We start from the raw sequence: 219,868 nt of genomic DNA, 5'->3' as shown, positions 1-219,868 counted from the left end.
GAAAGGAGAAGAGCAGTGGTCCTTGAGCAGGAGCGTGGTTCTCCTGACTCCGCCGAACTCCTGCCTGGGTTTTCTTTCTGCCTCTAGACGCCCCCTCCTCCCTGCCAATCCCACAGACGTCTGGACTCACTAGGTCCAACACGGGACATACGATGTCCTCCCAGTGCCTGCCTCTCCTCCCGGGTCCCCATCTCGGTCTCCCTGGAGGCCTCCTTCCCCACACAGTCACCAAGTCCAGAAGCTTCCACCTGGATGTGTTTGGAGAACTTGCCCGGGGCCCAGCCCAGGCCCCACGTGGGGCCTGTCTTCCCTGCCGTCTCAGCCCTCTCAGCCAGCTCTGGGGGAGGGAGAGGGGTCTTGATGAAATACCGCCTGGACAACCCTCACTGAAGCTTTCTCCATCACTGCCATGGGGGGGACCCAGAGTAGGGCCTGAACCCCCAGAAAGGGGTTGCCCAGTGGACAGATGGGGATTCAACAGCGTTGGTGCTCGTCCTGGAATCCTTTAAAATTACCCTCAATCCTGATGGGACTGAAGGACGGTGACCAGCTTGGTGACCAGCTTGGTGTTACCGTGCCAGAAATGTGTAACCTTGCCAGGGATACTTTTGAAAAGGGAGGGTCCAGTGTCCCATTGCCTAGATAGATTTCAAAAACCGTATCGTTCTCCTGTCGTGATTTTTACCATGCCTACTTATCACAAGTGGTGCCCGCTTCCACGTAGGGGAGTGAAACAGGTTTCCTGTGAAGGTAAGCGTATCTGAGTTGAAGAAATGAGGTAATTTAGAGAAAAAAAGTAAGAAGGAAGCAGCGGGATACTCCAAACGGCGGATGGGTCTGAAAATCCAGCTTGGGGTGTGAGTTGAGTGTGCGCGCGTAGGTGCACAGGGGGTGTGTCCGTCTTTGTACAGCATCTGGGAACGAGTGTCTACACGCAAGGGTTTGTGTCTCTGGGGTCTGCGACCCCAGCAGGGGAAGGGGCTGGACTGCGCGCTCTCTCAGGCCTCTGTAAGGTTCTGGAACCCAGCCCTAGCAGTGAGCCCATCAGCACCGGCCGGAAGTCCGGCAATCAGATGCAACCGGCTGGGACTGGCTGCGCGGCGGGGTTGAGGGGCGGGGGAGCGGCTCGCAGCCAGCGCGGTGACTCAGCACGGTGGGGCGGGCCGGAGCGGGGCGCGCCCACCCGTATAAGGCTCGGGGCCGCCGTCGCGGGCGCTGGAGTTCTGCCGCCGCCGCTGTTGCTGAGGTCGCCATCAGTGAGTCCCCGCCGCCTGCGGCTCCCAGGGGGATTCCGAGGGGGCTCCCAGGGTTTTGGGGAGCAGTTGGGGCTCTCGGGGGGCCTACAGCGCCCAGAACAGGGGATGCGACCCCAGGGAGGACGGGCGGGCGCCCTGTCCCCCGTAACACGCCTCTCCCAGATGCTAACAGACTTCTCTCTGCATCCTGCAGTGCCGCCCTACACCATCGTCTACTTCCCTGTTCGAGGTAGGGGCCTGTGACGGGGAGGGAGGGGAGGCAGAGGTTGGAGGCTGCAGCAGTTCACGCCCCTCACCCACCTGAGGGAGTCCCCAGCCTCCCTTTTCCCTCCATCACGTGGCGACTAGCTCCGCCTTCCCTGTGCCCCAGAGCTGCCCCTTGCTGGAGTAAGCAACTTCCTGGCCCTGGCCCGTCCCTCCGCAATGTGCTGGGAGATCATCGGAGGAGTCCTCACCTCCTTGGCTCTTTCCCAGGGCGCTGAGAGGCTGGGGTCCCTGCCCATCCCCACTACCCCGTCCTCCCCTCCCCCAGGGCGCTGCGAGGCCATGCGCATGCTGCTGGCCGACCAGGACCAGAGCTGGAAGGAGGAGGTGGTGACCATGGAGACCTGGCCATCACTCAAGGCCTCCTGTGTGAGTACTTCTGTCGTATCCCGGGTCAGGGGCTGGGCACTGGGGGGCAAAACTAGGGTGGGGGGCAGCCAAGCTCAGCACCTCTGACAGAGCTGTGCATTCCCCCCAGCTGTACGGGCAGCTCCCCAAGTTCCAGGATGGAGACCTGACCCTGTACCAGTCCAATGCCATCTTGCGTCACCTGGGCCGCTCCCTCGGTGAGTCCTGAGGCTGCAGGGGGCCCAGTCCGGGGCAGGGGTCGGCGGGCATCAGTCAGAGTTCCTGAGCATCTGCTCAGTGTTGGCCCCCGAGCCTCTTCCATTTAAATCAAATTGTCCTGCAGCCCTGTGGAGCGGAGGCAAGTGGAGGTTCTCTCACTCGCCTAGGGTCAGGCCCGGGTCTGTCGAGCAATCCCTGCCCTGTAGCAGGCCACCTCCCGCTGAATTCTGAGCATGGACTCAGATGGTCCTTTTCTTCATCCACATCCTCCTCCCTCTGCCCTGGCGGAGGCTCACAGGCAGCCACGTAGCCTGTCTGGTGGGTCAGGCTGTAGTGGCTGGTCAGGCGCCCCGTCATGCTGTCTGCTCTCCCGCCACCCCAGGGCTGTATGGGAAGGACCAGCGGGAGGCGGCCCTGGTGGACATGGTGAATGACGGCGTGGAGGACCTTCGCTGCAAATACGGCACCCTCATCTACACAAACTACGTAAGCACAGACACGGGGACGGTCACTGAGGACAAAGAAAGAAAGGGGCTGGCTTCCTTCTCACCCTACACAACACCCCTCACGCAGCTCTGACTGATCCTTCCCTTGGGCTGCTTCTGGCTGTGCGGGGGGTGGGGGGTCAAGAGCCATTATGGATTGGACACAAGACTCGGCCTCCCTGCCTGGGGGAGGGACCCAGTCAAGTAGCAGGCAATGGCAGAACAGCGTGAGGACAGGAGACATCCAGCCACAGGTGGTCCCCGATCCGCAGCTGGGGGAGGTCAGGAGCACTTCCTGGAGCCAGGTGCAGGAGGAGGAGCACCTACAGTCAGCTTCTAGAAGGGGTGCTGGCACTTTCAGGTGCACGAGGTATCAGGCACGGAGCACATTCAGGGACTTGGGACCAGTTTAGCAGAGGCAAGGCGTGTGTGCCTGTGTGTGTGTGAGAGAGAGAGAAGGAGGGAGGGAGAGTGTCAGGAGATGGAGCTGGAGGGGGCAGCAGGCCCAGGTCCTGAAGGCCTTGAACCAGCTGGCTTGGATGCTGTCTTTGGGGAGTCTAAGCAGGGCGGTATCTGTGAGATCTGGAAAGACCCTACAAGGCTTTTGCAACAGTCTGGTGAGCGATCGTGGCAAGAGTGAACTAGCGAAGAATCGGCAGCTGAAATGGACAGGATGTGGCAATGGCCTGGGGTGGGGGGTGAGGAGAGGAGGGGCGGGGGCGGGGGCTGGGTGAGCGGCGATTCACTGAGATGGGGCAGACAGGAGGGGACGTCTCGGGGCAGGGGCAGAGGCAGGGCGTGCAGCAGCGTGAGCGTCAGGAGGATGGTACACAGTGGCATCTTTCTGGCAGGAGGCGGGCAAGGAGGACTATGTGAAGGCACTGCCCCAGCACCTGAAGCCTTTCGAGACCCTGCTGTCCCAGAACCACGGCGGCCAGGCCTTCATCGTGGGCAACCAGGTGAGCTGACCCTGTCCCGCCCCTTCCCCACCACCCTCTTCTTACAGATGGCAAACCGGTGCGGAGAGAGCACGTGAGCCATTGGTTCAGCAAAGCTGGGCAGACCAAGGGACCGGCTCAGGCTCCCTGCCTCACACCTCCCACACCCACTGAGTCCCTGCCCCACTCTGCCCTGCAGATCTCCTTTGCTGACTACAATCTGCTGGACTTGCTTCGGATTCACCAGGTCCTGGCCTCCAGCTGCCTGGACTCTTTCCCCCTGCTCTCAGCCTACGTGGCCCGCCTCAGCGCCCGGCCCAAGCTCCAGGCCTTCCTGGCCTCCCCGGAGCACGTGAACCGCCCCATCAATGGCAACAGGAAACAGTGAGGGCTTGTGGCACCCTCAGCAAGAGGCAGGGAGCTGCCTGCTTCCCTTTCCCCAGGACCAATAAAGTTTCCAAGAGAGAAGCAGTGCTGTGAGCATTGAGTTTTCTGGGGAGGGGCCTCCCTGATCCTCTCAGGCTTGGGGGAGGGACAGGCAGCTGGACAGGATACTTGAATCCTGAAACACAGAGTGTCCTCCTGGAGCCCTCAACCAACTCTGTGTTTACTGAACTCCAGAAACAAAGAGAAAAAAAAAGAAAGAAACAGGAAGAGAAATCAACCATGGTCCCCGCTCTGGAGATCCCCACAGTCTACAGAGGACAGGCTCACTTAAATAAACATGCTTTCTGCTCTCAGCAGGCCACCTGCCAGAGGGCCTCCATCCAGGACTGCAGGAGCTGAGGGGCCCTTGGCCGAGGAGGGGCGTGGGGAGGAGCTGAGCCGCTCAGAGCAGCCCCAGGCTGGGTCGGTGGGAGGGTCAGTCACTTCTGCTCAGATGGGGCTCTCCTTTCTTCCTTGTGCGTCGTGGGCATGGGAGCCACACTGGGCGATCCAGGCGGCTCGCCTCCTGCCTTCTCTCACCATCTTTGTCAGCTGGGCAAAGAGAATGACCCAGCCTGGGTGAGCTGGCTGTGGGTTGTCCACAGTGGGGAGGCACTGGGGTGCAAACAGGTTGTGGCTCTCGGGGCTCCCACGGATGGCTGGAGGGGAGGGCCTGTGGGAGGCCCCCTTGGTGCAGCCTGGAGGAGCAGACCCTTCTCTGGGGAGCCTTGCCCAGCATCAGAGCCTCCTGCCCAAAGCAGGGAACCTCTCAGTAAGTCAACCTCTCTTATTGCTGAGAGAACTCAAAGTAGGTGCGACTTCCAGGAAATGTTATTTAAGGGCCCAGAGGGAAGCAGCTCTGCAGTGACTAAAGTGTCCTGCCTGCACGCTGCAGGGGTGGTGGGTTGGCAGAGGGGTACCTGCACCCATCCCACATACAGAGCCCCAGTTGAGGGGCCATTCATGGTGTCAGAGCAATCACGGCTCCAGCATCAGGGCAGCCATGATTCAGTTCATGCCTAAACACCCTCGGAGCACCCCAGGAGCACAGAACAGCTGAGAGCAGTGCCATTGGGCAGGTGGCTGGGGAAATGGGTTAGAGGCTGGAACAGACATTGCCCGTGGGGGACATTGGCTTCAGGAAGTGTGGATCAAAACTAAGAGGCATGTATCCCTGAACCATCTATAGCTGCCCTTGCAAATAAGGATAATAATTGCTAAAGCTAATGGAGTACCTTCGATGCCAGGCATTATACTAAATGCCTTAGTATATTACCTTCCTTAGTCCTCACCACCCTTGAGTAGGTACTCTTATCCCTATTTATGAATGAGGTAACTGAGTCACAGAACGTTTAACTTGCTGAAGAGTGAATAGAGGCACCAGCAGGGTTATCATTACATTATTGCTTGTGATCACAACAGGTTGAAAATAGAACAGGTGTCCATCAGCAGGAGACTGCCTAAGTACATTAGGTGCACACACAATGGATTTTGCTACTGTGAAAAAGAGCAAGGAGGCCTGGATCAGGCCTTTTGGGAGCATGGGGCTGAGCCAACAGAGTGCAGCCCTCTTTGCAAGAGACTTTTTTCTATTGCTCACAGATGATATTTGGGAAAATGACACTTCCCTGACCCCTCTGCAGTTGGGAGGGGCCATATAACATGTTCTGGCCATGTTGGACTGTGGGCAGAGTGGGTGAATCACTTCCAAGGACACCATGGAGCAGGACACGTGGTGCGGTTGAGCAGTGGCCTTGTGGTTTTACACTGCTGGCATTTTACAGTTATTTGTTATTGCAGCATAACCTGACCCATCCTGTCTGATCTATCCTTTTTTCTCAGCTCAGGCTAACGGAATCCAGTCACCTCCCAACTTTGTCCTGCCTCTGAAGGTGATCAGGGAAGGGGAGGGGGCTATGACTCTGGGGTATTCTCCCCACTCCAACAGTAGGCCCCTCTGGCTCTCCCAGACCAGCCCCTGAGAGCTGTCAGTGATGGGGAACTGAGAAAATGTCTTCATCTGGGAGTGGAGGAAGACACGCAAGCTGAGGGAGGTGATCGGAGAGAGACTAAAGGGCTCAGCCCTCTCCTTGGCCTGGACATTTGGCTGCAGGGCCAAAGTGGGACAGATTCTCCTGGAGACAGCACCTGGACCTGGAGACCATGGCTAGGTGACTTTGGCCACTGGGGAGAGCAAAGGATGGTTTCAGAGCCGGGCCGGGCCTACTCCTGCCTGGGAGCACACTGCACTTGCACACCTCATCCACTGCATCCCAAAGGCCTGCCCCCACGGACTGATGGAGACCTTCTGCACTCCACTATCTCCTGACCTCAGCACCTCCCTCACCTCTCTTTTGGAAACTCCACTTCCCTCCTAGCTGGTTCTAGCTGCCCTCTGTGAAAATAAAGACCAGCAAATGACAGCAAGCTGTATACTCAGAGCTGGCTCCAGCAAGGGAATCGGCCACTGCCAAAGGCTGGCTCAAAGGCAGGCAGAGGAGTGAAGAAGCTTTATGGGGGAAAAGGGAGACTTCAGCTGTGCCCTGAATGGAGGCTGTCGGCCTGGGGAGCTGTAGGTGGGCTGACTGGAAGTTGGGGCATCCTATGTCACTGCTTAGGGGAGCAGATTTGGCTTCCTCTGGTTGGTCCTAAGTTGGACAAGGGGATAAAAATTAAGGAAGCTGTCACTTATTAAGTCCTGGACATTTGGGGTGATGATTATTTAAAAGGGTTATCGTTGGCTTTCCGGATTGTTCCTAGAGATAGCAGTCTGACTTCCTACAAGTCTGACCTATAATGGGCTGGCTTCCTGTCCGGTTATTGTAGATAAGAGGTCGGTTTCCAGGCAGGTTGCTGCAGGTTGTGGGTCAGATCTTTTTCCATACACGGTCTGGCCATTGTCCATTATGTGTTCAGTTCCTCTGCAGAGAGGTGACCCCAGCTACAGCAACTGGAAGCCTTTTCCTCAGGCATTTACCTTGAGTGGAGAAATCCTGTAGGGGGAAAGCAGGAGCCCACACATTCTCCTTTGAGGAACAGTCCCTGGCTCATTTCTGGGCCCTAGAGGAGACTGAACACTCAGGGGGCACCAGAGGATCAGTCTGAGTTGCCCATGAGAACAGCGAGTCAGAGATGGTGTGCCAAACAGCACTGCTTCCAGGACATGTGAGGGACTCGGGAAACTGCAGGAGTTCGTGGTTCACGTTGCCAATGTGCCTGCACCTGCCACACCCGGCCTGGAGGGCCCTGGGGGCTAACCAGGAGCTGGGCTTCCCCAGGGCTCCGTACAGCAGGGCTGCTGGCTCTGGCCAAGGTGGGCAGCCCTGAAGGGCCCTGGAGAAGGAAGCTCTCCCCAGGGAAGAACTTTGAGTGGCACCTCTCACTGCCCACTTTGCCAGGAAAGAGAGAAGGCCAAGGTCAGCATCCAAAGTCCTGGGCAGAGAGAGGCCAGTGCTCAGGAACTTGGAAGGGGCAAAATGGGGGTGGGGGGAAGCGGGGGAGGTAGGAGCTGGCGTTGAGGTTGTTGGCATAAAGGATTAAGGGAGGGCCTTAGGGTGGCCAGTGGGATGACCCTGCTGCAGAACAAGGCTCCAAACAATCGGGGGCGCTGACCTCTAGAAGGCTCGCTGCTTCCTCCTACCCCAGCCGACCCAGTGCCTACTCGGTGGGTTTCCAGGCACCTATTGCTGCAGAACAAACTTGGTGGCATCACTCTCTATCAGGAATCCAGGCCGGCCGCCGTAGGCCTGATGCTGCACAGGCCTGGTCTGGCCTACCGCCCTTGGCTACATGCAGTGGGCGGGGCTAGCAGCCTGCGAGCCGCGGGCGGGTCCCCAAGCTCCACTCGCGCCTCCGCCGTACCCCCGCCCAGAGCATGCGCAGAGAGGTCCGTACCCGGCTGGGAGAGCAGCGGAGGCCCCTGCGAGAAGTGGAAACTGATCCAATGACAGGATCTGTAGCCAGCAAACCTGCCACGAAGTTTACAGTCCCCTCTGTCACCCAGAACTTACGTCAAACTTCCTGCTCGCTCCTAACACGACAAATATCAACGGACAACAAACAATTGCCAGATATTTGAGGGAAATCTCTAACATAAAAGAGAGGAACAATAATAAACAGGAGGGGGAAAAGGAACTCAGAGAAGATACTGTGCAGGCTGTGCATGAGAAAACTTCAAATAAACTTTAATCAGTATCTTCAGGGAGATAAGAAAAGTTATTACATCTGGAGGATAAAAGGAGGCTATTAAAAAGAGCGTTTCCCGGAAAAATTAAAAATATAATAGCAGAAATGAAAAATCTCAGGGGCTTCCCTGGTGGTGCAGTGGTTAAGAATCTGCCTGTCATTGCAGAGGACACGGGTTCTAGCCCTGGTCCGGGAAGATCCCACATGCTGAGAAGCAACTAAGCCAGTGTGCCACAACTACTGAGCCTGTGCTCTAGAACACGTGAGCCACAACTACTGAGCCCACGTGCCACAACTACTGAAGCCCGCCAGCCTAGAGCCCGGGCTCCGCAACAAAGAGTAGCCCCTGTTCGCCGCAACTAGAGAAAGTCTGCGTGCAGCAACGAAGACTCCACGCAGCCAAAAATAAAGAAATAAAATAAATAAAATTATCAAAAAAGAAAAAAAAAATCTCAGATGGTAAAGTTGAAAAATACATATGAAAATAGAACAAAAAGATAAAAGCATGGAAAGATGAGAAAAACAGAGTATTATTCGAGGGAGTCTAGAGAGAGGGAGAGAAGAGGGTAGAAAAAAATCGGATGGAGCAGATTATCAAATGAATAATACATTTTCTCAGGACTGAAGAAGGTGAGCTTTCACGTTGAAAGGCACAATGAGTGCCCAGCACATTGAATGAAGAAGGACCAAAGACTGATACAAAAGCAGATCATGAGATTCCAGAGCCCCAGAAGGCAAATGAAGACCCTGCAACCTTCCAGAGAGAGAAAAACACCACACACGAGGGATAAAGAATTTGAAATCGCGTCAGATATCTTGTGGTGGTGATGAAACATGTCCACAAATACTTCGACGCTCCGGCATCTCTATGCTCTCCCGTGGAAGCTGGGCAGGACTTTGCTGCTGCCTCAGTGAAGAGAAAACAGTGGAAGCCACACGATGGGGCTTCCCAGGCTAAGTTTGAGAAGGTCACACAGCTTTGCAGTTTCTCTCGAGACACTTGCTTCAGTCATTGTGCAAAAGGTCCAGCCACCCTGAGGCTGCCACACAGAGAGGCCATGTGGAGAGACCAGAGATGGGGAGAAAAAGGGAGGGAAGGAGCAGTGATGAAGACACACCTGCTCCCAGCTGCCCAGCCCTGGAAGTGACACTCTTCACTTCTGCCCCATCCAGATACAAGGGGGCTCTGTGCCCAGGAGGAGGAAATAAGTTTGTCATATCTAGTCAGTCCCTACCACATACAACATCAGATCTATACATATACAGGAACTTGATGTGTGATAGCAGTGCCATCACAAATACTGAATAAGTTTGAAGAGTTATTTAGTATTAGTAAAACTGATTCACCGTATTGAGAAAAATGACTGGATTCTTATCTCACGCCATTTACAACAATAAACTCCAGATAGATCAGTTGTTCTCAGCTGGGGGTGATTTTGTCCCCCAGATTATGCTTGGCCACGTCTGGAGATATTTCTGTTGTCACAACTTATGGGGTGCTGCTGGCACTTAGGGATGCTGCTAAGCTTCTCACAATGCACAGGACAGCCACTCACAGCAAAGAACTGTATAGGCCCGAATGTCCACAGTGTCAAGATTGAGAAACCCTGCCATAGGGTTCACCTATATGTGAACGAGAAAAATAAAATAATAACAGGAAAAAAGTAAGAGATTTCTTTATGACCTTGGACTGGGGATGAATTCCTTAAACAAGGCCCCCAAATGAATGAACTTGACTACATCAAAACTGAGGATTTCTCTTGTACAATGATGATTACTATTTATCAGATTATCAGATAAATGATCAACTCAAAGGAAATATATTTGCCACATCTGACGGGGGAGGGAGGACCAGTGGTTTACAATGTTGGAGATGGTGTTCCCACTAATCTTTCAGAATCCCCCCAAAGGGGGCCTTCCTGGTGGCACAGTGGTTAAGAATCCGCCTGCCAGTGCAGGGGACACGGGTTCCAGCCCTGGTCCGGGAAGATCCCACATGCCGCGGAGCAACTAAGCCCGTGCGCCGCAACTACTGAGCCTGCGTGCGGCAACTACTGAAGCCTGCGCGCCTAGAGCCCGTGCTCCACAACGAGAGAAGCCACCGTGATGAGAAGCCTGTGCACTGCAACATAGAGTAGCCCCTGCTCGCCACAACTAGAGAAAACCCGCGCAGCAACGAAGACCCGACACAGCCATAAAAAAAACAAAACAAAACAAAACACAAAACCCCAAAGCCACAAAGACCATAAAAAACCAAACACACACTCCATCTCTCACGTATGTAGGAGACATCTGAAGTGATTACAGTTATGAGCTTCTATGCACCAAATAACATACCCTGACGTTCATAAAGCAAAAGCTGATGGGAAGACGGGGACTTAGGCAACTGGAAACAACAAATGTCCAACTCTGAAATAAGAAAACAGAGAAGGCACTGTCCTTTCAATTGCTCATGGGACATTTACCATAGTAACCATATGTCATGGTGCAGAGAAAGTTTTAGAACATTCCAGAGGGAAAGAGAGGAACAGTACAGACAACAGTCTCTCATTATAAGGCAATAAAATGAAAAATAGTAAAACCCAGGGAACAAAAAGACTAATGTTTACAGTTATAATATTTATATTTATAAGTATATTTATAAATCTCTCTTAAAATGGCATGGGACTTCCCTGGCAGTCCAATGGTTAGGACTCCACGCTTCCACTGCAGGGGACATGGGTTCGATCCCTGGTTGGGGAATTAAGATCCCACATGCCGTGGTGTGTGAGGCAAAAAAAAAAACGAAAAAGAATGGCATGTCAAAAAAGAAATCAAAACCAGAATGGCAGAACTTCTAGCAAATTATGATAAAGAAGCACCATAAATCGGAAGTGTTGGTCTGCTTGTCTCGATTACTCTAGCTTTATCATTAATCTTGCTATCTGGCAGGGCAGATCCCCCCAACCCTCTTGTTCCTCTTCAAAATTGGTTTGGCCCTTCTTGGCCCTTTGTTCTTCTATATCCATTTTAGAATCAGTTTTCCCAGTTCCATGAAAAGCCTTGATGGGATTTTGATTGGAATTGCAAAGAGTTTGTAAATTAACTTGGAAAGATGTGGTATCTTTATGATATTGTCACCCACCTGTTAAAGTCCCCTCAGCAGCTGCAGTACTGGCTAGAGGCAAAGGGAATGTGGGATTCTTGAAGGACGAAGGCAGCCGTAAACACTGGCTATGGTGTCATGACCCATTGCAGAAGTGGCGCCCCTCCATGTGTCCTTTGTGGCTCTGAGTTTTGTGTATTGGGAGGAAATTGTCTTTGGAAGGTGCAAAGTGGTCACGGGAAGAAGAACATGTACCAGAAGATGAATAGCTCAACCTGTCTCTAATAAACACTCAACTGGTTTTTCTTTTTGCTGATTTATAAGGTAGGGCCTGGCGTTTCTAAAAACTGAACCTTGAGCCTCACATTTCTAACAGCTTGGGATTAGTCAAGGGGTGTGTAAGCTCTTCCTGGTATCTGTCCTCCCAAATAGCCGTCAAGGGCTACACGGGGCAAAGAAGAGACTACAGTTTTTGTGTTAAGGGACAAAGGGGGTGTAGGCAGAACACCAAGGAACAACTTGAGGATGGGAAAAGGACCAACATGGAGACACTCCAGATACCTAGACCTGATCTACTGGGTGTCTGAGTGTGGATCTGCTGCCAGGGAGGTGCCAGGGTGGGTGGGCTGAGCGGACTGTACCGGTCCCTGGGACCTGTGCCCAACTGAAACTTCACAGGTCCTCCCTGTTGGAGACTGCATGATGGTGCCCAGTGCTTCAGGACCAGTATGAGCCAAAGAGGGACCCTGAGACACTGGCAGCCTGACAGGGAGTGGTTCTCACGCCAGGACGAGAGTCTGCAGAGCATGTGAGGGCACCCTGCCCTGGAGAGCAGGGAAGGAGGCTGGGTCACATGCATCGTTAATTGTGTTGCTTGCCCCAAATGCACTCACATTGTCCTGTGTGTACCTCACCAGCCATGACTGATCGACTTTACTTTCTCCGATTTAAATTAATGGAAAAAAAGATAGATTTCCAGTTCAAGATATTAGAGTAGAACCTGAAATGCACCCTGTCCTTCTCAAACACATCAAAATCAGAGAAGGAAAAAAAGCGTTAATAACGATATTCCAACCACATAGAAATGAAAAGGGGAATTCTGTGTAGACTTGACATAAGGCTCTCTTTGAAGGAAAGAAATAGGAAGAAACCCACAGCCTGGGGCGGGAGCTGAAGCCTTGTGACTTAGCCAGGAAGCAGGAATACAGCCAAGCCAAATGCACAGGCTTGGGGCCAAGTCCTCAGTCTGTACCCAGTGCTGGAGAGCAAGGCTGAGAGCCTCCCGTGACTGAGGCCAGGTCTCCACCAGGAGCATGAGGCAGGGGGCCAGAAATGCCCTCCCTGCCAGGTCACAAACAGGGCCAACCCAGAAAACAGGAGTGCAGAATTTGGGATGGAAGTAAGTACAGAGGGAAGCAGTATACCTGTTTTTGTTTCATATTCAGCAGGAGGATAGATGTATGAACTAGCTTTTGCTGGAAAAAGAAATTTTGTCATGACTGTTAAAAATGTAAGGGAGGGGACTTCCCTGGTGGCGCAGTGGTTAAGAATCCGCCTGCCACTGCAGGGGACACAGGTTCAAGCCCTGGTCCAGGAAGATCCCACATGCTGCGGAGCAACTAAGCCTGTGCGCCACAACTACTGAGGCCCGCACGCCCAGAGCCTGTGCTCCACAACAAGAGAAGCCACCACAATGAGAAGCCCGCGCACTGCAATGAAGAGTAGCCCCTGCTCACCACAACTAGAGAAAGCCCGCGCGCAGCAACGAAGACCCAACGCAGCCAAAAATTAATTAATTAATTAATTTTTAAAAAAAGGAAGGAAAAAAATGTAAGGGAAACCACTAAAAATAGAAATAAAATGTATAACTTTCAAACCAATACTGGGGAAGAAGGGAATAGCACAAAGAAAACTCAATTAATTCAGTAGGAGTCTGGAAAATAGAGGAAAAAGAAATAAAGAGAAAGAATGCTAAATAGAAAACACAATATAATATGGCAGATATATGTTCCAATGGCAATACCAATAAATGTAAACAGGCCAGACTCTCTTTTTAAAAGACAGAGATTTATTGAGTTAAAATAAAACAAAATGAAATTTAGTTAGATGTTGTTTTAAAAACCATCCCTAAAACAAGAGAATGATTGAAAATAAAATGAAAAAAAAAACCCCAAATACTAATAAAAAGAAAGCTTGTGTAGCAATAGTAATATCAGAGATCATAGACTTCAAGGCAAAATTGTTAAAAGAGATGCAGAGAAATATTTTATATTAGAAAAAGGAAAGATCCATCAAGAAAACATTCTTTAAAATATAGGTGTTCAGGGACTTCCCTGGTGGTCCAGTGGTTAAAAATCCACCTTCCAATGCAGGGGATGTGGGTTCGATCCCTGGTTGGGGAACTAAGATCCCACATGCCTTGGGGCAACTAAGCCCGCATGCTGCAACTACTGAGCCTGCGCGCCACAGCTAGAGAGAAGCCCACGTGCTGCAACAAAAGATCCCGTATTCCACAACAAAGATCCCGCGTGCCGCCACTAAGACCCGACGCAGCCAAATAAATAAATAATATTTAATAAACTAAAATAAAATTAAGTATAGGTGTCCAAAATTGGCTCAAGGAAATAAACAAATAGCCATAAAAGAAATGGAAATGGTGATCAGATCACTCCTAAGCAGAGTCCCCAGTTTCAGATGGCCTTACGGTGAGTTCTAGTGACACTTCAGGAGATGATAACTTTTACCTTCAGAAAACTCCTGCAATGTATAGGAAAAGGTGGAAAGGGGCACACCACATTTTAACAAAACTGGAAGAGATCTCCTGGAGAAAATCTGAGCTGGATCTGGAGAGGTCAGCACGGGCCTTGAGTGCCAGGGCCAGGGACTTGGGCTTTGTCCTGAAGACACGAGGGAACCACGAAGGGTCTCAGGCAGGAGAGGGGCAAAATGGATCCAAGGTTTACAACAATCCTGCTCGTTCCATGGTGCAAAGAAGTGATTGCGGGGGCCGAGACTTGAGGCTGGGGGACCTCAAGGAGGCTTTGCAAAATTCCAGGTAAAAGCTGATGGGTCACTGCCATGGGGCGGGGCCTGAAGGCACGGGAACAGGGTGTGTTCAGAAGGCAGAGTTGGCAGGATGCAGTGGATATGGGGACAGGGAGGCATCCTGGATGCCTCCCAGCTTCTGGCCTGGAGGCTGGTAGGGGAGACAGACATGGACAGTGGCATAGGATGAGACAGGTGAGAGACAGGGTCTGGGATGCCTTGGAAGAGGGCTTCCTGGAGGAGGTGATACTGAGTGGAGCCTGGCAAGTGGGTGCTCTAGATGGGTGGGGACTAAGTGGGGAACTGAGGGTCAGGAGACCTCAGGCCGAGTTCTGGCAGCTGTGCCGACTTGGGCAGGCAACTCAGCGTGCCTAATATACTCTGTCCTCTTCTGAAAACGGGGGCTTATCACTCCCATGCCCTGGGTTGTGGGAGGGTTAAGGAGATAACACATGGCAAGTGCTTGGCACAGAGCCTGGCGCTGGACGAACTGGAGCTCCTGCCCCTCACTCTTAGTTTCCCACGGGCCCATGCCCAGCATCTCCCGTCCACAGCATCCCCCGGCTGCCTTCTCCCCATGGCCTTGTGTTCCCTTGACCCTGTTAGATAGGGATGAGGAAAGAATCCACCCTCTGGCTCCATCTTGCCCCCCTTCTGCCACCCCAGAGGGAGGGATCCATGGACTCGGGTCTGAGCTCCGGATTAGCTGTGTAATCCCCAGCTCTGTCTGGGCAGTCTCTTTCCCTGCCCAGGAGAGGGGGCCTGGGGCTGGTAGTCAGGACTGCTGGGCCCTGGGCCTGGTACTGCCCTACCCATCTGTGAGCCCTCAGACAAGGTGCCCAGGCTCTTGCCGCCTCTTTTGGAAACACCACTGACATCCTGCAATGACTGTCACATGTGTGCCGTGTCTGGGGCACTTTGGGAAGGAAGAAAGGCCTGGGGTTGATTCTAGCTCTACCACTCAGCAGCTTCATACCCATGGACAAGAGATGAAACCTCCATGGGCCTCAATTTTTTTCATGTAGAAAATGGAGTTAACACTATCCAGGGCTACTGTGGGGAATATATGAGAAAAAAAGGGCATATTACTTTGTAAATGGCACATCTCTTGAGAGATAGGAAAGGATGGTTACAGGACAAGAGAATAGAGGAGCTGGGGAGGGCAGACCAAAACCGACATGCTTATCATGGGACTCAGAGCCAAAGGGTTCCAGAGAACTGACAAACTGATTAACAAGAGTTAATCAGGCTTCCAAGACTTCAAGAGAAGGCAAAGAACAGAGGCCCTCCTCAGGTCACGGGAGCATTGCGGGGTGGGGAGGGAGTGGGCAGAAATGCCCTAAAGCCCCAAGAGGAAGAGGTCCTGGGGAGAGTGGGCATGATGTGGTCTGGGCCTGATGACCTGCATGATAGTGCTGAGTCCTTAAATGCCAGGTTGCCGAGGCAGTAGGAGCGGCTCCAGGATTTTGTGCAGGAGCACCAAGTGCCAAACTCTCCTGACGGGGGCTGAGGAAGGAATGGCTGGGAGAGTTTAGCAGCACTAGCAAGAGGATGTGCCACCCACTGACTATCTCCACCCTCCTGGCCTCACCCCAACCTAGGACTCTAGACACACCTCCTCTGGGGAGACCTCCGCCAACAACCCCCAGTCTGCCCCGGCTCCCTGCGGCTAATGAGCAATCCTTCTCTGAGCCCAGGGGTGCCCGTAGTGGGTGAGGGGAAAATCATAGTCTGGGAGGGTTTTGGACGGGGACGGAATAATTACAAGGCGGTCATGAGGGTCGGGCTGTCACCGATCTGATTTCTCCTCCTTCCCCCATACATTTGTGCATACAACAAGAGCACGCGAAATGCGGAACTTGCAGAAAACACCAGAACCAGCAGAAGGTGACATGCGAGGTTTGTTTACTTGGGGATTGAAAGGCTGAGGGTCCACGGGCTAATGCGATGGAGCAGCGCGGGGGAGCAAGAGAGTAAATACCAATCGCGCGAAGGGAGAAAGGAGGTCCGAAAGCCCGCAGGACTGCATCTCCCAGCAGCCTCAGCGCCAGACAGGGCACTTCCGGCCTTTCCGCCCCCCCCCCCCCACGAGGAGGCGGGGCCAAGGGCGGGGCGGGAGCGGTGCAGGGGAGTTTGGGCGCGCCGTCGGCGCCAGGGCGCGTGACGTTATTCCTGTGCGCCGCCTAGCGTCTAGGTCGCGCCGGTTCCTCAGCCTCAGAGCCGTGAAGGTGACAGCGGGAAGTGACCGGGTTGGCCCCCGCGATGCTGGCGGCACGGCGGCTGCTGGGCGGGTCGCTCCCCGCACGCGTATCTGTGCGATTCAGCGGCGATACGGTGAGGCCTGACCTGGCTCGGGCCAGGGGTGCTCGCGGGCCAGCTCTCGCTGCCGCGCCTGTGCGCGCACCATCCCTTTGGTCTGTAGTGCCTTCTGGAGAACATTCTCATCTCCGCAGCCCGGCAGGAAGGTTGCCGATCCGGCCTGGGTGTAGAAGGGGAATGGGTCCAAACGGGAGGCTGACTCACCCCTGCCCCCAGCCCTCCGGCACCTTGGCTTTCCTTATTTAACAGCCGCGCGACTTAGCGGAAAATTTTGCAGGTGGCAAAGCGTCCTTGTCTCATTCCTTTCCCGCCACAGCTTTGTAGGGCGTGAAGGGACCACTGACCCACTTTACAGATGCAGACAATAGTTTTGGAGAGGGCCGTGCGCCTGCTCATTCTTCGTTCAGTGCTCCGATCCCCATATTGACTTTTAAGGGGTTGGGTGTCTGGAAACCAGGTCCCCTTAGCCCTCAGCTGGGGTGCTCCTCACTGGGTCACGTGGAATTCCAGACCCATCTCTCCTCAACAGTTTTATCCCGAGCGGGCCTCCCTCCGTCATCTTGTGTCCCAGCCGCAGTGAGGCATTTCTTTTCCTTCAGAAAGTGCATTTTGTCGCCAGCAGAGTTTAGTAACACAAGGCTTTGGCCTAACCAAGTTTTGATCCAGCAGCACAGCCAGACAAGTAAATGGACATAGCATCACACTGGGTTCGGGGGTAGTATGTGCTGTGGCTCAGGTGTGGGCTGTGTGCCTTTCATAAGCTCATTTTGCTCTGAGCCTCAGTTTCCTCTTCTGTAAAATGGAGGCAATCATTCCTGTCTCAAGGTTATGAAGATAAAATGGGGTCTTAGATATAGAAAGCTTAGCTTCGTGCCTGCTAATAGGAAGTGCTTACTAAGTGGTGATGGCAGCTATGATACTACGAAGGGTTCTTAAGCTTAGGCCCCTGCCCTCCTCCCAGCCCAGCCCTCTCTAATCAGGGGGACTCAAAACTCTGTACCTTCTGGCCTGGCCCCTCATGACCCCAGAGCTCTGCTGGGCCTGCTGACCCTCTGTGTCCCCAGACAGCGCCCAAGAAAACCTCATTTGGCTCGCTGAAGGATGAAGACCGGATCTTCACCAACCTGTATGGCCGCCATGACTGGAGGTAAATTGGTGCCCTTAGGCCGGTGGTTCCCGAGGCAGGGCCTCCCCCTCACTGCCTTCCCCACTCTGTCCAGGCTGAAAGGTGCCCAGAGTCGAGGTGACTGGTACAAGACAAAGGAGATTCTGCTGAAGGGGCCTGACTGGATCCTGGGTGAGGTCAAGACGTCGGGCTTGCGGGGCCGTGGAGGTGCTGGCTTCCCAACTGGCCTTAAATGGAGCTTCATGAATAAGCCCTCAGATGGCAGGTGTGTGTAGGCAGGCAGAAATGGGGTTGCAGGAGAGACCTTGGGGGTGGCTGTGGCTTACCTGGGCCTTTGGGCTGTTTCCTTGGAAACTGAAAGTGAATGAAGTGGGAAAACATAGCCAGAGCTCAAGTAGGTGGGACTCAGTTCTCTCTGGTCTTCCTCAGGGGAGACTTGAGGGGTAGCAGAATCAACACAAAATTTTGACTCAGTCAGACTTAACTGATCAATTCCTAGCTCTGCCTTTTAATCATATAGCTTTGGGCAGTCTCCTGGCCTTACCGAACCTCAGTTTTCTATTCTGTAAATGGATATTATATTGTGCAGGGATGAAAGAAATAATGTTCTTACAGCTTTTGGCCTGCCCTTTGGTTGGCACATAGAAAGCAAAGGCTAAATGTCGGCTATTTTGCCTCCTTTTGGCTCCAGAGATATGGTGGAAGTTCACGGAATGCTCTTTGTGACCAAAAGCAGATTTGGGCTCTTGGGAAAGCACTAGGAGAGACATTTGGACAGAACAAAGACTTTTCCTGTGGTCATAGCCACCCAAATACGGAATAGGCAGTGAGCTCCCTGTCATCGGTGGTGAGCAAGCAGAGCCCCTGGGAACATGTCAGGAGGACAAAGAGGGATTGGCTGTCAGAGGAGGCTTCCCTGGGTGGAGTGGGGTGGCATGTGGTTGAAGGCCCAACCCTGGTGGCCCTGTAGCCCGACTGACCTGCTGGCCCCCACAGGCCCAAGTATCTGGTGGTGAACGCAGATGAGGGGGAGCCTGGCACCTGCAAGGACCGGGAGATCATGCGCCACGATCCCCACAAGCTGGTGGAAGGCTGCCTAGTGGGGGGCCGGGCCATGGGTGCCCGTGCCGCCTACATCTACGTCCGCGGGGAATTCTACAATGAGGCCTCCAATCTGCAGGTGGGCAGGGGCGGGGCGTCAACAGAGGAGAAGGTGCTCAGTGTGCACTTACGTGCCCCAATCCTAGGCAGAGTTGTTCTTAGATTTTAGTTCCTGATCTGTCTGGGGTCGCACTAGGAGAGTGGCGATCACTCCTGCATGCCTTGTGTCCTGAATGGGACATGGCCCCCAATGCCTCTGTCTCTTTCTGTATGTTCCAGAGCGTCAACTTGGGCTCCATGACTCCTGGGGCAGGGGTAGGCTGGGGAACTCCCATATGGGCATTTTTCCTGAAGGGTCAAGGGGTCATTTCAGTAATTCTCAGCTCAGTGACGCCTGTAGTAATTGGTCCAGGGCCAAAGCCTCACCTTTCTATTAGGCTCCTACACAACAGTGATGAAGGATGTGGGAATAATAACCTGGCACATGGTAGCATTATGTGTAAGTGTTATTATTATTACATATTTAAAAATAAGCCTCCAGGGTCTTTTCCTCTACTCAGAAGCAGTACTCACTCATTATGAAGATAGGAAACCACACACACACGAAAGAAAACTCTCCCACAGATCCACCACCTGGAGAAACTACTTGCTGAAATTTTCATTATTTCCTTAAAGTCTTTAAAAATACATATAGTTGGAGAATTTGTTAAATGTTATTACAGAAGTAGCACATGCATCGTAAAAATCCCCTCCCCCTCCCAGAGCGTCCTCTGCTTGTGTCCAAAGGGAGCTTTTGCTCTGGACTTTGGTGATGGGCTCGCTGGGCCAGTGCCCCTCCCTCCCACGCACAGTGTTCCTGGGCTCTTGGGGACCGTGCCCTCACACCCCTGTCCCACAGGTAGCCGTCCGAGAGGCCTATGAGGCTGGTCTGATTGGCAAGAATGCCTGCGGCTCCGGCTACGATTTGGACGTGTTTGTGGTGCGCGGGGCTGGGGCCTACATCTGCGGGGAGGAGACAGCGCTCATCGAGTCCATCGAGGGCAAACAGGGCAAGCCCCGCCTAAAGCCTCCCTTCCCTGCAGACGTGGGTAAGACCTGGCACCTGGCCCGATCCTGGGCCTTGTCCTGTGTCCTATGGAGTCCGGGATCTGGTTTCAGGTCCCCACTGGTCATTCTTAGGGAATTTCTGAGTCCCTTCTGCACTGGGCGTCTGACACAGAGAGCAGGGTGGGAACAACATAGAGGCTTCACCGGTGCCACCTGCAGTCCCTCATCCTGCCTCACCTCCCACATCAGATACCCAAGTCCTCTCCAACCCTCCGGGAACTCGGGGCAGGATGGTGAAAAGGCAGCGCATCTCCTGCTGGAATCTGGGGTCCAGTGGGGGACGAGAATAACAAAGGGGTGAAAGCAGGGCTCTCTGCCACCGGAGCAGGACCCTGGATGTACCCCATTGCCAGGAAACCCGCCCCAACCTCTCCCCATCCACAAGAAGCCACCGATTTCTCATCCCATTCCCCCACAGGAGTGTTCGGCTGCCCTACAACCGTGGCCAACGTGGAGACAGTGGCCGTGTCCCCTACCATCTGCCGCCGAGGGGGTGTGTGGTTTGCCAGCTTTGGCCGTGAACGCAACTCAGGCACCAAGCTGTTCAACATCTCTGGCCATGTCAACCACCCTTGCACCGTGGAGGAGGAGATGTCTATACCGCTGAAGGAACTGATTGAAAAGCACGCCGGTGAGGCCTGGGGCCAGCCAGCAGGGTGGGAGAGCCTCAGGAGCTGGGGCTGGGGCTAGCAGAGGTCCTGGCCTCAGGGCTAGGCAGGTGTGCCGGCCCCAGCCCTGACCATCCATCCTTTTGGGGACTGACTGGGGCCCCAGGGGGTGTCACGGGTGGCTGGGACAACCTCCTTGCTGTGATTCCTGGCGGCTCGTCCACCCCACTGATCCCCAAGTCCGTGTGTGAGACGGTGCTGATGGACTTCGACGCGCTGGTGCAGGCGCAGACGGGCCTGGGCACGGCTGCCGTGATCGTCATGGACCGCTCGGTAAGGGCTGGCCCATGCTCCCCACCCAGTCCCTGCCTTAGGCCAGCCTGGTTAGTAACCCTTCCGGGGCCTCTCGGAGAACTGCCAGCTCTTGGGTCCCGGTTCCTGTCACCTGAGGTACAGTGAGGTGGGAGAGGCGGGGAGCAAGGCTTCTCTGAGCGACAAGCCCGTGGAGTCTGGGCAGGGCGGGATGCCCAGGGCAGGTGGAGGAGACAGCCAGAGCGCCGCTGGAATCAGGAGGGTGTGCCGCCAGGGGGCGCTGAGGCTCAGGCCTTGGGTGCCTCCTCACTGTCCCTTGTCCCCCCAGACGGATATTGTGAAAGCCATCGCCCGCCTCACCGAGTTCTACAAGCACGAGAGCTGTGGCCAGTGCACCCCATGCCGCGAGGGTAAGCGCGCTGGGCAGGCTGGGGGCTTTCTTGGTGGCTCACGCCGGGCCTGGGCCGGGCACTGGACCCTGAATAAACAGCTGCTGCCTCCCAGCCTGCTGTGGCTGCTCTGAGCCCCCCCCTCCCTGTGGCCCGCGCCCCTCGGGTCCCATCCCCCCCATGCCGGCCTAGGGAGCTCGTCAGGCCCTCTCTTGCCGCCACGGCTCAGGTGTGGACTGGATGAACAAGGTGATGGCCCGCTTTGTGAAGGGGGACGCCCGGCCGGCTGAGATCGACTCCCTGTGGGAGATCAGCAAGCAGATAGAGGGCCACACCATTTGCGCCCTGGGCGACGGAGCTGCCTGGCCCGTGCAGGTACTCGCTGCCCTGCTGCGTGCTGCTGGGGGCGGTGCTGAGAGCCGGGGCGTTGGGGGACTTTCAGGCCCTGCTGCACCCAACACCCCGACCCTCACCCCCAGGGCCTGATCCGACACTTCCGGCCGGAGCTCGAGGAGCGGATGCAGCGGTTCGCCCAGCAGCACCAGGCCAGGCGAGCCGCTTCCTGAGCCCGCGGCGCTGGGCTGGCATCCGTCTGCCTGGACGGCTGGACAATAAAGCAAGTGCTGCCCACTCATCGCGTCTTCTCTGTGGCCTTGCTCTTCACTCTGCCTCTGCGGCCCATTATTCCTGGAGGCTTATTTCCCAGACGGAGGTGGAGGTTTGGGAGGGATAGGTCAGCACAAGGTCTCGTTGTGAATTTACACTTGGCCTCCTGTGCGTCAGTCTGTCGTAGACCATCCTGAGCATTGACCCCTCAGTGCAAGAAGCAGGGGTGGGGAGGGGGAAACTGTGGCCTGGGGTGCAGACCTGGGCCTGGCCCAGTGCAGGCCTCTGGAGGGTGGGAGCAAGGAGGACAGGGCCCAGTCTGCCCTGTGAGGCGATGGGCAGGGAAAGAACCAGCTGTCCGGTCTGGTTTGGAGGAGAGGTTTATTCTTGCTTCATGATTTGGCAGTGGGGTGAATTTGAAAGGGGGGAAGGAAGGAAGCAATTGACTAGGGGTTGACACGGTGGGTGAGGCAGCCCCAGGTCCTCCGAGCTCCATGGAGGCGGCCGCGGGTCAGTCTGGGGGATGCGCAGTGAGCAAGGCCAGGCCGGGGGCCCCCGCTAGCCGCTGAGCTGGAGGGGCACGCCATCCAGCGGGTGCCACAGCTCCAGCTGGTGGTCACTGTGGCCCAGGCATTCACGCCAGTACTGCTGGCGCTCCCCACGGGCCCGGCTACTCAGCTGCACCCCACCTGGGTTGGGGGACAGGTCAGGAGCTGTGTGGGAGTCCACTGGGCACCCCCCACCAAGCTCCCCGACATTCCCACTCACCAGTGAAGTCGTCAGCTGTGCCCGGGTCATCATCCCACACAGACACCAGCAGTGTCTTCTGCGCCAGCTCCTCCCGCGGGCCTGCGCAGAGGAACTCCTGCAGGGAAGGGGCAGAAAGGCAGGAGGGAGGCGGCCTTGGGTCCTTCACAGCCTCAGAAACAGACTCAGACAGGTGAATGGCTCAGGGTAGCTGGGGCCTGTGCTCTCGGAGGCGGGATGTTGACCCCCCTCCTCCCACCCCCCGCAGCCAGGACTGCCTCCCCCCCAGCCCTGGCCTACCTCGTTGAACCCGGGGTTCGGGGTCTTCTTCCGAACACTGGTCTCATATTTCGATTTCTTCCCCCCATTTGGATGCAGGTAACTGATGGGGAAGAACAGGGTCAGCTCAGGTGCGGCCCTGGAGAGGTGAGCCCCAGAGGGGCTCTGAGGAACCCTCACTGTCCGCCCCTGGTCACACTCACAGGCGGACGAAGGGGTCCGAGTAGCCGTTGGTGTCCGTGGGGGCGAGGTGGGCACACCCACCAGCAGGCCGCCCCGCTGAGAGCTGTAGCACAGCGACTGCAGGATGCGCCCACGCTCCTCCCCGGCCACCTCAGCCCCCACCGCCTCCTGCAGGGGGTGGGCTTGGGGTCAGCTCCCGTGTGGCCCGCAGCCCAGCCACCCACCCGTGCTGGCCTGGACGTGAGAACGCAAACTGGCTGCAGAGAAGTCAGGGGCCAGTGGTTTGATTTCATGATTCAATTTACAAAAACAGTCACTGGCTTAGTGCCCTGGAAGGAAACTTCCAGGTCAGCTCTATCCTCCAGGGCCTGAGAAGGGGACGGGCTTGCCCAGGCCACGTGACTGGCCAGTTCGGGGCATCTTTGTCGAGGAGGGGAAGGGAACTGATGTCCCTAAGGGCCACAAACATGCTAGGAGCTGCCTAGGTGGCCTTCCATTAGGTACCCATCACCACCCTCCCGCAGGGTAAGCCTGCTGCCACAGAAGCAGCTCCAAGAGGCTGTTCTCTACCCAAGGACATGCAGGTCTGTTCAGCTACAAAGCCCACCCTCCTCACACCCCGCAGCCCAAGCGGCCAGATTCTGAATGTCCTTTGCCACACTCGGCCCCCGGAGCTTCCAAAGGACTTGGGAGGATGCCTTGGAGAGAATGTGCTTCTCCCACACTTAACGAGGGATTTGATTTGCCGAGAGCCCAGCCACCTTGCTGGCGTTCAGCTCTCAGTAAGGGAGTGCTCCACGAGTCAAGGGGCTGCTGTGCGGGGCTGGGCCAGGAAGCGCTTGTGGCGGGTCCCTGCCCCACCCGGTAGGGCTCCGCAGCTTCGCCTTGACTGACTGACAGTCGCAGCAACAAGCGGCTCCACTAGGCGGCGGGGCAGCAGCACCTGGCCCTCCGGCCCCGGAGGAGCTGCGGAGGGCCCTGCCTCAGCCTTGCAGGTGCCCGGGGGCCTGCTGGGCTGCAGGGGTTCTGCCCAGGTCTTTGGTTTCCTATTGCAAATCCCCTGCGATCACCATCACTGCCTCCTGCCAAGGGCCTGTCTGTGACTACCAGCCCCAGGAGTGTGGTACCCACACTGCCTCGGGCAGACCTAGCAGCCGTGGAGACCCACCATATCCATTCCCTCCGGGACCTTGACCTGCCCTCCCAGCTCAGGCCATGGACAAATCCCACCGGCTCCAGCCTCTGCCTCAAGCTGGCCTGTGTCTCTGCCCCCTGAGGGCTTGTGCCAGCGCCCCACAGCTCCCCTGGGCTGCCCTGGCAGGGGAAGTCACCCTCTGCCCAGCCCCTGGGGCCTGGCTGTTCCCTGGGCCTATGACCGCTCACAGGGCCGCTGAGCGAGATGGCCTCGGTTTCTCCAAGCCTGCCTGGGCCTGGACCCCTGTCCAGCCCACATCAATCCCTGCCTGACACACTTCAGCCTGGGCCACCGCAGACCTGCCCCCCCGATCCTCGCTGGGCCCCACCGTCCTACCCACCTCCTCATACAGAGACATGCCACGTGCTGTGTCCAGGCTCTCGGGCCTCTTGGTCTGAAAGAGCAGAGAGCCCGGTCCCCTTGGCTGGACACTGCCTAGGTCTCCCTCCCTGCCTGCCGCACCCTGTGCACCAGCCCACTCACCAGCCTCCACCTCTCCAGACACACATCGAAGCTCCTGGCTCCGTTGGGCACCAGCTTCCCCAGGGGCACCCGCAGCTCCCCCAGGGGAGGTGCCGCCGCCGTTGCCGTGGGTCCTCCCAGATGCACAGCCTGGTGGCCACCCAGGTCAGACCTGGCCAGGCAAGCCCTCACCCCCGCCTCGGCCCTGCCCCCTTGTGGCCCAGGCCCTATCCTCACCGCAGGGTCTTGCGCCAGGCGTCCTGGAGGGTGAAGCCATGAGTGTCTCCTCCCAGACAGGCCGCCTTGTGCCCCGAACCGTGCGTGTCCGCAGCTGGCTGGCCTGGGGGCCGAGCAGGGAGGGTCAGAGCCTCATTGGGCCCCAGGGCCCCAGCCTGGTCCCCCTCCCTCATATGGCCTCTAGTTGCACATCCCAGCAACGGGGGGCTCCCTGTCTGAGGTCGAGGCCTTGGGGAAGAGGGGCATGGCAGGCCAGGTGGGTGCTGCAGGCTGGGTGTGCGGCCAAGGGGCAGCAGTAGGGGCCTGTGTCTCGCCCTCACCTTGCTGGCCCCGGGCGGCAGGTTGGCTTTGACATAGGGGTCCACGGAGCCCGAGGCCGGTGGCTTAAGGCCCTGGGAAGAGACAGTGGATGTGGGACAGGCCCAGGGCCCACGCCTGGGACCCAGGGATGCCGCCCCATCCTCACCTTGGCACGGTGAGCTGTGCAGTGCAGGGTGCTATTGTCCGTGTCAAAAAGAAGCATGAACTCGAGGGTGCCGAGGGTGGCTAAGGGCAGGTGGCCGGCAGGTCAGCTTCTACATCAACCCCCGCCCCGGCACGACGCCTCCTGCCCTGCCCCTCCCCTGGTCGGAAGCCTGGGATGGGCCCCAGACCCCATCCTGGCTGGGCTGGGCCCAGAGGGTCCCCCTTGTCCCCCGCGCCCACTCACTGCTGTCGTCTGAGTCTCCCTCTGGCTCTGGGTCCAGCTGGGACTGGGATGCAGAGCGGATGGTGGGGGTCACTGGAGGGCGTAGGTCTCGGGTGCGCAGGGCGGCTCAGCGAAGGGGTAGAAGTGCGGGAAGTAGTCAGAAATGAGGTGGATGGGCCGGATGGGGCCCGGGCTCACGTCAATAGCCATGTGTTCCTGCACGCTCACCCGCCCCCGGCCCGCCACCGCCGTGCCCGCCATGGGGGCCCGGACATGGAGGGGGGACTCAGAGGAGCCCCCGAGGACCGGAGATGAGGGGACCGCAACAGGCCAACCAAACGGCGAGGAGGCATCACTGAGGGTGTTGGCGGGGGGCGGTCCTGGGCAGCAGCTGGGACCTGAGGACAGAACGCAAGGTCAAGGCCGGCGGGGTGGGGGCCTCCAGCCTGGAGGGGGACCCCGTGGGCTGGCAGGTAGGCTGGCTGGGCTACTTACCGCTCTGAGAGCTCCTCCACCTGGTTTGGGTCGCTGCCGGTGCTGGGTGTGCGCCTGGCGGAGGTGACGCGCCTGGCGGAGGTGACCTGGAGAGCCAGAGTGTGGCCCTGGGGGGAGCGGGAAGGGGCGGGACTCAAGACTCAGAACAATTCTCTGGGGCCCAGGAGACCAGCAGCTCCCTGCCCTCCACCCCAAGGGCCCCTTCCCTAGTGCTGGGGCCCAGCCTCTCTCCTCCCCCAACCCCTCCCCAATTCACACACAGCCGGGGAGAGTTATTTTTACCGCCATCACGTGGCCCTGCTCCCAGGTGAGGAGGCTGGAGGGCCAGAGGTGACACAAGGGGTGTGAGGGGCAATGGGAGGGGAGTGTGGGGAGGAAGGGGTAGGTGAGACAGAGGGGTCGGGGGAGAGCCTGTGGGGAGGCGTGTGGGAAGGGGGAGAGGTGTGGAGGACAGGCTGGGGGGAGGGGAGATGGGCGGGCGGGGAGGGCTCTGTGGAGGCGGCGGGGGTGGCGCCGCAACCTGGTCCCCTTGGAGCTCAAGCTTCTTAACACCTGAATCCGATCACTTCGGCACCTCTCTCCCCCTCTCCCAGCCTGGAATAAAATCCTAACCCATCACTGAGGATTGCCCCCTTGGCCGCTCACTGGGGCCCCCTGAGTGCTGGACCCCTTCCCCCCACGTCCCCATGGCTCCTCTCCGTTTCCTAGAACACCCCAAGCTGTGTGCACATGCTGCTCCCTCTGCCCCGACTTTCCTCCCTTGCCCTTTGACCTGGCCTGCTCCTGCTTACCTATGGTCTCAGGGTCACTCTCTGCAGGGGAACGTGGCTGCCTTTACCTGCTCAACCTTCCCTGTATTTTCCCAGGGGTCTTTTGGGGGCCACCCCTTCGCTACTCACTCTAGGAGGTTCACCCTGCTCCCCAGGCCTGTGCCCCAGACCCTGCCAATCAATGAATTCCAAATCCAGCAGCCACGTGACAGGCTCAGGGAAGGGCATGTGACCCGAAGCAGGCCAATAAAGTACAATTCTGGGATAGACTGGCCCAGAAAGAGAAGCTGTTTTCTGTTGATGGGATGCTGGTACCGTGCCATCCTAGAGCTGTTGCCCTCTCCTCACCTCTCACCCCTGTGGAGTAGAGAATGCTCCTGAGAGTGAGGCCAATACAGTGGAAAGCACAGAAAGAAGAGAGTTCCTGAGCTCCTGGATCCAGCTATGCCTGAAGCTGGTCTATCTCTGGAGTTTGTAATCACCATTCCTCCTTTGGCAAAGTCAGCTAGTGGGTGGGGTTTTCTATCACTTGTCCTGCCTAATACTGCCCAGTCCACCGTGTCAAGGTTAGACTGCCCACCCCTTCAACTCTCTCACAGAGATTTACATAATTGATACATAATTCCATTACATATCTGTGAGTAATTAATGTACAATCACATGATTATCTGTGTGACCTGGTCTAAGATCTCCCACAGACTGAGAACCCCCAGAGGGAAGAGTAGCATCTGGCTGGTGCACAGATGGGACCCCAGCATAGCACCTGGCACATGGTGGGAGCTTGGCACGTTAGAGGTTTGCAGTAGCATGCAGGGCTCCTTTCTGGATGCCTACTGCCCAGCACATGTTCAGCCAGGCACAGAAGATGGAACAGGAGCTCGTACAGTGTAGTGGCTAGGAGTTTGGTCTCTGGAGTCAGAGAGGGCCTGGTTCAAATCCCAAACTGGGGTGACCTTGGGCAAGGTGTCTACCCTCCCTGAGCCTCAGTCTCACCAGCGAGGGACAGCGTTGGCCCCACCTCACAGGGTTGTGGTGAGAGTGAAATGAGAAAAAAGACTCCAGGCACCTGGCACACAGTGAGTGGGCACAGCAAGTAACAGTGTGATTATCCAGAGGCACCCCAGCCAGGAGGCCAGCTGTCCCATGGGGTCTGCCCAAGGTCAAGGCTCCAGTGCAGACGGGGCAGTCGCCGCGGAGTTGGCAAGGCTCTTTATTCAGTCCTGGAGTGGAGCTGGCGTGGCAGGGCAAAGGCAGGGGCTGCTCAGGGCCAGGTCATCAGCCCCTGGGCAGTTCAGGGCTGGCCAGGCAGGGCTGGTAGATGCCAGGTGCCAGCAGCTGCAGGGTGAACTCAGTGATGACAGCCGTGAGCCCCCAGATCCGGTGTGGCCCGTGCAGGAAGACAGGCAGTGTGTAGCGGAAGTGGCCACCATGGCAGAAGTGGGTATAGCCCTGGTTCTGTTCCTGCAGCAGATGGGCCAGGGGCAGTGCAAACACTTCATCCACCTGTGGGCAGGAGGCAGCGAGAGGGCAGACAGAGCACTGGCCACCGCAGCCTCTGCCCATCCGGACGACCCAGACTCCACCCCTAGCACCTCCCCACTCACCTCATCGGGGTTGGGCCTGAGGCTCTGGGGATCCAGTGGGCCCACGCCGGCCAGCACCGGCACCACAGTGGCCTTTTGCTGAGGCAGGAAGAGGGCAGGCAGTCAGGGGAGGCATGCCCTGGACGGGGCTTTGGGGCTGGGGCAGGGAGACTGAGAGGAAGACTCCAGGGGCCTTAAGCAGTGCAGGCCAGGTCCACCCGGCCCCTGCCCTTGGACTTGCTCCAGCCACGCTGACTGACTCAGGCCCCCCAAACACACCAGACCCATTCAGGCCTCTGGGCCTTCGCTTTTCCTTACTTTTACTACCCTAAAATCTCCCAATGGTCATTCAGTCCCTGCCTACCCTGCGAAGCCCTCCCCAACCTTTGTCCACCGAGCAGAGCTGATTCACCCTGGAGCCACCTCCACCCCAGGACCTGAGCCTCAGTATCCCTCGTGAAAGGGGATAAATACCCCTGGCCCCTTCCTGACGGGCTGTGTGAGGCTGGAACGCAACTGCCAGGCGGGTGTCCCCACCGCACTCCGTGACTGCCACAGTCCATGACCACCCTCCTCGTCCCTGGGTCCCTGCTCCTAGCCCAGGGCAAGCAGAGGGGCTGAAAGGGGCAAGGGCCGCTGGTGGTTTCAGGGCCTGGCGGGCTTACCTGGTCGTGCACGGGCCTCAGGACACCCCACACGTGCTCCTCAGGCACAACCAGGCCCACCTCCTCACGGGTCTCCCTCAGGGCCGTGTGCACCACGTCCCGGTCAGCGGGGTCACACTTGCCACCTGGGAAACTGAACAGGCACAGGGAGCCTGGTTCTTGGGCTGCTGGGGCCGTGGAGGGGTGGGGGTGGAGGCTGTGGCAGTGACCCACCTAAATAACGTCTCTGCCCCTAGTTTGCAGAGAGGGCTAGGCAAGCCACACGACCTCTCCAGGCCCGGTTTACTTCCCTGAACAACGGGAGTAAGGGAGAGAGGCTCTGGGGCTCAGACATGCAAACTCTGCTTATGGTGGCCCCAGAGGCGCTGACATTGACCCTAAGACGTCCCCAGTTCCCGCCGGGGGCGGGGCCAGGCGGGAAGCCAGGTAGCCCCGCCCCGCGCGCTTCCTCGGCTCGGGGACACGAATCTCCCAGTAGTCGCCGGAAGGGGGCGGAGTCCTGCCTTTCTGGAGGGGGACACAGATCTGAGCGAGGTGTCGAGCGATCCGCGCGGCGCCCGGGCAGGACCACCTGCGGCGCCAGATTCGGGGCGGAGGGACGTGGGTTGCTGACTCCCGCCATAACCCTCTGCCGGACGGGCTCTCAGACCCAGAACCCATTCTACAGAGGCGGAAACCGAGGCTCGGAAAGGCTAAGTGCCTTGCCCACGACCCTGCGGTCTCCGGGTTCAGCGGCCACTTCCTAGAAGGGAGAGGAGTTCTCGGCCGGTGTACCTTACGTCACCCTTGTGCCTCCCGGCCAGGCGGCTGGACCGCAGCGTGTAGAGCAGCGCCGGGACCCCGCGCACCGAGCACAGCGGCACGAGAACCGCGGCCGCAGCAGGTCGCACGCGGAGCCGGGCCGTGGCCCCCGCCAGCAACCGCCGGCAGCGCCGCTCGCCCTCCGCCGACAGGCAGTCGGGCAGCATGTCCGGTCCAGCGCGGCCGGGACACCGAGGTCACCGGGCGGCGAGAGGGAAAGGGCAGAGCGCACACTCCGGGGTGTCCCGGGAATCTGGGGGGCGGGCCGTGGGAGGAGTCTGCCCACAGGGTGGGGCTCCGTAGCGGCACCGGCCTCGCCCATGGGGCGGGGCCCGATTAAGGGGCGGGGCCCATGCCGGGAAGGGGCCTCTCCGCGAGTTGTGGGGCGCGGCCAGAAGGGGCGTCACCAGATAGCCTGGACTTCCGGTAGAGGGGCGGGCCTGGGGCGGGCCTGGGGCGGGCCTGGGGCGGGCCGGAGCTGGAGTGGAAGGTCTGGAGAGTGTCCCTTCCGAGCGCCTAGAGCAGCTGGGGTCGCGCCTGGCCCGGCGACGGGGCTCGGCCGTGCTGACCGCGGGGTTCTCGAGTCGGGGTGTCTGGCTGTTGAGGCCCCGCCGGGTCCCGCGTTTCTCCGCGCCCGCGGGGATCCGGGACCTCAGAGGAAGTGCTCCAGGATGTTCGGGGTCGACGTTTAGGGGATCTACGAGGCAGAGACGCCTGGGACCGCGGGAGGAGTGCCCGGCCCTCCCTACCCTCCGGGCCCTCTCTCCTGGTTCCACTGGGTGGCACGCGCCGCGCCCTCTCGCTCCAAGGGTCCCACTCCAGCCCCCGGCTTTCTCCCTGCTTTTCCCGCCGCCGGGGAGCTCGTGTCTTCTCCCGTCCCCCGTCCTCCGCAATTTCTACTCTTAGAGGTGTTGGTTTAAATGTCACTTTCTCTAGAAGCTCTTCTACCTGGAGTGTTGATCGGATTCCCAAACTCCTCCCGCCACCCTCACCTTGATCCCTGTGGTCACTGCCTGTGGTGTTGTGCACCCCTCGGCCAGACTCTGGCCCCTCGAGGACCACACACCCACCCCAGCCTCGCACTTAGCACCTAAACGTGGAATGGCAGATGTCCCATGTTTTGCTTCGACTTTGAGCAGGTGCTTCCCTGAGCTGCAGTTTCAGTCCTCATCTGGGCGCACGAGGCAGAGGGCAGGAACGCAGCCTCCTTCACAGCCCTGCCACTCAGCATGTGTCGCCACCTTTACCATCACTCTGTGCTCCCAGGGATGCCAGCAGCACTGGGCAGAGCTTTGCGATGTCTGCAGCCCAGACTCGGGGGTGTGGGCACTCCTGAGGCCCTCCACCTTGGCCTCCAAGGACAGAAGTGCAGCTGACCACCCATTCCAAACAGTTTAGTGTTGCAGGGAAGAGAGAGGTAAAGCAGGGTTTGGAGGAGTCACCTCCAAGGCAGAAGGGGGCAGGTTGGGAGGTAGGGGCTCTGGTTCCAAGCCTGACACCACCCCAGCTTTGCTGGAACTCTGGGCAGGTAGCTTTCCTCTCTGGCTTCCACCTGCCCTGCTCTCCTTGTGAGGATGTCTCTGCAGAGGTGAGGCTGACGAGGGTGGGCTCCAGGGTAAGAGCACTCCGTCCACAGGGCCAGGCCCCAGGCGCACTGCAGTGGGGGAGAGGAGCCCCAGCCCAGCTGGGAAGCGGAGGCTCCCCTGATCCCTGTCAGCCTGGATATTGGGTAGGGGGTATGGTGTCAGTCAGGCCCTTGGGATTCGGAGGGGGCTTGAGGCTCCAGGGTACAGGCCCTGGTAGGTGAGGGGCCGGTAGGTGGCTGGGGCCAGCAGAGCCTCAGGGGGAGCCAGCAGCTGATGGTGGAGCCTGGCAGGGGTCCTGGAGGTGAAGGCTGGAGCTTTGTTGGGGTCTGAGAGAGGAAATGGTCTGAGTGGACCCCAGACCTCCCCTCACACCTTCAGCCTTCCTGTCCCCTTCCCTGCTCCTCGCATCCCAAGTTGCCCACCGCTTAGCCTTTGCTCTTGCTCTTCCCTCTGCCTGGAATTTCTTCCCCACCTTCTTCCTCTGTCCAAACCCTTCCCAGTCCTCCAAGGCCCAGCTCGGGAACCACCTCCTCCAGGAAGTCTCCCCGACCCCCCTGCCCCTGCTCTCAGCACCTTGTCCCGGCCCTGGTCTCTCTGCCGTGGGTCCCAAATTGTCTCAGAAATCTCTGCCTCCCCCTCTCTGTCCACACAGATGCCCGGGGAGCTTGCTGAGCATGCTGAAGCCCCTTCCTGGGGGCCCCGTGGCCCTGTCCACTATGCAGGCTCTGGTCCCACTGTGTCTGTGAGCCTGGGGGCTGACCTTTCTCCTGCTCTGTGGAGCCCTTCAGCACGCAGGGGCGGAGGCTGCTGCGACTCCGGGTTGGGACGCTGAGCAGGGGCCGTGGAGATATAGGCCTGAAGGTGGGGCAAGCAGGAATGGGGCAAGGGGTCAAGATGGAGAACCCAGGCCAAGGGTCATGGTCAGAGTCAGACAGTGGGACCCCAGGACAAGCCAGTGGGCGTGACTCTGAAAGAAGGGTCAGAGGCCTTAGGAGATGCCTGGGGATAGGGATGGGGTGAGGGGGTGGGTTAGGGCAGCTGGGCGGGACTGTCAGGGGCCAGACGGTACCAGGAGTCCGGGTCACTCTCCCTAAAGCCCTTGGCAAAAGGGTTGCTGGCGATTTTCAGCTGGGTGTGCAGAGGAGAAAGGGTAGTTATGGGCCAGCCCTGAGCTGGGGAAAGGCTGTGGGCCCCAGGCTCAGCCACCCTCTCCTCCCTGGACACCCCCATCCCCGATCTGGAGGCCCTGGGACCTGGGCCCCCCAGCCCAGGAACCACAGAGCCAGTGGGCATGAAGGCAGGGGAAGGACTGTGGGTAGATGCCCACTGAGTCCGGGAAGGAGAGAAGGGCAGGGGTCTGTGTGCCTGTGGGGCCTAAGAGCCTGGCGCCTCAGTTTCCCCCCTGTGAGGTCGGCTGGCAGCTGCCTCACGAGCTGTGGCCTGACCCACCCGGTGGTTCCGATACGCCGTCACGGCCGTGAACTGGGTCTCCGTGAAGATGAAGGACTTGAAGTTCTCCTGCGTGTAGCGCTCGCTGTCTTTGCGTGGGTCCACGAAGACCACGTGGAAGCGTGGCTGGTAGCGGTGCATGGAGCTGAGAATGATCTGCGGGGGGTGCGGAAGGGGTGGGGCAGCAGCAAACCCTCTCTGAGGCCGAAGCCCTTCTTCCAGGGCCCGCTGCCCCCATCTGATAGCGGCGGTGCTGGGTCTGAACTTGAGAGTCTGCAGTTCTGTATCAAAGGCCCCTTTGTCTGAGCATCCAGGCTGCTTGGTGTCTCTCACTCCCACGTCCCAGCTGTCACGGAACTATCTGACCACCTCTCCCACCCCACTGGCACCACTCCGCCCGGCCACCGTCATCTTTCTCCTGGATTTCCGCAGCTGCTTCCTGGCTGCACTCCCTTCACACAGCAGCCCCAGTGAGTCAGCTCAGATCCCTCCTGTGGCTCCCAAGCTACACAGAGTAAAGACCAGAATCCTCTCCACAGCCAACTGGCCCTGCAGAGCAGCGCTGGACACCCCTAGGATCCCTTCCCCTCCCACTGCCCCTCTGAGCTCCACCCCAGCCAAACGGGAGTCTCCTCACAGCTTCCCCAACTCCCCAGCATTCTCCAGCCTCAGGGCCTTTGCACTTGCTGTTCCCTCTGCCTGCAACGGCTCCCCCTTCTATATGCACAGGCTCCCTCCTCCACTTCCATCAGACCCCTCTTCAAATAGCGCCTCAGCTGCTTCCTGAGCCCCCTGAACTCAACGGCCACCTCCGTCTCAGCCCCCCTCCCTGCTTCCTTTTTCTCCTGACATTTATCACCCTTCTGCCATCTGGATTCTTTGCTTACCATCTGCCCGGTACCCCAGGAGGTAAGCCCCCGTGAGGGCAGGGATCTTTGTCTGTTTGACACAGTGTCAGTGGTGCTGGGTTCCTGCACCTACGTGGGCCTCGCCCCACCCGCCTGGCAGTCTCTGCTGTCCAACCCCCGGCCAGGTGAGCTCAGGCACCAAAGGCCCAGCCAGCCCTGGCTCGGGCTTCATCACAATCAGGCCCCAGCGTCCCCTGCCCTGGCCGAACCCCTCCCCACTGTGGCCCGGGCCTCACGTGGCCGTTGTCGTCCAACAGGTTGTTGGTCAGCTTGAGCTTGTCGAAGGACACAATCTGGCGCATCCACTGTGCGCCCTTGGCCGGCGAGTCGGGGTGGAAGTGCACACGGCCAGGCGTGGTTGGGTCCACCTTGCCCGCCACCAGCCAGGCTGAGCTATGGAAGGCATATCTGGGGACAGAGTGAGGTGGCGAGGGCGCCCTGACTGCAGCCCACGGCACCTCATCTGTTGCCCCCACCCGGAGCCAAGACTGACGCGGCACCTCTCCTACTGCCCATGCACTGGCCCCATCTGCACATGAGGATCCGGAGGCTCCAGAGCGCTGTCTGGCCTGGGTTCACCGTAGCTGCATCTGCTGCCCTGGGCTAGCCCACCCTACCTGCCCAGGTGCGCCCACTGCTACCCAGGATAGGCCCCCCCCGACACTGCTCCGACTGGCCCCTGCCTCCCCCAGGGTGCTGGTGGGGGTCTACTTCCCTGACCAAGTGCCTGAGGTCTGAGCTGCGACCCCCAGCCAGGCCCGGACCTGTATCTCTTGTCATCCAAAGGCACGAAGTCCATGAGCAGGGCGTAGTCAGCCAGCGTGTCCATGCCCAGGATCTTCACCTGGAAGGTGGGGAACATCCTCCTGCGGGAGGGGGTGCTCAGCAGCCCGAATGTGGTTCCGGCCTGCCCCCAACTCTCGCCACCGACCCGCCGCCGCCCGCCACTGCTCATACCTGCCCGCCTTGGTGACAATCATCTCTGTGCCCAGCTGGTTGAATTCCTCCCACAGAGCCTTCATCTCCAGCTGAACCGTCACACCAGAAACACATGGGTTCTTGGGGCCCTGCTCTGTGGGCTCAGCCATGGCTTGGGCCCCTGTGGAGCTGGTGGAAGGGCCTGATGGTAACAGGGAGTCCAGCTGGGGGTCCCAGCTGGAGCTCGTCATGGGCAAAGGGTAGGTCTCTGAGGGGGCAAATACCCTGAGGCCAGCAGAGAGGAAAGCTGGGGAGAGAGGACGGAGTGTGGGCCCCTGTTCACCTCACCCACCCCCACTCCACCCAGACAGCCTTCATCTTTCGGGCTGCACCTAGATACCTCTTCTTCCAGGAAGCTCTCCCTGACTGCCAGGCCTGTTTTCCCACAGGATCCCCAACTCGGCATCACTTCATGAGGTAAATGCTCACTTAAAGCTCCTGGAGACCAGAGACAGGACCTGTCAGGCTCCCCAGGGAATCTTTGAGCCATCAGGAGGCCGAGTGGCCTTGAGCAAATTGTTTCACCTCCCGGAGCCTCAGTTTCCACACTTGTCACAAGGGGTTCTTAATATCTGCCTTATAGGGCTGATGTGAGGATTTGTGAGGACACGCACAAGCCTGGCACACAGTAGGCCCTTCATAAAGGACATCTGTTATGGATGATGTGACACGTGGGGTCATGGGGGTGGGGGGTCTTTCTCAGCTCTGGGGAGACCTGGCTGCCTCGTGCTGCTTAAGGAATACTGAGCTGAAGGAGATCCCCGAATTACCACGAATGACTCTTACCCATCTCTGACCCCGAAAACTGGCCCAAATCCTGCCTCCAGAAGCTGGTTCTAACATCTTTCTGCTCTGGCCTCCTCACTTTTTTCTAAGGAGCCCACCTTTTGATCTGCAGTCCTGGCACAAGGCTTGGCCAAAAGCTTTGCCACAGCTCCACCCTTCTGATTAAAAAAAAAAAATCCTAACTATTGATACAACGAGATACTACTTTACACCCACAGGGATGGCTATTACCAAAATCCAAAACAATAACAAAAAGAAGAAATGAAACATTACAAGTGTTGGCGAGGATGTGGAGAAATTGGAACTCTTGTGCATTGCTGGTGGAATCTAAAAATGGTGTAAACCCTGTGGAAAACTGCTGACAGTCCTTCAAAATATTAAAGATAGAATTACCATACGATCCAGCAGTTTCACTTCTAGGTATAAACCCAAAAGAATCCAGAGCAGGGACCCGAACAGATATGTGTACATTGGTGTTCATAGCAGCGTTGTTCACAATAGCTAAAATGTGGAAGAAACCCTGGTGTCCATCGATGGATGAATGGATAAGCAGAATGTGTCTATACAGACAATGGAATATTATTCAGCCTTTAAAAGGAAGGAAATTGTGCTGCAGGCTACAATGTGGATGAGCCTTGAGGATGTTATGCTAAGTGAAACAAGTCAGTCACAAAAATACTGTGTGATTCCACTCATGAGAGGTGCCTAAAGTAGTCAAATTCATAGACAGAAAGTAGGATGGTGGTTGCTAGGGACAGGGGGAGGGGAAGGGGAGTTAATGTTTAATGGGGACAGAGTTTCAGTTTTGCAAGATGCAAAAAGTTCTGGATATGGGTGGTGGTGATGGTTGCACAACAGTATGAATGTACTTAATGCCACTGAACACTTAAAGGTGGTTAAAATGATAATTTTTATGTTACGTATATTTTAACACAATTACAATTTTAAAACTAGGAAAAATATCCTGAAAAACAAACTGTTAGTTTCTAGCAGCCCCATAAGGGGCTGAGGACCTGGTAAAACCATGAGATCCTCTGGGCAGAGGTAGAATTTTGGTGTTGGATGGATGGATGCATGGATGGAGAGATAGATGGGTAGAGGGAGGTTCCTGGGATGGTATAGCGTGTGATGTGCTGGCCAGAGTCAGTGCACAGTAGGTGCCTGGTGAGAGTGTTGGGCTCCGGGCCCATGGCCCCATCCTTAGCAGCCCTGAGAGCCACGTGTGAGAAGTGGCACCTCACTAAAGCCCCTGGCAGTTCTGTAGCCTGGAGGTGGGTGGGTCTCACTGAGAGGGGATGGGCCATATCGGGTCCAAATCCCCCAGAGGGGCATGAAGGGTGGCTGGGCTAATGTCCCCCACCACCTAGACCAGGCCGTCACATGGGCAACTGCCCGTCACCCAGCTGTCCTGCTGGAACATGTACATCACCCAGGTAACCGATGCCAGCCCCCAGGGTCCGTGGTGATGCGTCCCAAGTGGGGGAGGCTCATGGCTTTGCTGGGCCTGGGGGCTTCACAGGCTGGTTACTGGCTTCCAAGTCTACAAGCCTACACCCTGCCCATCCCAGTCAATGTGCCACCCCTGAGCACCCTCAGTAACTCTGGGCAGGCGCCTGCCCAGTTCCTCTAAAAGCCAGCACCTCTTGGGGTCAGGAGTTGACAGTTTCCCACCGGCATGAAGTCAGGTTTGGAGGGGAAGTTAGAGGCTCCTTGTTCAGCCCCCCACAACCTTGATCCTCAAGGGGCGAGGCCCAGAGAGGGGTGGGGCCAGGCCCAAGGTCACCCACGTCTGATAAGGCTTTCACCTCCCAGAAATGGCTGTGTCTCCCTGCCTGTCAGCACCCCTATATTTGCACTTGGGTGGCTGTGAGCCCATCGACCCCGCCCTGGGGAATCTGAGGTCTCAGCCTGGGGTGCCCCTGCCCCATGCCCTTGCCCAGGCCCTGGGTCCAGTGGGGTTTCCTTGGTCCCCACGCCCAGTGCCTGCCCCCCACCCCACTCACCCCAGGGCCTGAGCCCACCCATGGGGCTCCCTTGGCTGCCCGCCCCTTACCTGCCATGGGGACAGCCCGGACTTCCGGCTCCAGGAGAAGGGCGGCTCAGCTGGGGTCCCTGCCTGCCCCGCCTGTGGTCAGTGTCTCCCGGTCTCCCGGTCCATTCGGCAGCACGGCTCAGCTCTCGGGCCCTCAGTCCCCAGTCTCCTGGCAGGACTGTCCTTCCCTCCTCAATCGCCCAGGTCTTGGTTCTCCACCGAAGCCAGGCACCTGGTCTCTGCAGGCAGGACCCTGGCTCTGGGGTGTGCAGCTCCCCTTCTCCAAGCCGCCCTCTCACTGGACTGCACAAGGCCCCTGGATGGGCTCGTCCAGCTCCAGGTGCGATGCCGTGTGGGAGGAGGGCAGGTGGGAAGGCTCTGACGTGGCAAAGCCTCCTCTCCCTCTCCCGGTCCCCCCTCCCGGCTTCCTCCCTTCCCCAGCTAGGAGCCCCCCAGCCATTCCCGATCAATGGGCCCAGACGCAGGGCAGGGGCCCATCTCGAGGACAGGCTGGGTGATCTGCAGGGGGCCACGCTTGGTTGACTGGAGGGGCCGGGGCTGACAGGGCCTCGGGGAGGTCAGGGGGCTGCGGTGGTGGCAGGAGCATGGAGGGCTGAATGGCAGAGGCGAAGCTCTCTCCCGAGGACCCAGACACCTGACCTGGGGCTGCTGGTGTGGAATCACCAGGGAGCTTGAGCAGGAAAGGCAAGGGGGCAGCAGCCGCAAGTACTAGCAGAGGCAGAGCCCCAGGACTGGGGATGGCAGGAAGCCAGGTCCTCCTGACTGCTCGGCGCGATGAGCTATGCAACGCTGGCAGGACCCTGACATCCCCGTGCCTCAGTTTCCCCAAATGAACTAAGTGCATAATCCCTTCTGCCTGGGATGGGCTGGCCCAGCCTGGGGGGCAGTAAGCTGTCCCCATCCTGGTTGACGGTGCCTACACAGTCCCCACAGGGGGGGACGCTGGCCCAGGTCAGAGGCCTCTGGGGCATGTCCTGACCAGACACCCTCCCCAGGTGGCCCCTGCCCGTCTGGGGCTGGGCATTCAGGGAACACACAGATCTCCAGTCAGGAAGGCAGAGGAGGGGGGTTCCCCGAAGCTGGTGTCTGCCATGTGGTGCGAGGAGGGTCATCGGGCTAGACCCCGGTTAGCCCACTCCAGGAGGGAGCATCGCAGGCTAGCCCCCAGGCCGGGGCACTAGGTGAGAGCACACCGAGCTGGGCATGCTCGACTGGGGTCCCCAAAGGCGGCTGGACCCCCACACCTCCTCCAGAGTCTGGCATGGGAACAAGAGGTTGGCAGAGGCCATACTTAACAGGGGCCAGAGAGGGTCTGCTGCTCTCGAGTGTGACACCCTGGCCCCTCCCAGAGCCACATGTCGCATGTCAGGGGCAGACCTCTCCTCCCTTCAGCTCAGGGAGGCCTGCTGCTTCCACCCCCTGTGCCCCCGGTCGCTGCCTGCCAGGCTGGGAGCAAGCCCTCGGGGAGAGCATGGGCCGACCCCTGGCATAGACCCACGGCCAGCTTTGGGAGGAAGGCTGCACCAGCACTGGGGTCTGCTGCTGGGCAAGATGGGGGAGAGTTCTCTGCGCCTGTGATGGAGGGTACCAGCGGCTCCCAGGTGCGACCCTGTCCCAAGATGCACAGTGGGGCAGGTGAGAAATAGGCAGGTGATGGAGGGGTTTGGGGGATCTGCACCAGTCCTAGTGGCTCCCCCTCAGCCCGGACTCCCAGGGCCCCGGGGTTCTACTGGCTCCTGATGTGTGTGTGTGCTTGCACACGCCTTTGGTCTGTGTGATGGGACACCCCCCCACACACACACATGCTCATGCGTACGTGGGCACACTCACATGTCAGCCCAAATGCATAAACGAACTCAAGACCTGATGACCTGCCACCACTCCTGTGCACATGTGCACAAGCTCCTCTTACACACACGCACACAAACACATACACACCATGCACACAGGCACGCTTCCCTTTACAGCCTCCTCCCCGGCCAGTCTGCCCTTCCTGCCGGAGGCGCCTGCTGGCCCCCTGCCCCCTCATCCATCTTGCCTGCCAGCCTGTCCCTGGTGCCCCCATATCCTTCACACCTTCTCATCTCGCTGCTCAATAGCAGAAGTCAGCGTGGCAGCTGTGCCCGCGGGAAGATGGATGGGCCAGGCGGCAGGGGTGTAGAGGGGCCAGGGAGTGATACCTGGAGAGGACGGAGCTCTGGGCTCCACCAGCCCCACCGTCAGGCAGGAGCGATGCTCTCAACACAGGGGTGGGGTGGGGTGCGGGCCCGGGGGGTGGAGCATGGAAAGGGTGAGGCTGTGTCCAGGCCCCATCCCGCCCCATCCAGTTCAGCCCTGCTGCGGACACCGTGCAGAGAGTGTCTGGGCAGGACTGAGGGGACCCCGCCGCAGACCCTGTGCCCGCTCCCTCCCCGACGCTGACTTCTTGTCCTGGGTGGTGCAGACTTCCGCCTGCCCTACCTGCACCTCCTCCCTGCATCCCTGTGCCTGGACGGCTGTCCTGGGTGGGGAGAGCCTTGTCGAGCTGCACCCCTTCCCCAGCCTTGATGCCCCCTGAGCCCCCATGAGCCCTGAGCTCATTACATACCTGGAAATGCACATCTGGGCTGTGCCATCAGCCACATATGGATCCCTCCGGAAGAATGCCCAAGATACTGAGGCTCTCAGAAACACATGTGTGTGCAGACACACACACACACACAACCACGGAGCACTTGGGGCAGGCACACGCCTGGACACACACACACACGGGCACACAGAGATCGACCTTCTGGCCCTGGGAAAGCAGAGGGGTTGGAGCCCTCCTCTGGGTCATGGCCTCCTCTGGAAGCCCCTCTGCTGGCCCCAGGACAGTATTTCTCCAAGTCCTCCCCCAACACACACACACACACACACACACACACACACACACACACACACACTATGGGATCTTCCCCCTGGGCACTGATGAAAAAGCGTGGGCACAGAGACAGACACCCCTGGCCCCAGTACACACAGAATGTCCAAAAGCACCCTGAGCCAGACCTGCCCCAGATCCTGAGGTCACAGAGAGGGGCCATGCAGGTGAGAGGACGTGAACTATGGACCCCTGGACATCTTCTATTTTATAGAATGGGAAACTGAGGCAGGGAGGTGTGGGGATATGGCAAGAAACATGGTACACAGTGGGTGGCAAAAGGGGGACCCTGGGCTCGAGATTGTGCCTCAGGACCCACTGTTCAGAAGGGCGGGCTGAGGCCAGGCAGGTGTGGCCTGGATTAGGGACCCTGGCGGGGTGGAGGCCAGTGCGGGCAGGGCAGGCACGGAGAACGTGAGCTTCTCAGTCTGGAGGAAGGCAATGCCCTCCTCATAGTAGGCAACCTCGTTGATGAACACAGGGTCCATGGCGGACTCCCCCTCACAGAGCACGTCCTCACCGCTGAATATCTGGAAGATGGGTGCGCCAGGCCGCAGTGGCTCGAAGTCTCAGTCCTGGGAGAAGAGCCAAGGGCCAAGGTTGCTGGGGCCGACCTCTGCCCTGGCCCCAGTGCGAACGACCCCAGCAGGGACTGCCTAAGAGATGCCCCTCACTTATGGCCCTGCCCACTTGCTCCTTCACTTCCTCGATCAATGCAACAGGGTGTCTGCTGAGATGCCAACTGGCTCTGTGTCTAGAAATGGAGACACAGGTCACCTTAGAAAGACGCTTGTCATTGTGGAAGTGTACCCCAGTGGTTACGGGCACAGATAGTGAAGGCTGTGTTCAAAGCCTTGCTAGCTGTGTGACCTTGAGCAAGTTACTTAACCTCTCTGTTCCTCAGCTTCCCCATCTGTAAAATAGGGATTATTCTATCTCCTCCTATTATCCTGAAGTCTAAATTAAACAGCTAATAGTGCTTAAGACAGTGCCTGACACATAGTGAATATAATATAAAAGTTTATTAAATAAATTTTTAAATTGTGGGAGAAATCACTCAAAATGACTATTATTCAGCATCCACAAGGAAGATGGGCCTCTAGCCCTAAACACTGAAAGGATGGTGCCCCCTCCACCATAATGCTGTTACAAGTAAAATAACACCTCAAAATAAAACATGAAGCTGTAATAAGAGCAAAAAAGTCCAGCCAAGTTCTGATTTTTTCCTACCGTTGTTATTTGGTCCTTTTAAAAGGACCACATTTTTGAAATGTCAAATTCTTCCTAATATTTATCTTTCTTTTGTGCCCATGCTTTGCTGTGCCCTCGGCTGGGGTTCTGCCTTGGGAGCCAGACCACAGCTGCCCCTCTCAGGGATGGGCAGGGCTGACGAAGCAAGGCCCCTGAGCTGGAACCCTATCCTTGCAGAGGTTCAGCATTACCTGGTCAGCTCTGGCAGGAGAGAACCCTGCTGGCCCACAAAGACTCATTATGAAGGAGGGGGCTCTGGATGGTCACCGGGCTCAGGAGCAGGGCTTTGCGGTGGGTGGGGGAGGGCCGGTGCCAACAGAGCAGGTGGCTCTCTCTGAAGCTCCTCCCACCTCTGAAGGCCAGTTGGGGGGCTTGGGGAACAGGTACTAAGCAGGCTAGGACCCTGCCGCCTGGGACTGCAGGACATAAAAGGCCACTGGAGGGCATGGGCACTGCTCAACAGCGACCCCATGTGGCAGCAAGTAGAGCAGCAGCTGGTGGGCTGCCCATTCTTCCCCACCTCCTTTTTCGCTAGGTGTAGAAGCAGGATTACCCCATTCCTGTGACAACGAGGAAAGGGAGGCCTGGAGATGGAGATGCTGGACTCCCTGCTAACGTGCAGAGGGATGCTCGCGGAATTAATTGGAAGGGTTTAATTAAAGAGAGGGTTCTGTATTTGCACCTCTAAGCAGGTGAATTGGGTCCTGCCTGCTCCACATCCCCTCCCTTCCTCTGCCTTCGGAGGCAAGGGAGGCGTGTCCAGGCTGTTGAGGAGCCCCCCCTGCTCTCCGCAGGCGCTGTGAGGATCACTGTGGCCCCGAGTGCCAGGCCTGCGTGTGGGGTTCCCCGGGGGGCAGTAGGGGCCGGCATGGGGGGCCCAGCCTCCTGTCCTGCTCCTGATTCTGAGGTGCTGATGACCCACCCTGTGGGAGGCACCTGTGATCCCTCCCTCTGGGCCTCAGGCTCCCCTGACACCCCAAGGCTGTGACCCTGGAGTCTCACACACCCGCAGCTGAGGGTGCACGGTGCCGGCCAGGTCCCCGGCCTCGGTGCGTGGGAAGTCCACGCTGCTCACGGTTCCGTATGCCTCCATCTCCATGCCTGTGCAGGAGGCTGGGTCTGTGAGCCCGTCCCTCCCTCCAGGCCCAGGGCCGAGTGGGCGGTGGGGAGCCTGGTTCCTTGGTCCCGCCGGGGCAAGGCCCTCTCCTCTCTGCGCCTTAGTTTCCCAGCAAGACCCCGGGGGTCTCTTGAACAGCTCGATGAAGTCTATAGCTGCGGCCACCAGGACCCTCATCCTGGTGAAAAGGTTGGCCCGCAGCACCCTTGAGGCCGGGGCGCAGCTCCAGGGCTGAGGACCGAGAAGGGAGGGGTCAGGCCACGCCCGAGAAGAGGGGGCGCTCCAGACCTCAGGCCCCGCCCCCGCCCATCGTCTGGCCCCGCCCTTCCAGGGCCCGTCCACTTCTGAGGTCACCACCTACCCTTTCCCTTCTTGTTCGCAGTGTGCTCGCCCTGACTCTCCTCCCCCCGCCACTGGTGCGGGATGACCGGCCGGGAGCTCAGGGCTCTGCAGCCGGGGGTTGGGGGGGGCGGGTCAGGGCCCCAGGCTGCTCGGGGGTGGAAGATGAGGCGGGAGTGGGGTGAGGGGGGAGAGCCTGGAGGGAGCACTCGCCTCCCTGTGCCCTCCTGTGGGGAGGGGAGAGAGGGACCACAGGGTCCGGAGCACCGCAGGCCCCGGGGACTGAAGCCCAGAAGAGGTGGCCGGTCAGGGCCTCTGTCCCCTTCTCTCCCTCCCCTCCTGTGTACTCTGGAAGGCTAGGGCCACCTGTAGGTGGTGGCAAAGGTACATGGCATAAACGTTGTAGGTGCCTTCCAGGTGAGGCCGTGGTGTTGTGAAGGTCTGGGATAAGTAGAAGGCCAGCCCGAGGCCTTGGGCCCCAGCAGGTGGTTCAGATATCTGGCCCTTGACAACTCGTGTGGGTCATCTGGGTTGGCCCTGGCATTTGAGGGGCGAAAATGTAGTGTCAGCCCCTGACAGTCTCAGTCAGAGATCAGAGGGTCAGAGTGTGTGGGTGGTGCGGGGGAGGGCAGCCTTGTGCCGACAGGAGTGAAGCCCCTGAGACCCTGCAGGAGGGACAGAGCAGCTCAAGGGCTCATGTGGATGCCTGCCCCCTCTCACGGCCCCAAACCCTCGGCCTGGCCCTGCCCACCTGCCTCATCAGCTCTCACGGCGGCCACACCTCCAAGCACTGTGCTGGTCTTGCCTTCAGGCCTCGTACCTGCTGGGCCCTTCCCTGGAACTCCTTCTCTCCTCTCCACCCGGTTAACTTATACTCACCCTTTGGGGCTTGGATGAGATCCCGCCTCCTTCTGGAAGCCTTCCCTGACTGCCCTTGACCAAGTTAGATGCTTCGTGTAGCCCCCACACCTGCATTTAGCCTCCTGGTTTGTGGTCGTTGAGTCCTTTCTCTGTCTCTGTCCTTTCTCTGTCCTCAGTAAGCTGAGGACAGCGCCTCAGTCCTATTCCCCATTCTCTCAGCAGAGCTGGCCTGAGATGGGGCTCAGAGATGGGGCTCGGCCAGTATCCACTGAAGGAAGGTATAAACAGTGGTTGCTTAAACGCAGCCTGTGGGGTGCTGATGTGAGGCAAGCCCGGGGTCTGGGGAACCCAGAAGAGGCCCCGTCTCAGCCTGGGATCAGGAAGGGCTTCCTGGAGGAGGTGACATCAATCTGAATTTCTCTAAACTGAAAAGGGGGGAATGGGCATCACAGGCAGAAGGGTGCCTCCTGCCGGGTGGAGGGACTGGACCAGCTTAGCAGGTGGGGGCCCTACAGCAGCGGGGCAGGAGGCTCACCTGAGGAAGGACCCGGTGAAGGCATGACTGAGGTCATGGCCCACGTAGCGGCAGCAGGCGGCTGAGGCCACCGGGCTGGCCAGCAGCACAGGCACGGTGGAGAAGCTGAGTCTCTGCACCTCCCCTGGGACCCGCAGCCAGTGCCGGGCCAGGTAGGCGCTAGCTGTCTCATTGCTGTGAGTGGCCCTGGTCACTGCCACGTGGTGCAGGGCCTCTCAGGGCACCAGCAGCCAGCACATCGCCGTGTGGGGTGGCGCACCTGGTGGGTGGACCTGCTTAGGCAACCCTGGCACCAGCACAACCCCCAGTGCTTAGCGCTGGGCTGGTGGTGGTGAGCTCCCTGAGGCCTGAGGAGCCCAAGCCAGGCGGGGCGGTTGCTTGTCCAAAGCCGTGGCTGGACGTTAGCTCAGCGGTGTCCCACCTGCACCTCCAGTGGCCCAGGTTGGTCCCTCCTGGTGCCTGCAGTCCCTCCCTTGGCACCCTTCCCTCGAGGGTAAGCATTGCCCTCCCCTGCCTTCCTCTGAGGAGATCATTTCTCTGCTCCCTTTGGAGAGAAGGAGTTTCTTTCTCCCAAGTTGAGAAAAGGGGCCCAGACTTGGGAAGATGGATTCACCAAGGCACACTCCCTATAGCAAGAGGGCTGTGCTCCCATTTTACAGATGGGGAAACCGGGCCCAGCACGGGAAGGGGACGGTGTCACAGGAGCTGGCTGTGGAGTGTCGGGTTCCAGGCGACTCCTGCTCCTTCCTGCGCCTCCCCCATGCTCCTCTGAGCTGGTGCAGGGGCCTTAGGGAAGGGGTGGTTACCTGTCAATGCAGGTCTCAGCTTCCTGGGCCACCAGGGCTGGGGTGTGCACCTCCTGGAACGATGGGTATTTACGGGCCAGGAGATCCCTGGGCAGGAAGTGTCTGTGCTGAGTTGGTGGAGGGCAGGGGGCAGGAGTGGGTGATGGGCTGAGGTACACCCAGAGGTCCGTAGTCTCCCTGCCTGCCTCTACCTCACACTGTTGCTTGCTGCTGCCATGGTCCATTGAGTCCAGGTCCTGCGGCCAGGCCCCTGCCCTTGCCCTTGGTCCCTCCTCTGGGAATCTCAACGTCCCCGCCTCCTGGGGCCAGCTGGAGCTCCTGCTGGGGAGCTGCACAAGGCTTTGGGAAATTGCTTGCAAGGACTCTTTAAAGCCTGGGATGAAGACTACTCCCCCAGAGAGAGCCCTGGAGGGCTGCCAAGTGCAGGCCGTTCATTGCCCAGGTGTCCAGCCAAGGGAGGGCAGGCCTGGAATCCACCACTGGCTGAGCCATGGGCCACCACCAGGCCAGGCCGCTACAAGTTGCCTGTTGAGGCGGTACCTTGGTGGCCACCCAGATGAGGAATATCCCCCTCCCTCTATCCCTTCCGCAACATGCTTCTGTCCCTGCAGCCCTCAGAGGGCTAGGGTCACTCCTGGGTCACCCTTTACCCTAAAGGACTATGAGCTGTGGGGTCCCAGCTTTACAGCTCTTTGATGCTTTAAACAATTTCAAAATATTTCATTGTTTTTGATCGTTTTCAGGGACAGGTATGACTCAAATGATTCAACTTGCTTTGTTTTGGAAATGACCCTCAGATCCATTTTATAGATGTGGAAACTGAGGCTCAGACAGGATGCCCAAGGGTACCCAGGGCACTAGAGGCAGAACTGGAATTGGAACCTGGGGGTGGGGGGGTCCAATCTGAGCCCACTCTCCTCTTGCTGCTCTCAAGGGACAAGGGGGAAAGGATGAAGACTAAAAGTCCCCTGCACGTGGCCCCAAGTCCTGTCCTTTCCCCAGGAGCCAAGGGCGGTCCAGTGGTCCCTGAGGAGAGAGGCACTGCTGGGCAGTGACCGTTAGGTCACCAGTGCCTACTGTGTGCCAGCACTGGGGCCCTGAAGCTGGGCCTCCCCCAGGCGCCTGGTCCCAGGCCTTCTTCACGACCAGGCTGAGTCCTCCCAGGAGGTGTCAGCCCTGCTCCAGAACCAGGCCCAGCAGCTGGGGCTCCCTCCAGGCCAGCCCTCTTTGCAGCTGCTCAGATCAGACGCAAGGGCTGGGCTCACCCCGCACTCTCCTGCTCTCCTGCTCACCCCCATAGGTGGAGCTGTGGGACCTGTCAGGCCTGCTGGTACCTCAGTAGGGTAGCTGGGGGGGTGGGGTCACTGAATTTTCATGGGCGATGGCCCTGGTGGCCGCAAGGAAGGCAGCTATAATTCGCTCTGTTCGTGGGGCTGGACCTGGGCTCTGGGAGGTTGAGCGACTCGGCCGACCCCCTGGCCAGTGGTGGCGGAGCGAGTCAGTGGGGTGTCTGCCTCCCTCCGGGTCCCTGCTCCCCGCTTCGCTCAGGGTGGGGACCTCGAGGCCCCGCTTTCTAAGGCAGAAGCCGCAGTCTTTGAGAGGCCCGCCCAGGCTGCCGGGGTTCTGCTGATTCTCTCGGTGCTGGGCCTCTTGGGAAGGAAGGAAGGGCCTGAGCAGCAGCCCTGGCTATTTGGGGGGTTGCTGGAGACCAGAATGCTTCCTGCCCGGAGGTCGTGGGCCCCCAGCTCTGGGGAGGACAGCCTTAGGGGGTCCTGGAAAGTTTCACTTCCCCTGGCTGGGGTCCAGCGTCCCCGTCTTAGAAGGTATATATATATATATATATATATTTTTAAATTTATTTATTTTTTAAATTGAAGTATAGTTGATTTACAATATTGTGTTATATATATATATTCTTTTTAAAATTCTTTTAATTTTTTAAATTAATTCTTCATTATAGGTTATTACAAGATATTCAATATAGTTCCCTGTGCTATACAATAGGACCTTGTTTTTTATTTTATGTATGGTAGTATGTATATGTTAATCCCATACTCCTAATTTATCCCTCCCCCACTTCCTCTTTGGTGACCATAAAGTTGTGTGTTTTTTTAGTTTTTGTTTTAAATTTATTTATTTATTTAGGCTGTGCCGGGTCTTAGTTGCGGCATGAGAACTCTTAGTTGCAGCATGCATGCAAGATTTAGTTTCCCAACCAGGGATCGAACCTGGGCCCTCTGCATTGGGAGCACAGAGTCTTAACCACTGGACCACCAGGGAAGTCCCATAAATTTGTTTTCTATGTCTGTGAATCTGCTTCTGTTTTGTAAGTAAGTTCATTTGTACTAATTTTTAGATTCCACGCATAAGTGATATCATATAATATTTGTCTTTCTCTGACTTACTTCACTTCGTGTGATAATCTCTAGGTCCATCCATGTTGCTGCAAATGGCATTATTTCATTCTTTTTATGGCTGAGTAATATTCCATTGTACATTGTACATTCCTTATCCATTCATCTGTCATGGGACATTTAGGTTGCTTCCGTGTCTTGACTATTGTAAATAATACCACTACGAACATTGGGGTGCATATATTTGTTTGAATTAAAGTTTTCTCCAGATATATGCCCAGGAGTGGGATTGCTACATCATATGGTAACTCTATTTTTAGTTTCTTTAAGTAATCTCCATACTGTTCTCCATAGTGGCTGCACTGATTTATATTCCCACAAAAAGTATAGGAGGCTCCCCTTTTCTCCACACCCTCAGAAAGTGTTTATAGAATGGAAGGGCATCTGGGAGCCAGGGCAAGAGCTCCCAGGAACAGCAGCCCCCAATCCCAACTAAGTGTGCAAGCTCGTGCGTGTGTACACTGGTGTCTGTGTGTCTGAGGATCTGTGTATTCACGTCTGTGTTGCGTGTATCAACATGTGTGCAAGCCATAGCAGTGAGAACAGTCTGGAGGTGGGCCTGCTGAGTCACACCTCTGAGCCCCAGGAAGTAGAGGGGGCCCCCAGCCCCCACTGGCTCTGACACCCCTCCCTGACAAGCTGTGTGACTTGGGGAGTCAGTGCCCTCTCTGGGCCTTGGCTCCTGCCTGTGAAATGGGAATGAGGCTCCCTCCTGGGTCCGGGCAGCTGTGAGGAGTGAGGGAGCAAAGAGGCAGGTGCAAGCTTGGAGAACGGACACATGCACGGCAGACCCTGGCCTGATGGAGGGCAGAGGCATCGTGAGTATCCAAAGGTCCAACTTCTTCACTGCAGTTGAGGAAACTGAGGCCCAGAGAGGGGTCAGAACCTGAACCATCCCACAAAATTGTAAGTCTTGGCTCAGGAGAGCCACGTGACTTGGGAGCCACACCCAAGGGCCACTGTCCAGTGGCTTTGTTTTTTTTTGTTGCTGCTGTTGTTGTTTTTGGCCACGCCGCGACATGCGGAATCTTAGTTCCCCAACCAGGGATCAAACCCACGCCCCTTGCAGTGGAAGCACGGAGTCTTAACCACTGGACCGCCAGGGAACGCCCTGTCCAGTGGCTTTGGAGCCCCTGCCTGACCCTCTACCATCCTGACCAGGCTCTGAGTCCCCCTTTGGCCTCTGCTCACCCCCTCCTGTCAGCCTTTCACAGCGCCCTCATATCAGGTGCTCCTTTATGCCCCCCAGGACCACCCTGCTCACTCCTTCTTGCTGGCCTAGTGTCCTGGGGTGGGGGTGGGAGGAGGACTCACCCCATATTGTTGTTTTTCTTAATGACCCACTCGGGACTGTGGCCTGTTCCCAGAGTGGAACCAGCATCTATGGCTGAAGCTGACCTCTGAGCCCTAAGGGAGCCTGGGACCACCCCCAAGCCTTGGGACAGCAGCATGCCATGATTGCTGGACAAGCAGAGGCTGCTGTCACAGAACCTGTGACTGTGACAGAGCCCTGGGAAGCACTGGGAGGTGTGTGGCCAGGGGCACCTCTGCAGCCACGGCCTCTGCCCAATGCTGGCTTAACGTACATCAGAGTCTGGACTCTACTATGTCCGGGGTGGGGGCCCCTGGGCCCCAGACACATATGATCCCATTTAACACTCACACCAACTGTAAGAGGTAGGTGGGAACCCCATTCTACAAGATAAGGCTCAGAGAAGTTAAGGGACATGCCCAAAGGCACTCAGTAACAATATGGCCATGGACTGACGCAAACCCGAGCTTTCTAGGTGACGGAGCTACTGCAGGGATGGGTAGGGTTCTGTGTGAGCCAGATGAGGGCCACGAGACCATAAATCCCACTGTCACTCAGCTCTGCCCTGCTTTACCGTATAAACTCAGTTCAGCCCTATCCTGGCTCTAAATCTGTTTTCCCATGTGTCAGATGAAGAGACCAGATTTAGATTCTGCCCGCCCTGACCTCCTTCTGGGAGATTAGAGCAGGAATGATGGATGTGGCCAGCATGTGCACAACCCCCTCCTGTGCCCATAGCAGACATCACTAATCAACCATTGCACTCCTTCCTATAGATTCCACACACACCATCAGCGTCCTTGTAAATAACGCACTTCAGGCCGACACCACCGACTGGCCAGATCTGAGTTCAAGATCAGATCACTTCAGGTCAGACAAACCCAGCTCCCCAAACCAGGTGTGACTGGAGCTGTTAGAAATCACTCTGTATTTTGGGAGCTTATTTATAGATCTGACGTGAGGGAGTCTTTTCTAACCACCAGAGCTGCCCCACCTTGGGGGTGAGTTCTCTGTCACCAGATATGTTCAAGCAGAGGGTCAACAAATCTGTCAGGAGGCTGCAGAGGGGACTTTGGCCCTGAAAGGGGCTGGACCAGTGTCCCAGAGGTCCTGCCCAGCCAGGGGTCTGTTCAGACAAAGCCCCAGGAGCAGGACCTTTGTGTTACTGGACAGGACACCTGCCTTTGGGGGGCCACTGAGCACCTGGGCAGCAGCAGGGCAAGGGGGTCGTGGGGATGGGGCCCTGGAGATGGACAGGGTGCTCCCAGAAGGATGCAGTGCTGGTTGCCCAAGGCCCAGCTGAGCAACTTCTGTTTGCAGGCAGAAAAGGGCGGGTAGCAGATGTCCTTGAGCTCCTCCAGGCCCGAGGGGGAGAGCAGGCAGGCGCGGTGGTGGGAGAAGGTGTCGAAGGAGAACTTGCCGTGGTAACTGCCCATTCCGCTGTTGTCTGCATGGGCACGGAAGTGAGGGCCCGCTCAGCAGCAGCCCACCACCCAGCAGGGAGCTCAGGGAAAGCCAGGCCATTCTAAGAGCCATTTTGCAGATAAGGAAACTGAGGCCTTGAGAGGCCTGGGGCCTGGATCAACAGTGAGGGAAGGCAAAACTGGGCCTTCCTGGGTCTGGGGTGCCAACCCGAGCTTCCCTGGGAGTTGGGGCTGGAGGGTGAAGGAGGGCAGGGCTCACCAACTCCCCCTAGTGGCAGGGACGGCAGAGTCAGGTAGATGAAGCCCTCCTTGCCTCCAAAGGGGCCGCTGCTGATCTGGTGCAGCACCTGGTTCACTACCTGGTGGGAGGAGGGAGGCGGGGGGCAGGGGTGGGGGTGGGTGGGGGGTAGGCTCGTCATTCCACAGGGAGCAGAGGAGCCTCCCCTGTCTCCATCCTCTACTGAGTGAGTGTCGCCCCTCTGAGCTCACAGAGGCGAGTCCGTGGCCCTGAGAAGCGGCAGCGAGGGTCACAAGCAGCTGCAGTGCACAGGCCTCATGGCGGCCAGCCTGGCCCTGCCTGCCGGGCCCCACCTTTGCTCTGCCCCATCCCCCTTCAGGGGCTCTGCTCGCCCATACAGAACTTTTGCACGATTGAGGAAAAGAGGGCTGCCCCGGGGCAGGCCAGATAGAAGGAGCACCTCCTTGTCCGGACGGGAGCTACCCCGGCGCCAGGGCAGACAGTTAGCCAGCCACGTGTTGGCAGCTTCTTGACGCTGCTCCCCGTCTCTGCCAGGCACCTGCGTGCAGGGAGCCGTTGTCCAGTGGCCTGGATTATAGTCACACTGGAGGCACCTGCTGCCCTAACCCTCACAAGTGGGCCGGGAAAGGGGAGGTGACCAGTCTCACTCTTTTGGGCCCCTCTGCTGCCCCCACCTCTGTCCAGCCCCACCTGGTTGCTGTTGGAGAAGGTGTACAGGGCCAGGGGCTTCTCCCGACGGTTGATGAAGTCGATGGCCTCGTCCAGGCTCCTCACGTTCATGATGGGCAGGATGGGCCCGAAGATCTCCTCCCGCATCACCGGCTCCATCTCCTGCACGTCCACCAGCACCGTGGGAGCTGCCCGGGCACAGGGCACGGCTCGACCCTAGGGGTGGGGCCTCGGGCAGGCAGGGCCCAGGGACCCAGGGCTCCAGGCTCAGGGACGTTCTGGGGAAGGTGATCTCCCCACAGCCCCCAGGAAGTGACCTTGAGGGGCTCCCCAGCCTGACCAGAGCCCGTGGGGCCCAGAGAGTCCCTCAGCCTTGGTCTTACAGTCAGAGGGTGACCGGACCCGAGGTCCCAGGTCCCAGCCTGTTGGGGAGCAGCGCCACCCTCTGAGCCGTTCGGCCCAGGAGACTGGGGCTGCTCTGTTCACAGCATAGTGGATGCTCAGGACGGGCTGTTGAAGTTCAGAACCAGGAACCGTGGGCTCATAGGACCTGGGGTCATGGCCCCCTGGAGCAGCAGAGCTTGGGGCTGAAGTTTGGAGCCTGAGCCCTAGAACTCTGGGGTCTGAGCTTGGAGAATCCAGAGCCTGGGCCAGAGTGCCGAGTTGTGGGGTCACAGGCTCAGACACGGCAAGGCGGAACACTAGTGTCACAGAATCGTGGCACCAGAGCCGTGGACCAGGCTGGGCTCTAGCAGTGGGGTCGGGGAGCCTCAGGGCCCCAGGTTAGAGGCTGGGCCCAGACTCGGGGCCCAGCTGTGGCCCCCAGCGTGGAGGGGCCATAGCTGGGGTGGGCTGGGAGTGGGGCACAGTGGCAGGGAGGGCGGGACTCACCGATGTAGCGATCGCTTTCATCACTCTGGCCCCCGATGGCCACTCGGCCACAGCTCAGCAGGCCCCGGAGCCGCTGGAAATTCTTCTCACTGACGATGCGGCCCAGGTCTGGGGAGCTCTGGGGGTCTTCGCCATAGAAACGGGTGATGGCACTCTGCAGGGCGGGCAGCAGTCGAGCCTGCATTTCGGGGCTGCACAGGATATAGTCGGGGGCCACGCAGGTCTGGCCGGAGTTGAAATAGCGGAAGAAGGCCACGCGGTTGGCCACGGTCTGGGGGTCGCAGTTGTCGTCCACGTAGCAGGGGTTCTTGCCCCCCAGCTCCAGCGTGACGGGCGTCAGGTGCTTGGCGGCAGCAGCCATGACGATCTTGCCGACTCGGGGGCTCCCTGGGGACATGAGCGTTGACCTCCAAGCCTCAACTGCCCTTGGCCAGATGGTTCAGGCACCACCTTCCCAGCCCATCCTGGCTCACCCACTGGGTTATGCCCCCTGCCCTGCTGCCCCAGGATCCCACCGTGCCAGGCCCGCCTGCCTGGCTTGATTGCCACCTGGGATGCTCCAGCCCACTGGCCACCACTTCCTCCTTCCACGGCCTTCTCCATCCCGTTCTCAATGTCCCTCTCCCCCAGGACACTGGCCGGGGCCACCCTCACTCGTGAAGAGGATGTAGTCGAACTTGTGCTCCAGCAGCTGCCCCGTCTCCTCGGGCCCGCCCAGCACCACAGCAGAGCAGCTCTGCAAGGGGGGACAGACGGCTCAGGGGACACTGCAGGAGCTCCTACCGGCAGGGGTGCGGGTGTGGGACGCAGGTGCTGAAGGAGCAGGCCCACCCTCACCTGGTCCAGGTATGGGGGCAGCACCACGGCCAGGACCTTCTCAGTGCTCTTGCTGATCTCGAGGGCTTCAGCAGCGTGCAGTTTCCTGAGGGGCGGGGCGGGGAGAGGGGGGTGGGGCAGGGCGGGGCGGGGAGAGGAGGGGGCCAGTTGTAGCCACTCCCCGTCTCCATTCAGTCCTCACACCTGCAGGGCAGGTGCCGGCCTCACTCCACCTTCAGGTGAAGAACATGGCTCAGAGAGGTGCCGTGCCGGCCCCAAGGCCACACAGCCTGGGGATGGTGGGCCAGATGGGAACCAGGCCATCTTAGCCACCGGGTGCCCCGCTTTCCTGGCTCTGTGGGCGGCTGTGAGGCCACGAGGCTGGGGGCACTGGCAGGGGGCAGGAAGGAGGAGGCTCTCTCTCACCTGCCGCGAGGGCGCCCACCAGGGGCACCAGGGTTAGGTTCCGGGGGTAGTTCCAGGGGGCGGTGATGAGCACCAGGCCCAAGGGCTCCTTCCGGAGGAAGGCCGAGTCCAGCTGCGGGAGCTGGGGTGTGGGACGGACAGTGAGGCCCCACCGAGCATCACCCCAAAGCCCACCCCCCCAGAGTCCTCGGGCTGCCTGTGCAGTGGAGTCCCCACAGGGAGACAGAGGTCCCGAGAAAGTCCGCGACTCTCCCTGGGCCTGGGCCGAGCCGCCCTGGAGTTGCCCCCGCCTGGCCCGCGGGCTCACCGTGTTCTTGGCCACTGGCTCGTCCTTCATCCACATGTGCAGGTTCTTGAGAGCCAGGTCGACCTCGTTCTGGCAGAGGATGAGCTCTGAAATGTCCCCGCCAAAGGCCGACTGCGGTGGTGGGATTCGGGGGTCAGACCTGGGCGGGATGGGGAGGGAATCTAGTGCTTGAGGTCCCCAGGAGTCCCCAGGGTGGGTATGGGGACAATCTCCAGGGGCAGCACAGCTGGACCCCTGGGAACTGCCGTGAGGAGCGTGGGTCCTGGGGTCCCACCCCAGCTCTGCCACTTCCTGGCTGTGGGACCTTGGGCAAGTGACTTAACTCCCACGTGCCTCACTTTCCCCATCAGTGACATGGGACAGCAGTCAAACCTGCCTCGCAGTTTTGCTGAGCTGATGCAGAGCGCCTGCCACGCACGGCAGGCCAGGGAAGGGTCTGCTAAATACACAAGACTGAACTGGGGACGCAGCCAGCTCCCGCCCCCTCCCCCCAACCCACCCTGTGCAGGTCCTGCGCCAGCGCCTCCTGCAGAAGCTGCTTGTTCTCTTGCAGGAAGCGGCTCAGGCCCTTCAGCTGGGCAGCCCGGAACTCGGCCGGCCACGTGCACCCCGAGCCGAAGGCCTCCTGCAGCCGCTGCAGCGTGTCCGCGAAGGGGTCCATCCTGCCGGGCGGGGCAGTGTGGGCCGGGGCACCCCACGTCCAGGCGCCCTCCACCGCCCCTGCCTACATCTGCGTGGGCCCACGGGCAGCCCCATGGGGACCCGGAGGGTTCCTTGCCTCAGAGGCCACAGAGCTTTCGTGGTGGCAGATGGGGAAACTGAGGCGGGGTGTGCCACAGGTCCTTGGAGCATGGGGACGGCTCAGTGTGCTCTTGGGAGGTGGTCCTGGAATAGGGTCTCAAAGCAAGGGGCAGAGGGGGTGCTGGAGCAGGCGGGGCGTCCATGGGAAGGCCTGCGGCACGGCTGACTGCGGCCTGGAGCCCATCCGGGCTTTGGCCTGACGCCCAAGGGAACCCCAGTGGGGCTGAGAGTGGAGAGGGATGGGGCATGGGGGTGGGAAGAAGGAGCCCAGCAGGGCCTCTGGGGGGGATCTGCCTGGACCTTGAGCAAGAAAGCGCTCTGAGCACCCCAGCTGGGGCCACAAAACCATACCATTGCCTGTGCCTCCACGTCTCTGTCTGTCTGTCTGTCTGTCTCTCTGTGTCTCTGTCTCTCTGTCTCTCTTTCTCTGTGTGTGGACGTGAGTCGTCCTCAGCATCCCACAGGCCTGAGCCCAGGACCTCTGCCTCAGAGCGCTGGCCGTGGAGTGAGCTGGGCCTCCACGTCCCCCTGGGCACCTGCAGGCCGGGGCCCCGTCGGCACCTCCCCCTCCTCCTCTCTGGACCTCAGTCTCCTCATCTGGGAAGTGGGGACAGTGCTCCTCCATGGGCGTGTGCAGCACAGGCCTGGCCACTGACGTTATTATTCTTAGGAGCCATAAGACGGGGAAAGCACTGGTGCCCGGCTCAGGGGGCCACCCACGCTGAGGAGTATGGGGAGATAGGAACAGAGGCTGGGCACGTTCCTGGGCAACACCTGCAGGACGACCTCCCTCCGCCTGGCAGTGAGGCCCTCATTCCCGGCACTGTTCATCCCCTCCCCCCATCCCACGGCCTGGGGGAGGACGTGGCCCACAGTAGGTGTTCAGTAAGGACTTGTCCACCATGTCTTGGGCTGGAACGGGCCCAAAGCTGTGCCCACCCACAGCCGGGCCCAGGGGTGGTCCCACCTAGACCCCTGCCCCAGATTGCAGAGGGGCAGAGGGAAGTCAGTCCTAGGCCCAGGCTCCGGGCCAAGAGGGGCAGGGGGCCGTTTCCTCCCCAGTGCATCCTGGAGGAGCTGGGCCTGGCTGGGGCTGCTTTGGGCCCAACTCTGGCCACTGGCAGCGCCCACCCTCAGTCCAGGGTTGCCTGGAGCCCGTTCAGGCCTTCCCGTTCCAGGGCTGCCCCAGAGCTCTGCCTGCGGTGCCAGCATCACCTGTCTCACCCGGCTTTCCCTGCCTGGGTTCAAGTGGCTCGTGGTCCGATCAGCCCTGCTCCAACTTTGTCCATGGCTCCCTAGAGACTCTCTAGGGCTGAATCAAGGCCCAGAGTGGAGGAGTCTGGGGTGAGCTATGGCACCCAGGTGTCCTGAGGTCTGTCGAGGGACCCTGGCCCCAGCTCAGTCATACGTTTCCCAGGTGAGGCAAGCAGGGCAGGGGTTCCCTGACTTTCTCCACTGTCACTGTCTGTGTCCTCACTGTGCACACCTGGAGAGCCCGGGGACAGCCTCAGGCTTAGCTTGTGCATGGCCAAATCCCAGCCCCAGCATTGCCCAGTCAAATGAGGAGGCAGACGGCTGAATGGGGCTGAGGTCGGCCGCGTCCCCAGGGGCCCTGGAGCTGGACGGCTGGCTCCTTCTCCTCCCAGGTGCTTGTTGAGGTGGGGCTGACTAAGGACCCTGGCTGCTGACCAGGCAGGCCCTGGCTGGACCTGGGCCACAGAGGTGACCACGGCAGACCTAGCCAGCCTGCGCAGAGCTCACGGTCTAGACGTGGAACAATAATGACACTGAAAACAAGATAATTATAAACATGAGCTGGTGGGATTTCCTTGTTGGTCCAGTGGTTAAGACTCCGTGCTACCAGTACAGGGGGCCGGGTTCGATCCTTGGTCAGGGAACTAGATCCCGCATGCTGCCACTAAAAGATTCCTCGTGCAGCAACTAAGACCTGGCGCAGCCAAATAAATAAATATTAAGAACAAAACAAAACAAAAACAAAAACGTGAATTGGTGCCGCAGGCCCTGGGAGAGGCCAGCTGGAGACCCAGCAGAGGCCCCGACCGCAGTGGGAAAGGGGCAGGGGAGGGCCCTCGGAGGGCAGGCGTCGGGACAGAGGGGCCGGCACAAGCAAAGGCCCTGTGGGGGCAGATTTAGAGAAACAAGATGCAACTGGGCAGGTCAGCAGCCTGACAGGACCTTCACATAGGGATTTGGGATCTATTCTGTGGGCACAAGAACACAGGCTGGAGGGGAAGCAGAGCTGGCACCTGGGGCCCAGCGCTCAGCGTGCATCGTCTCATTTAAGCCTCAAAGGTCTTTTTGTTACCTCGTTGTAAGGACGAGCAACCCGAGGCTCTGAGAGGTGATCCGATTTGCCCTCCTCACAGCTGCTACATGGTGGCTTCAGTCCCAGTCCTTGTGGCCCTGCAGCACCTCCCTCACCAGCATCAATGTGTGCCCTGCACTTTTTTTGACTTTTCAGCATCCTTCTGCAGCTTCCAAATTTTCTACAGTGAGCATCTGATGCTTCCAGAATCAGAAATGAACAGTGAGTGTTGCTTCCACAACCTCCCAAGAAGCTTCCCTCGTCCCAGCTCCCCGGCATATCCCAATCACAGCCCGGGCCACACCTGGCTGGCCCCCCTCTGTCCACACGCCACCTCCTCCCCCAGCCTGGGGAGCCTCTCGAGGGAGGACCGGGTCTGCCTCTACCCCCGGGGCCAGGCCAGCAGAGGCCAGGGATGGAGGGTTCCTCCGAGGGTACTCCTGGGTGTCACAGGGGTTTGGGTGGCGGGGGGAGTGAGGCTTAGACTGCACGACGGGCCGGAGGTCACGTGCATGGCTGGGGCAGGGCAGCACCCACCTCCCTGCGCTGAGCCAGGCCCCGGGACCACGACCCCCCACCCTGTGGCCTCACAGCCCATTCCTCTCCACACACCTCGTGCTGCCGGCCCTCACCCCGGGACCCCAGGTACCCCGCAGGTGTGTGCTCCGACCCTGGATCCTTTGCCGAGCCTTTGCCCTCTTTGCCTGACATGCTGCCTCCAGATGTGCCGACTCTGCTCCTGGCCCGTCTCACCGCTGCCTCTGCTGACGGCCAGTCCTCCCAGGAGCCTGTGCAGCCCCCCACCGGATGCCGCGGGCCCACATCTGGCAGTGGAGTGGCACCCAGGCTGACCTAACCGAAGCTCCAGCTAGTCTGGCCTCCTCCTGGTTTACACATCGGCACCTCCGGCAGCTGCCTCACCCGACCTGGCACAGCTGGCCTGGGAATAGGTCTGGCAACTCCAGGCTGCTCTGTGATCGCTGGGAGGGCCTGGCAGAAAGTTACCTGATAAGGAGAAAGATAAGGTTACAGGATGAAAATATCAGTGGGACCCTGGCAGCCTCCTCCAGGACGCCCTCAGCCTGCAGGGCTCTTCGGCCCACCGAGGCCCCCGCACCAGGTCCTCATGTCTATGCCCCCATCTCCACCCTGCAGGACTCCTTCATTTGCACTCTCCTAATGTGCCCGACTGGCATCCTTGGGGCAGAGGGAGGGGCCCTGGCAGCTGCAGAGAGAGCCTGGACGGGCCGGGGAACCTGTAGCTGCAGGGCGGCACACCTTGTTGCTTTTTTCCCTTATTCTCCTGTTTACTGTGTGACCCTAGGCAAGTTACTTAACCTCCCTGAGCCTCCCTGGGGTAACATTTGCACTTAATTGTCATGGTTCTTGAGAGGATCACATGAGAAGATGAAAGAATAGACAAGACATTTCATAACTCCTGGCGCAAAATCGGTGCTCTTAAGTGTTGGCTACTAATGTTTCCACGAGTCTTTCTTGAGCACCTGCTAGGTTCTGGGAAGCAGAAGAATGCGCTCAGGCCCCACCGCTATCCCTCATGTATGGTCTGACCCTGTCCCCCCACCAACCCCCAGCCTGTCCCAAGGGACCAAGAACACCCACGGCCAAGGGCTGTGGAGAGCCGTTCCAGGCAGAGCGTGAGAACCCTCTTGCGTCGTGGGCAGGTGGGGTGTCTGAGGTCATCCCTGGCTGCGACTGGAACCAGGCCAGCAGGAGCCGCACAAGACACCAGAAGGGAAGACAGGGCTGGCAAGACCAGTCTAAGAGCAGGGCGCAGAGGCTGGTGACTGAGGAGGCCCACCTCCCTGGAACCATCGGATTTTGCGCTTCAAACGGGTGAATTGTATCTCAGTAAAGCTGTTAAAACAAACTAGGGAATCCCCTGGCGGTCCAGTGGTTAGGACTCCACGCTTTCACTGCCAAGGGCGCGGGTTCAGTCCCTGGTCGGGGAACTAAGATTCCGAAAGCCGCACCTCGCGGCCAAAAAACAAACAAACAAACAAACTAAACTGAGCGGAACCGGAACCGGTAAGCAGCCTGAATAGCCCGCAAGCAAATGAAAATATGTCCAACCTCCAGAGCAATTGTGAAATGCAAACTAAAACAATTGTAAGATGCTCTGCAAACCCATTGGATCAGCTTCCTGCAGCCCTCACAAACGGCCGCAACAGCAGGGCGACTGTCTCCCAGTCCCGGAGGACAGAAGCCCGAAGTCCAGGTCTGCCAGGGCTGCACCCCCTCTGCAGGCTGCAGGCACTCCTCAGCTCCTACCACACCGCTCCCAGCTCTGCCTCTGTCCTCACATGGCCTTCGCCGCCGTGTGTGTCGAATCTCCTTCTGCCTCTCTCTTACTGGGACACACCTCCTCAAAAACCCGAAAGGTCTCCAGACACTGCCAAGTGTCCCCAGGGCAACGACATCGGCCCCGGTTGAGAGCCACCGCCCTAGATGATTCTTTCAAGAAGTTCTGCTGCTCTAGGGAAGCAGAGAAAGGGTGACGGCTGACGGGCGGGGTGGGGTAGAGAGGGGTGGTCCAGGGACACGCTGGGTGCTTACAGGATGATCCCCTTGATGGGGATGTCAGCGGGGGTGGCGCGTGTGGATGTGGGGTGGGGCGTTGCAGAGTTGGGGGTGGGAGAATGACGGGCAATTTCCTCTGGGGGTTTCTGTGTTTTCCAGGAAGTAACCACCAGCCAGGGTAGGGGAGTGAGGGATTTGCTGTGACAAATCTGAGGGCAGAGCAGCAGACTCTGGTCTAGGCCATGACCTTTCAGTGAGATCTGACAGACTCCTGTGGTCTGAATGGTGTCTCCTCAAATTCATATGTTGAAGCCCTAACCTCCAATGTGTGGTATTTAGAGCTGGGGTCTTTGGGAGGTGATTAAGGTTAGATGAGGTCAGGAGGTGGGGCCCCTGTGATGGGATCGGTGCCCTAATAAGAAAAGACACTAGGGAGATTGCTGGCTCTCTCTGCCACGTGAGGATACAGGGAGAAGACAGCCATCTGCAAGCCAGGAAAAGAGCCCCCATGAGAAACCGAATCAGCTGGTACCTTGGTCTTGGACTTCCAGCCTCCAGAACTGCAAGAAAGAAATATTTGTGGTATTTTGTTAGAACAGCCCAAGCTGCCTAAGATACGGACCTGGCATGATTCTCCACCTGGTGGGTGGGGCCTGGAGAAAGGGACCCTCTATTCCCTCAGGTAGGAGCGGGGAGAGAGCCAAGTTGCTGGGTGCCCTGTGAGGGAGATCCTTCTTGGGGGGAAAAAAACAGCAGTGCCCAGGACTCCAGGACCCCGGGCTCCTCAGTGGGACTCAACAGGTTAATTCAGAGACCCTCAAACCTCCCTGGGGACCTGAAGATTCCAGGGCCCACTCTGTGTTTCTGCCCCAGCAAGTGTGGGATGGGCCCTGGCATCAGCGGTTTTAACCAGCTCCCAAATGATCTCGAGGTTCAGATGGATTTAGAAACTGCCACTGGATTCCCTGGACAGAGCAGGTAGTTGCTCCCTGGTCATTCCTGGGAAAAGCTACCCAATAGGTTTGTGACAGATCTGGGGGCCCCTGGCAGCATCCCTCCGGGCCTCTTCCACGTGGAAGCTCTTCAGCCAGGAACCAACCCTGTCCAGAATGCCCAGAGCCTCAGTCTCCCCATCCATAGAATGGGGAAAAAGAAGCAAAAATGTGACATCCATCCGACAAGTTTGCTGGGAGGTAGTTACAGGACCAGGTGGGATGCTTTGAGAAACTTCAAAGCACTGCAGGCAGTGAGAAGCCTAAGGGGTGGTGGGAGGGACAAAGGTCGATGTGTCCTCTCCAGCCCCAAGGACCCAGCCAGGTGAGGGTGTGGCAAGGAGCAGAGGCAGGGCCAGAGGAGCCTGCATGCCCCTCACGCCACGGGGCGGAGGGGCAGCTGCGGAGCTGTGGTCCCAGGACGGGCTTGAATCGTATTGTGCGAAGACCCCAGAATCACTCTGTTTTAGCACCGTGGGCCCAGGGAAACGTGTAGTCTTGAGAGCTCAAGCTCTTCTTAGCCGCTCTAAACTTCAGAATAGGGAGAACACTAGGATTTGGGACACACAGAATCCTCTTTTTTTCTTTATGCCTTAAGCGATGTTTCAAGCATACAAAAAATACACAGGATAACATATAATCATCCATGTACACACCACCCAGCTTTGTCAGATCTTGACGTTTGCCTTATGTTTATCACCCTGTGAGTGTCATTATGCTCTTGGTGTATATCTGCTATCATTGAACATTACATAGGATTGCTTTGCATAGCTTAAACTTTAGACCACTAGTGTCATATTCTACTTATCTTTCTGCAATTTGCTTTGTTCCTCAACATTCTGTTTCTGAGGTTTTCCCACCCTGGTCCGTACTTACTCACACGGTGGTTGAATAAACACACCACAGTTTACTTACCCGTTCCGCTGCTGGTGGAAGTGCTTCCTTTTTGAGGATTACAAACATTGCTGCGAGTAACATTGGGTCACGTCTCTTGCTGTGTATCTGGGAGTGAAACAGTTAGGTGATGCGGTTCGTACATCTTCAACTTTCCCAGGATTGGGGATGCTGTCTCCAAAGAGACTAATTAAAAGTCCTCTTGACAATTGTATGACAGTTCCCCTTGCTGCATATGGTCTCCAACACTTGGTATTGTTGGACTTTTTACTTTTTGCCAATGACTGTAGCAGGTTGAATGGTGCCACCCTTCCCCACGAAGATCTTATTTCGTGGAACCTCGGAATACGATCTTATTTGGAAAAGTGGTCTTTCAAGATGTAATCAAGGGAGTTCCCTGGTGGTCTAGTGGTTAGGATCTGGTGCTTTCACTGCCGTGGCCCAGGTTCAATCCCTGGTTGGGGAACTGAGATCCTGCAAGCTATGCAGCGTGGCCAAAAAAAAAAAAAAAAAAGATGTAATCAAGTTAAGGATCTTGAGATGAGATCATCCTGGATTGTTCAGGAAAGCCCTAAATCCAATGACAACGGTCCTCATAAGAAAACGGAAGAGAGAGATTTGAGACAGAAGAGGAGAAGGCCATATGAACACGAGGCGGAGATTGGAGTGATGCCGCCACACGCCAAGGAACGCCTGGAACCCTCAGAAGCTGGAAGAGGTGGGAAGGATCCTCCCCTAGAGGCTTCAGAAGGAGCACGGCCCTGTGACACCTTGATTTCAGATTTCTGCCCTCCAAAACTGTGAAAGAATAAATATCTGGTTTTTAAGCCACCAAGTTTGTGTAATTTGTTACGGCCGTCCTAGGAAATTGATCTAATAGATGTGCAAAGGCATTTACAATTGTTTTATTTTACATTTTCCCAGTTGCTATCGAGGTTGACCATATTGTCATTGGCTTGTGGGCCATTCAGGCTTCTGGTCAGTTCAGTTTTTTGCTCAGTTTTCTATTGTCTTATTGGTTTGTCTTTTTTTCTTTTGTCTTATTGGTTTGTAGGAATTTTTCTTTTGTCTTATTGGTTTGTAGGAACTCTCTATATATTCGCAACAGTAATCCTTTGCCAAGCATCTTTTTTAAATTAATTAACTTTATTTTCTAGAGTAGTTTTAGGTTTACAGCAAAATTGAGCAAAAAAGAAAGAGAGTTCCCTTTGTCCCCCCTCCACACACACCCCGTCAACACCCTCCACCAGAGGGGTACATTTGTTACAACCAACAAACCTCCACTGACACACCATCATCACCCAAACATGAACGTTGTCCAGACCACAAAAGTGACTAAACGTTCCACTATCCTGGCTAATATGAGTAACTGCTGGACCAATTACAGCTTTACCCTCATTCTAGTCTATACTCCCTACAGATAAGATTTATTCAGATACCCAACCATAGAAATAGCCCTGCTTCTTGTATTTTTTTAATTAATTAATTTATTTATTTATTTTTGGCTGCGTTGGGTCTTCGTTGCTGCATGCAGACTTTCTCTAGTTGCGGTGAGTGGGGACCATCTTCATTGTGGTGCGCAGGCTTCTCACTGTGGTGGCTTCTCTTATTGCGGAGCACGGGCTCTAGGCGCGTGGGCACCAGTAGTTGTGGCACGCGGGCTCAGTAGTTGTGGCTCACGGGCTCCGTATCTGTGGCTCGCAGGCTCTAGAGCTCAGGCTCAGTAGTTGTGGCGCACTGGCTTTGTTGCTCCACGGCATGTGGGATCTTCCCGGACCAGGGCTCGAACCCGTGTCCCCTGCATTGGCAGGCGGATTCTCAACCACTGCGCCACCAGGGAAGTCCCAGCCCTGCTTCTGATAACACCCAATCCAGAGAAAAGTCCAACTTCCTCAAATCCTCCCAGTCACCTGACATAAACATGAGTCTTACAAGTCCTCTCTAACACCCTCCTACTGAGATGCCTCACGGCTCTCCACGGTCTCACGAGCAATACGTCCAACTTGTTCAAAGATAAGTGTGTTCTCAGTGGTCTTTGGCTGGAGGACATCAACAATATAGTCCAATTAATTTTTTCTTTAAGATTTGTGTTTTTTATACTTTGTTTAAGAAATCCTTTTCTACCCTAAGTTACAAAAAAAAATTTTTTTTTGGTGTTTTCTTCCAAAAGTTGGCTTTTCACAATAAGTTCTGCTAGAATTTATGCACTGTGTAAGTGGTGTGAAGTAGAGTTCCAATTTAATGTTTTTCCCATCAAGATACCCAGTTGTAGACTTCCCTGGTGGTGCAGTGGTTAAGAATCCGCCTGTCAATGCAGGGGACACGGGTTCGAGCCCTGGTCCGGGAAGTTCCCACATGCCGCGGAGCAACTAAGCCTGTGCGCCACAGCTACTGAGCCTGCACTCTAGAGCCCACGAGCCACAACTACTGAAGCCCACGTGCTACAACTACTGAAGCCCGCGGGCCTAGAGCCTGTGCTCTGCAACAAGAGAAGCCACCGCAATGAGAAGCCCGCGCACCATAACGAGGAGTGGCCCCTGCTCGCTGCAACCAGAGAAAGCCCGCGCACAGCAACAAAGACCCAACGCAACCAAAAATAAATAATAATAAATAAAATAAATATTTTATTTAAAAAAAGAAATATCCCTGATGGCTGCAGCCTCTACTGTGTTTTGAATGATGAACTTTTTTTTTTTAATTTTTATTTATTTATTTTTTGGCTGTGTTGGGTCTTCATTGCTGTGCGCAGGCTTTCTCTAGTTGTGGTGAGTGGGGGCTACTCTTCGTTGTGGTGTGCAGCCTTCTCTTTGCAGTGGCTTCTCTTGTTGTGGAGCACGGGCTCTTGAGTGCAGGCTTCAGTAGTTGTGGCTCACGGGCTCAGTAGTTGTGGCACGGGGGCTCTAGAGCGCAGACTCAGTAGTTGTGGCGCACGGGCTGAGTTGCTCCACGGCATGTGGGGTCTTCCCGGACCAGGGCTTGAACCCATGTCCCCTGCATTGGCAGGCGGATTCTTAACCACTGCGCCACCAGGTAAGTCCCTGAATGATGAACTTCTTAACGGATTTGCCCTTGGGCACACACTGGGCACAGCTGGTGAACGAGTAGGCTGCATGTTGCCACAGCCCTTTTAGGCACGACTATTGTTCCTTCTTTTCTTGGTCATCTTGGAAGCAGGACCTGAGAGCAGGAAAACTGAATAATTTTTAATATGGCAATATACCCCAAAGCGATCTATGATACAATGTAATCTCTATCAAAACTCCAATGTTTTGCAGAAATGGAAAAGCCAATCCTCATACATAATTGCAAGGGGCTCTAAATAGCCAAAAATATATTTAAAAAGAAAAGCAAAGTTAGAGGACTTACATTTCCTGATTTCTAAACTTACTTCAAGTTACAGTAATCAAAAACAGTTCGGTTCTGGCTTAAGGACAGACATATAGACCAATAGAATAGCACTGAGAGACTAAAAATAAACCCAAACATCTATGAGCAATCGATTGCCAACAAGGTGGCAAGAGCATTCAGTAGGGAAAGAATAGTCTCTTCAACAAATGGTGTTGGGATACCAGGACAACCACATGCCAAAGAAGTTGAGTACCTACCTCACTACACATATAAAAATTAACTCAAAATGTATCAACAAGCTAGTATTAGAGCTAAAACAATAAAACTCTTAGAAGAAAACATAGGGGTGGGGGACTTCTCTGGTGGTCCAGTGGTAAAGAGTCTGCCTTCCAGTGCAGGGGACGTGGGTTCCCTGGTCGGGGAACTAAGATCCCACATGTCGCAGGGCAACTAAGCCTGCACTCCGCAGCTGCTGAGCCCACGCGCCTCAGCTAGAGAAAGAAAACCCCCCACACCACAACTAGAGAGAAGCCCGCACACTGCAAAGAAGATCTCGGGTGCTGCAACGAAGACCCAACGCAGCCAAAAATAAAAATAATAAATACATAAATAAATAAATTAATAAAATAATAAAAGAAAATAAAACTTCTAAAAAAGAGAGAGAGAATACAGAGGGAAATATATTGCATTCTACTTAAAAAAAGAAAACATAGGGGTGAATCTTCATGACCTTGGATTTGACAATGGATTCTTAAATTTGACACCAAAGGCACGAATAACAAAAGAGCAAATAGATAAATTGGGCTTCACCAAAATTTAAAACTTTTGTGCATCAAAGGACATTATTAAGAAAGGGAAAAGACAACCTACAGAATGGGAGAAAATATTTGCAATTCCTATATCTGGTAAGGGTTCTATATCTAGAATACATAAAGACTCTCAAAAGTCAGCAACAAGAAGGCAAACAACCCAATTTAAATATGGACAAAGTACTTGAATAGACATTTCTCCAAAGAAGATGTACAAATGACCAAAAAGCATATGGAAAGACGTCTAACCTCATTGATCATTATGGAAATGCAAATCAAAACCACAATAAGATACCACTTCACACCCATTAGGATAGCTATAATGAAATGACAACAATAAAACCCCATAAAAACAGAAAATAACAAGTCTTGGTAAGGATGTGGAGACATTAGAATCTTCATACATTGCTGGTGAGAATATAAAATGGTGCATCTGCTTTGGAAAACAATTTGGCAGTTTCTCAAAAAGTTTAACAAAGATACCACATGACTAAGCAATTCCATTCCTAGGTGTATACCCCCCAAAACTGAAAACAGGTGTTCAAACAAATATTTGTTCATAAATGTTCATGGAAGCATTATTCACAACAGCCAAAATGTGGAAACAACCCAAATGTCCATCAGTGGATGAATGGATAAACCAAATATGGTATAGTCATACAATAGAATATTATTTTGCCATAGAAAGGAATGAAGTTTTGCTGTGAACTTAAAACTGCGATAAAAAATAAAGTCTATATTTTTTTTAAATGAAGTAGTGATACATGTGCTACGATATGGACGAAACTTGAAAACATTATGTTAAGTGGAAAAAAAACAGACACCAAACATACTGCATGATTCCTTTTACATGAAATGTCTAGAATAGGCAAATCCATAGAGACAGAAAGCAGACTGTTGGCTGCCAAGGTCTGGGGACAGGAAAAATGGGGAGTGATTGCTGAATGGGTACAGGGTGTTCATCTAGTGGTGACGAAAAAGTTTTGAAACTAGAGAGGGGTATGGATTGCGTAATATCACAAATGCAGAAAATGCCACTGAATTGCAACTTTAAAATGGTGAGTTGCGTGTTATTTGAATTTTGTTTCCACGAAAATAAAAGACTATTGTTCCATCGCTCATGCTCTTTCTGCTTCTTCTCTTGTTTACTCCCATCTGAGCCCTGAGATGACTGGAATTCTGGCTGATGCCTTGACTGCAGTCTTATAACCTCAGTGCAGGATAACTGCCATAGACATTCCTGTTAAAAGAGGGAGAAAATGTGAGGCACAGTGGACCAGACTGGTCCAAAGCAATTCTTTTTTTTTCTAAAATTTATTTATTATTTATTTTTATTTATTTATTTTGGCTGTGCCGGGTCTTAGTTGTGGCATTCAGGATATTTAGTTGAGGCGTGCAGACTTCTTAGTTGTGGCATGCATGCAGAATGTAGTTCCCCCACCAGGAATTGAACCTGGGCCCCCTGCATTGGGATCATGGAGTCTTACTCACTAGACCACCAGGAAGTCCCATGGTCCAAAGCAATTCTGCAATCCAGCCAGGAACATGCTGGAAGTTCTTTGATCAGCTTCCAAGGTTTGGGAAGAATTCTCCATGGCTCTTGGCTCTGCTCTCTGGGTCCTGGTCGTCTGAGTCCTTCCTTTTTCATGAAAGGAAGCATGTGTTTGCAGCTGAGTGGTGTTCTCAGCCTACTTCCTGCGGTAGAATTTGATGGACTGGGGAGGGTCCTGACGGCCTCTTTTTGTTTTGTATTGTCTGCGTCCTTTCAGTCCAAGCTGGCAAAATTTCTCAAAAACTTTGTGGGAATTCTGTGACTCTCACTGAAGTTCATTCCATGTGATGAAAGGTACATCCACAGTTCTTTCTGAGGTAAGTCCTTCTCTCTCTTGAGTTCCAGCAGAGAGGGCTGAGGGATTACCCTGTTAACCTTCCTGGAGGCCCCACTGTTCAATCGGGGCTCTCCCGTGTGGCACACCGTCACTCTCATCAATTTGCATTCACCTTGGACCAGGCACAGTACACCTGTGCTCCACTCCCCAGGATACCTGAACAGCCCAGCTGTGGCATGAAATCCATGCAGACAGACCCTCGGTCACATGTAGTTGTCCCCAGAATCCAAGTGTGACATTTTATTGACTACAATTTCCACAGAAGTGTCCAAATGCTTTTTTTTTTCTGGCTGTGCTGTGTGGCTTGCAGGATCTTAGTTCCCTGACCAGAGATTGAACCGAAGCCCTCAGCAGTGAAAGCGTGGAGTCTTAACCACTGGACCACCAGGGAGTTCCCCCAAATGCTTATTAAAGAGTTTTCTAATAATATTTCTTGGGCCTACTTGGATTTTTGAGGTGACATATTCCCATTTACAAATTTTATGAAAACTATACAAGCAGGATACAAGATTCATACCCAGAAATTTGTTGCTTTTCTACACACTAATAATGAAACATCAGAAAGAGAAAGTTAAAAAAACATCCCATGTAAAATCGCATCAAAGAGAATAAAATACCCAAGAAAAAACTTAACCAAGGAAGTGAAAGAACTGTACACTGAAAACTATAAAGCATTGATGAAGGAAACTGAAGATGACTCAAAGAAATGGAAAGCCATCCCTTGCTCTTGGATTGGAAGAATCAATATTATTAAAATGGCCGTACTACCCAAAGCAATCTACAGACTTAATGTAATCCCTATCAAAATACCCAAGACATTTTTCACAGAACTAGAACAAATAATCCTAACATTTATATGGAACCACAAAACACCATGAGTTGCCAAAGCAATCCTGAGAAAAAAGAACACAGCTGAAGGTATAACCCACCCAGGCTTCAGACTATACTACAAAGTGACAGAAATCAAAACAGCATGGTGGGACTTCCCTGGTGGCGCAGAGGTTAAGAATCCACCTGCCAATGCAGGAGACACAGTTTCGAGCCCTGGTCCAGGAAGATCCCACATGCCACAGAGCAACTAAGCCTGTGCGTCACAACTACTGAGCCTGCACTCTAGAGCCCATGAGTCACAACGGCTCACGTGCCGCAACTACTGAAGCCTGTGTGCCTAGAGCCTGTGCTCCGCACCGAAGAGTAGCCCCCGCTCACCGCAACTAGAGAAAGCCTGGGTGCACCAACAAAGACCAAACGCAGTCAAAAATAAATAAATTAATTTAAAAAAACAAAAAACAGCATGATTTGGCACAAAAACAGGCACATAGATCAATGGAACAGAATAGAGAGCCCAGAAATAAACTCACGCACCTATGGTCAACTAATCTACAACAAAGGAGGCAAGAATATACAATGGAGAAAAGACAGTCTCTTCAAGTGATGCTGGGAAAGCTGGACAGCCACATGTAAAACAATGAAATTAGAACATTCCCTCACATGATATACGAAAGTAAACTCAAAATGGTTTAAAGACCTAAATCTAAGACTTGAAACCATAAAACTAGAAGAGAACGTAGGTGAAACACTCTTTGACATAAATCATAAATATTTTCTTGGATCAGTCTCCCAAGGCGAAAGAAATAAAAGCACAACTAAGCAAATGAGACCTAATTAAACTTAAAAGCATTTGCACAGCAAAGGAAACCATCAACAAAACTAAAAGACAACCTAGGGAATAGGAGAAAATATTTGCAAATGATGAGACATACAAAGGTTTAATATCCAAAATATACAAACAGCTCAGACAACTCAATATCAAGAAAACAAACAACCCAATCAAAAAATGGGCAGAAGACTTGAATAGACATTTTTCCAAAGAAGACATACAGAGGGCTAACAGGTACATGAAAAGATGCTCAACGTCACTAATTATTAGAGAAATGCAAATCAAAACCACAATGAGGTATCACCTCACATCTGTCAGAATGACTATCATAAAAAAATCTACAAATAACAAATGTTGGAGAGGGTGTGGGAAAAAGGGAACCCTTGTACACTGTTGGTGGGAATGTAAATTGGTTCAGCCACTATGGAAAACAGTATGGAGGCTCCTTAAAAAACTAAAATTAGAACTACCATATGATCCAGCAATTCCATTCCTGGGTACATATCAGGAAAAAATGAAAAGACTAATTCGAAAACATACATGCACCCCAGTGTTCATAGCAACACTACTTACAATAGCCAAGACGTGGAAGCAACCCAAATGCCCATCAACAGATGATTTGGTTAAGAAGATGTGGTATAGGGACTTCCCTGGTGGCGCAGTGGTTAAGAATTCGCCTGCCAATGCAAGGGACACGGGTTCGATCCCTGGCCTGGGAAGATCCCACATGCCGCGGAGCAACTAAGCCTGTGTGCCACAACTACTGAACCAGTGCTCTAGAGCCCGTGAGCCACAACTACTGAGACCGCATGCCACAACTACTGAAGCCTGTGCGCCTAGAGCCTGTGCTCCACAACAAGAGAAGCCACCGCAATGAGAAGCCCACGCACCGCGACGAAGACCAAATGCAGCCATAAATAAATAAATAAATAAATTTATTTAAAAAAAAAAACAGGGCTTCCCTGGTGGCGCAGTGGTTAAGAATCCGCCTGCCAATGCAAGGGACACGGGTTCGAGCCCTGGTCAGGGAAGATCCCACATGCCGCGGAGCAACTAGGCCTGTGCGCCACACTACTGAGCCTGAGCTCTAGAGCCCGTGAGCCACAGCTACCGTGAGCCACAACTACTGGGCCCACGTTCCGCAACTGCTGAAGCCCTCACGCCTAGAACCCATGCTCCACAACAAGGGAAGCCACTGCAATGAGAAGCCCACGCACTGCAACCAAGAGTAGCCCCTGCTCGCCACAACTGGAGAAAGCCTGCACGCAGCAACAAAGACCCAATGCAGCCAAAAATAAATAACTTAAAAAAAAAAAAAGATGTGGTGTATATATATATATATATATACATACAATAGAATATGACTCGGCCATAAAAAAGAATGAAATACTGCCATTTGCAGCAACATGGATGGACTTAGTATTATGCTTAGTGAAATAAGTCAAATATTATATGATATCACTTACATGTGGAATCTAAAAAATAATACAAACGAATGTGTATGCAAAACAGAAACGGACTCACAGACATAGAAAACAAACTTGGGGTTACCAAAGAGGGAAGGCGGGGGGACAAATTAAGGATATGGGATTAATAGATACAAACTACTATATACAAAGTAGATGAGCAACAAGGATTTATTGTATAGCACAGGGAATTATACCCATTACCCTGTAATGACCTATAATGGAATATAATCTGCAAAAAATACTGAATCACTGTGCTTGTTCACCTGAAACTAATACAATATCATAAATCAACTATACTTCAATTTAAAAAAAAAGAGAAAAAAGAAACCTAATTATACAAGTTCTCAGAAGTCTGCTCGTCATAAATGGAGCCCACCTGGGCACAAGCCCTCAAGGTTCCATTGTGCCCAAGTGACCCGCACGTGTCCACACAGGCCACGCAGGCAGAGGCCTGGACCGCAGCTCATCTGAGTCTTGGCAGGAAGCTATAATCCACCAGGACACAGGAGGGTGGGAGGCCTGTGGGAGCTGCTGTGAGGCCATCTGCCTCTCGCCCACCTACCCACCTTGGAGGCTGTCCTGAGAGCTTCTTATCACCTCCAGTCTGATGGGGTCTGAGTCTTTCCGCTGCCCTCCTCAGAAGAAAGCACAGGATAAAAAGGCACTCAGCAGCGGTCTAGAATCAGCTCCCCAGCTCCAGGGTCTCGCACAGCGGCCTTGCAGTCTGGGCCCCTTGAGCTCGGAGTAAGTGACAAGGACCTCCAGGGGCTGGCACCTTGGGCTTATTCTCCTTTTCACTGTCTATGGAAATAATACGCCTTAAATCTAAAAGTGGCTCATTGTGCCTTTACCAGCCAAACCAGTCGGGTTGAACTTGGCTTGGCCTTGTCTTGGGTATGAGCTTGACCAGCCGTACCATCACCTACAGGCAGACCTCGGAGACCCTGCAGGTTCTGTTCCAGACCCCACAAGGAAGCAAGTATCGTAATAGAGCAAGTCTCACAAGAAATTTTTTTGGTTCCCCAGCGCATATAAAACTTCTGTTTACATAACAGCTCGCTGATTCTGACCTGATTACCTTTCAGACAGTTGCGCATATGCCTTGGGTCAGGAAGGTGGACCACAGAAGCTTCCTTGCTACAGTAAAGACGACATCTTTAGGGTAAAGCCAGACCTGGGTCATCTGGCATAGTCTCTCCCCACGCCTTCCCCATCCCCACCCCTGCCCTTGGTCCCTTGCACGAGACTGTGATGCTGGGGGAGGCCACCCCTGTCCCAGAGACATTAGCCACTTTGGGGTCCCCTAGGAATAAGTGAGTAAACAAGGCAGGGGCTCACTGAGAGCAGCGGTTCCCTCTCTCGTGGGCCTTCCCTGATCAACACGGGGCAGCTCAGCTGGACAAAGCGGGTGCTACTGTTAGCACCAGAGCAGGACCCTGACCAGCCGGGGCCTCATGCGCACTTTTCCTGACTCCTGGGCTGTGCTGATGGGTTGGCTGTCTATAAAAGCAAAACCACAACATCTGTTGCCTCATAAGCCGTAACATACAACACAGAATGATTTGCCTGTGTGCCAAATTTTGAAACTTCAACAACTATCAGAAGGTCTCATCTTCTCATAAAAGGCTCATAGCCTGAACAAGACACTCAGGAAAATGTCCACGTTTACAAGCTTGCTCCGCATCCTGTAAGGGATGGAGACCAGACTGACCCTCTAAATATAAACCCTAAGACCCTCTAAATATCGACTTTTACTTTTGGTATCCTGCTGACGTAGATCAACCTAAGTTGCATAATTTATCAAAAATATGGACTTCCCTGGCGGTCCAGTGGTTAGGAGTTCAAGCTTCCATTGCAGGGGCACGGGTTCGATCCCTGGTCGGGGAACTAAGACCCCACAAGCTGTGCGGTGTGGCAAAAAAAAAAAAAAAAGATCAAAAATATAAAATGCATAATTAACAATTCTAATGAAAATTTCTCACAGTACAGGTGAGAATCAAAATCAGCACATCATAAAGTGTCTTCCAGTAGGAGGTGCTCCCGAGTCCTGAACATGCAGATATTAAGCAAGCCCCCACCCACACCCCAAACAATGCCTATTCCAAGTCCAGGCCTTCCACTTCCGCAGATCTTTAAACCCAGGCGGTTACACAAGAACCGCTGCTCAGCCTTCTGGCTATTCCTTCAGTACGTCTTGGGTCTGGGACGCTGCCACGCATCGGGGGATCCTGCTCAGGTCTGAAATACTCAGTGGGCCATCTTTCGGTCTCAGAGCCCAGCCCCTCCCCCTGGGGTACTGCTTATTTTCTTGAGAGCTCAGCTATGTATTTGAAAATCAGTTTGTTTCTGATCCAGGATCTCTGGGTGTTTCTAGCAGGAGAAATTTCAGGCTCTCTAACACGCTATTGAGAAGTTAAAGATAGTTAAAATCTTACACTGTAGAGTCTTGGAATCAGATAATTTTTAAATTACCCTGGGGCAAGGACTTCCCTGGTGGCGCAGTGGTTAAGACCCCACGCTCCCAATGCAGGGGGCCTGGGTTCAATCTCTGGTCAGGGAACTAGATCCCACATGCATGCCGCAACTAAGAGTTCTCATGCCACAACTAAGGAGTCTGCCTGCTGCAACTAAGACCCGGCACAACCAAATAAATAAATAAATAAATATTTTTAAAAAATCATTCAATACCAACATTGTGAATGTACTATCACAAAAGTGTTCACTTAAAAAAAAATAGGGCTTCCCTGGTGGCGCAGTGGTTGAGAATCTGCCTGCTAATGCAGGGGACACGGGTTCGAGCCCTGGTCTGGGAGGATCCCGCATGCCGCGGAGCGGCTGGGCCCGTGAGCCACAACTGCTGAGCCTGCGCGTCTGGAGCCTGTGCCCCGCAATGGGAGGGGCCGCAATAGCGAGAGGCCCGCACACCGCGATGAAGAGTGGCCCCCGCTTGCCGCAACTAGAGAAAGCCCTCGCACGAAACAAAGACCCAACACAGCTAAATAAATAAATAAATAAATAAATAAATAAATAAATAAAGTAGCTATTAAAAAAAAAAAATAGATAAAATAAAATTACCCTGGGGAAGACTGACAAAATCACAGAAGCTGAGACCATGACACAGAATCTGACCTTCCACTTCAGAGTCCAGACCTCTGCCCGGTCACCTTATCCAGAGGTCACCTTATCCACCTTATTGATACAGAGACATCAATGTCATACTTTACAACCAGGCCTGGAGCTGCCAAGGGGCTCCATCATTCACATCTGATGGCTTAATTAGGCTTTCCAAAAGAACCAGCCTGCAGGGGCTTGCTGCGGTGACAGTTACCCTGCTTGTCCTGGGGGTGTGTGTGTGTGTTGCTTGTCATGGGTGTGGCCTGTTACGTGTGTCTGTCTGTGGGTCTTGTCCGTGTGCCAGGAGCAGCGAGAGGAGGTGTGGAGTCTTCTGATGGGGAACTTACCTTGGTGTGAGGCATGCGATCAGAAGCCGTGCTCCCTCCGTGTGCCTGGGCCACCCTCTCATTTGCTCATCACCGGAAATGACTTTGAAATGAGACCAGTTGTAGAACCATCCTCATCCCCTCCCCCACCTTGCCCGGCCTGCCCAGGGGCCCACACGCTTCCAAATGGCACCCTGCCCTGCATTCAGAGGCCTATTACCCAAGCATCTGGTTGCCCATCTCTGACTGGAACTTAGCTGGAATCCTGCCAGGAGGATATTGCCACATCTGCTGTCAGAGAAGTTCCGTTCCATGCCAGAGGCTGGTGGGGAATGGGAAGGACGGAGTGCTGGTCACACCGCATGACCGGTCTTGGTCTGCTTGTCACTGAAAGTCTGTGTATGAGGCAGGCAGTTTTCAGCCCTTCATCTGTCTGGGTCTAGCGACCACTTGGTAGGGAAGCTGGGGAGAGGAGCCTTGTGTCCCTCACCGTCGCCCATGACTGCAAGACCCCCGAATCTGCCAAAAACAACTTGGCAACTAGTTCATGTTGGTTCACAGCAGACCCTGGGGGTTCCCTTCCCAGGCATCACAGACCATAGGTTTAATCACCTTCCCTAGGCTGGGTCCAGAAAGGATCCCGCCGGTTCTCTGGACAAGGTTGGGGGTGGAGGCACGGGGTCCAACGAGGGACTCACTCTAAGTTACTCCGTGCCAGCCCTGGGCTAACACAGAGCCAAACTTGCCCTGTTCATGGAACCCTCAGTGTCTCAGGAATTTTTTCATGGTGCTCCTAGGCCAAAAGAAATATCTAATAGTTCTATTTGTGAGATATTTTAGGTCCAACCAATAAGTACTTAGGTTCTAATAACTTAGTAGTCACTTAGAAAATATAACACACACCAAGAGAAAGAAAAACGGTGTTTACTTCATTCTTTAATAACCACTATGACTTACTAATTGGCTGTGTGCACTGGCCAGCTTCTCAAACCTTGGAATCAGACTGGAGACCCCCGGCCTCACTTCCTATTACACAGAGATTTTCACTTTTTATCCCCAAACCACAGGAAACCCAGCTTCTCAAAGATATGACATGAAAGGATCGTGGTGTGATCTAACATTGAAACTGTGAACCACCTGAGCCTATTAATTTGCTCAGAGTGGGTAGATGTCCAAATTTTAGAAAATTTCAAATATCCTCTGTGCCCTTGTGAGTTTCCTGCAGGGCCTGGGGACCTTGGTGCCACCACAGATACACTTTACAGAGGAGGAAACTGTGGCTCAGACGGGTTGACCCCCTGTCTGAGGTCGCAGAGCCTGGCTCCGGGGCCCCCGCTGAGGCTGCTGGAACCAAACTCAAGTGAGGACTGTATGAGGCAGAGGAGAGAGGGGGCTGCCGTTTACAGGTGGAAGAATCTAGGAGACCTGACGCTGAAGTGGGTGTAGACCAGGGTCCGGCAGTCAGCCAGGGGTGGAGGGCGTGTGAGGAGTGAGGAATGGTGTGGCCCCCAGCTTTGGTGGTGCGGATCTGGGGCGCAGTTGGGGGCTCCAGGACCCTCCTGTGGCCCCCTTGCCTGTCCTCACCCCGCTGTTCAAAGCTCTTCGCAGTGGGATCTCAGTTCCCTCTCCCCACGGTGGGGGGCGCCCTCGGGCTGTAGGGGGTCTGCCCCTCCCACCAGCCTCTGCATCCCTCACGGGCGTCACAGCTGAGGCTGTAGCCCAGAGACATCAGTAGCCAAGTTTACCTGGGCTCAGACATCTATGCCCCAGGCCTACACTGGACACGGGGTGACCTGCACTCGGCTCAGAAGTGGACTTGGCCCCCAAAGGAGTCCCTTGGGGAGCTGTGGGCAGAAGCATCCCAAGGGATTTAAAAAAAAAAAAAAAAAAGGATGAGAGTGGTTAGGAGGGCTGGGGACGCCTGAGGAGGGGGCAGCGGGACCTGGGTTTCTTGACTTCGTCCCATCCTCTAGACAGACGAGGGGCTGGCAGCCCCATCACACTCCGCTGAGGTCCATGCAGACCACCCAGGGCGCTTCTTTGTCTGAGCGGATCGGGTGCGACTGGCAAAAGCCGGCGGGTGTGGGGAAGGGCGGTGCCTCCAGGAGCCAGGACAGCCTGGTGGGCGGGGCTTAAGCGACCACCCCGCCCCCCCACCCCCTCCCCAACCCCGGATCAAGGCAGACGGCCACAGTGCCCAATGGGCAGGATCAGCCAGGCACACACCCCGGGCGATCAATGTCCTCCCACGGCAGGAGACTTCCCAATCAGGACAATACACAAATCTCTTTATTGCTCATTTTCTTAAAGTCGTACCTCTTGGCAGTCCATGGGGATAGGATGTGCAAAGCGGACGACGCGCACGGCCCAGGCCTGTAGCCGAGAGCTGGGACGACGGGACGGCGGGGTCCCAGCCCTGGGGCTGGGCCCGGTAGGCGGTCGTGGAGAGCGGCCCCTGGGGTCGGAGGGTTTCGGCTGTGCGGTCCCTCGCACCCTGGGCCTGGCCAAGAGGTCTCAAGGCCCTACCCTCCCTTGGAGGGGGCTGCGGGGAGGATCCCAAGCTCCCGGTGGCCCAGGGCTCTGGGAGGGCCGTTCCTGAACCCGGGGTGCGCCAAGGGTCCTTCCAGAAATTGGCGCGGAATCATAGGGGCCCCGACCTGAGACGCGTTAAACCGAGGCCGGTGATCAGGCCTGGCCCCTCACTGCTCCTCAGGCCCATCGCCTGCCAGCGCCTGTTCGTAGGGGCAGGGCCGGCGGCAGAGACCGGCTGGTTTGGGGCCCGGCCCTGGCCCCGCGAGCGGCGCTTCCTCCTCCGCGCAGTGCCCCCGGCCGCCGCCGCGCTCGCCCTCCGCGTCGCTCTCGTCGGAGTTGTCCTCCTCCAGGTAGCGGTAGCCGCGCACCTTGTGCTGGGGCCGCGGGATGCGGGGCTGGCGCGGGACCACGCCCCGCCGCAGCTTCTGCTCCATCCACAGGTACGAGGCCGCGGCCGCCACCAGCGTCACCAGCAGCACCGTCAGCTTAGCCTGGGCACACAGGGAGGGATGCGGGGGACACGCGGGCGGCCGGTCCTGCGCCCGCCCCGCCCAGCCCCTCGCCCCGATAGGCCCACTCCCATCTGGGACTCGAACCCCGCAGCTCCTCTGCTGTCCCTCCCTCCTCCTGGGAGCCGCCCCGCCACCCACGCTTCCTGGGCACCCTCCTGCCCAGCTCTGTCCCTTATGGTCACCCTATCCATCTGGGCCTCGGTTTCCCTAACTGTAATGATAATCCCTTTGCCTCACAGGGTAGATGTGAAGGGAGGCCTGGCCTTCCCTTATCAGAGCTTAGATTACTCTGTCCCTTACATATGGGATCATAAGTAATGCTTCTTAGAGGTCTTGACTGTAACAGGCAGTCAGAAATAATTTTAAATCATAACTCAGTACGTACACACATGTTCACAGGCATACTCCCTGCTATTCCCTATTCTATTTCATTTTTTAAAAAGTTGGCCGGGACCTGCTAAACTGACCCACCAGTAGGTAAGAGCAGAGGACGAGGACCCCTGAGAGCCAAGAAGGGAGACAGACCCTCGGCATCCAGCTCAGAGCCCAACGTCTAGAGAACAGGTTACCAAACTACCCACAAGGCTGCTGGGATGTGCCCACAAGTAGAGAGCGAACTGTGAACCCTTTCAGAGATGGGTAAACTGAGGCCTGCAGGAGGTGAAGCGGTAAGTAAGAAGCCAGTGATGGGTGTGGGGCCGCCCAGTGGACTTGGCCCAGGGCCGGGCCCTGGGGCAGTGGTGCCCTTCAGGGGCTGTGAGGCCAGGGCGGGCACTCAGGAAGTTTCTGTTGTCTAGGGGGTCGAGTGGGGGAGGGGACTCACCTTCATGGGCAGGCTTGAGCCCAAGTAGACTGTGAAGATGGCCATGGCCTGCCACCAGTGGTAGATGGTGAAGATGAAGTCTTGCCTCTCCTTGTCCTCGTACAGGATTCCCAGGAGTGCTGCAGGTGGGCAGGACAGGGCAGAAAGGGGAGAGGTGCCAGCTGGGGCCCAGAGCTGCTGTTCTCCCACTGGTGACCCCCCGATGCCCTGCGCTGGTCCCAGCCCTTGGCAGGAGCGCCTAGAAAAAGCTGCTGTAAACCGGTCCTGGCCGGCCCCCTAGTGTACACACTGGTTACCACGCTGCCTGGGAGCTGAGCAGAGGCTGGAACCGTGGGTCCCCCTGCTGGGATGCAATGGGCCTGCTCTGGGACCCATCTGTGGCCTCAAAAGTGGGAAGTTCCGTGAGCAGTCATATCCTGCCTTCTTCCGAACCCCAGGCACGCGGTGCCAGGCCTGCAGGGGCTGTTTTTCCTCACCCAGGGCTCAGGGAGAGCAAATCGCTGTAGCAACAAGCTTTCTGCAAATCCAACCTGAAGCTGGGAGGGAGGAATTTGTTTCCCAAAGCATCCTCCCCTGGGTGGGGCAGAAAGAGCATCGGACAGGGAATCAGGAGACTCAGATTCCACTCTCAGGACTGAAAGGTGGAGAGAGTTGGCACAGAGATGTGGATTCAGATGTTGGGTCTGTGGGTGACTCGGGGTCAATGAACTCCCCAGAGCCACTTTTCTCATCTGTAAAATGCGATGACACGTATATGCTGTGCCGTGAGGTTTTAATGGGAGAAAGCCTGCACAGCACCTGGCGATTTGTACCCTCGCCAGCCACTCAGGACATTGACACTCCCATCCTGAGGTCCTGCAGTGCGACTGTACCTCATGGGGGTGCTGTGAAGGGACACGGAGGGCCCCTCCCGGGGGTGGGGCATAAGAGGAGGGAGGATGTGGAGCTGGGCAGAAGAGGACGCTGGGATCTGGCCCAAGTCCAGACATATCATGGGCTCAAGGTCCAGAGGCAAAACAGCCAAGACAGTGTGGTCCAGGGTGTGGGGCTCCATCCCCTATGGCAGATACAGTGTCTGACTCTCTCTCTCAGATGTTGGGCGCTGGGGTTGCCTGAACCATCCCCTGCCCGGCCCGCAGCAGGCATGACCTCCACCACGCCATACAGGGGTGATGGTCAAAACTGCTAACGGCACCGGCCCACCAGAACAGATGCCAACGTGGGAGACCCAAATGGCTGCACCCATGTGTACCAGCCGCATGTCACTGGCAAAAGCTCACCTGTGGGCCCAGAGCATCACACAGATGAACTCTGTCCCACCCCCTCCTTTCTGCAAGCAGGGCCCCAGGCCCCAGTGCCTCCACCCTAGCAGCCCAGACTTGGGGCCTGGACTCCGCTACTCTGCAGATTGCTGTTGGGATTTTACAGCCTGCTTCCAGCTCCTCTCCATAAAAATGCCGTATCTGCACTTACCCCTTGGGGTGTGGACAGGGCCACCTGCTGCGTCCCATGCTCCCTGGGGCACAGACCCTGACATCTGCTTCCAGTGTCATGAAAACTATGCCAGGCTGCGCCCTGTCCCCTGGTATGAAATGAGGCATCCCCAATGTGTTTTTTTACACTGTCCCTAAGAGGTGTCCACAGAGCCCCATATCCAGCCCATGGAGCCACAAGGTCTCACCCTGACTCCCATGCCCGCCCTGGGGGTCCACAGGATGTCCATGGCGTGCAACTCCATACCTGCCTCGAGGGTGTTCACAGCCCTCCTCACCTGTCCCTGCAGTGTCCACGGGACTTCCTTCCACCCCTAGAGTGTGCACAGGGATCCCCACCTACCTCCACCAAGTGCCCAGGACCCCGTAACAGCCCGCCACTGTGCCCAGCAACCCCGTGTCTGTCGCTGGGATGTCTGTGCTCCCCGCAACCGCCCTGAGGTAGCCACAGGGTCCCCTGCCCAGCCATCCAGGGCCCACGGCTATACTCACTGCTAAGCCCCGTCTTGTTGAGGGCACTGCCCACACCCCAGAGCACGGCTGCTGCATAGAGGATCCAGATGTGCTGCAGGACCCGGGGCGCGGGGGCCCAGAAAAAGAGGCTGAGAGTGAGCAGCAGATGCAGTCCCGCCCCGGCCACCAGGGGCACCGGGCGCGGCAGCCACAGCCCCAGCAGGCCCAGGGCCGAGGAGGCCGAGGCGCCCAGGCTATAAGCCACGAGGAGGTACGCCAGGTGTTCCAGCCCCACCGAGCACACGCCATAGCCCTGCGGGAACAGGGGTGAGGGTTGGAGGTCAGCCGGCCCGGGCTCTGGTCCTCCCCACGAGGTCTCACTTCAGGCCACGTCCTGCCCTCTCTAGGCCACCGCAGGGCCAGCTTCCTCCGAGGCTTGTGGGACGGTTCCTCGGGGACAGACAGTGAGAAGACGCTTGGACAGTGTCCCCAGACACCAAGGCTGAAACCCGCATGGAGCCAAACACTTTACGACTGTTATCCCATCTCAACAGTGTAACTCCTCTGGAAGTGAGCATGGTCATTAGAGACTTCACAGATGAGGAAACAGGCTCAAGAGAGGTGAAAGTAACTTTCCCAAGGTAGGGGCGGGATGGGGGGAGAGAGGGAAAAGAAGGAGAGAAATATCTGGGCCTACAATTGTCCCTTGGCGTCTGCAGGGGATTGGTTCCAGGACGCTTCACGGATACTAAAACCTGCGGATGCTCAAGTCCCTTATATAATATGGGGTAGTACAGTGGGCCCTCCGGATCCGCGAATGCAGAGGGCCCACTGTACTTGTACATACTTATACATATATATTCAAAACTTATTCGTTGTTATTCTGTGATTCAAATTTAACGGACGTCGTGTAATTTTATCTGGCAACGCTCTTCAGGCTGCACTTACCAGGGCGAGACCAGTGCAGGCAAAGAGCACCTCGAAGCCGCTGTAGATAAAGAAGGGCACGAGGTGGCGCAGGCGGAAGTCGCGCACGTGCTTGAAGGGCAGCTGGAAAATGTTGCCCCAGCCGACGCTGCGCAGGTCGATCTCCTCCGTGGGCCTGTACGCCGCGCCGCAAAGGCCCAGCACCTGCAGGCAAGGAGGTGAGGGTGGGGGCGGGCAGCCGGGCATCCTGGCCCCGCCCCTGGGACCCAGCCCCGCCCCTCAGCCCCAGCCCCGCCCGCAGGCAAATCCACAGATGAGCCTCCCAGCCCCGCCTCCAGCCCTAGAACACAACGTAGTCACGCCCCCAACGCCTCAGCGCTGCCTCCTGGTCCCACCCCCAGGTTGGAGCCCCACCTTCTGACCCTCGGCCCTAGGTTCAGCCCGTGTCACAGCCAATCCTCTAGGACCCTGTCTTCAGCTCGACCCCGGACCAGGCCTGGACCCCCTCTCACAGGCCTCTGGGATTCCAATTCCTCTCTCAGTCCGCAGGCATCAGCCACACCTCCGAGCCTCAAGCCCAGCTCCTAGGCTCAGGCCCCCTCCCCAGGACTCAGCCCTAACTCTGGACTCAGAACAAGCCTCCGGCCCGCCCTCCGCGCGCCCAGCTCGCATTCCTCTCTCCCCGCCACGGTCCCCAGATCTGACCCTGTCACACCCCCATCCCGGGCCGCACCAGCAGCATGGCCAGGAAAGCCACCGCCATGAGCACGCTCTCCACCACGATGAGGTTTCGGCTCCGCGGCAACGTCCGCAGAACCGTCTTGTTGAAGCCGATGAGGATGCCCTGGCTGTTAGTGCCTGAGAAAGGGGAGGGTGGGGGGCATCGTGAGGCAGGGAGCAGGGCACACTGTCAGCTGAGCCACAAAGAAATGCAGCAGGGCTTCCCTGGTGGCACAGTGGTTAAGAATCCACCTGCCAATGCAGGGGACACGGGTTCGAGCTCTGGTCCAGGAAGATCCCACATGCCGCAGGCAACTAAGCCCGTGTGCCGCAACTACTGAGCCCGCATGCCACAACTACTGAAGCCTGAACGCCTAGAGCCCATGCTCCTCAACAAGGGAAGCCACCCCAATGAGAAGCCCGCGCACCACAACGAAGAGTAGCCCCGGCTCACCGCAACCAGAGAAAAGCCTTCACGCAGCAATGAAGACCCAATGCAGCCAAAAATAAAATTAATTAGTTAAAAAAAAAAAAGAAATGCAGCAAAGCAGGCGGGTGAGGGGAAGGTTAGAGGGGGTGGGCAAGGACCCTGCCGGCAAAGGCAGGGTTCTTTTGGGAAGCACTTCAGAGGTGGGGGCCACTGGGGCTGAAAGCACCTCCCCTCCCTCCTGCCCTATTGCCCCGAGGCTGCCATGGGAGCCAGTCCACCTCCCACCTCCATACATTCGCCCTGCATTGAGGGTATACTTGGCCCTGAGAGATCCCACAGGCAGCCTCAGCCCAGATGGCACCTCCTCCAGGCAGCCTTCCCTGACGCACCCCACCACCACCCCAGGCTGGGTCAGATGTCCTAACGACAAGGCCCTGTGCCTCGGTCATCAGAGCTGTAGGACACCAGGCTCTCAGCCCTGAGCCCTGTGAGCGAGGGCATCCTTTCTGCCCTTGAGGGCCCAGTGTCTGCTGGGTGACTCAATGGGGGAGGTGAGCAGATCTTAGGGACCCCACCCCCATGAGCACTAACCGCAGTTCTGCACGTTGTACAGCGTGTGGTTCAGGTCATACAGATAATGGTTCAGAAAGTAGATCATGGGCAGCTGGGCGCAGGCAAAGCTCAGCTGTGGGCAGGACGGCAGCTTGGGTCAGGCTTGGGGCATGCAACCGGGCAAGGAGCACAGGCACAATCTGGGAGGGGGTCTGGGCACAGCCTTGGGGGAACAGGAGCCCTCCCACCTCTCGGGGGCAGCCTGGTGGCGGGGGGGGGTGCCCAATGCAGGAAGACTTCCTCCTGGTCAGCGCTGTAGACAGGGAGGGAATGAGGTCTCTGTCACCAGAGGTAAGCAAACAGGAGTTGGCTCAAGAAAGGGCAGTGGGACTAGAGGGCTGAAAAGTCTGTGCAATGGGCTCCAATATGTGATTCTGGGGCTGGAACACCCCACCCGCCGTGTTCCCATACAGGGCGCTCACGTGGAAGAAGCCGTAGAAGATGGCTTGGAAGACCAGGAGATAGGGTGCGTGCGAGCCCCGAGGCGGGCGCTGCCGGGGGCCCTGCTCATCCTGCTCCTTATAGTGGGAGTACTCGTAGTACTTCTGGGCCATCCTGGACCACAAAGGAGAGAAGGCTCTCCCCAGCCCAACCTCCGCCAGATACCTCCACTTCCTGCACCCAGGCTTATGGACTGGCCAGCCAATGTCTCACGAACGGGAAAACTGAGGCCCACAGGGCGGATGGGGCTGGTCCAAGGTCCCCAAGACGAGGTGGGCAACACAGGAGAGGCTCTGCCAGTTCTCCAGTCTCCCACCCTGCTGCCCACCAGGCTCACCTGGTAATGTAGTTGCCCATGGAGGCCCAAAGAGGCACGATGGCCATGCCCAGCACCACGGCTGAGGGCACAAGCGTGTAGTAGCGCTCCCAGTAGTTGGTGGAGACAAAGAGGGCGTAGATGCCCACAGCCAGGAACATCATCCACTTGGTGCCAAAAAACCTGCGAGCAGCAGGAAGGATGAGGATGCTGGCACCATGGGCCCATCCAGACTGCTGCAGCCTGAAAGCAGCGTGGCCACAACTCCAGGCCCCAGCTCCCGAGGCTCTATGAGGTGGGGAGGGACCCCTGGCCTTGGAGTCGAGGGTCCTAAGATAGAGTCTCAGAGACATGGACTTGCTGGTGGCCTCAGGGGAGCCACTCTAACCAGACACCTGTAATGTGGGCTCTGCCCCAACCTCGAGCCTCTCACGGCCACTGCAGGGATAGAGGAGATAAAGTGGGGAGAGGGTGTCATGAGTCAGTGGGCCTTGGGCACATGCAACCCTCATTTGTGTCCTGGGCTGACTCGCCAGCCCCCCTTCTCCACCCACGTGCAGTGACTGCAGGACCCAGGTGAACAGCTGAGGGACTTGTCCCAAGCTGGGACTGAGGACCAGGGAGAGGAACCCTGGCGCCCCTTCCCCTCTGCACTTTGTCCTTTCAGTCCACTGTGGTCAGTCGGGAAGTTTCTTGTAGAACAACGGCCTCACTGGCTCTGGGAAAATGTTGCACCGTGTTAGAGGCAGGTTGACGAGTGACAGGATAAGGGCCCATTCAGGGCACTGGAGGCTGATCAGCCTAGACACAACCATTGCGATCTTTGGGTTGGTTTTGTTTTGGGTTCTGTTTGTTTGTTTTGAGTATTTGTGCTCGTTATTTCCTTTCTTTGTCTGAGTCTCCAGGAAGCTCAAAGCTCAATGACTCTGGTTTTCTGATACAATTACTTTCTCTTCTATTGCAGGGTCCTGGTTCTTTAATTTTATCCTTATCTTGCCATATAATAAATTGACAGGCAGCCTCCTCTGATCTATTTGGGGAAGGGCACCCAAACTGCACTGTAAATTTTGAAACAGCAAAAAGTAAAAATACTAGCACTCATTGCTGGTGAGGCTGTGGTTTTAAAAATGACACATACAGCCAGAGGGCATGCAGATGGTACAGCCCTTTGGAAAGTCAGCCTGGTAGTTTGGGTCGGGGGGTGGGTGGTGGGGGGGTGGCAAGCATGGGGTTTGGAGTCACTGCCTGGGTTCAGACCTTCAATCTGCCAGTTGCTGCCTGTGGGAATGGGTTCAACCTCTTGGTCTCCCTGTGTCTAAGATCAGAGCATCTACCTTGGATTGTAGGGGATGCGATATGCTTATAAAGCACCCAGCACATAGGAAATGAAATGAGTTTGCCATTAATAATACTGCTAGGTTTCAAGAGCCATAAAGCCTTTTATATGCTTCTGACCTAGTAAGGGCAGCTCTGAGAGTTTATCCTAGGAGGTTTTCTTTCTTTCCTTCTTCCTTCCTTCCTCCCTCCCTCCCTTTCTTTCTCTCTCCTTCTTTCTTTCTTTAATTTTAAGACGAGGAAACAGCCAGAAGCATAAAGAGAACATGCAAAAAAGGAGAGGGAGCCGCAATGTCCAGCCCTGAGCCACAGTTCAGTGCCCCCATGTCTGCAGAAGATGCTAACATCACGAAAGTCCCCACTGTGAAGCTAGCCAAGATGTGTGCAGTGAAAAGAAAGCAAAAGTGACATTGCACATGCACACATGCACGCGCATACACTACTCCAGTTGACAAGGACAGAAATGTTATCCATGCATGCCAGTGGAAAAACAAAGTTAGCCGACTGCCTGGAAGGCTTGGGAGGGGTTTTCTTTTTTCTGATTTCAATTATGATTCTAATGTTGTTTGTACGATTGTGATAAAAGAGTTTGAGGGGGTTGTTATTGTTTCGGAAAGACAGGGGAACTCATCTAATGTGTCCACTGATCTCTGGGTCCCATCTGAGCACAGATCTACTGCCTGGCGGTAGGATACTCGTGGAGGGCATTTTTGCACTGCACCAGACGCCACTAAGGCTCAGGTATGGAGTAGACCCCTGGGGCACCTGCCCAGCCACACCCTTTTCAGTGAGAAATGTCCCTCAACACTGTCACAGCTGATTGGGCTCTTGGTGCGTTCCTGGGCTTTGCTGGCTGATCAGATTCTCTCCAGAAACTCCACAGCCCTGATATCAAAAGGTCATTGTAGCTCCAGGCCACAAAGGAGGGCATGAAGATGATGCCACATGGGGTACGGGCAAGCTGAGGGAAGGAGCCTGAGTGAATTTCTGTTGCTTGAAACCCAAGGTGCCTTGGTTGCAAAGCTCTTGTTTCTTCCCCAAACCTGGGTTTCACCCCTTCTCTCTCACCCCTCCAGGTAGGCAAGTTCTCTCCCCACCCCACCCCAAAAGAACACCAGGGCAGCTGGAGACCCCATGTCCAACAGCCCTTGCACCCCTTCAAGACCAGGGAGACAGCCCTCATAGGGACAGCAGTGTCGCACCTGATGAGCACAGGTGTGTAGAGCAGGGCCACGATGGGGGTCACGTTGATGCCCATCAGCATCTTGCTGTCGATGTCAGGCAGCCCCATGTTGCCGTATTTCACCTCGCGGTAGGTCTCATCGTAGTGCAGGATCAGCTGCATCTGCAGGAGGCCTGGGGACAGGGAGGAGGCATGGAGAGGGCGACCCGGCTCTGGGGGCAACCAAGCAGAGGCTGGAACGCAAGCCTGGCAGGGAGCTCCAGGCACCAAAGGGATCCCCGGTTCCGATGCCTGTGAGGACAGAGGGGAAGCCCAGGCTGGGCCAAGGGTCCTACCTGCCAGTGGCCACGACAGCGACTTGAATCCAGACCCCCGCCCCGCCACGTCCCTCCGCCAGCCACTTGGACCCCAGCGCCCCTGATTCCGAAGGCAGCGGACCTGCCCAGGGCGCCCAGGGCCCGCCCACACACTCACGAAGCCTGTGGCTGGGCCCCGGGGACACTGCACCGTCCCCCCATGTGCGGAGACCGCAGCTGCAGCTGTGAGGGCGCAGACGGAGAAGTGAAAGAGGAAGGGAGCCGACTGGCCCCAGGGTTTCTCTTTTCCTGAGAAACCTCAGGTCTGGGGAGGGGCGCGCGGGTGGAGGGGAAAGGACTTGGGTCCCAGCGCAGAACCCGCCGGGCCGTGCCACCTCGCCCGGCCCGGGGCGGAACGGCGTGGCCAGAGACCCATCCCGCCAACCCGCGGGGCGCAGCGGGCCACCTACCCAGGTAGACGCCGTAGGTGAGCATGCCGCCCGCGCTGGCCGCCAGCACGTTCTTGAGCACGCCGAGCCGCTTGCGGCGGTAGTAGCGGCGCTCCTCCTCCTCCTCGTTGTAGTTGGGGTACGCGCCCACCAGCTCGTCCAGCTGCGGGGCACGACGGCGCTCGCACCCGGCCACTGCACCCCCGGAGCCCCGCGTCCATCCCCGGTCGCCCCCGGCCCCCCTCACCCCAGCCCTGGGGCCGCATCCCACTCCCGCGGGGGAGACCCCGGCCCTCCGGGTCCCCGCGCCGCCACGCCTTCCCAGTCCCCGCTCACCGGGGCCTCGGGCCCGTCTGGGACCCCGAGCTGGTCCTCATCGCCCTGCGCACCCACGGCCCCCGCCACCGGATAGAGCGGCGGCTCCGCCTCCATGGCTGGACCAGCCGGAGGACTCGTCCGGCAGCAGACCGCCACTTCCTCCGGGCGCCGGGACCTGCCTCGCCCCGCCCCGGGGCCCACCTCCTCCGCGAGGGGAGGACCGGGCGCCGCTGGGGGCGTGACCAGCGCGTGTGCGTGTGCGTGTGTGTAGGGGAGTGTCCGTGCGTCCCTCGGCGGCCTCAGGAATGCGAGGTGCGATTTCGAATCCCCCGTCTGCCACTTCCCGGCGTGACTTTGGAGATTAAGTCCACTTCTCTGTGCCTCATTTTCCTAACTTGTAAACCGGGGATACTCCGCACGACTTCCAAGGGCTCTTTGGGGATTACTGAGTTAATGCAAAGCCTTAGGAAAGTGCCACGCCCGTAAAAACTCCCCTCAGCCTTACCGCTGTCACTGTCATCCCTACCCCACCTCCAGCCCTACCCCTACCACTGTCATCCCTGACCCATTTGGTGTGTTTGCAGGTCAGCAAAGAGCCCTCATAGCGGGGGGAGAGGGCTCCCACCACAGGACTCGGCAGCCCGTGCCCACCTCCCGCTCACCCTGAGCTTCCTTTGGGCACCCGTAAGTGGGAGCTCTGGCAGGGCCCCTGGGAGGCCGAGATTGTGGGGGCTGCCGGACTGCAAGGGGGCGACCCCCCCACCACCACCCTGCATCAGGGGCCAGAGCCTCCTGCCCCTGCCTGACTGGGCACTGGGGCTGGGGCTGCAGTGAGAGCCCATGAAATTTCTGCTTTGCTGGAGCTGACACTCCACAGCTCTGGGTGTCAGCCTGGTTAGAAATACTCTGGGAAGCTTTTAAAAATATTGGTTTCAGGATAGTCTCCTCAACAAGTGGTGTCCGGAAAACTGGATAACCACATGCCCAGAATGAAATTGGACCTCTGTCTCACAGTACGCACAGAAATTAACTTGAAATGGATCAAAGACACATAAGACCTAATAACCTAAAACTCCTAGAAGAAAACATAGTAGCTCCTCAACATGGGTCTTGGTAATGACTTCTCAGATACCACATCAAAAGCATGAACAACAAAAGAAAAAATCAACAAGTGGGACTACATCAAACTTAAAATTTGTACTCTGCAAAAGAAATAATTAAAATAAAAAGGCAACCTATGGAATGTGGGAGGATATTTACAAACTATGCATCTGATAAGGGGTTAATATCCAAAATACATAAAGGAACTCATACAACTCAATAACAACAACAACAAAAACCGATTTGAAAATGTGTAGCGGGGGCTTCCCTGGTGGCGCAGTGGTTAAGAATCCACCTGCCAATGCAGGGGACACAGGTTCGAGCCCTGGTCCGGGAAGATCCCACATGCTGTGGAGCAACTAAGCCCGCGCGCCACAACTACTGAAGCCCGCGTGCCACAACTACTGAGTCCATGTGCCGCAACTACTGAGCCCGTGCACCTAGAGCCTGTGCTCTGCAACAAGAGAAGCCACTGCAATGAGAAGCCCACGTGCAGCAGCCAAGACCCAACACAGCCAAAAATAAATTAATTAATTTAAAAAAATTACCCAGTTCCACTCCCTCCCCCCACTCTGCACAATGCACAAGCTGTTCCTTCCGGTTGGAGAGCCCCTTCCCCTGCTCCTTCCAGGAGGGGTCCTTCCCACCCTCAGAATAAGAAGCCATCCCTGATGAGGGGTACAAACCCCACCCCAACTATTTCCCTTCTGGTTTTCTGTAGTTTAATTGTCCCCCCGGGTGACTCTTCATCACGTACCACTCATGCAGAGGATTGTCTCAGGTGCTTAGTAGGTGTTCAATCAATGTGATTGGATGGATGGACGGGTAAATGGATGACAAATATCCACCCCAGAAGGGTTGCTGGGAAGGTGGAGAGCTGGCCGTGTGCAGGGTATGAATTTACAGAGGCTTCTGTCTGCAAGGTGGTGGAACTTTCTCCAGACCGTGCCCAGGTGCAGATATGAGTAAAGCAGACAGGTGGAGTCAGGCAGGCAGGACCTGGCAGTGGGAGATACGGAAGGAGAAAGAGAGAGGGCGGGGCCCAAGGGGTCCAGAGGCAAGGAGGAGGCAGGAGAGCAGGGATGCAGTGGGCACGGGGGGGCTGTGGTCGGAGAGTGGACGCAGGGCTCATTACCTTGGGAGATGACAAAGTCCAGGGTATGGCCATGGCACGGGGTGGGGAAGGATGATGAGGTCCAGGAGGTCACGGGGCTTGGGGCGCACGCAGGCAGTGGACTTTGTCGCCCCCAGGAGGACGCAGTCCTGTAGAACTCAGCGGGAGGGCAGGAGAACAGGCCGGAGGGGAAGGTAGCTGTCCGAGGTGGCTGGTGTGACCGCAGAGGGTGGGTTCAGTGAAGCAGAGGGTAGGTAGCAGGCAGGGGGTCCAGAGGCTCAACGGGAGAGTGAGGAGGACACCAAGGAGGGGCCCTTGCCCCTCCTAAGAGTGCACCCTCCTAAAACCATATCAGAAAGGGGGCCCTTGGGCCTGGGTGGAGACTAGCATCTGTGGTCTGGAAATGACCTCCCTGTCTGCCACCTTCTGCACCTGAGGCAGTTATGGAAAGAAATCACTCAGCCAAGTGCACCTGGCTCCTCCAGCTCCTTGGACGGAGAACGGAGAACGTGGGACAAGCCAGGGAGGAAGGGTGGGCGAAGGGCCCTCTTGTCAGGCAGCGGGGTCCCCAGGGTGCCCGGTCTTCTCTGGGCGTTAGTGTGGGAAGCCCCCTCACCTCGTCTTCCCTCACCCCAATATTTCCTCCCTTGCAAAATAGGAGTAGGTGAAAAAGGCTTCTGCACACTGAAAATAGTTTGGAGGGGGCCAGCCTAGTGGCCAGGAGGAATAGAGGCCAGAGCAGACCTTTAGGGGCAAGAGAGAGGAGTGTGACACCTGTCAATGAAAATAATCAATAAACAATCTGTAATGGGAATAGAAAAGAGTTTTATCTGAGCCAAACTGAGGACTATAGCCCGGAAGACAGCCTCTCAGGTAACTCCGAGGAACTGCTCCGGAGAAGCATGGTTTTCAGCACAGTTTTATGCCTTGTCAGAACAAAGAACACCAAACAAGTCAGGGAGACATTCCTTCAAGGTTTCACAGAAAAAACAGATCAGCACCAACACGGCGAGTCAGTATGGCCTTGGCACTTGGGAAAGAAGTCTTATTATCAAAGGAGCACCAGCATTGGCGTCCCAGGAAGGGACGCATTTCATCTTTATTTTTAACATGGACATTCTTTACTTCTGGTCAATGCGCCCTTTTCTTTAATGATTAAAGCAGATGTACAGTGTATGCTTGATAGGCCACAAACAGGCTGTTCTAGTTCGCATCAAATTCAAGTTAACTCATGGATAAGCCAGAATGACTTCCCCAGACATCAATATGTGAGCATTTCTTTTATTGCACCCAAGGAAAGAGAGGGGCAGTGTCCCAGGCCCAATGGCTCTTAGAGAGAGAGAGGACAGGGAAGATTTTTAGTTGTCACTATGTTGGAAAGAGGGCAAGCCCACAGAAGTCCTATAAAGGGACAAAGGGAAGATGGCATGACCTCTGAAGGGGTCAGGAAGCTCCAAGATGCAGCCACCTGAAGCTCCCTCCGCCCGAGAGCCCCCCATCCAGCATTCTGAGGTTTCCAGGTGGCCCAGTATTTACCCAGAGCGGGTGTGTGTCGTCCAAGAAAGGGTAAAGGCCTCCTGGGCGGGCTTATGTGCTCATGGGGAAGGGGGCAAGGCTTATTGAACAGCAGATGCCTTGGGCAGACCCAGAACTCACAGGCTGTTTATCTCCCACCAGGAGGGACCCCCCAGGACGAAATCAAGTGCAGTGTGTTTTATGAACCAGCCAGAAAGCAAAGAGAAGGTAGGAGGGGAGCAGGGACACTGCTCCAGGAAGTGGGTGGTCTGCCTATACCAGTGGGTCCCCCTGGCCTCCCCTGTGCTGAGCCCCACTGACAGCTACTTCTTTTTTCTTTTTTCTTTTTTTTTCTGGCCGCGCTACAGCATGTGGGATCTTAGTTCCCTGACCAGGGATCAAACTCGTGCCCCCTGCAGTGGAAGCTCGGAGTCAACCACTGGACTGCCAGGGAAGTCTCTGGCAGCTACTTCTTAGATGTTGGCTTTCTGCAATATTGCTTGCTTTCTGTGGGGTCTTGGTCCATGCCTAAAAAAAGAGGTTACTGTACAGTTTAGGGCCCTAAAATGATTTAATTAAGTCCTTGGAGTCCTTGTTACATGTGGACTCCTTCTGTGATGTTGGTAACTTTTAATTTTGAATTGCATTATTAAAATCAATTCATTTTAGAAGATTTGTTGGGGGGGTTCCTGGTAGCTTGTTTCCAAACCTGACATTATGGCACCCAGTGGTTAATGACACTGTCCTAATCTTATTAAAAGCGAAAAGGAAATATACTTACATCTAAATTTTAAATATCGATTAATTTTTAAAAACACTGACATGAAGAATGCAAATTCAAATGTCCCAAGTTGAGTGAGGAGTAATTTCGGTCTTCTTAGCGTTTGACACAGTGACCCTGGATGAATTTGAGAAGCAGGTGCTTTCAGGCTCAGGGCTCCTAGAATCTGCTGACTGCTCAGGAACTCTGTCAATTACCAAGAGAAACATCTCCGGATCAGTCCAGACTGGGGTTTGGATGTGACTGGCAAACTGCTCCTAGAGAGACAAATACTTGAGCAACAAGCTCCCTGGTTAGGCTCGGCCAGTGGGAGGTTCTGGGTTTGGGAGGAGGAGAGAGCAGGGCTGTAACTAGGGTGGGGATGGGGGAGCACGTGGAGAGTGGCTTGGATCCTCCAGGGTCCCAGTGTCCACAGAGCAGTCCTACCATGGTCTAGCTTTCCCTGGCTGACCTTGACCCTCTGGGGTCTGGTGACACCACTTCCTGCCTTTGACCTTTCCAGGCTCCCTCACCAACCCAATTCCCTGTACTCAATCTTCCCTACTCAAAAGACCTAGCTTGGTTTCTGTTCACTAAACCCTGACTTATAAATCCCCTTGTTTCCAGAAAGAATTTTTCCATGGCTTAATAAGCTGCTGTCAGGGAGCCTTGAGACTTCCTGTGAGACTGTCCTAGAGGGGACCCAGATAAACACAGCCCATGTGACCTGCAGGGCAGAGAACGGAGCAAGGCCAGCGGCCCCTCCCACCCCATCCAGACCTCAAGCACTCCCTGTCACATCTACCCTCACTGTTGTCAAATGGTTTTCTCTATACTAGGTTCCATTTTTGTTCTCACTATGAAAATAATAGATGTTCCTTGCAGAAAAGCAAACAGGAGAGATACATATTGCTCCCGATTCAGACACCCTGAGACAGCTCCGGCGATCTTGTGAAGTGTCACCCTGCATTGTATCCAAAGTAGCATGCAGGGTCCACTGCTGACTCATCTAACACCACTTCCCTGGCATTGAGGCAAAGCTTTACCATTTTTGTCTTTTATACATTTATTTAGTTTATTTATTTTTGGCTGTATCGGGTCTTCGTTGCTGCACATGGGCTTTCTCTAGTTGCGGCGAGCGGGGGCTACTCTTCGTTGTGGTGCGCGGGCTTCTCATTGTGGTGGCTTCTCTTGTTGCGGAGCACGGGCTCTAGACGCGTGGGCTTCAGTAGTTGTGGCACGTGGGCTCAGTAGTTGTGGCACGTGGGCTCAGTAGTTGTGGCACGTGGGCTCAGTAGTTGTGGCACGTGGGCTCAGTAGTTGTGGCTCGCCAGCTCGTTGCTCTGTGGCATGTGGGATGTGGGATGTGGGATCTTCCCGGTCCAGGGCTCGAACCTGTGTCCCCTGCATTGGCAGGCAGATTCTTAACCACTGCGCCACCAGGGAAGCCCTAATCTTTACCATTTTTTAAACTGAAAACCATGGGGATGATGATCGTCCCAAGCTGTCGGGAGGTCCCCAAGCTGGGATGTGCCAAAGACCCTGCCCAGCGCCTGGCACAGCAAGTGTCCAGGAGAGATGCTGCTTTCAGCTGAGACTCCTGGGAGTGGGGGTAACCCCCACCCACCTCCTAAGCAAGAGTTCGGGGCACCCTGGAGACGCTGCGGGCTGGGGACTTGGGGCTGGCTGGGTTAGAATCCCCATCTGTCCCTCTCCTGTGTGGCCCCAGCCCGGCCACTGTCCCTCTCTGAGCCTGTTGTTTCATCTGTAAAGCTCAGACCATAACATCTGAGAATTATACGAGAATTTGTGTCAAGTGCTTGGCGCAGCGCTTAGCACACAGTAGGTGCTTAGTAAAGCTTTGCTAAGTGAGCACATGGATGAGTGCCAGCTGTGTCCAGGCACTGCACCCCAGTGGCCTCTGACTGCACCCCAGGGTCACACTGGCCTCTGTGGGTGGCTGCTGGGGGGAGCCAGGTGGTCCTGCCTTCAAGGCTGGGAGGGGGAAGGAGGCGGGGGCAGGGCCCCAGGACAAGGCCTGGGGTGGCCACTCCCTTAGGAAGGTGGGGAAAGGGATAGAAAAGCCTTCGCACCTATTGAGCACCTACTGTATACCAGGTGCATTCTAGATGTGCTCTGATTTCGCCCTCACTGCAGCCCTGTGAGGCAGGTCGAATCAATCCCAATTTGGGGGGAGGAAACGGAGGCCCAGAGAGGGGCCTAACTTGCTCGAGGTCACCCAGCAGGTGGGCTGTGGAGCCAGGTTTGAATCTGTCAGCAGGCGACGTGGTGAGGTGCTCTTGGGCAGGTCTGAGGCTCTGTGAGCCAGGCTCACCAGGTGAGGGAGGGAATGATGAATGAATGAATGAATGAATGATGCCTTAGCCCATGACCAGCTCATCCTCCCCCACCTCTGCCCGGAGAGGGAGGCCAACAGTGACACTCATGAGGGTCTTTTCATCCCGTTCTCCAAACTAAAACCCAGAGGAGTTGCAGAAGAGCAGGGCCTGGCTGGGCAGATGTGTCCCCTCCAACCTCTGTGCTCCCCCCAACACCCGCCCCACCGGCTGACCTGGGACCCCGGCAGAGCCTGCCACCCGCCGGAGCTGGTTCTAAGAGTGGCTCCTAGTGGTACCCCACGCAACATCCCCCATTTATCCCGAGCTCCCTGCGACAAGGATGTCACCCCTAGGTACCACGGAGCCCTTGGAGCTGCTTTTTTTTCTTTTTTTTAAAATTAATTAATTTGTCTGCGTCAGTTCTTGGTTGCAGCACACGAGCTCTTCTTTGCGGTGCACGGGCTTCTCTCTAGTTGTGGCGCGTGGGCTTAGTTGCCCCACGGCGTGTGGGATCTTAGTTCCCCGACTGGGGATCGAGCCCTCGTCCCCTGCATTGGAAGGCAGATTCTTAACCACTGGACCGCCAGGGACGTCCTGCTCCTGGAGCTCTGAGGATCAACAAGAGGCATCCAAACCGGAGAGGGGAGAGGGCCGGTCCCTGTTCCTCCCCAAGGGGCAGTGCCCCCTCAGACTGGCGAGCGCTTCACTCCCAGGCCAGGTTAGGACCCCTGTGTCAGGAGGACAGGCCTCTTTGGGGACTTCTCAGGCTGAATTCATGACAAGTTCAGGGTAACCCCAGCTGGAGGGATCCCCGGTCAGGGAGGGGCCGCTCAGGATCCTGCAATACCCCTCCCACCCACCAGTACCTCCCCAGGTGGGTCCCTGATTTGCCGTGTGGCCTTAGATCAGTGGCTGCCCCTCTCTGGACCTGGTTCCTGGCTGACCGCTGCCAGGCTCAGCTCCAGCCCAGCCCCGCCTGACACTGGCTCTGCCTCTGCCTGGCTCAGCTCCAGACAGCAGGGCAGGGCTATCACATGCTGAGCCACGTGACAGGCAGCGGCTGGGGGCTCCATCCCACGCAGAGGACGGGGCCCCTGCAGCCCCTTACCCCAGTCCCAAACGGCTGAAGCCTCCAGGGGCTACCAGAGCAGGTGTGGGCCGGGAGACCTCTCCTGCCCTCCCAGGTAGGCAGGGGCAGCGGGGAGGGCGGGGGCAGTGAGGAGCATCTCCCAGGTGCCCAGTCGGCCCAGAGGCCCTGGACCCGGATCCCAGGCAAGACCTAGGGCACCCAGGTGGAAGGGCAGCAGCGGGCCCAGGGCGACAGGCATGGGGCGATAGCACAAAGGATGTTCCTGTCCCCCTACCCGTAACCTAATCGCCTGCCTGTCTGACACCAGCACCTGCCAGGGGATCATCCCCCTCTGTGCTGGCTCTGACAGGTGTGCCCGGGGTGGGGGCGGGGTGAGGCAGAGGGGCAGGGACACAGGAACCTCATGGCGACACTTACATCATGACGGCTCACCTAGAGGGCAGAGGGTGGCGCTCTTTCCCGGGAGGTAGGAGGGAACAGCAGCGGGGTGGACCCAGCCCCGCTCTGGAGCAACAACCTTCTCATGTGGGTCCCAGCCTGTCACTCATGCCCTGTGCCCTCTCTCTGGACTTCCGTTTCCTCATTGTAAAATGTCAGGTTGCAGGGGTGACAGGTGCTGTGAGCAGGGTACTGGATGAGGTGGTGCTGTTGGACACAGACGCGCAGAGGGCAGGGACGAAGCCTGCAGCGGGCCTGGGCCCTGGGATTGTATTTCTGGACTCCAGCTGTCTTTGGATCTGACCTCTTCATTTTGCAGGTGGGAAACTGAGGCTCAGAGGGGCTGCCGGGGGTGGGGGGCGGCGGGTTGCGGGGAGCGAGGCTTTCCCTGCTACTCCAGGCCACAGCCTGCACCCCACACTGTAATTCCTGGGCCCACTACCCTGAGCTCATCCTTCATCCTTCCCATCAGGGGTCGAGATGGACCCCTCAGCTCAGAGCTTCCTGGAGACCTGCTGTGTGGCCCTGGCCTGGTGCTGGCCCTCTCTGCGCCCTGGCTCCTTCTCTGTGGTCCAGGAAAGGATCTAGAGGCCCCTGAGGGAAGTGATGGGGAAATCTCAGCCTGCAGCCTCCAGCCAGCCCAGAGTCAAAGTCAGGCACGAGGCCAGCGCAGCCCCGCCCCAGGGGCTGGCCCAGCCTTGGACATTTCGTAACGGAAGGGCAGCTGGATAGAGCAGGGCCGACCAGGAGGAAGGGCAGCTTGGCAGGGCCTCAGGTACGGTGTTCTGCAGAGGCTGGGGATATAGCAGCGAGCAGTCGGGGCCAGGGACCCGCTGGCAGGTTGGCTTGGGGACTCTGGGTTGCCGTCAGTCCCGGCAAGCCTGGCCAGTCACGGCCACGCACAGGGACTAGCTTTGTCTTCTCGGGGCTTCTCTGCTCGCCTGAGGAGAAAGGGGAAGGAGGAAGGGAGTTCCCTTTGCCCCAGCCTAAGAGAGCAAAGAGAGAGGGCCAAGAGTCCCCGAGGCCAGGCAGCACCCTTATTTTGTCTGAGCTGGACTGACGCCCCTCCTCTCCCTGGAGTTACCAAGGGAGCCAAGAGTCCCAGCTCTGGACCGGCCGCCCCAGGAAGGAATGCACCCCTGTCCCTGGGCGGGGGGGGGGTCGAGCATCCATTTGGCAACACATTTCCTGGGCAACTGCCACGCATGCCCGCTGCTGGGGTGGGCTACGCAGCGAGCGGTTCTGAGCGATCGTGTTGTTGGGAACGGACTCTGCCAGGGTCCACGAAGGAGAGACTTCTCCAGCATCAGGCAGCCGGTGGCACAGCCTCTCTGTGCGGCGGGCGGGGCGGGGGTTGGCTTGGCCCATGGCCAAGGGTTGGTCCCCAGCTCCCCACACCCACCATGGAAGGGAAGGGGCTGCTCCCCAGAGTTTGGGAGACCTTGTAAAAATCCAGGTTAAGGCTACACGGGGCGGGGAGGGGAGATCAGATTGGAGACTCTAGGGTACTGGGACCTGCAGAGCCTTCGAGGCAGCCCCGTGCCGTCCACCTTCTGACAGGCTGATGGGGGTCCCCTGGGCCCTCAGATCACCATGTTCACCTCTGTCACTCTTGCCAGCCCCGCATCCCTGCCCCCACCTGGGTCTCAAGTTGATGTCCTTGCCTCCCTGGTGCCCACACTGGGCCAAGGTCTCCTCGGGTTCCCACCCCAGGGTCTCCTCCCCGAGACCCCCCCAGCACAGCTGTCCTTTGCAGTCTGAATAACCATCGTTCAGAGCCATCCTCACTGAGCACTCACGGGGCTCGGCCCTGCACCAAGCACTTCACAGCACTATGGGGTACTTACAAGACACCATCCCCATTGCACAGATGGGAAAAGTGAGCCACAGAGAGGCCAAGCCACCTGCCCAAGGTCTCCTAGCTGATAAACAGAGTTACTGGGATTTGGACCCAGGTCCTCAGGCCCCCGACACGTCATACAGAGGGTGCTCTTAGAAGACCTGTGGTATAGACAGGGAAACCGAGGCAGAAAGGATGAGAGGGTGGGCAGAGGTGGGGGCTGAGAGGTAGCTCATCGGCAGGACCAGCCAGGGCCCAGGGACAGGGCTCGGGCAGCAGCTGTTTCTTGATGATGATTTGGAGGCAGCAGACCTGAGTGCCCGCCCCTTTTGTCACCCTCCTCGATGCCACATGACCTGGGCCTCAGCTTCCTACAGGGGTGCCATCCAAAAGCCATGCTGCACTCACATCAGGCACCCACGCTGGCACAGTGCCTGGCACAGTCAGTGCCTGGTCACTATTATTATTATTATTATTATAGAATCCCCAGGCTCACGGCCTTGAGGGAAGGTGGCTGGCCCTGGGGCCCGGGGAACCAGGCCCATCCCTTGTCGCATCAAGTCACTTAGCAACTCCCAGGGAGGTGGGCTCAGGGCCCCCAGACCACCCGATGAAGGAACCCCCTCATTTGTGTGTCCACAGTGGCTGCTCAGCTCCCTTGTGGGCTCACAGGCCCAGGGTCCCCCCAGGCCCAAGGCAGCCTTGCACATCTGCTTACCTGGGTTGAGTCCAGTTCCCTGCCCTGCAGCAGTCACCCCTTGGGGCCTCGGTCCTGATCAAACTGCAATATGGTGTGAGCTGGCCTCCGTGTTGCCAGGAGAGGCTGCTGGAATGTTCCAACCAGACCTCCACCCCCGCAGAGCTCCCCACCCCACACTGTACTCGGAGATGCACTATTCAAGTGACGTGCCTTGCATTTTTGTGGGTTCTGCAGACTCTTAGGAAAGTGCAAAGAACCTTATGGAGGCGGGAGAGGGGCGGGTGTGGTTTGCCCTCAGCATCCATCAGCAGAAGTCTGAAGGTGAGAGAGGATGGGGGGAAGGAAGAGGGATAAATATTTGTTGAATACTTGGTAACAATAACCACAGCTGACCGTTATTAAGCTCTTACCATGCATACAATGGCCGGTGCTTCATGTGGTGGAACGGTAGCACCCCCTTTTTACAGGCATGGAAACTGAGGCAGGGAGAAGATGAGTGACTTGCCCAAGGTCACACAGCCAGAGAGGCAGGGTCAGGGTTTGAGCTCAGGTGGCGGCTTTAGGGGTCAGCAAGTCTCTTGGCTCTTGGGTCTCTGGCCAGTATGCCTTCCTCCCTGGAGGAGGGTTGGAGCTGGGGACAAGCCTGGAGTGAGAGGGGCTCTGATGAGGTCCCTCTTCTGCTACAGTCACCCTCTCTGGGGGATGTGGTGCCCGCCCTGTGCCCGAGACAACTGCCCCATTTCTCCTGATCGGAGTAGGAGGCCCGTGGGGCCGGTTTGGCCCCCTTCGTGCCTATGGGGACAGCATAGGGCTCCAGCCAGGCTCTCAGCACAGAGTGCCCACCAGGCCAGGCCATCCTGTTGGCTGGAACAGCTCAGCCCTTGGGGTCATGGAGTCCTCCAGAAAACTTAAGGCCGTGGTGGCAGTAGTCACTTAACAATAGCTGGCAACCCTGAGGGCACTGACGCCCTGTCCTGGGCTTAGAACTGGCCAGCATGGTCTCATCCTTGATAAACACCCATCAGGTGGTAGGTGGAAGGGTGACCTTAACAGATGAGGAGATTGGGGCACAAAGACCCAAATGATAAGTTAAGTAGGCAAAGAGGGGTCCTGCTGCCCAGTCCAGTGGGAGGGGAAAGAGAGGGATGGGGAGGCGGGGCAGGGAGGTGGACAGAAGGAAACCAGGTATTTATCACAAGGTATGACACAGTGCGGTGGGGAGCAGAGCCAAGGGCCCACTGTGAGAATGTGTAAGGGAGTAATCATGGTGGGCTGCCTGAAGGAAGCATCAGCCAAGCAGAGACCAGAAGGGAAGTGAGTCAGAGAGAGAAGGAGGAAAGGGTCCCCACTGGTCCTTGGCACCAGACCGAGGACTGAGTGCATCAGAGAGCTCCTCTGATGAGCTTCAAGTAAGCAGGCGGGCGCCCGGGGGAATGTCAGAGCCCCTACCCTGTCTGCCAGCCCTGGCTGATGACAGCATGGAGGCATGACTGCCCCCTCACCCCTCACCCCTCACCCCTCAACATTCCCTGCTTCTCCAACACTGTGGCCGATGGGGCTGGGATGGGCAGCAGGGCCTCTGGGAGGTGGGGTTCTTCTTTCCCCGTCTTGCTGCGGAGCTGGGGCACAGGGAGAGGAGTCCTGTCACCCAGCCCTCTGAGCCACCACCAGCCAGCCTGGCCACCCTGGGCAGGGCCCCCAAGCTGGGGACAGTGGGAACAGAGCATTCCGTGTTGGGAATGTCCCAAAGTGGTGGTTGCTGGACTCTCCCTCTAGTTACCGAACTCCCCCTGCTTACTCCACTCAGGCCTGCTGGGGTAAGGGCTACCCGTCTCCAGCAGGGGCACCGGAGTAGGGTGGGGGCCATGGCTTAGGGCTAATTCCCGCGTGGCAGGAAGAAGCGTGACCCCCCTGGCTCCCTGCTCACTCTTAGGGGCCACGGAGTAGCTGTCCCCAAGCCCACACCCAGTCCCGTGACTGCCTTGGGGTCCAGAGCCCTCCTGCCCACTGGTTAAGAGGTGTGGTCTGTAGCTCTGTCAGTGGGTGTCCAAGTGTGCCCCTTGCGTGTGTGTTTGTGTGTGTGTATGTGTAGGTGGGGCAGCCCTGGTTCCTGGGCTTACGTGTGAGTCCCCATGGGGGCGCCCGTGGGCCCACGCGGGTGCAGGCAGGGGCGGTGGAGGGCGCCTGGAGGTGGGGCGCCCCGGCCCATGCTGCCCCGCCCGGCAGGATGGACCCCTTCGCGGACACGCTGCAGCGGTTGCGGGAGGCCTTCGGCTCGGGGCGCACACGGCCGGCCGAGTTCCGGGCTGCCCAGCTGAAGGGCCTGAGCTGCTTCCTGCAAGAGAACAAGCAGCTTCTGCAGGAGGCGCTGGCGCAGGACCTGCACAAGGTGGGTTGGGGGGAGGGGCAGGGGTGGGAGGAGGAGGGCAGGGGTGGGGAGGTTGAGACAGGGGAGATGGGGACAGCTGCATCCCCCATGAAGGGGAACTAAAAGCCGTCAAACCCCACCTCCTTTCCTGTGCCGTAACCCGCTCTTCTGCATTCGTTCATTTCTTCATTCACTCCACTACTATTTTTTTCTTTTTTTTGGTCGCGCGGTGCAGCTTGCGGGATGTTAGTTCCCCGACCAGGGATTGAACCCGCGGTAGTGAAAGTGCGGAGTCCTAACCACTGGACCACCAGGGAATTCCCCCACTCCACTACTATTTACTGAACACTTACTATGGGCCAGGCACTGTTGTAGGCTCTGGGGATACAACAAATAAAACAAAGTCCCTGTGTCCAGGGAGCTGGCCTCCTGGGGAGAGACACAACTAGACAGTAAATAAATACACAGTACGTTGGATGGTAATGAATGACATGGAGAGACACTCCCAGTGTGAAGGGGGTGAGAGAGGGCCAGGGTCAGGGTGCTGTTTTGTATGTGGGAGTCAGGGAAGGTTTCTCTGAGACAGTGGCATTTGAAGGAGGAGGGGGAAGGATCCACGTGGACAAGGGGGGGAAACAGCAGAGGGCACAGCATGTGCAAAGGCCCTGAGGCAGGAGGTGCTTGGTGTGTCTGTGCTTGAGGAGCAGCAAGGAGGCCAGAGTGGCTGAAGGGGAGTGGAAGAGGCAGAGGTATGCAAGAGATGAGGTCCAGGGAGCTGGGTCACACCGCTAGGGCCGCATGTGCAGGACTTCTGCTTCACTAGGTACTGTGGGCATCATGGCCTCTGTCCAAACCCTGGAGGCCTGGGGGCTCGGCCCCTCCCATCTCCAGCAGCAGCCACAGCAGGACCTCAAGAAATACACTTCCTTGTAGGCAGCCTTCCACCATCTCAGCTAGCAGGCCCCACCCGTGTGGCTGCCGCTACCCTAGGACAACTGTCCAGGGGCTTCTTCTCTGGACAAAATGTCCCTTGAGCGTGCCACAAAGGCCACGGTGTCCAAGCTCACCCCTGACGCCCCACTCCACTGGCCCCTCACCACCTGTAACTTTCCAAGGCTGTGACTCTTTACCAGCTGGCAAGGTGCTGTTTTGATACTTAACACCCAGGACAGGCCCACGGATTGCATATTGGCTGCCGGCCAGCCCCTGTGGTCACCACTTGTCCCCAGGGGGCTGCAGCAGTCCCACACTGGCTCATGCTGGGCGCTGAGCTCATCTTCACCCCAGACCTCCTGAGCCTGCGAGCAGAACCCTGGGGTCATCCCTTTCTGCCCTCCTGCCTCCCCTGCCCTTCCGGTGGGCCTACTGGCTCCACCCAGGTCATGAAAGAGATGCCGGCACTGGCAGGCCTGGGCGGCCCTCTGCAGCCTCCTTGGGCCCCAGCTGATTTGCAGGCACCCAGCCAGGTGTCCAGAGCAGTCACGGACTTCGAGACTAGTATCTTGTGGCATCTGGGGTCATGGATTGGGCACCCCCGTTCACGGGGGCAGCAAAAGCTGGCCACAAGGACTTGTCCTGAGGACGTGGCCTCCTGGTGACGCCTACTCCCTTTCTCAGGGTCCTCAAACCTTCTATTTATCACCACACTCCAGGACTGTAGCCAGGTGAGACCCGGGCTCCCTCGTCAGCCATTTCTGGAATCATCTGCTATCCCATTTATGAAACCAGGGCACCAGGTCGTACTCTCCTTGGCTCTCTGACACCCAAGGGGCCTGGCTTTGCCTCCCTGTGGGGAGTGTCCATTCACTGGACCTGGTCCAGGACAGAGGGGGCTCACACCCCCTACCCTGGCATGTCGGGCTCCCTGGGGACTGACACCCCACTGAGCCTCTGCCCTGCCCACCAGCTGGCCTGGCCTGGCCACCTCCGTGAGACCTGACCCGATGGTCTATCTGGTCCCTGTTCTCCCTACGGCTCAGATTTCACCTCCTGCCTGCAACTCTCAAGGCTCCAGGAGCCCGTGCCCCACAAAGGGAGCAGAAGCCCAGAAAATCCAATCTGGTCCCTGCCTCTGGTCTGGTCCCTCCCTCTGGGCTCGGCCAGCCCTGTCCCCCACCCTCCCAGCAGGCAGCAACTGCCCTGTCTGACCTGCACAAATCCTCCCATTTAACCCCCCGACAGCCCTTCCAGGTAGAGGTGGTCACACCCAGTCACCCCCAGAGGAGACTCAGAGAGGGCATGTTCTTGCCTAAGGGCACAGAACCCTGGCTCAAAACAGCCTACTCTTCCAAGCTCCTGGCATTCAGCAGGGTCCAGATCATCCCTTAAACAGGCCCAAACCTCACTCAGGTCACAGGAGACCTCGCTGGGCAGGAGTGTGGGCTGTGGACACAGACATAGTAGAAGGCATGCCTGAAGCAGGCTCAGCTCCTAGAAGCGCTGGTGGGCGTGGCTTCTCCCTCCCAAGGTCCCTGCACCCTCCCCCTCTCCCCAAGGCTCAGCTCTGGCACTCCTGGGCCCATCGCCCTCTCTTCTGACAGGAAGGAACTTGCGCCATAATGGCTGAGTCTCAGGCATCAGGACAGCCTGGCTCTTGTGTCCTAGGCCATGGGCCTCCAGCTGCCTGCAGCCCACAGGCTGGGTCCCTCCTCCCTCGTGGGGGTGGGGCAGGCATGCCGGCAGGCAGAGATCAGGACAAAAGCCCTATTGATTTTCTCCTTTTTCCGACTCCTGCCCTTGAAATCTGCCCTGGCCCCTGGGCTGTGGGAACTGATGGCAGAGACAACTGTCCCCAGTGACCAGTCCCCAGTGACCCAGAGACACCTGTCCCCAGTGTCCCCTGCAGACTGACATCCACACAGCAGGCCACAGAGGGCCACACAGACAGTCCTGTTCAAACTGAAGTTAGATCCTGTCCCTGCTCTGCTCAACAGTCCTCACCCCAGCTGCCTGGCCTCATCACCTCGCCCGCTCTTCTCCCTGCTAATCAGGAATATAGCAAGCCTGAACCTGCCCCAGGGCCTTTGCACAGGACACACCATCTGCCTGGAATATTCTGCCTCCAGGTATCCATGGGCTCCTTCCCTCCCTTTCCTCACTGCTCAAATGTCACCCCATCCCAGAGGCTGGCACTGACCATCTTATATAAAATAGAGCAAAGACACACACACACATACATGCGCACATGCACTCACACGCACGCACACACACTCCAGCCGTCTCTATCCCTCCTATCCTGTTTCATCCCCTCCCATTGCGCTTGTCACGTCCTAATGGAGCAGTCAGTGTTATCATCACGTCGACCGTCCCTGCTACAATGTCAGCTCCGTGGGGCAGGTTTTCTGTCTGTTTCAGTCGCCGCTGCATCCCCAGCACAGAAACAGCACCCACACACTGTAACCATTCAGTGAACATGGAGTGAATGAATGAATGAATGAATGAGTGGATAAGACAGGCGTTGCCTGGGGAGGCTTTGCCCACCCCACGGCTCCGGCCACCTGCGGATCCTGGGTACCCTGGCCCAAGCCCTGCCCCTGCCCCTCCCCCTCCCCTGCAGTCCGCCTTCGAGTCAGAGGTGTCTGAAATCAGCATCAGCCAGAACGAGATTAACTCGGCCCTTAGGAACCTGCGGGCCTGGATGAAGGATGAGAAAGTGCCCAAGAACCTGGTGAGTGACCCTGGGGGTCAGGGCCGCAGGCAGCCTCTCTGGGTGGCAGGTGGTGCTGAGGGGCTGGGGTCTTGGCACCTCACCGTTCACCATCACTCCGGCCCCGGCCCAGGCCACGCAGCTGGACTCGGCTTTCATCCGGAAGGAGCCCTTCGGCCTGGTGCTCATCATCGCCCCCTGGAACTACCCTCTGAACCTGAGCCTAGAGCCCCTGGTGGGCGCCCTCGCGGCAGGTGAGAGGGAACCACCACCTTCTCCCCCCACCCCCCGCCCATCCCCCCAGCCTCACAGCCGCCCACAGAGCCAGGGAGGAGGGGGGAGCTGGCACCAGGTGGCTAAGAAGGCCTGGTTCCCATCTGGCCCAGCATCTCCAGGCTGTGTGGCCTTGGGGCCAGCACGGCACCTCTCTGAGCCATATTCTTCACCTGAAGGTGGAGTGAGGCCGGCACCTGCCCTGCAGGTGTGAGGACTGAATGGAGACGGGGAGTGGCTACAACTGGCCCCCTCCTCTCCCCGCCCCGCCCCTCAGGGAACTGCGTGCTGCTGAAGCCCTCGGAGATCAGCAAGAGCACTGAGAAGGTCCTGGCCGAGGTGCTGCCCCGATACCTGGACCAGGTGAGCAGGGCCAGGTACAGACCAAGCAGCTACACTGGGGCTGAGCAGGGCTAAGCAGGCCCCCCTGGGCCGGGCAGCCCTTGGCGTGGCTCCTTAGACAGGACGTGAGTTCCAGCCTCAGTCCTGCCCCCTCTGGGTTGTGTGGCCTTGGCCAGGTCACCGCCCCTCTCAGCCTGTTTCCCTCTGAGTGAAACAGAGGGGTGGGGCCTGTCCCCCAGGGGTCCCTATCTGTCTCTGGTCAGCCCTGCTGGCCCAGCCCCGGCCTCAGTCCCAACCCCAAACCCGCCAGGCCCCAACCTTACACCTGTTGGGCTGGGACTGCCTGTGCCCAGTGCCCCTGGGGAGCTCCCCGCTCCCCGCCCGACCCAGCCCACCTGGAGCCCTGGCACCTGTGGGTCAGGCCAGGCAAGGGGGGAGCCGTCCCAGGCAGGCAGGCAGGCAGGTGCCCTGTGGGCTCTCAGGCTGGGGTCCCAGAGGGAGCCCTCCGCCCGTCTGCCTTGCAGAGCTGCTTCGCCGTGGTGCTGGGCGGGCCCCAGGAGACCGGGCAGCTACTGGAGCACAAGTTCGACTACATCTTCTTCACAGGTGAGGCGCCAGTTTGGGGGCTGTGCAGGATGGGAGAGGTGAGAGGCTTGAGCCCAGCCCCACCCTCAGGGGTCTCATCTCCAACTCTGAGAGGGGCTGCAAGGAACAGAAGCAGACAGCCAGCCAGGGACGATGCAGACTGGGGCAAGTGCTGGGTGGTGCTCTCGGCCCCAGGACGAGCTTGCTCCGCGCTCCCTGAGCAGGCTGGGGAGCAGCCCCGGGCCCCTGGGGACCCTTGGGAGGGATGGGCCCCATCCCGGAAACAGGCCTCTCCACCACTCACAATCTCACACATCACAGCACCTGCCCTGGCTGAGCTCCCGCTGTGCCAGGCACTCATTCAGGAGCCCACGGCCCTTCTGGAGGGCTGGACAGATGAGGGTTTGGGGGCTCGGGTGACAAAAAGATGCAGTGCCCACTGCACTGGCCAGGATTGGGGCAGGCTGTATTTTGCTCCCAGAGGTCACCTGCCATCACCCTGACATGTGCCCATGTGGTCCAGACACCACCTAGCTTCCAGTGACCAGGACGGAGCTTCCAGAAGAGATGGAAGGGCGGAGGATACAGACAAGACGAGGCCCTGGGGGAGGGAGGAGCAGACCCGCCTCCTGTGCTGCACACCTCGTCCCCATCAGAGCAGGGGACGTGCCGTCTCTGCCTTTCTGCTGCCCAGACCCTGCCACGAGCCCAGGACAAGGCCTGCCAGCCGCCACCTTAACAGACAGGGAGGGCGACTGTGGGAGCAGAGGGGCCAGGGTCCTCAGCTGCTCCTACGGATTCCCAGGGGGTGGGAGCACCAGGAGGAGGAAGCCGGGGGTGGGGCCTGACCACCCTCCACCATCACACCCCGAAGCTCGGTGGACTCTGGGCCCTGGCCCCCCAGGACCGAGGGTGCAGAGGCAAGGCAGGCAGACCCCCGGAGGCCAGCTTCTACACCAGGTCCCCGAGGCAGTCTGTGCAGAGGCCGATGGACCGCCAGAAGCTACTCTGCCATAATCTCCTGACTTCTCCAGGCCTCAGTTTCCTTATTGGTATGATAGGGGCCATCCCCAAGTCACAGGCCTGTCTTAAGGACAAATGAATGAATGAAAGCCTTTGTCACAGCATGTGGCCTGGGCAACATCCACTCACTCACTCAGTGAATGTTTACTGAGAGCGCAGGCGGGCACCGCGAGGCCTTGGGATAAAGCAGGGCTAGGAAGACAAAGCCTCCTACACTGTCCTGGAGCCCCTGCAAAGGTGATCAGGGTGGAGGTGGGGAATTCAGTTGTGGGCGTGGTCAGGACGGCCTGACAGACAAGGAGGTGTTTGAACAAAGATAGGAAGAACTAAGGAAGGAGCCGTGGTAGGGGGAGGCCCCTGGGGCAGGCTCAGCCGACACGGGGGCCTGGATGGGAGGGAACGAGGGCAGGGAAGCAGGAGGAAGTGAGACCAGAGGGGTGACTGGGCTCTGGGCTCCCTCGGGCCGTGGTGGCTGGCGAGAAAGGCCAGGGTCATCACGACAGAAATGGCAGCGTGGGACCCTGGGCCAGGCATGGGCAAGAGTGTCTCGAGGCCTGGGGGCGCTGTCAGGAGTGTTTGGGGGTGGCTGAGTGGAGGAGGGGACAGTGAGACCCAGGACACCAGCCCAGAGGAGAGGTGGGGACGTAGAGGAAGCGGGGGCAGACGGCGGGTGTGGAGGGCGCCTCGGCTGCCAGGTTAGGTCAGGGAGGGGAGACCCAAATGTGGACCAGCTAGAGCTGGAGCCGGCCCATAGGAGTCACTTTCAGAGGAGAGTGGAGGGTGGGGAGGGACTTCGGGCGGCAGGTCAGAAAGAGTCGCCTGCAGGCCCAGCTGGGATCAGAAGCAGGGAGACGGGGGGTTCCTGGGTGTCTACCTGGGCAGGTCAGGAGAGGGAGCCGGGCCTGGCTTGCAGCTGTGGGCAGAGCTCCTCGGGGACCTTCCACTGTGTGGGGCTGGTGGGGGAGGGTGGGAGGAAGTGGAGGGGGGACGACCTGAAAAAGGTCCCAGTGCAGCAGCAACTGACAAGGAAAAGCCAGGTGAGGGTGACTCTCGCCCCCCCACCCCTGCCCCACCCTCCGCTCTACTGCCTCTCCAGGGAGCCGCAGGGCAGGGAGTGAGCCCCCTTGAGGGGTCCCAGCCCTGGGCTGAGGCCATCCCGCCTGGTCCAAGTGACCGAGAGCCACTCTGGTTCCTTCCACCCCAGGGAGCCCCCGAGTCGGGAAGATCGTCATGGCTGCTGCCGCCAAGCACCTGACGCCCGTCACGCTGGAGCTGGGGGGCAAGAACCCCTGCTACGTGGACGACAACTGCGACCCCCAGACCGTGGCCAACCGCGTGGCCTTCTTCCGCTATTTCAACTCCGGCCAGACCTGCGTGGCCCCCGACTATATCCTGTGCAGCCCCGAAATGCAGGCTCGACTGCTGCCCGCCCTGCAGAGTGCCATCACCCGTTTCTATGGCGAAGACCCCCAGAGCTCCCCAGACCTGGGCCGCATCGTCAGTGAGAAGAATTTCCAGCGGCTCCGGGGCCTGCTGAGCTGTGGCCGAGTGGCCATCGGGGGCCAGAGTGATGAAAGCGATTGCTACATCGGTGAGTCCCGCCCTCCCTGCCACTGTGCCCCACTCCCAGCCCACCCCAGCTACGGCCCCTCCACGCTGGGGGCCACAGCTGGGCCCCGAGTCTGGGCCCAGCCTGTAACCTGGGGCCCTGAGGCTCCCCGACCCCACTGCTAGAGCCCAGCCTGGTCCACGGCTCTGGTGCCACGATTCTGTGACACTAGTGTTCCGCCTTGCCGTGTCTGAGCCTGTGACCCCACGACTCAGCACTCTGGCCCAGGCTCTGGATTCTCCAAGCTCAGACCCCAGAGTTCTAGGGCTCAGGCTCCAAACTTCAGCCCCAAGCTCTGCTGCTCCAGGGGGTCATGACCCCAGGTGCTATGAGCCCACGGTTCCTGGTTCTGAACTTCAACAGCCCGTCCTGAGCATCCCCTATGCTGTGAACAGAGCAGCCCCAGTTTCCTGGGCCGAACGGCTCAGAGGGTGGCGCTGCTCCCCAACAGGCTGGGACCTGGGACCTCGGGTCCGGTCACCCTCTGACTGTAAGACCAAGGCTCAGGGGCTCTCTGGGCCCCACGGGCCCCGGTCAGGCTGGGGAGCCCCTCAAGGTCACTTCCCGGGGGCTGTGGGGAGATCACCTTCCCCAGAACGTCCCTGAGCCTGGGGCCCTGGGGCCCTGGGGCCCTGAGCCCTGCCTGCCCAAGGCCCCACCCCTGGGGCTGAGCCGTGCCCTGTGCCCGGGCAGCTCCCACGGTGCTGGTGGACGTGCAGGAGACAGAGCCGGTGATGCAGGAGGAGATCTTTGGGCCCATCCTGCCCATCATGAACGTGGGGAGCCTGGACGAGGCCATCGACTTCATCAACCGTCGGGAGAAGCCCCTGGCCCTGTACGCCTTCTCCAACAGCAACCAGGTGGGGCTGGGCAGAGGTGGGCGCAGGTGGCAGCAGTGGAGGGTGGAGTGAGGTCAGCAGACGGTGAGGTGGCTCCAGGACCAGAGTGGACCAAGGGGCCTGGCAGGAGGGGAGGGGGTCCTGGTCCCTCGGGGACAGTCATAGGAGCTCTGGGACGGTGGTGTTGTCTTGGCTCTGTCCCTCTCCTTTCTCCTCGGGGCAGCAGGGCCTCCCCCTGCCCTCCAGTCTAGGCCACATTCTCCTGGGCCTTTAGTGGGCGGCTCCCCAGGGTCTTCTCTAGGGTCCAGTGTCCCCTCTAGGTCAGCCCCACCTCCATTCTTCTGCATCATCATGGCCTGGTGGCGGCAGTGTCCCCTTTCTCTGCCTGGCTCATGGAAGGCACACACGACATGGGATGGCATGACTGGGGGAGGATGAATGACCAGGACATGCAGGCCCAAGAATGAGCCCTGGTCCCCTGCCCCTCCCTGGGATTTCTGAGTCAGCGGATGGGGGTCCACTCCACCCACCAGCAGGCAAGCCTCGACCTAGCTGTTACCTGAGGGTCACACGTTGCAACTAACTATAGCCAAGTTTTCGTGCAATTACTGTTTAGTGTCTACTAATCTCTTCCTCCCCCTTTCTTCTTCTTTTTTATAAATTTATTTATTTATTTTTGGCTGCACTGGGTCTTCGTTCCTGCATGTGGGCTTTTCTCTAGTTGCGGCAAGCGGGGGCTACTCTTTATTGCAGTGCACAGGCTTCTCATTGCCGTGGCTTCTCTTGTTGCGGAGCATGGGCTCTAGGCGCGTGGGCTTCAGTAGTTGTGGCTCACGGGCTCTAGGCGCGCAGGGCCTCAGTAGTTGTGGCTCACGGGCTTAGTTGCTCCGCAGCATGTGGGATCTTCCCGGACCAGGGCTCGAACCCGTGTCCCCTGCATTGGCAGGCAGATTCTTAACCACTGTACCACCAGGGAAGTCCCCCCACTACCCCACCCCACCGCCCTCATTCTTCAAATACACCTACAGACTGAAGAGGAAAGGCCTTCATTAAGTCAAGCAAGGATCAAGTTCATGTTTCCAAAACCCAAATCTCAATGTCCTCCCTGTGCTGCACACAGGCCCCCCGCTGCGTCCCTGCCCCCACCCCACCCCTGGCCTCCCCACCTGCCCTTCACTCTGCCTGGGGGGCCCTCCTACTCATCTCTGCCCCCCCTTGAGACTCAGCAGGCACCTCACATCCCTCCCGGGAACGCCTCCCTGACTGCCCGCCCCTCACCCTGCACCCTCCACGTCCCCAGGAGGATGCTGGGTTTCCCGCCTCCCCATCAGGCCTGAGTCTGTGTCCACAGTCACCTGCATGGGCCACAAGCAAGGGACGCTCAAGAAACACGTCTCCAGTTGGGGATGGGTGGCAGGCTGCTCCACAGCCACCCCCTTCAGCCCTCACGGTGGCCTCAGACCCTGCAGAGGGTCCCAGGGCCCTGAGGGGGCCGGACAGAGCCCCCGCGGCCCCGGCAGCTCCGCCACCAGCCTCATAGCTGCTTCTCTCCCAGGTGGTCAAGCGGGTACTGGCCCAGACCAGCAGTGGGGGCTTCTGTGGGAACGACGGCTTCATGCACATGACTGTCGCCAGCCTGCCTTTCGGAGGAGTGGGTACGTGCCGGCAGAGCCATGCCATCTCTTACCGTCATCTCTCACCCTGCTCCCCTCTGCAGAGTCTGAGGCGGAACCTTCCATACCTGTCTCTGCACGTACATATGTAGGTGGACCCACAGATACACAGTTTAGGTTTTTTTTAAACATCACTGTGATTGCTAGGGCTTAGCGCATGCAGGGCGGCCTTGGGTGTTCTCTTTACTCCACAGTGAGGCTACATGCTGCTCCTTTAACCCCTCCTGTGTCCCCTCTGTCCCATGCTCGGCATGTCGCACAGGAGACAGGGGCTCCTGCCGGCTCCCCCCTCCACCAAGCCCCAGCAGCCCCCAGTACCGCTGTGAAGTCCTGGCCTCTGAGGCTGGTCCCAGCAAGCCTGACGGCTGTGTGGTGTGAGGCCACCACTTCCCCTCTCTGAGCCCACCTCCTCCTCAGAGGACGAGAGGGCCAGAGACTTGCGGTCCCACCACCTGCCCACACCTGGCACTAGAGTCAATGACCAGCAGGTCCTGGCGGGCTGCCCTGGTGGGCCTGGACCCTCCCTGGGGAGCGGCTGGTGTCACAGGAGCACACGGCAGGCTGAGATCGATGCTGTGGTGGTGGAGGTCCAGGGCTGCGCACCGCTGCTGTCCCCGGTTCTGGAACCCCTTTCCCCAGCACCCCCCCCTCAGGGAAGCGTGGGGGTCTGTCTGCGGGGCAATCTGGTCCTGCTGCTTCCCTGACAAAGCCTTCCACGGCGCCCAGGCCCTCAGACGGAGCCAGGGCTCTGACTCAGCTTCCTGAGGCCGCCCTTCCTGGTCTGGCCATGGAGTCCTGCTCCCGCCTCCTTCCCCGCTTCCCTGGTTGCTGCCCCAGACACACAGAACTCTGCCCAAGTCCCAACACACCACGGTCAGCCACCTCCAAGGCTCCCTGAGTTGTCCCCGAGCCTGGGACCCTCTTGCCCCACACACCCACTTTATCTGGTCAACTCCACATCCCTCAGGCCTCACCCACTCAAGGAAGCCCTCCTGGATTACCCCTGATTCCACCAGGCTGGGTCCCCTGGACTTCCCACTGCCGGGTCCTTGACTGCCTCCCTACCTGGACATTGCGACTCATAACAACACAGCACTTACTGTATCTATGGGTCTGAACACTTGCCCAATCCCCGTAACTCTAGAAGGTGGGTGCCCCTGTCACCCCATGTCACAGAGGAGACCAAGGCGAAGTCACTTGCTTAAGGTGACATGGCTACTTCAGAGCTGAGATTCAACCCTGGGCAGCTGCCCTGGAATCCACTTTTTTTTTTTTTTTACTTTCCCTCTTTTTTTTCTAATTGAAAATGTTGATTTACAATGTTGTGTTAGTTTCAGGTGTACAGCAGTGATTCAGTTATATATATATACACGCTCTTGTTTTCAGATTCTTTTCCATTATAGGTTATTACAAGATACTGAATATAGTTCCCTGTGCTATACAGTAGGTCCTTGTTTATCTATTTTATATAGAGTAGTGTGTATCTGTTAATCCCAAATTCCCAATACATCCCCCACCCCCCAGAATCCACTCTTGGCCACTGTCTACCCATCGTGCCCCAGCACCTGCTGTCCCCAATATTTATTTGAGTGGGTGCTGGGGCCAGGCTCAGGGCTAAGCCCTTTACCCACAGCATCTCATGATTAGCCCACTTTACAGCTGGGGAAACCAAGGCTCGGGGGGTGAAGTAGCCCACCCAGGTCATACTGTGTGACTGGCAGAGCCCAGGTCTGTCTGACGCTCCTCGGCTGGCCACTGGGGGCCTGACTGCTGTGTTCTCTGTCACTGTACAGGCGCCAGTGGGATGGGCAGCTACCACGGCAAGTTCTCCTTCGACACCTTCTCCCACCACCGCGCCTGCCTGCTGCGCCGCCCTGGGCTGGAGAAGGTCTACGCTCTCCGCTACCCGCCCCACACTCCCCGCAACCTGAGTGTGCTGCTCATGGCGATGGAGACCCGCAGCTGCAGCTGCGCCCTGCTCTGAGCCAACCCACGCACAGGGGCTCCGAGCATCCCTCCCAGCTTATGTCTACGCGTCCTCCGCTGCCGTGGCCACCTGAGGCTGGTGGAGACACGACCTGGGATCCACGACACAGGAGGAAAACACCTGCCGGGGCCACGGCCCAGACCAGTGCTTGCCCTCCTCCCTCCTGGGGCTTCTCTTTTCAGGCCCTAAGCTGCCCCCCAGCCAGGATGGGCCAAGGTTTGGGAGCATGGGAAACAGTGCAGTAACCTGCCCTCCCGCTCCCACGCTGGCCACCTGTGTTCCGGGAGACGAGGGCAGATGTGGGCACCTCTCAGGACCCCCCTTTCTGTGGAGGGTGCAGAAGGGGTCCTGGCATCTAGTCCATGACACACTGCGGGCCTGCTGTGACCTGGGTCGTCCCTGCCCTCTCTGAGCCTTGTTCCCTATCTGTTGCACAGAGGAGGTGATTAACACCTCCTGAGATCACCGTGAGGATTAAATGTTGGAGCTTAATTGCCGACTCCAGGCTCCAGGCGTCCTGTCTCCTCATTTGGGAGGGGGGAGGCTGCTTCCCTCTACTCTCTCCGCACCTCTCCCTCCAGGTCAGGTTGATGAGATGCCCACGGTAGGATCTCCCTTCCCTTCACTTCGGGCCTCTTAGGAGCTCTGAACTGGCTCCTGTCCCCCAGGTGGCTGGCCCTGGGCACCTTCCCCTCACCGTGTCCCACACTGGACTCTTCCTCTTCCCTGTCCTCCTGGGCCCCCATGCCATGCAGTGATCCCCCATCCACTCAGCCACAAAGCCAAACTCCCGGGCCTCCTGCTAGACACTCCCTTCTCACCTCCCAAGTCCCATCTTTGAGCAATTCTTGATGATTCTATAAAATACCGCAGACTTCTCCAATCCACACACTAATCGCTGGGCCCCGGGCCATCCATCACCTACCCTCTTACCCCGGGGCCCAGCCCTTCCCCTCAGAGATCTTCCCAAAGCCCACTGGACCATACTAGCCCTCAGCCTGAACTCAGTGGTTCCCCTGGCTCACAAGTCTGGACTCATAACAATCCTTGGGAGGCTCCGCACAGCCCTGTGCACGCCACCCCCCCCCCCAATCCTTGTCCTCTTCTAATGCACTGGATGTGTCCTCCTTCTCTGGTGGACCTCCGCACAGGAGCTGGGCATGCTCTCTGGCCCTTCTGGTTCTGCTCGACTCCTCCTTGCGCTCTGCTTGGATATCACCTCCTCTAGGAAGCCCTCCCTGACCACCTTCCACTCCCCCCAACACACAGGCGGCCTCAGGGGCTTTCTCAGTGTCCGCAGCCTCTGGGGTCCCTCTGCCACACAATTCACTGGGAGGAAACACGGGTTTGGGGGCTGTTGAGGGACGGGGCTACCGGGTCATACAGATCCAGGAGTGGTTCAGGCGGCCGCACTTCGCAGATCTAAGGCTTGGGCCAAGTTACTACACAAGTCCGTGCCTCAGTTTCCCCATCTATAAAGCGAGAATAATCGTTCCTCCCCACAGGGCTGCCGGGAGGATTAAATGAAGACGCCAGGATGAAGGCTTAGCATAGAGTAGGCATGGCTCCCGCGCGGAATCACCACAGGCTACGATTCTCATCACCGTTATCACACACGCCCCGCCGAGGCCGAGCAGGTATCCTCCGGCCCAGGGCGCCGGGTCCTTCATGAGCCGCAACCTTAAACCACGCCTCGGATGTCCCGCCTCCAAGTGCTCGGGAGTCCCGGCTCACTAGCTTCTCGCACCCAACCCGGCGGCGCTCTACACCACTTCAAGCGCCTGCCTGCTCCCCTAGCCAATCGGAGAAAAGATTTTTTTGATCCCGCCTCTTTCGGCTGCGCCACCAGCCAATCAGACCACACCATGAAGAGTCCGCGCCCAATGGCAGCATCCCAGAATGTAGGCTCCTCCTCTCGACGGACAGAACCCTCGGCCCTGGAAGGAGAGGCAGCGATTCAAGGTGGGTGTTCGGGGCTCAGCTGTTAAGGCCCAGCCTGGGCAGCGCGGCATCGGGGTCGAGTGTGCGGCCCCCGTTGGCTCCGCCGGCTCCGCGCCAGGGCTTTATCTCGGCCCGCTCAGGACCCGCGGCCTCTGTGTCCTTGAGCGTGCAGCGGGCGGGAAACCGGCACCCTCAGGGCGCATATGCACCTCCTGCGCCCGTCGGGTCAGAGGTCATGAGGAAGGTCGGGGAAGGAGCCGGGTTGGGCGCCTGGCACTTAAGTCAGCGGTCAAAAGAAATGGTCCCGTTAGAGGTCACAGGTCACGAGAGGGGCACTTTTGGGCTCCGGCTAAGTGCCAGGCTCTGGGCTAAACCCTTGGCATCTTCGAGCCGCCTCCATTCTCGTGACCTCCCATTTCACAAGTGAGAAAACCCAAGGTCACTTGGCAGGCTGGGAGACAGTTCCAGAAGGACCTTGATGCTGGGGAGAGGAATTTGATCTTGAGGGTTATTTAAGCCTTTAAAAGGTTCAGCAGGGGAGGGCTGGGGGTGTAAAGGGAGGGGTCTGGCCTGGGTTCACATCCTGGTCCCACCCCCCTCAGTGTGTGACTTTGGGCAAGTCACTTAACACGACTGAGCTGTGGCTTCTCATCTGTGCCTCCCTCTGAGGTCCTCATGTGGATAAAGTGACAGTGCGCGTGACCCCTAGCACAGTGCCTGGCACGGTGAGCTCTGAATAAACGCCAGTGGCAGTTGGCAGTGTTAACCTGGGTCAGGTTGGAGGCCGGGAGGGGCTGCACCTGGGAACAGGAAACCCGTCTGTGCCTCTGACAGGAATGGGGGTGAGCAGGGACAAGCTGACACAGTGGCACTGGGGTCAAGGGTCAAGGCTCCTGCAAATGCTCCGGTTCCCGGGGGTGGGGGTGGGGAACCATGCCTGTCTGAGACCCACCTATGCCTCACTCTCTTCATGCCCACAGATGCGCTGCCTGACCACGCCCATGCTGCTTCGGGCCCTGGCCCAGGCCGCACGTGCAGGTAGGACCAAGGGAGCCTTTCGTGGGTGTGAGGGGCCCAGCCTCCTAGCATGAGGTCGCATCTGCACAGCGTAACCCCTCTCCTTGCAGGGCATCCCAGGGGCCGGAGCCTCCACAGAAGCACAGTGGCAGCCACCTACAGTGAGTCCCGGGGCGCCTCAAGCCTCAGGCTTTCTGATCAAGGTCCCGCCAGAGGCAGGGGAGAAGGCCTGGGTCCTGGTCCTGGCTTTGCTGGGGGCTCGCCCTCTCGGAGCCTCAGTTTCCACTCTGTAAAAAGAGGATGGTGATCAAGATTGAATATGATTCTTGGGGGCAGGGTCTGTCATTGCAGGGGGTGGAGGGCCTTCCACGTGGCCACACCGTGTGATCTCAGACCTTCCCCGTGTGGGACAAGGAGGGAGCTGCCAGGTGTGAGCCCTGGGAGCTGTGCCTCTTCATCAGGACCCCAGCGCCCGAGCCCCTTCCAACCCCCATCAACTCCTGGCTTGGGTGGCCACACAGGCACACGGAGAAGCAGGCGAGGACTGCCCAGGGCCTGAGGCTGGCCTCGAGGGTGCTCACTGAGGCGCGGGAGGTTTGGTGAATGAACAAACCCCTGGGGGGCCCAGCTGTTGCACCTAGAAGGAGGCCAGGCCTCATCTCCCTGAGCTGGAGTCCTTGGGGAGGGCCTGTGTGAGGCCTCCTGCCACGGCCTCTCTGCCCGCCTCCCCTGCAGAATATGTGAACATGCGGGAGCCCTCAATGGACATGAAGTCGGTGACCGACCGGGCAGCTCAGACCCTGCTGTGGACCGAGCTCATCCGAGGTGGGCCCTGGGGGGAGGGGAGAGGCCGGCTGGTCGGGGGCACAGATGTGTTAGGGAGGAGGGCCCCCTCCCACCGTGCCTGTGCCGCCCCCAGGCCTGGGCATGACCCTGAGCTACCTGTTCCGAGAGCCAGCCACCATCAACTACCCATTCGAGAAGGGCCCACTGAGCCCGCGCTTTCGCGGCGAGCATGCGCTGCGCCGGTACCCGTCCGGGGAGGAGCGCTGCATCGCCTGCAAGCTCTGCGAGGCCGTCTGCCCAGCCCAGGTGAGCCCCTGACCCCACCTGACCGCCCCCGGCCCCTGCCACTGGGAGAGGGAGGCCACAGCCAGCTGCAGAGAGAGTGAAGCGGGCAGCCCTGGGCCCGAACTCTGCCCCCCCTGCTGGGTGTGTGTCCCCGGAAAGTCGCTTTCCCGCTCTGAGCCACTTCCCCCCGTGAATGGGGGCCGACGCAGAGGCAGTGAGTCAGGGGAGGGAAGCTTCCGGCCCTAAGCAGGCCACGTGACGCACGTGGGTCCAGCCCCTGGGGGTCTGGGCGGGGGCGTGAAACCCAGGCCTCGAGCCACGAGGCGGCACCTGAGGGTCTCCACTTTCACCCGGATGCAGCAGCAGTTTCAGGAGCACTGCCTGTGTGCCCGTCACAGGACCGGACCCAGGGACACGTGTGCCACAGCCAAGGCCCTCACTGCCCCCGGTTGCTGCTCCTTTGAGCCCCTGGCATTTGGTTCTGTCGGAGGGTCCCGCACGGACTGCCTGGAGTCACGGCCTGTTAGTGCAGAAACAGAAAGACACAGCTGGGGCTCTTGGGCTGGTGGATGTGCCTGGCAGGAGCCCAGCAGGCTCGGGGGTCCTCACTGTCCACACAGCGACCCCCTCCCAGCGGCTGCTCCAGGCCGCATCTCTGTGACTCAGGATGGCTCCTGTCCACGACCTGCCTCATTTCCTAGACCACTCCCAGGTCCTGCAGGCCACGGGTTGTGGCCTTGCTGTCCCCAGTCTAGCCACCGACCTGGAGCACGTAGGAGAGCCCCGAAAAAATAATAACAGTGGTGGCATCCAGACAGTGAGTGCCGGCTGTGGACCAGGCACTGAGCCAAACTCGTGACTCATCTCTGCAACAACTCTAGGAGGTAGAGATTATTATCCCCATTTTTATAGATGAGGAAACTGAGGCACAAAGAGATGAGGCTACTAGCCAAAGGTCCCACTGTGAGTGGTGGGCATTACACTCCTGGGGACATCTGAGGGCCTTTGCCACATCCCTTTGAAGGTCCTCCCAGCTGTGGGAGGCCCCAGGCCACCCCCTCCCCCAGCTGGTGCAAGTGTGCGCCCAGGAAGTGAGAGTTAAGGACCTGTGTTTGAGTCTGGGCTCTGCCTCTCACTTACTGTGTGGCTTTGGGAAACCCCTCAACCTCTCTGAGCCTCAGTTTTCTCATCCATTAAATGGGGATAACTAGATGTAATTGGGAAGGTTGTTCAACATACAACCGACAGTAATGGGGCATTTTTTTTATGGGGTGGAACCCCTTGGGGCTGCAGGTGCTATGGTGAACAAGGCAGGCAATGGCCCTCTCCTCGTGGGACTCACGTTCTCAGGCAGGAGGTGCTGGCAGTTAACAAACAAGAGAATGTCAGCTAGGGCAAGCGCTCAGAGGCCGACGTCACAGCCGCACCGGGTGGCCTGTTAGGAGAGGGGTCAGGAAAGGTACACGCGGGCCAAGAGTGGATGACAGAGGGTCCGCGCTGTAGGCCCCGGGGGGCCAGTCCCCCAGGAGTGGGAATGAGCCGTGGCGGGGGCTGGATCCTGTGTCTGGGGCCAGCGTGGCTGGCAGGTGACAGTACCCTGTGCCACCCCCCAGGCCATCACCATTGAGGCTGAGCCTCGGGCCGACGGCAGCCGCCGGACCACACGCTACGACATCGACATGACCAAGTGCATCTACTGCGGCTTCTGCCAGGAGGCCTGCCCTGTGGACGCCATCGTTGAGGTGAGCGGGCCCCGCGGCGGGGGAGGCCGGGGCGGAAGCTCCTCGGAGGGGCCTGACGTGGCTGCGCCTGCTCCCCCGCTCGCAGGGCCCCAACTTCGAGTTCTCCACGGAGACGCACGAGGAGCTGCTCTACAACAAGGAGAAGCTGCTCAACAACGGGGACAAGTGGGAGGCCGAGATCGCCGCCAACATCCAGGCCGACTACCTCTACCGGTGACCGGCCCGCCGGCTGGCCCGAGGTCCCCTTCTGCCCAATAAAAAGCTCTGACCTGCCCACCGCCTCTGTCAGCAGTCCGCTGTCCAGGCCAAGACCGTCCGCGGCCTGACCACGGCCTGTGGCTTCCTGCATTGGACCAGGTCCTCGGACAGAGTCGCCCTCCTGCGCGACTCTGTGGGACCTGCCAGGCCCTCCCCGTGGCTGGGCCCCGGCCCGTGGCAGCGTGTGGCCCACACATCTTCCTGGGCATATTCCCCAAGGCTCCGCAGGCTGGAGGTCGGCCCAGGTCCACTGTTCCCATAATCCTGTGTGCCCAAGGGGTGGGGCTGGGGCCTGCCCTCTCCTGAGGGCCACCCACAGCTGAGACCCTGAGGACCTAGAGCCTCTCCCAAGGCCGCAGGCAGAAATACATCAAGAGCAGGAACTTGGAAAGGCCAGGGCATCCTTGTTGGGAGGCAGGGAAAGCCTGCCCCGGGGGGGGGGGGGGTGACAGTCACGAGGGGGTGACACAGGCCCTGCTGCCTGTGAGCTGGCTCTGCCTCGCCTCCAGCCACATCCCCTTTTCTCCCCAGGTTCCCCAGACTAGGCTGCTGGCTTGGCTTCTGCTGCTCAGGACTTCCTGCTTTGCAGTCTCAGCCAAGTGATGTGGTTCCTTCTGGGGCCACACGCAAGCCCAGTGGCAGCACAATAGCCAAAAACAACCCCCTCTAACTTGGTGCTAAGAGGTGTGAGAGGATTTCAATTCGTTCTCAGCAGTGAGGAAACTGGCTCAGAGGGGTGAAGAGTCTTGTTCAGGATCACACAGCACACATCTGATGAAAAAACTAATTCAGGCCCGAGAGATCTCGGAGTTCCCTTTCTCCATTATTTCCAAAAGTGCTTTTTACAAAACACTGATCTCCCAAGATGCTTCTTGGAAGGGTGTTCTATGGACCAGTAAGTGTGGGAAATGCCCCAAGTGCCTCTCCCCTCTGGGACAGGCACTGCATGATAGCACATTCAAGGCTCTGAGAAGGCCTGCAGCAAAGAAACCCAGATTACCCAGCTCATTACCAGGGAGCCCCTTTTCTCAGATCCCTTGCTGACACCTGGACCTACTTACCAGGCCAGGCTGGGCCATCTCCTGATGCAGAAGTGGCCCAGGACTTGTATGGGCCCCACCACTGGCCAAGGTTTTGGGGCCCTTTGAACCCACAAAATGGCACAGAGGTGAGAAGTGCAGGACCAGAAAGGAAGACTTGAGCCCGGGGAGTGTCCACTAGTCCTGCTGGCTGCTGGGGGCAGGAGCTCTCCAAAAACAAGCCCGGTTGTAAGAGGCAGGCTTTAGGGCTTCCCTGGTGGCGCAGTGGTTGAGAATCTGCCTACCAATGCAGGGCACACGGGTTCGAGTCCTGGTCTGGGAAGATCCCACATGCCACGGAGCGACTGGGCCCGTGAGCCACAATTACTGAGCCTGCACGTCTGGAGCCTGTGCTCCGCAACAAGAGAGGCCGGCGATAGTGAGAGGCCCGTGCACCGCGATGAAGAGTGGCCCCCACTTGCCGCAACTAGAGAAAGCCCTCGCACAGAAACGAAGACCCAACACAGCCATGAATAAAAAAAAAATTTGAAAAAAGAAAATGCTCCCTATTAAAAAAAAAAAAAAAAGAGGCAGGCTTTAAAATCCTAAATCGCCTCTAATTTCGCTTTTCCCACACATAACCAGCACTAGATGCTTGACATGAAGCCTATATCTGTACGCAGGTAAATAGAATACTTTCATTTAAAGTGGATGAGTCTAGGGACTTCCCTGGCGGTCCAGTGGTTAAGACTCCACACGTCCAGTGCAGGGGTTGTGGGGTTCGATCCCTGGTTGGGGAACTAAGATGGCACATGCCATGCGGCACAGCCAAAAAAATAATAATAATAATAAAATGGATGAGTCTATCCAGCTCCTGACTTGATTCTCTCCCTTACTGCTGGGTCAGAGTGCAGCTCTAACGCCATTTTGTAACATGATAGAGTTCCAGTTTGCCCTGAACAGGAAGTATTGACCCGAGGCCCCCACTGGTACTCAGTTTGGTTGTGTCGAGGTTACTCCTTGAAAATAGCCCTACCGTGCCCCAGAAAGTGTCTCCCACTTTTCTGAAGACACTAGCCTTGGCTGTGACTCAGTTGCCAGCCCCCAGCTCTGGGGCTCCGTTTGCCCACCCTCCCCCCACCTCTCACAGGCCCTTGCCCTGTCGGGGTTCAAGAATCACCAGAGCTGAGGGGCCCCAGCGGGTGCAGGCTTGGCCTGTCCAGAGTGCAGGCACCTGGACAGTCGTGAGCCCCAGGTTGGGGGTGCTGCGATAGGACAAACTGCATGGAGCTCAGTAGGAGCAAGGTCATGGGGCCACATCCAGCCACAGGAGGAGTGACAGCCAGGGCAGAGCATTGCCCAGTGCCTGCTGGGTGCGGGCCCCATGCCCTGGCCCTCGGTGTCCTGCTGCCATTGAGGAAAGAGGCCCAGAGAAGGGCAGCCACCCACCCAAAGGCCCAGACCACTGGACCTGGAGTCCAAGGTGGTGGTCAGAAGCAGGAAGCTATAAGGACCTGTGTAACTGTGGCCTCACGCAAGGGGGAGGGGGTCCCAGAGGTGGGGACACGTAGGTCTTGGGCCCCAGGCCTGAGCGTATTGGGGTCTTATCAGCCATAGGCCCAGTGAGCCCTCTAGATGGTGGAGATCCCACCCTGTAGCCCCGGAGCTGGGCCTAGGCTGGGCATCTCCCCACATCCCGGCCACGGAGATGTGCGCGGTTGGCGCTGGTCAGTGTCTGCTCCCGTCTCGGGCCTCCTCGCCCGGATTAGGCGGCCCACAGCTCCGGTCTCCCAGCCTTGAGCGAGCAAGCGAGGCTGCCAGGCCATCCCAGCCCAGGGCCTGCCTCGCACCCGCGCTCCAGCTCCCAGGACGCCGGGTGGGTGTTCGGGGCGGGCCAGGGGCGGAGCTTCCCTGGCTCCGCCCCTCCCGGCCCCGCCCGCCGCGGAAAGTGAGTTGCGTGGGCGCTGCGGCCGGGATCGCAGAGCAGAGCCGAGCAGCGCCGCGTGCGGCCGACCCGGGGGTGAGTGCCCCAGCCGGGGGCTGCAGAGCCCCCAGCTCTGCTTGCCACCCTCGCTTCCCACTGCCCCGGGAAGGGGGGGGATCATGGCGCCCCCAACTAGCTGGGTCAGTAGAGGCAGCTCAGTCCGCCGGCCCGCGGCTGTCAGACGTTGCTGGGGGCCACAGAGGCGACTAAGAGGAGAAAGAAGAGGAGAATGGGGGTGTTAGCAGCCTGTAACAAACAACCAGTATTGAGCTCAGCTGTGCTGGGCCAGGTGGTGCTCAGAGCGTTCTCTGCTGCATCTTCCTGGCAGGGAGGGAGGGACCCATTCTACAGATGAGGAAACTGAGGCCCACCCAACTAGGAAGAGGCGGAGCTAGAAGAGAGCACAGACCCTCGCCTCCAGCCCAGCTCATCGTAGCGGGCCAGGGGCTCAGAGGAGAGAGCTGGTGGTTTTCTGGAGGAGTTGGCCTTAAGCCTCCAGCCTCCCAAGGGAGCAGGAGGAGAGGGGCACAGAGTGACTAGAGTCTGGACCCTGAAGGACGGAGGCACCTTCATTTGTTCTGTAAATGTCGCTGGGGTGGCCCCTGCCTCAGGAAGGGGCCAGGGAGGATGAGGGGGAGGGGATGAGACAGTGGAGGCCTGAAATGCCAGGGGAGGGATCTGCCCAGGTCTCTGCACCCCTGTGCTCACCACGGCTTGTCCCATCCAAGGGACGTGCCCAGGCCCCAGGGCTGCTGCCCCGCCTGGATCCCCAGACCTAGCTCCCTACAACCGCCATTTGGCCAGCCCAGCCTTTCGGGGTACCTGGGTCAGAGGACAGCCCTCCCCTGAGCGCATATTGTGGGCTGGGACTTCCAAACCTGCAGCCCCAGGGCCTGGCTCCTGCCTGGCTCGGTCCTGTCTATAAAACAGGGCTACAGTGCCCCCTCCCTCAAAGATTGCTGTTAGATTTAAATGAGGTATTGTGGGTGAGGGAGTTACATGGGGGCCATGGTTATTTTTATCTCCCCACCTAGGTCCTGTCTCTGCCAGGGTGGCCAAGTCCCATTCACCCAAAGAGGAAGTGGAGGCCCAGAGAGGGTGAGAGACTCCCCAAAGAACACACAGCTAATCACAGCTTGGTAGGGCTCAGAGCCTTGGTCCCTGGCCCTCTTGCCCACCCTTCCCTGTTCAGGGCCTGGCGCTTCCACAGCCCCCAGCTGTCTCTCCGCATTTTCTCTTCTCTCCTCCCGGGGCTGGGGAAGGGGCTGCTTTTCCTATTTACATTTAAGTAAACCAGACCCAGGAGAGGAAGTGACCAACTAGGCAGGCCCCAGCCCAGCCCAGACAGCAGGCCGGGTGTCAGATGTTCACCCTCTCAGCGGGGCCCTGGCCTGTTCCTGTCCCCTCCCCTCCCCTCCCCCGCTCAATTTGAGAGCTAAGGAAACTGAGTCCCACAGAGGGGAAGGGGCCGGCCCTGGGCCCCAAGGGCAGTGGCCACGGAGTCCTGGCTTGTGGGCTGGGCGTCTCCAGGGCCCAGGGAGGCCACCCTGGCCCTCCCCCTGCCCTGCCGGCGTTTGAGCAAAGGCCTGGCGAGGCCCTTCCTGCCCATTTCAGTTTCCACAGTTTCACTTTTGCTGGTTTCGACACCTGGAGGGCTCCTCCCTCGGCCCCTACCCGCGGGCCTCAGGGGAAGGTCCCGCTTCCTCAGCGCCCCCTGCCTGTCCCCTCTACCCTTCCCGAGTCCCAGCGGAGGCCCCCACCCCTCAGCGCCCACAGACCCGCAGGGAGGGAGGAGGGCCCTGGCTGCCTGCGGGGATGGGGAGGACCTCAGCCCTGCTGTTCCTTGTCAAGGATGCTCCCCGGGGTGGAAAGGCGAGGGCAGTCAGGTGACCGGCGCTGGAGGTGGCCCTTGGCCTGGGGCCCCGAGGATGTGTAGGATCTCTGGTGAGGGCAGGTCACGGAGAGGGCACAGCAGGAGCAGGGACCAGGTGTGAGAAGAGCCAGTGTCCCCAGGAGCCACTAGGGGTGGGGGCCAGGGGTCTCAGACGGGGCAGAGCCAGCTGGGAAGGAGCTTGACGTTGGACTGTGGGTCCGGCTGTGAGGTCAGCTGTGCCGTTTACTTCCTGTGTGACCTCAGCACCCCGCTGAGCCATCCTGGGCCTCAGTCTCCCCATCTGTCAGATAGGGGTGGTAGCGGTACCTTGCAGGATCATGGGAACCCAGAATTCACACCTGGTGGGGAACTGCCTGTGACCCCACCCGCCTGAGCTCCCACCCCTGCCGGCCCCGCAGGACCATGGGCTCCATGTTCCGGAGTGAGGAGGTGGTGCTGGTCCAGCTCTTCCTGCCCACAGCTGCTGCCTACGCCTGCGTGAGCCAGCTTGGGGAGCTGGGCCTTGTGGAGTTCAGAGACGTGAGTGGGGCCGGGGTGGGCGTGGGAGGAGGCCTCGTCCTTGGGTGTCCCATATGGTGGCCCATCTTCCCCAGACTGACCCCCGGCCCTGCTTGAATCCCGGCAACCTCTGCCATAGATACTTTGCTCTCAGGCCGGCTTTACTCATGGCTGAGACCACCCTGCCCCAGCCTGGGTTCAGCCAGGCCTCCTGGGCCCTGCCTCACCCTTCTCAGGCCACATGGGGTCTGGTGTGTCTTCAGCTGGGCATCTGGAGGGTCACAGTGTACTCAGCACTTTTCTAGGGGAGGCAGCTATGGCCTGAGGAGAGCCAGGCCTGGGCCCTGGTGGGGGGACCTCCTTGGCCCTCTGCCTGGAAAACTGACCCCTCCGTTTGGCAACCACAGCTCAATGCCTCGGTGAGTGCCTTCCAGAGACGTTTCGTGGTAGATGTTCGTCGCTGCGAAGAGCTGGAGAAGACCTTTGGTGAGTTGGCCCTGGGCCCACACCCCAGGCACACTTCCTGGAGGAGGCGCCAGTCAAGCTTGGTCTGAAAGGAAGAGTCCGAGTTGCCTAGGCGGACGGCAGAGAAGGGAGGTCCTGGCCAGGCCCTGCAGAGCCGGGACAGGGCAGCTGGGATCTTTGGGGTGTTCTTGGGTGAGCTGAGCAGAGGGTCCAGGCCAGACCTGGCTTGGAAGAGGCCTTGAATACCGAATGAGGGCTCGGGACTTCATCCTCTGGACGCCAGGATCCACCCATAGGTTCCGAAGCAGGAGAGAAGCATGGACAGAACTTTCTCTGCTGCAGATGGACTGGGGTGGGCAGAGGCCAGGATCCTGGGTCGGGTGCCCCCACAGAGCAGCTCCTTCTTGGACCTGGGCAAGAGGGACCCCTGCCCTGGGTTCTATTCTGGAAACCCCTCTTAGGAGGATCCTGCAAGGTGGGAGGATAGAGCATGTCTGTTTAATGGTTAGCTTGACTGATAGGTTTTAAGTCGTCAGGCAGGTACCCTGTGGGCCTCCATGCAAGTTCTCATCCCCTGCAGCGCTAGGGCCACCTGCCGGGGGACCGCTGTGGGACCCAGGCCAGGGGCTGGGGACGGAGAGCAGCCCAGAAGAGCCCCAGGGCGGGGGGAGGCGGAGCAGACCTGCAGGGATGGAGGTTTAGCCTGAGGTTTTTCCCGGATCTCAGACGCAGTGAATCAGTTAGCTGGTGGCCAGCGGAGTCTGGGGAGGCAGTTGGAATTCCCTAGGTGTTAGCCATCCCTTGGCTAATAGTGGCCATTGGCTGGTGGTGGCCCCTGAGCGGGATCCCCTGACGCCCGTCCCTCTGCACCCAGCCTTCCTGCAGGAGGAGGTGCGGCGGGCTGGGCTGACGCTGCCTGTGCCCGAGGCGGGGCTGCCGGCGCCCCTGCCCCGCGACCTTCTGCGCATCCAGGAGGAGACGGATCGCCTAGCGCAGGAGCTCCGGGACGTGCGGGGCAACCAGCAGGCCCTGCGGGCCCAGCTCCACCAGCTGCAGCTCCACTCGGCTGTACTGGGCCAGGGCCACGGCCCCCCGGTCAGCTCCGGCCTGGGCAGGGCGCAGGGAGGGGCGGGGGCCCCAGGCCCCACCTGGGCCGGGACTCATGGCGCCTCTCGGCTCCTAGTTGGCAGCCAGCCACACAGATGGGCCCCTGGAGAGAAGCCCCCTGCTCCAGTCCCCCGGGGGGCCGCACCAGGACCTGAGGGTCAAGTAAGTGAGGGGCAGCTTCGCTCTCTTTCCGGTTGGGGCAGGGGTGAGGCAGGCCAGCTCGGACTTCTTGTCCGGGGCCCTTCTGCAGCCGCCCTCAGGCCTGGACTTTCCTTTGCCCCTGGGGGTCTCTTCTGGCCCTGCCTCGTGGGCTCCTGCCTCCTCTGTGGGGACGGGGGCAGTGTGCCTGGCTCGGGTGAGGCGGGGGGAGGTCGGAGCAGCCCCTGCCCAGCCCCGCCCGTCCCCGCAGCTTCGTGGCAGGTGCCGTGGAACCCCACAAGGCCGCCGCCCTGGAGCGCCTGCTCTGGAGGGCCTGCCGCGGCTTCCTCATCGCCAGCTTCAGGGAGATGGAGCCGCTGGAGGACCCCGTGACGGTGAGCCAGCCGGGAGCACACAGGCTGGGGTGCATCCTGGGTGGAGCGGGGACTGCAGGGTGATCTGGGCCCCGCTCCGGCAGGGTGAGCCTGCGACCTGGATGACCTTCCTCATCTCCTACTGGGGCGAGCAGATCGGGCAGAAGATCCGCAAGATCACTGACTGGTGAGCGCCCATCGGGTGGGGGGCTGGCCACCCGCTGCCCTTGTGCCCAGGCCCCTGCGTGTCACCTCCACCGAGCCCGCTCTGTCTGCCACACTGCCCTGTGGGCTCCCTTTAGACTCAGCCTCTGCAAGACCTGGACCCTGTGCCCACCTCACCTCCCCCCCTCCTCCCTGCCAGCTTCCACTGCCATGTCTTCCCATTTGTGGAGCAGGAGGAGGCCCGCCGCACAGCGCTGCAGCAGCTGCAGCTGCAGAGCCAAGAGCTGCAGGAGGTGGGTGCCCGTGGCCTGGCTGGACCCCTGCCTTCCCCCTGCCCCTGCCCTCCGGACACCCCTCCCCCTTCCCCCCCCCCCGCTCCTCCTGCCCCCCCCCCCCCCGCCACTCCTCCTGACCGCCTGCTCTGGCCGCAGGTCCTGGGTGAGACGGAGCGCTTCCTGAGCCAGGTGCTGGGCCGGGTGCAGAGACTGTTGCCGCCCTGGCAGGTGCAGATCCGCAAGATGAAGGCCGTGTACCTGGCCCTCAACCAGTGCAGCGTGAGCACCACACACAAGTGCCTCATCGCCGAGGCCTGGTGTGCCACGCGCGACCTGCCCACCCTGCAGCAGGCGCTGCAGGGCAGCTCGGTGAGCATGGGGTGGGGGGGTCTCCCGCCCTCCCCTGCTGCCAGGCAGGGGCTGGTTTCCTCCTCACAACACATGTCCCATTCCCGGTGCCATCAGCGCCGTGCCTTTGCTGGGGCTCATCCTCCTCCAGGGAGTCCACCGTGATGGCCCTGGTCCAGCAAGCCCTCTCCCTGCCCCGACTTCCCAGAGGCCCTGGGATGGGCCATCACACCCTGGAAGCTGCACTGGGTGTTAAGTTAGAAACCGGGTTCAAATCCAGGCTCTGCAGGCACTGGCCCTGTGACCTTGGGCCAACTGGAGGGAGCCTTGGGTTCATCTGTGAAATGGGTTTGCTGACCCTGCTTCCAGGGGTCGCCGTGGTAGGTGCTCACCTGTGGCAGTGGGGCTCCCTCTCCCGGGCCACCTGGATGGGAAGAAGCACGCTTCTGTTTCCCAAGTGACTTCTGGGCCAATCTCTGGCCCTCCCTGAATCCCCCTGAACTGGGGCAGGTGGGGCTGGTCGTGCTATTTCACAGGGAGCGGAGGGGCTGCCCTGGGTCCCCTGGGTCCCACCCAGCGAGTCCCCACAGTGCTCTCCATCTCTAGCTGGCCGTGGCTGGAGGGTCCGAGGGTCCCTGAAGGCCCCTGCCATCAGTCTTGTCTGTCTGTCTGCCTGCCTGCCTGCCTGCCGGGTGCCCCAGAGCGAAGCGGGTGTGAGCGCCGTGGTTCACCGCATCCCCTGCCGGGACATGCCCCCCACACTCATCCGTACCAACCGCTTCACGGCCAGCTTCCAGGGCATCGTGGACGCCTATGGTGTGGGCCGCTACCAGGAGGTCAACCCCGGTGAGAGCTGCCACATCCCACAGCCCCGGCCTTCGGGAGGCTCAGCTGCCGCCCTGGGTGGAGGCCTGGGAGGGCTGCGTCCCCACACTGGGCCTGTCCCGCCCTCCTGAGATGAGAGGCGCACTCCCAGTCATGCTCTTGGGGGTCCAGTGGAGGCGCTTCGTGTTTATCCCCCGCAAACACCCCCACTGCCCTGCTGTTAAGCTAACAGGGGAACCAGCAGAGTTGTGCAAAGAATAGCAGCTTTGCGGTAGGAATGGCCCAGGTTGGAGGTCCTACTCACTTACTTTGATGAGTTTCTTAGCTTCTCTGAACCTCAGTTTCCTCATCTATAAAATGGGGATAATGGTACAGACCTGAGCAGTGTTGGGAAGATTAATGATCGCCAAAGGTTGCAAACCAGCGGTCCACGAGGCCAGCATCAGTCTGCGGATGTGTTTTGCTTGGCCACGTTGTCTGGCCACATTGAAAGGTTTGAATTGGGTGCAGCCCCAGGTCAGGTTCTACCAGAAGTAGACCCTGAGATGGGGTCTCTGATGCAAGTGGCCTATTAAGAGAGGTGTTCCTGGGAGAAACCAGTAAGGGACCTCAGGGGATGGGGAAGCAGGCAGGAAGGGGAGAGCTGAGTAGGGCCAGTCTCAGGTGAAGTCCGGCCTCAGCCTGAGCCTGCAGGGAGCTCTAGAGCATGAAGGACACTATGGTGTGTCCACCTCAAGGCTGATGAGCAGGGCTTTCAAACCCAGTGCCCTCAGTCGTCTGCCGGCCCTCGCGGGTGGGCAGTGAGGCTGTCAGCTCCAGGCACGTCCACCTGGGTGCTCACTGGCCTGGCGAAGCTCTGTAAGTGGCCCACTGGGCAGAGGGTTGCACAGAGCTGCCAAGGGAGCTGCGGCCGCCTGGGCAGAGCCTCAGTGTCTGCTGCGGGTGCCAGGGTTTAAAGTGGGAGTTTTTGCAAAAGTCTGCATTTTCTCAAGACTGGCGAAAAGTGAGAGATTTGGCGACATGGCCCACCTCCAACAGGCTGGAGCTGGGTGGTGGCAGCCCCCTCCCGTTTGCCAGTGCCCGTCCCAAGGGCAGCAGGCACTGGCTTTCCTCCCTTCCTGGCCTCCTCCTCCTTCCTGAGGCCTGTGGGACCTGGCCTGTCATCCTCCCGGTTCCTCTCCCTCCAGACACCACCCTCCCTGCAGCAGGCTGGCTGCAGTGTGGCCAGTGGCCCAGCGTCCCCCTTGTCACTGGATAGGGGCTGCAGTGCATCTCTGTGTGAGCCCAAAGAATGGGTGTGAGGGTGAACCGTGATGAGGTCCCTTACGGGAGGCCAGGGAGGGGTCCTGCCTCATCCAGTGGGCAAGAGGCAGGGTTTGGGGTCCCCGGGGCGGTACAGGCAGCACATGAGGACGGAATCCAAGGCCGTGTGGACTGAGACCAGGGTCACGTGGTGCTCTGGGGCCTGCTGACCCTGCAGGACCAGCATCTGGGAGCTTGACGTGGGGCCCCCAGCCCATTTCACCGGCCCGTAGGCCCTCTGCATCAGCGGATGCCAGTCCGGTTAGAGCAGGCCTGATCACCAGACATCCACGGTTGGTAATATGCCACCAGCTCTCAAAGCAATAGCTTTGCAGAGGTATTCGTTTGCTAGGGCTGCTGTAACAAAGCATCACAGATGGGGCGGCTTAAACGATAGGTATTTATTGTCTCTCAGTTCTGGAGGCTGGAAGTCTGAGAGCAAGGTGTCGGCAGGGCTGGTTCCTTCTGAGAGCTGTGAGGGAGAATGTGTTCAGGCCTCTCTCCTTGGCTTGCAGACAGCTGTCTTCGTGTTCGTATGGCATTCTCCCAGTGTATGTGTCTAAGGTCTAAATTTCCCCCTTTTTATAGGGACACCCGTTATATTTGATTAAGACCCACCCTAATGACCTCATTTTCACTGGGTTACATCTGCAAAGGTTGTATCTCCAAATAAGGTCACTGTCTAAGGTACTGGGAGTTAGGACTCCAACATATCTTTTGTTGGGGTGGGGGACACAATTCAACCCATAACTGGGATGTGCGTTAGAATCCTAACACCTATGAGAAAATTTCCCCATTTTACTAAAGGGAAGCTGAGGCCCCAGAGGTGAAGTGACCAACTCGGCCTTCTGGAACTTGCCATGTGCCAGCCAGGACCACCACTGGGCTCTCTGTGCTTCTGCTTTAAGCTCTTCTCGTAAATAATAATAGCTAGAACTGCTAACGTTATATTGAGCATTTATGGTCTCTCAGGTACTGTCCAGGGATAAACTCATTTATAACAGCCCTATAAAGTGGTGGTATTGTTATCTCCATTTTGCAGATGGGGCAGTGGAGGTTCAGAGAGGTTAAGACACTAGCCCAAGGTTGCACAGCTAGTAAGTGCCTGGATCTTGAATGCAGGCAGGCGGTGTGGCATCCCTGCCTGGCTACACCACCTTCACGTCTCCTGGGGCCCCGGAGCCTGGCTTGGGGGGCCTCTGTGGCATCCGGTACAGGGATGGGGGTCCTGGCTGACCGTGTGGCCCCTCTGCCCGCAGCGCCCTACACCATCATCACCTTCCCCTTCCTCTTCGCCGTCATGTTTGGTGACGTGGGCCACGGGCTGCTCATGTTTCTCTTCGCCCTGGCCATGGTGCTGGCCGAGAACCGGCCAGCCGTGAAGACGGCGCAGAACGAGGTGAGGGGCGGCAGGGAGTGGGTGGTCTGGGGGGAGGGGGGTGGCCGGGCACGGCAGGGGGCCCAGGCCGGCTCTCACCATGCCTGCACCCCCAGATCTGGAGGACCTTCTTCGGGGGCCGCTACCTGCTCCTGCTCATGGGCCTGTTCTCCGTCTACACCGGCTTCATCTACAACGAGTGCTTCAGCTGCGCCACGGCCGTCTTCCCCTCGGGCTGGAGCGTGGCGGCCATGGCCAACCAGTCGGGCTGGAGGTGAGGCCCAGCCGCGCCCGCCCCGCAGCCCCGAGGCCCCCGGGCCCCTGACCAACCCGCCTGCTCTTGTCACAGCGACGCCTTCCTGGCCCAGCAGCCGCTGCTCTCCCTGGACCCCAACGTCACCGGCGTCTTCCTGGGACCGTACCCCTTCGGCATCGACCCGGTGAGTCCCGGCCGCCTGTCGGAGGCGGTGGCGGGCGGGAGGGCGGGGCCGGGGCTCCCCGCTTGCCCAGCCCCTCCGAGCACCAGGCCCGTTCCGGGTGCAGGAGGCAGGAGCCCCCCTAGACCAGGGCCTGCCTGGCGGGGGGCCTGCACTGCAGCCACTTGAAAGCAGAGAAGCGAGTCCTAATAAGGGCAGCGCTCTGTAGTCCCCTCTGTGCCAGGCAGGCACCGTTCTGAGCCCTTGTCGAACTGATTTTATGTCTAGTCCTCGTGACAGCTCCATGGGAGCACGTCAGTACCGTCCCCACTTTACAGGTGAGGAAGCTGAGGTTACACGCCCAAGGTCACCCAGCTAGGAAGAACTCGGGTTGGGGCCCAGGCTGCCCGGCCCAGTCTGTGCTCTTAACTGTTCCCCTCTGCTGCCCCTCGTCGGGCGGGTGACGGGTTGTGCGGAGGCCCTGGAGGGGCAAACGGGCCGATGGGAGTGACTCGGGTGGAGAGGCCCCTTCACGACACCCATCCCTCCCGCCACCCCAGGTCTGGAGCCTGGCTGTCAACCACCTGAGCTTCCTCAACTCCTTCAAGATGAAGATGTCCGTCATCCTGGGGGTCACCCACATGACCTTCGGGGTGGTCCTGGGAGTCTTCAACCACATGTGAGGACCGGGGGCCTTGGGGTGGGGGGCCGGGCAGGGCCAGGGCGACCTGGTGACCCGGCTCCCCTCCTGCCCCAGGCACTTCGCCCAGTGGCACCGGCTGCTGCTGGAGACCCTCCCCGAGCTGGTCTTCCTGCTGGGGCTGTTCGGCTACCTCGTCTTCCTGGTCGCCTACAAGTGGCTGCGCGTCACGGCCGCCAGCGCTGCCTCGGCCCCCAGCATCCTCATCCACTTCATCAACATGTTCCTCTTCTCCAGCAGCCCCACCAACCGGCCGCTTTTCTCCGGGCAGGTAGGCTGGGGCGGAGGGGGCGGCTCACACCCTGCCCCGCGGCCCCCTGGTTGCTGGGCCTCTCAGCTGCAGGATTCTCGTCCGAGAGGTGGGATGCAGGCCTGAGGCCGTGCGACAGGCAGGTCGAGGGGCCTCCCTGGGAGCTCCCAGCAGGGCTGGTGGCTTCTATGCCCAGAAGAATTCCACACGGGGTGACGTCCATGCCTAGCGAGGGGCCCTGGGCTGGAGTGGGCTGCGGGCTCCCTGGGCCCCCGGGGACTCGCGTGGCCCGAGCTGGCCGGTGGCTCGCAGGGGCGCCCTGACCATCGCCCCCTCCCCCGCAGGAGGTGGTGCAGCCCACGCTGGTGGTCCTGGCCCTGGCCATGGTGCCCGTCCTGCTGCTCGGCACGCCCTTGTTCCTGCACCGGGAGCACCGCCGCTGCCACTCTCGGAGGAGGCAACAGCCGGTAGAGGCAGGGGAGCCTGGGGGTGGGGTCCCGTCCGGGACGTGAGCCCCATCTGGGGCTGGGGGTCTGTGATGCCGCTGCTCCACCCCTAGGACGAGGACACGGCCGGGCTCCTGGACCCGCCTGACGCGTCCCTGGCCAGCCAGGGCTCTGATGAGGAGAAGGCAGGGTGCCCAGGGGACCAGGAGGAGGCCGAGGTGGGTATGGTGCCTTCCTGAGTGGGGGATGGCTGCTGGCCCCGCTCGCCCCTCACTGCCGCCTGCTCCCCCAGTTTGTCCTGTCCGAGGTGTTCATGCACCAAGCCATCCACACCATCGAGTTCTGCCTGGGCTGCATCTCCAACACGGCCTCCTACCTGCGCCTCTGGGCCCTGAGCCTGGCCCACGCCCGTGAGTCCCGGCTCCTTCCCGCACCCGGCTGCTGGATGGGTGGCCTCCTCTGGTCACTTCTTAGTATCCCTGTCTGTAAAGGGGGGAACGTTGGAGGAGGTCCCCCGCTGGCCCGCGGGGAGGGTGGGCTTTGGGACGCCGAGGTGGCGTGGTGGTCCCCACGGTTCCCTCCTTCACCTGCAGAGCTGTCACAGGTCCTGTGGGCCATGGTGATGCGAGCCGGCCTGAGCCTGGGCGGCGAGATGGGTGTGGCGGCTGTGGTGCTGGTCCCCGTCTTCGCCGCCTTCGCCGTGATGACCGTGGCCATCCTGCTGGTGATGGAGGGGCTCTCGGCCTTCCTGCACGCGCTGCGGCTGCACTGGTGAGTGGCCGCCCGGCTGGTGTGGGCAGCACGGGGGGCGCCGGGGGGGCGTCCCCTCACCGGCTCTCCCTTCTCACCCCAGGGTGGAGTTCCAGAACAAGTTCTACTCGGGTACTGGCTACAAGCTGAGCCCCTTCACCTTCGCCGTGGAGGATGAATAGGGGCCACAGCCCTGCCCTTGCCTTGCTGAGCACGGAAGAAATAAAGGGGAAGGCCCAGGGCCCGTGTCTTGGTCTTGTCTGGGAGGCAGGGGCTGGGGAGGCTGGGTGTGGAGGAGCCTGGGCTCTGGCGTGGGCTGGTCCTGTCCCTGGGAGCCTTTTGGTTGGATGGACACCATGCCAGCCTCTGTGCCCATCTCCCTTATGTCTGTCTCTGCAGATGAAGTTGGTGTGGGGTGGGGGGAGGTGGGAGCCACTGGCCTACGATCTGGGGCCTCAGGATGTCAGGAGAAGACCCACGAGCACATCTGCAACAATCCCAGACTCTTGGGGCGAGGGGGGGCAGAACTAGGACAAGGGAGCGCTGTTTCCAGTACATTCTAGCTCAGAAAGATTGTCCTGCCAGGCTGGGCCAGGGGGAGTGAGCTCCCCATCCTTGGGGCTATGCAAACTGGCTGTACGATGATGTCTGGGCTACCCTGGGTATGGAGGGTGGTGCCTGGCACGAATCGGCCAATATTCTCACGTCCCTGTGCTGGCGCCGGCCCCCGACACTCAAGATGCCCTGCAGCAGAGAGCAGCCTGGGACACCTGAGCCGAACGCGGCACTCCACGTGGGACAGTGGTGTCACACCCAAGGCCACCTTCCTGCAGACAAGGGCAGAGGCTCATCCAGGGCGCCCTGAGAATTGCCCAGGGCTCCGAAGGTCAGATAAGGGCAGAGCCGGACTCCAGGCCCTGCCGCCCCAGAGGCCACAGTCTTCCCCCATCCCTCCCCGGTGGGATGTCCTGCTCCCAGGCCATCCTTCCGCCGGTGGGAAGGAGGTGGCATCCTCGGGGCTCTCTGGTCTGGGTCCCACCACCAGCTGGGTGGCAGAGCCAGTGCTTCTCAGAGGCCTCGTTCTCTCCTGCTGAGGAGCTGCCAAGTGGTTCTTCCGGCTGGAGGCCCCAGGAACAAAGGCTGCCTTGAAGGCAGAGATGCCCTGGGCGCGGCGAGCCGGGAGGCCTGGCCCCATCACCGTGGCTCTCGTCTGGCCAGCTGCCGGGGTAGCCTGTCCCTCCAGAGCCCAGGGCCGCCCCGCTCAGGGCCCCCAGATGCTGGGCTGGGGTATGAGGGGCTGTCTGGCTGCGGTATGGCACACCTGGCAGAGACTTGGCTCCAAGAAACGTTGAGAGCAGCGTCTGGTTAGGAACAGAGGAAGCGGTGTGCGTCTCAGGATCTAGCCCAAGCCCAGGACTCCAAGCTCTACCTTCCTGGGGAGCAGAGCCGTGCAGAGACTCGCAGGGTGGGGCCGGTGCTCAGCGCCAAGAACGTGGCACGTCTCGGGGGTGGGTGGCAGGCGTGACCCCAGGGAGATGCTAGCTGGCCCTGCCCTGGCTTTGACACGTGGGCAGCTGGCAGCCTGGCTGGAGGGCTGGATGCTGCGGAACCAGCGTGCGCAGAAGCCCTGGAGGGGGCGCCCCTGGGGCGTGGAGGTCACCTGCACTGGGGACAGGCCTGCTCCAGCGAGCGTTTGGTCTAATCCAGGAGGATGGCTGAGTGAACAGATGGGTATCCCAGGAATTCCACATACAGAGAATGAAAGTGACAGCCAGCGAGGGGATGTGAGGGAGCCTGACCCCAAAGCCGCCTGGCAGAGGAAAGTGCGAGAGCGCCTGGTGTCTTAGGGACGAGAGAGGCTGGGGGCAGGGGGCTGGCAAGGCCGGTCGGGCCCCGTGGGCACAGGCAGGAGCTGGGAGCTGTGTTCTACGATCTCACACACAGGGCAGCAGCATCTACATCTAGGGCTCAGTTTTTTTTTTTTTTTTTTAATTATTAATGTATTTTTGGCTGCACTGGGTCTCCGTTACTGCGCGCGGGCTTTCTCTAGTTGCGGTGAGCGGGGGCTACTCTTTGTTGCGGTGCGCGGGCTTCTCATTGCAGTGGCTTCTCTTGTTGCGGAGCACAGGCTCTAGGCGCACGGGCTTCAGCAGTTGTGGCTCGCGGGCTCTAGAGCGCAGGCTCAGTAGTTGTGGCTCACGGGCTTAGTTGCTCCGCGGCATGTGGGATCTTCCCAGACCAGGGCTCGAACCCGTGTGCCCTGCATTGGCAGGCGGATTCTTAACCACTGCACCATAGCAAAGTCCCTAGTACTCAGTTTTATCGCTTGGATATCATAACACACTCACCTGGCTAAAACTTTCGGTGTCCAGAAGGCCGGGCAGTGGAAAGTCTCCCTCCTGGACAGCCCAGTGCTCCCCCCTCCCTCCTGCCCAAGGGCTTTGCCTCCGGAGCCGGGTGGACGCACCGTAGACCTCCCCGAGACTAGGGATGCATCCGAGGGTGACAGCAGAGGATGGGCTTTTACCTTTTTTATTGTTTGTATAGTACAGTCTTTGTGGTAGCAGGAATGTATGCACAAAAAACAATTCAAATAAAAGTTCAGAGTGAAAAAAAAAAGATTTATCCCAAAGGACTTTTAATACATACGGATTTCACAGCTATACTCTATCCCCGCCCCCATACTCCACACACGGGCTGCGGTTTCCCACCAGAACGACCACAGGAGGTACACCGGGGAGCAGTGAGGGCAAGGTTTCCCTCCCGCACCCAGCACACCGAGGCCCCAGCACCGGGGCGGCAGGAGGCTTCCCTGGGGCACGACCATGCCTGGGGGCGGGCAGCGGCCCTGTCACAGGAGCCCAGCTCCAGGCTGAGCAGAGGTGGAGGGGAAAAGGCTGCAGAGTGCGGGACAAAGCAGTCCACTCCCTGCCAGGAACGCGGATTGGGCGGGGGCGGGGGGCATGTGTGTTCACATGTCCCCGTGCCGCCTGCTGGCCCTCTGTGGCCACGGCCCACTGCCTGCCCCAGAGCCGGGGTTAATAAAGCACTTTCAGTTAGAGGGCATGGCGGGGCTGCATCCAGTGAGGGTGAGATTCATCTGAGATTCACCTGCAGAGGAGAACACGGAGGACAGGCAGCAGTCAGCGAGCAGCCAGTCGTCCCCGCCTCTGTGCACCCCGCACCTCGGGGGCGGTCTGCGTCTCCCAGGACCCGGTCAGGCCGCGGGCATCGGCAGTGTCGCAGCCCACTCGCCGCCCTACACACCCGTCACCCACACAAAGCCCGATCAGCGCTGTTCACCAGCGTGGTCATTAACATCCTTTAAAGATCAACATTAACCAAAAAGGCACCTGCAGTGACACTGCTTACTCGTGCTGTTTGCCCCACCTGACTGAAGTAGAAAATGCTTTCTCTAGATTAAGGGGGTCTGAGATGTTGCACTATTGCACTAGTGTACTATAATTCTGCTTCCTGATCTCATGTCAGAGTCCTAGTGAAATTGTAAACAAGATATGAAATAAATGTTCCTCAATTTTAATACAGTCTTTCGTATCATACACATCTGTGTTCGGCAGCGAGACGTCCGAGCCTTCTTGCTGCAGGTACAGTAGTCGGAGCACAGAGGGACCCTCGGGCTTGGCCGCCCCCGCGCAGTCCAGGGACGCAGCGCAGGCGGGCCTCCCCAGTCACACCCCAAGCTTCCTCTTCTGGTCGAAATAGGCATCGAACCTGGCTTGGGCATACTCCTAGGAGACAGAAGGAAGAGGGGCCTCACCAAGGGTCCCACACGCCCCCCGGCACAGAGCAGAGCAGCTCCGCGTGCTGCAGGCCATCCAGGAGCCACGCTGCTCTCAGGACGGTCCTCTCCCGCTGGCAGCAGCCCCGTTCACCGGCTTCCCTTTACCCTCAACGTCCCCCGCTCGATCAGCTGCGCCGGCCCGGCCCTGCCATCCCAGACGGGAGACGGGACTTCTGTCTATGTTATCTGGTGCAGCACGGTTCACCGACTCATTCACCTTGAACGCTACAGACGTGGACTGACGGACACAACAGAGGCTTCTCTGTCAAAGCCCAAGGTCCCTGGGGCGTTAGCAAGTGTAGACAGACGGTAGGTGCCACCTGTTTGCTGCAGCACGATTACTAAAAGGACACCAGGAGGGAAGTGAGAAAACCTGGCCAGCCACCGGGCCCCTGGGTCCCTTCCCCTCCCTGTCTGCCCACCGGTGTGCGGAACACAGTCTCTTAAGGACCACTCCAAATCGAAAAGTCTGCAGTGCTGCCAGGATTACAACATCAGTTCAAAAAAAATTAACGTGGAGGTATAATTTATATACCACAAAAATTAACTCACTTAAAATGTGCGGTGTTCGCTAATGCACACACCTAGCTCAACACCAACACCACAATCACCCTCAAAGTTCTCCTGGGTCTCTGCAGTCAAGCCCACCAGATCGCGACAGAAAGCTTCCACGTGAATGTAAGCATCCGCTACGTCCCCTCTGGTGTCTGGCTTGTGTCTAAGACACATCCACGCTGCCGTGGGCGGCAGTGTTCGTGGCTGAGCAGTTTTCCGTGATACGGCTCCAACACAGTGTGTTCACCCGTTCATCTGCTGATGGGCATGTAGGTTGTTTCCAGTTTGGGGTTACTGAAAATAAAGCTGCTGTGAGCACTTGAATACAAGTCTTGGCGTGGAAATAGGCTTTCATTTCTCTTGGATCAACACCAAAGAGAGGGACTGCTGGGTTGTATGGTAAGTGTACGTTTTTTTGTTTTGTTTTGTTTTAACTTTTCATTTTATTGAAGTATAGTCGATTTAAATTTATTTATTTATTTATTTTGGGGGCTGCTCTGGGTCTTCGCTGCTGCGCACGGGCTTTCTCTACTTGCAGCGAGTGGGGGCTACTCTTCATTGCGGTACGCAGGCTTCTCATTGCAGTGGCTTCTCTTGTTGTGGAGCACGGGCTCTAGGTGTGTGGGCTTCAGTAGCTGTGGCACCTGGGCTCAATAGTTGTGGTGCACAGGCTTAGCTGCTCCACGGCACGTGGGATCTTCCTGGACCAGGGATCGAACCCGTGTCCCCTGCGTTGGCAGGCGGATTGTTAACCACTGTGCCACCAGGGAGGTCCCGGTAAGGTAAGTGTATGTTTGACTTTTTAAGAGGCTGTCCAACTGTTTTCCACACTGGTCTCACCCTTTTACATTCCCACCAGCAATGTATATGAGGTCAGCTGCTCCACAGTCTTGCCAACATTTGGTATTGTGAGTTTAAGTTCTAGCCATTGTCATGGGTGTGCAAGGCATCTCACTGGGGCTTTAACTTGCATTTCTTTTATGACTTTATATCAAGCAGATGAAAAGATGCTTACTGGCCATTTGTTTATCTTCCGTGTAGTGTTCAAATCTTTTGTCCACTTATAAAGTAGGTTGTTTGGTTTCTTGCTGAGTTATGAGTTCTTTATATATTCTAAATACAAGTCCTTTGTCAGATATAAATTTGCCTTATTTTCTCCCAGTCTGTGGCTGGGCTTTTCATTTTCTTAATGGTGTCTTTTAAAGAACAAAAGTTTTAAATTTTGATTAAGTCCAATTTACTGTATTTTTTTTCTTTGAGGGTTAGTGCTTTATGTGACCTAAGAAATCTTTGCCACAGTTACGAAGCTTCTCTCCCGTTTTAGCTTTTACATTCAGGTCTATTATCTGTTTCAAGTCAATTTTTGTGTAGAGCGCAAGTTCAAAGTTCATTATTTTTTTCCATATGGCTTATTCAGTTGTTCCCGCATCATTTTTGGAAAATCTAATCCTTTCCGCAATGCATTACCTTGGCCTTCCTGTGGAATACCAGTTACCTATATGTGTAGGAGTCTATTTCTGGGAACTCTAGTCTGTTCCATCTGATTTATGTCTACCTTACTACCAACACCACATGGTCTTAATTATTGTGCTTACTAAGTCTTGAAATTAGGTAGCTTAAGTCTTCCAACGTGGTTCTAGTTAGTTTTAGTGTTTTAGTTATTCCAGGGCCTTTGCATTTTCACATAAGTTTTAGGATCAGCTTGTCAATTTCTACCAAAAGCCTGTGGGGATTTTGCTGGGGTCACGGAGACGACAGATAGTTTGGGGGAGAATGGACGTCTTAAGATTAGGTCTTCTAAATCCACAGATGTGGTATCTCTCTTTATTTAGGTTCTTTTAGCAATGTTTTATAGTTGTCAGTGTACAGATCATACACATATTTGAAAAATTTTATCCCTAAGTATTTCAAGTTTTTTAATGCCATCGTAAACACAATTAAAATTTTTTCATTTACAGTTGCTTCTAGCACGTAGAAATGCAACTGGGTTTTGCATATTGACCTTGTATCCTACGACCCTGATAAACTCACTCAGTAGTTTAAATAGCTTTTCTATTGATTCCTCTGTATTTTCTCATGTGCATGATCATGTCACCTATAAAAATAAAGGCAGTTTTTCTTCTTCCTTTCTGGTACTTTTGCATTTTATTTTTTTTTCTTGCCTTCCTATGCTGGCTAGGCACCCCAGCAGCCTGTGAGGAGAACTGAACACGAACACCCTTGCCTTGCTGCTCTATATTTGGGGCAGAGGTGGGAGGAGCATTCAGTCCTTTACCATCGATTACCACGGCAGCCGTATAAGAGCTGTATATATGCCCTTTACCTGGTTCAGGAAGTTCTCCTCTATTACCAGTTTGCTGAGACTTTCTATCATGAACAGGTGTTGAATTCTATCAAATGTTTTTCCTGCATTCACTAAGATGATTGTATTATTTTTCTCCTTTATTCTGTTAATACGGTGAATTACACTAATAGGTTTTCCAAATGTTGACGTTAACCTTGCATTCCAGGGATAAATGCCACTTGGTCATAAAATATTATCCTTTTACATATGTTGGATTTACTTTTTGCCAGTATTTTGATAATGGTTTTTGGGTAATGTTCATGAAAAGCATTGATCTGCAGTTTTCTTGAAATGTCCTTGTCTAGTTTTGGTGTCAGGGTCATGCTAGCCTCATTGAATGAGTTGAGAAGTGATCCCTCCCCCTTTATTTGCTACAAGTCTGTAGGGCTGTTATTATTTCTTCCTTAAATATTTGATGATATTCACCAGGACCTGAAGTTTACTCTATAGGTTTCATTTTTTTTTTTTTTTTTTTATGAGGGTGTATGTAGCCTTGAATGCGTGGCTAAGGAGGCTAGTAGCATTTATGTTTTTTTTTAAATTAATTATTTCTGGCTGCATTGGGTCTTCGCTGCTGTGCGTGGGCTTTCTCTAGTTGCGGCGAGTGGGGGCTACTCTTCATTGCAGTGCGCGGGCTTCTCATCGCGGTGGCTTCTCATCGCAGTGGCTTCTCTTGTTGCGGAGCACGGGCTCTAGGTGAGCGGGCTTCAGTAGTTGTGGCTCGAGAGCTCTTGAGTGCAGGCTAAGTTGTTGCGGCGCACGGGCTTAGTTGCTCCGTGGCATGTGGGATCTTCCCGGACCAGGGCTCGAACCTGTGTCCCCTGCATTGGCAGGCGGATTCTTAACCACTGCGCCACCAGGGAAGTCCCAACTCTATAGGTTCCTGATTATGAGTTCAACTTATTTAATAACTATATGGCCATTTCTTACGTCAGTTTTGGTCATCTGTATCGTCCAAGAAATTGGCACATTTCAGGCAGGTTGTCAAATCTGCAGACAGAGTTGTTCATCATCGTCTTCTATTTGAACATCTATAGAGTCTGTAGTGATGGCCTCTCTTTGTTTTGGTAATGTTTGTCTTCTCTTTTCTTTCTTGCTTAGTACAGCCAGAGGTTTATAAATACTTTTGTGGTATCATTAATTTTCTCTATTTTTTGTCCATTTTACATTTCAATGATTTCTGCTCTTACCTTCATTCTACTTCTATCTACTTTGGGCTTAATTGGTTTTCCTCTTTCTAGCTTCTCAAGGTAGCAGCTTATATCACTGGCTTGAGAACTTTCTTCGTATCCAAGACATTTAAGCTGCAAAGCCATAAGTTTCCAAATGCTGCTTTAGCTGCATCCCACAAATTCTGGTATGTTGTGTTTTTATTATAATTCCAAATATTTTCTAATTGTCCTTGTAATTTCTCATTTGATCCAGGGTTTATTTAGAAGTATACAGTTTAATTTCCAAATAATTGAGAATTCTCCAGATATTTTTGTGGTTGCTGGTTAATGATTTCCAATTAAATTGCACCGTGGTCAGAGAACTTACTCTGCAGTAAATTTGAGGCCTGTTTCACAGCCCAGCCTGTGGCCTATCCTGACAAAGACTCCACATTCTCTGAAAAGGATGTCTGTCCTGCAGCTGTTTGGGCTCCACACGTGTTCATCAGGTAGAGCTGGCTGGGGTGACGTTCAGGTGTCCACCCTACCTGTGGCAGGGTTTCCTGGGTCCACCCGCTACCTAGAGGTGTGTAATCTACTTGGTGAATATGCCCCTCTTTCCTTTCAGCTTTGTCACTTTTTGCTCTATGTCTTTTGTTTCGGTCTGTTTTGTTTTGGCTGTGCTGTGCGGCATGTGGGATCTTAGTTCTCTGACCAGGGATGGAACCCGTGCCTGCTGCAGTGGAAGCGTGCCGTCTTAACCACTGGACCGCCAAGGAAGTCCCTGCTCTGTGTCTTTTGAAGAATTCAGGGGCACACACACTGAGGGTCTCTCTACGTCCTGCAGATGAAGTGATTGCCTTCACTAGGATGCAACGCCCTTCTCTACCTTCAGTGGTTCTCCTTCTCTGAAGTCCACTTTGTCTTACAGTAACATCTAACCATGACTCCAAATCTGCTTTAAAAATCCAAATTTCCCCTTCTTTTGCCTAAGAGCATCTGTGCATTACCAAACCTTCTGCCTAGAAGCAGAAACCATCCTCACTGAGGACCGAGGAGGACAAAATGCACCAGTCCTTTCCCACCACCTGTCCCAAAGCAAGGTGCTCGCTACACCTGTGTGCACCCCTGCCCCAGGACACCCCCCACCACTCACTATGAAGCAAAGTAAAATGCCAAGGACAGCGCTTAGGTTAGAATAAAAAGACAGCCTGGTTTGGTACAAACTTGCTGCACAAAAGGGGGTCTAACTCAATTAGCACCAGCTTCCAACTCTTAAGTTGGGTGCTGTAGGCCAGAGGATGGGGTGATAACAGGCAAATAAAAGAAGGTACGGTAGGTACCCCCCCCTTCACTCAGTGTCCCTTGTGTCACAGGGGACTGAGGTCGGGGCTGGACCTCAAGGGTCTGGATTTCTAACATCCCCCATCAGAACCACAGGACCACAGAGCACTTCTCTGAAGCAGGGGAGGCGGGACCTGCTGGCCCTGGGAGTGAGGGCAACTTCCACAGGCAGACACAGCATCAGCAAAAGCGGCTTCAATTATGCAGCCTTCCTTTCTCCCTCAGCTTCCCCGGGGGGAGCCCGCTGTCCTGGTGCTGGTCACCTGGTTCAGGTACTCGGAGGGGAACAGGTAACCCCCTGGAAGGAACAGGCATTTACTGCCGAGCATTCACGTACACGGAAGCATTTCTTTCCTGGGAGCAGAAGAGAAAAACCACCCCCAAAACATACCATGTACCCAAATTCAATGGATGAAATCTTGGCCTGTACGATGGACCAAAGTCCCCAGAAGAAATGGGACGCAAGGGCAAACCTGTAATTACAAAAGCAGGAAATGCACATGAGATGTGTGGGACCAGCTGGAGGACCGATGACGTCATTTCCTGCCAGATGGACGTTCTAACTCATCTGGGTGCAAACTGTCTGCCTTGGCCGACCCAGTGGGACGATACTCCACAGCAAGAGAACAGCGGGAGCCCACAGCCATCCTCTCCCCACCGCTGGCCAGTGACCTTGCAGGTGTGAACACCCCGACTCCCTGTCCCTGGCACACGGACAACACTCGCAGGACCCACCCGGAGGCCTCAGTGGCCACTGCTGGTGAAGCGTGGGTCACACAGGGAGAGAAACCCTCTGCCACGCGCGTGAGCGCACAGCCTCGGCGGCCCCTGCCCCACCAGCAATAGGTGGAGGAAAGCGCGGGCCTCCGCACAACCTGCTGCCATTCCCCATCCCCCTCTCCCCCGGAAGTGAATCAGGAGGAGGGTGTGGCCAGGCCCCCACCTCTAGGCTGTGCCATGCTCCTCTTCACTGCGAATCCAAGTTCTTCTCAAAACAATGAATATAAAGCTCTAATTCAGCAACGAGGGCTTCGGTGCCCTCACCAGACCTGACTCTGCTTCTCTTCATCCCTGACCCACTAGATCCCCTGGTGCTACCCTTTCTGTCTGGGTCTCCTCCACCTCTGCTTTCCTATTTCCATCCGATCGAGAACCGGGGAGGGAAGCTCTCTTTCGCAGGCGGAGCCGAGGGGCCGCCAGGGTGGCCTCAGCGCAATGAGAGGGCTGGGGACAGTTCCGAGGACACCGAGGAGGGGCTCTGTGCTGAGGGAGGAGGGCCACGGTCACTCAAACCATCACTGTTAACTAATAATCTCATGGAAGACCCCAAAGATTAGGAATAACTCAGGCCTCCTGACCAAAGAGACGAGTGAGTGTGAGTACACAGTGGTCTAGACCTTTGAGGAATCTGGAGCTTTCTCAGCCCTGCTTTGACAGCTGTTGAGGAAACAGATTTTTAATTATTTTCTAGGAGAACCACGTTACTCGGTGGCACCCAGCTCTCCAGGAGCACGAGTGAGAAGAGTGAGCAGGCCCTGGTGGCAGCAGCTGTGCAGTAGAGTCCGCGGCGGGGATGATGGCTCGGAACGCCACGCACGCGCCCTGACCTGGTGCACAGGCCCTGCTCTCCTCACTGGCCGTGTGCTGACATCTGGGGGATCCGAGCACACCCAGCCACGTGGACGAGAACCAAACGTTCTGTTTCTGACAACGTACAAGACCTCGAGATGTATGGCTGTGAGGGAGCTCCTAAAATACTCCTGTTTGCAAGGAGCCATCCCAAGTACGCACTATATAAAGAGGGAAGCTATCGTTACAAACCGACAAAGGAAAAAATTTACCTATTGACTTCAAGCAACATTTCTTCTTCTATAACGGACTTTTCTTCATTACTGAGGTTTTCAAATTCATTTTGGAATGCAGCCAAGTAATTGGAAATGAAATGGAGCTTAAAAAAAAAGCAATGACATTAGGATCAATGATGGTTAAAAAACAGATGATGTCAACGCTGTCACGAAGCGCACATGTCAAGCGTGACTCTTCCGGACGTCAGCGAAGCCCGCCACCCTGCTCTGCCCAGGGGCGTGGTCCAGGGAGCTCACCCACCCGGCTGGGATCACCGGGTTACAGTCAGAGAACTAATGGACTCGATGCCGTACTGTCGGCAAGACCACTGCTTCTGCAGAAAGTAATTTAGGTAGAGCCGTTTCTTCTAACTCACACTCCTGTCTTCCACTGACCGCAAAACAGCGTCAGCCTACTCCACACCTCCCCAGCCTGGCTGGCGCTCCACGCGGCGCCGGCACGAGGCACCACGGCACCCTGACGTTCGTCAGCAGATGCTGCCTCACTCAGGGCAGGCGCCGGACCAGGAGCTGTGAAGGGGCCTTCCACCCCTAAGATGCTGTGATGATTTCCACACTTATGTCCATAAACTGGCAGCGTCTGATTCTGGTTTGGAGAAGACACAGTTTACCCTAAGGTTCTACCAGGTTGCACGTTGAGTCTACATATGAATTAGGATTTATGAGAGCCCTTATTCTTCACTATTTCATACCATATCAAAAGGCAACAGAACACAGCCAACTTCGGCTTGTTTGCTTTTGTAAAGAAGAAAACAGCCGTCAGTCTTTCTTCCCTGTAAGAACCCTTGCTACCTGGTTACCTGGCTGGAAGGCACCCCCCACCCTTTCCCTGTGTCGCCTCTTCCATCTTCCTGCTCTAAAATTGGCTTTCTTACACTACGCCCCCTCCTCCACCAGAAAGCATCATTCAAGATCAAGCACTGTCCTAGGCAGGGGGCCGTAGATTCTGAAGTAAACCTGGCACAAAAAAGATGACTGCTGATACCTATTAAATTCTGTGTAACAGGCACACTCCCCATGACAACAAAACAATTTTTGCAGATGAGAAAACTGAAGCACAGAAATAGTCAGTACGTTACAACCAGCAGTGGCAGATCTGGGATTCAAATCCAGGCCCATTAGTTTTTAAAACCCATGCTTGAACTACCACCCTAGATGGTTTAATTTCTTGGAGACACTAAACGCTGAAGGTGGCAAATGAAGATAGAAAATTTGAAGAGACTGAAACCCTAAGAAAGTGGTAATTAATGACTTTCCCTCCCCCAAAAGTTCTAGGCCCAGATGGTTTTATGGGCAAAGTCTACCAAACTTTCAAACAACACCATCTTAGATAAATTTGTTCCAGAAAATAAAAAGGGACACTCAACTCATTTTGTAAGACTAGTATAATTTTTATTCCAAAAGCAGGTATGAATAATTTTTTAAGTGAACATTAAAGCCCTGTTTCACATATATGCATAGATGTAAAACTCCTAAAATAAAAAATTGCCTAACTGGATCCAACAGAGCATTACAAAAGAACGTTAACTCGTTCAAATAGTTTATTTCAGGAATTTCAGTATCGTTTAACATTTTAAAACACTTCAATGGATTAAAGACAGAAAAGCATGAGATTACCTCAGTAGATACAGACAGGTTATCTGATAGAAACCAACACCTGTATGTGATTTTAAAACCTCTCAGAAAACAGGAATGGAGCTTCTTTACATTTCCACTGCTGTGCAGTGTCGGGGGTTACACAGCTCTGCCTTCCACTAAAATGAAATGTGTCTTCTTACTGAAAATCTCCCCTTACTGGTTTGAGAGTTCTCATCTCTGGAGCTGCCTGCCCAGTGTTTATAAAAGTCTAATTTCTTTTCAGCATGGCAGGAACCTGAAGCCTGCTGTGTGTTCCCCTCCCTGGGGTCAAGAGCCCCACGTTCTCCCACCCTTCCTACCCACACAGCTTGAACTCGAGGTCCAAAACCGTCCTGGTCACTCTACTCTGGACACACTCAAGGTCATCAGGTCAGCCTGAAAATGAGGCCAGAAGAGAGCAGCCCAGGTCTGGCCACACGGCAAGTCTGTATTTGAACGGCTGCCCTTGAGCGTGGCCACCTGCTGGAGACTCTCCCCATGCCCAACTCAGGCAGGTGCTTGAGAAACATCTCCTGAGTGAGCTACTGCAGCAACTGACTGCATCCCTGTCCTCACCCCCAGCCCCTGGGAAATGTTCTGACCAGGCGGGGATCCCGGGAGAAGGGATGTCGGGCAGCAGGGCCGCCCAGCGCGGGCGGAGCTGCTGCCCTGCAAGGCTGGCAGAGGTGGGCGCAGTGCCCCTCTCCCCAGCCTGCTAGCTTCTGCATCACTACGTACTTACCCTCAACCCAAGGCTTCGGCAGAGGCTGAAGAATGGAAAAGAGGGCTTCCTGGGGAGAGATTCCCACAGGACTGACTCTCCAGTCACTGGACTCCCGCAACCCAGGACAGGAAAGGGGACTGGGAACTCGGCCACAGCTACCGAACCACGGCGCCCACAAGACTACTTCCGCCTGCACAGAGTGCAGCGAACAGAGGGAAGTCAGGGATCCCCGGAAGAAGGCCACAGAGCAGGACGGGGGCTGGGCTTTGGGGAAACACTGGAAGGAGTTGCGCAGGAGGCTGTGCTCCTCTCTGACTGGATGCAGGTTACCTCTGGCACAGGGATTTAAAAAGGCTGGACTCAAATACTGAGTCTCTATCTTGACACAAAATAACATTTTAAAGCAAAAGGACCTGCTTAACCAACTCCATGGTTTTAAAAGGGCATCTTTAAAAGCGAAGCTGTAATCATCTCTGACTGGGTAAAACTGAGGTATGTGATTTACTTCTCAGCAAGTGTACTGAATACAAGCACGAGTCTCCTACCTGTTGCTTCCTGGTGGGATACTGCAGGATGTTTGCTCTGAAAAAAGGGTACTTTTCATAGTTATAATCGTACATCCATTCACAGAAATGATTCCCAATGTCGAATCCCCTGAAAAAGAGCGAGAGGCACAGAAAATGAGGCAGCAGCCCCGCTGAGAGCCCCCCCACCCCGGACCCCAGGGTCCCGAAAGCATGACTGCTTCAGTGACAGGACAGACCAAAGCACCCTGGCCCGCTGTCTGAGCAATTGCTCAGGAGTGCCGTCCTGCGGTCAGTGCTTTGGTGAAGCCAACGGAAGGCCAAGTTCTGGATTCTGAGGACCTGGCCCCTGCTCCCCACTGACGCAGCTGAGAACGGGCTGTGCCGCCCCACGCGGCCATCGCGGCCGCTGGGACAGAAAGTGCTGGCCTCCAGGGACGAAACTTCCAACTCAGGATGGTACCGTGACCTACTTTCTCCTTCGTTTCGCACACATATTAAAATACTAACAGAATCCTGAAATAAAAGCATTTGACTTTACCTGTAGTTGTAACTGCTGTATTCAAAGTCGATGAGCATCAGTTTCTGGTTTTCAGAAGTCTCCCTGCCTTCCAGCAACAAGATATTACCTGCAAAAAGGTTTGGATGACATGACCTTTGCTCTGGGCATGTTCTGTCATTGAAGGCGCAGGTCTCCAACCGCAGGGCCCAGGGTGGTTCTGAGCCTGTCAGGGCATCCTGACCACGCGGCGAGCTGACGTGGCCGAGTCACGGGACAGGGGACAGGGTGCCAGGAGCAGCACTGACCTGGGAGGCCTGGCCCGAGAGCCCTGCTGCCAGCAGCCCAAGAGCAGCATGGCCCTGGGCTCCCCTGCATTTCCACACGGGGGCAGGAAAGGAAAGGTCTGCTCGGTACCCTGGAGCTCTGGCACCCCCAGCAGCCCCGAGGCGGGCGGGCTGTGGCCCCCAGCTGGGAAGCTGGGTCCTGGTGTCCACACAGGCCCCACTGCTTTGCCCCCAAGGAGGAGAGCACAGCCAGCGCTCCCATGACCATACTTCCCCTAAGGCTGAATTCTGGGCAGAAGGGGCTTGGCTGCCAGACTGGCTCCCCCGGCACATGCTCGGAGAGCCCCGCGCTCTACCCAACGTGCTGCATCTCTCACGGCGGGGCTGGCGGGCGGGATCTGGTGAGCCAGGTTCAAGGCTTTTCGGCACACATTGTCCGTTTCCGGGAGCCATTAATAGGAGAACCGGGGCCAGACCCAGTGTCCAGCTCCCGCCCCCTCCACACTCTCCCCGCGTTGCTGTCGCCGGCGGGGGCCTCCCTCAGCCCGTCGGTGATGTCTGGGCCGTTCACCATCACCCGCTACACACACGAGGCTGCGGCTGACTTGGCCACACCCTGCTTGACCTGACTTGCCCAGCAATCATCAGCTAATTAGTAACAGGTATTCTGGCTCAAACTAACGTCTCACTGATGACAAGTCTTCACCAGGGACTGTTCTCAAAATCAAAAACAAGCCGTAGAGCCTGGAAAGGGCCCGAGGGTGGACCTCAGCCAGCTGTGCTGGGCAGGATGAGGACAGCAAGGCAAAGCCAGGCGCCACGGCAGTATCGGGGGGAGGTGCCCGGCCGGATGGGGCCTCTGACGAAACTGTTATGTTTGAAATAACACTGGGTAGAGTCTGGTTACAGTAAGGTGTACATGGGAGTGCAATTTTTTAAAGCAGAAAAACCCAAAGTCATTAGAAGCATGTGAGCCAATGCTGAGAGAGAAGGGGGCTCTGGCCAGTGTCGTGGGCTGCAGGGTGCAGAAGGCAAGGGCCCCCGGACTGGTCGAGGGGGCCATCTTACTCTTTAATGCCTTTCAGACTGACAAAGTCAATTGACATGTTTACCGAAAGGAGTTAAATACTGAACAAATATGTGACTTCGTTTATCCCAGCTCTCGGTTTAGTGGATATTCTCACATTTTTTCTTACAGAAATGGGATGATACCCTACACGTTTTTCTAAAACTTGCTTTTTCTCCTCTTGATGTATCCTGGAGATTTTTCTGTTGGTTTGTATAAAACTCGACCTCACTCTTTTTAATAGTCACACAACACTTCGTGCATGGCTGTGCCATAATTCCATGCACCTAACCCTCTGTTCATGGGCACCTGGCATTTATCACACACACTGGAGGGAATCTTCTCAGCAGACACACGAGCCCATCTTCAGCGTAACAGGTAGCAATTCTCACCTTCCTGACAGTCATTGTGACAAAACACGACTGGAGATGGAGTGGATTCAAGTAATGATCTGGAAAAGGAAGGTTTTGCTGTTACTTCTCACCCTTTCAGCTCCCTCCCGTGGCAGGACCTCTGCACACGCTCTCCCCACTCCGGGGGGCCCTCCTCGGAGCCGTCTGACCTCGGACCCCAGGCAGAGCCCTCTGTGTCAGTCTGTTTTGACCTCTGCTTTCCTTCATAGCTCTCATCACAACCTGACATTTTTTTATTTACTTATTTTCTCTCTCTCCTAACAAAAGAGAAGCTCCTTGCAGACTGTCTTGGTCACATCTCCTCAGAGCCAATCCTGATGCTGGCTCAGCAGACACTCAAATATGTGAGTACTTAAAGGTGGAAACGCTGACACTCGGGCGACGGATGAAGGCTAGAAGCCTGCGTGCCCGCTGCACCCTGGACACACCAGCGTAGCCTCTACTCAGAAGCCAGCGTCAAGCTTCTTACTCCATCCCCCGCTAGCTTGGGCTGATCTGTTCCCCTCATCTGCTGACACTCGCTGGCCTGCCCCCATGGTTCTTGTTTTTTGTTTTTGTTTCAGAAAAAACCTACCGCCCTAGTCACTGACCAGGACTAGAATTCTGGAATTTTACTTCCTCCGTGAAGCCACTCATATAAAACTGTAATTCCAGATGACAGAATTAAAGTTTAAACTCATCCCACAAAACCAATGTAAAACACCAAGCCTGAGGTGATGCTTCCTAACGTTCATTGAAAGCAGGTGTGGTGACTAAGAACATTTACATTTCTGGACAGATGTACTTACTAAGTTAGGAAATGGAAGCAAACACTCACCTCAGGTTTTCTAGTTCCAAAGGCAGGTTGTAACTGAGGAATTTGTGGAGCTGCTTAACTTTGGATTCCCCGGTAAATTTAATTCTCAGCACTTGATTCAGGTATCTTGCAAAAGAGGGGAACAAAGGATCAGTGCTCAATTCACCTAGCTTGCTTTTGGGGCTCTAGTTCAATGTAACCATGCAAAACCCGCAGGGCCCCTGACCCCAGACGGAGAGGAGGGAAAGGGCCGGGGCTCAGCACACTCGAGGATGTGGGTTTTCTGCCCATCCAGCCTGTTCAGGAGCATTTCTGCAAACAGTCTTCCTTCCTGGTTCAGGAATTGATTTTTACTCGCAAGAACAATTTATTCATGAGACAATCATCACCAGCGGACAGCCTGTGCGCCGGCGGACCAGGGAAGGCCTCTGACCCGCACGGCAAGCAAGAGCTGCTCCGGAGCCTCTGGGAGCCACCGGCGGGAAGCTAGGTGAGAGCCCAGTGGCTGATCACTTACTTTTCCATTGTTCCAAAAAGCCATTTTGGTTCCTTATTGAATGGCATTTTCATACCATGAAATCTGGCCATTTTCTCAGCTATTTCTGCGGAAATATCTGGCAAACTTAATTCTTCAGTGTCTAATCGCCGGCTCTGGAATTAAAAAGGGGAGTTAGAAAATGGCATTCATCCAGGTAACCCTGAAGCATGAGATCACACAACCCTAGAGCTAGAAGCGTCTCTGTAGGGCATCTAAGTCTCATCCAGGGCACAAAATTCCTCCAGAATGGGCACTGTGCCCTGCAGACAGCACTTCTCAGGGAGGGGCAGGCCAGCCACAAAGGTCCATTTCGCTGTGACAAAGTCCTTCTCACGCTCCTATGGTCCTGCCCTCCCGTCACTCTACCCCACACTGCGGGGGCCTCCTCCCTAGGCTCAAAGCGCCGGGTCGTCAGCGGTTTATGCCGTGGCCCGCGTCCAGCTCCCCCACCGGCGCGGCCCTCCTCCCAGACACAGGGCAGTCGGTGCGGTGCTCAGAGCAGCCTCCCAGCAGAAGGGGCGCCAGGCGCTCGGGGCGAGGGTTTCGCACTCCTGCCTGCGGGGCAGCCCGGCGCCCCGCCTGGCCTGGAGCAGGCTCTCGGGGCGAAGCCGACCAGGGACACATGTGGCGGGGGGCTTCCTCCATCTCCTGCAAGTGCAGCCTGAGGCCACACTCGTCCTGGCTGCACTTTCACGGCTACCCACGGGAGCACCTCTTATCTTTTCCAAACCAACCACTTCCCTACCGAAACCCAAGGAGAGATTCTTCTGAGAATCCGAAGCCATACAGCACAGGAGTTAAGAGTGAGTGTCCCCAAGTTAGAGAAACCCCAGCTCAAATTCTGGGTTTAACGCTCATTTCAACGCTACGTGGCCAAGGGTGTACTTTTATACCTCTGTGCCTTGTTTTCCGGATTCTGTAAAATGGGAACCAGGACATCAAGTCCCCGACAGGGCGCTCTGAACTAAAGCAGACGCTGCAGGCCAAGGCCCCGGGCCAGCACCCAGCCAGGGAAGTCTCAAAAGATGGCAGGTGCCTTGTGATTGGAGCTGAGAGCTCCCTGAGAGCATCAGGCTCAATCGTCCCCTCAACCCCAGAATCTCCCAAGTTATCAAGTCGCGACAAGGACAGGGGACTCGACGTCTAGTGGTGGAACACCAAGGATTCCTCGAGGCGGCTGGCGCAGCCTTCATTCGGCTCTGTTAAAAAATGCCTGTAACTGGTTTGGCAACGGGGATAATTTAAAGCTAACGTGCTCAAAGGTGAACAAATCTTGGAATCCAAGTTCTTTTCCCAGCACAAAGAAATATAAGACTGACGACCATTCTCAGAGGTCACTGCTCTCATGTGTCCGCTGGAAGACAGCCATGGGAACAGGTGAGATGGACTTCATCTCACCCCATTCAGTGATCAAGGGTAAACCTGGAAATAACATACGCTATCAGGCTGAGCCAAATGGAATCGCTGTTTCTGGCGGGCAGAAACAACTTGAACGCTGGCAGTTTCATATGGTTCAACCTAGCATTTTAAAATAATTTAAAAAAAATCTTTACTATGTTATGTAGTAAATGTGTACACGAGTACAGAACTTTAAAAGGAGAACAAGGACTTCCCTGGGGGTCCAATGGTTAAAACTTCACCTCCCAATGCAAGGGGTGTGGGTTTGATCCTGGTGGGAGAAATAGGGGGCCAAAAAACCAAAACATAAAACAGAAGCAATATTGTAACGAATTTAATAAAGATTAAAAAAAAAAGTTAAAAAAAAATAAATTACAAAAAAAACAAAAAACCAAAAAACCAGAACAGTAACTATTCCACAGACATAACCACCTACGTGCCCTGATCTCAAGTTTTGTTTCTCCTCGAGACATTTCCATTATTCTAAGTTGTGTTCACTGGTCCTCTACCTTTTCTAAAAAGAGAAGTTTTATCACATGTGTATTTATTAAACAATTTGTATCCTGCTTTTTATTGGGCTTTATACGAATGGTATGATACCATTTGTAGTCTTCTGCAATTTGGTTTTATCAACGTTATGTTTTTTAAGATGGATCCACGTTAGCATTTATAACCATACGAAATGTTTTGTATTTCTAAAATTCTTTCTAATACTTTGCTATCTCATTTGATTCTCATGCTAGACAGATGTTACTGTCTTTAATGGGAAAACTATAAATAAAACTATAAATAAACTACAGGGATTTCCCTGGTGGCGCAGTGGTTAAGAATCCGCCTGCCAATGTAGGGGACACGGGTTGGAGCCCTGGTCCAGGAAGATCCCACATGCCGCGGAGCAACTAAGCCCGTGTGCCACAACTACTGAGCCTGCACTCTCGAGCCCGTGAGCCACAACTGCTGAGCCCGTGTGTCACAACTACTGAAGCCCATGCACCTAGAGCCCATGCTCCGCAACAAGAGAAGCCACCGCAATGAGAAGTCCACGCACTGCTACGAAGAGTAGCCCCTGCTCACTGTGACTAGAGAAAGCCCGTGCACAGCAACAAAGAGCCAACGCAGCCAAAAATAAATAAATAAATTTATATTTAAAAAAAAAAAAAAAACAAAAACAAACCTACAGCCAGGCGCCAGGGAAGAGACTGAAAGGACTCTTCCATACAGGGAGGTACAACCATTCTTTCCAACACACCCCAGGCTGGCAGCCGGCACACACGGCACCACATGTGAACGAAAAGAGGGCACCCCGCCCCCTCCAGCCCCCGCTGGACGCAGGCCTGGCGAGCAGAGCACCGTGTCAGCCAGGTGTCCTCGTGCTCTGCACCACCTGCACGACTGTACCGGGCGGCCCTGCACACCGAGGCCTCTCGTGCCAAGACATCACATGAGGCAAGACATGAAGGCGGCAGCCCCTAGCCCTTAGGGAGCTCACACAGCTCAAGAAGGGGAGCCCTTCCATGAGCGGGAACACAGGCCAGCAAGGCTCGGCATCTCCACCCAAACGAGCCGGTCACCAGGCCCAGAGTTGCCCCACACTCAGCTTTACAGGGAACTCTTGCGGCTCAAAGCCCTCTTCGGGGCTCGGGGCTCGGGGCACGGGGCACGGGGCGGGGGGGGGGCTAAGCACACAGAACTCTAAACGAGGCGCGCTGGCGGATGCTAGGGCAACACTAACAATGGCTCAGCACAGCAGGGAAGGGAAAACAGTCCTGACTCCTGCAGAGGATCTGAGCAAGGCCTTGACACGTGAAGGAACCTGACGGGCACATGAGGGCAGGGGAGACCCTAAAGTGAGGGGGGGCAGTGGGAGACAAGGGAAAGAACAGTGGTGGCGCCCGCAGGGCAAACTCAGACACGTGGCACAGTGCGGGGCAGGGCCACGTCCTGCAGCGAGTTCTATAACCAAGGCCCGGAAGTTGTTAGGTTTCACAAACAGGCCTCCTCGAAGATTCTGGAGGTTCGGTCCCAGACCAGCACAGTAAAGCGACTGCAACAAAGCGAGTCACGTGAATTTTTTGGTTTCCCAGCGTGTCCAAGAGTAATGTTTACAATATACTGCGCTATTAAGTGGCAATAACATGTCTCAAAAAACAATGTACATACCTTAATTAAAAAATATCTTATTGCTCAGAAATGCTAACCATTGTCTGACAATGCAGGGCCACCACAGACCTTCTATTTGTAAAAACCCAGCATCTGCGAAGCTCAGTTAAACAAGGTCTGGCTGCATGTTTCTCAATGGATGAATGTATCTTTGCAGGAAAGACAGAGGTTTTGATGTAAATTCAAGAGAAATTTTGTTTTTCTTTACTTCTGTGATAACACAGGCCACATTTACTATTTCGGACCACAGCGCCTCGGGCTCCTGCAGTGACGGTGACGAGGCAGACTCCGTCTTCTCGCTGTGGCTCCCATCACCTGGCCAGCCTTCCGCACATCTTACCGGGATAAACTGCTCCAGGCGGCCTTGGGGGAAGATGCCAAAGAGCTTTGGCCCCAGTGACCTCTCTGCGAGGATGGCAAACATAACGCTCTCCAGAACCATGGCCTCGGCGCCCTGAAACAGATGGCAACACACCAGCCGGTTACTGAGTGTGGACCACGTGCCAGGCATCAGCAGTCCTTTCACATGAGCCGTTTCACCCACTCCCACAGCAACCCTGATTGCACATCATCATCATTATTATTTTCACCAATTGTTTTTATTACCACTGTCCCCACTTTAAATACGAAGAAACAGATCTGTAAACTTCAGGATCCATGCTGGCAAACATCACACTATATTGATGAGATTTAAAATTCAAGTTGAATTTAGGTCACTGGTTCTAAAAATAGAACAGTATCGATATTTTATTGCTTCTATTTATTTTAAAACTCATATGAGTCTCACCCTTGGCATCTTATCAAAGGTCACAACAATTCCATCCATTCTGGCGACGGTCGATCTGCTTTTCGGTCGAGAGTGCCCAGGGAAAGAAAATGGTTCAAAGGGCCCTCTGCCCATGAAACTGGCCTGCGGGGTCCCCCACGGGGTGCGGGGTCCGTGCCAAAGTGCACCCTAGCATAGGGCGCTCAAGGTTTCTGTTTTCTGCTCTAATCCCCAGTCCCCTCTGTCATTTAATGTTTGTCTTCTTGTCTTCACCTCTTTGACACTCCTACGTTCCACCTTTAGTTACTCCTAATAACTAAGTGGGATCTAGAGCCATTCTGCCTTCAAAATCCACCTTTTGGTCTCAATTCAAATCCATTCCTTAGTCCTCTTCCCTTAAGCAGGAAATTACAGCTTAAGAGTTCCCGTCGGTTGGGGTGAAGGGCGGGAAGGAGCCCCGTACCCAAGTCTCTGCAGGAGCTTCTACAGATGGAACTTCTAGGTCGACGTGTCGGGAGGGGCACCAGGTGTGGTCTGGAAACACTCTCAGGTGATTCTAGGTCACCCCTTGTTCAGAAACGGGCTGTGGGGACAGGATCTCAGAGGAACATTGCTCAATAAAACAGAGCTCTTTTAAATACACTCATTTTACCAAAATGGATGGAGAGGCTTAGCGGGACAAACTCATCAGGCAGGGACATGATTCTAAAGTTGGCGAGAAGAAAAGAGAAAGGAAAAAAGAAAAGCTACTTCCAAAGGACATGGGGCCACATTAAAGTAAAAAGTAATTCAGTCATTTTTACATTTTGGGGAAAATGGGTTTGTTGGTAATCCATCCACCATCTTGTATAATCTCCACAATTATGATCTAACCATTGTCACCTTGTGAGGCCCAATCTATATTCACTAATTTGCGGTCCTGTACGTATGACTGCTATGAACTGGACTGTGTCCTCCCAAAATTCAGAGGTTGAAGCCCTCTCCACCAGTGCGATGTTATTTGGAGATGGGGCCTTCGGGAGGTGATGGATTTAGGTGAAGCCACGAGGGTGGAGCCCTAATGGGGTCAGTATCCCTATAAGAGGAGACCCCAGAGAGCCTGCCCTCTCTCTCCGTTTCTGTCTCCCTCTCCGCCACGTGAGGACACAGGCAGAAGACAGCATCTACAAGCCAGGAAGGGGCCGTCACCAGAACGTGGCCATGTTGGCACCCTGCCCTTGGACCTCCAGCCTCCAGAACTATGAAGAATAAACCCAGGTAGCTTTTTCTGGCAGCCCGAGCAGACCAAGACGACGGCAATCCAGACACAGCACTGATCTGTCAAGTTGATGGATTTTAGGAGGACTTCGACCAGACGGGTTTTATTTCTTAAATGCTTAGAGAATGAGGACGAATTCCTAACAGCTCTATTGAGCTGGCAAAATGTTTTCACTCACTCATCTGACCTCACAGCAAACCTAGGCAGGAGGTACGGTCAGTGCCGGCCCCGTTTACCTCAACTCCGGCCTCAGAGACACCCCACGGGAAGTGAACCCTCTGCTGCCGCCCGCACAAGCGATGGGAGGCTGGCGTCGTGGACGAGGAGGTGCTGGGCTCGGCCCAGACCAGGCCGTCTGCGGGCAGTGGCTCTTGGCAGCCCCTTGCCCTCTGTACAGTCTCCCACCTCAAAACTCCAATCCAACTGTTTCCAAAGAGTAGGATCGGGATCTCCTCTGTCCTACGTAGCCCGAATTTTGTCGGAATTAAAATTTGGTTTTTCAACCCTTTTCTGTGTAGAGTGACGAAGCTGGAGGGCACTGGGGTTGGCATATGTAAGACACACACTTGCAGCCAATCTGAAATAGCCCTTTACGTCTGAAATGTCTAGTTCTAGACACAGATTTAACCCACAGTATGACTTCAGGAAGTGCACGTGGTGCCCACGCAGCGCAAAGGCTGCTGGGAGCTGACTTCACACGTGGCACCATCACTGGTACGCAGGCCGAAGCCACGCTGTCCAGGATCCTCCAGAGCAGGGTCCACCCGGTGCCAGGATGGTGGAGAGAAGATGGAAAGAGACTTAAAGAACTTCCCAATTCTCTTCAGCACTGCTCTGCACACTGTGAACAAGAAATACCTTTGTTCCTCTGTGATACTGCAGTTCAATATTTATTCACAGTAGGGAGAAGGGGGGGTGGTGTGTGGAGGGAAGAATTTGGAGAGGAAGAAAATGAAAGAAAATGCCAAGTCACAAGCAAGAAAGATGGGTAGGTTACGAAGGACAGCAGGTATCCTCAGGTCTCCAAACCCTCAAGGAAAGCAAGCTCAGTGAAGGACGGGCGCAAGGGCGTGACCCGGTCCACCGTCTGCAGCACCCGGGCTCGGCCCCCACCATCCACCCACGGCTGGTTCTGCTTTCTCAGGAGAGCAGCTCAATACCTCAACTTGAAATGAATCACGATGGCTTCAGAAATACTCATTCATATATTCACCCCCCAAATGTAACTTGGACATACATGTACTCTGTACCCGGCACGTGCTAAGCCCCAGGGAAACAATAAGAACAAGACACACGCGGCTGCTGCCCGGACAGAGCCTGCGTTCCAGGGACAGAAAGGGCCGGAACCGAGCAGGGCCATGGGCAGATCGGGGCAGCGCAGAGAAGGAGCAGAGGGTATCCTGACAGAGCGTGACGGGGTGGCCACCCCCAAGCAGATACGGTGACCCTGACGGGGGCAAAGCAGGGCGTGGGAGGGGCCAATGCCCGGAGCAGAGGAACCGAGGAAGAAGAGGACCGAATCAGCCTGGAGAAGCTGCTGGGGCTGCCGCGGGGTCTGGGCCAGATACAAAGTCCTCGGCGTACGGACAGCGTTATAGCTAATGAACTGGCCGAAGAGGGGGAAGCAGCACAGAGCCTGAGGACGCCCAGCACCTACAGCAATGCTTCCAACCGGCTGTGCCTACAGCAAGAAACACATTTTACACGGCAACCTAACACCCCCTGATGTAGCTGGGGCAGCAGGAGGGGAACCAGGGCAGCCGGTAGTGCGGGAGGCGAAGACGCCTGCTGTCTGGACGGGCGACAGCGTGTCCTGTGTCAGACGCTGTGGAGACAGCGAACAGGGGGCAGAGGAAAGTGGGCCTTGGATTTGGCAACACAGAAGTTGCCGGTGACAGAGCCAAGAGTGGCTCCGGGAGCAACGGGGACAGGGTCAGACGGAGACCCGGGCAGAGCGGGCAGAAGAGGGGGAGGGCCCGGGGTGGGGGGCTGGGGGAGGGTGAGACTGACTTCTCACTTCATCTGTGTGGTTTTCCTCCTTTAAAAAGTCCAGCAATAATATCGAGATTATGACCCTCCTGAGAAGACGTAACAGCATTTCTCTGGTGGGGTGGGGAGGCCAAAGAGCAAAGGTGAGACACACACACAGCGCAGGCCAGGGCGCTGAGCCCACCAGAGACTCGCTGGCCCCCTTCCGAGGCTTTGCCCCACAAACGGGAGTGGAGCCAGGCCTCCCGCTGGAGGAGACCAGCCATTCAAAGAGGCTCAAAGAACACAAACCACCTTCCCCCATTCTGACAGCCAACTGCCCACCTTCTGACGCAGAGGATCAAAACCCAAATCACAGCACCTACTACCGCTGCCTGCTGGGCCCCGAGCAGAGATCCAGCCGGTGCAGGAGGAGGAGGTGGCGTGGCAGTGACGCACGGGTCCCCGGCGGCGAGGGCACGCTGGACTAACGAGAGGAAGGGACGGAAGAGTGTGCACAAGCAGCGGGACCCCGCCCTGAGTTTAGAATCTCACAAGAACAGGCAGACGTTAACACGTAATACGGAAACTTACAGCCACAGAAAAGTGCAAAGGAGGGGCACCCGGTGCTGTAGGAGCAAGCCTAGATGAGAGAGCAGGAAGGGGCTCCCCGTGGAAGGAACCTGGGAGCTGAGATCCCGACTGTAAGCAGCAGCTGGGGGGAGTGGGGCGGATTGCAGAGCAGAGCACTCCAGCCAGAAGCAGCAGCATCTGCAAAGGCCCCGTGGCAGGAAGGAAACCACAGAGCTTCGGGCCACACGGCTGGAGAGCAGGGAAGGCGGAGGGCGTTGTGAGATGAGACTGGGAAGCTCGGCGGGGGTCAGGCTGCCGGGACCTGGCAGGATAAAAAGCCCACCTAACTGGGACCAGGGCAGAGAGCCACCACCGAAGGACTAAGCAAGAGGCTGACACGATCGGATGAGTAGTTCAAAAGCTGGCTCTGGCAAAGACGAAGGGAATGGTCTGCAGGAAGTAAGAGTGGAAGTGGAAGCCCAGCGGGGAGCTGGTGGCAGCTTGGACTAGGCAGGTGCACAGTCCAGAGATGGGGAGAAAGGAGACAGATCCAAGATATGGTTCAAAGGAAAACCACCAACAGACTTGTGGATGGGACACGGGGGTGAGGGGACAAGGGTACAGAAGGTGACTCCCTGCTTCCTGGCCTGCCCAGAAAGGCCGGATTTAGATTTTGCTGGTTGGAGGGGTGGGGAGAGTATGGGTTCAGTCTTGGACCTGGTGAGACACCCCAGGAGACGGGTAGCAGCTAGTGTTAGTTCCAAGCAGGGCTGTGGGCTGGAGGAGCTGCAGACCCTTGGCCCCTAGGAGAAACGCAAGGACCAGCTTTAGATCAGGTGGCCGGGTAAGGCGGGGGGATGGAAATAGGGCCTCAGGCCTGGGGACTCTGAGTACTTAAGACAATCGGAGAATAAGCCCACAAAGGAGGGAAGGAGGGGTGCAGGAAACGAGGGGCCTTTACTTCGTGTCCCTATGTCCTGGCCGCCTTAGCTGCTAAGAAGTCTAGATAAAACGGGAGCTGGAAACACACTTCAGATTTAGCGTCATGGAGGTCCTAGTGACCCAACAGTTTCAACTCCCAGGAAGGATGAAAAGTCTATACACAAAGGGCCAAGGAGGCTGAAGACAGAACGTCAGTCACGTCCCACTGATAGCTTCTCAGTTAGCGTCACCCCAGAGAGCACACATTCCAGATCCTCTAGACCACGGTCTCCGGAGCAGGGCCCGTGCAAAACATCCACGGAACCGCGAGGAAAAAACAGCAGCGCTTTTATTCCTTTATATGATCTCACCTCTTTTACATTTCTATTTCTTGATCACTTTAATAATTCGTATACAATTAGTAAAACCAGTGTATTTACGTGTGTCGATATGACAGGGTGTGTGGTGTGTATGTTACACACGTACACCCACACACTCCCCCCGTTACACACAAACCACACACCAGGGGAGTGGGCTCAGAAGTTGTTCACTCCCCGGCGTGTGGAGATCACTACTCCAGACGCCCCACCTCTGAGCCTCAAAGAGGGGCAGGTGCTCTTGACCTCAAGCTCTTCTGAATATACGCATTTCTGAGTGAAATCTCGTCTTTTAGGAAGCAGCCTTTGGGAGCCGGGTACCACGCAGAGGGAAAAACACTCCTGCCTGCCCCGGGGAAGGGCAGCCACTGAGACACCTGGGCAGTGACAGACTACCTCTGCATCAGAATATCACGCACGCAGGTCACCCCAAGCCGCCACCTCCTAGCACCCCAAATGCTGTTCAGATCACCCTAAAGGCACAACGTCCACTCCCTACACCCTCAGTAGGAAATGGAACACAGGCTGTTCGCTGGGTCTCACTGCGGCGGCTCCCAGTACCCCCAGAGCCCCTCCTCTGGGACACACAGCAGGACTCCAGGGCAGGAAGGGGCGCTGCCAGAGCAGGGGGGCAAGGCTGCCCACCACCAGCTCACACCTCACACAAATGCAGAGCGGACTGAATTACTTACTTGAAATTCATTGTCTTTCTGAGCTTGTTCGGATCCCTCCTTATTACAGGACCGCTACGAATGAGAAAAAGCAAACACTTCCAGTGAGATGGGGAACACTGAGCAGACACTAACTTTGCAACCATCAGAACAGTCGGGGTTTACAAAACATCTCAGATCTTTAGCGAGTGTTTCTCAGCGCAGTCTAAATGCACCACCAGCGTCCCACACTAGGACCGACACCTGAGGAAGCACTTCATTTCTTTACGAGAAAAGGGATGTGCTGTCGAGACCACACAGCTGTGAGTCTCACCACCATCCCGAGTACCTTTTCACAATTTCATTGCTGGAGGAAAGTCAGTGGCGGCTGCTCTCCCAATCAGGCCTCCTCAAGATAGGCGCTGGGCTGGCTTATCTTGTTTAGCCAGGTGGGTCTTTGGAGGCAACGCCAGCCCCAGGAAGGTGCTGTCCTGCAAGGGCAGGGGGCGCACATGGGCTCGCGGCGTCGAGGTCAGCACAGGGTGGGTGAGGGTGCCCTGTGTGGGCAGGAAGCCCGGCGCCCGGCCTGCGCGGCCAAGCCTGACCATCAGGGCACCACGAGCTCAGCGTGGGGTCTCCCTCCACCCGAGAGAGGCCCGTGCCAGTTTAATAAAGGCCCAAACTTATTTCGTATGTTAACGTATTGAGAGATACTTTCATCACTTTCCTCAATGAAATTGCAAATTATCGGTAACCAGGATTCAGTCAATAACACACCTCAACCACAAACTACCATAAGCAACTCTCTGGCCACATCCTTTCTTCATGGCAGATCTTATCTTTTAAAAGCAACCCCCCACCCCAAGTGCTTTAAAAACCTTCATACGTGTCCTGTCAAAATTTTATACTCAAATATTGCCCCTAGAACAATGTTATTTGTTAAAATTAAACTAAGTCTGCTTACGTCAGACACAGAAGCCCATAAAGGAAGCTCTTTTAAAATGTTAAGGTAAAAGATTCTTGAACATCCCATGAAAAACATACCTTTCCATTCCACAGCTTTATCAAAAATACCTGTACCAAGGGTAGAAAGTGTGGACAGGAAAAAAAAATGCCACGTTAAGCACCACCAGCTACTCTAGCATCATTCAAAACACCTCAGCGGTTTAAAGCGACAGCTCCCATCCACCATACACGGAAATCACGTCCCACAGACATTTAATGTTTTGTGTAAACAGTACATGTTCTAGTTTACTCGATATAAAAGTAAACAAAATAAATAACCACGTTCATATGAAGTTATCTGCAAAAGACCTGCACTTATACATACCCAAATAATATCTTTAACACACAGTTAAGTACACTTTGTACAAAGTACAGAAAGTACAAATGGGGGATATATGATATTTTCATTTGTGTAATCTGCATTTCTCTGATGAAAAGATGTTACAGGTTAAATCCCGTTACAATGAAAGCTACAAAATGAAAATACTACAGAAATACTTTTAGACTTTTGCTGATGGCTTGACGTAGGGTGTGATAAAAACCCTAGGGAGGAGTATCTAGGTACCATGAAAGCGTCGCTCCTTCCTTAACTCCAAAATACCCTCCTGACTGCACCGTGGCCTCAGACCTATACCTTAGTTGCTCCCTCTCCCCAGTGGCCTACACGTTCCTAGTGAATAGGGACTCCGTCTTTTCTTTACTGTTGGTCTCCCCAGCAAATCCTGGTGCTCACCGCACTTTGTGGCTGGCACAACTAAATAAACACTCCTGCGCTGGGAAGCTCAAGGAGCAACCAAGGGCGATGGGCAGACTTACATCTGTGATCCCAGTAGTGGGGGAACTGGCAACAGTGTCAGAGTGACCGATGGGGCTGAAATGTCCCCCAAATATTAAATCCTTGTGCTTTTTCTCCCCAAAGACAGTTAAGAACAAAAAAAGTTCTATAATCTGATACACTGCATATATATATGTACATATTTTTTTAATTTTGATACTTTGTAGGAAAAGACAAACAAGGAATTTGGATATCCTACTGAAATTTGTTGTAACGGGATTTGACCTGTATAAAATTCTAGATGACTATGGTTATTCCTATGCTGTTGTTACTTGAACTGTATCTTCTTAGGGAGATACAGTTAAGGGGTTATTTAGCCAGCAGAAGTTCCCTTTCCCTTGTCTAATGGTGCTCTCAACGTCAGCAAGTCACCTCATCCAAGTTACAAATTGGCTTGCTTCCGAGGCCACTGCTTTTTAACATAATAGCGCTGTTAGGTCGAAATAAATTCTATTAATAATTTCCCCACCCCTGCCCACCCCATTCCACCCCCAAGTGAATGCATTACTTATCCCATCAGAGCACCATCAGGAAGGCAAGATGGACTTCTGCCATACCCAGCCCTCTGTTCTGTTTCCTCAGTACAGAATGTTCAGGTTCCCTCAATCCTGTAGGTAAGAAGGGCAAGACCAGGAAATCGCAAACCAAGCGGATTGAATATTCACGGAAAGATGAGAGAAGCAGCCTCCTGCACAGGTAAGCCAACAAGAGAGAGTGGCCAAAAAAGAGTCAGAGGACTGTTTTGTCCAGGAAGAAAGGAGGTAAAATATAACTTGGAATCTGTGGGATTTTATTTCAGAGGCACAAATTTATTTGAAGCAGATATTAAAATATATTGTACAAGCATTTAACATGACTCCAAATTCTTCACCAACTAACGTGTACATTAATAAAACTTAGCTTTCAGTAAGTTATAAAATAAAGGTAAAAAATTTTAACATTTATTAGAAATTTGGACACTAACTGGTTATTTAATATTAAATAATTATTAAAAATTTTAATGTGAACACTAATGTAGTCATGTTTTTTTTTAATCAGCTTATATGGGTACAGAGTGAAACCGTCATGGAAGAAACAGTACAATGTCTGGAATAACCCTGGAGAATGAATGAAGGTAAAGACGAAAGAAAGCTGGTCAGAGAGGAAGATAGATACTGGGTTACCTGGGGTTCATTATGCTCTTCTGGTCTACTTTTGTGTGCATCTGAAATTCTCCATAATAAAATGTTTCTAAAAATAAACGCTGAAACTTCAAGACCTAAGAAGTCAGAATGTATCCCACATGCTTAAGACAACGCCCAACTCTGTGAATATACTAAAAACCACTGAATTGTACACTTAAATAAATAAGTGAATCATATGCTACAAAGACGTCATAAACACAGAAAAAGAAGACACCCAATGGTAATAAAAATATACTGCCACTGGCTTCCTCCCATCTTCCTCATTCTTTTCTTCCTATTTTGGGCTTGGTTTTCAAGAGAATCTACAAGTATTCACTATGACCCATGTATTCATTAGCTGTGCTGTAACAAATAGGCTAAAGTGGTAACAATAATAAAGGGGGTGTGGCTGATATTTTGTTTTAAAGTTATAGAAGAGTTCAAAAGAGGAAACAGATCTGTGATTGACCAAGCACTTGTAAATTTAAAACCTAAATTCCTAAAAGCCTAAACTCTATTAGCTAGGGCCAGCAGTCCCCAACCTCTTTGGCACCAGGGACCCGTTTCGTGGAAGACAATTTTTCCACGGACCGGGGGCGGGAGGGATGGTTCAGGCGTAATGTGAGAAATGGGGAGCGATGGGGGGCGGCAGGGCAGATGAAGCTTCGCTCGCTGGGCGCTCACCTCCTGCTGTGTGGCCCGGTTCCTAACAGTACCGGTCCATGGCCCGGGGTTTGGGGACCCCTGAGCTAAGGCAGTAAGGTGAGAGCATAGAGGATTCTGACTTTTTACTTTACATATGCCTATACTTTAAAAAGTGTTTAAAAGTATATGTTACTTTTACAATAAATATATTTGGTACAAGGTTTCAAATGTTACTTTTCTGGCAAAATCTCATTTAGAGGCTTTTAGAGGTTTTTGTACTTTTTAAAGAAGACTATGAAAAAAGTAAGTTACCTGATATTCCACAATATAACAGGCTTATTTCTTTAAATTTGTTTAAGCCAAATAAACGCTCATCGCTTGGCCAGTTCTTAACAAAAGATTCTGCTAATGCAGAGGGAACTAGTTTTATGATTAAACTACTTTAATAAAACCACATTTGTGAGATGAAACAAAGCAGCATCTTCATTTTCCCTAGTCTGTGTATGTGTGGCTGTGTGGAGATAAAGGCTCTTTTAAAACAGGAGTAAGTTGGCTGCAGCCTTGATAAAGTGCTTTGGGATCTATAAATGAGTGATTAAGAAAGAATAATCCAAATGTTAGCTAGACTCAACTTCTTGGGCATCTAAGATCTGGTCTAGGAAAATCATCCATCTCTTCACTAACCTGAGATTAACCTCCTGAGTTGAGTCCCGAGGGACTCCAGACTATCAGTGTTTATCTGAGAGTAACAGGCTGGGCTGCACTAGCCTGAATGTTCAGTAGCTGTGATGCTCGTCTGGCCCTGGAGGGACACGGGCTTCCTGACTATACTGCCTGTGGCTCTGAAGATTCTAAGGTCCACCCTGGTTATCTGACCACGTCGACTCTCTACGAGAGAAGAGGTTCTCAACGGGGGGGTGGGGGGGGGGCGCACACCTGTCACCATCCCTGTTAACGATCGATCGGACTGTGTCCCACCTCTCAGGTGAGCTGGGGCAGGAAAGGGTGAGAATCCTGACCCCCTAGAACGCACAGCAGTCATGTGGTTCTTCTCATGTTTTCTTTTCAGTATCACGGACCCTAACCTTCCTGCTTCCTGATCTCTATGAAAACATTCTGCATTTACTGCTTTCATGGCTTCTTACAGCCTTTTCTGAAAATATTTTATAGAACACATTAAAATGTGAGATGACAATGCAATGATTTAAAGTATAGCTTACGTGATTACCTAGTGAACACATATGGATTACGAGAATTTAAACAGACAAATGATTCCTAACATTTTACTGGACAAATGATTTCTAACATTTTTCTAGAGTATGTTCGATCTACCCAAGGACCAATCTAAGACAATGTGATCCTGTTGAACTTCACAAAATCGGATGCCTTGATGAACATCAAGAGGAGACTAGAATGTCTAAAAGGCTCTAGGCAGACATGAGCTAGGAGAAAGACAGGTGAGTGGAAGTCCAGGTAAAGAAGGCGCCTTTCAGGACCTTCTCAAAATTGAGGTCTGATCCAGGGTAACCTGAGGCCCCAAGACTCCAAAGGCTTCTGAGTTCCTTCGGCATGAGCACCCCAAGGGTTGACTTGTAAGCAACACGTTTCCAGGAAGAGCGCCTTCGCTTCTCCAGCCTGTGTCCTGCCACGTCAGATCAGCACTGCTGAGCTTCATAGAGGCACAGGGTGGGGGAGAAGGACACTGACTAGGACAGAAAAGGAAGTTTCTAACTCTAACCAACATATCAGTATGTACATGGCATTTCCTTAAGGCTGAAAGTAGTATGAAGGAAGGAGAAGCTAAATACTTCAAATGAATTTTCAAGTCGAGGCCCATAAATTTCTAAAATTACGAAATGTTTGTCATTTTCTACTGAGGAAACAGAAGAAAGGGTCTGATCTGCTTTGGACCAAAAAAAAACCCCAAAAAAACAAAAAACCCAAAGTGATATATTCAACATTCTGAAATCTTAACTACTGTACCTCTTTAAGCAAGCACAAACTGTAGCTGGTGCTACTTAACATAAGCATTACAACTTTGTTTTTAAAAAACATTTCTTGAAACCAAAAACTAAAAGAAAGAAATTAAAGCTGTAGAGAATGCTCCAACTTCAGAGGACTCATACTATACCGTGAATCGTGTCTGTCACCTGGAAACCAGAGTGCTCCAGGCACGATCGCATGGACAAGCCTGCAGCAGAGAACACATGCACATACAGCTAAAGTGGTACATTACCCCCAACGCCCTTCACGCCACCCAACACAAAGACATTCCTTCCCAAGAGGGCGGGCTGCGGTCACACCAGCGTTCCAGGGACCAGAAATCTGTACTGGCTTCATGCTCTAAAGCCCAAACATTTAAGACCAGCAAGACAAAGACACTTCGCATATGTCAAAATTAGACACAGTAGTCTGTGGTTTATTTAGTTATCAAAAGAAGGCACCAAAGCAGGTACGGAAGGTGATACCACTGTAGGTTGTAATTTGGCAACTATCTTTGGAGAGTATTAATGGAAGAAATACTAGGTTAGACCAAATGGGAACACGCAATACTGGAAACATGTTTCACTTCTGAGAGGGAGGTTTTGACTGCCTTAGAAATAGGTATAATTACACCATGCTCAACACATACAAGGGGGGTTTTTAAAAGCAGAGTAAATTAGGTCATGATGACCTACTACAATGAGAAAAAAAATCGAATGCGCCGTGTTCAGTTAGCGGGGACACGCGCTCAGCCTCTCGGGACCAAGCAGGGCTCTGCACGGAGGAGCCATGCCGTCTCAGCTCCAGCGGGAAGTGCTGCAAGCAGGCAGCTTCTCAGCAGCCAAGAGGTTACTGCCAACTATCTGTAGGCTGCTCTGTAATTTATTGTGACTGAATTTTTAATTAAACTGGGGTTAAGAGAAAACAGGGAAGAAGACATTTTGTTTTCTAGATTCAAAAAAGACCGTGTCCCAAACGGTACTCTTTTGAGTCACTGATACAAATCTGCGTTGTGCCTTGATGCCTTTCATTTAATTATTGTTAGTACATCAACAAACACTAATATTAGCCTTCTACTACTCAAAGAACAAAAACAAAATTTTCCCAGACAGCACTCGAGAGATCGTTGGTGTATTACAAACGTTCATGCCTGTGAGACCGTGCAAAACGGTGAGGCCGAATCTCTCCATTCGTGCAGAGAAGGGACTGGCTCGACACAGTCACTGTTCTGACAGAGGCAGGGACAAAGCCCTCTGAGACTTCCGCCAACTGGCACAGGTTACATTGAAAGAACAATACGTACTGACATTTGTGTCTTCCACAATTCATGATAAATAAGCAAACTGGTTATTTGTAATCAGCCAAACTTGCTTCTGGGAAAAGGCTGCTACTGGACGATGCAGAGCTCATGTTCCTTCCCAGTACCAGAAAGGAAAAAAATCAAGTTACATTGACAGCTAATTTTATCGTTTCAAGCTCTCTTCTAGCAATTATATCTCTTTCCACAATGGCAAAGGCTAAACCAGTACTTCTCAAAACTTCTACCGAGCTATCCTACCTGTTTTAGTCACGGGTAATTTTATAGTTGAATTCGGTTTCCATCGTCTATGCAGCTAATGAGAATAACCTCCTCGTCATTAAAGTTAAAGCTGGCCTATGTGAAAGAGACACTGAATTCTACTGACATTCATTGTTTTAAGATCACACCAATATTTTTATGTTTAATAATCTCCTGCAAATAATATCGTGTGGTGTGGCAGTTTTTCGAAGCTGTGTGTGTCTTACCTTGTTTCATTCTCAAAAGGACCCATTTTTCCCCTTGTCCAACACAGGACTTTCCATACGCCCTAAAATTAACACTAATCCTAAACAAAACCTCCAGGGTACAGCTGGGAAGTATGCTTATGTCTCGTCTTATACAGAAATGGGGGGTGGCAGAGGTAGCTGTTTGTGGGACAGAACTGTGGGCCTTAAACCCAACCAGGAGGTTTTACCTTGGCCTTCTGCTACTTAACCCTTAGTGAACTGCACCAGAGAGCAGTCATTTCAGGGCTGCTATGGAAATAAAGGAAGTCAGACATCTCGCAACACCAAGATGAAGAAAAACAAGAAAGTCGAGAAGCATCTCGTTATTTTAAACCAAGTTACTTGTAAATGATTGCAAATGTAAATCAAAAAAATACTGCTACATAATATTTGATTCTCACAGAGGTAAAAAATTCCAAAGCTGGAACGAGGAGGAGAAAGGGAAAGAAGGGACATACTAAACTAAACCAGTCTATCACGTAATTAAGCAAAACAGCTAAACATTCTGAGAAAATACATACGTCTATCATTATGTGCAGTCATCAATTAACATGTTTCAGGGAAGGAGCTCATTCTAATCCACCTTGAAGGATGTGACAACTGCATTTACATGGCCAATTGAGGAAATACCAAGTTATATTTGTACAAATGCACATGCATGTATAGGGATGTGTGTGTGTGCTTTCCTCTAAGTAGAGTCAAAAATAAGGAAAGCATAACGTTTGATTTGCGTGATATTTCTGTCTTTAATCCATGCATTTATGAAAGTAATGTGACTTATTATTTGGGTTCCACAGTTGCTCAGCCACATCTCTTAATTAATGCAAATCCTGGCAAGTTACTATCAATTTCGGCCATTTTTGGTGAAATCCCTGGCACCGTGCTGTGAGAGCTCAACTTGTAAAGCGCACGGCACTGCCGCCGGCCTCGAGTCTTACTGACTGCTTAGTCTCGGCCCCTTACTTTCCTTCTCTCTTAAACTGAAGTTCCTGTTCGGAGTTCCTGAATTTCTTCCCCTCCTCATGTTGCCAAAGTATTCAAATGGCCAGCAGCTTACAATGGCCATTAATGTCCGAAACTCAAACTGGCAGCGAGTGCCCCTGCCAAACCGCAAAGAACTTGGGAACCAAAAATACTTGAGGCTGTAGGTTTCATGGTTTTACTAAGTTCAAACTTCAACAAAAAAGTGTACTTGAACTAGGGACTCAATCAACTGAGTAATGATATTGAAAACATTGAGTCCCACCTATAAAGCAAAGGAACAGCTTTTTTCTAACAAAAATGAGTTTGTCGTCAGAGTCAGTTGTGAGACTGTCAGACGTTTGCTCATTATCCATCTCGTGAGCTACTTGCTTCCCTTTCTACCCATGTGCTTTCAAGCATAGCTTCTACTCTTCAACAGCAGATGCAGTTTCAGGAATGGAAACTAAGAGCCTAGTAAAAATAGAATTGAGAAGCTAAATCTAGAGTGCTGCCCCCTCCTCCCCCATTAACTGCATGTAAAACATACTCTGATCCATTCGTTTGGTAAAAGTTAATTCCATTTTAAGTGGCTTCAACTCTTCTCTATTTTTCTACTGAGTTACCTAATAGTCTTTTTTTTTCCCCTTAAAAATAAATAGGGACACCGAATTCTGTTCAAACAAACTCTATTTCCAGACATTTCTATTGGACTTAAGTACTATCAGGTAATAATTCTAGACTGCTAAAATTTCAAAAAGGACAAAATATTAACTACTGACGGTGAATCTTTATTAGGGGAAAAGAAAACCGCGCGGTCACGGCCTGCGCTGCAGCCGGCTGTTGCTAAGTTACCTGTCCTTAACAGGGCACACGTGCCAGCCAACGCAGCAGCCACCAGCGCCATGTAACCACTGCAATGTAAATTAAGTAAAATTACGTAGAATGTAAAACTCCATTCCTTGGCTGCACTTGCCACTTTTCAGGCATATGAGGGCCACACGTGGCTGGTGACCGGCGTCCTGGACAGCGTGCGTCAGAGCACCCCCTCACCTCCACAGGGCTCTGCTGCTCTCAGGGCACAGGGCCTGCCCCCGGCCTAGGAGGAGCGCACCGCGCACACTGAAAACGCTCCTATTTAAGTTGAAACAGAAACAAAGGCTCCATAAATCAGATTTAAACAATAGTCTCATATCGCATGCAATTCCAGCAGCTGGCTATTAAAGTATTTTTAAAGTGTTGCTTAAATGAAAGCACACGAAACGAACGGGCAGAAATGGGACTTAATTGTTACAGAAGGTCCTCAGAGAAAAAGATGGCTGAAGGTTGATTTCATTAAAAGTCCCAAAAGGACATTAATTGGGTAGTTCAAGAACTGTTCTGAAACTGCAACTTGATTAAATAAAACACTGGACTGCGTGGTAAGCAGAGACCCTGTTCTGCTCGTCCACTGTCAGTCAGGGGGCAGGGTCGGCTGTCAGTCAGCACGTGAACCTAGTGCCAAAGTGGCCTCAGGTTTCCGCAGACACGCTAGCTTGTTCCTAACCTCAGACCCTGACCACTCTCACATCTGGACAGGGTTAAGGGGAAATTACCCAATGAAAAGGTTCAGTCACATCACGACAATTTTTTTAAATGAGTTAATATGCAGAGTGCCAATTTTAACTTTAATATTTCTCAACATATAATCGAATCATCAAAGATATGGACATGACCTGCTTTTTAGACTGAGCTGAAAGAGATTAGTCTTTAAAAAAAAAAACTGAGTCAGAAAACTATTCTCTGTTTCATGAAGATCAAAATGGGCCCTTCCAAGGAAGATTTAAATGGATATCAAAATTCTACCACAGAAACATACACACATTTATATGTGTGGTCAGTAAAATGATAAATTCATGGTATAGTTTTTTTTTTTAAATCCAGACATTTGGGATATCCTATAACTGGTTAAGACAATTCAACAAATAAGGTACTTTAACTGAAAGATTCAATTATTTAAGTAATATAAAAATTTAGAAAGACTAGGAATCTAACAAATTCAAAGTTTTAAAGAAATCTCAAAGGGAGGTAGTTAATAAATTCAGCTTCACTGAGCTCATACTTTTCCACTGCGACTATCCTGTAAACCCTTTTTGATGATGCTATACAAACAATACTTTCCCCACATTTGAATTTTACAACCTAAATCTGAGCTGAAAATTTCAGTGTGTGGAAAATCCAAGCATTATCCAGCACTATTAAAGATTTAACCAACATTGTACTTCCTCTGGATATAAAGCTGGGCGTATTTGTACTAGTTTACTAACAAATAATAAGTAAAGACAGAATTTACTTAGAATATAAACAAAAAACCAAGTTGTGCAGCCCAATTAAAGCAAAAGCAATATATTTAAATAGCTCTTACAACACCACTAACAACGTATTTTAAGTCTCTTCCCAGGTAATTAGGAAAGAGGAGGAGAACTGTGGCCAGGCCCCTCCCATCCCCAAGCAGCCGAGGAACTCACCATCTTCAGAATCGCGCCGTACAGCCGTAGGAGCACCTTCCGAGGCTCGTCACCAACGGTGGCCAGAGTGTCGGGTAAGGAGCACTGGAACAGCATGTTACTGAGGCCACCTCTGCCAGAAACAAGAGGACCATAAGTATCTGTATTTTGGAAGCAAGCTAAATCGCTTGTGGATGAGAAGTCAGGACCCATTCCACAAGAACTGTCCTCATCTAAGTCTTCATTTAATCTCTCAGGATACTAGCAACATAAATGATTAACTCCGCAGGTTCTCAGATCAATTCCACGAGTCACATTAAAAACAGGCAAATTCTGGATCTGTTCTTCTAGGCTAGTGATGGGGGGAGTTTTTATAATTGCATGTGGCATCTGCCTCAGAGAGTGACAAGGAGTGAGGAGACCCTCTTCAGCCCTGGTAATGGGGGGAAATCCCAGATGCCTCCCTTCCAGCCCACATTCATGTATGATCCAAAATTCCCATCATATACCCATCACTGCCAGGTTAAACTCTTGGGGCAATACTTAAACCATCTCCTCCAGGACTTTCCACTATGAAGTGGAAAGATCCACCCCTTCTTAACCAGGTTTGCCTAACAGCCTTTTCAAAAAATTTGCAACATTAACAATTACTGGAGCTCTGAGAGCTCTAATAATTAACAATTATTGGAGCTCTCAGAGCTCTCAATACCCTAAACCTTCTACTGTGACTACCAAAGACAAGCAACAAGTTACAGGGGACGTTTAAACAGGAAAGCATAGCCCCGGGGACAAATCACCTGCCTGGGTTGGAAATGATTAGATGCAGAGGGTGGTTAGTTAATGCAGGGATTGGAGTTAAATGAACACAAAATACTGTACAATCAGGAATTCGAGACCAGAGGCACCTCATCTGTAGTAGACTTCAGAGTCCCCAAACCCCATTCATAGCTAGTCAATAAAGTGTAAGGAGCTATTACATAAGCAAAGCACTATGCTGGAAGCTCGGGTAACACAAAACTGAAACAGGCTCTGGTTCCTGCCCTCGAGAAACTTCCGCTCTAATGAAGAAAGCAGACATAAAACTGTAAGACAGAATTCAAAATCATGGGACAATGTCTGAACCAGACGCTTCAGCAAACCCTGAGTCTACACCTGCCTGTCAGATGCATCAATGTCACACAGCAGTATAGGTGAAACTCGTGGAGAAAAAGTTATCAGCCAGGTGGACCAGAGCTTCCTAGAACGACGTCCCCCAGTCACAGAAGGCAGCAGCCTCTTTCCCTGTTCTATCCACTGACAGTCTTAGTGAAGCTACGTTCCCCGAAGTGAGGCTAAATACAAACCTAAATTGCATCATCACACACCCAGTCAGACAGGGATCCTGAGCACGCAGTGACAAGCACCGCCAAGAAATGGTCCAAGAGACAGAGTTCACTTTGTGTGAGGAAGAAAGATAACAGGGAGAACTTTTTATCTGGAGGTTGTTAACGTTGCTGCATTAACGGTGCCACAAAAATGCTCAAAGTTCCACCCCTGTGGCGGACACTCCCCACCCTCCTGGGTTAGAGAACCTAGGCTGTGCTCAGGCAGCAACGTGCAATGCATCAGGACTCTATTTACCAGCTGCCTCTACAGCTGGCCGGGCCTGTTCGACCAAGTACTGGCAAATAAAATGTCAAGGAAGTGTCTATGTGGCTTTTGGGAAATCAACGTCAGACATGCTCATGCGCTTGCCCCCTCTTCCCCATCCATCCTGCTGTGTGGACCGAGGAGACAGTGGTGGGTCAGGGCTAAGCTACTGCCTCTGGGCTCCAAATTCCCACTCCAGTTCTGCTGTGATGCTGGGCTGGGACTCTGCCGATGACAAACCTCCTTTATCAGCTGCTCCCATTCATCAGGTTCTGGCGCAGACGTGTCTGCCTGCCGCTCCTGCCCGCGTGCTGCGGCAGCAACCCGCCCGTTCCCGTCCTCACTTCATTGGGCGACCCCACACCAGCCTCGGGGTCCCCAGCAATAGCCAAGCAGTGCCCTCTCCTTGGAGGTCGGGATCCCAACTCCGTGGGTCCCTCCTCTCAGCTTCCAGGTTCTGATCACCCCAACCTCTTCCCTTGTCCCCCAGCCCCGGGAGCCTGCTTCCTGCACCACCTAGTATTCCTTATTTTAATCACTTGTGTTCCCTTTTTGCTTTTTTGGTTCTCCACCGCCTGTTCACCCATTTCCCTATATTAAATCCTCTATGGCTGCTGAAATACCTAGTGGTGTTTCCGTTTCCTTGCCAGGATCCTAACTAGCACATGTGGCCAGAGCTTTAGCAGCTTCTTAGATCACGAGATTAACGGCCACATCCTAGGAACAGCAGAGCGGTTGGTTGAAAGGAGTCTGCATCCCCATCAAGCCGTGAAGCTGCCACACCTGCTCAGCCTGGCTACTCCTGGACCTCTTTAATGCACAACGGAAATAAATTTCTATATTGTTTAACCACTGTGACTCTGGGGTCCTCTGTTATAAGCAGCTAAACCTAGTAGTAACTGATACAGCGTCACCACATCCACTTACTCCTGTTCTTCCAGTCTGGAAACTCCTCACTCTTCTCTGCCATCTAAAAACTACCTACTGGGCTTCCCTGGTGGCGCAGTGGTTAAGAATCCGCCTGCCAATGCAGGGGACACGGGTTCGAGCCCTGGTCCAGGAAGATCTCACATGCCGCAGAGCAACTAAGCCTGTGCACCACAACTACTGAGCCTGCGCTCTAGAGCCCGCGAGCCACAACTACTGAAGCCCGTGTGCCACAACTGCTGAAGCCCGCACGCCTAGAGCCCGTGCTCCGCAACGAGAAGCCACCACAATGAGAAGTCCGTGCACCGCAACGAAGAGTAGCCCCCGCTCGTCGCAACTAGAGAAAGCCCGCGCGCAGCAACGAAGACCCGACGCAGCGAAAAATAAATAAATAAAATAAATAAGTTTATAAAAAAATAAAAACTACCTACTGTTTAAAACCAAGTTCAAAGCCCAACCTCCTCAAGAATCTTCTGCTGTCTTCCCTGCTAGCTCCTGAAGACAGGGGCCACGTCTAACTTCAATTCTCAAGGCCCAGCGGCCCCAGATGGTGGATGCTCAATGGAGACTTTCTGAAAATGACAATGACCCACAGCACTCTCCCAGAACCTCCCTTCTCCAAACTCCTCCCTGCTACATTGGGTAACTGACCATCTCACATTGTTCTCTGATAGGCTGGCGGTCAGCCTTGGCTCTCTAATTAGACTGTAAGCTCCCCAAGGGACAGTCCCCTCCTCCTGGGGGAGGGCATCATGTAAAAGAAAAGCCACAGGCTTCAGAGCCAGGGAGCCGATTCAAACCCTAGTTCTGCACTTACTAGCTGTGTAATCTTGGGCACGCTGCTAAACCTCTGTGACCCTCAAAAATGCACTCCTCTGTAAAGGAGCAGCACTTAAATTCAGTCACTGTAAGACCTCAGGGTCACAGAGCCCTGGGGCCGCAACGTCCTGAGCATGCAGCAAGGGTGGGGTCATTCCATCCTCCGGACAACCTACAGGGCAGTGCCAGTACTGCCTCCATCTCACAGAGGAGGAAACAAAGCAAGAAAGTGGCAGAGCCACGATGGAAGACGGCATCTGGCTCCAGAATCCTTGCTTTTAACCCTCATGCTGAGAGACGGACACAAGCAGGAGGGCACCACGTGCCATGCCAGACACACAGTGATGCTGCGGGCACCGCCATCCATCACAGGAGCCCAACGTCAGGACAAGTCTGTACTAACTTACATAAGACAAATGGCTCTGTTCCTGTGGCTGCTGTCACTTACGACCACAAACTTCGTGGCTTTAAAGAACACACATTTATTATCTTACAGTTCTGGAGGTCAGATGCCTCTAGACAGGTCTCACAGGGCTAAAATCAAGCTGTCAGCAGGGCTAGACTTCAAAAGGACATACCTCATTCCAGGAAACACACACAAAATAACTAAAACAGATTCGGAGTGAGCTAATGAATTCAAAGAGGGGTTACCGGCAGGGATGAGGAATTACGGTTTAATGGGCACAGAGGTTCAGTTTAGCAAGATGAAAACATTCTTGCGATGAACAGTGGTGATGGTTGAACAACAACGTGACCGACTTAATGCCACTAAACTATACACTTAAATATGGTTAAAATGGTAAATTTTATGTCACGCATATTTTACCACAATTTTTAAAAAAGGAATGAAGTCCTGACACATGCTACAACATGGATGAACCCTAAAAACATGCTCAGTGAAAGAAGCCAGAACAAAAGACCAGATATTAAATGATTCCATTCATATGAAATGTCCAGAACGAGGAAATCTACAGAGTGGGTGCCTAGGGTTAGGGCAGAAGGGGACTAAAGGGGACAGGGTCTCCTTTTGAGGTATGAAATTGTTCTAAAATTGATTGTGGCGATGGCTGCACATACCTGTGGATATATTAAAAACCATATGCTGGGACTTCCCTGGCGGTCCACTGGTTAAGACTCTGAGCTTCCAATGCAGGGGACGCGGGTTCAATCCCTGGTGGGGGACCCTAAGATCCCACATGCTGCACGGCCAAAAAAAAAAACCCATATACTAAAAACCACTGAATCCTACAATTTAAGCAGGTGAATTATGTGATATGTCAACTATATCTCAATGGTTTAGAAAAGAAAAAAAAAAAATCTCATTTTTCTTCACCAATGAAACTTGAATGTGCTTCTACAGAAACAACGTTTCACAGACGTAAATAAAAGTCATTTTAAAGAATATTTTTCAACAGCTTATTTAAAGAAAAGCAATCATGGCATCTGGAAGCTCTGCAAGAGTAAGGACCTACTTTCCCAGGAAGCAAGCTAGCTGTCCCCCCAGCTCAGGAAGACACGGGGAGCAGGAAAGCACAGAAACAGAAGGGCCCGGACAGCCTTCTCCTTTCCCCTCCACTCAGGCCCGCGCCCCAAGTGCACGGCTTGTCACAAGGGCCTGCCACGTCCAGGCACAGCCAGCACGGGCTTCTGGCTACCAAGCAACAGGACAGGCATGACATCAGTTAAAAGCCCTAGTTTTCCTTCCTGTCACATACTCTCGAAAGCTCAGTCCACGGCGAGAGCAAACAGATGAACTACTGTTCTAAGCTGTGTAACTCGATTCAGTTTATCCCCAGAGTCCCAAAGAAGGAAAGCAGGCCAGCTTGGCCACAAACAAGCCCACAACCTGGAAATCCTTCATCTCTTGTATTATCTGTAGCCGCTCGCCCAATAGGCCCTAGTGGGAAGAAGTAAAACATGGATGATTTTTAAGTAACAATCAAAATAAATAAAACAATGTCATTGTCACAGATGACCCAAACTGTCAGAAACCACCTAGAAAAAAGTCAGACACCAACGAGCTAAATAATACGACTAGGAAGAAGATACGATGGGAAGATACGCCACAGAAACGACAGCAGAAACACAACAGCCAATTTACCATGGCATTTGTCAAGAATATCCTTCCAAGTAAAACCCCAGGAACGCTCAAGGATTCCAAAGAAGTCTGAAACTTCAACCTTTTTAACATGTGGCAGAAGATCTTTTTTTTTTTTTTTAATTATTATTTATTTATTTATTTAATTTATGGCTGTGTTGGGTCTTCGCCTCTCTGCGAGGGCCCTCTCCAGCTGTGGCAAGCGGGGGCCACTCTTCATCGCGGTGTGCGGGCCTCTCACCATCGCGGCCTCTCTTGTTGCGGAGCACAGGCTCCAGACGTGCAGGCTCAGCAATTGTGGCTCACGGGCCCAGTTGCTCCGCGGCATGTGGGATCCTCCCAGACCAGGGCCCGAACCCATGTCTCCTGCATTGGCAGGCAGACTCTCAACCACTGCGCCACCAGGGAAGCCCAGAAGATCTTTATAATAAACATACATGTCATAATTAAATTTAGGAGGCACAGAGATACTCACATAAGCAAAATATCAAATAAGATGAGAATAACATATTTATTTCATATTCAACATATGTAAGCAAGCCATGGCAGGTAGGACACTGAAAAGAGAAGTCACTGCTGGCGGGAATTCTACAGTGCCCTAGGGATCCAGCTGAGTGTGCGTCCCTAATCGTCACCCCACAGGTCCCTCAAACAGTACCAATGGAATAACGAGCAGTATACAGAGCTGCTTTTACAGACTGCTGATCAGATGCGAAAATCATAATTTCAATTTCTCTTGATACACAGCTTATCAAGAATTAACTTACAATTGAGAATAATTTGACTCATCAAATGACAACACACATAGAACATAAAGGATATTTGAAAAAAAAAACCATGCAAAAACAAAACAAAGAACCAACTCCAAAATGAAGAACCAAAACGCTAACTGGTTTATCTGCTAAAGAAAATGAATTTGTGAAAACAGAGCCACAAAGCAGTTGCTTGGTAGTGCTGTGTTGCTTTTGGCACATTCAAGATCACCTACACACCACAAGTGACGAAGAACCTGGGTGACCTGGCATATTTTTTAAAACTCAATTAAGTTTATCAGTTGTTGAAGCAACTAAAGTAGGCTGCTTTAACGTGTATTAAATTGTTTGACTTTCAGATTTTCAAATCCAGGTTCCAAAAAGTTGTGTGTACGTGAATCTGAAAGACCCCCAAAATAAAAAAGACAACTACTTACCCAAATTCTATTATTCAAATATAACCACTTTGAACACTGTAGTATATATTTTTCTTGTCATTTTCCTAAGCTCCTTTTCCCAATTTCTTTCTTTTTATTAAAATTGGGATCATGGCAAATATACTGCTCTACAAAGTTCCTTTTCTACTTATATTATGAGCATTTTCCATCAATTCAGCATTAAAAACATCATTTTTAATTGTGCACGGAATTTCACCTTAAAGATACAGCATGGTTTAACCAACTGCCTAATGCTAGAGTTTTCCCATTATTTTTTACTTCTACACACAACTCTATAAAATGTATACCTATATCTCAATCTTTATGCACAATCTGAGGAGATCCTTTAAAGCTGGGTTTTCTGGACCAAGGGGCACTACCATTTTAAAATTTCTTGATGCTTACTGCCAAAGTGTCCTAAAACAGAGCCACACTGGTTCACTCTTCACCTGTCACTAGTGTCAGAACTCCTGTCTCATATCTCAATTGACCTGTTTTTTAATCAATTAAAACTTGATATTATCAAAAATATAATTTTTTAAAACATTAAACTGCTAGTGAAGATAATGAAATTTTTTAATGCTTCAAGATATAAAGTTAACAAATGGCATGAAATATTTTAAAGTCAAAAAATTATTGCAAAGGGAATATTTGTAAGTACATCAATATGGGAAAAATAGTTAACGAAAATAAACTATGAAACATACTGAAAGTTAGCAACTTTATTTAAATGGATTTCTTGATGATATGCCTTAGTGATTCTATCCTAAGTAACTTCCCCCCAAACTGATAAATGTCAATTCATTACCTGCCTCAAATGAAGCCATACAATTTACTGCACTAATCATTAAGAAGAGAAAAGAAAACTGGAAGATGTAAAATAGCAAATCTAAAATTTTAGTTGATCTAGACCTGACCAACTAAAATTTTAGATTATCTATTTTACATCTTGCAGTCAAAGAAACTGTGTCACAGTTGGCATCATATTGATTGCAATTAATTTTATTTATTTATATTTTTAAGAGATTTCCTATTTACTTATTTGTTTGTTTGTTTGTTTATGGCTGCGTTGGGTCTTCGTTGCTGTGCACGGGCTTCTCACTGCGGTGGCCTCTCCTGTTGCGGAGCACGGGCTCTAGGCACGCGGGCTTCAATAGCTGTGGCTCGAAGGCTCTAGAGCTCAGGCTCAGTAGTTGTGGTGCAAGGGCTTAGTTGTTCCGCGGCATGTGGGATCCTCCCGGACCAGGGCTCGAACCCGTGTCCCCTGCATTGGCAGGTGGATTCCCAACCACTGTGCCACCAGGGAAGCCCGATTGCAATTAATTTTTAAAGAACCCTGACAAATTCCACAAAATCATTTCAAAACAAAAACCACTCCACGAAACTAAGATCTGGCATTTGATGCTACTGTCTCTCAAAGTTCCTCGCAGCAGGAAATATCATCACGCCTTCCTGGTGTGAAAGGTCTTCTTAAAATAGAAGCCTAGATGACAACTGGTTACCTACAGTCAAACATGAACCAAATGCTCCATGACTCACAGGATTATTAACCCCCCATACGTGAACCACCCTACTACAAGTACACCTGTCGCAAAAAATGCTCTAATGTTTCAGCACTCAGACCAAATACACAGGTTATAAAAGACTTCAAAATTCTGTTCTAAAGATCAGAATCTTATTTCAGAATGAAACAGAATTTTAACACCAATGCAAAATGGTGGTTACCTCTGGGCAAAAGAAGGGAACCCAAAGCCAAATGTTCAGATTTGATAAAGCTATTTTATTATTTTCAAAATTTTATTCTTTACTACTTTATAAATGTTTGTAATTTTTAATAAAGAGAGGTTGTTTCACATAAAACTTTATGGCATCTAATACACAATCACCAGCATATATTATAATGAACTCTTCTCAAAAATCAGTTGGCAATTTAGTATATGTATAAAACCAAGATCACTGGTAGCAAGGGGAAAAAAGGCGCTGGTAAAAAGATCACAATGGGTCAAAGCAACAATAATCTTGTCCAATATCCTCTCAAACTCAATAGGGATATTTGTTGGGGTCTGTGGAGATCCTCTGACAGAGGGCTCAAAAGATCAGTGACATCTTCAAAAAGTTAAATGTTGAGTTACCAAACGACCCAGCAATTTCACTCCTAGACATATACCCAAGAGAAATGAAAACATATGTCCTCACAAACACTGAACACAAATGTTTATAATAGCCAAAAAAGGGAAAGAATCCAAATGTCCATCAATTAATGAGTGAATAAACAAACTGTGGTATATCAAGCAATGAAATATTATTCAGCCGTAAAAAGGAATGAAGTACCAATACATGCTACAACACGGATAAACCTAGAAAACATGATGCTAAGTGAAAGAAACTGGTCACAAAAGGCCATACATGTTGTATGAGTCCATCTATATGAAACGTCCAGAAGAGACAAATCCATAAAAATTAAGTAGATCAGTGGTTGTCAGGAGCTAGGCAGGGGAGAATGGGAAGAGAATGCTAATGGTACAGGGTTTCATTTTGAGGTGATTAAACTGTTCTGAAAAAACAGCAGTGATTGCTGTGTAACTCTGTAAAAATAGTAAAAAACACTGAACTGTACCATTTAAAAGGGTGAATTTTGTATTACGTGAATTACGTCTCAATAATGCTGTTTTTTTCCTTTCTAAACCAGTGATAACTTGCCTTAAGTAGTTTATTAAATCGACCATTCATTGATTTATTTGAACCTATGAATGACCGTCCTCTTAATATTAAGCTCCGTGTGTATGATCCATGGCAATCACCATTTGATTAAAATCTGCTCCCAAGCAGTGAACACTTCCAATGAAACTGCTAGACCCTAGGAGAAATCAAGCCCTCAAAAAGATGCCTCTGATTTTAGGATCTGGAAAAAGAAGAAGCATTACTAAGGACTTTGGAATGAGAGAAGTTACCGAGTTTCAGGAAACCTCCGTGTCACACTGGGTTTCCAGCTTCCCACACCTACCTGTAACTCTATTTGGAGGTGGCACCTGTCCCCCACCAGCACGACCAAAGGTGCTTCCCTCTGGTCCTGGCCATACACTTCTTTTTCTCCTCCCCACGTTAGCTTTTTGTGGCCTACGCCCGCAGCCCCCCAGTTTGAGGCCTGTCAGGGAGGGCGCGCACACACACACACACACACACACACACACACACACACACACACCGCCCACCGCCTTCTCCTCCGCTCTCCCATTACCTGGTTTCCACAGCCCAGGCACCTGCCACCATCCAGGCATCCAGGCCATTGTCAAAACCGTCACGAGAAAAGATTCCAGAATAAAGCCTGGGGAGGGAAGGTTTGCCAACACTGGCCTCCCGTGCCCTTTGCCCTCCTCCTGCCGATTGGCTCACTTCCGTGCTGTTCATAATCTCTGGACTTGTCAAAGTTTTAAAATTATGCTTCAGTAGTTGTGAACATCTCTGAACCGGGTGGCTTCCACGGTACTCTTTAGTGCAGCATCCTGAATTCCACCCCTGCGCTGGCAGGCCAAACGCAATGCAGGAAAACTAAGAGAGGAAGACTCGGAAGAGATGAAATTTCCAGTAGCCTATGTGCAGGGGAAAGCAGTAAAAGGCCACAACCATAACTTCAGGCATTAATTACCTGCCATCGTGTGTACACCCTACAGAATCCTACTCACCCTTATTCACAGTCCAAAACGGACAAAGGGTGACTCACAAACCAGGTCTGTTTGCAGCTCTCATCAGTAAAACAGGGTCCCTGAAAAGGTCAGACCCCTGGGGCGACCCTGCCTTCTCCACATGACTCGTCCATACGAATGTCACTTGGCCCTGGACTGTGGCAGGATGCCTACCTGCGGAGGTTTCCGACCCATGGGAGCACCGACTGGACCTCAGCGTAGAGATGCCACTTGACTTTACTACTTACCTAAAATATAGGACTCGTCAACACGCTCAAGGTCATTTGAAGGCCTTGCCAGACATCATACTCTCAGGATACTTTTGCACATACCTTGCAAGCAATAGGTGCTATTGTAGAGAACTGCTTATTACAAAAAATCTGGGCAAAAATAGAGACAGGTGTATGTAATCTCTGCCTAAACTGAAGTGCATACCTGAGTGACTAGCTGAAATAACCATCATACTGTGTTAGAACTAGACAGGAGTCACCACTTATTAACACTAACTCCTGGCAAGCTACTCAGCCTCTCTGGGCCCCAGGGGTTAAGAATTCCTCTCCCTGAGGCTCGTTGCCCGGGGTTAAATGAGATAAGCACAGTCAGCGTAGTACCTGGCAAGAGTGAGCACTTAATGAATGGAATCTTTTATTACCGTGATTAACTTAACAAAGCAGAAATTCTAGTATTCAAACTGTCCTGAAAAGATCAAAATGATATTTCAATTAAAATATAACACTATATGGCTATTCAAAAGAATAAGGTAGCTCAATAAATACCAATATAAAACAATCTCCAAGACACAGTGCTGCTTTTAGTGCAAAAAAAGGGATCTAGTAGTGGGATTGCTGGGTCGTATGGTAGTTCTATTTTTAGTTTTTTAAGGAACCTCCATACTGTTCTCCATAGTGGCTGTATCAATTTACATTCCCACCAACAGTGCAAGAGTGTTCCCTTTTCTCCACACCCTCTCCAGCATTTATTGTTTCTAGATTTTTTGATGATGGCCATGTACCAAAATGTTCATTGCAGCTCTATTTACAATAGCCAGGACATGGAAGCAACCTAAGTGTCCATCATCGGATGAATGGATAAAGAAGATGTGGCACATATATACAATGGAATATTACTCAGCCATAAAAAGAAATGAAATGGACATATTGGTAGTGAGGTGGATGGAGTTAAGAGTCTGTCATACAGAGTGAAGTAAGTCAGAAAGAGAAAAACAAGTACAGTATGCTAACACATATACATGGAATCTAAGGAAAAAAAAAAAAAAGGTCATGAAGAACCTAGTGGCAAGACGGGAATAAAGACACAGACCTACTAGAGAATGGACTTGAGGATATGGGGAGGGGGAGGGGTAAGATGTGACAGGGTGAGAGAGTGGCATGGACATATATACACTACCAAATGTAAAATAGATAGCTAGTGGGAAGCAGCCGCGTAGCACAGGGAGATCAGCTCGGTGCTTTGAGACCACCTAGAGGGGTGGGATAGGGAGGGTGGGAGGGAGGGAGACGCAAGAGGGAAGAGATATGGGAACATATGTATATGTATAACTAATTCACTTTGTTACGGAGCAGAAACTAACACACCATTGTAAAGCAATTATACTCCAATAAAGATGTTTAAAAAAAAAAAAAGTGATCTACTGTTAAGTATTAAAGAGGGAGGGGAAGCTACACATTCTCAGCCCCTCACACAGGGCCTAGCGCATTGCAGCTCTCAGTGTTTGCTGAAGAAACGAATACACCCACACATACTAATATAAGCACGACATCTCTCTGGAAGTGCTTGCTTCTAGGGAGAGGCGCCGGGGTCAGAGATGGGAGAAAGACACCCTTTCGTAATGTTTGAATCTTAAAGCCAGTACACTGATTATCTACTCAAAGATTTTTTTTCTTTAACAAAATGAGCAAAAATAACCCTTGTTTTTTTCCAACTGTCCCGTGTAATCTTCACAAATAAAAGGAATGAATGCTCAAGGAGGGAGCTATCCCACTCAACTGACTTCCTGGTTAATCATCAGGTCGGTATGAAGTACCATCCTAACCACAAGATAATGAGAGGCTAACAAATAAAACACTCTTGTGGAAAATCTAAAAACTCTTTGTACCTCCCTCCGTTCCTGCCTTAAATACGGGGTGGCAAATGTGATGTACCCATTCACGTTTCAAGCCCCTCCCTGGCCTGGGGCCCTTATTCTGAACATGAAATATCACTACAGAGCGCTAGGGAGGTTAAGACACACACAGAGGAACTCAGATGTGAACGGCTTCCAAGGCGGGCCAGGGAATGTTCTTAATGCTTAAAGTAATATTGCTTTTTATTTATTTATTTTTTTAAATTAATTTATTTATTTATATTTATTTTTGGCTGTGTTGGGTCTTCGTTTCTGTGCGGGGGCTTTCTCCAGTTGCGGAGAGCGGGGGCCACTCTTCATCTTTTTCTTATTTTCACACTTTCTCTTAAAAAAAAAATTAAGGAGGGCTTCCCTGGTGGCGCAGTGGTTGGGAGTCTGCCTGCCAGTGCAGGGGACACGGGTTCGGGCCCTGGTCTGGGAGGATCCCACATGCCGCGGAGCGACTGGGCCCGTGAGCCACAATTGCTGAGCCTGCGCGTCTGGAGCCTGTGCTCCGCAACGGGAGAGGCCGCGATAGTGAGAGGCCCGCGCACCGCGATGAAGAGTGGCCCCCGCTCGCCGCAACTGGAGGAAGCCCTCACACAGAAACGAAGACCCAACACAGCCATAAATAAATAAATTAATTAAATTAAAAAAAATTTAAAAATTAAAAAAAAAAAATTAAGGAAAATGTTTAGTAACTTGGGCTCCAGTTAATTGAAACTTTCCTGCTAATTTCTTTCCTCTAGTCACATAACAGATAATACCCTGTGTACGTTTTTAGGCCCGGGCCTCATTTTCAGCCCTGAACTGCCTGACTGAGCCCTTTAAAAAGACAAAATGTTTTTCAATGATATCAATCTATAATAATAATGATCAATTTGTTTCTTGGTGACTTTTCCAACCTTCAACTTTAGAGGCAGTTCTAGGTTTAGGCAAGTTGATTCTCTCCTCCCTCAACTCATCTTTTTCTACGTTAGCCCCACTGTTCCAGAACCTGAAGCATAATCCTTTCCAACAAAAGTCGACTGTGTTAGACAATGAAGCATCTTGGGGAAATTTACATGCTACCTAAACACAGGACAAACCCCAAAACCCTGGTAAGGCACAAAATCAATCAAGATCCTCTTAACTTGCTAACAGGTCTCTACACTTCAAACAGGTTACCCTCACATTTGGGATAAAGTACAGTTTATTTCCAGACTTAACGGCAGTGGAGATTTTCAAGGAGGAAGAAAAAAATGAACATTTCCCCACCATGAGGCAAATGAGGAAACACTCCTGACTTAAAGGTCTATCAGCTCACCATTTATGGCACGGCTGTACTTTACCCAGGAGGCCAGAGGTGGCAAGAGGGCTCCCCACTCAAATACAGAGAGTACTCAACCGTAACGCGGGGAAGCAAAGGAAGGTGGCTGGGCCACAGCAACTGTAAAAACTATCCTTCCAGCTCCCCACCTGCTACGGCTCAGTCCTCAGGGTGGGACCACGACACGGCGCTTCCCTCATCACTCCCTCTCCAACCACGAAGCCGCAGCACAAGATGCCATCTTGGTTCCTGGCCGCTTCACAAATCCTCCCAGACTGTTCACCCACCTTGCGAAAAACACTGAATGCTACTGGCAGGTGTTGGCTATAAAAACTATCATTCAAGTTTGCTTGCTCTGAAAAGTTCTCATAGATTGAAAATATACTCCATGTGTAGAAAGGAGGTCAAATCCGAGTCAATGATAAGGCCGAACAGTCCAGTAGATGTGGTCCATTCATGCTGTGTTGTGTGTCACTTTAACACGGCAGCAGGAAGCTGGTCTACACGGAGCAGGTCCTGGGCACTTGGGAATGTCACACCCTGTGCTTCAAGTACTCAGTGTGTGACAGGAAGTAGTTGGTAATTTTTTTTTTAAATTTATTTATTTATTTATGGCTGTGTTGGGTCTTCATTTCTGTGCGAGGGCTTTCTCTAGTTGTGGCAAGCGGGGGCCACTCTTCATCGCGGTGCGCGGGCCTCTCACTATCGCGGCCTCTCTTGTTGCGGAGCACAGGCTCCAGACGCGCAGGCTCAGTAATTGTGGCTCACGGGCCTAGTTGCTCCGCGGCATGTGGGATCCTCCCAGACCAGGGCTCGAACCCGTGTCCCCTGCACTGGCAGGCAGACTCTCAACCACTGTGCCACCAGGGAAGCCCAGTAGTTGGTAATTTTAACTACACGTGATAAAGTGAATGCAGGGGAGAGAGCCTCTGCACTATTGTGTGGACTCTCTCTGCCCCACAGAAACAATTTTTTAAGTTTTGGAGTAAAATCACTTCACTAGATAGTAGTTTACTGTATAACACAGTTTTTATTTTAGCAACATGTATTTAATACAAGTAGCTTTACAAATGGTTTGTATCCTTTATTTGCAGACTTACCAAGTCTTAACGAGGTTATTTCTGTTTTATTCTACAGCATTCTACATGGGGAAAATGCATGCTGTAGTGATACAACAAGTTAGTGAAGTGCCCATGGTCTTGAAATATGCCATTCCTCACGTCAAACCTCTAGATTACTTTTTTTCCCCATATTTAAGTTGAGGTGAAACACACATAACATACAATTTGCCATCTTAAACATCTGTAAGTGTACAGTTCAGTGGCATTAAGTACATTCACATTCTTGTGCAACCATCACCATCTTCTACCTCCAGAACTGTTCATCTCATAAAGCTGACACTCCGTGCCCTTTAAACACTAACTCTCCGTTCCCCATCCTCCAGCCCCGAGCACCCACCAGGCTACTGTGTCCCTATGAATTTGCCTTCTCTAAGGACCTCACAGCAGTGACATCATACAACATTTGTCTTTTTGTGACTGGCTTATTTCACTTAGCAGAACGTCCTCCAGGTTCAGCCATGTTGTAACGTGTCAGACTCTCCTTTTTATCACAGCTGAATAACATCTGATTGCAGGTATATGCCACACTCTGCTCATCCATTCATCCATCAAAAACATGTAGGTATTTTTAACCATTTGGAAAAGGAGTCCATCTAAGTGAGTCAGCTCAGACAACGAGAAACCTGAGACACTGCCTGCTCCAGAGAAGCCTTTAGCACAAAGGTTTTCACCTGCTAAACTGAGATGGGAAGTTTCTGGTCTGCACCGAACCAACTGTACTTTGCTGAAAACCAAAAAAGTCTCTGAAACCTCTGCAAACTGTCCGCAAGTAACATGGCGCAAAGCCCAGCACACACAGGACTCAGTCTCCTTAAGGTTCAGGGCCTGCACGGAAAATAGAAGCGTAATATCAAAAGAGCTACTGAATTTAGAGCACAAACAAGAAAAAAGGAGATTTTTGCAAAATTTCTTCTAACCATCTAAAATTCAACTTGAAACGACCACAGCTCAGGGGGAAAAAAGCACTTGAGGAAAATGACAGCATCAATACACAGTAATCAGGAACAGGTGTCTTAACTCCCAGCTCTCTCAACACCAAGTCTGCAGGCACAGTTATGAGAAGAGGCTTTGTCCCAGGTGGGTTGCTGGCTCTGCAGACAGCTGCATGGTCTTGGGCAAATTACTCTGTAAAATGGTGTAACAGTATCTAGTAGGGGTCTGTGAAGATTACAGAAGATAATGTCAGTTGCTTATTATCATTACCAACTGCAAAGCAAAGGTTAATCTTTAAGAGTGTGTGGGACAGAGCTTCCCTGGTGGCGCAGTGGTTAAGAATCTGCCTGCCAATGCGGGGCACATGGGTTCGAGCCCTGGTCTGGGAAGATCCCACATGCCGCAGAGCAACTGAGCCCATGTGCCACAACTACTGAGCCTGTGCTCTAGAGCCCGTGAGCCACAACTACTGAGCCTGCATGCCACAACTACTGAAGCCCGCATGCTGCAACTGCTGAAGCCCACACGCCTAGAGCCCGTGCTCTGCAACAAGAGAAGCCACCGCAATGAGAAGCCCACGAACCGCAACGAAGAGTAGCCCCCGCTCGCCGCAACTAGAGAAAGCCCTTGCACAGAAACGAAGACCCAACACAGCCAAAAATAAATAAATAAAATAAATACATTTATTAAAAAAAAAAAAAAAGAGTGTGCGGGACAGAGAAAAGCTCGGGCTTCAGTCCTCTGCTCCAGGCTGCTCAACCTCAGCACCGTCCACGTTCAGGGCACGGAGAGGGAAGTGCTGTCCTGTGCACTGTGGGATGTTGAGCAGTATCCCTGCCCTCTACCCACTAGATGCCAGTAACACCACCACCACCACCATGAAATCGTGACAATCAAAAATGTGTCTGGACATTACCAAATGTCCCTCAGAAAGTATTTCTAAAATACCCATTTCAAGCCACCAACCTTAGCATCCTTGGGACACAGCACACCTCTGCCTCCTCTTCCCACCTGAAAGGTCCTTCCACGTTTCAGAGTTCAGGGATGCTCCCACTTTCTCCACAAAGTGCCCCACATCCCTTCTAGCCCACATGGACCTCCTGGGCCTTATGTTTTTATTGTTTCATCACCAGGCCCTGGACTTCTGTGATATTCAACAAAAAAAAGTACTAGGCACAATGAGATGAGTGAATGTTGATTTACAGGGAGATGGCAGTCTGGTTGTGGATGCAAGATGGGCTAATGCAAAGCTAAAGATGAGGGTTGTCCTAGGGCAGTACAAGATTCCCTGCCAGCGGACAGAGGATGGCGAGATCATGGAGGGAGTCTAGGCTGACTGCCAGGCTCCGCCAGAGAGGAAAACCGGGAAGGAGACCGTGGGCATAAGGGTCAGAGATGAGCAAGCCAAGAGACTAGACTGAAGAAAAAAACTCCTGGAGTTAATAAGCAATTATAGCAAGGTTATGCGATACAAGGTTAATATTCAAAAATCAGTTGCTTTCCTGTATACCAGCAATGAACAAGTAGACAATGAAATTAAAGACGTGTTACCATTTACATTAGCACCCCCCCAAATTAAATATTGAGGTATAAATCTAACAAAATATGTACAAGATCTATATGAGGAAAACTACAAAATTCTAACGAAAGATATCAAAGAACTAAATAAATGGAGAGATATTCCATGTTTGTGAATAGGAAGACTCAATATTGTCAAGATGTCAGTTCTTCCCTACTGGATTTATAGATTCAATGCAATCCCAATAAAAATCCCAGCAAGTTATTGACTTACTATAAAGCTACAGGAATCAAGATAGCGTGATACTGGCCAAAAGAAAAAAAAAAAAGACAAATAAATCAATGGAACAGAATGCAGAGGCCAGAAACAGACCCACATCAATACAGTCAACTGATCTTGACAAAGAGCAAAAACAATAACTGTGGAGAAAGGATCGTCTTTTCAACAAATGGTGCTGGAAGGACTGGACAGCCCCAGACAAAAAAATTAAATCTAGACACAGACCTTATACCTTCACAAAAATTAACTCAAAATGGATCACTGACCTAAATGTAAGATGCAAAACTATAAAACTAGAACATAACATTAAAGAAAATCTAGTTGACCTTGGGTATGGTGATGATGTTTTAGATACAACTCCAGAGACATGATCCATGAAAGAAATAACTGATAAGCTGGACTTCATTAACATTAAAAAATTCTCCTCTGCAAAAGACACTATCAAGAGAACGCAAAGCAAGCCACAAATTGGAAGGAAATATTTGCAACAGACATCTGATAAAGGACTATTATCCAAAATATTCAAAGAACTCTTGAAATTCAACAATAAGAAAACAACCTGATTAAAAATGGGCGGAAGATCCAAGCAATCACCTGAGCAAGGAAGATAGATGGCAAGTAAGCATAGGAAAAGATGCTCAACATCATTTGCCATTAGAGAATCACAAATTAAAACAAGATACCACTACACACCTACTAGAATGGCCAAAATCCAGACCACTGACAACACCAAATGCTGGTGAGGATGTGGAGCAACAGGAACTCTCATTCATTGCTGGTGGCGATGCAAAATGGTGCAGCCACTTTGGAAGATGGTTTGGCAGTTTCTTACCAAACTAAACATACTCTTACCATATAATCCAGCACCTGGGCTTGTTGGTATTTACCCAAATGAACTGAAAACATGTCCAGAGAAAAACCTGCACACAGATGTTCACAACAGCTGTATTCGTAACTGTCAAAACTTGGACGCAATCAAGATATCCTTCAGGGACTTCTCTGGCGGTCCAGTGGTTAAGACTTCACCTTCCAATGCAGGGGGTACGTATTTGATCCCTTGTCGGGGAGCTAAGATCCCACATGCCTCGGGGCCAAAAAACCAAAACATAAAACAGAAGCAATATTGTAACAAATTCAATAAAGACTTAAAAAAAAAAAAAAGATATCCTTCAGCAGGCAAATGGATAAACTGTGGTACGCCCATACAATGGAATATGATTCAGCACTAAAACAAAATATGCTATCAAGCCATGAAAAGACACGGAGCAAACTTAAATGCATATTATTAAATGAAAGAAGACAATCTGAAAAGGTTATACTGTATGATTCCAACCATATGACATTCTAGAAAAGGCAAAACTATGGAGACACTAAAAAGATCAGGGTTTGAGGGGAGGGAGGGATAAATCGGCAGAGGACAGAGGACTTTTTGGGCCATGAGGCTATTCTGCAGGATCCTACAGTGGTGGATACAGTACACATCATTATACATTTGTCCAAACCTGTACAAGGTACACCGCCAAGAGTGGACTTTGGGTGATGATGTGTCAGTGTAGGTTCATGGACTTAACAAATGTACCACTGCAGGAGAAGAATGATGTCAACAGTGAGAGAGGCTGTGGCGGGAGGGGGGGGTATAATGGGAACTCTGTACTTTCTGCCCAATTTGGCTGTGAATCTAAAACTGCTCTAAAAAAAAGTTAAGTTTATTCATTTTTTTTAAAAAAGAAGTAAGGCCCCTTAAGGGACCAAATTTTCACAGTGTGTAGTAAAAACAAAGTGTAAATGAAACTTTATCTTAAAAAATGAAACAGATTTATGTCTTTACATGTAACATAATTTAGATTATCAAAGTAACTATGTACATATAAAGGAAATCAAGTAGGGAGTTTTGGCATAATTTTTCCAAAACCCTTTAAGATAGCACCATAAAGCACAATTCACTCCTTCGACTTTTACTGTATACTTTTGCAAATACAGCTGAGGACTTTGCCAGTCTTTTCAAGGCCCTCTCTGTCTTTTGATATTTAAATGATCTGATTTTGAAGGGCCCATGGTACCATCTATCCTATCATTTCTCAACTGGTAGTGGGTCTGTGGGGAGATGTGTGTATAACTTTAATAGTCCACAAACATTTCTTTCATCAAACTTCATGATATCTTGCATCTTTTGCAAGATTTACAATTTCATTTCACAACTCACTGTGACTGTTTTATCCACCAGCAATGAGAGTGATAATAACAAACGTTGATTTGATGGGCGGAGACAGAAGCTAGTGTTCAGCTGTGATGTCCCGGCATGGACAAAATTTCCAAGTGGTCAGTACCTTAATGACTATTTTCATGTTACGGTAATTTTTATCTTTCCCTATACCACTCATAGGTGGAGGGACTCAGGCAACCAGTAGTCTGATTACAAAGAGCCCTGTCATCACATTAGGAGGAGAGCAAAGAAGCCAATTTAAGCTAAAATCCAGGGGCTAAACTCAGGCACTCTTCTACTACTGGAGATACAAAGATGAACACGACATGCCCTCTAGGAATTCAATCTAACAGACTTGAACGAATAAACACACACAATGTGGTAAGTGCTGTGACATAAAGGTGTGTATGCATGAAGTGCTATGGAAGAAACCTAAACGAGGAAGAAACTAATTCTGTCTGGCTCTCTAAGTTAGGCCTTGAAGGAGGTATTTTAAAAGCAGACACCAGGGGGTTTCCCTGGTGATGCAGTGGTTAAGAATCCGCCTGCCGGTGCAGGGGACACAGGTTGGAGCCCTGGTCCAGGAAGATCCCACATGCCGCGGAGCAACTAAGCCCGTGTGCCACAACTACTGAGCCCACGTGCCACAACTACTGAAGCCCGCGCGCCAAGAGCCCGTGCTCCGCAACAAGAGAAGCCACCGCAATAAGCCCACACACCGCAACGAAGAGTAGCCCCTGCTCACCGCAACTAAAAGAAAGCCCATGTGCAGCAACAAGGACCCAACACAGCCAAAAATTAATTAATTAATTAATTAATTAATTAATTAAATTTATTGGGGGAAAAAAAAAAAAAAAAAGGCAGACACCAGGCTGCCAAGCAGAGTGTAGGAACAAAGAAAGGTCTGGAGACTGAAAACACAAAGCTCATTCAAGAAGTGCAAGGACAAGTGTAACTAGCTCACTGTTAGTTGCTGCTGGTTAGGGGAAAGGAATGATTTTAAAACAGCAACAAAAAAAGAACCACCCTGAAAGATTAAGGCTGGGGCCCAAGTATAAACCATGCAAACAAGTTTGGATTTTATTCGCCAGCTACAGGACACCACAGTAAACTTTTAAACAAAGGAGTCAGGATATTTGAGAAATCCCTGGCAATGGGATACAGAATGGGGGGGGGGGGGTCACCCAAAGCACAAGGATATCCACAGGTGCCTCCTGTTACAGGGTCTAAGCAAGGACAGCGGGCCTGGAGCAGACAGGAGGTGTGGGCACAAAAGCAGTTCACTAGGGTTGAGTTGCCACTGAGTGCTGAGGAGGGCTTTCTGAGCAAATGCAAAGGGTGAGAAATAATCCTGAGGCACCAGCCAGCTGCTGTTAATAACTCAAAGAAAAAAAGCAGGAGAAGCATATTCCAGGGTGGGGAGGAGCAAAAGGGTTAAGTGTGGGACAGACTGGATGGACTGCACTGAGGCGGTGAGGTCTCACACACCCCAGAGACCAGCACACAGCAAAAAGCCGGGGCTGCAGAGATGGATCAGAGCACATGACAGCCAGAACCTGTGCGTGAACTGTCTACGGAGGGCCACTGAATTTCAACCAAGTGTATACCTTTCCCCACTTGAACTACCTCTTTTGCCTTTTTTTTTAAAGCTAGGCATCACCCACTTTCCCATATCCTAAATCACCTCTTTTCTCCTTATTAAACTCATTCCATAACTACATTCTATTCCAGAAAACAGGACTGAGAGGCAGTGTATCATACCATACAACATTATTTTAAAAGGTCCACCAAACCAAAAGGAAAGCTGTGTCTTCCAAGACCACTGATTCCTGGAGAAAAGAAACAAAACATCCTTGATGAAATAAAAATTCATATTTTAAGGCAAGACAAGAAAAATTTAAACATAAAATTTTTCTCTGCCCATTTGGCCTCCTCCCTCCCCTCTGGTGTGCATCACGCATCTGCATTACGCGTTAACCAGACCTCCCCAGTGACAGAAATACCTGCTCAACCATAAAGATCAATTTTTCTTCTTCTGGAGCCAACCATGTAACTCCTTTCCCAATCCTGTTAGGGGTCACAGTGACCCGCCACTCACTCACCTTGCACTTGAAGACATCTTTGGTGAACTTCACATACAACGCCAGTATATTATTTCCCTTAAAGACAGCAACTGGCCCAGAACAGACTGGTCAGATGACCTGGGGCGATACTGGGCCAAACCTAATGGAAGTTCTTAGTTTAAATACTTACTTATGATCTTATTAATGTCACTAGCTATATTACCAGTAATCTGCCTATTTTACAAGATTACTGTTTCTTGCATTACCAAGTGTGTGACTAAGCCTCCAATAAAATTAATGATGATTAGCCAACTTGAAATGATTGACCAAACTTATAGTTCTATAAGACCAACGATTATAATAGTATAGCTCTAGATATGGGAAGAAGCAACAAGAAGGAACCTTCGGGGCTTTCCTGGTGGCGCAGTGGTTAAGAAGCCACCCGCCAATGCAGGGGACATGGGTTCGAGCCCTGGCCCGGGAAGATCCCACATGCCGCGGAGCAACTAAGCCTGTGCGCCACAACTACCGAGCCTGCGCTCTAGAGCCCGCGAGCCACAACTACTGAAGCCTGCGTGCCTAGAGCCCATGCTCCACAATAAGAGAAGCCACCACAATGAGAAGCCCGCGCACTGCAACAAAGAGTAGCCCCTGCTCGCCGCAACTAGAGAAAGCCTGTGCACAGCAACAAAGACCCAACGCAGCCAAAAATAAATAATAAAAAAAAAAATTTAAAGAAAAAAAAAAGAAGGAAACTTTTCCTGGAGCATAACAGACTACTAAGATAGGTGGTCCAGAGGCTTTTCGCTACCGTTAACAGGGCCTAGTCCACTAACAGCACATTAAGTGGCCTATTAACGAAATCTTCACCTGACCTGGGAATGAGCATTCTTAACGCAGTGGGACAGATTGGTCACGAAATGCCTCCCGAACATTGGTTGAAATTACAACCGAAAGGGAAGGGACTGCAGAATAAAGAATCCTGCCCACTATCCAGTTCAATGAGAATCAAATCATTAGCCACTGTAGTCGGTGACTTACAACACACCCTGAAAGGAATTCAGGGCAAAGATCAGGATGAAGTACTTTGTGCCCTCAGAAAAATAACAGAACTGACCCTCAGAGAGATACTATATCTTCTGGAGAAATATTTCATTCTTGCACCTTCCCACACTTAGAAAGGCACTAAGAGCATTAACTGAGAAGTCATTCCTCGTGACTAGCAGCAACCTTCGGCTGAGATGTGTGCTTGACTGCACGCACCCCCTTTGCAACAATCACATATATTTGGGCCTCCCCCTTGACCTCTTCCGAACAGTTTTCAGAGCTCTGTGAGAGGCTGTCTCTGGGTTATAACCCTCAGTCTGACTTGAATAAAATTTTCCATTTCTTTCTAGATTGACTACCGATTAGTTTTTTCATCGACATCCTCAATGCTTTCAGAATGTCAGGTTTGAGCAAAACACAAAGGTTTATCTAATGAGTGACACTCCCCAGAAAAGCACCTCAAAAACATCTTACAGCTGGATCCAGGGTGTCCAAAACGTTTTCAGAGGCAACAGGCAAGAGCACTGGAGTAGGACGTGGGTTCAAGAGACCTGGCAGCTCACGCTGATGTCAGCACAGAGCCACTGACCTCAGGCACTGCCCCTCTACGTTTTCTATTTTATAGCTGGATGACCTTCTGAAGATCACATGGCCTAGGACGATCTTCTGAGAATTTTCAGCCCTAACTAAATGTGATAGTTTGGGAGACAGTCTCATTTCAGGAAAAAACAAAAAAACAAAAAAAGGTTTCATTAAGCAATTCTTTGGTTTTCTTTTCTCTTTCTACCTTTATGATTCTCACTGCTCCTAGGCATATCTGTAAGAGAGGCCACAGACACAAAAAGAAAGTGAAGCTTAGTTAATTTTGCTGCATTTGCGGCTCTGACGAAGCACCGGGCACAGAAAAGGAATCAAATGACTAAAATTGGATTTGGGGCTTATCGGCGGCAGCCAGCCAGCCAGCCAGCCAGTTTCTAGATACTGCACTCAACCTGGTCAACCAGTTACAAGAAAATTAGCAGAAAAAGAAAAAACACATTTTTAAAGGTCTCAATAGAAGGATGCCCACTAAATGTTAAGTGATCATCTCATGGGAGCAAGAGGGACAAAAGCCAAGTTTATGTTTTGCTATTAAGTCTGAATACGTACACACTTACTTTTTTTGTAATTTAAACTTATGATTAGTTTTCTTAAGCTTAGAAAAGGGGGGGAAATTCTTTCTCCCTTGCTCTTAGTCATTTTTGGAGCCACACACCCTAACTTTGGCTGGTCACACACCTACATGTCTGAGCGGTTAGTGGGGAACTAACAAACGTCACCCCTTCACCGCTAACAAATGTCTCTTTCAGTGGGAAAAACCTAATCATGGAATTGAGGAACTAAAAGTAAGTCACCAAGTGATTTTTTTTAAGCCAGCCAAAACATCCCTCCTTCATTCAAGGCCCTAAACCCAAAGTGACTTGCTAGACACAGTTTAAGCTTCTGGACAAAATGTACTTTATGATTGAACAGTACTGTTCTCCTTAGAAGAAACGTGTTTTCCCACGAAAGCGGTATGTTTTCAACAGCCTGCCTTCTGGAAGGTCTTCGGGGGCCCGTTTCACGGGATCTGGCCTGGATTTCACAAAGGCTCCTGAAAGGTGGCTTCGCGGGCCGCAGAGCCCCCGGCCCCGCCCCCCGACCTCAGGCTCCGCCCCCGGCCAGCGTCACCCGACCGCGTCCGCGCAGCCCACCCTCCCTCCCGCCCGCCCCGGCGCGCCGCCGACACCGACCTGATGACACTGATGTGGAACTGGTCCTCGCGAAGGCCCCGCCAGGCGCCGGACAGGAACTCCTTGCACCACAGATAGGCCCTGCGCCGCGTCCTGGGCTCGGGCTGATCGTCGGCCGGCGGCGGGGGGGGCAGCGGCAGCGGCGGCGGCGGGGGCAGCGCGAGCTGCGGCTGCCGCCCGCCCAGCTGCTTGGGCTCGAGGTCACTGGCGGCGTCGCGCTGCTGCCCCACGCCGGGCGCCGGGGCCGCGCTGCCGCTGCCGCTGCCGCAGCTCAGCAGCAGTCCGAGCGGCGAGGGCTCCGCCTCGCCCCCGTTGCAGAACTTGGTCTTCATGCCGGGCAGGCGGCCGAGGAGGCGCGGTCGGCCGCAACGCGAGAGGGCGAGGCTCAGGGTCCGGCTGGACGCCCCCCTCACGGAGGCCGGGCGCGGAGGCCGCTCGCCCGCTCGCTGACGGGCAGGCCGGGGGCGGCGGCGGTTGGGGGCGCGGCGGGCGGGCGCGGGGCGGCGGCGGCGTAGAGGCGGCAAGCAGCAGGCGGCGGCGGCGCTTGGCTGGTCCTGCTGGTTGTGGCGCTCGCTCCTATACCGCCGCCGCACGAGGAGCGCCGTCCGCGTCACAGCCCGCCCTCGCGCTCGCCGCTGATTGGCCGCCGCCCGTCGGCCTGGCGCATCACAATCGCCTCCGCTCTCGCCACGCCTCCTCCCCATTGGCTGCGGCAGCACAAGGCCCCCCCCCCACCCGTTTCGTTTCCTGCGGCCGCGGGAGGCGGGGCCTCGAGGGGGGCGGGGCGTTGAGCCGGTGCCCGGGGTCGCGAGAATGGAGAAAGCTAGCGAGGCGGCGGGGTGGGGGTGGGGGTGGGGGTGGCCGAGACCCGGTGGGGGCTGCGCGGCCCTTGAGCCTCGGGGGAGCCAGAACTTGGCTTTGGTGGCTGAAACTTTGCTTGACCCCTCGAATCCTGCAGGACATTAGAGGCCGGGACCTGGCCGCGGGCAGTTAGGAAGCCGGTCCCTGGAGGCTGGCTTCTCTTTCCGCATGACCTTGGGGCGAGGCACCTCCTTCTGCAGCTCCGTACGTGTGTTTTTATAACACTTCCCAGCGCCGGCTCAGCTCCCTGCGAGGCGCGGCCACGCCCCGTCCAAGCTGGAGCCTGAGAAATTATTGTCCCCGGGTCACACAAACCGAGGCCCGAAAGGGGGAAGAGGCGACTGGTTCAAGGCCGCACAGCTGGCCGCGGAGCCCTCTGAAGCCTCTTGCAGCCTCAGTTTCCCTGTCCGTGGTGCTGAGGATGCCAGGGCCTAGAGGCTCGGGGCGGGCGGGCGGCATCCCCGCAGCTGCCCTGCGTACTGGCCAAAGGTGAGAGCCACGGGGCTGCTGGCTTTGTGGATGCCGCCCCGCCCGCCCCCACGCTGGAGGCAGCCCCGTGACTGTGACTAACACACCTTTGCCCGCGGAGGGGAGGCAAGGGCCCCTGCTCCCATTTACCACATTTACCCCATGAACTGCCCCATGTCCCTCACTCCTCTCTCACCCCGCCGCCCCAATCCTTTCCGAAAGCAATTGGAGTATGGATAAATTTTAAAATTACAGATCCTGTTTTTACCGGGCATGAGCTGGGACAAGAGGGTTCCCTGGCTGCTTAGGAAATTCAGCGCCTGGCATGCAGGAAAAGGCTTCTATGTGGGGGTTTCACAGTCTTCGGGAAGAAAACATCTCTTTTTAGCAGTGTGCACTTGGCTGAACTTGCTCCAAGAAAAATGCGCTCATTGAACAAAAGGATTATGATGAAAGGGGGCTTTTGTCAAGGCAGCTGTGGAGGTGGGCCTGGACATTGAACTGGAGGGAGCTGGGAGCCATCCGGCATTGAGGCGGGGGCGGAGGAGGAGTCCAAGTGGATGTTGGAAAAGCTGAGAAATCAAGGTCTACAGTCAGGCCATTTAGATAAGAGAGCCAAGGACTTTGTCTAAAAATACCAGCCCTCAGATGGTGGGGCTGTGTCTATGGTCTGCCCAGGTGACAGGCCTTTATCCCACTGTCCTGTGACAGCAGCCTGGTAATCTCAGAGGAACGCCAGAAACCTGGCCAGGAGGAAGGGGCACAGGAAGTAGGGGTTGAGCCTCTGTCATTTCAAGCCCGGTTTAGGCTACTAGAACCCACAGACCCCTTTGTGGGATCGCAGTTCCCTGTGGGAATAAAAAATTGCCTCATTAAAAATGTTGGAAAGTTATATCTGTTACTGCTTCCATTAAATGGATATGAAGACTGAGTCCTGCAGAGGCTGAACAACTCAGGTGAGGTCCCTTGGCCAAGGTGAGGAGCAAGGCAGGTGTCCCGGCTCCTTTGTGTGAAGAGCACCATGTCCATATGGACAAAACTTCCCTCTCCTACAGTCAAACTAAAGGCCTGGACTTAGCTCTCAATGGCCCAGCCTTGGCCTGGCCAGTCAGGACCCACCCTTAGCACCGGGGTGGTCAATTCCACGCAACACCGCCGAAGCAGAGACTGAGGAAGCTTGGCATATAGTAATGCTAAAATATTAGGTTTTACATTAGGGGTGTTTGAGCTAGTTGAGAAGGCAGCTCTACCGGGCACTCAGGAGCCTCAGTCTGCTTACCTCTGCAAGGGGCATAATAATAGCAACTTTCCAGAGTCATCTGTGATGATGTATACAGCACACGGTAGGTGCTCAGGAAAAGTGCCAGGCGTGTCACCACCCAAAGGAGAAATCCAGAAGGATAAATATGCCCATGACCCTTGAGGTAGCAACCCTATTCTCAAGACTTCCTCCCAAGAAAAGAAGTCATCGGCAGCAAAAAGCCCTGTGCTTAAAGCTGCCCATCACCGTGTTCTCTCTCACTGAAGAAAGCTGGAAATAACCTAAGTGTTTGTCTAACGCCCTGGACTGCGCTATAAAAGATGTTGGTGTATCAGACAGGAGTGAAGTTGGTAAGCAGGGTTCATTTTCCGCACATTTCTCGAGTGCCTTCAGTGTGCCAGCCAGAGGGCTTGGCAGTACTGGGCAGTGAGGAAAGCAGCTCTGCCTGGCCCCTGCTCCAATCTGGACGAGCAACGCTGCCCACCCCACGCCCCCCTCTCCCTCCCCCCTCCCCCTTGTTAGTTGCTCTATTGTGTATTGTCCGTGTCCCCACCAGACTGGAACCTCCAGGAGAGCAGGCACCTAAGTGTCCTGTTCTTCATCACAGTGCCCAGCAGGCCCTGAGGTTTGTAGGCCCTCGGAAGTATTTGCTGAACAAATGAAGTTCTGGCTCAGCACTTCCTAACTGTATGACTTTGGGTTGAGCCTCAGTTTCCTCAGCTGTAACCTGGGGGTTATAATCCGCAGGGCACAGGGTTGTTGTGAGGGATGAGCGAGAGGATGTACAGGAAGTGTGCGGCGAGCAGGAACCCCCCGCCCCATATTGTTGTTACGTGCAGCGTGCTGCATGGCGTGGCTTCTCGGCCAGCAGCTGGCATTCGGCAATGAATAATGCACACACTTGTAGCAACTCAGCCTCGGAAGACGACGTCGTATAAGAAAAGAATGCAAACTGGAATGTACATTCTGATGACCAGAATGTGATCATTTGTGCACAGGTGGACAAAGCTTGGAGAGGAATTTGCTGTGGCAGCCACTGGTGCTGGAGAGAGTGTGTTCCAAGTGTAAAATCTTTTCTTCTAGGACATCGGAAAAAATTTTCCAAAAGCTCCTTGATGCTGAATTCTGAGAGCAGACACACGGTGTGGGTGATGTGCCTTGGACAGATTAGAGGGGGCAGATTAGGAGGTCCCTGTCCAGTCTCTGGCATTCCTGCAGACTGGTTCCTCTGGTCTGGCCTGAGGAACCTGGCAGAGGAGTCACCAGGGCCACTGCACAGGCCAGGGGCCTGCCCCAAGGAACAACGGGATCCACCCAGGGGCCCCAGCCCTGCCACCAGCTCCAGCTGCAAGGCCTGTTCCTAGGAAAGGTTTTGTGAGTCTACCTCCTCTCAAAAGAGAGGGGCCACTTGTCAAGCACTTGGTAGGAGCGGGCCCTGTGCAAGCCCCTTACTTGTATCCAGCATCTTTGAACTTTCACTGCCAGCAGTGTGGTAAGTGTAATTAGCACTTCATCTCTCAGGTGAGAATGGTTTACCAGGAGGTAAAACCATTTGTCCAAGGCAGGCAGCTGGTAAGGACAGGACCCAGGACCCACCCAGGACTCCACCCTCTGAATGTAGGAGAACCCCATCCTTCTGCACCAAAAGCACCTTTGACCCAGAAAGTCCTAGGCACTTGGCACAGTGGGAGTTCCCTAGAGGGCTGGAGAAGGACAGCCCTGTCTGGGCTGTGCTCACCACCCCCTCCCAGGCTACACTCAAGACCCAGCACCCCAACTTCAGCTCTGAGCCTTAAAATATTAATGTGAGCGCAGAGAGATAAACGGACTGAAATCCTACCTGCTCAAGATTGGGTTACAAAACAGAAACACAGATGTAGAGAACAAACGTATGGACACCAAGGGGGGGGTGAATTGGGAGATTGAGATTGACATATATATACTAATATGTATAAAATAGGGCTTCCCTGGTGGCGCAGTGGTTGAGAATCCACCTGCCAATGCAGGGGACACGGGTTCGAGGCCTGGTCTGGGAAGATCCCACGTGCCACGGAGCAACTGGGCCTGTGAGCCACAACTACTGAGCCTGCGCGTCTGGAGCCTGTGCTCTGCAACAAGAGAGGCCGCGACAGTGAGAGGCCCGCGCACCGCGATGAAGAGTGGCCCCCGCTCGCCGCAACTAGAGAAAGCCCTCACACAGAAACGAAGACCCAACACAGCCAAAAATAAATAAATAAATAAATTTTTAAAAAATTAATTAAAATAGATAACTAATAAGAACCTGCTGTATAAAACAAATAAATTAAGAAAAAAAAAAAGATTGGGTTACAGCCCTGCCAGCAGTGTGACATGGAACTGGGCCCCTTCACTCAGTGCCTGGGTTTGGCCCCAGCCCAGGAAGCTCTGTCAGCTAGAGACTTGGCAGGCCAGCAGCTTCCAGAGGTCTCAGCCTTTCTCAGAGGCATCCTTCTACCGTACACCTAGCCTCAATGCTTCAAGGCCACAGGTAGGACCTAGGGCCCAGAGAGTTTAATGAAAGCAGGTGACTTGTATGCCCATGCGTCCGGTGGTTGGGACAGGCCCTCGCCCCATCCCCCATATGCAGGTATCCTGAGTATAGCATTAGAGGTAAAAACCTGTCTTTGGAGCTTTTGCCTCCACCAACTGTGTGACCTAGGACAAGTTACCTACCCCTCTATACCAGATAGAGATAATTGTTCCTACCCTACAGGTTTGTTGGGGGGAGTCATGGAAGCCAGCAGGGAAAGGGCTGGACTCAAAGTCAAGGCCACACAAAGGGTAGCTGTGCCCTTCTACTGATTGTTCTCTGGATTCCCAGAGACTGGCAGAGAGCAGCCATCATCTGTTGTTAGTAAGAGTGGCCCTGCAGCAACTCATCCCAAGTACCATGAGGGAAGCAAAGCCTGCAGGAACTATAGCAATGCAGGGCCTCCCAGAAGTCTACCAGGGCCTGGGGACTTTTCCATTCTTTGAGGCTCCTAGCACTTTCAAAAATGAAGAAATGCAGGCATAACTTGTTTTATTGCTCCTCACAAATACATTTTTTCCAAATTGAAGGTTTGTGGCAACCCTGCATGGAGCAAGTCTATTGGTAGCATTTTTCCAACAGCATTTGTTCACTTCATATCTGTGTCATGTTTTGGTAATTTTGGCAATACTTCAAACTTTTATTATTATTATATTTGCCACTGTGATCTGTGATCAGTGATCTTTGATGTTTTTGTGGACAAAAAATATTGCCCGCTATTTCAGTAAAAAACAAATGTTGTGGCCATCAAGCCATCAACCACTGCAGCCATCCCCCTGCATCGCACCATGAGGGGAATTCAGGATGGAGAATAACACGATACTGGCCTTAGATAGCTAAGATGCCTGTCAAAGGAATAATTTCAACAAGCCCAGACTCTTGCATCTTCCCACACAGAGAAGAGCACTAAAATCATTAACTTGAGATGTCTGGTTTTTGTGATTAGCAGTAATCTTTTGATATTTGACTATAAGTTTGTTTGTTTGTTTTCCAAAAAAAAATCCTATATATCCCGGCTCCTTCCTTACCTCTTTGGAATGTTTCCTCAGAGCTTATCTGAGAGGCTGTTTCCCAGACTGTAGTCCTCAGGAAGGTCCCCAAATGAAACATAACTCAGTTTTTAGGTTGTGCATTTTTAAAAAATAATTAATTAATTAATTAATTAATTTTTGACTGTGTTGGGTCTTCGTCTCTGTGCGAGGGCCCTCTCCAGTTGTGGCGAGCGGGGGCCACTCTTCATCGCGGTGCACGGGCCTCTCACTATCGCGGCCTCTCTTGTTGCGGAGCACAGGCTCCAGACGCGCAGGCTCAGTAATTGTGGCTCACGGGCCCAGCTGCTCCGCGGCATGTGGGATCCTCCCAGTCCAGGGCTCGAACCCATGTCCCCTGCATTGGCAGGCGGACTCTCAACCACTGCGCCACCAGTGAAGCCCCTAGGTTGTGCATTTTTTCAGTTGACATATTGCAAAAAGATTACCGCTCAGAGAAGGCTCAGATGATGGTTAGCATTTTTTAGCAATAAAGTATTTTTAAAAGTATGTGGACGAAGAATGTCACCTGCCATATTAGTGAACAAAGGATGTTGTGGCATCAGCCATTGCAGCTGTACTCAACAGTGCACTCTGAGGGGACTCAGGATGGGAAAGAATAGGATGCTGGCCCTAGAGAGTTAAGGTGCATATCAAAGAAATTACTTCAGTGAGCCCAGACTCTTGCATCTTCCCATACACAGAAAAGCGCTAAATTCATTAACTCGAGATGTCTGATTTTCTTTATTTAACAGTAATCCTTTAATGTTCTGACTACCTGGTTTTTGTTGCAAAAATCCCTATATATCCTGGTTCCTCCCTTACCTCTTTGGAGCAATTCCTCCGAGCTGTCAGAATGTCCTCCCAATAAAACGTAATTCTCAACTTTAAAGCTGTGCGTTTTTTTTCAGTTGACAGGGTGTACACTGTTTTTTTAGACGTAATGCTAGTGCACACTTAATAGACTACAGTATACTGTAAATATAACTTTTATATGCACTAGGAAACCGAAAATTTCACGTGACTTGCTTTGTTGCGATACTCGCTTTATTGAGGTGGTCTGGAACCCAACCTGCAATATTTCCAAGGCATGCTGGTACCTCAACATAATTATCAAAACTGGGCATATTTGAAACATTGAATTTGAACGAATCAATGCTTTTAACACACATGCAAAGGGTCCTATACAAGATAATTTTACTGTTCACAAGCTAATAGCAGGATTAATCAAAAATAATTATGGTTTTTGGAGCACTGAAGTGGTACGGTGTGAAGAACGTTTTCAAGCCTGACCGTGTCTCTCTGATTATCCTTATTTAGAAATGACACCAGAAATCTAAATCTGAGGCCCTAGGGCACAGGAGGCCCTCCTGGGGCCCCAGTGGTAGACCCTGATAACGGCTCTCCATCACTGTCCTGCAGTGATCCCCGGGGCAGCCCTGAGTGCACTTCCTGTGTCCCCACAGCAGAGCCTTCCCAAGTCACCTTCCAATTTTGGTGAAAACCTGTCCCGTGGTTTTGTGCCCTACATGCTTTACTTTTATTTTATTTATTTATTCATTTATTTTTGGTTGCATTGGGTCTCCGTTGCTGCGTGCGAGCTTTCTCTAGTTGCAGTGAGCGGGGGCTACTCTTCGTTGCGGCGCGCGGGCTTCTCATTGCGGTGGCTTCTCTTGTTGCGGAGCATGGGTTCTAGGCGCGCGGGCTTCAGTAGTTGTGGCTCGTGGGCTCAGTAGTTGTGGCTCACGGGCTCTGGAGCTCAGGCTCAGTAGTTGCGGCACAAGGGCTTAGTTGCTCCGCGGCATGTGGGATCCTCCCGGACCAGGGCTCGAACCTGTGTCTCCTGCACTGGCAGGCGGATTCTTAACCACTGCGCCACCAGGGTAGTCCCTGCCTTACTTTTTTATAACACAATAAATGCAGTTTTGGGCTTCCCTGGTGGCACAGTGGTTAAGAATCCACCTGCCAAGGCAGGGGTCACGGGTTCGAGCCCTGGTCTGGGAAGATCCCACATGCCGTGTAGCAACTAAGCCCAAGAGCCACAACTACTGAGCCCACGTGCCACAACTACTGAAGCCCACACGCCTAGAGCCCGTGCTCCGCAGCAAGAGAAGCCACCGTAATGAGAAGCCTGCGCACCGCAACGAAGAGTAGCCCCCCACTTGCCGCAACTAGAGAAAGCCCGCGCGCAGCAACGAAGACCCAACACAGCCAAAAATAAATAAATAAATAAATAAATTTTAAAATAAAAATAAATGCAGTTTTTAAAAGATCCCTGTTATGATGGAAGTCACACTGTGGGGACCAGACTCCTGGGCTAGCAGTTGGGAAACCTTGGTTCAGGAACTGCACCCCACTGGACTACTTTCTCCTTGGTCAGCCCTGGGCCCTGCAGGCTGGACTTGTGTCAGGTGGCCTTGGGATGACTCTCCTCTCTGTGGAGAAAAACCAGCAGGGCCCAAGGGCCCCATGAGCAGATGTGTAAGCTGAGCCCCAGGGGCACAGGAGGGAGGCAGTGGTTCTGCTTGCTTACCCAGGGTGCCATGGCCGGCGCCAGGCCATCCCCACTCCGCATTCTCCAAGCTCAGGATCTGGCCCCTTCCTCCTCGGAGGAGACACCCTCGCCTGGACGCCCCGAGCTCTATCCCCAACCCCCTCCTTAGTGACCAGCTTGGAAGCAAGGGAGCTGGCAGCCCCCAACTCCCACCCCGGCCTGAAGAAAACTCCCACAGGTGGGGCCCCCCTGGCAACCCTCTGTGTGACCTTGGCCAGTACCAGAGCTTCTCAGGAGGCCATCTGACAGGGCAGAGGGACGGTTGGTGTCAGGGAGGGGGACACGGGAATGAAGAAGGGGGGAAGATGGCTTTGGAATCCACCGGGTTCTGGGAAGCAGTGGGCGTACCCACCACTCCCAGCCCAGCTGCCAGGCCAAATTCCAAGGCCAGGGGTTGCTCCTGGGGAAAGGAATCCGGCCGGTTGGGATTCCTGCGCCCCTCTGCTGTCGGTGAGAAGACGCTGCGCCGAGGGTCAGGTGGGGGGCGGCTGGGGGCGCCCCAGACGTGCCTCTGCGGCAAGGTCTCAGGGGGGCGTCCCAGCTGGACCGCCAGGCCTCCCTGCTCTACAAGCCCCTTCCCCGCGCTTGGGACCCGGTGGGAGCTGCTCCGGTGTTCGGTTAGGAGAGCTAAAGCCTTTTCTGGTTTCCTCCGACAGGCTTGATGAAGCTGCTTTTGCAATTAGAGCTTTTATTACCACGATAACAACAAGGCACCGCCCGAAGCTGTGGCGCCAGGCTGGCCGGGGGGAGGGTGCGGGGGAGGGCTCTTGGGCCAAGAGCAGCTCGAGACTTGGGACAGAACAAAGGTTCTGGTTCCCCGAAGGCACGAGTGATCCTGGTAGCAGCGATGGGTCAGCAGATCCTCCCAGGAAGCCAGGCCTCCAGACTGAGGCCAAGGACCCGCGCAGCCCTCCCCCAAAGCCCCACGCCCCTGGCCCTCCTGCTGTGAGACTCCTCACCCTCTCCTGGGCTGGCCGCTGCGTCTACCGACCCCTCGGTCCATCTTCCCCCTTCAGTGGCTGCGCATCGTGGGTGCGCCGTGAATGAATGGGCTGGGATTCCCTAGGTAGTGGGAACAATTTGAGTCACTACCTCATATGGTTGTTAGAGGATTAAATGAGCGAACAGTTACAAAGAGCTTCCAACAGAGCCTGACCCACAGCTGGAGGGTGAAAAGAGAAAGAATGCTGTGCTCCTGGTCTCCTGGCCTCTCATCCACCCGTCCACCCGCACTGACCCGTACACATGGCCCTGCACTGCCTCACCACCAGAAACAGCCCAGTCCTGAAACGCATTTCCAGCATCCTACTTTGGGTCCGCCAGCTCCTATCGTCTGAGCTTAGGGCGCTCTACTGGGACCTTACCTGGCTACCATTTCTGACCCTTTTTAACCCTCCGTGCAAGCTGTAATTACCACTTTCTCCCCTCCAGCCTTCCCTTCTCCCCACCCCCAGTGTAGATTCCACGCCCTCATAAACACTCCTGCCCCTCCTGGCAGAGACTCCATGAGTACTTCCTCTACACAGGCGCCCTTCTCCTTCCTGGGAACATGGGAAGACCACATTTCCCGGTCCCCCACCCCCTTGCAATGGACTAGGACCACGTGACTCCTTGTGTGGGTCACTTCTCCCTCCTGGGAGAGCCTCTTTGCCCTCCTGCTTCCCTGGTTCCAAGGGAGGAAAGCCAAGGCAGTGGCTCTCGTTGGAAAGTACCTGGTTCCCTGAATCTCCACATGGAAGGAAGGCTGCCTGCCCACCACATGAATGGACTAAGACACACACAGAGGTCAAACGTGTCCCTTCAGGGCCAAGGAGGTTAAATATTTGATATGCCTTCCTCACACCTTCTTTCCCACTCTCAGACCTAGGGAGCTGAGAGTGAAGACAACAGCATTGAAAGAAGGAGGGAAACTGGATCCCAGAGTGACCGTGTGGAGGAGAGACGCCTGACCAAGAACAAAAAAGGATTTTATGTGAGCCAGAAGCAAAGCTTTGTGCTATTTAGCCAGGGTGATTTGAGGGCTCTTTGTTTTAGCAGCTGGCCTATCCTAACACATCACTCTCTTCCTCTCTTACATCCACCTGGCAAACCCCCACCTTAGGCAAACCCAACTGGCTCCTCTCCACCTGCCCTTCTCAACTGCCCCTGAAAAGGCTGAATATTCCAGAGGAACATCCCGTGACTGGCTCAACTGGTTTTCCTTTCAATTCATGACCATGGGCCCAGTGGGGTCCTCACACTGTCCTACTGCCTATCCTAGGAAGTTGGTCTTTCTAGTCTGAGACGACCAACTTTGCCATCTTAAACATTTTTAAGTGCACAGTTCAGTAGGGTTAAGTAAATTCATATTGTTGTGCAACCAATTTCTGGAACTCTTTTCATCCTGCAGAACTGAAACTCTGTACCCATTAAACAACAACTCCCTGTTCCTTCCCCCATCTGGCCCCTGGAAAGCACCATTCTACTGTCTGTCTCAATGAATTTGTCTATTCTAGGGACCTCATATAAGTGGAACTATGCAATATGTGTCCTTTCATGTCTGGCCTATTTTATTCAGCACAGTGTCTCTGAGGTTCATCCATGTCATAACATATGTCAGAATTTTATCCTTTTTAGACCGAAAAGTATTCCGTTGTATGGATAGACCATGTGTTGTTGTTTAATATTTATTTATTTTGGCTGCACCAGGTCTTCGTTGTGGCATGTGGGCTCTTAGTTGCAGCATGCATGCGGGATCTAGTTACCTGCCAGGGATCGAACCCGGGTCCCCTGCATTGGGAGCGCAGAGTCCTACCCACCAGGGAAGTCCCGGTTAGACCACGTTTTAAAAATTCATTCATCTGTTGACGGACACTGGTTGTTACCACCTTTTAGCTATTGTGAATAATGCTCCGGGAACACTGGTGCCCAAATATCTGTTCAAGTCCCTACTTTCAATTCTTTGGGGGATGTACTGCAAAGTGGAACTAGTGGATCAAATGGTAATTCTATGTTTAGTTTTTTGAGGAAGCACACACTGTTTTCTAATTTTTGAATTTTATTTTATTTATTTTTTTAAACAGCAGGTTCTTATTAGTTATCTGTTTTATACATATGAGTGTATACATGTCAATCCCAATCTCCCAATTCATCACACCACCACCACCACCCCGCCACTTTCCCCCCCTGGTGTCCATATGTTTGTTCTCTACATCTGTGTCTCTATTTCTGCCCTGCACACCAGTTCATCTGTACCATTTTTCTAGGTCCACGCACTGTTTTCCTCAGCAGCTGTACCATGTCAAATTCCCTCTTTGCACAAGGGTTCTGCTTTCTCCACTTCTTCACCAACACTTATTCTTTTCTGTTTTGTTTCCTTTTTTACAATAGGCATCCTAATGGGTGTGAAGTGGTATCTCCTGGTAGTTTTTTTTGGCCACGCCGTGCAGTTTGTGGGATCTTAATTCCCTGAGCAGGGATTGAACCTGTGCCCTCGGCAGTGAAAGCCCGGAGTCCTAACCACTGGACCACCAGGGAATTCCCTCTCCTGGTAGTTTTGATCTGCATCTCCCTAATGATTAGTGATGTTAAGCATCTTTTCATGAACTCATTGGCCATTTCATATCTGTTAAAGCTTTTCGTAGAAAAGTATAACAAGCATAACACAGTACCCAGTCTCTTCCTCCATTGCCTTCTCCCAAATTTCATCTTAGACGCTGCTTGTGATGAGATTCTCCCCGCTATTATTGGTCACCTCCAGCTTGGGGTAGAGTCCCCAAAGCCCTTCGCTCATACCTCTCAGGGTCAGGAGGCTTGTGTGGGGGGGCAGTTTGCCTTCGTTCTATTTCCTTTAGTCTCTCCCCCCTTTTCTTCTTCCAGGGATCTCAAGCCACATGTCCAGGACTGAGCTCTGATCCCCACATTCTGAAAGCGCCTGCTGGACTCAGAAACCACCAACTGCCTGGATCCCTCTGGGGCAGCGTCATCAGCTTGGGTACCATTCTTTCTGCCCCTGGGAGTCCCTGGTAACCACACCTCTGTCTTTTTTTTTTTTTTTTTTTTTTTTTAGCTGCATTGGGTCTTCATTGCTGTACCCGTGCTTTCTCTAGTTGCAGTGAACGGGGGCTACTCTTCATTGCTGCGTGCGGGCTTCTCATTGTGGTGGCTTCTCTTGTTGCGGAGCACAGGCTCTAGGCGCGCGGGCTTCAGTAGTTGCAACACGCACGCTCAGTAGTTGCACCGCGTGGGCTCTAGAGCGCAGCCTCAGTAGTTGTGGCGCACGGGCTTAGTTGCTCCGCGGCATGTGGGGTCTTCCCAGACCAGGGATCGAACCCGTGTCTCCTGCATTGGCAGGCGGATTCTTAACCACCGCGCCACCAGGGAAGTCGCCACACCTCTGTCTTATGGAGAGGCAGGCGGGGGCTTTTGCCCCGAATTTATGCTCTACCCCCAACCTCCCGCTCTTCTTTCTCCAGGTGGCACCTGGTTCCTCCCTGGGTTCCTTCTCTGTTTGAAGGGGGTGCGGCCACCCCGCCCTTCTCCCCATCCTCATCCCCTCTCCCCTCCCCATTGCTTCCTTTCCCCAAAGAGGGAAATTCCAATCCTATAAAAGACAAAGCTCTTTTTTATTTAAAATGGATTTTTTTCTTGATCAAAAAAATTACTACAAGTTTATTGCAGAAAATTTGGGAAATCCTAAAAAGAAAAATGTTTAAATCCTACAAGCAGAGATCTCTGTGGCCACTGGGGCTTTGCTGCGTTTCCTCCCAATGTCTCTGGGTCTATGGCTTTTGGATAATTTTGTATCCTGCCTCTTTTTTTCCTTAAAATTATACTGTTGCATCAACAGAAGTAGAGACATTAATGAACGGATAGAGGGATGGACAGATGGCTAGAGATATGATCAGGCAATTATAGGAAAATGTGAATTGTGGCATCCAGGTGGAGCAAATGTGGGATTCACTGAACAATTCTTTCAAATTGTCTGTAGGTGTGAAATTGTTCGTAATAGAGTGTTGAGAAACAATCAGATTGCGAGCATACATGTATCTTAGGAAGCAGTAATGACACTCCTGGATATATACCTGATAGAAATGAGTGCTTATGTCCACACCAGATGTGCATGAACGATGCCCAGCAAATAGCCCCAAACAGGAAACAACCCAAATGTCCAACGCAAGTAGAATGTGTAAACAGATTGTGGTATATTCGCACAATTGAATAATACACACAGCACTGTGAAGGAATCTCATGGACATAACATGGGGTGCGAGAAGACAGACAAAAGAGTACCCACCGTTTGATCCCATTTATAGGAGGTTCTAGAACAGTGTATGATAGAACAGAATCCATGATAGACATCAGGATCATGGTTTCCTTTCGGGAAGTATTGTTTGGGAGGGGACACTTCTGGGGGCTGGAAATGTCCTAGGTTTTGAGCTGGGTGGTAGTTACACAGGTGCATATCTTGTCCAAAAATGATTGAGTTGTATCTTAAAATTTGTGGACTTTACGTAAATCATACTTCAGCTGAAACATTTATCATGAGCGTTTTCCCTGTTCTTTGAAGATACCAGCTTCAGTGGCTACACATTTTCCCATCCATGGATGTGTCCCTGTTCACTCTCACCCGCCCCACACCTCCCCCCAGAGCAGATGTGAGAGCCGCAGCCCCGCAGCCGCCAGACACCCCAGGTGGGTCTGCTGGTTTCAGACCACAAACACCGATCTGGTCAACTTAAGAAGTAAAAGAATTTTCGGGGAGCCTCTCAAGAGCCCACAGCCTGGGTTCTGCCCTAGGAGCCGCTGTGGCCGCCACTGACACCATGGGTGCCTGACGCCACCAGCGAGAGTGTCACGGGGGGACGCTGCAACCATGGCCGCCAGGAAGATTCCTTGTGGTCCCTGATTCTGTATGGAAGGATGACAGGTCAAGACCCTCACAGTGGGGAATTCCATCCTGCAGAAGGCACAGCGGAGGTGGGGCCGTTAAACAAAGCAGCCCATGGCTCCTACCCGAATAAATGTCATCTCACCTAACAGCAGCTGGTGTTTGCTGAGTGCTTCCTGGGTACCAGTTTCTACACAGGTTAGAATCCTCACATTAGCCCAGTGGGATGGGTGATGGTGAGGCAGGCGTGGGGAAATGTGGCCATCGGCCCAGGACCACATGGTGGGTCCCAGAGTGCCCTGCAGTGGGATTCTGGGTTAGATTCTGACAGTCTCAGGCATTCTCCAGATCTGAAAGGCTGGAGGGAGACAGATGTGACACTTGGCCAGTGGCTTCTGGGGTCTTCCTGGGGCTCACCCACCTTGTGGTGCAATTCTCGCCCTTCCCGATTTCCAAACGCCAGGGTTGGGGGTACTGCCCACCCTTTACTGCCCCAGCTCTTCCAGTGGTTTTGCAGCCCCTCAGGGCCTGCAAATCCATTTTAAACAAAAAGGAGCTTTGTCTTTTATAGGATTGGAATTTCCCTCTTTGGGGAAAGGAAGCAATGGGGAGGGGAGAGGGGATGAGGATGGGGGGAAGCGCGGCCCCCTCAGGGCCTGCAATCTTGTTTTCCTGGCTGAACCTTACCTGAGACAGCACCTGGTAAGGAAGGTGGTAAAGGAAGTAGTTGGGTGAAACTAACACAATACTGTAAATCAACTATACTTCAATTAAAAAAAAAGAAAAAAGGAAGTAGTCGGCGACACTGGCTTTAGACCAGAAAAACCAGGGTTCAAAAACCAGCTCTGTCAGTTCTGTGGGTCTGTGGTCTTCTTCACTGAGAACACGCAGTAGCGAGGTCTGCCTTATGGGCTCGTAGGAAAAATCAAGATAACATACGGAAAATGCAAGCCCAGTGTCAACATTTAGGTGACAGCTGATGATTAGTTTTTACTATTCCCATTTGGCAGATGAAAAAAGTGAGGCTCAAAGAGGTGATGTCATTTGTCCCAAATGACACAGCCATGAGGTGGCAGGGTGTGGATTCAAACCCAGGAGTGAGACCTCCAGAACCTACCTCCCTTTCTGCCTCTGTGTGTGCCCTGGGCCTTAAACACTGGGCAAGCCCGGTATGGTCAGTGCCCCACGGAAGGGGCAGCAGCATGATGGGAGGGAGCAGCTGACAGCCGGCCTCCGTTCTCTCCTGGGGCCGCCGAGTGGGGCCCGGCAGCATGGCCCAGACCTGTGTACTCACAAGGCAGGGGAAGGAGTTGGCTGTTGGCAGAAGCTTGGAGCAGGTATTAAAGGCAGTAGTGGGGGACTTTGGCTTCAGAACAGAAAAACCAGGGATCAAACCCCAGCTCTTTTCACCTTGTGGGTCTATGGTTTTTGGGCCCAATGCCCGGCCCTGGTCACCCAGCAATTCCGTGACTTGACCTCCAGCCTCTAATCCCATCACCAGGCCCAGCTTGCTCAGCGCAGTAGCAGTGTGTCAAAGGGCTGGAGGAGGTATCTGGGTCACGGGCTGAGGTACCTGGGTTGCAAAGCTGGCCTGATACAGCCTGCCCCCTTGGCGGCCTCTCCCTGTGGTAGCAAGAAGATGGGTGGCAGCAAGAAGATGGGTGGCAGCTCCAGGCTCACGTCCTACTGATGAAGGAACCCCAGTGGAGAGAGGGTGCCCCTTGCCGCAGAGTCACGGCCAAAGTCCCATAGCTGCATTTCATTGCCCTAACTTGGTCATATGTCCATCCCTGGACTGGCCGCAGTGCCCAGGGACATGCCCTCTGACTGGCCAGCCCTGGAGTCAGGCTGGGGTGTGTGGTCCATCCTGAGTCACATGAACTAAGAACGTTTCCAAAGAAGGGGAACGGCCTCCAGGAGGGGCATGTAGCAAATGACCCGACAAGGGAACCGGGGGCCCACACCTGTCCTGTCCCAGCCCTGCTGACAGTGGCCGCCCTGGCTTCTTTACCCCCCTCAGCAGCAGGGCTGGTGGACTTTGGAGGTAGGCAGCTGGGATGTGCTGGAGCAGCTGACCCTCAGGGCAGGTCCAGGAAGCTGCAGAGGAAAGAATGTTCTCTTGGGGGAGGGGAGTGTTTGGTCCTCTCCCCCCACACAAACACTGAGTGCCCGGGCCAGCCTTCATTGTGGGCGGCCTCCATCTCGGGGGGCCTCCATCTCAGGGGGGCCTCCTCCAACAGCCAAGATCAGATCGAGAGCTGATCAATTGCTAGGCACCATGCTAAGCACATTAAGCCAGTCATCTCATTCAATCCTCATCCAAGCTCCATGAGCACCCATTTTACAGATGAGGAAATTGAGGCTCAGAAAGACGAATCTTGCAGCAGGCACGTGGCTGAGCCCAGGCTCAGACCCAGGTCTATCTGACTCCACCACGCCCCCCTCTTTATTTTCTTTTTGAAATATCATCCATATGTCATTAAAGCAGTGCTGCCACAGCTGTGGAACAAGTAGTATCAGGTCAAGGGCCGTGTCTGAGGCCTCAGCTCTTGGCCCAGGGAGGGGGGTGTTGTGAGGGAGTGCAGTGAGAGGGCGGGCAGGGCCTTTACTCCTGGGGCAGCTGAGACCCTTCCCTGGCTCTCCGGCCCAGCTGCTGCCTCAAAGGACACTTCCTCCGGGAAGCCTTCCCTGCTGTGTTCACCACCCTCCCCTGTGTACCTTGTCCCCTGGGCTGCTTTCTTCAGAGCTCCAACCACATCCTGTGTGTGTGTGTGTGTGTCTGTCTGTCTATCAGACTGTGGATGAGGAGTCCCCTGGGAGAAAGCAAGGACAGGGGATTCCCCGGTGCCCAGGGTGTGCTTAGCAAACACCTCATGAGTGAATGAACGAGGGCGGGAGGGAGTGAAATGAATTACAGGGTGAGGGGCCTGGCGGGCAGTCCGTGGGTGGCCGAAGCTGGGTTCTCTGCAGCTCCTGATGGCCGGAGTCCAAGGTCAGCCCACGGTAACAGGCCCTTCTCAACCCAGCTGACACCGAGGCCTTTGGAAGCCACGTGACCAATGCTCGCTGCCACCCTGGATGCAGTCTGCGTATCTGACCCAGCACCCGGAATTCGCCTGGCCCCGGGGTCACCCACACCCTTCTCAGTGCAGGGCAGCACGGCCTGTCTCTTCTCTGACCCAGGTGCGGATGCCAGCCCCGCTGCCCCACTGGCCCTCACCGTGCCCACTGTCCAGCGCAGGCAGGCTGGCAGCCGGGGCGGGACTGCCCCCAGGGCCCTTGGTCTCCCTCTGGGCATCCTGCAACTTCAGCCCCTCGTATTCCTTCCCTCAGGGGCGGGCAGCCGAGGTGCCCTGTCCTCTTGCACCTCCAGCTTTGCTCCCTCATCAGGAAGTGCCTGCCATCCCCACAGGGAGGGCACTCGGCCCGGAGGAGAGAGATTTAGACCCTCGTGCCTGCTCTGCCCCTGCCCAGGGCAGACCCTGGCCCTCAGGGGCCTGTTTCCCTCTCTGTGCTTCCTGGGTGTCCAGAGGCAGATCTAGAAGGCTCCTTGAAGCCGAATGAGGCTGGGTTTGTGAGTTCAGGGCTCGTGCGGCCCAGCCCTCTGGGCTGTGTGGGAAGCCCCGGGAAGCAGCTGTTTCTGTGCCCAGAAGCGAGCTGGGCGGGGGTGGCGCGGGGAATGTGGCAGAGGACCACGGGTTCCCTGCCGGTCCCCGCTCTCCCCTTGCATGACGGCTGGGGCAGCAGCAGGTGGAAGCAAGAGAGGCTGCTGACCCCGCCCACTCCCCCTTGGCCAGCGGCCCTCCCCGCCCCAGATCCGGGCCATGTCCCCGGGCCCTCCACAGAACACGGGCTCTGCCCCCCATTTCCTTCTCTCTGGGAGTCACTGTGTGGGGTGAAGGGTCCTGGGGCCCAGATCTGCTCGGGCCCCTTTGTCAGCATGGCCCCTGCGCTTCCAGCCTCACCAGTGGGGAGGAGGGGAGGCCAGCCCAGGGGGTCCCATGGCTGGTGGCAGCCTGACCCCTGCCAGCCAACCTATGAGGACGGGAAGTGGAAATCGCTCGAGGGGTTCTTTCTCCAGGGAGGAAGCCTCTTCCCATCAGCCTGGGTCCAGCTCGCCCAGGCCTCTTTGGGGTTGATACCTGTCGGGCCACAGGGACCCCATAGGGCACCAGGGATCAGGCTGAGTAGAGAGGAAATCGGGGTTAGAGAGGATTTGGAAGGTGACATCTGCACGGAGACCTGAGAGGTGAGAAGGAGCTGCTCAGGTTGGGGTGAGGGTGGGCAGGAGGGGTCCAGGCTAAGGGAAAAGCAAGCAAAGACCACCTAACCCAAGTGAGCCCCAGGGCCACTGACAGACCCACTCCGCCCCCATACTTTGTGTCCCAGCCCAGCAGGGCCTCCCAGGGGTCCCCATGCCCCCAGCTCAGCCCAACGTCATGGAGGCCTGTGGGCTTTCGTGAAACTGTCCCACTCAGAACCACGGGCTCCTCCTCCCAGGAGTGGCAATGAGGAGCCCCACCTGCTGCCTTTGTACACCTTTCCCAGAGATCCGAGACAGACCCTGGGAGACCTCGCCCGGTGCTCCCCAAGGCGAGGGCTGACTCGTATCTGGGGGGGTAGGACAGACAGGCTGTGGGCCCAGCGCTGGCTGGGGGTCTCACTACCTGGCTCCCTGCTGCAGCTCCAGGGCTGGAAGGAGTTGAACATTAACCCCTTTGGCAAGTGGCCCCAGCTAAACAAACACACGTTATCGCAGGTCAACGGCAGTTGTCTCGCTGGCCAGGCTGGCCCGCTGAGTCAGAACACAGGGGAGCCCTGCCTGGGCACTACCTGCCACGGCCAGTGAGGGGGGCTGAGGCTGCCCACACTGCCCTGGGTTCAGGTCCCAGCCTCCTCTGCCTCTAGCTCGCTATGTGACCCCAGGCAAGGCACTGTCCCTCCTGGGGGTCAGTTTTCCTCTCTACAGTGGCCTCCTGGGATGCGGGGCCACAGTTGGGGCTGGGATCCAGAGGGGACCTGGGGAGGTCCAGGCTGGGGTCCAAAAGGGGCCTGGGGAGGTCCAGGCTGAGCGTGGGTCTGACTGGGTGAAGCCAGAGAAAAAGCACAGCTTTTGGAATTAGATTCCAGGAAACGAAAGTAACTATCAGTTACCCATCACCATGCATCTTTCTGCTGTTTGATTTAATCCTCTCCATTTTACAGAACAGGAAACAAAGGTTACGAAATTAGAAAGTGGTGGAGACAGAATTTGCCCCGAGGGCGCCTGACCAGAGCCCTTGCCACTCACCCCAGAGGGGCCCTGTCTCCTTCCCCCTGACCCCCTGTCTCCTCAGGGCTGCGGGCTGGGCCCACCTATTTCCTTTAAACCTCCTAGATTGGCCACACTGAACTTCTCACCATGCTTCTCACCTGTCCTTCCTTGTCTCCAGGACTTTGCGCGTGTCGGCTGCCTCTCTGCTCTTTGAGTTTATGAACTCCTATTCATCCCTCAGGGCCCTTCTTAATCTCGCATCCTGCTTGAAGCCTGCCTTGATTCCCCAGCAGAAATGGGGACACCCTCCTCTGTACTCCATCAGTGCTTCTCACACACATCTAGTCAAGTACTTCTCACGCTTGTTTGCTGTTTGTGTATCTGCTGTGTGTGAAGCAAAGGGCTGGGTCTGAATCACTCCTGTGGCCCCTGTGCTTTTTTTTTTTTTTTATAAATTTATTTATTAAAAAAAGTTTTTTGGCTGCGTTGGGTCTTCATTGCTGCACGCGGGCTTTCTCTAGTTGCGGCGAGCAGGGGCTACTCTTCGTTGCGGTGCGTGGGCTTCTCATTGTGGTGGCTTCTCTTGTTGCGGAGCACAGCCTCTAGGCACACGGATTTCAGTAGTTGTGGCACGCAGGCTCAGTAGTTGTGGTGCACGGGTTTCAGTAGTTGTGGCGCACGGGCTTCAGTAGTTGTGGCTCGCAGGCTCTAGAGCGCAGGCTCAGTATTTGTGGCGCAGGGACTTAGTTACTCCACAGCATGTGGGATTGACCCAGACCAGGGCTCGAACCCGTGTACCCTGCATGGGCAGGCGGATCCTTAACCACTGCGCCACCAGGGAAGCCCCCCCGCTGTGCTTTTGGAGTGAGTGTCCAGCATCTCTTCGGTGCTCACGCAGGGAAGGTCATCAAGGGAGCAGATGAACCAGAGAGACCCCGCGGAAGCAGGAGATGAACAGGGACGGAGCAGCGTCCTCTGGTGAGCAGAGGAGGCATCGGCCAGAGGAAGAAAGAACCGGAACCATTTGGAACCACATTAATGGTGGAGACCAGCTCCGGCAGCCGGCGTTTTGAGGTTGGGATGGAGGAGGTTGTGATTTAGGCCCTCTGAGTAGGTGTCAGCTGGCAAGCGCAGAGGTCAGAGGCCCATGAGGGCTGGGGGTGCCACGCACAGGCTGCTGAGGTGGCACATGTTGATGCCAGCAGACACCAACTGCTGGCTGGGGTACCAGGCCCCACATGAAGGCCCAACCGGTGGTCTCACTTAATCCTCAACCATCCCAGAGTTAAGTGCCAGTATTACCCCGTCGTGCAGGGGAGAACGCTGAGACAAGAGGGGGCAGTGTTTTGCCCACGCTCACATAGCTAGGAAAGGGCAGAAAGACCAAAGGTGCTGCTCAAACCCGTGTGGGCAGCCTGGGGGAGGCGTCGGGGGGGAAGGCCAGGCATCAACCACTAGCCGTGAGCCCAGACTGAGCCATTTCCAGGGCCAGCTCTGGTCCACTTGGAGGCTGGCAAGGCTCGGTCTTTCACTCACCCTCTTACCCCAAGAAGAAAAATGTGCTTTAACTGGCAAGAGCAGGAAATAACTGTCGTTCTGTTTGGTTCCTAGGAGAGTGACGTTGCGAAGGGCCTCCTCCACCTGCCAGAAGCAGGAGGGAAGGTAACAGTGTCGGGCTTGATCCCGGGCACCTCTGCCAGTGCAACGTCCAGCCCGCGGTCCCAGGGAGGGGCTGCGGAGAAACCTCAGAGCCTGACCTGCTGGGAGCCAAACACGGGGTAACCCGCTTCCCGGATGTGCTTCCGACATGGAAATCAGCTTTCTGTCCTAGAATGGAACCCTGCTTCCCGGGCCTGTCCTTACAGCTTCCGAAGTCTGTCCCGTGAGAGGACAGTTGTCCCGAGGGTACCACAGGCGTATTTTAGGGGATAACACAAGAAACCTCCTGGTCAGATTCAGTCCCTCCTTCACATCTGGACCTTTGTGTGAAGTCACCATCACCACCGCAGAGTTGCCAGGCTGGAGGATACCTTGGAATTCTTCCTTTGCTGTCTTGAGGTATCCTTGTGTTTGACTCACTTTTTCAGATGAATAGTCCGCACCCCTCGGGGGCCCAGCAAACACACGTGGCACCTCGCCCACCCTTGACAAATGGGGGTGGCTCACCCGGCATATCTGCACGATAACCTCTGGACAAAGTTCTCCTGGCTGCACGTCACTGCGTGGAAATGAGGGTAAAACGCAGTGACTGCTATCTGTCACTCAAGGGAATTCTTAGGAGACGGAGACTTCCAGAATTAACCTGGGGAAGGCGGGGCCTCCAGACTAAGGCTGGAGCGACCCTTGGCTCTGTGACCCTCACCAGCCAGCGCTCTCCAGGCCCGACTCCAGCAGGAGTGGGGCCCTGGGGCCAGAGCTGCCACTCGCCGCTAGCCACGTGGCCTCAGGCAGGCTGACTCACTCTCTCCCTGAAACGTAGTTACCGAGCATTTACTACCCGCAGCCCTGGGGCCGGGCCCCCGCCGCCTAAAGAGGGCGTCTCCCCGTGTTTGTCCGCCACAGGCTCAGTTTCTATCTGGCTTCGGGGTGGTCGCTTGCTTCCCGGGGCTCACGGTGAAGGCTGATCTGCTCTCATCTTGGTTGACCTCGGTTCTGTTCGACCTCTTGCTGCCTCAGGACCACAACACTCTCCCCCAAACCCCACTGAAAATGAAGCTCTTCCAGTCTCGAGAGCCTGCCCTCTGACCTCAACCTCCTGTCCTCCCTGCGTGCTTGTCCAGCTACCGCTTGGCTGTTCTGATCACAGGGGCGCCGCCAGGCCCTGGGCAACTCCACTTTCCCTGGTCAGGGGCCTACTCTGGCTGCGGACTCCTCCTCCCTAACCTGAGTGCACTCCAGGCCTCTTCATTCACGCCCTCTCCTGCCCACCTGCACCCTATAGCCTCTAGCCCTGTTGCCTTCTGTGGCCCCCACGTGGCTGAGAGCCTCACACCTGTGCGGAGAAGTGCTGCCACCAGCCTTTGCTCCCATGGGTGCCTAGAACACTGACTGGTACTAAGACTTCTGTGATGCATCACACTGGGTTCCTATAGTCAGCTTGCGTCCCCTTTCTTGATTTCAAACCTCCTTCATGCTCAAGTCTTGGGCCCCTCATCTCCTCCCAGTCAGGTGACCTCACCTCCTACTTTAGACAAAATAGGAACCTTCATGCTGGAACTGGCTCCCCCCTCTTCACCTACCACCTCTTTTCTTGTTGTTGCCAAGGAAAACGGACCTATCATCCTAAGACCACCCCTCCTTCCCCAGATTCTGAGTAACCCCTCCCCTCCCCCACCCTGTGGAAGCTTCCCATCTCCACCGTCAGACCCGCTTGTCCTTTGTTAATCCTTAACCCCACCGCCCTTCCAGTTTCATCATTTCCACCTTCAGTCAAACCTCCTCTCCGCCTGCCTGGCTCCTCCTGGAAGGGCCTCCCCAGACTGCGCTCCCCCAGGGCACGAGGACCAAAGAGCGATAGCACCTGCCTGACCTCCTTCCCCAGGTTATCTCACCTTCTCCCAGGGCTTTAGTTACCCGCCCCCTGCACTGAAGACACACACATCTTGCCTCCCCACCCCCAGCAGCACCTAACATCATCACTGCTTGACAAATAGCAAAGAAATGCAACTTTGCCCCTGCCACTCTGGACACTGCCTGCTCAGGGTCTCAGCCTGGGGTGGGGGCCACGTGCCGACTCGCTGGCAGCCCTCCTGTGGGCCCGAGCAGGCCCAGCAGTGCTCTGCTCCCCCTTCGCAGGGCAGGCCCGACAGGGTGGGTGACGCCCAGAAGACACTGTGCACCGCAGCTCAGCAGAAACGCTCACAAATCCGACAAGGAGGAAACAGGATCTGGTAAAAAGGACTTTGCCAAAGTTAGTTCTGTGAGGCTGTAGGCCGTCTTCTGTCCTCCAGGTTAGCAGCTTTTCAACTGCTTCCAAGAACGTAAGCTTAACCCTCTGGGAGAGGGCAAGTGGCAGAAGTGCAGGAAGAAGGGTGGAGGGAGCTCAAGCGGGAGACCCCCCCCCCCCAACCCAACCCTGCCCGTCCAACGTACCCCGCCCCTTCCTCAAGAGTCAAAATCCACTTTTCTTCTGGGCCTGTCACTAGCAAACACTAAGCGCTGCCCAAGCTCTATGACATCAGGGAGGGAGGAGGCTGGAGACCTTCTCGTCCTCCT

General features: G+C 54.4%; 11 protein-coding genes, 2 long non-coding RNA genes and 1 pseudogene across 34 annotated transcripts; 6 read left to right on the top strand and 8 right to left on the bottom strand.

The window, feature by feature from the left end:
• The first annotated feature begins 1,148 nt into the window (after positions 1 to 1,148).
• LOC309605906 (glutathione S-transferase P) lies at positions 1,149 to 3,978 on the top strand. Of its 2 annotated transcripts, none has more exons than XM_082342235.1 (7): positions 1,149 to 1,256; positions 1,450 to 1,485; positions 1,789 to 1,889; positions 1,999 to 2,086; positions 2,470 to 2,573; positions 3,424 to 3,531; positions 3,710 to 3,978. In XM_082342235.1, coding segments are annotated over exons 1-7 (627 nt in total). In that variant the 5' UTR covers positions 1,149 to 1,255; the 3' UTR covers positions 3,899 to 3,978. The 2 variants fall into 2 exon arrangements, with proteins under 2 accessions (XP_082198361.1, XP_082198362.1); XM_082342236.1 differs by having other exon boundaries at positions 1,185 to 1,246.
• Positions 3,979 to 16,406: 12,428 nt separating this feature from the next.
• On the top strand, positions 16,407 to 21,843 carry NDUFV1 (NADH:ubiquinone oxidoreductase core subunit V1). Its single transcript, XM_082342218.1, has 10 exons — positions 16,407 to 16,585; positions 17,635 to 17,717; positions 17,791 to 17,961; positions 18,693 to 18,876; positions 19,696 to 19,885; positions 20,323 to 20,535; positions 20,679 to 20,845; positions 21,153 to 21,234; positions 21,443 to 21,588; positions 21,693 to 21,843. The coding sequence occupies exons 1-10, from the start codon at positions 16,514 to 16,516 to the stop codon at positions 21,777 to 21,779; spliced, it is 1,395 nt and encodes a 464-aa protein (XP_082198344.1). The 5' UTR covers positions 16,407 to 16,513; the 3' UTR covers positions 21,780 to 21,843.
• A 338-nt stretch (positions 21,844 to 22,181) lies between these two features.
• LOC309605902 (double C2-like domain-containing protein gamma) lies at positions 22,182 to 28,073 on the bottom strand (annotated as a pseudogene). Its single transcript, XR_014249624.1, has 12 exons — positions 27,942 to 28,073; positions 26,106 to 26,212; positions 25,632 to 26,008; positions 25,389 to 25,468; positions 25,243 to 25,314; positions 24,923 to 25,025; positions 24,707 to 24,835; positions 24,564 to 24,617; positions 23,049 to 23,196; positions 22,867 to 22,948; positions 22,588 to 22,684; positions 22,182 to 22,508 (listed from the first exon to the last, which is right to left on the bottom strand). The product of XR_014249624.1 is annotated as a double C2-like domain-containing protein gamma (transcript).
• A 62-nt stretch (positions 28,074 to 28,135) lies between these two features.
• NUDT8 (nudix hydrolase 8) lies at positions 28,136 to 30,186 on the bottom strand. Of its 3 annotated transcripts, none has more exons than XM_082342232.1 (4): positions 29,898 to 30,186; positions 29,124 to 29,256; positions 28,480 to 28,557; positions 28,136 to 28,336 (listed from the first exon to the last, which is right to left on the bottom strand). In XM_082342232.1, exons 1-4 carry the CDS (start codon positions 30,089 to 30,091, stop codon positions 28,151 to 28,153), a joined length of 591 nt encoding a protein of 196 aa, XP_082198358.1. In that variant the 5' UTR covers positions 30,092 to 30,186; the 3' UTR covers positions 28,136 to 28,150. The 3 variants fall into 3 exon arrangements, with proteins under 3 accessions (XP_082198358.1, XP_082198357.1, XP_082198359.1); XM_082342231.1 differs by having other exon boundaries at positions 28,136 to 28,378; positions 29,898 to 30,181; XM_082342233.1 differs by lacking the exon at positions 28,480 to 28,557 and having other exon boundaries at positions 28,136 to 28,378.
• A 1,380-nt stretch (positions 30,187 to 31,566) lies between these two features.
• On the bottom strand, positions 31,567 to 37,291 carry TBX10 (T-box transcription factor 10). Its single transcript, XM_082340783.1, has 6 exons — positions 34,825 to 37,291; positions 34,632 to 34,733; positions 34,104 to 34,275; positions 32,960 to 33,115; positions 32,271 to 32,365; positions 31,567 to 31,836 (listed from the first exon to the last, which is right to left on the bottom strand). Exons 1-6 carry the CDS (start codon positions 35,034 to 35,036, stop codon positions 31,764 to 31,766), a joined length of 810 nt encoding a protein of 269 aa, XP_082196909.1. The 5' UTR covers positions 35,037 to 37,291; the 3' UTR covers positions 31,567 to 31,763.
• Positions 37,292 to 39,907: 2,616 nt separating this feature from the next.
• On the bottom strand, positions 39,908 to 45,713 carry ACY3 (aminoacylase 3; the record flags this gene model as incomplete). The annotated part of the gene is given in 7 exon segments (XM_082342200.1): positions 39,908 to 41,149; positions 41,153 to 41,155; positions 42,838 to 43,153; positions 43,651 to 43,859; positions 43,928 to 43,952; positions 44,684 to 44,895; positions 45,681 to 45,713. Coding segments are annotated over 7 exon segments (1,059 nt in total). The 3' UTR covers positions 39,908 to 40,888.
• Positions 45,714 to 47,335: 1,622 nt separating this feature from the next.
• Positions 47,336 to 54,730, bottom strand: ALDH3B2 (aldehyde dehydrogenase 3 family member B2). The gene is given in 9 exon segments (XM_082340083.1): positions 47,336 to 50,662; positions 50,899 to 50,998; positions 51,589 to 51,755; positions 52,459 to 52,845; positions 53,113 to 53,194; positions 53,296 to 53,357; positions 53,360 to 53,380; positions 53,701 to 54,118; positions 54,507 to 54,730. Coding segments are annotated over 9 exon segments (1,716 nt in total). The 5' UTR covers positions 54,669 to 54,730; the 3' UTR covers positions 47,336 to 50,345.
• A 7,884-nt stretch (positions 54,731 to 62,614) lies between these two features.
• Positions 62,615 to 72,183, bottom strand: LOC309606665. Its single transcript, XR_014231993.1, has 2 exons — positions 72,072 to 72,183; positions 62,615 to 71,870 (listed from the first exon to the last, which is right to left on the bottom strand). It is a non-coding gene; the product is annotated as an uncharacterized lncRNA (long non-coding RNA).
• Positions 72,184 to 76,440: 4,257 nt separating this feature from the next.
• UNC93B1 (unc-93 homolog B1, TLR signaling regulator) lies at positions 76,441 to 87,218 on the bottom strand. The gene is made up of 11 exons (XM_082343949.1): positions 87,032 to 87,218; positions 86,717 to 86,858; positions 85,970 to 86,123; positions 83,454 to 83,615; positions 83,098 to 83,230; positions 82,655 to 82,748; positions 81,647 to 81,771; positions 80,935 to 81,117; positions 80,026 to 80,299; positions 78,041 to 78,159; positions 76,441 to 77,196 (listed from the first exon to the last, which is right to left on the bottom strand). Exons 1-11 carry the CDS (start codon positions 87,125 to 87,127, stop codon positions 76,873 to 76,875), a joined length of 1,806 nt encoding a protein of 601 aa, XP_082200075.1. The 5' UTR covers positions 87,128 to 87,218; the 3' UTR covers positions 76,441 to 76,872.
• A 7,167-nt stretch (positions 87,219 to 94,385) lies between these two features.
• On the top strand, positions 94,386 to 112,761 carry ALDH3B1 (aldehyde dehydrogenase 3 family member B1). 7 transcript variants are annotated; one of them, XM_082343953.1, is made up of 10 exons: positions 94,386 to 95,026; positions 100,137 to 100,299; positions 103,835 to 103,945; positions 104,058 to 104,178; positions 104,475 to 104,560; positions 105,064 to 105,145; positions 107,352 to 107,738; positions 108,450 to 108,616; positions 110,151 to 110,250; positions 112,062 to 112,761. In XM_082343953.1, the coding sequence occupies exons 2-10, from the start codon at positions 100,138 to 100,140 to the stop codon at positions 112,250 to 112,252; spliced, it is 1,407 nt and encodes a 468-aa protein (XP_082200079.1). In that variant the 5' UTR covers positions 94,386 to 95,026; position 100,137; the 3' UTR covers positions 112,253 to 112,761. The 7 variants fall into 7 exon arrangements, with proteins under 7 accessions (XP_082200079.1, XP_082200076.1, XP_082200078.1 ...); XM_082343950.1 differs by having other exon boundaries at positions 99,844 to 100,299; XM_082343952.1 differs by lacking the exon at positions 94,386 to 95,026 and adding an exon at positions 95,610 to 95,689.
• A 1,356-nt stretch (positions 112,762 to 114,117) lies between these two features.
• Positions 114,118 to 118,299, top strand: NDUFS8 (NADH:ubiquinone oxidoreductase core subunit S8). Its single transcript, XM_082343957.1, has 7 exons — positions 114,118 to 114,217; positions 115,177 to 115,234; positions 115,324 to 115,374; positions 115,949 to 116,038; positions 116,133 to 116,305; positions 117,898 to 118,026; positions 118,112 to 118,299. The coding sequence occupies exons 2-7, from the start codon at positions 115,177 to 115,179 to the stop codon at positions 118,241 to 118,243; spliced, it is 633 nt and encodes a 210-aa protein (XP_082200083.1). The 5' UTR covers positions 114,118 to 114,217; the 3' UTR covers positions 118,244 to 118,299.
• A 2,948-nt stretch (positions 118,300 to 121,247) lies between these two features.
• On the top strand, positions 121,248 to 132,859 carry TCIRG1 (T cell immune regulator 1, ATPase H+ transporting V0 subunit a3). 3 transcript variants are annotated; one of them, XM_082343006.1, is made up of 21 exons: positions 121,258 to 121,323; positions 122,323 to 122,426; positions 123,580 to 123,700; positions 124,087 to 124,165; positions 125,019 to 125,239; positions 125,328 to 125,413; positions 125,661 to 125,784; positions 125,868 to 125,950; positions 126,128 to 126,221; positions 126,360 to 126,572; positions 127,253 to 127,397; positions 129,938 to 130,077; positions 130,173 to 130,330; positions 130,406 to 130,496; positions 131,033 to 131,151; positions 131,230 to 131,443; positions 131,767 to 131,889; positions 131,982 to 132,086; positions 132,161 to 132,278; positions 132,462 to 132,639; positions 132,722 to 132,859. In XM_082343006.1, exons 3-21 carry the CDS (start codon positions 123,584 to 123,586, stop codon positions 132,798 to 132,800), a joined length of 2,487 nt encoding a protein of 828 aa, XP_082199132.1. In that variant the 5' UTR covers positions 121,258 to 121,323; positions 122,323 to 122,426; positions 123,580 to 123,583; the 3' UTR covers positions 132,801 to 132,859. The 3 variants fall into 3 exon arrangements, with proteins under 3 accessions (XP_082199131.1, XP_082199132.1, XP_082199130.1); XM_082343004.1 differs by having other exon boundaries at positions 121,284 to 121,323; positions 122,322 to 122,385; XM_082343005.1 differs by lacking the exon at positions 122,323 to 122,426 and having other exon boundaries at positions 121,248 to 121,323; positions 123,581 to 123,700.
• A 2,275-nt stretch (positions 132,860 to 135,134) lies between these two features.
• CHKA (choline kinase alpha) lies at positions 135,135 to 196,625 on the bottom strand. Of its 10 annotated transcripts, XM_082343008.1 has the most exons (13): positions 195,811 to 196,620; positions 171,119 to 171,230; positions 161,259 to 161,288; positions 160,257 to 160,310; positions 154,042 to 154,155; positions 150,123 to 150,256; positions 149,627 to 149,731; positions 148,789 to 148,847; positions 147,086 to 147,173; positions 146,566 to 146,674; positions 143,656 to 143,762; positions 142,206 to 142,287; positions 136,157 to 136,367 (listed from the first exon to the last, which is right to left on the bottom strand). In XM_082343008.1, exons 1-13 carry the CDS (start codon positions 196,512 to 196,514, stop codon positions 136,308 to 136,310), a joined length of 1,758 nt encoding a protein of 585 aa, XP_082199134.1. In that variant the 5' UTR covers positions 196,515 to 196,620; the 3' UTR covers positions 136,157 to 136,307. The 10 variants fall into 10 exon arrangements, with proteins under 10 accessions (XP_082199133.1, XP_082199136.1, XP_082199135.1 ...); XM_082343007.1 differs by lacking the exon at positions 161,259 to 161,288 and having other exon boundaries at positions 135,135 to 136,367; positions 142,213 to 142,287; positions 195,811 to 196,621; XM_082343011.1 differs by lacking the exon at positions 161,259 to 161,288 and having other exon boundaries at positions 136,135 to 136,367; positions 195,811 to 196,619.
• A 106-nt stretch (positions 196,626 to 196,731) lies between these two features.
• On the top strand, positions 196,732 to 200,657 carry LOC309606218. Its single transcript, XR_014231706.1, has 2 exons — positions 196,732 to 197,160; positions 197,395 to 200,657. It is a non-coding gene; the product is annotated as an uncharacterized lncRNA (long non-coding RNA).
• Positions 200,658 to 219,868: the final 19,211 nt, after the last annotated feature.

The sequence above is a fragment of the Balaenoptera borealis genome, assembly GCF_965194805.1.
Source record: "Balaenoptera borealis genome assembly, chromosome: 11".
NCBI classification, from domain to species: Eukaryota; Metazoa; Chordata; class Mammalia; order Artiodactyla; family Balaenopteridae; genus Balaenoptera; species Balaenoptera borealis.
Note: the sequence above shows the minus strand (reverse complement) of the source record. Positions and strands in the feature narration are given on the sequence as shown.

Bases quoted from the DNA above. Each gene is read 5' to 3' on its own strand.
- LOC309605906 (XM_082342235.1), top strand. The intron at 1,486-1,788 runs GTAGGGGCCTGT...CCCCTCCCCCAG, and splicing joins CGTCTACTTCCCTGTTCGAG to GGCGCTGCGAGGCCATGCGC. The intron at 3,532-3,709 runs GTGAGCTGACCC...TCTGCCCTGCAG, and splicing joins CCTTCATCGTGGGCAACCAG to ATCTCCTTTGCTGACTACAA.
- NDUFV1 (XM_082342218.1), top strand. From the start codon at position 16,514: ATGCTGGCGGCACGGCGGCTGCTGGGCGGGTCGCTCCCCGCACGCGTA. The intron at 17,718-17,790 runs GTAAATTGGTGC...CACTCTGTCCAG, and splicing joins TATGGCCGCCATGACTGGAG to GCTGAAAGGTGCCCAGAGTC. The intron at 17,962-18,692 runs GTGTGTGTAGGC...TGGCCCCCACAG, and splicing joins AATAAGCCCTCAGATGGCAG to GCCCAAGTATCTGGTGGTGA.
- NUDT8 (XM_082342231.1), bottom strand. From the start codon at position 30,091: ATGCTGCCCGACTGCCTGTCGGCGGAGGGCGAGCGGCGCTGCCGGCGG. The intron at 29,257-29,897 runs GTACACCGGCCG...GTGCCTGTTCAG, and splicing joins AGGCACAAGGGTGACGTAAG to TTTCCCAGGTGGCAAGTGTG. The intron at 28,558-29,123 runs GTAAGCCCGCCA...TTCCTGCCTCAG, and splicing joins TGAGGCCCGTGCACGACCAG to CAAAAGGCCACTGTGGTGCC.
- TBX10 (XM_082340783.1), bottom strand. From the start codon at position 35,036: ATGACGAGCTCCAGCTGGGACCCCCAGCTGGACTCCCTGTTACCATCA. The intron at 33,116-34,103 runs GTGAGGCCCGGG...CACCCCCCGCAG, and splicing joins TGTTGGACGACAACGGCCAC to ATCATTCTCAGCTCCATGCA. The intron at 32,366-32,959 runs GTGGGTCAGGCC...CCCCACCTTCAG, and splicing joins CGGCGTATCGGAACCACCGG to GCCTATATCTCCACGGCCCC.
- UNC93B1 (XM_082343949.1), bottom strand. From the start codon at position 87,127: ATGGAGGCGGAGCCGCCGCTCTATCCGGTGGCGGGGGCCGTGGGTGCG. The intron at 83,231-83,453 runs GTGAGCCTGGTG...TTTGTGGTCCAG, and splicing joins ATGGGCAACTACATTACCAG to GATGGCCCAGAAGTACTACG. The intron at 81,772-82,654 runs GTTAGTGCTCAT...CCCCTTTCTCAG, and splicing joins GTACAACGTGCAGAACTGCG to GCACTAACAGCCAGGGCATC.
- ALDH3B1 (XM_082343953.1), top strand. From the start codon at position 100,138: ATGGACCCCTTCGCGGACACGCTGCAGCGGTTGCGGGAGGCCTTCGGC. The intron at 103,946-104,057 runs GTGAGTGACCCT...GCCCCGGCCCAG, and splicing joins AGAAAGTGCCCAAGAACCTG to GCCACGCAGCTGGACTCGGC. The intron at 107,739-108,449 runs GTGAGTCCCGCC...GTGCCCGGGCAG, and splicing joins TGAAAGCGATTGCTACATCG to CTCCCACGGTGCTGGTGGAC.
- NDUFS8 (XM_082343957.1), top strand. From the start codon at position 115,177: ATGCGCTGCCTGACCACGCCCATGCTGCTTCGGGCCCTGGCCCAGGCC. The intron at 115,235-115,323 runs GTAGGACCAAGG...CTCTCCTTGCAG, and splicing joins GGCCCAGGCCGCACGTGCAG to GGCATCCCAGGGGCCGGAGC. The intron at 116,039-116,132 runs GTGGGCCCTGGG...TGCCGCCCCCAG, and splicing joins GTGGACCGAGCTCATCCGAG to GCCTGGGCATGACCCTGAGC.
- TCIRG1 (XM_082343005.1), top strand. From the start codon at position 123,584: ATGGGCTCCATGTTCCGGAGTGAGGAGGTGGTGCTGGTCCAGCTCTTC. The intron at 124,166-125,018 runs GTGAGTTGGCCC...CTCTGCACCCAG, and splicing joins AGAGCTGGAGAAGACCTTTG to CCTTCCTGCAGGAGGAGGTG. The intron at 126,222-126,359 runs GTGGGTGCCCGT...CTCTGGCCGCAG, and splicing joins AGAGCCAAGAGCTGCAGGAG to GTCCTGGGTGAGACGGAGCG.
- CHKA (XM_082343007.1), bottom strand. From the start codon at position 196,514: ATGGGGAGGAGGCGTGGCGAGAGCGGAGGCGATTGTGATGCGCCAGGC. The intron at 171,231-195,810 runs GTCGGTGTCGGC...TGTTTCTGGCAG, and splicing joins TTCCACATCAGTGTCATCAG to AGGTGGCCTCAGTAACATGC. The intron at 136,368-142,212 runs GTACATGGTATG...TCTGTCTCCTAG, and splicing joins ATTTCATCCATTGAATTTGG to GAGTATGCCCAAGCCAGGTT.